The sequence below is a fragment of the Acomys minous genome (genome assembly GCF_964271855.1).
Source record: "Acomys minous genome assembly, chromosome: 11".
Classification (NCBI taxonomy): Eukaryota; Metazoa; Chordata; class Mammalia; order Rodentia; family Muridae; genus Acomys; species Acomys minous.
This window is the reverse complement of record NC_140492.1, coordinates 43655042-43943399: the sequence shown is the minus strand read 5'-3', so window position 1 is coordinate 43943399 and position 288358 is coordinate 43655042. Positions and strand designations below refer to the sequence as shown.

At 40.9% G+C, this 288358-nt stretch overlaps 2 protein-coding genes across 3 annotated transcripts; one reads left to right on the top strand and one right to left on the bottom strand.

The window, feature by feature from the left end:
• Positions 1-95862: 95862 nt before the first annotated feature.
• On the bottom strand, positions 95863-261837 carry HHLA2 (HHLA2 member of B7 family). 2 transcript variants are annotated; one of them, XM_084801988.1, is made up of 12 exons: positions 259932-261837; positions 241916-243552; positions 233105-233293; positions 216235-216355; positions 199535-199614; positions 113533-113625; positions 106638-106991; positions 103685-103951; positions 102572-102874; positions 98827-98949; positions 96924-97031; positions 95863-96314 (listed from the first exon to the last, which is right to left on the bottom strand). In XM_084801988.1, exons 5-12 carry the CDS (start codon positions 199542-199544, stop codon positions 96085-96087), a joined length of 1488 nt encoding a protein of 495 aa, XP_084658114.1. In that variant the 5' UTR covers positions 199545-199614; positions 216235-216355; positions 233105-233293; positions 241916-243552; positions 259932-261837; the 3' UTR covers positions 95863-96084. The 2 variants fall into 2 exon arrangements, with proteins under 2 accessions (XP_084658114.1, XP_084658115.1); XM_084801989.1 differs by lacking the exons at positions 199535-199614; positions 216235-216355; positions 233105-233293; positions 241916-243552; positions 259932-261837 and adding an exon at positions 175117-175189.
• On the top strand, positions 231593-287218 carry IFT57 (intraflagellar transport 57). The gene is made up of 11 exons (XM_084801990.1): positions 231593-231928; positions 234242-234404; positions 235534-235652; positions 238227-238317; positions 244039-244107; positions 257768-257890; positions 281411-281482; positions 282356-282487; positions 283928-283990; positions 285682-285748; positions 286834-287218. The coding sequence occupies exons 1-11, from the start codon at positions 231717-231719 to the stop codon at positions 287010-287012; spliced, it is 1290 nt and encodes a 429-aa protein (XP_084658116.1). The 5' UTR covers positions 231593-231716; the 3' UTR covers positions 287013-287218.
• Positions 287219-288358: the final 1140 nt, after the last annotated feature.

The window sequence follows — 288358 nt, the reverse complement described above, 5'->3', positions numbered from 1 at the left end:
AATTGATCAAGAAAATTGTCTATTTCTCTTAATTTTCCAATTTTGTGGCATATATTCCTTCAAAGTAGGATCTTATGATTCTTTGTATTTCTTCAGTGTCTGTTGTTATGTCTCCCTTTTCATTTCTGATTTTGTTGATTTGGATACTGTCTCTCTACCTTTTAATTAGTTTGGCTAAAAGTTCGTCTATCTTATTGATTTTCTCAAAAAACCAGCTCTTGGTTTTGTTGATTCTTTGGACTGTTTTCTTAGTTTCTACTTTATTAATTTCAGCCATGAGTTTGAATTTTTCCAGATGTCTACTTCTCTTGAGTGTTTCTGCTTCTTTTTCTAGGGCTTCCAGATGTGTTGTTAAGTTGCTTATGTGGGATGTTTCCAATTTCTTTTTAAAGGCACTTAGTGCTATGAATTTTTCCTCTTAGCACTGCTTTCAATGTATCCCACAAATTTGGGTATGTTGTTCCTTCATTTTCATTGAATTTCAGGAAGTCCTTGATTTTTTTCTTTATTTCTTCCATGACCCAGGTGCCAATAATTAGTAGCTGTTTAGTTTCCATGTATGTGTATGCTTTTTGTTATTTCTGTTGTTGTTGAAGTGCAATCTAAGCCCATGATGATCTGATAGGATACAAGGTATTATTTCAATCCTCTTGTATCTGTTGAGGCTTGCTTTGTGACCTACCATGTGATCAATTTTGGAGAAGGTTCCATGGGGTGGTAAGAAAAAGGTATAATTCTTTGTATTTGGGTAAAAGGTTCTGTAGATATCTGTTAGATCCATTTGATTCATGGCATTGGATCACAATGTTATTTCTTGGCTTAGTTTCTGTTAGAATGACCTATCCTTCAGTGAGAGTGGGGTGTTGAAGTCTCCCACTATTATTGTGTGAGGATCAATGTGTGGTTTAAGCTTCGTTAATAGATCTTTTACAAATGCGGGTGCCCTTGTATTGGAAGCATAGATATTCAGAATTGTGATGTCATCTTGGTTGACTTTACCTTTGATGTGTATGAAGTATCCTTCCTCATCTCTTCTGATAAATTTTGGTTGAAAGTCTATTTTGTTAGATGTTAAAACGCTTGCTTCTTGTGATCATTTGCTTGGAATATTTTTTCCAGCCTTTTACCCTGAGATAATGTCTATCTTTATGGGTGAAATGTATTTCTTGGATGCAGAAGAATGTTGGATCTTGTTTATACATCCACTCAGTTAGTCTGTGTCTTTTTATTGGAGAATTGAAACCATTGATGTTGAGAGATATTAATGACCAGTGACTGTTAAGAGTCTTAATTTTGATGTTGGTTCCAGCAGAGCTTTTGTGTGGTTGTGTTTTTGCCATGGTGTAGTTATCTATTTCCTGTGTAGTTTTGGTTGTAACTTGTCTCTTTGGGGTGGAGTTTTCCTTCTAGTACCTTCTGTAAAGCTGGATTTGTAGATAGGTACTGTTAGAATTTGTTTTAGTCATGGAATATTTTGTTTTCTCCGTCAACGGTTACTTATAGTTTTGCTGGGTAATGTAGTCTGGCCTGGCATCTGTGCTCTCTTAGGGTTTGCAGGATCTCTATCCTTTTATGGTCTCTGCTGAGAAGTTGGGTGTAATTCTGATAGGTTTGCCATGAAATGTTATTTGGCCTTTTTTCCTTGCAGCTTTTAATATTTTCTCTTTGTTCTGTATGTTTTGTGTTTTGATTATTATGTGACGGGCAGTTTTTCTTTTCTGGTCTATTCTATTTGGTGTTCTGTAGGCCTCTTGTATGTTTATAGACATCTCTTTCTACAGATTGGGGAAGTTTTCTTCTATGATTTTGTTGAGAATATTTTCTAGGCCTTGGAGTCTGGTATCTTCTCTTTCTTCAACGCCTATTATCCTCAGATTTCTTCTTTTCATGGTGTGCTTGATTTCTTGGATATTTTGTGTCAGGATTTTTCCAGATTTGGCATTTTCTTTAATGGTTGCTTCAAGATCTAGGATTATATCTTCTATATATATTCATTCCTCTATCTCTTGAATTCTGTTAGAAAGGCTCACCTCTGTGCTGCTCGACTTCCTCTCTGAGCTCTCATGGTCCCATTTTTCTTCTGTCTGTGTTTTTATCATTAAATCCATTTTCATCTTCAGATCTTGAATTATTTAATTTATTTCTTTTATCTGATTGTATATTCCTGAGTTTCTTCCATTGCCTCTTTATAGGCCTTCAGAGCTTGAACTGTTTTATTGATTTCCTTCATCTAGTTATTTGTATTTTCCTGAATTTTTTCCAGTGCTTCTCTATAGGCCTCTTTTATGTCTTCCACCATTTTGGCTGCATCTTCCTGCATTTGCTTATGAATTTTATTTGTTTCCTCCATTATCACCCTTATTACTAAGGATTTGAGGTCATTTTCTTGAATTTCCATTGTGGTTGAGTTCTCTGGGTTGTTTTCTTTGGGATCGCTGGGATCTGGAGATACCATATTGTTTTGGGTTTGTTGCATATGATTTTATGCTCTCCTTTAGGCATCTTGCCATCTCTGTTTTGGGCACGTAGCTTCTGGAGTTTGGTGGAGGGAGTCTGGGGATAGATTAATCTGTTTTCTCACAATTTCCGTAGGCTGTAAGCTCTGATGCTTCACTGGTCTGAATGGCAGGAGGCCAGCCCTGTAGTTCAGGACTCTCACAGCCAGTGATCCCCAGCTCCCCTGTACTGTGGGTCTTGTAATTGTCCTGGGTCTCTAAATGCGTTGGGTCAGGCCAAAGTGTCCACAGCCTTCTGGGTCCCCTTGTAGCTCTGGAACTCTCCAGGGACTGAATTAGGTTAGGTGGAGGGGGTCTAATGACCACTCTACTCCCTGTCTCCCCGAGATTTCCTTAGTCCCAGAGCTTTGATGCTCTGTTGGTCTGTGGTTCCCGGTAGCGTTTCGGGACCCAGACCACTCACAGTGTCCCGGTTAGTGACATGGGGCCCAAACTGCACACACACTGAGTCCAGTTCACGTCTCTAGACCTAAACGGGTCTCTGGGCATAATCCATGCACTTAGTCCAGTTAGCACTGAGTCCAACCAGGGTCTCTGGCCCAAACCGCACACTGAGCTCATCGAACTCAGCTAGAGTCTCAGAGCCCGGACCGCATGCCGAACTCAGCTAGAAGTTCTGGGCCCAAACTGCCCACCAAGCTCAGCTAGGGACTCTGGGCCCAAACTGCTCACCGAGCTCAGCCAGAGTCTCAGGGTCTGCACCACCCACCGATCTCAGCCAGGGACTCTGGACCCAAATTGTGTGCCAAATTCAACTAGGGACTCTGGGCCCAATCCGCGTGCCAAATCCAGGCAAAGTCTCAAGACTGGGACCACGCACCAAGCTCAGCTAGATTCTCTGCGCCCAAACCATTCGCCAAGCTCAGATAGGGACTCTGGGCCCAAACTGTGCACTGAGCTCAACTAGAGTCTCAGGGGCCAAACCACATTCCAAGTGCAGGTTGGGTCTCAGGACAGGAGCCACGCACCGAGTTCAGCTAGGGTCACGGGGCCCAAATCTTGCACAGAGTCCCCTCTCCCACAGCAGTTCCCACTGGTTACCATGCCAATCGCCTCTGCTGGAGGGTTCCCAGCTGCAAACCTCAGCCACCACTGCTGCCGCTCTGGTCCAAGAAAATCCACTCTCCTCCTGTGTGCAGGGGTACGCAGGTTTTCTGTATTTTGGTCCTTTTGAACTGTGGAGTACTCCCGCTGTAGTGGGGTGAGGAGATTGGTGTTCCTGGTTCAGAATTCCATGAAATTCCTGAATCATTTACTGGAGCTTCTAAACACGGTCCACGCTGCTCGCGGCCATCTTGGATCCCTAATACTTCATTCTTTTATCACTTATCCACACCATTCTTTGTCCATCAGTAGTAGACCGAGGCTTTGAATTTGATTTGCTGCCAATCTCTCTAGCTCACCCAATCTTGCTTTCCTTCTCAAGTATACCTTGTGCTGATTATCTCGTTCTTGAGCAAGTGCAGGGACAGATGTGCCAAGAGTATCTTTGAGTCAGAGCCTCATAAGGAGATATCTGGTGTCTTTGTTTGAGTAACAACCTCCAGGGCATAAGGGAGACCTTCAAGTAGGCTAGATAAAGATATCACCCTACAAGCAGGAGGGATAATATACCTTCCTGGGGAAGCTTAGAAGCAGAACTACTGGGAGAAGGCATAAATGATTCCTAAGAATTTTCCTGTCAATCCAATATTTCTGTGTATACAATATTAAAAGCCCCCCCAAGACATGTAACATGTGAAGATCAAGACCAAAAGTGAAGGACAACACGATGGAGATTACACCATATGGTTCAGCTTTGCTGGATCTTTATCAAGCACCTGTGCTGGCCGTACGACTTTCAGTGTTCCCATTAGATATGGCTATGCCAATAAATGAAGTAGTAGGGAGGAAGCATAGCGACATCTCTAATGTATTAATTAGATACATTATAGTTGTATATATGTAAATGTTGTAATTATATATTATACTATATAGACATATTATGAGTAGAAAAACCTTATAGCTACATACATGCTCATAAATAAATACATTTTAGCACTTAGAAGAAGTCTAGAAAGATTCACACCAAATGCACAAAAGAGGCTCTTCTTGGAAGAAAGTGAGAATTGGATAGAATAGCTAAGGATGAATGCCAATATACAGGTGAAATTATGGATTTTCATGATAATCAATAATTTAAAATATTTAAGCAAAATAGTTTTATTCTGTACAATTCTAATTTTTACCTTTCTTCTTTTGTAAGCAGGAAGAATTCAGAATACACCAATTAAATTCAAAGGAGGAGAATGGGTTATCCTGGTGGCTAAACAGTGAACAACAGTGCAAGAGCTTAGGGTGTTTACCTGGCACCTGTGTACACCTGCGTCAGGAACCATGGGTGGTGGTTGGTACTTCAATAACAAATTCTCTGCCAGGATGTCCTTAGCCTAAGCCAACTGTAGATAAAGTGGGAATATAACATTAATTACTAAGGTAAAGTACCCCGCAGATCTATGGCCCTAGGGAAAATTACTTTTTAAGCGTAAGTTTCCTTCTGAGGGTAATTAAAACTGCATGGCTTATTTGTTGAATGTGTCCGTGAAATAGGCATAGAGCAAAAAATTCTAGGCATGTATTTTTTACTCATTTATCTTCCTGACAACCTTTGAGCTAACATTATTGAATGCTGCAGTCCTCTGGTAAGCACAGAGCATGACCCTCTGTACACAATCAGTGTTAGCAATTTAATTTGGTGATTATCATTCCTTATGATTAGAAAGCAATTATCCTGAAAATCAGTAAGTTCCATAGCTACTTGTGTTTTCAAAATGTTATTTCATAACACACAACTATTTGTAATAAGCGTTAGGCCATCTGACTATTTCATACTATATTACCATGTGAGACAGTAATTAAAAGTGTATGAAGTAAATTTAAAACATGCCTGCACTCACAGTTTTTATATGCACCCAGATAGAAAATACTATGTTGGAGTAAATTAGTATCTCAGCAATATTATAATGGCTAGAAATAATTTAGAATTTCTATGTTTATCTTATAAAACAACTTGAGTCAAACAAGAAAATAAATCTCATTCTCTTATGAATATACTTTATTTTTAGACACAATATTAATCTTCAAATGATTATCCCATTTGGTAGGTATTATCTCTGAATCTTTGATTTTGTACAAAGCCAAAACATCAAAAATTCAATTTACATAAAATTCAAATTTTATCATAATGATTTCAAAAATTTCTTCAAAAACGGCATAGTGCATCCCATTCATTTGTACAATTAATATATGTGAATAATTCTTATTTTTAAACTTCCACAAAAAGTATTTCTAAAGAAATATTTTGGATATGGTTTGTTCAGTGGTCATATTGTTTGAAATAAATATTTTGGATCCTATGGTAACTAGTTGGAAGGAGATCACATTTACTTAGGGATGAGAGCCATACTTTACTTTTTGGTACTTTCTTTGTCACACCTTACATAACTGGTAGATTACTTACATGTATGGTGAAGAAATTAGTTTTCAACCAGCTGCAATGCCTGTGACCCACAACAACAACCAGTACAGCATGATACTCCTAAGAGTGTGCTTACCAGAGTACTGCAGCATTTAAGGATGTCAGCTCAAAGGTTGTCAGGTAGATAGACAAAAAAGTGACACACACGTGCCTGGGATTTTAGGTCAGTGGTATAATCATATAACCCTAGGGGTATAATACCAAGTGTAATAATCTTGGTGGTAACCAGCAACTCTCCCATTGGAATTAAGGCACACCCAACAGGAGGGAAATATGCCTGGTACTAGGTCATGACAACCTGGAGCTAGTGAGGTCATAGGTCTTCAAGAAGACTGCCATTTTACTGAACCAGCATGACTCCTAAGTACACTCTAAATACTTGCTTATACCCACAGACAAGTGACACACTCACCTCTCATCAAAGAAGCTTTCCTTTGCAGTAAAAAGACCATTAAAAAGCCGCAGAACAAGTGATTGTGGGGTGCCTATCCCCAATTAATACATACAAAACACAACTCCCACAGCTAAGGCCCAGGGAATGTCTTGGTGTTCTATTGCTGTGAACAGACACCATGAGCCCAGCAACTCTTATAAATGAAAGCATTTCACTGGGGCTGGCTTACAGTTTCAGAAGTTTAGTCCATTCTCTTCATGGCGGGAAGCATGGTGGCACTTAGGCAGACATGATGCTGGAGAAGGAGCTGAGAGTCCTACACCTCGATCCGCAGGCAGCAGAAGGAGAGAAACTGGGACTGGTGTGGGCCGTTGAAAGCCCCAAACCTACCTTCAGTGGCACACTTCCACCCAGACCACACCTACTCCTACAAACCACACCTTTTTGTACGTACCACTCCCTGGCCGAGCATTCAAACAGATGAGCCTGTGGGGCCATTTTCATTCATTCCACCATGGAAGATGGAGTACAGATTATAAAAGCCAGATAATCAGGAAAGAAGCCATGAGGTTGTGTTTCCTAGAAGTGACAGGGAAACTTCATCCTGCTGCCTGCCTTAAAAAGACCTGAAGAAGTGCAACACCAATAGACATGCTAATGTGAAAGGGAACTCTCACATGTATGGACAAAGAATGACAGGCAATTAAGGAATGCTGAGAGAAGGGGAAATGGTCCTCCCCTAGAATAAGCCTCCTAACTGGTTATCCAGTGCCAAATGGTCAACTGTGACCTCACATACATACAAATAGACATAGCCAGACTTATTTATGTATGTAGGCTGTGTGTGTGTGTGTGAGAGAGAGAGAGAGAGAGAGAGAGAGAGAGAGAGAGAGAGAGAGAGAGAGAGAGAGAGAAGGGGGGGGGATTGGAAGAGAGGGAAGGTGAAATGATACAATTATATTTTAATTAAACTTTTTAAAGAATGTCCAGTCTTGTGCCTTAGTTTGCGCTTTCTGTGCTTCCACTTATAATCCATCTAACTTATCTGTAAACTGAATAAATCACAGAACAGACCCAGGCCTGTTTATCGCCTGTTATTCCTGGGTTAACTAGAGATTTATTAAACTGAAATGTGCAGAAACAGGTCATATTTCAATTATATCTCATTATGTCTATTAAGTATATTTGTGTTTGTATTTAGTTTTATATGAAATTATAAGCAGCTTTTGAGATTTCCTTTCTTTTAACTTCGTGTTTATGAAGGTTTGGCTGAATGCGTATCTATGCATCACATACATGTAATGTCCACAGATGCCAGAGGAGGGCATCAGATCCCCTGGGACTGCCCCATGTATGGGTGACGGGAATTGAATCTGGGTCCTCTGGAAGAGGAGCCAGTGCTCTTAAACACTGACCATATCTCTTGTCCTGAACCAATATAGTATAGACAACAGCAAAAAGAGTAGGACGAGAAGGAGGAGACAGAGGCATAAAATTAGTTTTCCCTAAGCCCTGGTACTTTCATATAATGGAAAGTAAAGCATATTCAAAACTAGTTTCTTTTCTTCTTCTTTACATTCTAATCTATGCCTGACTACTTAAGGTGATTTTAGTGAGCCTCGGTGGCATTGTTTTCTGAAATAATGCTGCTACTGCAATGTTTTTTTTTTAACAAGTTAAAATAGTTTTTACTTAAAAATACTATGGCATTCCTTCTTATTTTTCATTGCGTTGTTTCCTGGCATATATTTTACATATGACAATATTGTTCAATACTCTTTACCTTTTTCTTCTTTTTCATGTAGTTCAAGGATTTGAACACGGAGCTTTATGGGTAGTAGATGAATACTATAGCAATGAACTACACAGTGAACATATGATTGTTAAGATGTAGGCAGAATGAGATTTCTGGTAATTATATATTGTTCATAGTATTTGTGACCTAATTACTTAAAAGGAAAAAATAAGCTAAATATTTTCTTTCACATTTTTGTTTTTTTTTTACAATTTTGTTAATTAATTTTTTACATATACATTTATATTATTGCACATATATACAATAAACTATCTACAGCAAGAAAAACCATGACACAAACAGAAATTCATAGTGTTTTATATTTTCCAGCTTTAAAGAAAACATCTTTCTTATTTTGGCTAGTCTAAAATTCTGAATATAAATCTATATCTATCATATCTCATCATTATCAACTTATAACATCTATCTAGACTTAAAACATCTTAACCCCTAAAAAACTAAGCTTAATTATAAAACTAAACTATTTCATCTTCAATTTCACCAGAGACTTGAGAAGGAATAAAATTGATTGCCTGAGTAGACCGGGAGTGCAGGTTAGCAGCATCCTGAATGAGAAGATGACAGAGACAGTTTACTGCCTGAACAGTCACCCAAGACTCTCTATAATGTTGGGGCATCATCTTCAGCCTTCTGGCTCAATATATCTGACAGACACATTTGTTAGGCAGGAACTACTGAGGATTTGCTTACCCTGTCTTGGCAGAGCTTGGCCATTGGCTCGGCCTGCTTCTCAGCTTGTCCTTTTCTAGGCAGAATTCTGTCTGTGGCTACTGCAATCTTTGGAGCTCTTCACCCCCACACTCAGAGGCAGGAGTTCTTCTCCATTTCCCCTAGTATTTCTGGCTCTCATTATCAGATGTGACTACTCACATTAATCATCTTATATTTCCTCCAGTTCTCATGTTACTACGTATCTCCTCCAATTCTAATGTTCTCCTCGGCTGAAATCTGCTGCAAAGTAGGGTACTGCGTTTCTCAGGACTGTATATAAATTAAATTGATGTTTGTCCCAGTTTTCTCTCTATTGCCATGATAAACATCATGACCAAAAGCAGCTTGGCAAAGAAGAAAGGGCTCTTGACACTTTTACATTATATTCCATCACTGAGGAAAGTCAGAGGAGGGACTTGAGACAGGAACTTTGGACCAGAATAGAAGCAGAGACATTGGAAGAACAAGCCTTACCAGCTTGCTCAGCTTGCTTCCTATACAGCGCAGGACCATCTGACCAGTGATGTCACTGCCCCCAGTGGACTGAGATCTTCCAATCATCAACCATCAATCACGAACACGCCCTGTAGGCCAATATGAAGCAAGAACATTCCTTCACTGAGATCCTCTTCCAAGATGATAAAAGCCCCTGTCAAGTTGACAGAAAACTAGCCAGAACAATATTGTTCTTCTTGAGCAGGTTTTTTAAATTTGATGTTAAAAAATCCTATTGATAAGGCCATTGCTGAGCTCAAGAGAGCTGATATTGTCAGATACATACATTCCAGTTAAGTAAAGAACTGTATATAAAATTCAATGTTTTGCTTTAAAAACTTATTTTCTTTCTTTTCATATGAAAGATAATTTTCCTCTTTCTCTTTTCTTTCTTTCTTTTTTTTTTTTTTTTTAAGATAAGGTCTCGGTATTTAGCCATATCCTGGGTGTCCTGGAACCCATTATGTCTAAACTAGTCTGGCCTCAAGGCATGGGCCACCATGCATGTCTGAAAGATTTCTCTTCCTCAGGGGAGGTCGCTTTCCTAAGCTTTCGCTTTCATGCTGTAGTGATATTGCTTATTATTAAATACCCAGAGATCTAAAAGACATCTAGATTCTAATTCTGATCTTTGTAGTGACTTGGGAAGAGTCACATATATTCAGTGTTCTATTTTCTTTCATTACAGATAGGGAAAGCGTCATGTTAGCATTCTCACTTGTGATTAAAAAGAAATAGAAGCTCTCGACTATCCTTGTTATGTGTAGTTAGTGAGAGCAAGAACTTATCTGTTACAACAGGATCTGAAAGAGCAACTGGAAGTTGAAATGACCAGCTGAGCCCTAGTAGAAAAGGACAGTGGTAACTCTCCTTGTCACCCAGTAGCTGCCAGATTGGCATGAGGGCCTAGAGGAGGCAGGGGAGACCAGTTTAGCTTAACTGAAAATAGCTAAGGAGAAAAAAGAAGTAAGTTGTTAGAACCTTTGTGGAGACAGGGGCATCCACGCTGCAGTTAGAGGTGATATGAAGAGCAGACACACGGACTTCCTGCCTGAGCTGGAGGGTCAGGTAGAAAGTGTCAAGCATGCACTGAACAACTTGAGAGTGGCCTGCCAGCTACAAGTGGGTGGCATCCTGGCTTGGTGAACAGATGGCCAGCGCTGAGCCCTCCTTTTCAATTTCTGAACATGGAAGCGCATGGACAAGGGGAGGGGGAAAATCAGAGTCCTGACTTGAGATATTTGGTAACAGAGGCTATAATTCTTGAGACTGTTCAGATCAGGCCTGACCTCAGTGGTCGGCATTAGGATCCTAAAGCGCCACTCCAGTATGACTTGAAAGCGGTCTCTGGTTTTAGAATTCCACTCGGTGTTATTCACAGAGCCTTCTGGCGCTGGCATGAGTGGGCTGAAAAGTGAAGCCAGTAGCTATGTCTTTATTGAAGAATGGCTTTGTGTTGTGATCACTCCCCAGGGGTGGCCCAGATACTTAGAAAGCCTGCCTGAGTGACTGATAGACACAAATGTCTTTCTGGGAAAAGGGGACGTTTTCTTCTTGTGTCCTCTGGCATCTCCTTAACCAACCAACATGAGAAGAAAATTTTATCCCATGCCCTGTAGCCTTCATCCATTCCCTCAGTGACCCTGTGCTTAACAAAGTCCCATGTCAGTGGCTCCTATCAGACCATGAATAGAAACTCACCTCTCACAGCAGAGAACATTTTGCTTTACATTAAGCAAAACAAATGGCTAGTAGCTGCAGCCTCGGCTCCTTATGGGCAGAATTTGGAGACATGTGGGAAAAATATGATGCAGCAATTGATATTTGTTAAAGTAATACCTTCACTTCTTGCTACCATTTCTCCCCATTTTTATTGTGTGGTTGTTAACAAGACACCTGATGTCAAGAAATTTATAAATTACGAATGTGCTGTCTAAACCTGGAGGCCCGGAAGGGCAAGATGAAGATGCCTGAAGGTTCAGTGTATGTAATGACTCCTTCTGCTGCCTCCTCATGTGGAAGATGGGAAAATGGATGGAGCATTCCCTCGGGCCTCTTTAAAATGTCACTAATCCTCTTCACGATTTGTTCACCTCTGCCTGCTAACACTGAGTAATATAGAGTGCATTTCAATTTGCGAATTTTGGGGGAAGTTCAGTCTGTATTTTTCATCTACCCTGCACCCCTTACTTTTCTTAAAATGAGTTAAGCATCCCTAGTCTAAAATTTTTTTTAGTCCAAAATAGTATAAAAGTTGAAAAAGAAATCAAGCCCTAATATGATGCTACATATGAAGAATTTTAGACCATAAAGTATTTCACATTGAAAATAACTCAAAATACAATTACTCAAGTTCTGCTAACAAGGTATATTTATATATGTAACATAAGTGAGTTTTGTGATTAGATTGGGGTTGCTATTTCATTGTGTATGTGCAAATATCACCAAATCCAACAACATCTGGAATCTGAAACATATTGAGCCCCCGGCAGTTTGAACAAGCTATGCTCAACATTTAGAAACCCCGGGAACACTTACGCCTTCTCTTTGTCCTCCATCTGTTTTGCATTTTGCATGTACTATGGACTGTGTCTTTCCTGAGGCACTGAAAACTGCCTTACCCCATGTTCTATAGGGTTCATTTGTCACTATCTCAGCCCACCCAAGACTCCAGAGGACCCCCCCTCTCCTTGGGTGTGAGTCTCAATCATTCTCAGAAACTCTTGTTTTGCATGAATATTAGTGAGTCATAAAAACCTTAATGCTGTTGGTAAGCTTATTGTAAATTTGTACTCATTAGGCATGGATTTCAATACTTTCCGACATTCTCCAGATCCCACTGCTGCTTATAGAAGTTCTTTATCTTCGCATTTCAATCCCTACTTTACTTTGTACAAAAATCCATCCTCTGATTCTAATCTTACCTTTCTGAATATTTCCTTTCAATAAATAAGACCCAATAAGATCAAAACCACTAAGTAGAACTTATCTCTTCAGCTTATGCATTTGGGTTTTCTCCCCCACTCACTCTTTACTTTTTATTCTGTTTCCATGAATAAAATATTACTCCGTATAACCATTATTCACCCATTTCAAGAAACAAAATCAAATATAAATATTTAAGACCCTCCCTCAGACACTGGAGACCATGTCTTGGGAGGAAACCAAAGCATTCACATCAGTCTTCTAGCTGTCTCTCTGACAAGAGGTGGTGGTGTGCTTAACGGATCACCTGAGGCCCTTGTCACTTACATTTGTAATTATGTCTCTTGGTTCTGGGGGTTGACAGGGTCACTGCATAGGTTTTCAGTCTGATGGTGATTGAGGCTAGGGTCAGTGCAAGGTTATTTCACTCAAACATGAAGTCTTGGGATAGGATAGACAGAAGAGCTGCACTAGGTTGGATATTTCTCTCTGCAACCTCTCCATGTGCCTAGTAGGTCCTTTCTCATAGCATGGCTACCATGAGGGAGCTAACTTCGGACACAATTACACACAGCACTAAGGGCAGGTGATGCAAGAGACCAAGATAAAAGCTGCAGATATTATAATTTACAGTGCTGCAGGATCATGCAGTGTGGTTTCTACCGCTTATAAGTCACAGGGTCAGGGGTCTACGCAAAGTTCTCTTCCCAGACAGTGGAGTCTATTGGCCAACTGTCTTAAAGGCTCTCTTCTCCAGCTAGGTACATACCTCATGGCCTGCTTACTCCTTTTTCCACTTTGGTCTGTCTTTAGTTGCCTTATTTTTCTTAAGTTTTCTGAAAGACTGATGATTTTGTCCATTCTACAAACTAGAATAGGTAAAACCATATTGGTTGCCTTCCTCTGAAGCTGGCATTTCTGGAAGCTTCCATCAGTTGCAACCATGTTCATCCCATTGCCCAAGCTCTAAGCTTCCTTGCTGCCAGTTGTTACTGTAGGAGGTCATCCCCCACCCCCACCCCCACCGCCATCCTGCTTTCCTACAACCATGTAGGCTTGTCCTCACCTTTTGCTTACAATATTTCATTGGTTTCTTAAATTCCCATCTATGCTTCTCACAGATTAATTCCTCCAATGCATACTTTATTGAATGATTTCTCGGATTGAGAATGAACTCCAAACTTCTGCATTCTTGGTTTGCAATGGCCTCTGTGTACTTTCAATCCTCCCTGGTAGTTTTAGATGTCAGTACATTGATTCATGGACCTTCATTTCAGCCAGCTTAAATGCCTGCCATCCATCTGATATGCATTTCCACCAATATTGCATTCTACGTGAAATAATGCTCTTTTCTACAATGCTCAATTCAACCTCTCCTATTAACTTTATGCATGTTCCTGAATTTCAGTGGCATGTTTAGAGCCCCCTGCTGCATTATGTAGCCTTTTAACTTTGCTTAAATAGAAAGCATCTCCCAGACAGAAGATGGATTTTATTAATGTTTACATAGCTTCTTATACTCTTTGAACCTAATTACTAGCATTAACTTCTACACATGCCTCCTAGTGTTTGTGGGTTCAATGACTCACCTAAGGTCACAGAATTAAATAGCAGAGAAGGGCCGATAGTCCAATTATGTTTATGTATGTCCATAACTACATTCTGTTGCTTCCTTAAATATTTTTGATAGAACAAATTGATTCTTCTCGTTCTCTAAGGCATATACGTTATGCTGAACTTTTGTTTGAATTGTTTATTTCATCTTTTTCCAATTATGATGCCAAGAATATTAATGCTCACTGGTACAGTGGAAACAAAAGCATTTTCAAAGGCATATTATACTGACAGAGAGACCAGGGTAATTTAAAAATGATAAGTAATCTCAAAATTATCTTGATTATTTTGAATTCCCGTCGGCCCTGCATTTCTGGGACACAACATTTTTATAAATCATTTTAAAAAGCAGCATTAAGATGAACTTATATCAATCCATTAATGAACTCTTCTCTGGCATCAAAATAGGCTGGATGGCTTTTTTTTTTCTCCTGCCTAAATTTCAAATTATTTTGAATGTACAACCCTCTTCTGTTTGCAGAAGTGTCTTTACTCTCTCCTGAATATCCTACTTAAGAAAATGCACTATCTGTTGAAAACATTATGTGAGTAGTTGGCATTATCTGTGAATACCCACCATGAGAAGTCATGTGTGGAGCAAGTGCCTCCTTTGCCTACCCACGTATGCTAACCATTCACAGGAATGCAAAGCCCAGAGGACCTGTCTAGATAACATAGAACTCTTGGCCTCTTCAGATTGCCATTTCCTCACACCACTGACTTAGTAGTGTTATAGAGGCTTGTGCCTTTTTACTCTCTGCAAACATCCAAGGCTATAGCCTAGCCCCTTTTCAAACCTGGATATACTCCTCCTGGCTTTGTTACTGGAACATTTATTGTTGGAAGCATCATCAAGTTGGTTTAATAAGTCAACTAGAACACCAAGTTATCAAGTTAATTAATCCTTTGCATCTACTACCTCATATTAAATCATTTGTGACATAATATTTGGCTCTTCTTTTCATCTGTACAGTCTGTTTCTATTCAGATCCAATTCAGGCAGTTAGCTGTGTCCATCTGCGTAGGGTATTTAGTTCCTCTGATGCTCAGTTTTCTCACTCATAAAGCAGAGTCAATCTTGAGGGCTATTGTGAGGGGGAAGTGAGGGTGCTCACTGCTACTTTCAGATGTGAGAGAAAATATATTCAACACTCAAAATGGAATTAGAAACTACAAACTACCCAGAAAGGTTGCATTTATCACTACTATGCCATTTTTCTAGATGCTGGTAGAGCGTGTGGGCAATTGAGCATACCTAGCCACTCACATAAATACTCTAACCTCTATGAAGCTGATGGATGGGAAGCAGGGCACTGACTTTCTTCCAGGTCTGAGTTCACAACCCACAAAGCCCATGTGCTGTGTGGAGCACCTGTGAGCTTCCTTGTCAGCTTCCAAATGAGCACATACCTGATATTGGATATTCTGGCCACGTTAAGAAAAGAACTCTGGAGGCTCGAGTTTATGACATAAGTTTGAGTATGATCTCAGTAAATAGCAGTGGGCATTATGGCCAATCTCCTGTTAAACCTGTAATAATTTGAATGTCTTGGGCATTTATTAAGTTTCTGTACTGTGTCAAGCATTGCACTGGTGATAGAAGAAGATACAAATTAGTAGCCTTTCATGAGGTGTCTGAATGACTGTCTAGTCTGTGTTTAAAGATAATAATCTTCAGAGTGGCATATGAATTAACTAGATATGATCAAGGCTTTTGCTGACTCAAATGTTTCCCCAATGGCATGGAGGGATGCCTCCAGCATAAGACACAGTTTTACAATCATAAGGACTGAATTTAATTCCCCAGCATCCATGTAAAAACCCAGGCAGGCATGCTACAGTGGATGGCCTCACACTCATGCATACATGGGCAGCATTGATTGGACTCAGTGGAATGCAAAAAAAAAAAAAAAAAAAAAGGACATTAAGTATGGAGGGGTGCTGTGTCCAGAAAATAGAATAGGAGACAGAAGAGGGAAATAGGGTTGAATGTGGCAAATTACATTGTATACAAGTCTGAAATTCTCAAGAGACAAATAAAAACATTATTTTTAAAGAAGCTAATATGGGTACATGTGCCTGTAACTCCAGCACTCAAGGGTGTCAGTTCATTTTCTCAATAAGCATTTTAAAAATAGTGCTTATTATCTTCACACAAACTAAAAACAGGGCACAATAAACACATGTATTTCCATCTGAGAGAATAGAAACACTGTGATGATACTGAGTCTTTGTTTTGTCACTGGTCTGTGTCAATCATCTGTTGGCCCACATTGTTGGTGCACCATATACATTTGGTAAGTGTCTCACAGTTTATTCTTTACTGTCAACAATTAATAATATATTCTCCATTTTGTAATTTCTTATATTTTATTTTCAGTTTACCACTAGGTTCTTTCTGCCTTGACTGTTCAGTCATTTACAGTGGCTGTTTCCCATTCCTGAACTTTACTTTTTAAAATTAATTTATTCATATTATATCTAAATTGTTATCCTCTTACTTGTATCCTCCCATTCCTCCCTCCTTCCCTCTTTTACACAATTCCCCTCCCCTAGGTCTGTGACAGAAGGGGACCTCCTCCCACACCGTATGGTCACAGCCTATCAAGTCTCATCTTGGTAGTCTGCCTATTCTTTCTCTGAGTGCCACCAGGCCTCTCCACCAAGGGAAAGTAGTTAAATATGGGAAACATCAACTTTACTTTTTACTGTGGTTTACTTTGGCTTGCCTTCTGGCTCATCTATATAGAGCATGTATCTTGACATATGAAAATAATTAGAATTATATTTAGTAGTGTATTTTCAGAGGTAGAATTCCTACGTCAATGACAATATGCAATAAATTCTTGGCTATCAACACAAAGTTTTAAACACAAAATAATCATTGAGCTGTCTAACATTTTTTTTCCAGTGGACACTGGTTCTATATGTTAAGTCTAGGGTCAGGCGAGAGTCTGGATGAGTTATCAACATTAAGAACTTGGGAGATGAAACTATTTTAGCACTAGCAAAGGCACTAGCAGGCTTCCCATACTGTTAAGTTGGCTTGAGATGCCAAATCTTATTAGAAATTCACCAATTTGGTGTTCTATGCAATTGAGAGTATGGCCAGTATGTAGATGCCACAGTCCAGATGTTAACAGCCAGGGAATAAGTGTACATCTGTCCTGAACTAAATCTGTATGGAATGTTTTAACAGGCACCGTGGCTTCTCCTAGTTATTGACATTAATTTTCTACTCACTTTTTTGATGAGGAAATTGGTGGGTGAGTAAATGAAATGAAGTGGGTGTGAGCTGATAATTATGCTTAGTGTACAGCACCATTTTCTTCACCCCTTTCATGCTAAAATTGGGGGGTGGTGAACTTAAAATGAAATTTTCTTTTATTGAAAATAGATTTTTTTTTCTACAATATAGTCTTATTATGGTTTACCTCGCCCCCCCCCCACACACACACACTCCTAATTCCTTCCTATATTTCCTCCTGTCTGGATTCATACATTTTCAGTCTTGAGTTAGAAAATAAACAGGCCTCAAGGATAATAAAATAAGAGAAAACAACAAAACATAGTAATAGGAGGGAAGAAACTCATAAGAAAAGGATACAAAGAAAAAACACAAGAAACACATATAGGCACAAAGATGCACATGTTTTCCCACACAGGAATATCATGAAAACAAAGAAACTGGAAGCCATGGTAAATACACAAAGGAACTGTAAAGGTTGAAAAATTATCCAACTCAAAATTGAGACAAAGAAGCTTGAAAAATGTCGTTGAGTTCATTTTTATGTTGACCATCTTCTTTTGGGCCTGCTCTGTTAGGACGGAGGATAGGAACAGGAAAATCCAAGTGAGGGGATAACAATCAGGATGTAATCTGAATAAATTATTTAAAAAATTTAAATGAAAAAAAAAAAAGAATGTTCTGTCTCCCCAGTGAGACTCCCCTGGGGAAAACTAATTTCTCATTTACAAGAGGCCATCGGTTGACAGCTTCTGTGTGGGTGAGGGATGGGAGCATAGCCTACTTCTCCTTTCAACTCTAGGCCCTCATCTTGTGCAGACCCCTACAGGCCATGTGTACGCTGTCACAGTCAGTGAGTGTGCACCACTTGTGCTGTGTTTAGATGGCCTGGTTTCCCAGACTCTTACACTCTTTCCACCTCCTCTCCCATAGTTTCCTGAGCTCTGAGGGGAGCGATTTGATGGAGACTTCTGGTCGTCTTCTTCTTCTTCTTCTTCTTCTTCTTCTTCTTCTTCTTCTTCTTCTTCTTCTTCTTCTTCTTCTTCTTTTTCTTCTTCTTCTTCTTTTTCTTCTTCTTCTTCTTCTTCTTCTTCTTCTTCTTCTTCTTCTTCTTTTTCTTCTTCTTCTTCTTCTCCTCCTCCTCCTCCTCCTTCTCCTCCTCCTCCTCCTTCTTTATTTTAAAGAGAATTATTTTCATCAATTAATTTATTTACTTTATATCTCAATTGGAAACTTCCCTTCCTTCCTCTCCTCCCAGTCCTTCCCTCTCTTATCCCTCCCCTCCTCCTATGCCCCTTCCTTTTTTTTTTTTTCTCAGAGAAGGGGAGACCTCACATAGATATTAACCAGCCTTGGCATATCAAGTAGGACTGGGTGCATCATCTTCTATTGTGGCTAGACAGGCTGTCCAGTTAGGGGAACAAGATCCATACACAGGAAACAGAATCAGAGACAGCCCCTGCTCCCGCTGTTAGAATTCCCAAATGAAGACCAAGCTGTAGCAGGCCTAGGTCAGTCCCACGCATGTTCTCTGGTAGATGGTGCAGTCTCTGTGAGCTCCTACGGACCCAGGTTAGCTGATTTTGTAGGTTTTCTTGTGGCATTCTTGATATCTCTGGCTCTTTCAATCCTTCTTTCCCCTCTTCCAGAAGAGTCCCCAAGCTCTACCCAGTGTTCTGCTGTGGGACTCTGGGCCTGCTTTCATCAGCTGTAGGGTGAAGTCACTTAGATGAGAGTTACACCAGCCTTCTGTTTGCAAGTACAGCCAAATACTACTAATAGTGTCAACGGTAGACTCTCTCTCATGGCATGTGACTCAAGTTGGGCTTGATTGCCTGGGTTGAAGGTTTTGTGGGTGGGTGGATGTTCTCTCTGTATCTGTTTCAATCAGCTGCTGAGTGAAGCCTCTCAGAGGAGTTATGCTAGGCTCCTGTCTACAAGCATAGCAGAGTATCAGGACTAGTGTCAGGGATTGGCTCTCTCCCATGGGATGAGTCTCAAGTATGGTCAGTCTTTGGGTGGTCATTCTCTCAGTCTTTGATCCATTTTTGTCCCTGCACATCTTGTAGGCAGGACAAATTTTGGGTCAAAGGTATTGTGGATCGGTTGGTGTCCTTATTCCTCCACTGGAAGTTCTGCCTGGCTACAGGAGGTGGCCACTTCAGAATCCATTTCCCCTACTGCTAGGAGTCTAGCTATGGTGACCCCCATAGACTTCCTGGGGCCTCCCCTATCCTAGGTCTAAGTAAGTCCCAGAGATGCCCCCCACTTCTGATTTCCATTCTCTCAACTAGTCCTCTCTCCCTTGCTCTTCCTCACTCCTACTCCCCTCCGTATCTCCTCTCCTACCCAGTTGGAGGAGTGATTGAGAGAGCTGGAAGGATCAAGGACTCCACAAGAAGAACTACAGAGTCAACTGACCTGAGCCCAAGGGGACTCACAGAGACTGAACCACCAACCAAAAAACATGCATGGACTGGTCCTAGGCCCCCTGCACATAAGTAGCAGATGCTCAGCTTGGTCTTCATGTGAGTCCTCAAGCAACTAGAGTGGGGGACCTCTCTGACTCTGAGGCTTGTATTTGGATCCCATTCTCCCTAACTGGGCTGCCTTGTCTGGCTTCAGTGGGAAAGGATGTGCATAGTCCTGCATTGAATTCATGTGCCAGGGCAGGTTGTTACCCATGGAGGACTTCCCCTTCTCTGAAGAGAAAGAAAGGGGAGAATGGGGGGGGGGGAGATCTGTGTGAGGGGAGAAACTCGAAGGAGAGGAGGAAGAGCTGCAATCAGGAATTCAAGTGAATAAATCAATTAATTAATGGAGAAAATGGGGTACAGAGCTAAACAAAGAATTCTCAGCAGAGAGTTCTAATGGCTGAGAAACACCTAAAGAAATGCCCAACAACATCCTTCATCATCAAGGAAATGCAAACCAAAACAACTCTGAAACTCTATCTTACACCTGTCAGAATGGCTAAGATCAAAAACTCAAGTGACAGCACATGCTGGTGAGGATGTGGAGAAAGGGGAACACTCCTGCATTGCTGGTGGGAGTGCAAACTTGTACAACCACTTTGGAAATACATCTGTCAGTTTCTCAGAAAATTGGCACTAGTTCTACCTTAAGACCCAGCTATACCATTCTTGGGTGTATACCAAAAAGATGCTCCATCCTACCTCAAGGACATTTGCTCATAAAGCTGTTCATAACATCTTTATTTGTAATAGCTAGAGACATCAATCTCATTTAGGGACAAGTGTTCCAAAACCTCTCACTCTGCATATTTTCTGGCTGTGGATCTTTGCAAGAGGAAGCTTCTCTGATGATAGCTGAGCAAGTGACTGATATAAGACAATAAGTACATTAAGATGAAATTTTAATGACCAACTTTTCTCAGTTTGGTTTTTTTTTTTTTGTTTTTTGTTTTGTTTTTTTTTTGTGTGTGTGTGTGCCACAAGAATGTGACCAGTGAATAGCTGCCATATTCTAGTAGAGGCTTGGGGCTGATAGCAGTTATGAGAGGTTAGCAATATGAGAAGAAGGTTCTAGTGCCTTTACTAGTGCCAAAATAGCTTCCTCTTCCAAATTTCCAAGTTTTTAATGTTAAAAACTCACTGCCACTCTAGCTTGACCCTATAGTTAGCATATAAAAACAAGTGTCCGTTGGCAGAATAATGCTAGACAACCCAGTGATGGTTCTTGTAATTACCCAAGCCTCCCCTCCCCTCGCTGAGTCCAGCACTACATTTCCCTCTGCTGCTTCAACCCGTGTTTCTTCCTCATGCCCTCTCCTGTGTTGCATGTAAGGTTTCGGTGGCAACCCATACTATACACATTCAAGCAAGCTACCAGCAGCTACTGTTTCTGTGATAACCTAATGTTCTGTGTGGCTTAAATATGATGTTTCACCCAGAGATCCTTAAATTTTAGCCCTCCAAATTTTACACAATGCTTAAAACCCATCAGGAGTCTGTGAGGTTAAGATACATCATAATATAGCTGCATCTTGTTTTGCTGAGTTCTCCTTCCATGTGTAAGCACAGGACAAAATAAGAGCTAACACACACCACTGGGTGGTCATTATGCAGCAAGCCGCTAGCACTATATTGTCCCAGTAATCACTGAATCCACTTGTGTATTCAGCATTAATTCACTTATGTGTCCTTCATGAAGCAATAAAAGTTCAATCTATTTCATCTAAACCCTGTGCATTTTTCTTCTTAATGTTCTGAGTGTCGGGAAAAGTATGCACACAAACTTCTGTTTCCTAGTAACATAAGATGAGTGATTAAGTCTGAGCTATGTGAGTGGCTTTATTCAGGAAGTATCACTATAAATTAAAAGAGGGATTGACAGACAAACTACATTTATGCAGATCTATGCTTGGCGGGTATTTCCTCCAAAATGAACAAAGTAATCCTGTCACTTCAAAATGAAACTGACAGCATTTGTTGCCAATTATAAAACCAGAATTTGGGTAAGAATTAGATTTTAGAAAACATGCATATACCTCCATGAACTTGACAACTTCTGTTCCTAATAGGATTGTTTCAGTGAGATCAGTGCTAATAACATGTATGACTTTTAAATAGTGTGCATGGTACTGTGATCTATAATAAGACTCAGTGGTCCCCTCTTATCTAGAAGGGACACACTCCAGACTCCTTAGTGGATGTTGGAAGGCTTTCAGTGAACCAAGTCCTACATGTGCTATGTTTTTTTCCCCACTTAATGACTGAAGAGCAGATATAATGAGGAGCACCATATCTATGTTGGACAAAGGGATGATTCATGTCCTGCATGGGACAGAAGAGATTGCCTCACAGTATTCAAAATGGCAAAACGTTTAAAATTCATGAGTTGTTTATTTATAGATTTTCTAGTTTGTGTTTTCTAGCCATAATTGACCTTGGGGAACAGAAATCACCGAAAAGGAAATCAAGGACAGGAGAGGACAGGAATACTTGCTGTGTGATGTGATGTGATGTGTGAGCACGTGTGTGTGTGTTGTATATGTGTTTGTGTGTGTTGCATATATGTTGTGTGCCTTGTGTGCATTTTAAGTATTTTTGTGTTGCATTGTATACATTGCATTTGTGCTGTGTGTGTTGTGTATATTGTATGTTGTATATGAGTGTTGTATGTTGTGTGTAAGTTGTATGTTTTATATTGCTGTGTGTGTATGTGTGCACACATGTGGATGAGTGTACATGTATTTGATCTTTAATTCTTGGTAGCCAGCTGTTAAATCTCTTAACACGTCTGCAGTGGTAACACTGCTTTTTCTCTCCTAATGGGTGGATAGTTGGCCCTGGATGGCTTCAGGAGAGAAGTTGGTCACTAGAATACTCAAGAGCATGCTTAGAAGATGGGGACTTGTAGCCCTACCACCGACCTCCTGGGGATTAGGGGAACAGAAAGTTGAGTCATTCACTAGTAGCCAATTAAATCCTTCATGCTGACATAATGAGGTTTCTATAACCCCAAAAGGACTCTGTCCAGAGGTTTCCTGGGTGCTGAGCATGTTCCTGATAGGTGTGGTTCCTGCAGATGTCATGGCCATCTGTCCCTTGCCCTATGCATGTCTTCCACCTGGCCATTCATCTGCATACTCAGGAGATCCTCTATATTAAACAAATACTTGTAAGTAATTAGTTCCCCAAGCTGCTGGAGAAAATGGGTAAAACCTGAAGATGAGGCTGTGAAAGCCTGTCTTACTGTCCATCGGTCAGGTGCACAGGTGGCCTCACACAAACAAGCATCACACGAAGTGGGAGCAGTCTTGCAGTCTGGCGCCACCAACTGATGTAATCTGATACCATATTCAAATATGCAGTATCAGAACTGATGTACATTGTAAGTTCTTGCCTGGTGTGGCCTAGGGAATGGCTTTGTGTCTAAGGATATCCTGCACACATCTGGTGTCAGAAGTATTGTGCAAATGAAGTAGACAGAGCAACCGTGTTTTTCTTCCTTCTTTTATACTGCATAATGAAATGTGTCAACATTTAGAAAATATCCATAATCCTGTAAATTCATATTTTTCAAATCATCCCTTTCATGATGTTACAAAATTATATATAGTAAATGATCTTGTCTTAGCAGGAGGTATTGTTGAACAGTAAGGCACTTACCTAGCATACAGAAGGCCTTGGGATTGATCTCCAGTAGCTAACACACACACACACACACACACACACATGCACCACCAGGTTAATATAGGCCAGTAAGTTTAGTAGGACAGAGTTAAAGTTTTCATGGCATGGTTTGATTATTTGAATTTATGTCACAGTTATTTAAAAATATAATGAAAATATACTTTGGTTTTCTATTTATATGCCTATGAGGGGCTGAACCTTTTATAGACATCATGCAAAACAATATGTTGTTAATAGACTGAAGTCAAAGCAGATATGAGGCTCTAGTGGTGTTTAATTTCTTGAGTTCTTTATATATTGTGGATATTAGCCCACTGTCAGATATAGGGCTGCTGAAGATCTTTTCCCAGTCTGTAGGCTATCATTTGTCTTATTGACTGTGTCCTTTGCCTTACAGAAGCTTTTTAGTTTCATGAAGTTCCATTTATTAATTGTTGATCTGGGGTGTTTGTGTTCTGTTCAGAAAGTTGTCTCCTGTGCCAATGAATTCAGGGTTCTTCCCCACCTTTTTTTCTAACAGATTTAGTGTATCTAGTTTTATGTTGAGGTCTTTAATCCACTTGGACTTGTGTCTTGTGCAGGGTGATAATTATGGATCAATCTGCATTCTTATCCATGCAGATATCCAGTTAGACTAGCACCATTTATTGAAGAGGTTTTCTTTTTCCACTGTATAGTTTGGTTTCTTTGTCAAAAATCCAGTGTCCATAGATGTGTGAGTTTATTTCTATGTCTTCAGTGCTATTATATTAATCAACCTGTCTGTTTTTATGCCACTACCATGCACTTTTTATTACTATTGCTCTGTAGTACAGTTTGAAATCAGGATTGTTTTAGCTACCCTGTGGATATTTTTCCATGTTAAGTTGAGAACTGCTCTTTCAAGTTCTGTAAGGAAATGTGTTGGGATTTTGATGGGAATTGCATTGACTCAGTAGATTGCTTTGGGTAAGATGGCCAATTTTACTATGTTAATTCTACCAATCCATGAGTATGAGATATCTTTCCATCTTCTGATATCTTCTTCAGTTTCTTTCTTCAGAGACTTGAAGTTCTTGTCAAACAGTTCTTTCACTTGCTTGGTTAGAGTTACCTCAAGATATTTTATGTTATTTGTGGCAATTTGTGAAGTGTGTTGTTTCCTTGATTTATTTCTCAGCCCATTTATATAAAGGAGGGCTACTGATTTTTTAGTTAATTTTGTATCCAGCCACTTTGCTGAAGGTGTTTATCGGCTATAGGAGTTCTCTGGTAGTTTGGAGTTACTTATATATACTATCATATCATCTGCAAATAGAGATACTTTGACTTCTTCCTTTCTAGTTTGTATCTCCCTTGATCTCCTTTCATTGTCTAATTGCTCCAGCTAAAACTTCAAGTACTATATTGAATACACACAGAGAGAGTGAGTAGTCTGGGCTTGTCCCTAATTTTATTGGAATTGCTTTAAGTTTCTTTCCATTTAATTTGATGTTGGCAATTGGCTTGCTGAATATCGCATTCATTGTGTTCCAATATGTGCCTTGTGTCCCAGATCTCTCCAAGATTTTTATCATGAAGGGGTGTTGGATTTTCGTCAAAGGCCTTTTTCACATCCAACGAGATTATCATGGTTTTTTTCCTTTCAGATGATTTACATGATGGAGACCCTAGAAGACTTTTACTAGTCCAGAGATTTTTTTTCCAAAAGGTGAAAATAAGGAACCAAAAAAAAAAAAAAAAGTAAATTTGGGTGAACTTTAAAAACATAACTGTTTTCTTAGCTTATATTGCAACTTAAGCATATTTCTACTTAAAATGAACTAATAAATAGTTTGTTACATATATGGAAAAATGATTGCTTTAAAATTCTTTTTTTTTTGTTTCTTAATTTTAACAAATCATGGCTGTTTACAAGATGCAGTTGCTCAGTTACATTAACTTCAGAGTTTACACACAGACACTCCTGAAATGAATAACACCTTGTATACCCACTACAATACAAACCCCATTTAAAAAGGTGAAAAACTCCTATAAAATATTAACTCACTCTTAAACTCTTTTCATTAAAATACAAACCCAGAAGCTACTTAAAATTTAAAGGTTATCTTAGGCTTTCAGTGTCATTTACAAGCCAAATAACTTTTCATTTTGACTGCACAACATAATAAATGAAAAAAGGCCAATGTATAGATTTTATTTTTTTAAGTAAGTATTTTATTATTTGGTATACTATGCAATGGAAATTCTTAAAACAAGCCATTACCATTGTTAAATTAATCTTTTGGGAGTTCCAATTCTGCCACTAAATTTATCTTAAATATTTTATTTTGGTGGTTTTTTACAGCATGTTTAGTTTTCCCATAAATAACTTAATAATTTTTACTTTAAAATGCTAAGCCATACATTTTAAGCTAAAAAGCAACAGCAGCATTTTTACACTCACTGATTTCAATGTAATCCAGTATAGACGCATAGTTTCAATTAATTTGCTGACATGAAGTTTTTTTTTTTAAATAGCAACATTCAGAGCAAAGGAGACACATTTCTGTGGTCCAGATTTAAAAGGCAATTAATTGCCTTGAACATGGAGCCTGGAGCGAATCAAGAAATGGACTTCTCTACTCACTGTGTTTCATCTGGGTGCTTATATAATCATATTTTATTTATTAACTACATAAGGAAACGATTGACCCAACTATTTGTTCCATTGAAAAGACATTCAGATGAAAATACATCTTAATTTTAATATTGACTTACTTTTGTAGATGTTTGTATATCCCAGTTAAAAATAGCATCAAACAATGCATTAAAACTACTGGAAAATCATTCAAATATTCTACTGAGAAGCATGGCGACTACTTTTCATAGCTCAGCTCATCTGAGAAGACACCCTGACTGGAGCACATCATTCATTGTCAGCAAGCAGTTGCTCCAGCGTCCGAGGAGCACAGATGCTGCCTCCTAAGTTTCCCTCAGCTCCTTCCTTTTCTGTAGTTTAGTAATAGTATCTCACACATTGTCAGTCAAGAATGCACAGTAAACAGAGCTGATGGCAGAGAACTGTGCTGATAACAATACCTACATATCCATGGCTCAGAAAACACTCTGTCTTCTACTTTGTTTTAACTCAGACTGTCAAGGAATAAGACTAAAGGTTCCTGTTGCCCACCAGTTCTCAAACCTTCTTCATGGGGCAAGGGTGTATGATGGAATAAAAAGGGAAAGAGGAGCTATAGATGTGGCTCAGTGCTTAAGAGACCTGGTTACTGATCCAGAGGACCAAGGTTCAAGCCCCAGCACCCACACAGAAGCCAACAAGTATCTGTATCTCCAGTTCCAAGGGATCTGATTCTGTCTACTGGCCTCTGTGGGCATTGCACATAAGTGGTGCACAGATTACATGCCAGCAAATGCCTGTACACATAAAAGTAAAGTTAAATTATTTTTAAAAGATGGAATGTAATCATAAGTTTCTGGAAGGAGTAAGAACAGGAGCCTACAGCAAAGCGGCTGAAGTGACCCTTGGCATCTCATGACTTCCAGACTGAATAGGGAGCTAGCCTGCTAGCCTGTGTGTTTCTGGATTTAAAATAAGCAAATTTCTTTTAATCTCATCAATAACCCTACAAATCTAGAAAATTATTTCCCTATTTTATCTCTATTGTCCAAGATAATCACATGATTAAAAAAAAAAAAAAGCACCCAAACACCCTTAAGAAAAACAAAAACCCATTCTCCACAGTTGAGTGGAGGGTGGGGTCTGACTTTCACACGAACTCTGTGAATTTGTAGCCAACCTGATCTACATAGTGAGTCCTAGGATAGCAAGAGCTATATCAAGAGAACATGTCTCAACAAAACAAAACAAAACAAAACAAAACAAAACAAAACAAAACACCAAAAATGTTACTCATTGTCTATGTGATTATTTTGAACACCCAAGATGAATAAGTGCGGCTGAGGCTGAGGCAGCTGTTTTCTTCCTTTCCTTCTTCAGCATCTCGTTCCCTGCTCTCTCTCTCCCAGGGCCTCCTTCCTCTTTCTTTCTTCCCCTCCTTTAGCACAGGCTTTGTTATCATCATTCTAAATTGTCACTCAGTGTGAAGCAGGTGCGTGGCCTGGGTCCCACATCCTGTCCACTGGTCTAGGCACTGCTTGCTCTGAATGATCTTGGGACCAAATGTCCCAAGGGCCCGTTTCTCGCTAGGGGTGGCTAAAGCACTTTAGGGTAAGGCTCCTTGCCTGGGTGCTGGGCCAGGTTCCCAGCCTCACCAGGGGTTAGCACTGAGCTAGCGAGCATCCTGCCCCGCGCTCCCCTCCCCCCGGAATAAATAGAGTCTCAGATGGTCATGCTGGAGGAATGGCAACCAAGAGAGTGAGCACCTGAGTGCACAGTCCATCCTTTATTGATAAACCCTAGGCAGTGGGGAGGGGTTTGAGAGGGAATGTGTTTGATTTGCTAAGGTTAAGGGTGCCAGGATACCTAATCTACATATGGTGGTACCGTGCCTGCCTCGTTTACATGCAGTAACACAGAGGAGTGAGGGGAGAGCTCCTATCACAAGAAGGAGAAGATAGTACTAAATTATCCTGTGTGTGAGGGGATAACTTCTAGTTACAATTAAAGTATTTTTGCTGAAGGCTAGAATCTCCTCAGCATAGGGTTGGGTACTTCCAGGAATTCCTGCACTGGTTGAACAAGTTCCTTATCAGGAAAGGGTTGGGCCTGTAATCTTCCTTGAGAGCTATGGGACACTCCTTACAAAATCTGGGGTTACCAGATGAGATGGAATGGGCGCCCCGCTGAGAAAAAGGAGGCTACCTTCTTAGAGGAGCACAAAACAGCTATCGGGAGAAATCAGTGAGATTTCAACCTTACCGGGCAGAGTCCCACACTAAGTATCTTCTTTCATCTTGAAAGGTCCATTTCCTTTTCTACTCCTCCTAGGTCTGAGGCTGTTTTTATTTCCAGCTCAGCCTCCTCTGAGTCCTGCTTCCCCATCTTTCTGAGGGGCCTGGTTCTTCTCCATCCTTCTATCATCCTCACCATTTTCCTGTTTAGAGCCGGCTGTTCCATTGTCTTCATCTAATCGGTTTCAGCGAGTGACGCATTACAACTTCCTGCTATCTTGTTATCTGAACTGAACTCAAGACTTCAAACTTTTGCAGCTTGTGGGGCTGGAGAAATGCCCCAGCTGAGAAGAGCGTCTACTGCCCTTGCGGAGGACTCAAGTTGGACGACTTATAATTAATTAATTGCCTGTAACTCTTGTTCCGGGGCACTGCACACACACATCAAACCCATGTTCAGTTACACACGTATACGCAAAGCGAAAAATAAAAATAAAGCCTCATTTGAATTTTAAGACTGATAGATTTTTCTTTTCTTTTTTAAAAATATATTAATTTATTCATATTACATCTCAATGGTTATCCCATCCCTTGTATCCTCCCATTCCTCCCTCCCTCCCATTTTCCGCTTACCCTCCTCCCCTATGACTGTGACTGAGGGGGACCTCCTCCCCCTGTATATGCTCACTGATAGATTTTTCTACACTAATAAGACCTTCACTTTTTTTTTTCCACTCAGTATGATAGGTAAGGTTTAGACATGTCCCTGCCACTGTTTCTAAGCTTTCAGAAATTGTCCCTAAAATCCAACCAAAGTTTCTTATGTGTGGGAAGCTGGGCCAGAGAATTTCGTTCCACGTGAGGCACACACAGAAACCCTGCTTGTTTAAAGGTGTCATCCTCACATTTTCAATTTCTCTATTGACCTGTGGGAACATCTTAGTACCATAGCAGGTTGTAAAGAGAGGCAGCCTCATCAGATTAACACTCTCCATTTGATAACTCATTCTGAATATGTCTTATGCAGAATGTGTGCTCTTACAGAATGAATAGTCACTTTATATTCTATGTACAAAGAAGCCATCTGGAATTAGCTCTTGAAAACTTGTTGGCATACTTGTGGGTGGTTTTTGTGGTTGCTTTCTTTTCTTTCCCATTTTAATAGTAGTTTAATAATTTTTCATTGTCCAGAGAAAATGAAATATACACAATATGACAGTGATTTGACAATCTGTCCTATTTGAATTAACCTACTTTTGTGCATACATCTGTGTGCTCCGTGTGTGTTTGTGTGATTTGTGAAAGTGAAAGTGCAGGTGTCTGTGTGTATGTGTGTACATGCATATAGGCTGACATTGGACGTCTTTCCCAAGCGTTCCCCCACTCCATCTTTTTTGATACAGGGTCTCTAACTGAACCTTGAGCTCAATGATTTGGCTAGGATGGCTAGCTACCCAGTGAGCTCCATAATCTATCTGCCAGTCTCTCGATTCACAGCATTGGGATTGCAGGCATACAGTGCCATTCTCACCTTTTATGAGATGCTGGGGATCTGAAATCAGGTCCTCATGTTGGAATAGCAAACACATTACTGATTGAGCCATCTTTCTTGTCCTAAATGTGTTTTTAATTGATCTACAAAAATATACAGATTTACGGGGTATCTGTGGTATTTTTAATACATATTTCATCATGCAATGTTCATATCAAGTTAAACATTATCTATTTATTTAACAAATTTATTTCTTTATGGAGAAAATATTTTGAAATCCTTTCTTCATGTCTTATGGAATGCACAGTTCATTAGCTGTAATCAATAGCTATCCTACTGTGCAATAGCACACTAGAGCTTCTTGTCGCTAAATATAACTCAGACACACTAATTAAACTGTCCTACGCCTCTCCTACTTCACAGCCTCTGAGTACATCATCCTGCTCTTGAACTCTATAAAACAAACTCTTTACATTTTATGTAAGAATAAGATTGCATTTGTCTTACTGTGCCTAGTTTATTTCACTCGATCATCAGCTCAACTCAGATTTCTACAAATGAGAGGATTATAGTTTTCCATGGCCACGTGGTAAATGAGTAGCTTGTTCCTGCTATTCACTAGTGGTATTGTTGAACACTTAGTTCTCCCCATCCATCGGTGGCTGTAAATAGTGCTACAATAAATATATGAATGCAGATGTCTCTGAAGTATACTGGTTTCATTCTCTTTGTCTATAGCACATGACAGTTCTGTTGTTGTTTTCTGTTTTTGTATCCTACATGTTTGGTTGTATCCTACATCTCTGGGCTATCCAGCCTCCGGGTCCTGGCCCTTCAGGCAGTGTCAGACATGGGCTCCCTCTCTTGGCATGAGTCTCAAGTTAGGCCACTCATTGGTTGGCCACTCCAGGTTCTGTGCCATCCAGCATATCTTGCAGGCAGGACAGATTGTAGGTCAAAGGTTTTGTGGCAGGCTTGGTGTCCCAATCCCTCCACTAGAAGTCTTGCCTGGTTACAAAAGATTTCTGGTTCAGGTTCCATTTTGTCCATTACTAGGAGTCTTTGCTAGAGTCATTCTTGTCGATTCCTGGGAGTGTTTATTGCACTCTTTTTCTTCCTTGTCCCCCAAAATGCACCTATTTTGAGTCATCTCTCCCAATGCTCTCTTCCCCTCATCCGTACCTGATCCCTCATGTTCCTAGCCCTGCCTGTTCCCGTTCCTCCTGCAGAATCTATTCTTTTCCCCCTTTCCAAGGAAATCCATGTGCCCGCCCACCCCTCCTGAGCCCTCATTGTTATTTAGCCTCTTTGAGTCTGTGGATTGTAGCATGATTATTCTTTACTTTAGAGGTAATATCCACTTACAAGTGAGTACAAATCATGTTTGTCTTTCTGGGTCTGGATTACCTCATTTACAGTAAATTTTTTTTCTAGTTTCATCCATTTGCCTGAAAATTTCATAATGTAATAATAATTTTTAAAAAGCTTAGTAATACTCTATTGTGTAAACGTACCACTTTTTTTTTAATCCATTCTTTGGTTGTGGGACATTTAGGTTGCTTCCAGTTTCTGGCTAATAAGAATAAAGCTGTTATGAACATAGTTGAACAAGTATCCTTGTGGTAGGATGGAGGGGCCTTTGCTGCTAACTTTCTGAGGGACCACTGTACTGTTTTTCCATAGTGGTTGAACTGATTTAGATATCCACCAAGAGTGTAAACGGGCTTCCAGTCTATACAAGTTAATTGTCATCTATTGTCTGTAGAGGGTTTGATGTTGCTCTTCTTGTCCTTTTGTTAGACTTTCTCAGTAAATTTGGTGATATAAAATTGCATTTCCTTGTTTAGTGATGCACATTTTCATAAACCATTCACGTCTATATATTCTCATGTGAGAAACATCCATGTTAGTTAGGTCCCCATTTGTAGTTGAGATATTTGATTATTTTGCTATTGAATTTTAAATTTTGTTAAGGACACACAATTTTACATCTTTGTTGTCATTCTGAAGTTTAAACCTTCACACTATTTACTGCTTCATCTACAGTTGAGATCCTTTTTAATTTCATAAAACTCTTTTTGTCTGTTTGTTTGTTTGTTTTTCTTGTACTTTTGGAGTATTGTCCAAAATATCCTTTTCATTCCAATATCCTAAAATATTCTCCCTTGTTTTCCTATAGTCATTTCAGAGCATCAGGTGCACATTTAATTCTTTAATCTACATTGAGTTAAATGTAATTGATGAGGGACAGGGATTTAGTTTCAATATTCTTCAAGTAGTACTCTAATTTTTCCAACACAATTTATTCAAAGAAAAATTTTCTCCAGTTATGTAATAACAGTGGGAGGCTTTCACACCAGACTCTCAACAGATATGTTATCCAAATAAAAAAAATAGTGAAAAACTTCAGAGTTAACTGTACCATAACCAACGGATTTACTGGACATCTGTAGAACATTCCATTCAATAGTTGTAGTATGAATATTATTCACAGAAGCTTAAGTAACTTTCTCAAAGGTAGGTCACATTTTAGATCATAAAGCAAGTCTTAATAAATGCAAAAATAATAATTTCGTACATAACAACAAATCATGGAATGAAACTAGAGATCAACAGTATATGAAACTACACAAACATACTAAGATATGAAGACTGAAGAATATAATTTTGAATAACCAGTTAGTTATTAAAGAAATTGAGAAGAACAATTAAGTTAAACAGAAATGGAGATAAAGACAGACCTTATTAGTATCTATGGGATACAAATAAAGTAAGTCTGAGGTTAAAGGTTATACATAGAATTCTTCATATTAAAAAATAGGGCTGCTGAAATGGCTGAACAGGTAAGGATGCTGCCTGACAATGCAGGTCTACTCGTTGAGTTTGATCCCTGGAACCCTTGTAAAAGTAGAAGGAGAACACTTTCTCCACAAAGTCAGACCCTCACCTCCACTTGTGTACTGTGAAACAAATATCCTTCCCTGTGATAATAAATTATATTTAAAATTTTTTTAAATCAGAGAGGTCACAAATAATGCTAATGCTGCACCTCAAGGTTTCGAAAAAGCAGTGACTAGCCAAACCCAAAATTACGAGAGGGATCTAAGTAATAAAACTCAAAGCTCAAATTAAAGAAATGGAAACCGAAAGAACAGTATCAAAGATGAAACCACAAGTTGGTTCTTTGAAAAGATACACAAGATTGACAAAACTAACAAAACAAAGGATCCCTCCAAATTAATGCTTTTAGAAATCAAAGGTGGGCATTACAAATGATATCACTGAAAGACAAATGATCCTTAAGGAATACTCTGAAAGATCACATACTCCAATCAGTTGGAAAACCAGGAAGGCATGGAAAAATGTCTAGAGACCCATGAGCAGAACCAAGAAGATATAAACAGATTCATGAGAAGTAATGAGAAGCAATAAAAGTCCCAGCAAATAAAATCTCAAGACCAGATGAACGCTCTCCTGAACGCCACTATGAATTGAAAAGGCGCACCAACGTCCCTCCAAGTACCACACAGAACTGAAAGCAAAGTAATGCTTCCAAGCTCATTTTATGAAGCTTCTTTTTTCCTGATTAAAAAAAAAAATGAACAAGGACATAACAACGACAAAAGAAAACTATATACCAATTTCCCCAGTGGGTGTAGAGACAAAAGGACTCCAGAGATCCTTGAAAACTGAATTAAACATCACTTTGAAAACCTCATACTAGTACAAGGTTCATTTCATACCAAGAATGCATGAATGTTTTAGCATTTGAAAACAAGTAAACATACTATAACATGTATTTAGAATTGAGAGCAAAAATTAAAGAGTTAGTTCAATAGCTGCCACAAAGGCTTTGAAAATATTCAATCTTCCTTTAAGATAAAAAGCCCTAAAGAAACTAGTAATTGAAGAACCTTACCTCAATAAAGGCTATACACGACAAACCAAATAAAACCAAAAACATTTAGTGTAAACTCAGGAACAAGACACTGGTGTGAGCACTTAATACCCTACTCAGATGGAGCTTGACATCGTAGCCACAGAAACACTTCAAAACAGAGTAGAGTGGATTTCAGTTGGAAAGGAGGAAGTCAAAACATTAGGCAGATGATACAAACATTATTTTTTTAAGTCTACAGACTATTAGAGTATGAAAGAAAAACAACAGGGCAAGCAAGTATGAATCTTGGCATCTGCCAGCACAAGGGAGATTGCCAGCAAGGTAAGAGATAGCCAAACCGCTGAGGCTAGGGTCCAAGAAAACAGGAATGGTCAACAAGGTAAGTCAGCAAGCAGCAGTAGAGAGGGGAGGGTGTCTTCAGAGAAATGTTCAGAAAACCCACAGAATCAAGGAAAACACGCTTGGGATTTTGACTGCTCCCCACAAAGATAGGTAAAAGGAAAATTACTCTTTTTGCATTAGTCAGAAAAGCAGTAGACTTAGAGTGCAGTAAAGTGCCAGCTCTGTGAGCAACTGTCACAATTCTGTTTTCAAAAGACCCTAAAGACTCCCCCAGAAGATTCTTAGATCTCTTAAATTCTTGATTCAAAATGAAAAATACAAAAATCAACACAGCAACTGTAGCTTTTCTATACCACAATGAATTTGATGAAAAAAAGGAATTCAGAACCACGTTCTCCTCCAGAATTTTTTCAAAAGGAATTATGTAGGTATAAGCTTAACCAAGGATGTTAGAGATTTCTATAACAAATGTGGCGAAATATGGAAGAAACTGTAGAGAACTAGAAACAGGAAAAAAAATCTCACTGTTCATGTATTGACATAGTTAATATTATGTAAATAACTTGATTTATGAAAATGAACCGAATTTTAGTGAAACCCCCACTTTCTAAAGAAATCAAAAACAGTTGTTAAGAATTATATGGAAATATAAAAGGCCACAGTAGCTAAAGCAATTCAGAACAGTGGTGCTGGAGTCATCCTGATACATGAACTTAAACTGTATCATAGAGGCATAAACCAAAACCAGAGTGGTACCAGAAGTAAACAGGCAAACAAACAAATGTGATGAAATAGAACATTCAAAAATAACCCCACAGAGCTACATCGGTCTGATTCTTGGCACAGGTGCCAAAAATACATATTGAGGGAAAGGTAGCCTTTAAGACAAGTAGTTCTGAGAAAACTAGATATTCTTATATGGAGGATGAAGTAGATTCTTCTTCCTCACTCTGGACAAAAACAAAAAACAAAAAAACAAACAAACAAACAAAAACAAAGCCACTAATATGAAACAAAAACCTTAATGTAAGACGTGAATCTTAAATTCTATTCAAGGAAAATGTGGAGGAAAGTTCATCACCTAGAAAAAAAGCATAGAGTTTCTGAACAGGCAAATATTCAGAAAGTACAATGTGAATTGATAAAATTGCACTAAATTTAAAAAATCTAAACAACAAATTAACAAAGAGAATGAAACAGTAGCTTACAGACCAGGAGAAAAATTTGCCAGCTAGTCATCTGCTAAGGGAGTAACATACAGAATATATAAAGAACTAAAAATATATGTTTCAAAAGTCCCAGTTAATACATGAACAGAGAAACTGAACATACACTTCTCAAAAGAAGACGCACAATGACAAATAAATGCAAATCAAAACTATGTTAAGATTTCATCTCAATCCCAGGATGACTATGATCAAGAACACAAAGCACAGCTAATGTGGCAAAGATGCAGAAAGGAAAGAATGTATACAAAGTCAGTATGCTGGCTCATTTAAAAAATTAAATGCACAACATCTTAAAGTCTACCTATACAGTTTCCTGACACTGTGCCACAAAGAATCAAAGTTGTTCTCTCTCTCTCTCTCTCTCTCTCTCTCTCTCTCTCTCTCTCTCTCTCTCTCTTTCTCTCTCTCTCTCTCTCTCTCTCTGTGTGTGTGTGTGTGTGTGTGTGTGTGTGTGTGTGTGTGTGTGTGTTCTCAACCGTGGAATAAAGCAAAATAATGTAATGTTAGAAAAAATGGGCAGAACTAGAGATCATAATGTTAAATGAAATAAGCCATCTCTCAAAAATAACCATCACTTCTCCTTGTGTACAGAATCCCCAGGAGAAGGCTATGTAAACCAAGGAGAAACTTCTAGAGACATAGAAGCAGAAGAGGTGCATGGAAGAGAAGGCAGCAAAAGGTTATGATCGAAGTACATAACAGCTACACATGGAAATGTCATCATAATGAAACCATTTGTTTTACATAACATATGGTAAAAATAAAAACTTGTGTTATTACTCTATTTCCCCATACTATAATTATTTGATGCCATGTTTTTCATCTTTCTATATCATTGCTGTTTAAAGTTCTGATGTCATTATTTTGAGTCATTTGTCTAGTTTTCACTCTAAAGGTCTAAGTGGTTAATCACGGTTTTGAAACACAGGAGTATTCCGTGTTTGTGTAGTTTTATGCCTTCTGCTGTGTTCTTCCTCATTAACACTAATCTTCAAATTGAAGAGTCCCAATTAGCTATTTTAGAAAAGATCTGATGGGGATATATTTTTCTACCTTTTCTTTGTCTAAAAATGGCTTTATGTATCCTTTATTTCTAACGGATAGCTTTGGTGAATATGGTATTCCTGCTTGACAGGTAATTTTTTTTCTTCAGCAATTGGAAAATGTCCTATTACTCTTCTGCCTTGTAAAGCTTCTGGGAAGCCTGCTGTCAGGCAAATTGGGATACCTTTTGTATGCTTTTCTCTTGATGTCTTGAGAATCTTACAGCTTTGAGAGCTTGGTTATGAAATGTCTTAAAGTGGGCTTGTTTGTTCAATCTCAGCAGTGACATCTGAACCTTACTTGAGTATTTATATCCTTGTATTGCTTGGGGAAGTTTACTGCTTCTTTAGATTAGCTTTCTATCCCTTTCATGTTTTCAACTCCTTCTGCAACTCCAACAGCTCAGATGTCCACTCTTCTACCACTGGCCCAAAGTGTGTACAAGCTTTAATTCCCCCATTTCATTTTGTTTCCTTGGGCTCTTCCAACTGTGTGTTTTCAAGTAGACTGCCTCTGAGCTCAGTGGTCCTTTATTATGTTTGATACATTTTCACTATTAATGTCTTGTAACACTTTTTAGTTTTGCTGAAAGTATTTTTCAGTTCAAAGATTTCTGATTGTCTAATTACTTCCTTCTATCTGTTGAATTTGTCTGTCAGAAGAGTAAATCATTCTTGATGCTCTCTTGAAGCTTTTTGAGATTCCTTACAGCAGCAGTTTAAATTCTCCGCCCAACAGTTCACCCATAATGTCTGCTGTCTGGTCATTTTCTGGTAGGTTATTTTGCTTATTAGCTGACACCACGCTTGCCTGAAAGTTCTATCTTATAATAGAAACTTTAATTGTACTTTGTTCTGCAGTCATAGCTACAAAATAAATGTATTAAAAGTTATACTGATAATATATAAGCATATATGTATATTCTACATGGATAAACATCACTATGACTTAATTATCTTTCCAAATATTAAAACTTACATAAATATTTACACAATTTAATCTTCCTAAATATATACATATCTGAAAGGAATATAAATAGAGACACCAAATGATAGAGAAAATAGTGCCCCAACTAGAATGCTACCAAGTAAAACTTCCAGTACCAGGAACTGCTTACATCTTGTAGCGTTATTAGCCAAAGCAGTCTCATGGAACTCCTAAACATCATGAGCTATTGCCAAGGCTACTGATTTTTCTCCACAGACTGACAATAAGGCCCTATTGCTGTGGACAACACTTACATATGTTGTTGAACACAGAGAAGTAGGGCTGATGTCTGACTGGAAGCTTCATCTATACTGGCTAGCAGTCATCATACTGGAAGGTACTTTACATGCTACCAGAAGAGAAAATCACCCATGTCACCCTGTAACCTAAAAAAGTAGACTACCTGCAAAATATACTGGTGCAATAGTGCCATAAATGTTATAGGAGTAACCAATCAGGTTTTTTTTAAGTTGTACTGAAGGCCACTCAATGAAATAGAACCCACATCTAACATTACTAAAATTTCCAAGAACCTGATTAGAGAGTTGTGGGTCTATGTAAAAACTAATACTATTATTCTTCTAAAGGAACATAGCAATACAATGACTCCTAATGACATATTGTTACACCCATAGATCAATACTGACCTCATTCAAACCTCATCAGTGAAGCTTCCCGCAGTTTATGAAATTAACATAGAGATTCACAACTAGACAGTGTGCCGAGTAAGAGGCTTTGGAGCACTCAGTCCTAATTGGATGTTGCACGATATTTGATCACACTGTGAACCCTGAGATTGTGTACTAGAAAAACTTGTTTCTAGTTGTGGTGTGGCTCAGCCTTAGCACATACTTTTTTCCAAGACCTTTCTGTAAACAGGAGTATATAAATTCAACCATATGTCAAGAGGCAGAGCAGGAAACCACTTGACAGGACGTGAACATATGAAAAAATTAGCGAAAGGAAGTCCAGAGAAATGGATACAGAGGCGCACAGGATGTAGAAAAGGAGAGCATTCAGTTTGAAGGTTTTTTGTTTTGTTTTTGTTTTTGTTTTTTTGACATTATGTAATATTCTTAAATTTCTTTTTTATATATACATTTATATTATTACACATATATAAAATAAACTACATACAGCAAGAAGAACCACAGAGCAATCAGGAATTTCATTCATGTTACATCCATAGTGCTTCGGCTGTTTGTATTTGGCAACCTTGAAGAAAACATTTTCCTATCTTGGTGAGTCTAAAATTCTGAATGTAATTCAATTTCTATCATATATCATCTCTATCAACTTAAAACATCTATCTAGACCTAAAAACATCTTAAGCACTAAACAATTTAGCCCAATTGTGAGACTAAACTATTTGGTCTCCAATCCCATCAGAGACTTGAGAAGGAGTAAAATTAATTATCTGAGTAAACAGGAGTTCTGGTTAGCAGCTTCCAAATTAAAAAAAAAATGACAGAAATATTTTACTGCCTGGAGAGTCACCCATAACTCTCTAAAACGTTGGAGCATCATCTTCAACCTTCTGGTCCAGCAAATCTGACTGACCTGTGAGGCAGGAACCATTGAGGACTTGCATACCCTGTCTTGGCAGAGTTTGGCTGTTGACTCTGCCTGCATTTAAGCTTGCCAAATTTTAGGCAGAAAGTTTGAAGAGTTTTTAAGAGCATGGAGAAGGAGATAGGACTTTTTCCTTCTGGGACATGAACTCAGTAGGAAGGTCAGCTGCGTGCTTTGTCTATCTCTCTGAGTTAGTGGGCTTTCACCCCAGCATTTGCCTCCTGAACCTTTATTGGTAAAATTGAATGTTTAGATTTTGTTTAAAAACAACAATGAGGGGGATTTCCTCCCCCTGTATATGCTCATAGGGTATCAAGTCTCTTCTTGGTAACCTGCTGTCCTTTCTCTGAGTGCCACCAGGTCTCCCCCTCCAGGGAAAATGGTCAAATATGAGGCACCAGAGTACATGAGAAAGTCATATCCCACTCTCCACTCTACTGTGGAGAATGTTCTGACCATTGGCTAGATCTGGGTAGGGGTTTAAAGTTTACAGCCTGTATTGTCCTTGGATGGTGCCTTAGTTTGAGCGGGACCCCTGGGGCCCTCAGGAACTGTCATAGGGGAGGGGAATAAGAGGAAAATGGGAGGGAGGGAAGAATGGGAGGATACAAGGGATGGGATAACCATTGAGATGTAACAAGAACAAATTAATAAAATAATATATATCTTGGAAAAAATAAAAACATAAAACATAAAAAAAACAACAATGAGATGTCTTCATAAACCTCTCTCTTCCATGGTCAGGGATCAGTGAAGAAAGGGATGTAGAAGGATTGAAAGAGGCAGAGGTGATGGTGACTACAAGGAAGCGGTATCTTCCAAACACAACAGGACTTATGCACACATGAACTTACAGAAACTGTGGCAGCGCACTCGGGGCCCACACAGGTTCAAGCCAAATAGAATCCCAGCACTGAGAGGAGAAAGTGGACACAGGTTTCCCTCCAAATTCTTGAGGCATGTTTCTGTGTGGTGTCCTGTGTCTATTAAAAGATTAAGAGTTTGTTCCTGGCTTCACAATCTGCTTTTGTTTGTGCCTGACTTTGCAGAAACTAAGCAAAAATTTTGAGCCTGCGCCTACTTGCATTGCTTCAGCACCTAGAGGCACTAAACGCCAGGTTCTTTGTGACTCTGCTGCTGAAGACACTCAGCACCAGAAGGTGATCAAAGCCCTAGTTTATCCAAATCTACAGTCGCTGTGGTCTTCATCCCGAGCAGCAGTGTTGTGGCTTGGATGAAACCCCTCCCCATCTCTGGCTCAGGATTTGACCTCATGGTCTGAGGCAGTTGCCACTGTTTTGGGAGGTTTCGGAGGTGCAGCTGTGCTCAAGGAAGTATGTCACTGGAGTGAGCTTTCAGAATAAAAGCCCTCCTCTTCTCTGTTTACTCTGTTTTGTTTCAGATTTGAGCCTTCAGCTTTCTGCTTCTGGTTTTGTGCCTGCTGCTTGCTGCCACGCTTCCCTGCCATGGCTGAGTCTTGTCCCTCTGCAATCATAAGCATAAATACATTTTCTTGTGTAACGTGCCTTGGTCATGATATTTCACCACAGCAACAAAAGCAGCCAATACTTGGGAGAAACACTTAAAAATGATTTCTCGTCCTCAAAAAATCTCTCCATAGGGCTGGAACCGACACAAATGCCTCATTGTCAATAATGTACAGAATTAAGGTTCCCACTGATGGGGAAATGCATTCTGTTGAAGTGAGCTATGGCCTAAAAGTCATTTCACCAGCCATCAGCGATGGTTGGTAGAAATCCAGTAAATTATTGTTAATTGTCTCTGCCTGACACAAGGACAATTTCAGAGGCTCGATCCACAGCCACTGCCCAGGACCTGGGGAGGAGTATTAGGATTTGTGAAGGATCAGGTTTTACCAAATCAATATTGTGGATGATGGGCTATATTTCCTGGTGATGAAAAAAACCTAGGCCCCAGGTCAGCTTTAAAACTATAAAAATAAAGATGCCAAGGCCTTTTAAATTTTCAAAACCAAGGCCTCAGCTGGGCAGGCTCTAAACTGTCTCACCTAAATTAGCCTATCCACTTTGCCTCACCCAGCCACATGGCCAGCTAGCCTCCCAGTGACCACGAATATGTCTGTCTTCCTCTGGGTCGACCGGTAAAAAAAAATTTTCTCTCTTCCTTTCCCAGAGTTCCTTTCTCCCTACCAGGAAGTGCCGCCTTCCCCTGCCTGTCCTCCTTAGCTGATTGGCGAATCAGCTCTTTATTGACAGCATCTATAGCCACACAAGACATTCCTCCACATAATACTGATTCTAGATGGAAACACAGTGCTTTCTACCCTGTCTTGTCTGCCTTCAAGCCCAGGAATGGAGTCTTGCTTTGGTTCTGCTACTCAGGCTGAAAAGATATTGGTGAAGTCCACCAACTACCAAGACATCACTAACGCGCATTATAGCAGATTTTCACAGCCTCATAAAACAATCTTCAGAGGGCACAAGTAGCTGAGAATTAGGTAGCGTAGTAAATCATAAAGAGAGAGCAGTAAGGTTCAGATCTAGAAATTCTGTCTGTGGATACTGGCCTGGAGGTTACTATGATGCTCAAGGTTAGGGGAACAAGTGTTATAAATAGTCCCGTGTCTGTGATACCTAACATTAGATTGATTCATACCAGAGACTCATGGTTTCAGGAAGCTGCATAATCTCGGAGAAAAACCTACTCCTAACACATGTAAGGTGAGTATGGGCACGGCCCAAATTTTAATTAGTTTTTGGCGTTTTGTTGAATTTCAGGGAACCTTCAGAGGCTTCCTGAAGTCAACTTTGAACTTTTGATTTCTGCCTGATGTTGATTCTGACCAGCACTAAGCTGTGACAAAGTCCTGTGTTAGCTTTCATGCCTCATTCCCCTACAGGAGTCTTGTTCCTTCTTTTGTTGACCAGGCCTGAGGTTAAGTATGGTACCTACAGTCCTTTGACCACCTAGTTAATACAGTTCCAGTTAGTCTGTATGTGGGGACAGGGATGGAGCAAGAGCTGTAGGGCTCTGCTTGGCAGTAGGCATCATGGTGACTGTATTTAAAGACTTACTTAATGCTCCTTTCCTCAAGTCACAGGCTTCTCTTTCCAAGATGCTCAGACTTGGAGGAAGGATAACTTTTTCAATGTATCCTTTCTTCTTATTACACTAAAACTTGGCCCTGTGGCCTCTTCCATGGCTTCCTTACTTCTTAGGAAGGAGTTTGATGCGTGAAATGGCCCAAATGTATGTGTATGTGTGTGTGTGTGTGTGTGTGTGTGTGTGTGTGTGTGTGTGTGTGTGTGTGTAGATGAACACTAGTGGGTCTTTCTTGGCTTCTGTCCTGCCCTTCTGGACTCATTTTACACTTCTCAGTCTTAATTGCTCATGTACTTCCTATTAATAGAGAATACATATAAACATGATATCTTGCGGGTTTCTTCAGCAATTGCTAACTCTCTTCTACAAAAAGACCAAAGAAGCAGTGATGTACTTTTTCAACTCAAACACACTTCTTTATAGTGCTTTAGAGCTCACTTGTGGTGAAGAAAGTGGGATCAAGCATTCTGGGCCTGTAACGTTGTGCTTATTATGTTATAGCATGACTGCCTTTGCTCAGACTTTAGTACAGTTTCTAATAACCACAGTGCATCCATCCTATAAGGAGTGAAATAAGTAATGAGGGAAGATGTGTGGTAAAAATTTTCCCTCAAGATCTTATTTTCTGTCAATTAACGATCACCCAGAAAACACACACCGTGTGTGTGTGTGTGTGTGTGTGTGTGTGTGTGTGTGTGTACACATATATATCCTAAACATAAAACTTAAATATCCAGCTGGGCATGGTGGCACACACCTTTAATTTTAGCACTTGGGAGGCAGAGGCAGATGGATTGCTGTGAGTTCGAGACCATCCTGGTCTACAAAGTGAGTCCAGGACAGCCAAGGCTACAGAGAGAGACCCTGTCTCAGAAAAAAAACCTTAAATATCTAAGAAAACATATATATGCACATAAAATGCAAACACATAACACACAATCACACATATAAAACACAAAAAGGAAAAAGAGGCTATGAATTTGAAAGATGGCAAGGAGAGGTACATGAGAATGTTTGAAGGGAGAAAAGGAAAAAAAATGATACAAATATAATATAAGAATATTTTAAAATAAAACCCAAAGAGCCAATGACTTTGCTTCAGGAAATAAGGAATATTCCCATACGTAATTTTCAAGGCCACCCCACGTATCTCAGTTTCAAAAATGTAAAAATACAACTTAATTTCAAAGAACTGTCTTTGGGAAGTAAGCTGTGGGGTGGCCTGCCTACTTCATGCTGATTCTGGCGTGACTACTCCATGATCGTCCCCGTTTCCGTGTTCAGTGGGCGAGGGACTCAGAAGCTGTGCAGCTGGGTTCAGGTGGGCCACTGTGCTGCTCACTTCACATGCCCTGGGTTTTCATGCAGGAAGGATGCAAGGGTTCTGGAGATTTTAGAGAATGGCCTGAGACGCCAGGCAGTAGTATATGGTTGACGTCCCTTCAAGTAACCCTTGCTAGAGTAATGGGCCAGCTGTTAATGCTTCTGTGCAGACTCCATAAAGACAGAAATGTCAGCACCGGGTAATATCTGCTCAGGGAAACTACAAGCCCCATGATAAGCCAACCAAAAAAGCTTGCTGTGTGGGCTGCAAGTAGAAAATCTGCTGGCCTGGAGCTGCACATGCTCGTGGCATCCCACCTCCAACCATGGTAGTCTGGAAGGGGGACAAACACTCTAGAATAAATGTGAATTTACAGTGGTACATTGGAAGCTCATAGCCTGTCTTTTGCTCTTAGAATGGTTCATTATATGACTTTCCCTGAGTCTCAGGGAAGACATTTTCCTTGTACTTTAGAAAAATACTCGAACAGTGGAGACTTTGGGAACCCCTGGGAGCAATCTGAATACCGTTTGCCCTGTAAAATGGGCATGCATCTTTGATGATGTGAAGCACAATGCTAAGTTTCGGATCTTGAATGCCCCTCCAAGGCCTATTTATTAAAGACTTGGTCCCCAGCTTGGTGCTACTGAGTGGTAAGGGAAGTTTCAAGAAGTGAGGCCAAGCGAGACATCTTTAGATCAGGTGCCATCAAAGAGGGTTATGGGGCCTCGGCCACTTCCTCTTTATCTCTTTCAGCTCTTGGGCATGAAGTAATCAGTTTTGCCCACTCTGTGCTCCCGTCATGGTGTGTTCCCTCACCCAAAGCAACAGAGTCACTCAATCATGAGCTAAAGCATCTAAAACAGAGTCAAAGGAAACCTGTAGCCTTCTAAGTTGTTTGTTTCAGATGTTAAGAGAACAGAAAGCCAACTGACAGACCTCTTCTTTCATGAATTAGTGCCCCAAAATTATACTTATTTTTAAAATAAATGGGTAAGAATTGGCAGAGCCATATATAAGAAAAGAATATTGCATAGAAGAGAGTGTGTGTTCTTTAATAAACTTTATTTGAATCTATCGAGTTCATGCATACACACACACACACAGACACACACACACACACACACACACACAGAGAGAGAGAGAGAGAGAGAGAGAGAGAGAGTCAGTCATATTTGAATAAGTAATTTTTCCTCCTCTGAAAAATGAGTAATAGAATACTTTTATTATTAAGCTATGAACTAGTTAATATAAATTAGTACCTGAAGCAGGGAAGGTTCCAAGTAGCTGATATTGCTTTGAAACATACCTGCTGAAACCCAACTCTTCTGGTAGGCTCCCTTGTGAGAGTTCTGGGCAGGATTTCCTACATATTGAAAAAAAAAAACTTGACTAGGTAGATGGAAGTCATTTGGTTGTTTCTAATGGCAATAAGTCATGTAGGAGTCACTGAGAAAGAGCATAATTTATGTCTTTCATGGAATGTTTCTGTGGACAAGTTTCTAAACAGAACAAAATAAAAGGATGCTCTGGGGAAAACAAAAAACGCCTTTCAGGGAAATGGGTAACCACAGTCGGCAAACTAGAGAACAGGGAAGGCAGCTGGGAATGGGTGCCCTTTCCCAGGGTGACGCAAGTAGCATTTCGCACTAATATTCTGACTGTGGGTGTTCATTTTGCATTTTCAGTTCCTGATCGGTCAACCTCAGTCTCTTCTAAAAACAAGAAAAGGTACTCTAGGCTCCGTGCGGCAAATCCTGCTAGCCTTCTGTGCACCGGGAAGAACCTTGGAGCGAGGGCTCTTCCTCGGTGACTCACACCACTGGTACCGCTTCTCAAATTCAGGACAGACCAATGATGCATCTGGTGTGCACTGTTACCTGTACAGAAGGCCAGCAGGGCACTGTGGGACCTGCTCGCTGAGAAATTCAGTTCAATAGAAGGTTAGAATCAAGAGGAGAAAGCTGAGTTAGCTCAATATTGTTTTAAGCTGTCAATACATTGTAGAAATTAGTCATTTCTCCTACGAGTAGTAATATTATTATGTGACACCAGTGAAAGTAATTTTTAACATGAAAGCATATTGCCTAATATTAGAGAGGAAGTCTTTGATCCCTGGTACTTAATGCTAATTCTTATTTGATATTCAGTTATCCTGCTGCCAAGACTCCAAAGTCCCAGTCTTACCAGAAGGCATGTACTCTGATGGTGAAGGAACTTGAGCCCTTGTTTATAAATATCATACTATGTTCTTTTTTACTTCATTAATTTTTTTATATTATGTATAAAATTTTCACTTTTGACTGGTTCATTCCTCAGCCGTTGTACTAAATGTTTGTATCATGGTATGCTAGCCATTCAAGGTGGCTAGAATTATAATTTTAGACTGAGAAGGCAAGTAGCTGTCCAAGGTCACACATCTTGTGTCAGTTATACTGTGAAAGATTTTGCAGTTGCTGAAATGGCTTGATTCCTATTTTAGAAGAGTCCTTTGGCTGCCTTCCCACTGGCTTTCCGTTGGCCTACAAACCCCTCTTAATCTGGCTTCAGGCTCCTCCTGCCACCTCGTCTCACCATCTGCTTCCCCCCTTTACTTCTCTCCAGTCGCTATGGCTTCCCATCTGCATCCCAGGCCTTTATCAGTTGAGCCTCTGGATTTTATAACTACTGTTTCCAATGCTTGCAGACTCTTCTTCAAAGTCCTTAAGGGATGGTTGGAGGAACACAAACACTGTACATTCTGGTTTATTTTTTCAACAATTAGAATTTTATGTATTGAAATGTTTAGACTTATTTTGTATGTGCTCTTGGTCTTTTCCCTTTTTGACTCTTTAGGGTAGGTACTTTGTCTCATCTGTTTTTATAATGTGATAGCCTAGACCAGTTATTTGATAGATACTTACTGTAGAAGAGAAAAAGCCACAATTTGAACCCATGTGTCTTTAGACTCACCTTGTATTGCTCCTCATTTACTGTCCAAGAAAGCCTGACTGCGAGTTCTATTAACTTGTCCTCCCTGACTTACAGCTGTCTACAGTGATGTCATTTTCAACCTGTAAAAAGGGCACAACATACATGAACTAGCCATACTGTGGTTCTTTCTGTTATGCAAGATTATGGGCCTAATGATTAGCTCTGCTATCAAAGCTAGTGCTATAATACAGGCCTTTCTAATCTGTGTGCATATTAATTCATATTAAATAAAACTAAAGATCTAACTTTGACCACACATCACATGGATCCAGCCTGAGTATGTAATACCCACGTGTAGCTAGTAGTTGCTATCTTGGACAACATATGCAGATATAGAACATTTTCATCATTACCTAAAATTCTATTGGGCCACCCAGTTTTTTGTTTGTTTTGTTTTTGTTTTTGTTTGTTTGTTTGTTTGGAGATGGGTTCCTCTGTATAGTGTTGGTTGTCCTGAAATCTCTTTGTAGACCAGGCTGTCCTTCCAACTCACAGAGATCTGCCTGCCCCTGCCTCCGTGAGTGCTGGGATTATAGGCGTATGCTGGGCTTCCTGGCTGGGAAACCCAGTTTTAAAGTGACAAGAACTGAAAATTTTAGAGATTTCCATGTGAAAGAAAACACTTCATTTCCTGTATTATCAGATTGAATAGCCCAGGCTTCAACAAGACCCAAGGAACACACAATGCTAAATGAAACTGATCCTGCAGAATGATAGCAAATTCTCTGCGTGCTCCTTTTCTGCTCACCACTATTTCCACAACCAGTCTATCACTGAAGTCCACAGAGACAGGCTGGCATTTCCCTAAATAGACATTTCTTTCCTGTTTTAATGGCAAATTAGAAACTCTCTATTCTTTATCCTCTTGACCTTAGTATCCTCTACGCTGTTACCTTATTAGGATCAGGTTTAGCATGAATTCTGGCAGACTAGTGTGATTGTAGAAAGATGCCACTTCCAAGTGTTTTATTTTATTTTATTGTCAGGGCTGGGGCGATGTCTCAGGTGGGTAAAGTGATGATGTGCAAGCATGAAGACATGAGTTATTCTCAGCACTCATTGGAAAGTTAGTGATTCCATTGGTGGGAGGGGCAGAGACTGCTGAAACCTGGGAGTTTGGGGTCAGCCAGTCTAACCAAAAGGCCAAGCTCCAGGTTTAAGAGACCTTATCTCAAAAAATATATATTATATAAGATGAAGAACAGTAAAAAAAAATACAACCAGTGTCAATATCTGGCCTTCAGGCAAGCATGCATGGATACACATACTATCACACACATGCACAACACATACTATATACACAATAAACAAAAAAATCAATAATTATCCATTGGTAATAATAATGGGTTCCTTTAAAAAACTGTATGTTCCTAAAGGCTGCCCTGGTCTCTGACCTGCAGAGAAGCAGTTATGAACTTGACCTTCTACAAGAGCAGTGTAAGGAAGAATTAGAGGATAAGGCCAGGTTGCACTATCCAAAGTCGAGGAGGAAATGGCACAGTGGAGAATGAAGCATGAACCTGATGCCGAGCGAGTACGGCAAAGCTCTCCTTAGCCCGGAACCCATCTGCGGTAGAAAGAGGAATGACTGTTCTCTTCTAGCTTTGCATTTAACAAATCACTGCCGAGTGTATGAACAAGCCCAAGATAAAAGCTTAAGCATTCACCCTCACAAGGAACCACGTACTCTAGAGGGTCTAAAAATGATAACACAAAGTAAGACTTGAGTGAGGGAAACAGAACAGAGGCTCTGTTTAGGTACGTATACAAAAGCTTTCATAGAAAACGTGACTTTCCACTTTGCTTCAAAAACAGGGCTGTCAATTCAACTCCTAGGTGTTATTTGGAACGAGCCCATGTATATGCGTGTTAATCAAAGTCACCCTGTCTCTGGTGTAGGGTTATACCAAGTGCTTCTGAAGATGGACGGTGATAGCTGAACATGCTAGCACCTACCATTTAGGCTTACTGGACAAACCTTGCAAAGAAACCATCTCCGGGCCATCCTTAAGATTTTCTAGCCAATGCCACATAAAAATTTTAAAAAATGTTTTTTCAGGAAGTAGAAAAGTTGGGGCTTGGCTGAATGAACATTTGGTACCATGGTATAGTACTGAGACACTGTACTTAAAAGTGGGGAGAATGCATACTTGAGAGAAGGTATCAAACTGACCCCAGCTTGTCATCATTAAAGGTGTCCTCAAAAGCAGGCACCCCTGCTTTGGCACATCTTGCAAAGACACAAGCAGATCAATACATTTCTCTTTGGCTTTAGCCAGGAACAATGTGATTTCAGTTCCTTACCTGAACTGTGAGTGGGGTTGCTGTGCACTTGCAGAACAGATGCTACGCTGTATCCCAAAAGGGAACCAAGTTATCCATCTCCATCCACAATGGCTCACGGAGGACTCAGGAATGACAGTTACTAAAAATACATGCAGTAGGTGTTTACAAAATCCTGGATCCCATAAAAGTGGAGCATTGACCTGAAATGACTCCTTATATCCAAATCTGTCACTCACTTCTAAGTAAAATTTCTTTTTCGTTCTAATGATTGAAGACTGCAAGTGAACATGCCTATGTCTCATTTACTAAATGTTTTCTTATGGTTGTATAGAGAAGAGTGGGGCCTGTTTGTATGACCTTGTGTGTTTGTTGCAATTAGTTATACAGTACTTTGAAAACTGAGAAAAATAATAGGCAAATATGGTGATATCTGAAGACTCTGTTTGCTGTAAGATCATTTGAACATCATATAAATGAACCGTTGTATGCAACCTGCTTTTCATTCTCTCAGGCAGCAAACAGTGCCAAATGAAAATGTAGGGTCCTGCTTTTTAACCGTAAAGTTGAAAATCTATCTGCTTTTATTTCCAGGCTGTGATGTTCATAGCAAGTAGCCTCAGCAGAACCAAGCTCACGCGAGGCCCAGTTACTGCTTCTGGGTTCTACGTTCTCCAAGAAAAGACATGGGCTCTGAAATTTATCACACCCTCTTACATATGCAACTGTATGGCCAGACAGCTAAAAAGTAGAATAAGTAGCTGATAATAAGTGTCCAACAACATTGTCAGAACAGAGGTGGCTTGCTATTTGGAAGCTTCTTGTTCTGCCTAGTGAACCCCGAAGTCTAGGCAAACTAGCATGAAAGCAAAGCTGATATTGATCAGTTATTTTTAAAAGGAGTCACAATGCATGTTATTATTTTACATGACTCCTGTCTTGGGATGAGTAGCGTGTCAGAATCTCCTCTTAGGAAGGAAAAAGCAAGAAAGTGAAGGAGCATGGTCTGAAAGCCAGTGTACTGTGTGTGTGTGTGTGTGTAGAGGTGAGAACCTCCATGAATATGTGCATCACAGACTGGGTTCCTCAGGACGCCATCAACAAAGCACTTAATTTATCTCGTTCTGTTGATTTGCATGAGGGTTAATTGCGGTTGTCCACCTGACTACAATACGAGTTGTCTCAAAATGGGCAAAGCACACCTCCAGGTGTATCTTCAGATATGTTTGACATGTGAGGCAGCAGACAGAATAGAGAAGACCTGTCTGACATGTGCATGGCAGTGCCCAATGAGCTGGGGTCCTGGGTAGACCACGAAGTTGGAGTGAGGGGAAGCTTGCACATGCATGATGTTATTTGTGTCCACCTTTGGGTTCTATTGCTCTATCTCTGCACATCAGAGTGCAACCTTTGCATGCAAACTTGGCGCTGGATACTCTCCAGAGCTTTCTAGGCCTTCTGTACCCAAACTGGAACTGCATCATTGGTCCCTCTTGTTCCAAGGCTTCCAAGTTTTTGATATGAGCTGCTGCTGGTTTCTCTGGCCCTTTGTCTTGCAAGATGGCTATTATGGACCTATCCAGCCTCTGATCGAGTAAGCCAACCTAATAAATCCCCTCTTGTAATTACGTATACATTCTAGTGGCTTTGTTCCTCTAGAGAAGCCTGCCTGATACTGATTAGCTTTGTGGCGCCTGATGACTCCTAGGGACCGTTCTCCATTTAATAACATTAAAGCAGGGAAAGCTGTGGTCTAGTCTGTTCTCTCATCTAAGAAGCATGATGACAGAAGAAGAATGGGAGAGCCGGCAGCCTGCAGGAGACGTAAGCACGAAACCACATTTCATCAGTTAGAACTCCTAAGAGTGCTGTATTGCTGGAGTAGCAGGGAAGAGTCTCTGATAAAGCACTGCATGGGAGAAGATGCTGCAGGGAACGCGGGGGGGGGGCGGGGGGGGGGAGGCTAAGGACTATTACAAGCCTGGAATCTTCTAAGTAGGCATTGCATGGGTGGATTCGAGATGAATGTCAACCTAGGGAGTAGAGCTGATGGGAGGGTGACGGAGAGAATTGTGCATTGTTAGAGGCTACAGTACAAGAGGGAAAAGAATGAGCAGGAAAAACGCAAGAGTTCCCTGGAAGCTGCATAGCCACAGATTCCTTCATGACTAAACATGCCTAAGGATTTTTAAGTAACGTACTGCCAGTAAGATTATTATGGCAATGTTATTTCTTCTGTTCCTGTCAAAACAACTTTGCAATTTCATCTTACCCTAATCAGAATGGTAAAGATCAACAAAACAACAGACAATAAATTCTGGAAAGGATGTGGGGAGAGGGAAATCCTCATTGGCTGTTGGTAGAATTGCAAACTCGTTCACTCCCTCTGGAAATCAGAGTGGAGAGTGCTCAGGAAGCTAAAAACCATCTACCATATGACCCAGTTTTACCATTCCCTGGTATATTCCCAAAGGATTTTACCTCCTACTCCACAGATAATTGCTTAGCCATGACCATTGCTTCTCTATTCACAAAGGCTAGAAAATGAAAATAATCTAATTATTTTTCAATGGACAATGAAAATGTAGTGCATATAGACTCTCCAGCATGAAAAAAAATTCATAAAATTTGTAAGAATTAGTGAAAAGAACTAGAAAAATCATACTGAGTGAGATAATACATACCCAGAGGGACAAACAGATATTTCATGTTCTCTTCATCTTCACTTCCTAGTTCCAAATCTTCAGATGTGAATATGTAATTTGGAGTAATTGTAGAAAAAAAATGGGCCTAGGTGGTGGCAGGGGAGGGATGAATAGCAGGTAAAAAGGTGTTGAAAGGGAGAAATGGGGAAAAATAGGTGTGGGACTTTAATTAGGAAGGGGAAGGGAGATGCATACGGAAGAAGGAGGGAGGAGAGCAAAATAACAATAAGGATGCTTGAAAAACTCATAAGGAATTATATTATCTACTTACTTAAAATATATATACAACACAGATAAATCTGTGTATATGTGTATAGCTAAAATGAAATTTTCCCATCAGGGCTGGCAATTCTCTTCCCAAGAGCTGTAGGCCATCTAACAAAAAACTCCAACACCAGTCATGAGAAGCAGCCGTTGTTGTGAGGGTTGTCCAAGACACTCCCAAAACACTACCGGTTCTTGCTTTTGTCATTATCAGGTTTCATACTATAAGAAGGCATCATACAAACTTCGAAAGGAGTGAAGAAATCGGTAGTCCTACCCAGCCAGGAAGCTACAACAATGACTAGCATAGAATATTATCCCTAAGGGTGCAGCAGTGGCATGCATAACTTGGTGGTAACCAATAGCTCTCTAATTGGACTTAAGATCCCAGGAGGGAGAGCATGCCTGGTGCTCTTAGCCTAGCCAACTACCTAGGGATAGTAAAGTTATAGATTTTGGAGAATACAGCACATATTTCCTGAATGAGAATAATATCTAAATACACTCTAAGTATTTGTCCTTATACTCACAGATATATATAATTCTCACCCCTCACCAAAGAAACATCTCTTTGCAGCAGTTGGAAATGATTAGAGAAAACCACAACCAATAGAAATTAAGAGAACAAGTGACTTTTGTGGTGCCTAGCTCCAACTGATACATCTACTATGCAACTCCTGTGCCTAAGCCTCAAATATCAGAGCAAAAGAGAAGGTAGAAAGATTGCAATAGGCAGAGGAACAGGAAGTTTGCTGTGAGATTGTGCTTCCTTACATTTTCAGAGAAGCTTCACCCGTGAAGTTTCATCAACATAGTTGCCTAGACAAGACCCGAACAAGGGCACCACTAGACATTCTAACGTGGGAGGGGAAAATATGACCTAGCATCAACCCTGGGCAAAGAACTACAGGAAATTAAGGAATGGTGAGAGAGGTAGAAATAGTCTTCCTATGGGAAGAATCTTCCAATGGGTTATCCAAAACAAGTGGTCATCCTTGAAGTCATATACATACAAGTAACATGTGAACTGAATAGGCTATATTTAGGAACACACATATGTATACATACAGGTGTGTGTGTGTGTGTGTGTGTGTGTGTGTGCCTGTGTGTGTCTTAGTTACTGTTCTATTGCTGTGGGAGACACCATGACCAAGGAAACTCCAGGAAAACTGTAATAATCAAAGTGCAGAGTGGTGAAACCCAGGCCCAATGAATATATCACAAAAACATTCCCACAACTAGGGCTCAGGGAACATTGCAGAAGAAGGGGAAAAATTGTAAAGACCAGATAATCAGGGAGTTTGTTGTGAGACTGTGCCTCCTAGTATGTTTTCAGGGCTGATCATTTGGCATTGGAAAGCCAATTGATATGCTCTTCCCAGAGGAAAACCACCTTTCCTGCTCCCAGCTTTTCTCAGTTGCAGGCAGTTCTTTATGTGGGATTGAGTCCTCATGGACTTTTGCCATCCATTTTGGCATCCCTATTTGTGTCATCCTTGTTCTACTCGTGTTTAGGCAGTCGTGTTGGTGAGACTTCATAGGTATAGCTTCTGATATTACTAGGAGGCACAATCTCACAACAAACTCCCTGATTATCTGGTCTTTACAATTTTTCCCCTTCTTCTGCAATGTTCCCTGAGCTTTAGTTGTGGGAATGTTTTTGTGATATATTAATTGGGGCTGGGTTTCACCACTCTGCAGTTTGATTGATTACAGTTTTCCTGGAGTGGTCACCATCTGTTGTAAATAGAAGGTTCCTTGAGGAGGGTGACGACTGCCCTACTCTGTGGGTATAAGGACAGATGCTTCTGTATGGTTATAAATTCTTCTCTACTAACCATGACATTACTAGCAATGGTAATTACCTAGGTTTCCAGTACAAGGCATGGCTTTCTTCCTGTTGAGCAGGACTTAAGTCTAATTAGAAAGCTGTGGGTTACCACCAAAGTATGCCTGCCACTACTCCACCTTTAGCATTACTGCATCACGCTGGTCACTGATGTGGTTCATGGGTATAATAGGTGGGTAGGACCGTTGGTTGCCTACCTCCTTTGGAAACTTGCATGGTGTCTCTGGTGCCATGAATGCTAGACCTCAAGGAGGGAGTATCCAGGTCAGTTCCAGATCAAGGATCTCCAGGCTGTGTTTCTGAAGAGCATGGTGTCTTCATTGATAAGAACTTAACTTCCACATCTTGGGGATAAATAAGGACAATAGACCATGTCTTTGGGGAGTCTCTTGGACATCCCTGGTCAAAAACTCAAAAGAGGTCTTCCTGTGTCTGATATTGGGGTTTTGTTGAGTGGCCTTTGGTTTAAGAGAGCACCATCAGCCCAGGTGAGAAAAGTTCGTCAAAACTCTATATGTATATTTATACACAGAACTGTGTTTACTATAGGTTTTTTTTTAGGTAGATAGTTAATAGTGTAATTCCTCATGGTTTTTTTTTTCAGACATCCTTATTGTTATTTTATCAACATTCTGACTTCTGTATTTATCCTCACCCCCAAGAGTCTCCCTGTCCCATTTCCCCTACCAGATGACTGGTATCTGGCTATTTCTCTCTCTATTTATTTTTCTCCTAGCAATGGTCCCATTTTATTATCCTAGTATCAGCAGTTACTACCGGCTGTGTATATACCTCTGAAGACTTGGAACTGGGAGCCTCCAATGATAAGTAACATGTGACATTTGTCCTTCTGGGTCTGGGTTACCTCACTTGGTGTGATCTATTCTGGTCCCATCCATTTACAGTCATGAAGACCCACCACATACTTTAAAAAAGCTATATATGGCTGTAGAGATAACTCAGAGAGTAGAGTGCTGGCAGTGCAAGCACGAAGGCATGATTTCAACCCCCAGAATGCAGCCAAAAAGCTGGGTGTGTTGGAGGGTGTGTGCTATCCCAGTGCTGGGGAGCAGAGACTAATGGAGCCACAGGGCTCACTGACCAGCCAGCTGAAGCTACTTGGCAAGCTTGTCTCAAGAGATCAGGTGGATGGTACATGCAGAATGATACCCAAGGTTGACCTTTGGCCTCCACAGACAGGCATGTACACATACGCAAGAAAACCCTCACAAATACCTACCTCCCCCATAAACACACACCCCCAAAATAAAAAGGCTATGTAGCTTTTATAGCAAGGGCCATGGCTCCTTCTTTTCCTGGACCTTATTCATTTTAGGTCTCATTATCCACAATTCTAAGTACTTCTGCGTTACAACACCGTGCATATACATTTACACATTTGTAAAAATAGTTCAGAAGAGTAGATCCCTAGAAATGAAATCTCTGGGTTAAAGGAATGAATTTTAAATTTTGAGTACACTGCCAAGCAGCAATCCAAAAAAGCAGAATGCTTGCTGCAGAGCTAATATGATGTGCATGATAAGGCTGATGTGTACTGGAAACAAGTCCCTTACTGTTGGAGTCTCCTCTGTTGACCTGTGCAGCCCATAATTAGCTCTGACTGGGCTATGAGATGTGTTAGAACAGTGACTCCCCAGCCCCCTCCAAAAAACTCAGCTATGCAACCACTTGGTAACAGAGCCATGCCCACTACAGACTTCCTGACTCAGTGGCTGGAGCCTATAAATTTGCATTTTTTACAGGCTTGCAGGTGAGGCCAGTGCTCAGGCTTGGGGTAGGACTGGAGGTCTGAGCTTACTTCATTCTGTTTAAGCTTTGCTGGTGATTGTAAGGCATATTCAGAGTAGAGACAAAGCTCCCCTGAGCTTTCCCTACGCAGAGAAGGGTTATAATTAGCACAAGAATTTTCACTTGGTGTCTTTAGTTTTGTAAGGTTTTTAACATTCTTGCCCTAACTCATTATAGCCTACAACCCCAGACACAGAGAAACAACGTAGTGGAAGTAAACATGTTTTTGTTTTGACTCCAAGTGTAGGATGTGAAACAGACGTGTGTGAGGGTGTGCTGTGTTTGTCTGTTGGAAACAGACTTTTGAGAGAACACATGGCGATTGTCCACTACAAGAGGAATTGCTTCTTGTGGAGTCATGGTCTTTGCCCAAAACATCCTAGTATGGACTCGTGGCGCACACACACACACACACACACACACACACACACACACACACACACACACGCCCAAAACAAGAGCTTTGGCTTTTTTCAGTCTTGGCATAGTTTCCTACAGTTTGGCTGTGCATCACTCCACTTTGAGATGCTTGTAGAGAGAACTGCCCCAGAGAATGCTTCAAGGTTCCAGATGCCTCTGCCTTCCAGCTGCTGCAACTGCAGTCACCTTTGCTGAATTTCTGCCTTGCTGAAATCCTGACGGTAATAGCTCCGAGGAACTAAGTCTAAACAGGGCTACTTCTCCTGTTCCCATTTACCTCTTTTCTCTCCTATCTACAGGAGGTGGGTTGGAAGGGAAGTAGAAGCATTAAAGAACCTCAAATGAAGTTTGTTTTGAAAATGTTCAAAACCTACAGAACAAGTGTGTTCCTGACTCTCATTCTGCGGGCCCCAGAATCCCCGCTACTATTGGCTCCGCACCATACCATTTAGAGACTAGAGCCTCTCTTCGCGGAGAATCTGAACCAAGCACATAGTACATTATGTGGCAAAGGTTTGTCACTTCCGTACTGCCTCAGTCTGCCTGTGTTAATGAGAGGCTAACAAGAATTACCATGTGCTTGGGTGAAGACCACTGTGCGAACAGACCTCCCTCTGTTTATCTGGCCGGTCGAGGGTCGGGCTTTGCCTGCTGGCTGATGATGCCCCGGCTTATGCTTGAAATTTCTATCCCAGGGTTGAGTGGTGGCTGGCACAATGACCGCCACTGCTCCTGACAGAGAAGCTCGTCCATTGAAGTGCAGGGATTCCCAGTCTTGGGGGTCTGGGTGTGAGAGGAACTCTGTGCAGAATCTGGCATGGCCCTGGCAAGTAGAACTGTGTCAAGTTACGTAGACGTGTAAGGCGATAGACTCTCAATGACACTGGGCGACGCTCACCGCCCTCACTGATTATTGAGACAGATCCTGGCAGCTGACAAGAGAATGTGTTATAGAAGGGAAATTCTTCTCATTTGACATAGCATTCCCCATGGGTAATGGTGGCCTTGGCATAAAGTTACCATGGATGAAATGGGGTTTCGGTAGCCATTTGTAGTGAATGTTGTACCAGTGTCATGGATCTGAGACTGAACCTCCTCAATAACATAGATGATCTTTTTTTTTTTGTCATTACTTGGCATCATCTTTTTTTTTCTTAATTTATTCTTGTTACATCTCAATGGTTATCCCATCCCTTGTATCCTCCCATTCCTCCCTCCCTCCCATTTTCCCCTTATTCCCCTCCCCTATGATTGTTCCTGAGGGGGATTACGTCCCCCTGTATATGCTCATAGGGTATCGAGTCTCTTCTTGGTAACCTGCAGTCCTTCTTCTGAGTGCCACCAGTTCTCCCCCTCCAGAGGACATGGTCAAATGTGAGGCACCAGAGTACGTGAGAAAGTCATACCCCACTCTCCACTCAAGTGTGGAGAATGTTCTGCCCATTAGCTAGATCTGGGTAGGGGGTTAAAGTTTACCGCCTTTATTGTCCTTGGCTGGTGCCTTAGGGACAGAGGGGAGGACATCCTATTGGGACTCTAGATGAGAGAAGCATGAGAGAATAGCAAAGTAGAAGGATCCAGAGGGTCCTAGAAACCTACAAGTAGAACATTATGATAGGCAGATTTGGGCCCAGGGGTCCCGCTCAAACATAGATGATCTTTCCTCTCTCCTCAGATCCGGCTTCTAGTCTCATAAACCAGATAAGAGGCAGCACCAAGAATTTAACAGAAATGGTCAGAAAGTGGTTCAACAGGAGATGGAAGCCTACATGACACTGGAAGAAACAGAGGTAGACCACCAGGGGGAGGAAGAAGTTGTCACCGAGCATGATTTACCTTTCAGAATTAACCACAGGCAGCACAGTGTCGCTCCTACTCACATGGCTGCTACATTCTAGGCACCACACCAAATGTTTGATGTGTGGTTTTATGTAATCAACACCATTTTACAGAGGACAAACCTGAGTCTTAGAGAGCAAGTTAATCACTAGTGAAATCACATCTGTAGACTGCAGTGAAAATTCAACCATGATTATCTTGTTCCCTAGTTTATTTCCAGTTCCTAGTCTTTCAGGACTCAGCATAGTGGGCCTAGTCCAGACACATGAGTATCAGCAAGAAGGTAGACCCTTTCCCAGGCTGTTGAATCAGGATACACATTTTAGCAAGGACCTTGGGGGTTCAGCAATGTTAACATGGAGATGCACTGGTGGAACACTGCTGTTCTATAGAAGGAGCTCAGTGCATGTTTGTCAAAAATAAAAGGGGGTGTGGGTGGTAAGATGGTTTTAAATGCTCAAAGACTCAAAAGCATTGGCTGCTCCTCCAGAGGACCCAAGATAAATCCCCAGACCCATGTGACAGCTCATAACTGTCTATAACTCCAGTCCCAGGGGTCTGACACTCTCTTCTGACTTCCTTGGACCCTAGGCGTGCAAGTAGTGAACACACAAACGTGCTGACAAAACAACTGTATACATAAAATAATACTTTATTTAAATCAAAAGACGAAATATTCTCATAGTTATGTTCTCTTTAAACAATCAGTTAGAAACAATTTCCCCTTGGCCCAAAGAACACCGTGGGTAGGTTTTCAAGTGAGAGTCCAAGGTTCCCAAACGAGGCTCCAAGTGGCATCCTCAGACAATGTTTCTGAAAGCTTGGAGTATCTGGTAGAATTTTCAGTGTTGTGATACAATGTTCACAAACAGCATCCGGCTTTGTCCCTGGTGTAGGCTTCATAATTGAGAGGATCCTAAGATGACCTCATTCCAAAGAAGATGCTGAACTGACAAGGAGGTTAGCAAACCCTCTGTTACTTCTTTGCTCCCAGCTGAACTCCATCTTCTTGATTCACCCCTTGAGTAAGCACCTGGACTCATTGAAATTCAGCTCATCTGTACACCCACCATCAGGAGAGAAAACTAAGGGCTCAGCTGCCATTTCCAGGCAAAGACCTTTTGGAAGACATGGCAATGGAAAAGACCAACAGACTGCCCTGTGTAAGCACCGACATTAGACTCATCCACCACTGCAGTTCTGTCAAAGCCAGTGAGGCACATGTGTTCACTCTGCACTGTGTTTGGTTTTCCAGTGGCCAGCTCAACCCCAGCCAGTGTCCGAGCATACCTGTTCCTCCAGGTCTCCCACATTTGTACTAAGAATATCTTGGGGTGGTAGAATGAGTTCAGGTGTCCCTGCAAGGCTGGCTCTTGATTACTTAATGAACTCTGTTTCGTTTACTTCTTATCTTTGGCTCTCTGGCCTTGTTTTCTGGGGGCCCACTGAAACAGCTGTGTTAACTATAAGACTTTATGGTACAAAGTTACATATAAGGTCAAAATAATGAGAAATGTAGTTTTCCACCTCCAACTTTAGCCTTGTGTAGAATATCAGCCTTCTAGTGTGTTAAATCAACCATTACTCACCTCAAAACTAAATGACAACGATATAATTGGCACCACTAGATGGCAGCATATTCTATGAGCCTCATCAACTTGGACCTGTATTTGGGTTTTTGTTTTATTTTTAGTTCTTTGAGAATCTCATACAACATATCTTGATCTTATTAACCCCTCTTTCACTTCCTTCCAGAATCCACCCTCCTCCTGTATCCACCTAATTATCTGCATTTCCTTTGTTTTCCTTCTATTTTTCTTGTTCCTCCCTCCTCCCTCCTTCCTTCCCCGCCCCCCTGCATCCCCCCACCCCCGCACACACTCACACCAAGTCTAATTTGCGTTGCCCACATACGCATACACTTGGGTGTGTGGCCATTCACTGGAAACATGGTCAACCGACCAGTGGTTGCATCCTTAAAGAAAAGGGACTGTCCCTCTCCCACAGCTTTCTATTGCCAATAGCTCCTTCTCTAGAGACAGGACCCACAGTCTTGCCCCTCTTAATGCTGGGATCTGAGGGACTTGTATTTGTAATAGTTTCAGGTTCTTTTCTGAGTGAATATTTACAGAAAAAGTTACTAGATTTTTTTTAATAGTATACACTCATGTTATCCAGGTGAATTTCTCTAAATGCTCACTTTCTCAGTGTATCCTAGAAGGTTAAAGGTGGCACTTTCCTTGAAGAAACTGCCATTACCTCTGGGGCAGTTCCTCCCTAAACATTTGCTGAGGGTTCATATTTGAAGTCAGCACAGAGAACAATGGAGCCCTTGCTGACACGCCCACCTCATTGTTTTCTTATTGGAGGATTGCTACTCCATTCTGCTTTTAACTTCTAATGATAAGCACTCCTTGGCTACAGAAGATTGGCTTGTCATCAGAACTCTCCAGAGCTAACTGGCCAATAGACGCAACACACTTAGACCTCTTGTCATCAATATCTGCCAATGTTTTATTTTTTTACATATATCATTCTTTTATATTCATTCTGTCTTTGAAACAAGGATTAAAATTTACATTTTAAACCTTGAAGCACCAGCTGGGCATGGTGGCACACGCTGTAATCCCAGCACTTGTGAGACAGAGGCAAGCGATCTCTGTGAGTTCAAAGCCAGACTCAGCATATTGTAGCAGAGTCCTGATGACAGTAAAATCTGTCAAATGCACCCTGAACTGCCTTCTTCTTCGTTTGTGTCCTTTGGACACTCATATGTTGCTTGCTTTCTCACTGTATTCAGCTTCTCCTCCACCTTTCTGTGATGTCTACAGTTAAATATCAGACACCAGGTAGGAATTGCATCCTTCCTTGTTCTACATTTAACACTCTTACTGGTGTATGCTAGAAAAATTCAAATGTAATAAATGCAAGTATTTAAATATAGTCATGACCAACCTGAAAGTTTTCTATTTTTAAAAGATTGCTTTAGAATTCCAGTTCTGAAGCTATAGCTGAAAGGCCCGAGAATGTTGGTGCTGCAAGAAAAAAAATTATGGCAAATATAAGCAGCCACCTGTTCTTCCTGCTCTAATCTTTAGGGATCTCATGTGTACCCAGAGCTCTCCAAGCATCTCTGAAGAGAACGGACTGCATCAGTGGTGAATATTTTGAGATATAAAAACCTAAAAGTTTTATTCAAAGGGAGGCTTCCTTGAATGCTTTTAACATATTCATTTCAGAGAGCTCTGGAGTGAAATAAAAGCAAGATTCTCCACTGCAGGCTTGAACTCTCAGAAGATGAGGCAGAACTTGAAAAGAAGAGGAAGAAACAGAAAGCTATAGGTGCATGCCAGCATATTGATGAGCAACAGCTGCATATTTCAGAATCATTTCAGGGACAGACTGTATCATATGTGGCTACCTTTAGGACAAGGTCTGAAATGTAGCCAAAAACCAAAGCAAAACAAACCCAAGACCAATGAAACAAACAAAAAAAACAGTCTGACTATGTGCTAGAATCTAGTGCATTAGTGTGGCACCACTCACACCCAGCAGCCAATGCAAATCACTACTGGTTTGGTCTTTTTATGTTCTACTGTCGTATGAGACTCAAGGAAACATACAAAAATGCACATGCACATATGCACACACACAGAGATGGAAGAGGGGAAACAAATCTGAGTATCCTTGATTCACTTTGTTTCTTAGGTAGTCAAGAAACTCCAGATGCCGAACCATGGAGGAAACAACTAAAAATTGGATGATGTGCCTCAAATTTAATGTCAGATGAGAAGGAAATGTTTGCATGTCCCTGGCTGCTGGCTGGAGACACCAGAGGCAAGAATATGGCTGCTTGTTGTATCCCTATTGAAATAGATGACTGTTAACAGTCAGATAACTAAGTGACGTGGGCTCCCAATTGCTGGGTCTTTTCTTAACTCTGTCACAACTAATTGGTGACTTCAGACATTCTATTGCTTAGCTTCTCAGGCAAGGGAGAGATAAAACAAAACACATTTTAAGGAAACCTCACAAACTACAGAAGGTAGTTAGGGAGAGCAGGAAGTCAACATTTGCAAGGGCATTTCACAGGTACATATCAAAGATACAATTAGAAACAAAGGGAATCAACAATGATTATATTATGTGTCTGATTAGTTCTCCTAGGTCAAAGCTACGTGTTAAAAAGGAAACCGTTGGAGCCTGAAGTTTAACTTGGTTTCACTATATTGGTTAAGCAACTTAAAGACAGTAGCCACCAAAACAAAGGAAGACCGTTAATGTGTAGACAGGCTTCTTTCTCAAAGCTTGTTTTCAGCCTCAATTCCCATGAGGTCAATATTTAATAAGGATGTCAAGCTAAATTTGGCTGCTTGTGTGTTTGAGTTATCCTAGCTCTTGCTTTCTGGCATTTTCATAGAGCTGACTGTGGCGAGGAAATCTGGTCTACTTGAAAGGCTGTGATTCGGGCTCTCAAAGAATGTTCTGATGCCCTGCAAAAGTACTGAGCCTTGAAGTCTGTCCTACTTCCTTCCACAGAGAACAAAAACTGAAAGTCTGCTTTTTCAAGGGGGGGAAAAAAAAGCTTGATTTCAGGTAACGTCAAACCTTGGCTATAAATAAACCCAGCGAGGAAAACGAACCCTCAGAGCGTCTGTGTCGTGTCAGGTACATCTGAATGTCGGAGAACAGCTCCCCAATTATAATCATCAGTGCACAGGAAGTCAGGGATGCAAACAGCTAAGGTTAAGAGGAGAACGCTGAAGGGAACATGAGCTGTGATGGGCTGGAAAAGGAAGGGGCGGCTGAGGCTCTGGCACGAGCTCAGCACAAGCTTTAGCTGGTGACTCGCAGTGGCTATGCTCGGTACATCCGGAAAGGACAGATGAGCATCTCACAAAACATTGCACACACCACCGCAGACCCTCTCTGCTCTGTGTGAGTGCAGATTGAAACAAATGCCTTGCTCTAACCTGGTAGTTTAGTCTGAATCTGGGGCTTGGTGGAAGTGGAGCAGAATTCCAGGGAAAATGTATATGGGCATGAAAGTCCAAGCAATCAAGAATAATAAGGTAAATTATGGACCGCAAAGGAAATGTCACCTGGAGGCAGGATGAGGTTCAAGGTCATATGTTCCTGGAAACCACTGGTTTCTTCATAGAGACTCAGGCAGTGTGGTAATACAGAATCCAGGAAATTGAATGGACACAGAAAGCAGCAGAAGTGTGAGGTTCAGGAAAGGACCAGACCTTGGGAGCGCAGAAAACTGTGAATGATTCCTGCGTGACCCAGACTGGAAGGCCATTGGTGGGCGAAAGTCTGAACAGATGTTACACAGAGTCTTCTGGACATGAGAGGGCCTCAGCACTCAGGAGCTCACAGGAGCCCTGGTTGCCTGCTGGAGAGCAACCAGCAGTGCTGGGCGTGGAACTCACAGGCCCCTCCCCCTCCAGCTGAGGAGCTGTTCTCACAGGCAGCTGGAGGAAGGACAGTTTGTTTTCTTCAGGGATGTCATCCTTGGTAGGCTGCCCACGCTCTAGTGGCTGGCATTACAGCCAGGCACATATGGGGCATCACTGATTGGTCTCAGTGTGTTTAAAATGAGGATAGAGATGAAATGGAGAGGGCATGGTGGCCACTATGAGAAGAGTATGGAGAAGGGGAAGCGAGGATGGATATGATCAAAATACACTGTGTGTATGTGTGAAATTCTTAAAGAATCAATGAAAATATAATTTAAAAATGTGAATAGGTTGTGTGTGGTGTGTGTGTGTGTTTGTACAATATCTACTTACAAATATTTGAGCTCTTTGTGTAGGCAGGATATTGTGCGTATTATTCTGGTCAGGACTTCTAAACTTCTGTAGACGATTCAGTTGTCATTGGGGTAGCTAAAGAGGAAGGAGGGATTGTTCAACCACTGATGGGCTGAGGGGAGGAGCCCCAGGGTCTGAACTTGACCTCCATCTCACATACAGGAAAGGAGAGCAGGTCGAGGCCCATCAGTGTCCACAGTTGTCGTGGAAGTACAGTAGCACCAGTGCAAAAAGGGGTCTGAGACAGAGTGACAGGGTGTGGGGGTCACTTTTGTCTTCGCTGTGTCCAATTAGCAGTGAGATAAAACTTAAGGTGGAGGGCACAATATTTATTTTGACTTCTGGTCTCAGAGACATTAGTGTCATTGTGATGTCCAGGCCATTGATGGAGCAGAATAATTCACCTGGTGTCAGCCAGGAAATAGGGTAAAAGGAACAAAAGAAGCCACTGCAAAACAGACCTTCCATGGACATGTTCCCAGTGACCTAATTCCTCCATTGAACCCACCTTCTACCAACCCCCAATAATCATTCTATGAATCCACCAAGGAATTAACTCAGAAGGGCAGAACCCTCACAGTCTATCCAGGTGTGAAATACCATCATAGTCACACTTGGCGCTGTGCTTCACTAACGCCGTAGACATCTCTCGATCTAATCAATGTCTAGAGTGAAGAGTAATGCTCACATAGGGCCACACCGAACCCTGAGACACCACCCGCTATTGTTTCCCCATGCTTTTCATTGCTCCCATGAGAGGATCAGAAGTGTAGAGAGTGAACACTGTGGATCAAGCTGGTGGCATGGCGTATCTGGTCCACACTCTATTCCTCCAAGATACTCCCAAGAAGATGATTTGGAAAAGGAGTGAACCACAGTTCCTTGCTATATGATCCACTTGTTTGTTTTCATTTGCGTGACTCCAGAAGGGCTAGGCAGACTGTATTCTATAAAGGACGAGACAGTAAATACTTTGGGAGAGATGAGGCCCACAGTCTCTGTAGATAGCACTCAGTTCTTTGGCAGTAGTTTGAAAGCAACCATCGACTAGAAAGGCTTAGCTGAACGTGGTGAGCTTTCACCGCGGCAAATGGTGCACTTGCCCTGGCGTACAGATTCAAGCATCTAGTGATGTTCAGTCATCTTTCCCTTCTTAGTACTACACTCCTCCCAACTAACTTACATTAAATGTTGCCATATACTCTCAAGTTATTGACTTAATATCCTTTGTCTGGCTGATTGAATCTCTTTTCAGTTTTAAATAACACATTTTTCTGTGTTTTGGGGAATTAATGTCTCAAACTTTAATATGATTCTTAGGAGCAAAAACACCTTGTTAATCATTTAAGGTTCACTCATATGCATTCAGTGAAGGATGATCTGGCGTTTCTTCATGTAGATGTGCAATATTAAAAGAAAAGATGACCCATTAAGCTATCAATTTAAAATCATTAGCCTTCCAAAAAATGTAAGATATGATGCTGGTTTTATTGCTCTTTTGTTTGATTTCTTTTTCTCACATTTGAGAAACAAAAAAGGAACTTTTTACTTTGCTGCTCTAAAATATGCATGAGGAAGTTTGGATTTTAAAGTCTTTTCATTTTAATTCTGCATGCAGGATGTTGTTTGTTTAGCAGGCATTCCTGAGGTTGTATCATTTCCAGTTTTCTTAAATGACATTTTTTCTTGTTGTGGGTACTCATGAAGTTTCACAGACAATGAAAGCTACCATTTGAAACATTCAGTTTGTTGTAGCAGAATGTATTATGGTATGGAGAATTTTGACAGCAGGTTAAGGATTATTTGGTCTTCCCACATTCAGGGAGCTGGCTGGGGAAAAATGGGAGATGGAAAAATGCCTTCAGGCCAGTATTGTTGAATCTGAGCATCACTCCATGAATTTGTGGGAACCACTGTTTAAGAATACACAGACTAAGTGCTTACACAACAGAAATTCATGTCCACACAGGTCTAGAGTGTATAAAATCTGAGAAGAAAGGGTTGACAAGTTCGATTTCTCCTGAGACCTGTGTCCCCCACCCCCCGCCCCCTTACAGGCAGATAGTTGCATTTTCACTAAGTCCTCATGTGATCTTGCCTCATTCTTCACACACATGTGCTATCTTTTCTTCTTCCTTGAGTATGTCAGTCAGGTTGGATAAAGGCCATAGCCTCATTTGATCTCTAATGCCTAGTAAAGGTCCTATTTCCAAATATAGTCATGTGTCCCAAGTCTGAGGGTTAGAGCTTCTACAAACAAATTGGTGGATATAGAAATTATCTCATCACTGTCTCAGTTAACTTAATATCCTTGTAGACATGCAGGATCCCAGCCCTGGAGCTTAACAAAAGCCAGTGCTTAAGGACCAGTATTAAAGAACATCCTCAACTTGTGGGGCCTGGGGAAGTGGGGTTGGTTGAGGAGTGACACTAACCCCAAGCTACGGAGTGAAGAAGAATTATTTCTCATCCATTTCAATAACAGCTTCTGAGAATTAATCCCCATGAGGAGAAACACCATGGTGATAAGTCAAGCCCACCTCTGACTCAACTGCAAACCCTGACCATACTCATCTGCACACCATGCAGATCACCCTAAAGGCCAGGGTATGGGCACCTGGACAACCCAATGAACAACCTGATTCCGACCTAAGTATACTCTTACAGGTAATTCTGGAAGGCCCTATGAGGAAGAAGAACAGAAGAGAAGGATAAGAAACATCCTACTTTCTTCTATCCTATCTGCCCAGTACTTTCATAAGGAAAGCTCAAGGGGGCTATGACCGCAAACCGTTCTGATAAGCAACTTACCAAGCAGTCTTAAAGCCAAAGCAGTGTGTCTTTATGTTCGCTCAAGTTGGAGTCCAGAGTGAATCAGAATTAACAATGAGCCACAATTCAAATTCCTTCTAGAAGCCAGATCTCTTCCATTTTGTCATGACACACATAGAAAAGAGAGATTTCACGCTCATACAAGTACAAACTTGTATGATCAAAGCTGTGAAAGGTACACTTCACTAAGATCGAGTCCATCAGACAGAATTTAGTCACGTGGTTGTAAATTATCTGCAACAGTGTTGAGAAAGGAAGGTTGTCATGGATTCCTTTAGAGGTTTTGTTTTGTTTTGTTTTCTATTTTAAACACAAAGCTACTGTCAGTTTTTCTGTCAGTCTCTAAATACATTTTCAGCAGTGTTGTATTCTAAGAAATCAATATTAAAATAACAACAGGTAGTGATGAGTTTTCGGAAACTAGTAAAGGGAAATGTGCATGTTAGTGTAGAAGGTTTTCTATCTCTTTACTATCATTGTAGCAGAATTGCTAAATTGAGGTCTAGCATTTATCTCAACTGCTTTCTCCTAACTTGTTCTGATATATCCCACCACTGAAAGTAGTATAAGCTTAATCTTCCTTCCTCATAAATGCAGATTCTGCCCTATTCAGATTTGTCAGAGATTTTAGATAAGGTTAGAGCTGTCCCATAGGAGCCTAGAAAAGACTCAGGTGCTTTCTTGACTGAGGGTGGGTCTAGAAATATTGATCACTATGCTTTGATTGACATAGATTCACCAGTCTGACCCCTCACCCTCTTTGTTTTAAAATAAAAACCCTTCAAATCAATGCTATCATTTCAAAGTATCCTTATACATGGATTTATCTCAGGTATTTGTTATAGTGGTATAAAGCCACAACAGAAAGGTGCTTGGTTGGGCGTGGTGTTGCAGGCTTATAATCCTAGCTACTCAAGAGTCGTGTGTGGATTGATCTTAAGAACAAGCTCTACCTGGTCCATTTAAAGTTGATAGCATGTCTCAGACTAAAAACAAAACAACACAAAAGGGAAGAGAGCTGTATCTCAGAAGTAGAATACTAACCTAGCATGTATGACACTTGAATCTCAATTCCCTATACTGCCAAAAAAAAATTAGTATCATGTGGCTGAGAAGTCTTTGGAATTGATTTGCAAGAGGGATTTGGAAAATTTCAGAAGAGCAGGCTGGAGAAAGTATAGAATTTATAAGGGATGTTTAGCAGTTTATGTGACAAGGGCCCAGAAAACTAGAATATGACTAGGCATGTAAAGAGTTAATATTCCATTGCTAAGATCACAGATAGAAGTAAGAACTGTACTATGAATTAGACTAGGAGCCATCTTCTTTACATGGTGACAGAGAACTTGAGTTCATTTTGTCCATGCCTTGAGACTCTGTGGGAATCAAAGTTCACTGGGAATGGATTGCTTGTTCTGCTGGAGTCTTGAAGACAGTGTATAGTGCTGGCCCTGCTACAGTGCTGGTTACTTAGTGATCTTCATTAGCCTTGCAGTGAAACTTAGAAACAGTAATGGAACAGAATGATTCCTAAAACTTGCATTGGAGCAGAAAATAAACAGGTGTACAATTCCACTGGAGGATGCTATGGAGGTCAACAACACTAACACTGTTATAAGAAAACCAGTTTGTACCAGGTTGAGGGCATTCAGAAGCCAACAAGGATTTACCTAGCACAGACAGAGTGAAGGGTATAGAACTGTTATCTAATTTTGGTGAAATTCTTCTGAGAGGAGAGCCTTGGAGAATGTTGCTCAGAGTCTCCCTCTCTCCCTCTCTCTCTCTTTCTCTCTCTCTCTCTCTCTCTCTCTCTCTCTCTCCATATATGTTTCCTCACTCTCCCTCACTCCCTCCTTTTCTCTGCCCTTTCTCTTTTTCTCCCAGTTTCCTGGCCACCATGGAGTGAGCAGCTCCTCATGTGCTACCACTGTGATGCACTGGACAACTACAGCTCCTTAGCTGGTCAACGGTCAACGGACCATTGACCTAAATCTCAGAAACTATGAGCCACATTAAACTCTTTTTCTTATTAATTTATTGATCTCGGGTATCTGTTGCAGTATACAGAGCTAACACAGCTCATTTTGTTAATTGTCTAGTGGTTTTCCTGCATTTTAATTTCCCCACTTCTTAAAGTGCTGGGAACACAGCAGGCATCTCTTTTTAAGCAGGATGTGTTTGTGTGTGTAAGAGGGAGATGTTTCCCTGAATGTTATTTTAAAATTAGGAAGAAACAGCCATGAGCTATTGACTCATTTCAGTGTAGTCTGGATCCTGAAGCTAAAGAGGATAGAAGGGATCTCAAGATGAAACGCCACTGAGACCTGCCAGTTGGCTGATGTCACAGCCAACCATATCCTTGAGCCAGCTTCAGAATCAAATGAAGGTATTCTCAAGTGAAGTTATTATGGGATGGGAATGCTTCTGAGGATAGTAACCAACCGTGTAATAGATTGAACTGAGCAGTAAAGGTGAGGACAGAAAATCCCATCCTTCAATAGCTCAGGCAACAGGACTACATTCAGGTTGGTAGAGCTCTGCATAGAGTGTGTATGCACAGGCACACCCCCTAGGTTGAACTGTGTGGGATCCATTCATGCTCAAGGCCCAGGCTTTCTCTTGTAAGACTTTCAACCACAGCTTGATGACAGTGCACACCTGACTGATAATCTGAAGCAGCAGGTGGCTCTGGCTGAGGTTCTTGCAAGAGTAGACAGAGTATGGCCGTAGCTTGTCAGAACAATAAAGAGCTCATGGAAGCCACAGAAAAAAATGATGTTTTGCATACTCAGGTGAGGCGATAAGCCCTTGTCATTAGCTGGGTCAGTTGGTTGAAGACAGCAGTTCCTGCTTTTGGATTTGCCACAGGTTGTACAAGATGGCCATGTCAAGTCTTGGATTTTAGCATGAGAAACATGAGGAAATCTGTGCATCAGAGGGATTTCTTCCCAAGTGTGATAGACACCCAGAGCTGCTGTAGCAGCATCACCAACAGATGGCTTTAAACAAGAAGCTTATTCTCTCATAGTCCTAGATACGAGACATCCAAAATCAAGGGGTCTTCAGGGCCTTGTTCCCTCTAAAACCTGTAGAAGTCTCCTTAATTGCCCCTCCAGATCCACATGGCTTTCTGGTTGTCTTTAGTATTCCTTGGCTTGTCAATGCATCGTTCCAATCTCTTGTCTTCACATCACATTCTCAGTGTGTATTCAAATCATCTTCCCTTTTTGAGTATCTGCCTCTGACCAGAATTGTCTTTTTTATAGACACTATTTATATTAAATAGGACATACACTGATAAATTATTAGTTTAGCTACATTGCCTCATTCAAGACCATGTTTCCAAATAATGTCTCATTCTGCGAAACTGAAACTTAGGTCTTCGGTTTTTTGTTTTTTGGCTTTTTTTTCGGCGGGGGGCGGGGGAGATAAAATTTGATCCACAACATTAAACCTTCTGTCAGAAAAATGAATTGTCAATCATCCATATCCAGGGAAGAGCGCAGTGACTCACTCCTGGTTCACCTACACTTCCTAAGGCACCTGCTTCCCCAATGCTTCCTGATTTAAAATATTATCCTCCATCAAAGCTTGGAGATATACAACAATTCTGAGTGGCTCCTGATAAATAGGATAAGTCTCAGCATTCTAGATTCTAAGATATGGCTATGTAAGTGACATAGAATGAAACTCTTTTATCTGTCACCATGCTCCTGAAATTGGTAGGAGCTATAGTAGTTAGGACAAATATAATGCATTAAGGGCACCTTCCATAGGCTGGGTAAGCAAGACTTGCATGGAGACAAAATGTCCTCACTTTTCTCAAACAGGGAAGACTTAGGCAAGCAAGTGTAGCACTCAACTCTGGATGTGCTAGAGGGCGCACACACCCCTCACAGTCTAGAGTTAGGTAAATGTACATTATTCTCTGTTTGAGTCATGAAAGTAGTTAGCTAGGCTGAGAGAAGACTCAGCGATGAAACATGGGTTGGGCACTTGGGATTTGAAGGGAAATTCACATACTACAGTACAGGATGGGTAAGGAGGCCCAGCATAAATAAAAACTGAAAGTTCTGGTGAAGCTTGCATTTCATTTGAAGATAAAGGAATTCACAGAAGAATTGTGTCTATCTGAGAGTGATGTCACTAGATCTATCTTTCAGAGCATTTACTCTGGTGACTTTTGTGAAGGCCATAGTAAGGCAACAGGACACACACACTGTCACTCTCTGAGGACAGTGGAATAGCCATGGGGTCATTTTGATGGTTGCAATGACTAGGACATGCCAAGAACATCTAGTAGACCAGTTCCAGAAGTCCTTGATGAACAAACAGTCCTACATCATGAGGCCTATCCCTTTCTAGAAAAACAGTGGTCCCACAGGTAGAAGTGATGGTTAAAATAACAAATGTTCCAGAAAAGCACCGACTACAAGATGATGCTGAAATTAGCTTGTGCCTACAGTTTGACTTCTGTGTCCAAGCACCTTATGAAATTCTTTAGGAACCATAGAGTACGAAGTATATAGGCTCCATACATGATGCATAAACCCATCGGGATGCATAACCCATTTGAATATTTTTTTTCCTCCTTCAAGAAAGTTAATCTAAATATAATGAGTTGGTATGGGCTAGGGTTGTGGTTCAGTGGTAGTGTGTGGAAGGCCCTGAGTTTCATCTCCAGTAACACTCACACACCAAACAAACAAAACACTAAAAACTAAACTAACATAAATATAATGAGGTGGATTCTTACAAAGTGGAATCTTGCACTTTTTATTAACGGGTTAATCATCCACTGTTTGTACTACACAGTGGTAATTAGTGACAACTCACTTCCCATGCATGATGTAATTGCTGATGCAAAACCCTCTGGGCCAGAGGCAGGAAGGAGATGAGGACACCGACTAGAGGGAAGCCAAGCACCACAAAGAGGAGAGGCTATCAAAATGGTGATAAACTTTGGAGGCCTGGCAGCTGGGCAGATTTTCCCATGTGTTTAAGAGTCACTAACTCAGCAGTGCAAATTTGAGGCTCTCACCACAGCACCCCCCCACCCCCACCCCCACCCCCACCCCCGTCCCCTGCCTGAGATGCTCTGTAGAAGGACCAGGGACTCAGTCGTTCTTCCGGTGCCACTCCTGATCTCAAGGCACACTTTAGTCAGCAGCAGCCAAGTGACCACGTTTCACTCAAAGACCTCTTGCTTAGAGTCTCGACCTGACCAAACAGTTCTGGCCAATGACAGGTGTGTCCTTTTCAAACCTAAGCTGTGACAATACAGATGACCCTGTGTACAATACACTCTACCCTGCTTCCTCCTTAAAAAAAGAAAAAAGAAAAGAAAAGAAAAAAGAGCTCATTAAGCTTGTGGAGATGTTGAACATCACCTCCCTAGGAGAGTTTTAATGAGTACTATACAAACAAATCAGCATTTATTTTTGTGCCCTCCTTTAAAAAGAAAGCTTCCATGGCATTATGTGCAGTAAGCACCTATAAAACACTCCAGAAAAATGCACCTACTCCCCACCAGACACACTGCAGGACAAGGCCTGCCTCTCCGTAGGATGGAGGAAGGTGTTCATAATGGTGATGGGGAGAGGCTGGGATACCTTCTTTATCTGTGCAGCACTTAATCTGCCCTGAGAAAGGCTCCAAGTAGAGGAAAGCGAAAGGATGAAATGAAAGGGGAAACAAGGAGTGGGGAGCCCGTGCTTTTTACACATGCACTTTGTGCTGAGGTTTCACACACTCACAAAAGCCACACTTCAAACATAGGGCAGCAATGGGGGTTTTGACCTTCAGTGTGACGATCAGGAAGGAATTGGGGCAGCATGGCTGCAGAACACAAAGGCCCCCCCTTTAATGAGATTCTAAGGACTGGGGCTCAGCTTTGTGTTGTCTCCCCCCTCCTCCTCCACACTGCAGAGTAAGACAGGAAAGCAGGTGGCCAAAGAGGGGGCAATCGGTTTTCTTCTGGCAGCATCATTCTGGAATCCCCCAGGTGCCTGCAGGGGACTCTGACTTCTGCTCTAGGATGCTTGTTTCTATTACACGGAAAAAGCAGAAACAGAAACAAAACAAAACAAAATGTCCTCATTGAGTTAAAAACCAAATCTATGTTTTCACTGAAGGTCATGCGGGACTTATTTTTCCTTTGTGACTCAGGATGGCATCTCCTTTGTCTTGAATGTATAAGCAGGCACAGTCTCTTCCACTGACTCATGTTTGGGCAGCTAAGCAACCTGGGGCTAGAGATCTTGCTTAACTGCATATGGCTGACTGTGATCAATTGCTCCCACCCAGAGCTGCTTGCCTGTGCATCGCTGGCCTCACATTGCCTAACCGGAATGCTGTGCTTCCTTAGAACACAGGCCTCCTCTACCAGGAGAAGAAACTGGAAGCTGATGTTACTCAGAAACAGAAGGAAGCTGGAGAGATGCCACAGGCGCGTCACAAGGCAGAAGAAAAGGCCAAGAGGGCAGCTGCTGAGGTGGGCCCATTGACCGCTCCGTCCTACCGTCCATAGTTCACTGGATCAGTGCGAGCCTTCAGCATGGCCCATCTGCAGCTAGGAAAGAATCTATTGATTGCCCATACAGTCGGGAGAAGGTTAGATGACCTGTTTCCAGCCAAGGGGGGTGGGGGGGGGAAGCCACTAGCTCTTCCAATCTACCCTGACAAGGAGAAGGAATGATTGAGTTGCTAAACACAAAATAATATGAAGGCAAAAGTCTGGCTCTTGTTTATGATAAGTTTAGCTATTTCTACTTATGAATCAATATACCTAATATCTGGAAACAGTTATGTATTTTGTGCCAAATGGCTGCTTTCCCTGGGGTCTTTTGTGGTTTTATCATGACAATTTAGACTCCATGCTTCGCTCACATGCTACACACTCTAAGCTATTGCTTGAATACCAAAAGCAGGCTGGTGAACATGACTTTGGGGGCTGGTGACCCTCAGTGAAGTTTAGAATGTAAAGCTTTTTGATGGTGGTCATCTTAGTTGCTTTTGCTATTGCTTTGGTAAGATGCCCTCACAGAAGCAATTCAGGGGAGAAAAGGTTTCCACGTGGGACTCAAAGTTTAGGGTTACAGTCCAGTAAAGCAGAGAAATCAAGGTGGCATTAGCTTGGAGCAGCTGGACACGTTGCAACCAGAAGAAAGAGCAGAAGACAATGAATTAATAAGTGCAGAGCAGTTTTCAGCTGGCTCTCTCTGTTTTTATACAGTCCTTGATCCCCTGCCTAGGGAAGTGGTGCCACCCATAGTGGGCAGATCTTGCCCCATCAATTAATGTAATTAAGATAATGGCTTTTTGGCATTCTCAAAGGCCAAGTAATTCTAGGTCTCATCAAATTGAGGATTAACACTAACATTCACTGTGGGCCCTTTTCCTAAGTGATGCTATACTCAGGCTCAGTGTACCCCTGTGGGAAAATACCATCCTTCAGCCACCCTCTCTAGACAGATGCTGGAATTCTTTTGAAGAACATAGCAAGTAGATGGTATCATTGAGAAAAAAGTCCATTGGTGAAGGAGAAGGTTTTGGTATAGAGGACCAAGAAGTGCAGGTCATGGAGCTTGCTGAATAAGTCCATGGCTTGGTTTTAGACACTGCTCAACACTCCCCATGAAGTGCTTTTATTTATGTAGTTCATCCCAAGTGCATACAAATGCAGTAGCTCAGACCCTGCTGCGGGAGGGGAAGCCGTGCATCTTGTTTAAAAAAAAAAGTGTGGGACTGTGGAGAGAGGACCTTCACTTAGATCTTATATTAGTCATTTTGAAATTCAAAGGAAGTGGAGAGCTTTAATCTGTGTTTGCTCAAGTTATTTGGCACATGGAGGATAAAATAAAGTCTTTGCTCCAAATCCCAGCTACCAGGTCACTGTCAACTATAAACTTCTCCTGGCATGGAGGAGAATGTGTGCCACAACCAATTTTCATCAAGGCACATACTTGTCTCTGATGGAAATGAGGTGTGGGAAAAGGTAAAGATGTTTACTGACCAAGGGAAAGATAATCTGCATAACACAAAAATTCACAAAGGGACAGGGGAGTAGAAAGAGGTTTCATCTTTCCTCCATTTGGTAGATGTCTTAAGAAACACACATGAAGGTTATGCTTGACCTTGCTGTGTGTTGGATGAGTTTCTTGATGATGTTGACAAGTGCATCAGCAGTTTCTTCTCTGCCCAGTTATCCAACAAGATTGCTCAGAGTCTCTTGCTGCAGAGCAGAGCCCTAAGCTGCCTCTGTAATTCACTCTTGCCCCGATACTCTGCATGCTAGCCTCATGCTCAGCTGCGGAAGAGCACTTGATCAAATAGATCGAGAAGCTTGGGTTAGCAGGAAGGCAATCTGACATTAAATGCACTAAGAGATTCATGACACAGTTTCTTGTTTGGGTCCTGGATTGAACCCCAGACACAGTACATATCAGACACATCCTCTATTACTGAGTTGTATCCACAGCAAGGTAGAGTTCTCAGTGATTGCCATGAAACAGTGTGCTCTTGCTCACATATCCAGAGCTAAGGGCAGACTTCACAGTTAACCTTGATTCTGTAGAGTGCTAGGGCTGAGAACATCTGTTATTTCTAAATTCCTAGGCCCTATACATGTTTCCAGAAGTGATTCAGAATTACAGAAGTGAGATGGGAAAATAACTTGTGGAGGAAGTGCTTTGCACCCACCATTTCCAGTACCATCACCTGACATCCAGTTTTTAAATTCAATTATAAATGAACGATGTTCCAGTACTTTAATTCAATTAAAGCTGTTGTCTTGGTTAGTTATCTTTCTTGAAACACCGGTGTTGTATTACAGTGTTTATATGGTACTTCATCTTTGATCTCTTTGCCTGCTGCTCAGCTCCCATCTCTCCCATGGCTGGTGCTGTCTCTCTAGCTTCATTGTTCACAAACTCAGGGGCAGCAGAGGTGGGAAGAAATGCTAGAGACAGAGAAAACAACATGGTACTCAGTCAGACCAAACACTGAAGCTCCACAGCCCAGTGTGAAAGTCAGCTGGCTCCTGGGATAGCTCGGTCACGTTCCTTCTTTTTAAATCTAAAGAACCAAATACGAAATGAGACCGCAAGTCCATTTGGAAAGAATGAGAAAGAGCATGGCACAGACAATCAAAGACTTGCCAGAATGGCTGGACAGGGCAGAACAGACTGCCATTGTAAGAAACAAAGGGCAGATGCAGAAACTGGAATTCGGGTTAGCAGCTTGCTTAGATTCGACAGCTCCAATTCAAGGCATTAGTGTCAGGTCGGGCAGACAGTCCTCTTCCACTCCCATCACTTGTCTTAAGCACCTTCAGAATTTTTCAGTCTGACCCTCAATACATGTGTTCATTCTTGCTTGACACTGGGGCAGCAGATAGGACTTGGGGAAGAGCGCCTTCCTCTGGCCACTAAGGGAAAGTGCAGCTCTTTCCTTTCTCACCCCAGCTCCTCCCAGGGAGGACAGCCAACTATCTGACGGAAAACCTCCCATTCTTTCTTCTGTCCCACTGCTCCTACCATGGTCTTCGTAGAAAATGCCTATTTCCCAGGAACCAACCAAGGATGGGAGGAACAAACACACGGCCTATAAAGACTCCACGCTGCACACTAGGGGCTAACAGAAATGACGTTGAATTTGTCTTCAGGGAGCTTACGCATAGGAAGACTTGCCGTGATGATATTTTCTTCTAACATAGTACTTGTGCTGATTATTTGGGAATCTCATACAGTGTACCCCGATCACAGTCACTTGAATGAGAGTCAGTTACTCTACACAGTGTATGATACACATAACACAGCGTAGTGGAGGAGAATGTGGCCTGGTGAGTCACAGTACAGGCACTAGCTCAGGTCCCCATTCCTCTTAGTAAGCTAATACTGCTGCATCACGGCGGCCTTATCCTTCTGACCTCATCTAACCTGTTATGTCCTAAAGGGCACTCTGTAAATATTATTAGCATATGATTTGGGCGATTACATTCCTAACGTTTGGGAGTGTTTGTTCAGACCACCACTGCTCATTAGAAACATATTACAGGTCAGAAGATACACCCTGAATGATGCAGTTTTGTAAGCCCCGTTCTCTCTGAGGCGCATGACTGCTTTTCACAATGAAACAAACACCTGTAACAGGCCCTTTAAAGCAGTACCCGGGGATCTCAATTAGTATGCCAACCAACAAACTGTGTGGTAATTTCATAGAAGGGAGACTCCAAAATGACTAGAAAATAGGGGGTTTTGGCTAATCCACGAGGAAGTGGCACACCGGCTGACCTACGTGCCTAGTCACACCTCCCACAGGAGAACTAAAGAGGGTAGTTTTGCTTGAGTAGTTGCAAGAGCAAGAATGAGGTCAGTTGGAAGAGGCCCATTCATGGCCAAGAGTGCCGGGCTTCGGTTCTAAAATGATGGCCAGAGAAGCTCACGGAGAGGTGACATTCGGGTCCAGGAGAATGAAGGAAGTGATACACGTGATACATGGATGTCTGGTAGGGTGCCTCCCACCAGAAGCAGCAGCCCAAGCCGTTCCCACCAAGGCTCCACCCCCTTTCTTGCCTATTTTTCTTTCTAGCAGTTGACATCATCCAACATATTATATTTCCCTTTGTTTGCTTTGCTTCCTCTCATGAGAAAACATGCTTATTCAGAGGGAGAGATTTGTGTCTGTTTTGTTAGTTGTTCTATCCTTAGCCCTGGAATGCAGTACACAGAAACCAAATTATCAAATTAATGGTACAGTCATTTCGCTTGCTATGAGACTACAGGAAGTTGCCAGTCTGTACCTTTCTTACCAAGCAGGGCTGTAGGACTGCATGTGACATGTGTGTAACAAAGACTCAGGGCCTGGTTCAAACTGACGGTGGGAGACGATGCTGGCGCTCGGGTTGTGTGCAATGGAATCTCAATGCTGTGGCATGCAGCTTGCTGTCTGCACTTAGAGACACCCATGCAGACCAGATGTGGATGTGGATGGGAATTTGCAATGTTGCAGCTTAAGAAGAGCAACTCACCTCCTCTGTTTGCATTAATCTTGCACGCTCCCTCGACTCTTAACAATCGTTTTATGAGCTCACACAGTTCAGCTGACTCTCGTTTGGTGAAGAAGTTCTCCCAGAGAGATTGCCCTGTTTAACCCCTATCAGGAAGAGAAAGACGTACCTCCCCTTGACTGTTTCATCCTTCAGTGCATGTTCTAGTCGGCAAACAGGTGGCAGTTTTGTTGCCAGTGTGTGGCCTGAGGCCATGGTTTGTTACAGGCGTGATACCTGTAAAGCAATCATGACTCTCCAACACAAAGCAGAGGTCCAGAGAGACGCTGGAAGGGTGGAGAAGGTTCTGAAAGAGCAGATCTATCAACTGCTGTGGGAAGCTGTTCTCTGTGGTGTGGCTGGACACTGCCTGCAGCAGGGAGCTCCATCCAGCCTGAAATGGTGACCTGGGGGACCCTGTAGTTCCTGCAAACCCTTTGCTCTCTCTGAGCAGCAGGTGCAGGCTCCATGTCCTCAGGCTCCCACGCCTTCTGTTTGGCTCCATCCCTTTCCAGAGCTTGCAGAGAACAATATGAGAGCCTGCAAGTTGCAATAAGAATTGGAAAGCTATTTATACCGTCCTTATTTTTTTTTCACACGTAGTGTTTTCAGCACTTTCAGAAAGATGCCTTCCTGTGAGAGGCTGAGTGAGAACAATGTGTAAATGAAGTGAGTAGGAGAGGCTCAGAGTGGCTATCTCACCAGCAGACTGCACAGGATGCTGACTAATTGGACTGGGGACATTTTGACTCTTGGTTTCTGGTTGAACACACACTCCAGGCCATTGAGGATTCTCTTCCTGGTGCCAGGTATAAATAGAAAAACTGAAACAGGCACCCTTATGCTATCTAGATGCAACCTGTATGCCAACTTTAGCCTTAAACAAGCAATTGGAAAAGGGTGAGCAGAAATAAGAGTTCAACGTACCCCTAAAGTAATAATATGGTCACTCACACACACTTTGCTGACATAACCTTCTCCCCCTCCTTTCTAATGGATTCCCTGATAAGATAGGGACTTTCTTGTCCATATGATGATACCTGGTGGCCTCCTTACACATAGTAGGTGTGCACATTACAATGTCAAGCACAGAGATCAAGTGTCACTGCCTGATGCTCTCACATTACAAGGATAGCTTATCAAGAAGAAGAGGGAACGTCATGTAGGCACACTGTGTTACATGTCCCCTGATAGCAGAGGGGCAGGATGTGCGGGTCCTGATGCTGGCTCTTGCGACTGAGTTGCTAGAGACATCACAACCTCCTTCCCGTGCAGCAGGAGGCTTGGTGTTGGTAAGAGAGTGGAGCACTTCAAAAGCATCGTCGTGGGCTAATTAAGATGAAATGAACTGCTTGCGTGGCTTTTACTACTGGATAAGTGGTTCTTTTTTCTAAGATGAGTCTGTCTGACACTTACTTAGAGCATATGGGGCCTATCAAAGGCGCTGAGGAGAGAGCCCATGATATGTGTAGCTAAGTAAGTAAACACCCAGAGAAAATGAAAGCTTGCTACTCTAGCTTCCTCCGGGTGAGGAAGCTGCCATGGTGATGGAGTGAACTGATGCTTGCTAATAGTGTCTGGGTTCTCCTTCTATTTTCTCATTGATTATTCTTATTGTTTTCTTCTTTAAACACATTCATTGTGGGGAAAAAACCAACAAAGCTGTCATTTGGGGGGAACATGGCCTTGTCCCAAAGAATGCATCCTTTTCCTATCGTATCCCGTTTCTGTTTCTCCATTACAGTTACCTTAGTGTTTATGATGTGCTATAATGGAGGTGCATTTCTTAATTACATCCAAGTGTCTGCTTCGATTAGAGGCATTCAGCTTGAAATGACTTTCTACCACCAAGTCAGAAAACATCTACTGAGTACCTACTTTGTGTAAGCTATTCAGTTAGACCCTAACATTTGATAGCTACTCTACATGAACACCCACTCTTCTCTCTCTCTCTCTCTCTCTCTCTCTCTCTCTCTCTCTCTCTCTCTCTCTGTGTGTGTGTGTGTGTGTGTGTGTGTTCATGTTTAGTTTAAATTTGTTTTTTAGACATGATTTTGCCATGTAGCCCAGACTGGCCTCAAACTCACTGTGATAGCCCAGGCTAACCTCAAATGTGTACTTCTCTCGTGTCTTCATTACTCTTCTAATACAGAGATGAAAATACTTGAACAGCAGGCATGGGCAACTCAGTCCATGGGGGCAGAAGCTTGCACAAGCATTTTGTTCACAAGGTAACAGAGAAGAATCGGAGAAAACATAGCTAGAAAAGACAGTAGGTAGAACCTTCAAGGTCCATCTCTAGTGACCACCAGCCAGGCACATTCCACTAAAAGGATCTAGAGCATTCGAAAGAATATCCAAGCTGGACCTGAGCATTTAAACTATGAGTTGGTGAGAACCATTCCACATTCGAACCATAACATCTGCCTCCCAACATACTTGCCAAAATGATGGTTACTGACCTGCGCCATTGCCATGCTTAGGTCAAATTTCTTGATATTAGCATCTGTTTTAAAACTGTTTAAGGACAATGCTAGATCAATTCAGTCTATCCCTTTCTAGCACGAGAATGCCCTTGAACTATATAGCAGGGTATTGGAAGGATATGCCTACTTGGGCAATGCAGAATCCATGCATAGTATCCCATATATATATATATATATATATATATATATATATATATATATATATATATACAACACACAGGCACACGCATGTGCACACACACACACACACACACACACACACACACGGAGGGGGCTGGGAAAGAGAAGGGGTGGGGAGATTTTTAAGATAATATTCATGAAAATTAAAGAAAAGTGCAAGCAGAATGGGAGTAGAGACAGCCTCAGGCTGCAGTGTGGGGCTGACCCAGATCGAAGAAGGTGTGAAAAGGAGGATTGAGCGGAAAGATTGAAAGATTGGAGAGATGCTCTGAGCAAGTCTCCAGCCCAAAGAGTGTGAGGAAAGAGTCCCATGTTGAACAGAACGGGCAGGAATTACACCAGGAATCTCGTGTGCCCAGTTACTGCAGAGAAACAGTCTGAGCGAGAACTGTGTTGCTCCGTCACCAATGCTGCAGCAGATCCCAAAGGCGGGAGCTGTCAGGTAACTGCACTTGTCATAGCTAAATGGCAAGTTATTTTTTAGAAGGAACACACAGGGCACAAATGTGGGTAAAACAGCTGTGCCATACCTCAGATTAAGATGTGACACTAGCATCAGTGGCTTTGCCTCCTCAAGTAAGAGGAGAATCATTGATATCAGCAGCCATGGTAAGCTATGATTAGAAATTAATTCTGTATTGATATTAGAACTTACTTGTAAACACAGAGAGTTATGAATTTTCAGATTTCATAAGCCAGAGATGAAGAGACATAGGCAATAAAAACAAAACAAAACAAAAGTTTTAAACATGGTTCCTCCTCAGCTCCCTAGGTTAACCCTTGTATCTACTCATGGTTCAATGACTTTAAAATTAATACTCAACTGTGCACCATCAGAGTAAAATGTAAGGTGGACTGGGTTTCTGGGTGGTGGAAGTAACTTGTATAAACCTAAAGAGGAGAGATATGTGGATGAATATGAGGCTGTGAGCCTGGTTGCAGTGGGAAGGTTTGTGGGGGGATGTGGTAGAAGGTTAGTCAGGGTTCAATGAGGAAGATACAAAGTGGGGTTCTTTAATGGTATCTTAAATGTCCATCAAGCAGAAAGGCTTGGTTACTAAGACAGTGCTACTGGGAGAGGCTCACACACACACACACACACACACACACACACACACACACACACACACAAACACACACACACACACACACACACACACACACATATATATTACATCCCAATTATTATCCCCTCACTGGTATCTTCCCATTCACCCCTCTCTCCCTCTTTTACCCTATCCTCCTCCCCTGTGACAGAAAGGGACCCCCTCCCCACCATGTGATCACAGCCTGTCAGGTCTCATCTGGATAGCCTGCTTCCCCTTTCTCTGAGTGCCACCAGGCCTCCCCACCAAGGGGAAGTGGTCCTTATTTGAGGCTGAGACTTTTAAGATGAAGAGCCTAATGCAAGGAAGTCTGGTTATGGTGAGGGTGTGATTGGAAGAAACACTGAGACCCAAGAGCTTCTGTTTCTGTTCCCCAGATGCCACTGGCAAGAGAGTTCCTCTGCTACTTTCTCTCTTAAAGGGGCTGCTGGGCCTTGAACCTCTAACCTTGCTTTCCTAGATGCAATAGGGGAAGCAGTTTTCACTTATTTGTCAACTTAGGGGCTTATTTGGAAACTGGATTACAGACCATCCTTGTCATTCTCTGGCCAATGATTTATATGCCTGGGTGTGGCAAATATTCCAGGTGCAATCTATCCCTACCCTGCCCTTGTGAAAAGCTGAGCTTTGAAGGTGACAAGTTAATCTGACAGGGGAAATTTCAGCCAGTGGCGGGAGTGCTGTTGGCCACTTTAGCCAGGTTTACAGGAGACATGGGAGCAAAACATAGAGGAAATATCTTAAAAACACAATTTGACCCAAAAATGAGTGGGTTCAAAGGGGCTGACATGGGTATAGTTACTAATGAGTTCAGTGGTGTTAAAAGGAAGCCCAGCACTTTGCACCAGGATGGCTAGAAGGATTCCCCAAGAGCACCAGAAAAGCTGACAAGCTCTTGCTCATCATGGGCTCAAAGACGTAGCCATATAAACTTGCTTCTAGACTCTCCTTTGAGAAGTAAGTCTTTGGACCTCAGCCTGAACACAGGTGATGATGGAATTGTTTCCCCGAATCATTTTACCCTTGAGTACAGACATCACTCAGCAGAGACTATAGTGGAGCGGACCCTGGTAAAGCTCACACTGATGGCAGATCTTGAGGCCATGCACCCAATGCTGCTTTTGCAATATGCTGAATGTCAAAGTCACGAGGTCATGCACGCTTCCACTTAGGTTTCAAGATAATTTCAGAAAGACAGCAGTGGATAGTGGAGTCAGAGTGCCTGATAAAAGCTGCCAATAGGATGATACATGCAGCAGTGAGAACTGAAGCCTTGATGAACAACACCTCAGGAAGACAGAGATGACAAGAAGATGGAACCTCTGTAGTCTGCATCTGCGATGTCCCTTAAAAGCAATGGGATGCAAGATTTGGTACTCAACCCATAGCAATATTGAAAGATGCTTGAAACTTGGTGACATGGAGCCTAACAAAGAGATGTTTCATCTTTGGCGGTGTGTGCCTAATGAAGATATTCAGGCTACGGTCCCTCCTCCTCCTCTTCTTCCTCCTCTCCTCTTCCTCCTCCTCCTCCCCTCCTCCTCCTCCTCTCCTCTTCTCTCCTCCTCCTCTGCTGCTTCGAACTCTCTCCTTCCATAAGGATGTCCTTCATGACTTCATAAAATTGTGAATCAACATCATCCTTTCACCCTTTAGGACTGCCTCATGTATTTTGATCCAGTAACACACGTCAACCAGAAGATGGAGCCAGTAACAAAATGAGAACAACAGGCGGGTAGATGGGAAATCAGGTTCTCACGCTTCAGTGGTTTGAGATATTTTCTTCCATTGGGAAATTAAGGAGCTTTCAGTTGGAATGACTTAAATGACAAAGGCACATAAAAGGAGGAAGGGGCCATGAATGGCCCTGTCTACCTGCTTGCCTTTCCTCTTCTTTCTCAAAAGAACATGAGCTCCACAGAGCACAGTTGGGAAAACCAGCCCACCAGATCCCCTCACTCCAGCTCTAGTCTCGACTATAGTTAAGACAGTGAGAAGAGGTGCACCAAGGTCCACAGAACTTAGAGAGCTGCCCTCAGTCTCTGCTGATAGTCATACCAGAATTCCAGGAAATTTGCGTTTTCTATAGCTCATTACCTGAAATTGGTTAGAAAGTTCAAATGGTTTGGTTTTTTGCTTTGCACATTGTAGCTTTTGTAATGACTTACTAATGGATTTTTCTCCTGCTGAGAAAATTTGGGCTAGGGTAGCTTGGTTGGGATAAAAGAACAGAAGACCCAATTAAACCTTTAGGCTTTTGATTTCTAGCTGGTAGTTTGCTGTTATGGACCAAGAGAAATGGCCTTGTTATTATTCAAACCTAAGGTTAATAATTTCTCAAAATATGGAGCAAATAGAGTTAAGTTTTTTAAATCACAACTTTGAGATGATGTTTAAGATGCTTCCGGTCCTATTTCTTCACACGAAGGTAGGCCCAGTATAGAACACAACATCCTTCCAACGACCTTCATGTGCTTATCTCTGCACTCCAGGCAGGGACAGGCGAGGAGCATCTGAGCAGAAGTCAGACTCTGATGGACGAAGTTCAGCTGAAAACACAAAGTCACAACAGCAACTGGAGGTGGCAGAAACTTCCAGAGGCAGTTGCAATGTCACAGAGTTCCCAGCTGTTGCTGTTGGCTGATACCCTGAGCTAAGGGAGCAGCTTGGCAGAAGGGACCAGGTTGGCATCATGTCTGCCTGTTCTCTGGTTTTGCTCAAATCAGGACTATGGTGATGGGGTGCGGGTAGCTTTCCATACAGGAAGCCAGAGCACTCTCCCTTGACCTTAGGATTGCAACCAAACATGCCCTCTGCAAGACATTAGCTGAGCAAAAGGAAGGTTGGCACATTTTGGATATATTTGTCACACTGGGGCATGCTTGCAATCGACTCTTAGATAAGTATGCAGTTCAAATTATTTTTTTTTCTGGATTAGCCTGGACACATCTATTGATTAAAAACACAGGCATTGAAATATAAATGCCCATCTTGGGTTGCTAGGCCAAAGCTTCAAGACTATAACTGATAATTACCATGTACATGTACATGTGCGTCTATGTCTGCTAATATTATTGAATAAGAGTTTTTGAATAGATAAAATGATTTGGGCTAAAACATCCCTGAGACTAATGAATACCTATTGATTTATGTCACTTTGTAAGTTCAGTCCCTTCTGCCCGGAAGGAGAATGAGCTGTTGAACTGACGAAAAAGCAGGCAGCTGTGGCTGTGACACAACATGGTAAATTTGTGAACACTAGACTGTGATGTACAGTTGATGGAAACTACCAGCCATGGTCTGAGGTTCCTGGGAGTAACAGCTGTCAGTGGACCTTGTGTGTCTGATACACATGTTGGGAGCCTAGCCAAACCTGATTTTCCATTCAGTACTCAAAAGTCTTGATTATTCCTTTCATACATCCAACTATTTCACGTCAGAGCTAACAACAACAAAAATCTATATAAAGATTATGTGGTAGACTTTTTTTTTAGTATTTTTCTATATTTATAAAACACCCAAGTCAATCAATATGCTCCCAACTATTAGATGCAACAACATGGGCTGAATGAAGTCAAGGAAAGGGCAGAGACAGCAGAGTCTCAAGTCGATAAACTCAAAGCCAAAGCTAAGGAATTTGAAAAAATGAGATAGATATTCATGGGTTCTAACTTGTAAAATGTGTCTTGGCCTAGGGCAGGAAACATCCCATGGACCTGTGTAATATGTTTTGTCTTCTCTTTCTTTTTAAAACAAATAACAAGAGATGAACCCAGCTAAAATCTTCCCATATTTATAAAAGTCATCTTTACTCAGGTAATATTGAAGTGTTAATTTGAGAAGAAAGCATACTTTTTTATTTTTTATATTTTTGCAAATTCCTGAATCTAGATTAACTGTTGGTAGTTCATGGGTGTAGACTCAGTTCATGTGTGTAGGCTCCGGCTCAGGAGTCTCTGCACCAAAAGTGATTTGAAAAGCACAGGTGAATCTGCTAGGAATCCAAATGAACACTTTCCACGGTACCCCAGAGCATAGCTTTGCCCTGGACCGATGCAGACCTAGAAGGAAAGGTGCTTAGCATGGAGGCAATGACACAAAGCCAGGAGGAAGAGTCCGGGGTTATAGGTCTCTGCTTTTTTTATCCCAAGTACTCCCCCAAGTACAGAGAATGGATCTTCCTACAGCTCTGTGGTTCACTACCTGGCTATTGCAATGCTGTAGTAGGAGCTAATGCCCTCATTTTCTGGTCAAAGTAAGGGAATGACACAGAACTCTGAACTGAATGCTGGGTGGGGCTGGGGGCTTCCTCACTGGGAGTTCCCCCCTGGAACATAGTTTCTAAATGAGATTTGGCTTTAGGAAGAGTCAGGTAGAAGAGATTAGAAAAATGAAGTATTAGCTACCATCCAAAAAAATGGCTCCAAGACAGTTAGGACAGTCCTCAGTGCAGATGACACCCTCCTTTAATTTTCAAAAGTTAGTGCATGCCTAGCTTTCTTATTTATGATAAATGAATTACTGGTAGTCCTTCAAAGTAAACTGAGAAGATTGCCAATAACAAATATCAAATGGATTTCTTGAAGGAGACTAAAAGTTGGATATGTGGAAGACACTGAGATCTAAGTCTGAGAAGCCTGTGTCATTGGCAGACCAGAGAGTTCTCACTGCTGCCTGAACAGCTGTCTCAATGTTAAGCCCCAGTTGGAGAGCTGTAGGGGAGTGATTTGAATGCTGGCCTCATTTGGAGATTCAGGGTCTCCTGTGTGGAACATGTCTAGCAAGGCCATATAAAGAGTTGCTTAGGGAGGGAGGGGCCTCTCATGTGCTCCAACCGTCCTCAGCTTCAGGAGGTCACCGGGCCTCCAGAATACACCCATGCGTTTCACCTTGTCATGGTTGTGTCCATGAATGAGCAAAACAAGTGAAGTGGAAATTGCTTCCAGCGGGAGATGAACAGGAAAACCTTGCTGGGCAGTGTGATGACTAAGTGCTCCCCATTCGCAGAAGAAAAGCCTAAAAGCCTTCAACTGTCATAAATACAGGGAAAGGGTTTCCTGGTGCAATTGTGTGTGAGGAGCACGCTGGTGATGGGGTTGCAGAATTTCCCATGGGGGAGGGGAGGCAGAAATGGAGGAGCATGTCCCTGGGGTGAGTCACCAGGATCTCGTCAAAGCAGATAATCTCATCAATTTCTTGCCTCCCTTGGAAGCTCACGGAGAACACTGAAGACTTCTGGAAAGGGCTCACACCGCTCTGGCTCCACCACTCAGAGTCACTGAAATTTCATAGAACACACTGACATGAATTCTGTTTTCCAGGTTCCAGAAGACTAAGCAGTCTCTTTCTATAAAGATTGATCAGAGAAATAAAAGGAGGGGGGCTGATCTACGAATCAAAACTTAAATTGCATTTGAAAGAAACACTTGAAAAAAAACGACATGTTTATTTAGCACGGAAGGCACTTTAAGCAAGGTGATTAAAGAAATGTAAAGATTAAATGGGATGCCATTGCTTTTAGAGTGGCTGGAGAATTTTGATCTTCAAATGAAAGTAACACTGAAGATTAAACAGACACGGGAGCCTCTTGGACGTGGATTCTGAAAGAGTACTTTTTCTTTTAATCCCTGTTGCCTCTTAATATATAAGATTCATAGAAGACTTCTGCAGGCTAATTGTGTTCCATGGGGGCAAGGGTGGGCCAGAAGGGTGGGCAAGTGGTTACTGAAAGGTAGCTGACTTTGCTTAACTGGTGCCTCATTCATTGCTCTATTTTTAGCTCTGGTGGCCACTAAGCACTCTGATGCTGACTGCCCCAGTTAGGTATGTCAAATGTGCAATTAAGACCTTCCTAAATGACACACACAGAGGCTCCTGTGGACTAAGGCTGTGGCTCAGCTGCTAAGGTAAACTGTTTCACCTAAGACAGCGGCAGGGCTACATGTAGGCTTTGTTTCGCTACAACGCAGCTAAGCAGGAGGGCTGTGTCCTAGGCTTCCTCCCTGCGGGGTTCTACGTTGGAACCACTCTCCAGAAAACTTCACAGCTGATTAGGTTGGCAAATGTGAAGGAGCAGATGTTCATTTCTTGCTCGTAAGGTCAGTAAATGGCACTGTGATCACTCATACAGCATAACCAGAGGCCAAAAACTTGAGCTGGCAAAGATCAGTGACTACTGTTAAGATGGATGGTTCCACCACAACTTGCCAACAGTTGCCTTTATCTTCACAGAGTCCTGGCCGGGCAGGCCTGCAGCTCGAAAGCACCCAGAGCAGCATCTCCCGTGGAACACTCCCAAGCCTTGTTCTGGAGGTCACAAATAATGGACATGGGGCCTGGTTTGCTCTTTATAGGCTGCCCTCATTTTCACTGCATGGCCAGGTTCAAATCCTGGCCATCGCATAGCTGACCTATGGTCAAGTTAGACCTGGCACCCACAACTGTGTAAGGCTGAATCTCAACTACAGATCCTATTTTTCTATCATTCTCCGGGGTTCTGCCTCTATACCTAATCCCACTCATTTTGGTGGCTCTGAGATTAATTCAGGGGCTTAGCATTGTCAAAGCAAAAAAACAACAATAAAATGAAAGGCCAATCTTGTGTAACAACTTCTGTATATGGGCTCGTGTCTCTTTATTTGTCTTTCTCATTGCTATATGAGGACCCTGGTGGTTATCAGACTTCTCTCCTCATACTATATTCTCTTTTTAAAAGTAAAATAAACAAAACAATACCAAAAAATCCATAACCAACCAAACAAACAAAATTCTTCTTAGACTCCCACAGGAGTATTATTCCTCCTATGTCATTAACTAGACTTGCTCATATTCCTGTGCTGAGCCAGTTTTGAGGTAACAGGCCAACAATAGTCAGGGGTGGCTCACACAGCTCAAAGCTGATCCTGTTGATTAAGCCTAGGATGCCAAATTAGAGCTTTGAACTATGGGGCGGGGCAGGGAGTCTAAGAAGCCAAGAACTGAAGCAGAGACCACAAAGGCACCCTGCTTACTGGTTTGCTTCTCCTGGCCCTCAGCTTCCATCCTTGTACAGCCAGGCCCACCTGCTTAGGGATAGCAATGCCCAAAGTGGGCTGGACCTCCTGTATAAAAGAATCATCAGAAAGCCATCTCCACAAACATGTCCACTGGCCAGTCTGATGGAGACAGTTTCTCAAGCTAAGGTTTCCTCTTCCCAGATGTGTCAACTGGACAAGCAAGATAAGCTGTTACAATGGATGTGAGTGGCTTTGTCGTCCAGATGTTCTGGAAGGTGTGGGGACTCCTGAGAGAGAGAGATTTTATTCAGGAAAATAACACTTTGAGCTCTTTCACTCTGGGTCAGGCAAGCCTCTATTGATTTGGTGGGTCAGAGTGGCCTCTTGGAAGCAGAGGCCTCTTTTCCATCTGAGAAAGCGTCATGACACGTCAAAAGATGTTAGTTAATATCCTCGACAGGGAAACATTTGAGTAAAGCTGATTGTTAATCTTTTTCTTCCCCCAGAAAGTATCTGTTCTTTTTACTATGTTAAAGAAAAGTAGTGGTTTCATTCTTTCTCAAGAGCAAATTACACAGAGCAGACAGGCTTCTACCATTTATTTATTTGTTTATTTATTTGTTTGTTTATTTATTAACAAAAGCCACAAGCTGGTAGGACAGTTACTGTCCAAATTCAAAGGCAACATGAGTCAGGAGTCCCTTAAGTTTTTGTTTTTGTTTTTGTTTGTTTGGGCAGTAGAATTTTATTTCCCAGAGTCCACCAGGCATTTTCAATCAGTTTATAGCCTTGTGTGGCCTATTTTCTCCTATTCCTATGTGCTTATTTTTTATTTGGGGACAGTTGTCAAAGCCATTTTTATCATTTCCTCTACAGGCCATGCTATATAGCTGCTATAGTTTGTAAATCCTAATTATCTGCATGTTAGAGAGTAGAAGGAAACGTCGGCTACGGGTGTAGGAAATGTCCCCTAACTTTGAGGTGAGGACCCCCAGTGTTATGTCTTGTTCTTGGGGCATATGAAACTGGCAACGATGACTTTTTCAGCCTTGGGGCATTTCCCACAGCATTTTTATAAGTTCATTTAATCAAGGGCCCGAGCTTATCAAGTAAAGCTTTGAGTGAGGTCCTGTTAACATTTTTACCGTGGCATCAAAAGTTACTCAAGGCACCTGCATGGTTATTAGCACTCCCTGGAGTCAGGCTTTCAAATTACAACCTAGGACAGCCTTATCCCTAGGTGTATCCCTGACTGTGTCGGAAGGTCTGTCCTCCCTGCAGAGGGGACAACAGCCTCTTTTGCAGAGTGGGGAATGCCACACTTTCTCAGAACTCTGTTGGGTACAGCTCTTTGCCATCACCCGTATCATGGTTTCCCATAGCTATGGCAACCATTACCCTTTAGAGACTTCCGCCTGCGGTTTCTCTGAAGGAGCAGGTGCTTTATTAGCATGGTGAATACATTATTTCCCACGGTTTAGGCTATCAATCTGGCCTGTTCTTTTGCCGCTGATTACTTCCCTGGGGCATTTTGGATGGTCTCTCTTATATCTCTGTGGTTATTAATTGGAGTGTCTGGGATGTCACTGCATCCTTTTGCAATTCCCTCCTAATGTCTGGGGCAGTCTGACTCACGAAGTGACTAGCCAGCAAAAGTCTGACACGTGAAACCTTAAATCAGCATAAGTTACAGTAAACCTGACGGTGTGCATACAGAATCTTTGAGTTTTACAGTTTTATGAACCCTTTTGTGATGTACTTGGACCTCCTGTACTGTGGATAAGTGTTCCAATTATTTTTTCTATTTCCTTTTTGGACCAATCCTTTACTTAAGTCAAAACTACTTTATAAAATCCATTCCCATCTAAAGTCATTGTCTTTTAACTTTAATGTTCTTTACTAAGACTATTCTTTGCCTGTAATTCTCTACATCTTTTTTCTTGATGTTTCCTCTCTACCTTATTTGTGTTTAGAAAAACATGCCTTTTCTCAATTAAAAAAAAGTCTACACTCTGTGAAAACACAGAAGGCTACATCTGAAATACAAATAACACACACTAGTACTCTAGAGATATTTCTATTCTGCCTTCAATAAAAGGCAAGATAAAAGTCTGGTGTCTGTTTTACATTTTGTGTTTGTCCCCTTCCTTAATGGTCTCTAGTTACCCCTGCACATTAGCTCAGTGAACTATAGGAGTAACACATCAGTTTCAATATATTGTTAAAGAACCAAATCTCAGTTATATCTAAACTTAGTAGGATTAAATCCATATGATATCATTTTTAAGCTTAAATTACACTGAGAAGGCAGCAATTGCTTTATCTTAAATGACTTTTTTCTCTTTTTCTTTTTTTCTTTTCTTTACTTTTTTTTTTGGTTTTTTTGTTTTTGTTTTTGTTTTTTTTTGGGGGGGGTTTCAAAAGAGACAGGGTTTCCCTGTGTAGCCTTGGCTGTCCTGGACTCACTTTCTAGACCAGGCTGGCCTCGAACTCATAGCAGTCCACCCACCTGCCTTTGTCTCTTGAGTGCTGGGATTAAAGGTGTGTGCCACAACACCAAATGACCATTTTTTTAAAAATACAAAATTGGTTAGGATAAGGTCTTTGGGAAAAAATCTGTTGCCCCTCCAAAAAAAAAAAAAAAAGAAAAAAAGGCAGTAGCAAGCAAGTGGGGGAGGACATGGAGACAGGCAATTGTGCCTGTTTCTTGATGCCATCGTGGCAAATTTATAAAAGCATCCTAGAGCCTGCATTATGGCTCAGTAGGTAAGGGTGCTTGCTGCCATGCCCGAAGACTTGAGTCAAATCCCTGAGAGCCACATGGCAGATGGAGAAAATCAACTCCAGAAAGATGTTTTCTGACCTCCATCCATGCACATAGCACACGCATACCTGCCCCACAGAGCAAACAAATGTCATGAAAATCACCCTTAAAACATTTACCTTTACACACACATCTGTACATCTCAAGTTAGGCAGGCCAAGAATAGTAATTGTATCATAAAGTTAGCTGAAATATGAGAAGAAAGACTTAACCACCAGAGAGTTTTCTGCTCAGTTTCAGGAATTTTGGAGGCAGATTGGGTTTTGGCCCAGGCTAAAATCATACCTAAAAAAAATCATGGGAAAGAAATTATGAATGTGGATGATGAAATTGCATTAAATCAGCATGTTCAATGAGTAAAATAAAATGGAAAATCCACCTCTCTACATCCTTGAGGCCCCAGTGAAAGCAAAAGGGATCATGAGATGGAGCTTGTTAAGTAGATTTAGGTTAATAGCTTTTCCTGTTTAGGAGATGAAAGGCAGAGGGGAGGGCAGCTGGGGTAACCTTAATAATGTAAAGAGCTCAATTAACCTGTTTACAACGCCCCCCCCTTCCCTAAGTTATCGCTCTGATCTGACCACAGTCAACAGATCTCTTAGGGTAATTTTCATCCCTGTGGGGAGTCTGTGAAATGATCTACACACCTGCTGGGGTGCTGTAATACCAAGAAATGGGTTCCTGACTAGGGTGTGTCTGTGCTGTGGGAAGGTGGTCGGTATATATAGGATCTGAGCAAATAACTCATTTGCATGTCCTCTAGCCTTCACCCAGATCACCTTTCCCATGGAGGTAAAACAACCAGTCAGGACCAAGTATAGCTCTTCCCATTTTGAGTGAGGATTGTGTAATGGAGCTGTGTCTCTAAAGGCTGACTGATCAAAGCTAAGAACCAGACGACCAGGGAGTCTGCGGTGAGACTGTGTCTCCTAGTAATGTCAGAAGGACACCCATGAAGTCTCACCGACATGACTGCCGACTCATGAGCTGAACAAGGATGTCATCAATAGACATGACAAAGTGGGCTGGGAAAGACCAAGAGGCACCAAGCCTATACCAAGAACTACAGGCCACTAAGGAATGCTGAAAGTGAGAGGAATAATCTTTTCCTGGGAAGAGCACACTGATTGGTTGGTTATTCAGTACCAACTGGTCAGCCGGACAACATGCATACACCTAACAATATACAGACTGAGCAGGTAATATTTAAGAACATATATGGATATACATACATATGTAACAACAATCAGTGAAAAAGAGGTCATTCATTTGAAAGAGAGTACGGATAGGGGTATGGAAGGATTTGGAGAGAAAAAAAAGAAAGGAGGAAATTATATAATTATTGTGTAATTTCAAAATTAGAAGGAAAAACATCTCCAGTACTTGTGGAGAGTTTGAAAACGTCAGAGTTTCAAGCCTGGCGCTGTCTCTCCACAGACCTCACTCTGCAGTAACTTCCACAACACTCGATGCAAGCCCTTGCTATAGGGATCTCTCAGCTTCTTTCTTTCCACTTGGGTAGAACAAAGTATCTCTCCTACGAGGCTCTAAAAAGGCTCATGTGGTTAGGTCCATCAGAGAAGAAGCTTGTCCCCACAAATGGGTCACATCCTTTCCATATTGCCATCCATGTTGGAATTGGGCAGTCTCTTTCCCGAGCCTCGTGTTTCCGGAAGTGGTTTCCTACCCGGGAGACTAAATCCATGCTCTCAGTGCTTGAGCTCTGTATAGTAAGCTAGCAGGAACACAACCCGAAAGTTGGTAGAGTGAGGTGACATAGAGAAGCAGCGGGGATACACGGAGCAAGGCCTCCAGAAAAGGTTGAGAATCCGCAGAGGTGTGGGAGGCTCCAGCAGCTTATGGAAGCCCACGGAGGTATCAGGATTCGGTGGTACCCATCGGGGCTCGATATCCCGAGACCTGGGGCTGCTTTCTCCCATTCACTGCCTGGAGACAGCAGGTCAGAGTCCCAAATGCCTGGGTTTCCTGGCATCATGCCATCTGGAGAGCTGTTCCTGGACTCCTCAGTGTCTGACTATTCATCAGCATCCGGACAACCCCCTCCTCACCCCACCAACTGGGGGGGGGGCATGAAAGAAGGAAACAATGGAAGAAAAAGATGGCTAAGGGGGAAAGAGATGAGGAAAATATTCGAGGCTCCTTTGTCCTTATCAGGGAGCTGTTCCCGGAGTGGGACGGCGTGTTGTTCTGTAGGGTACCTTGCTGAAGACCAATGTCTAACCTTGGCTGGGCACAAGATGATCCTGTCCAAGCAATTTTTCATGCAGCTGACACACCAACAGCCCTTGACAGCCCTGTCCCCCTGCTCACAGTTTGAAGCAGCTCCTATCACTCACCCCAAAATGAGTTGGAAGTTTAAGAAATTAGCAACACAAACCTCACCTCCTGGCTAGCTCACCAACTGGCACTACCAGTTAGTGTCAGGCTTGGAGGACTCCACCACAGGGGTTTAGGGTCCTTACATCCCTAAAGGATTGAGTGGGAAACACAGTTGTAGCTAAAGCAGATAGTTTATTGAGAATATGCTTCCGAGGGGAGAGTCTTGGGGGACAACACGGAGGAAGTTCAGCAGCTTCCTGGGCTCTGAATTTTATTTTCTAAGATGGTTTTGTTTTGTTTTATGTGTCTGAATGTTCTGCCTGCAAGTATGCGTGTGTGTCCCTTGCATGCCTCGTGCCAATGGCAGTCAGAAGAGAGTGCCAAATCCTCTGGGACTGCAGTTGTAGATGGTTTTGACCTACCACCTGAGTGCTGGGAATCAAACCTGGGTCTTCTGCAAGAGCTCTTAAACACTGAACTACATTGGTTAGTTTAGCAAGAGTTCTTTTGTTCCTTTGTACAGCGTAAGCTTTTCTATGCATGCTGGATCTGTCATGTTCAACTCACAACCTCACATGTCATATGTCTAATTAGCATATTTAGCTTTCCGCCCAGGGATGTGTTTATACTGATCCATAAGTTATGGAGTGCCACTGAATCAGACTGACAGTGAGTTTTAGTTGGCATTGACTGGGGTGGTTCCTGACTCCTCCTTTGTGGACCTGTGTTTTTCATATGCCAGTCTTACTTACCTATTCTCCTGCCTCCCTGGGTAGCAGAGTTATTATAATTGATTTAATTACAACGATATTTCAGTGGACTTTCTCTTTACATTGGAATAGTTACTACATTACTTAGTCATGAATACCTGGCTCAGCAATATTCAAAAGTTACCAAAACCATGTACAAAGTAAGGAAATATGAAACTAAAGGCCAGTTGATAGAGAAGATTAGATAGGTGACAGTCCTACCATACTTGAGAGTTTGTTTTCCCCAATGCTCTGGCCCCCAATCTTGATGGCCTACGTCATGAAAGAGGCCAGTTATGTTGACAAACTCTTAGGTGCTATCATCAGTCTATCGTCTCTTAAGACGATGATTAAAATTAAGACAGCAGATCATCAAATCAACCAGGCTCTTCGTTCCCTCCCTGCAGCTTTACATGGAACTCTTAACCTGTTAGAGGTCTGATGAACAATACAGCAATGGAGCCAGGAGTCTTCCTCATATACATAGCTCACTGTCAGCAGCTGTGCCGGCCTGGTGGTGCCAGTTCTAATTTACACCACACAGATCAGTTCTAGAGATGATATGACTTCTATCCCTAAAATAGTCTTGTGGATGTTGACATCCTTACTCTCCAGGATGCTGGGTGTCACCATGCTAATTCCAATAAGTTATGCTCAAACAACCATCATCTAAAATGAGGGCCTGGTTGTCTTGCTTCCAGACCATGCATGGCCTTCACAGTTCCACTAATGGTGTTCCTACTCCCCTTTGCATGCATCAGATCTTGAAACAGCCTCTAATCACACAGTTCTAGTGAGTTCTTGGAGGAAACTTGCAGTAACCTCCCTGGATGGCCACAACAGTAATGCACATTAAAAGGACAATTATTTTTACATGGGGTTGGAATCCTTTGCACACAGGTTCCTGTCATTTTATTAAAGGTAGCAGATCAGGGATTGATGCTTACATCTTAAAGACTCAATGTAGTTATGGAGGCCTTTGATTGATGTTGCTGTATAGTGAGTAATTTGTAAAGCAAAGACATTTAGTTATTGCAGTTCTGCAAGCTAGGAAGTCTGGTATCAAGGTCTTATCATCTGGAGGAGCCTTTGGGTACAACATGCCATGGCCAAAGTCTGAAGGTCAAGAGAGATCAAGAGAAAGAGAGTGTACTTTAGAACAAACCAGTCTTGCACAGAACTAACCTACTTCCACAATGCCTGTAAAGTCCCCACCACAGTCATTTCTACTTGGAGGCTTATCCTCCACCACTCCTACACAACGTTACTTATACATGAGTTTTAGGGACACATTCAAACCTATGCATGGGTAATGAATGACTGTCTCCACTAGAGTGGAATTGCCAAGTCTGACAAGCCACTGCCTGCAATGGCAGTGAGGAAAAGTGAGATGTGTTCAATCAAGCAAATCTTCAGGTGAATACAATAATTCAGGCAAAGGATTCCTTTTGTAAGTCAAAAATAGGATTTCCAATGCAGGCTGACTCTTGTGAAGGAGACTAGAAGTAAGAAAATGAATCAGTGTCTGTTGTTCAAGTCAGAATAACCACTTTTATCCTAAACACTTAATCACATTAGTGGATATTTTAGAGAAAGTAGGGACGACATGGTTCAAGGCATCACTTATATCCATGATCATAGATCCATGAGGCAGTTATACAATGAATAATGACAGGACCTGGGTCATGTCCGTCCATTTTCATCTGCCTTATAGAAGTTCCTGAGTTTTAAAAAGTTTTAAAAAACAAGCTAAACCAAGCTCTGCCCCTTCCTTATATTCTGATTAGTGGAACATACAAAACCATCAAATGTGATGCAGCAAAATGAAGCAAATTATACATTGTGTGTGTGTGTGTGTGTGTGTGTGTGTGTGTGAAGGATTAATCTCCCAGGGACCTAGAAATACTAGGAAAGTATGGGTGGCCAAAAGTCTGAATCTGGGTAAAAACCATTACCTACTGGCCTCCGATTTAATATGAGACTCTCCCTTTCCACTTTATCTTGACCCCATCTTTATCTGAAAGATAAGTCCGAAGAGCAGGCTCTGGTGAGCATCCAGGTGTCCAGTGCCACTGGACAGCTTTGCAAATAACAGCAGGAGACAAGAAGAACAATCATTTATTTAAATAAAAAGGTCTTATTCACTAGGAAGAACCTAACTGTATTTTTTTACACTAGATCACCCTGCAACTCCTCTAGCCTCTCCCCAACTTCAAGTCTTATATGCTGATATGTAAGTTAATAATAATACAAAAAAAAGAATCAGGTCCTTTGTTGTTATTAGTAGAGCTGGTTTTGTATTGTTCTTTGACATGGCATCTTGCTATCCAACTCAGGCCGGCCTCAAGCTCCTGAGCCTCCTGCGTCTACATCCTGAGTGATGAGATTATAGACTTCATTTCCACATCTGTCTCCCTCTTTGTTCCTTCCTTCCTTTCTTCCTGCTTTCCTTCCTTTCTTCCTGCTTTCCTTCCTTCCTTCCTTCTGCACTCCTTTGGATTGAGAATGGTTCGATATAGAAAACAATGCTTTACGCCGTCATCAGTGGAGTCGTCATGATTGCTAACACGCTGATCAGTAGAGACAAGGCACATTTCTAAAAGAGAGAACAAAATGAGATTCTCTTTGGAAGAATTTGAACTCTCCCTCTTTCACATCTCCATGTAATTGTGAGAGTCACGTTTGTTACTTCCCCTTTCACATCTTATTCCAACAAATAACACTCAAAATGCATTCGCTGTAGAAACATGACATCCAAATTAGCAATACATTTCTATGATTGATTCAAGTGCTCCAAAGGGGAAAATAAATACAAGTCAACCAATCAGCAACTCTTGGCTCATTACAGCTGTTGGCCAGGTTTCCACCTACCACTAACAATGGAAATGCCCTGGCCAAGGAAGAGCTGACACTGGCAGTTAGGGCAAAAGAATAGACGCCATTTTCAGAGAAGCCTTTCTCAGCCTTGCTGAAAACTCTAGACCATTTAAACGTGACCTAGAGTATGGGCATTCTAAGTAATAAAAAACAGAATAAAAAAAAATCAAAGCTTATGCATCATAGCATATTAAGCAACAACCAGGAACCTGGAGACAGGTTAGATTTTTATTGGATTTCGTATAACAGCTCCAAATATGTTTCCATCACATCTAACTGCAAAAGTATAGAATGTTTCTTTTTATAATCAAGAGGAATACACTCTGACCTGAATTGGGATCGATGACATCATCAGAACCATGATTCGCACCATCATTTGACAGGGAAGTCTGGATGGATTGGTCTTTACCATCACAGTGTTCGTTTCTTCTGGTCCCTAGTTTGGTTGGAGATCAGAGAGAGGAAAGAGTTAAGCAGGTGTCTGCTCCCCAGCTCCTTCCCTGCAGAATCTTCTTACTTTGCCTGTGTCTTTTCACTGAAAGTCACTCGTCCATAAGGGAGTGATTTGTTGTGACTCCTCCATTTCAGGAGTGGGGAACTCTTCCCTGTCCTTGCCACCTCAAGTTTAAGTCTGGTTCTGATTCAGGTGTGGGTAGCTGGGGCTTGGGGATGGATGCCTTCTCTTCTATGCTAACTCTGTACGGTTCTGAGTGTTCTACATGTCCTTTTGGACTGGATGTGGGCAGACTCCCGGTGTGGAAGCTGTCAACGTTAAGCAACATGTGACAACCCATCTCCCATAATTTGAATTTAATCCAACCACAGGATCATTATCTTAGGCCAGAGAATGAATCAGGAAACAAGTTAGACTACCTGAGACACACCAGCTTTGACTATTTCTAGTCAATTAAGAGACAGATGTGACAAGCAAGGAGGCCAGCCTGCCTATTAGACCAAATGATCACAAGGTCAAAATTGGGGAAATGATTCCTCATTGTCATCCAGAAAAACCTCATCTCAAGAATGGTTTTCCGGCAACCAAAGTCTCTTACTTGCAAGAATCACATGCACAGGACACGAGATTTATCTGAATCCCCAGGAAACCCAGGGCTTTCTCAGGAGCAGGAAGAAATGATGAACAGCTTGTGGAAGTACTATATTAGTGTTCTGTTGACACTAGTGGGCAGGGAGACGGTGTGCAGTCACACAGACTTGCTGCCTGATTCTGCTCCCCACTTGAACACTTCCCCTAGATCCACATTTCCGGGGATGTGGAAATCCCTAGTTTGTACAGATTTCTTCTGGATCAAATTCTGACCATTAATGTACATACATTTCAATGCAAAAGTAGAAGGTCAGGTGGTCACAGCATCTTTTTGTTTGTTCGGTTTGTTGGTTTTGCTTTTTTTGAGACAGGGTTTCTCCATGTAGCCTTGGCTGGCCTGGATTCACTTTGTAAACCAGGCTGGCCTCGAACTCACAGTGAACCGCCTGCCTCTGCCTCCCGCGTGCTGGGATTAAAGGCGTGTACCATCACACCTGGCAATCACAGCATCTTAAGGCATAACTTTAAACGACTGTTTACTCATGCATGTCTGTTTTATAGACATTAAGAAAAAATGTTTTTGATGTGTCAAGGATTTCCAAAAACTGACTCAAAAAATTGAAACAGTTTTTGAAAACACCAAACATAGAACAAAGTCTGAGTAACAGACTGCGGAGCCCAGGGGCAGGAAGGGAAGGCGTGCATGAGGTGGGAGGATGGGGAGATGTATTCTCTAACCGGCTCAAAGACAACCGTCCACAGCTTTGTTCTATTTCCTTCTAGCTATTTTTTAGTACAGGATGATTGGATCACCCTGTTTATTATGTTAAATAAGGTTTTAGAATTATTTTTTTGTAAAAGAGCACCAATGACTTTTTGTTAATTGAACCATCTTACCTATTTACTATTAAAATAGTAAACACCTGGGAAGATTAACAGGGAATTACAGTAAATGTGCTTGTATGTACCTGAATGTGCCTCTGATCATCTGCTTAAAACACATTTTGGGAAGTAGAGTATTAAGTGAAAAATGCAAAAATGTTAATGGATTTTGATAAATTGTAAAGATACTATCAGAAAAACAAGACATTTACATTTGCAGCAGCAGTACAAATGTGTGCCTCCCCGCATTGTTTATACTAAGGCCATGGAACACCCACAAACACAGCCAAATCCTCCATATTACCTTCAGAGTCATCGGAGTCTCTTCTCAGTTTACAGTTAAGTATTATTATCACTGCCAATACCAGTATGGCTGGCCCCACAACTGCACAAACTATTGTCAAGGAAGCTCTTCTCTGGCTTGGTGCTAAATCAAACAGAGTAACAAAGTCTGTGACCTGAAGAAAACTTTCCAAGTGAGACAAATGAGGGCAGGTTAGTACAGTATGTTTACTTTTTTTAAAGGCTAGTTGTTGTTGCAAAGGAGACAGAATTAAAGTGCAGACCATTTCACGCAATGAAAAAGCCTTGAAAAACTTTTTTAAAATTATTAGCATAAATAAACCATTAGTATGAATATGCCTAGTCTCAGTGTCTCTGTTGCAAGAAACCTGTGGTCACTATATGCCAACAAATTTGAGTCTAGGTGAAGGTGTAAATTAGCAGAAAAATAAGAGTGTAAAACTCAAAGAGCAAGAACATCGCTACTGTGCATGTTAACTTTCTATTATTTTCTATTACATCAGGAAGCTAACATAGTTGAACAAAGGTATGACTAAGAATGGAAAGATGTGTTATCCAATAGTTCTCCTTAGAAGACCTTCAGGCAAGAATATTTTCCACACTGGCCTGGAGAAGACAGGTGATAGGGTGTTCCTGGTAATGAGATGCACGTTTTCTCTCCTGAAAATAACCCTGCACAAGATAACAATGTCAAATCGTATCTATGACCCTTAGGCCCTGCCCATGTAAAGAGATAACCACGAGGTCATGTATTAACCCAACAAGGCAATTTAGAAAAGATTGCTTAGGACCATTCAGTTCAATGATGCTTTCACTGAGCAGATCTACTCCTTAGGAATCCCAAGTGCTACCGTTTGGGGTATGTTGTGGCATCTTCCAGCAAGGCAGCAAATGAGAAGTTGTAATTAAGGATAGAAAGTCAAGTGTGATGGTTTGAATGGGAATGGCCCCCATGGCCTCATATATTCGAATGCTTAGTCCCAGTTGGTGGAAACTGGGGAGGATTAGGAGGTATGGCCTCGTTGGAGGAGGTGTGTCACTGAGGATTGGGCTTTGAGATTTGAAAACCTCATGCCATTCCTAATTAATTCCCTCCCTCCCTCCCTCCTTCCCTCCCACCCTCCCTCCCTCCCTCCCCCCCTCTTCCTCTTGCTTATGTATGAGGATGTAAGGTCTAAGCTACTGTTCAGTGTCATGCCTACTTGTCTGCTGCCATGCTGTCTACCATGATGGTTACATCTGAAACTGTAAGCCTACCAATAAACTGTTTTCCATATGTTTCCTTGGTAGTGGTATCTTAATACAGCATTAGAAATGTAAATAAGACAGAAGATGGTACCAGCATGTGGGATTTTGCTGTGACAGGCCTGACCATGCTGTATTTTGAAGAAATAGATAGGATTTTGGGTTATGAACTAAGAAAGTGGTCCAATACTGTAAGCAGGACTTAGTGGGCATCATAGTAGCAGCTTGGAGGATAAGATGCCACCCAGAATCCTGCAACTTCTGAGAAGAAAAAGCCTGTTCCTAAAGAGCAACAACAAATGAACACTTATTCCACTGTCAATCAAGAAGGGGGGCATCTCATCCCAAGCAGCCCGCAGAATTTGGCTGCATTAGTGACATGGATCTATATGGCTTTAGAGTCAGGGAGGAAACAGGAGGAAGATGTTGTGAAATTTTCCTCTGCAGTTAAGGAAACCTGCTGAAACCAGTCATGTAGGTGGGGACTCCGTGCATGGTGACCCCGGAAGGCCATTGAATGAAGCTTGGAAGGTGAAGCCTGGATTATGTTAGAGACCCCAAGATGCTAGAAATGCTGGAGCCATGAGATTTCTACCAAGGATTGCTATGAACAGGGAGGGGAGCTATCTCAAAAGACTGACATGTGTTGCAGTCAGAAAAGCTGAAAGGGCAGAGCCAGCTAAACTCTTTGACATCATACGTAAAACATTTGGAGTTTGCCCTATTGGGTTTCATTCCTGAATTTACAGCAGGTTATAGTTGCCTTGCCTCTAAGAAGAGGCTGGACTTTTAAACAATCTTGAGACTGAAAGACTATAAGGACTTTGGAAGTTGGACTGAACGCACTTTGCACTGTAATGTAGCCACAGCCTATGGAGGCTGCAGAGTGGAATGTGGTGGTTTGAAGGAAAATGGCCTCCATAGGCTCCTGTATTTGACTGTTTGGTCCCCAGTTGGTGGAGCTATTTGGAAAGGATTAGGAGGTGTAGCTTTGATGGAGGAAGTGTGTCTCTGGGTGTGTTCTCCCCCTGCCCCCCCTCTCTGACCCACCCCACCCTTCCTTGTGGAGGATCAGATGTAAGCTTTCAGCTTCTTCTCCAGCAGCATGCCACAATGGCCTTGTGATCTAACCCTCTGCAACTCTGAGCCCAAATTAAATGCTTTCATTCATGAGTTGTTTTATTCATGGTGTTTTGTCATGGCAGTAGAAAAGGAACTAAGAAACCAAGTCTCAGTAAAACATTCATGTCTAGTACCATGCCTGTTCATCCTGGTCTCTTCCCTGCTGGGATGCTCCTGCCTCTAGCCTCCTCTTGGGGAATGTGGAGATTAGTGGACAGAATCTCTCCAGGATGCCCTGAACAGGGTTTGTTTGAGACTGAGAAGTTCTGAAAACCTCTTTTCCAGATCTGGAATTGCTCTGATGCTTCACTTTGCGTGAACTGAAATCTACATCTCTGCTTATGGAGATGGGGCATATGTCGTCTCTAGACAGATACTTCCTGATTGTTTTTTCTATACTCCAAAATGAATCCAATATGAGGCAACAGTTTTAAAAATAGAATTTGGGCTCCATTGCACTTTACATAAAACTAACACTCCTATTGGGGAGAAAAATAGGAGCTTTAAATGCATCCTCATTTTCCCATTCTATATCATCAAAAGGAGTTTAACTCTCAGCTTAGAAGCCTTCTTTGAAGTTCACATAACACAGAAAACCAAAAATTCCCAAGATGTGTAATGATTTCTACAATCTCAAATACCCAGGATGGAGGAGAGCTGTTAGGGATTCCTCTATAAGGTGATGTAATCAGGGTGAGGAGGTCAACTACCTCACCCAGAAAGCCAACATCATGGAGCTGACTCTGGTCAGTGGACTGGAAGCATTCCTTGTAAACAAAGATTTTGCCAACTGACAGTAGTGAAAACAGAGCAGAACTGGGCACGTTAAGCATGTGCTTCAAGTATTATGTGGGAATTGTTTCCACCAACATCCATGTTTCCCAGCATCCATCAGTGCCAGGTCTATCTTCCCTGTACATACAACCTTAGCTCCAAAACCAAGGCCATAGGATGTATACTTCACACAGCGGTGGGCAGGAGTTGAAGGGGTTTAACTTAGAGCCACCAAAATGTGTGCACATTTCCCTTCATTTAAAAACACAGAAAGAGGCCGGGCGGTGGTGGTGGACACCTTTAATCCCAGCACTCACTCAGGGAGCAGAAGCAGGTGGATCGTTGTGAGTTTGAGGCCAGCCTGGTCTACAAAGTGAGTCCAGGACAACCAAGGCTACACAGAGAAACCCTGTCTCAAAAAACAAACAAACACAAAAACACAGAACAATGAAAAAGAAATCTTCTGGGAATAACTGTTTGATCAAAAGATGCCATGTCACCTACCAGCATGGGCAAAAGCACCTCTATCATGACATTTTGAAAATCCTTAACAACCCTTTGTTGCAACACCTACAACCCACTAGCCAGTCCTATTTGCAACTTACCTACATGCAGCCTGTGGACAGTGAGTAAAGTATACTCAGTTGAAGACACATTACACAAATATTCCCCACTGTCTGAAACACGAAGATCACTGAAAGTCCTGCGGAAGGCGTTGTGATCTGTCACTGTTTTATTCCATGAATGGTGGTCGCTGGGTCCTGTGAAGACCTCAGATGACAGGACAGAATATGCCCCATTTTCTACTTTGGACCAAGTGACATGGAAGTCTTGATTTGGCGGGAGAAAATTGTTGCTGTCTCTACACCAGAGTGAAATGGATTCCCTTTGATTCACCGAGCGATTATCTAACAACAGAAACAAAAAGCAAACTAAGACCAAACTGTCGGATGAACTTTTTAAGTTACCCTTATGGTTAGGAAGGAACGCCAGTGATAATCAACTTATGCTTGTGGGAATAACCTTCCAGTATTTGTATGGTAGAGTCTCATACAAGAAAAGCTGTCCTGATTCTACTGTAAAGTTTCCCTTTGAGGTTGTACTAGGCTTTCAAGCTGTTCTGGGATGGCGTGTTCCAGGGGGAAAGCTCCTGAATCTCAACTCTTCCAACATGAACAATCACTCTGGAACATGGCACCTTGCTGCTAGGTCTGGCTACCTGAGGTCATTTTCCATGGTCCACATGGCAGAAGGCTAGAACCAACCCCCACAAATTATTGTCTGACTTCCCCATGCACAACAGAGCATTTTTGCTCCCCCAAGAAAGTATAAGAAAATATTTTTAAAGATCAGTGTTTGAAACCCAGCAATAATAATAAAGTGAATACATCTTTTAACTGGAGAGATTCAGAAGTTGTGGGCTTCTAAGAGACACATGCTCCTGTGCAGGTGGGAAATCCTATTTGGAGGAGGAACCATAGAGAGATTAAAAAAAAACATTCATGAACAGATTTCCAGAGTTTTCACTCAGTGTATAAACACTTAGTAAGGTAGGTGCTTCTATTTTATGAATAGGAACTGATGCTCAGAACCATTGCTGCCAAATTATCCCTGCTGCAGATGGCTTTTATTTCTTGTTTGTTTCTTTGTAGATCTATCCCAAGTACCTCCCTGTCTCTGACATAGCACCTGTGCACAGAAAACCCAATGGAACCCACCTGCCAATGTCCACTTTCCTTTCCATGTTTGATTGAGAAGTGAATTTTCAATAGCGCACTCAAAGGATGAGTATGATCCTGTAATATTCAGTGTACTTTTAATATAAAATGGACCCGTAGCCTCAGTTTCTTCTGAACTGCTTCCAGAGACATTTGCATTGTCCTTTTTCCAAGTGATTTGTGAATAAGGATAAATACTCAAAATACTACATTCCAGAAAGCTCCCTGTCTTCTTCTTCTCGTACTTCATTACAGGTGTGTGGAAAGCTGCACAAGGGAAATGGGGAGGGGGGGGCAGATAAAGAACCTTGGCCATTAAATCCTTTACCAACACCTATGTAATAAAAGGTAAATGTCATGAGCAAGATCTCTCAGTTACTTAAAGAAAAACTAAATCTGAACAAAAAACTAGAGGCTTCGGATTGGGTGCTGTTACCCAGGAAAAATAGAAAGACCATGCATGGGCACACAACAAATAACAATCTCTATTCTTTAGAAACTTATCTGAAAAATGTAATGGCCTCACTGAGCAAGAAAATAGGGTCAAAATCTACAGAGTTCATGTAGCGCTCTCTAAACTTCTTAGCTACTGACAGCCTATTTGAATTTTGTTCTTTAACATACAAGTCTGAGTCAAGATATAAAAACAGTTAAATCAGTCAGTGGAAGAAGTAATTGTGTGTGTGTGTATGTGTGTGTGTGTATGTGTGTGTGTGTATATGTGTATGTGTATGTGTGTGTATGTGTGTGTGTATGTGTGTGTATGTGTATGTGTGTGTGTATGTGTGTATGTGTGTGTATGTGTGTGTATGTGTGTGTGTGTATGTGTGTGTATGTGTATGTGTGTGTGTGTATGTGTGTATGTGTGTGTATGTGTGTATGTGTGTGTATGTGTGTGTGTGTATGTGTATGTGTGTGTGTATGTGTGTATGTGTGTGTATGTGTGTGTGCATGTGTATGTGTGTGTGTATGTGTGTATGTGTGTGTATGTGTGTATGTGTGTGTATGTGTATATGTGTGTGTGTATGTATGTGTGTGTATGTGTATGTGTGTGTATGTGTGTGTGTGTATGTGTATGTGTGTGTGTCTGTGTGTATGTGTATGTGTGTGTGTATGTGTGTATGTGTGTGTGTAGGTGTGTAGGTGTGTGTGTATGTATGTGTATGTGTGTGTGTATGTGTGTGTGTGTGTGTATGTGTGTGTGTGTGTGTGTGTGTGTGTGTTAGAAGATATCCTCCCAAAGCATGCAATACTGTGCAACATTCTGCTATACAGGATACCCTGGCTATGCTACTACACACTTGCGTACACTCATACCCAATTGACAGTATGCCTCAAAGATAATGTAATATCTGTTCCAGCCCACTATACTATAGCAAATATTGCAATAGAATAAGTCACATGGTGTTTTTTATTTTCTAATGCATATAAAAGCAGTTCTACATTATGTATAGTCACTTACATATGTAACAGCTTGAAATTGCTTTGTTTCATTTGAAGCATGTTCTTTTTATGGAATACAGAATGGCCTCAAGCCATAGGTCCCACATTTTCAGCCTCCCTTGTACTAGAATTACAACTTTATATCACCGCACTATGATCTGTAATAGCATTATGTCTTAAAAACCTATGCTCAGCCATAAGTGGGCCATCTATGCTATAACCCTCCTCTCAAGGCTCAGTCACCATTGTGAAAGAAGAGTCAGAAAGATGGTAAAAGACTGTTGGGGAGGGCTGTAGCAAATAGTGTCTTCTGGATATGACAGAAAAGATTGCACTATAAAGTTGCCTGCACAAGGCCTGCAGAAGATGAAGCCAATCAACATCCCACAATAGGGAGATGGCACATAAGCCTCCGTGCCTAGCTGAGCAGCTACTGACAGTTGACACTGTTGTGGAAAGGATAGTTTTCTTTAGGTATATGACTCCCTAGTAGGTTGTCTATGCTCTAGTAGATAGTCCCATAACCATACATATGTGGGCAGCACTAACTAGATTCAATGGGTTAATTTAAAAAAATGAACATGAAGTTGGGAAGGTAACATAGATCCAAGAGAAGTTGGAAACAGGGAATGGGAAATGGATTTGATCAAAATACATTGTACACTCATATAAATGAAAATAGTATATGTATTTAAAATAGATAAGTATGACTGTACTAATAGTAAATTCATAATAACAGTAAAATTGACAGTGAAATAAAGAATACAGTCTAACATACCATGTTAGATTGGATTGGCACACTCATTAACATACCATATTGACAAGAATTTTTGGTAGTATAATGAATTCTGAACTGGCAATGGAATTATTTCTATTAATTCTTATGCTGTAATTGGATATCAGTTTAATTAAACATAAACTTGACCACTGGCAACCATGAGTACATTACATTAGTCACACAGTATGGGTAGAGTTACATTACAGTTACTACAAAGATGATAAAATCATATAATATCAACAGTAAACACACTTGTATTACAAAAAAGGCATATTTAAATTTAATTCAATATTTCTATTCACCATGTTGGAAGAAAATTTTAAGACTGATGATATTCAGTGCTGATAGAGCTACAAGGGAAATGAAAGTTCTTATGCTGCTAATGTCATTGGAATATTAAATTCTTACTTCTGGTACTTTTATTTCAGATAATTTCTCATCATTTTATGTAACTATAAAAACATCCATCACAACAGAGTCTGTGATGGAAAACATTGGAAGTCTTGAACACCCACCAACATGGGAAATGGTCTTATCAATCATTACATGCTCCTATAATAAGATAATATGCACTGGGCACTGTCTATGGTACTATGTAATAAAATAATGAGTTAGATCTGTATGAAATGACTTGAAAAGAAGAACTTAGCATATTAAGTTCAGAAAAAAACTGTTTCAGAATTATATCAAATTATATCATTACGCCTTACTAAAATTTACATATACACTCACCTCCCACTTTTAGCACCACTTTGTTTGTGACACTTTCACTTGTTGTTCCCACATAGCAGATATAAATTCCTTCATCCAAAAGGGTCAGTCTTCTGATGGTTAGAGAGGCATTCCCATTGTGAATTTCATTATGAAAGAGGGATGTCCTGTTTGCATATCTTAGATCCTGTGCCTCCAGTTGGTCCTTGCCATAGTAGTAATGGTGAACATTGTAATTTCCATTTTTCCAGTGAATAACAACTTCAGACCCATGCTTAAATGAGCAAGGGAGAATTACTTCTTCATCATATCTTCCAAGAATGAGTTGCTCATTATTACTAATGGGTTGACTGAAGAAGGCTGGGAAGAGTAAGTCTAACATTGGAAACAGAGACAAATGAAGAGGGTTAGTGACGGGTGCTTGCCAGGGCTTATGTCAAGACTGCCTGAGTGAACCTCCACTCAGAATAGCCTGAACATCACATCGTCAAGAAGCCTGGCTTGCTAATGATTGCAAATAAGCCCTGACACTGTGATGGAGTATCTTCCCCTTCAGGTGATTGGCTAATTGAATCAAAGTAGCGGAGAGATTGGCAACTGTCCCCAAGGCTTAAGCATATTCGTTTGTAACCCACATGGCCATGTCTCTCTCTAAATCACTGCTCTAGTACAGGAAAGAGTGGGTATGAAAGACTTCATCTTTGACAGATATTGGAATATTAATAGTTTGTGAAGATAGACAAAAGCCCCTAAAACTTAGAGGAAATTAGCTTTGCTGAGTCGATAGTATATGGAGCATTTAGAAGACAATTCTGGGTTCAGCAGTCTCTTAGTAGCATAGAAGATAGTTTCAGCCCAAAAGGATCAAAAACAGAAAAGAAGTCATATACTGACTTTGGCTTTAGAACATGTATTAGTTATCATTGGGAGAACACCTGATTTAAAAAAAAAAAAACCTAAGGGGGAAATATTTATTTGAGCTCATCATTTCAGGGGGTTCAGTCCGTCCTGGATGACTCTGTTGTCTCTGAGTCTTGAGTGAGGCAGAATTTTATAATGGTGGGAACATCTGGCAGAGGGGACAGAGAAAAGGAGAGGAGACAAAAGCAAGGTACAGCTCGCAAGGATATCTACAATGACAGTCTACTTCCACCAGCTAAGTCCCTTGTTCAGTGTAGTCCAGAGAATGATCAGCAATAGCCATACTTTCAGTTTCAACTAAGTGACTTTATTAATCATGTAGCAAGCAAAAGTAAAAGAACAAACAGCAAGCAACAGGTAGATAGAAGCCACAGAGAGGTGTTTATAGTATCACACAGAAATAACTAGAGTTGCTTGGGTAAGAGAGTAAACAAAGGCATAGAAGAATTTTAATTCACAAACGGTTGCTCTGGCAAAAGGTCTCATTTGAAGACCTAGGTCTGTGTGACCTGGCTGGAATGCAGACATGCCTTTAATCCCAGGGAATAGAGGCAAGCAGATATCTGAGTTCAAGGCCAGCCTGGTATAGAGAAAGTTCCAAGTAGAGAAAAGCTTAGGTGCAGGTACATGTCTTTAATTCCAGAACTCAGGAGACAGGGGCCTGTAGATCTCTGAGTGCTAGTTAGTTCTGTTTAGGCAGTTCAGTCCAGTCAGTGAGTTGAGAGTCAGTTCTTACTGGGAAAATTGTACACAGTCAGGTTGGAGAACAAGCTAGTCACAGGTGAAGACAGAACAAGCCAGAGAATGAGAAGGAGCCAGAAGATTAGAACAGATTGCTAGAGTTAGTCTGAGGCCAAGCAGAGCAATTTAGTCAGAAGCTGAGAGAAGGCAGTTTGAATCAGTCAGCTTGGAGAGGAGTTTGAGCCAGACAGCTGAGTTGAACCAGACAGCAAGAGTTCAGAAAGAACTAGAAAGGACTAGTTATTCAGTAGTAAATCTCAGAGGCTGAAAACATTCTACAGAAGCTAGAGGCTTCCAGGACTAGGTCTGAAGATGGAGGCACTAAGCCTTTCAGATGACAATTATATCCGAAGATAATTTAACACAAAGGTAACACTATCACATCACTCTGGAGTTACCAACTGAGGGACTTTCCATTGATAAATTTCTAGCTTCCTGTTTCCACTGCAGGCATTTTTATATCATGGGATTAAACAATGTAATGTCTGTAAGGAATGGATTACCTTCTATCTGTTCTTCAGAACACAATGTTCTTTTATGTGTTTAGCTGCTGGCTCTTCCTCCACCTCCATAACCCCTATTATGAAATTCTAAGTGGCCAGCCTGACTCAGGACAGGATTACAGTGATGCATGCTAAAACCATGCTTGAGTCTTTTATGAAGAGGGTCTCCACACTCCTTATATACAACCTACTTTCAAAAAAAAGTTTAAGTAGGATACTGTTAAGTCTTAGGAAGTACATATATCTAGAAATCAGCTCACACTGGGCTATAAAAACGATCTCTGGGGTTAAATAAAAACCAGCATTCCTCAGGAATTTGAGAAAGCATTTCCCATCTGCCAAAAGGAGTCATTTCTTTACCTTCTGGCAGAAGAGACATATGGCTTTCTATTGACATGTACCTGTGGCTGCATATCAAAGCCCATGCTGGCCTCTAGGCTGCCTCAATCCCTAATCACTGTCAGGGACCAAACGGCCCGTGGCCGACCCCCACCCATTCAGCATCTGCAGCAAACATCCTGTTTGGCCACTCACTAGGCATGCAAGGCATCCGGCTTAGCCCTGAGAAGAGAGCGATCCGATCCTGAGATAACCACAGAGACATCCTGCTTTGCCCCACCTAGGAAAACCCCTCCTCCTGCAGATGTTCCCGGGGCTCAACCCCAGAAGATTTTGTACTTTTCCATTACTCTCCTCGCTTACCCCCGCCCTCCCTAAAGCAGGTTTTAAAAAGCCTGCCCTTACCCTCAATAAATGGCTCTTGACAAGCTACTGTTTCCTTGAGCCCTGCGTCTCTCTCGCCCATTACTTTATCCACAGGTTGCGACCCCCCTCAGCCCCCCAATAACTGACCAGCCGGACTGGTTAAATCACAACTACTTGTTATACATTTCAAAATCTATGCTAGCCTCCTGGACCTCCCAAGATACCCCACCAACTCCCCCACCCTCCTTATAATCAAGACACTCTTTCTATTCTTGCTGTTTCTATTCTTACTGTCTTGTTATCTCTCTGTCTCAGCTATTCTCTCCTGCTTTTCTCCCTTCTCTCCTAGATAGTTCTGGCCATGCTCAGTCTACTCTCTTCCTCTGTGATCTGGACTCCTTTGTATTGTAATAAAAAAAACTTTCTCCTAAACCATACTGCATCAGTCATTTTGTTTCTGTACCTTGTCACATACATACACAACAATTTTCCAGTATAGTATGTGTTACAGTCCCAACCTCCAAAATTTCCAGAACCTCTCAGAACAACCCCAGTGGTTGGAAGCCAAATATTTAACATATGAGCCTGTGAAGGACAATTTATGTTGAAATCCTAACAAGACCATATTCACAATACCCTATCAGTCAGACCAGTGAAATTTGAGAAATAGTATTCTGAACATAAATGTAACTTTTGAATCATCTTGATTTATTGGATTGTACTGCTGTTTTATTGTGAATGTGAGAAGTTTTCAAGAATCAAAATAATTAAACACAAGTAAGGGGTTTGCAATAAAAACATACTTAACCACATTATAGCACTGAAAACAGTATCCTCTTCTTTGACTAATGATAATGTAAGTAGGTTCTGTTTTCTTCTGTGAACTCCATGATTGCAAAGTCAAAAAAGAACTTTCTGTTATGCACAGTGGAATAAATTCTTTTGGATTTTTGCCAATACTGCTTAAGATTGAACAACTGGGTACCGCCATGGCACTGTTATGCCTCCTCCCCAGCACTTCTCTGAGGATGTTTCTCTCCTGCCATGTTTAGCTATCACTCTTTCTCAGAGAGACCTAGAGTTTCCATAGCAAATGGGAGAGATGTAGCATTATGAAAACAAAAACAAAAACAAACCCTGAGGATTAGTAGGGGGAAAAAAGAAGTGACTGTTGATCTGATAACTGCTCTGCCCTACCTCTTTACTGCTTCACAACAGTAATTGACAAATGGGAGGCACCACAAGGAACCAAGGACACAATCAGTTGAGTAAAGAGAGCATACAGAATAGGAAAAAAATCTTTACAGAGGGCTGGTGTCTAGAATATACAAATAACCCAAGAACAAAGCAAAACTAAACATCAAGGAAATAAACTCTGAAATTTTAAAATGGGCATGGAACTAAACATAGAGTTTGTAAAAGATGAAATATAAATTTCTTCTAAAATGAGAAACATTCTGAAACTGTTCAGCATCTTTCATCATCATAAAAATGCAAATTAAAATTGCTTTGAGGTTTTCTTTAGACAGAAAAATGCTGGCATGGATATGGAGAAAGGAGAATATTTATTCATCACTGCTAGGAATGCGAACTGATATAGCCATTTTGAAAATCAGTGAGGAGGTTCCTTGAAAGTCTAGGAATAGAACTACAGTGTGTTCCAGCTCTATCACTTTTGCACAGATGCTCAAAGGCCACTGTATCTTACTACAAAGATACTCGGTCTTCAATATTCATTGCTTCTCTAGTCACAAGAGCCAGAAAATGCAAATAGCCTAGATGCCCAACCCCACATGAACAGGTAATAAAAAATATGATATATTTACATAGTTGAATATTATTCAGCTAAATAAACACAGCACTAAAATGACTCCTAGCCACACTTTGCTCTAACCATGTACCCCTCCATCACTCAATCCTCATCTTCAAGTCAGGTGGGGACAGGAGGAGTTGATGGAGTGAATATGACGGAAGTACATTGTGTGGAATTCTCAAGAAGCTAATAAAACAATGAAGAGTAGTCTTCTTCAAGAATCTGTTTTGGCCAAGCATGGTAGTGCATGCCTGTAAGCCCAGAACTCATTGAGGCAAAGGCAGGCCTCTGTCAGTTCAAAGTCAGCCTGGTCTACATATTGAGTTCAGGACAGCCTCAACTATACAAGAAACTGACTCCAAAAACAAAAACAAAACCAAGCAAAAGAAAAAGGAGTATGTTTGGTTATCACCTTTTAAATGGCTGCTTTGTAAGCATCTATTTTTAAGTAATTTCTATACATTCAATGAGCTCTGTACCTGTGACTTTCGCCTGTATAGCTGTGTATCTACATCTTAAATATTTACAAAAGGTAAAGGCTTGTATGTTTCACATGTGCAAAGTGACCTGTAAAAGCTGTTTTCACGATATTCAGATGCAATGCCTGGCATCTGGACAATCTTCCTATTTAAAACAAAACAAAACAGAACAAAACAAAACACCCTGTGTTTCCATTTGTCCTGACTAAATAATTGTTTTTGCCAGGACTGACACACATATGAATGCACAGAGACTGTAACAGCATCCACAAGACCTACATGGGTAGACAGCGTCTGAGTGCTGAGAAGGGGAAGTGAACACAGGCTCCTACCCCTAAACAAGAAGCCATCTCCAAATGACAACTGCTTGCAAAACTAATGAAAATTAGTTTTCTTCAATGGATATGAAAACTACATTTAAGGGCAGGCCCCATGGCCAGCAGCAGATGGCTAACACAAAGAGAATTCAGTGGTATTTTTGCAGATTTTCTTTCTTTCTTTCTTTCTTTCTTTCTTAAACTTTTTTTAACCTTACTATCTTTCACTAGTACATAATATTTTCTGATTTTGTGTTTTCAATAGCTTGTGTGTGTGTTACTCATACTTTTTATTTTTACCTTTATTATTATTTTAATTATTATTTCTAGTTTGTTTTCTAACGAGCCAGAGAAAGAAGGCGTGGAGTTGGATGGTCAGGAACATGGGGAAGATCTGAGAGGAGATGAGGAAAAGGAGCCATGATCAACATATATTGTATAAAAATTATTTTCAATAGAAATAATGTGTTTTGCTATAATATAATTTATTCTATATGTGATATATCATATATATGATATATACCAAAAATATATTTGTATATTGGAGCCATTCTATAAATTTGTAAGAGGTCTAAAATTTTGATTTTTTTGCTGCTGAACTGAATTACCCTATTGAAGGATCTGACTTTTATTTCTATAACACAGCTGACTCAGTCCGTGAGGGACTTTTTTGTAGTTGTGCTATGATGCAGAATTATTGCTTGCTCTTTTATCTGTGAGTGACAAGCCTTCTAAGAGTTGATGCTTATGAAAACAGTTTACCTAGATGGAATTCTCTGAAATAAGAATGCTAATGATGACAAAAAAAGAATGTCTATTATAGAACCGTGGGAATCTTTCAAGCTTAGATACAAAACTTCTTCTCTGAAGCCTTACCAGTCAGTCAAACTCCCCTTTCTAGCAACTTTAGTAGCGTATAAGATATTAGAAAGAGCTTCAAATAGAGCACACGGAAGAAAATGTGATATTTTTTAACCTTCATGTAGACTTCCGGCCCGCTGCTTCTGCTAAGAAACACACTGCGCAGTCAGGAAAGTCCCCCGTGCTGCAGAGATCAAGCCTGGGTACCCACAGCTGAAATCAGAGCTGTTTGGATCTTTTCAAATTCAGAATATTTGAAAATACGCAATGAGATGACTGAAAGATAGGACCCAAAAACTCAGCATCACTCACTTACGTTCCATGTACATGTTACACACATAACCTAACGGTAGTTGTTATTTTTTTTTTTTTTGATCTGTGTTTTCACTGTGACCTGTCCTACAAGTCCAGCTGTGGAACACCCCAAACTCTGGTGTCATGCCAGTGCTCAAAATGTTTTAGATTTTGGAGCATTTTTGCATGAGGAATTCACAGTCTGTGGCCAATTTACTTTTTGTGTTGCTGTTAATCTCAAATCTTACAAATAACTAGCACCTGTATTACAAAAGCAGTTACCGTGAGATCCACAAGGGAACAGTGTGAGAATGGAGAAGCAGTAGAGCAGCGCCTGTGCCTTCATGTCCTGTGGACGTTGCGTTGGCTGTGCTTCTAGAAGAGAAGCAGAAAGTGCATGTTATGAACTGTAATGGCCAAAGACGACTGAAAAGAACTACAGTCTGACTCCAGGAGATTACATTATAATACAGTCACACAGAAACTTGCCATAGCTATTATACAGAATATTACATAAGTTGAGTGGCATAGACGTTCTTCCTGCAGCATTGGAGAAAACCCAATTATAATGCAACTTTAAATACCATGCTCCTGTTTTTGTTTGTTTGTTTTCTTGTGTGTGTGTGTGTGTGTGTGTGTGTGTGTGTGTGTGTGTGTGTAAGAACACACAGGACACTAGCAGGATCCATTACCAAATCTACACTACAATATTAACCCTAAAGGGTGGACTCCACATTGAGAGCTGGTGCGCAGTGTGTTAGTCACTGATAAATGGCTGCCTAGTGAATAGGGATTTGGCAGTGATCCCACAGTGGCTCTCTAGACAATAGCTGTTATTTATAAAGCTTCTTATAGTGTGAACACATTGCTTTTATAGTAAAATATACTAAAGCCAAATTCAACTCAATGTTAAACGCCAACGACAACTATGGCATTGTTTATAATCACACATAAGACTAGCCAAGCATGGCACCCACCTCACTGCAACCCCCAGTGCTGCTGTTAAAATGGAGCAGGATTGGGGGGAGGTGGGGGCGGGGGTGTGTTGGGGAGAACACATAGTGTCTCTGGTTTGAATGAAGAATATTGCCCATAGTCTGGTTCCACTCCCACCATCCACCCCACTCCCCACTCCAGTACCACATGTGCCTTTGTTTTTGTGGTTAAAGATGTGATCTCTTAGCTTTTTGTTCCTGCCACCATTCCTGTCGCTTGCTGCCATGGCTCCCCCTCAGGATGAGCACTAGTCCCTCTGGAATTGTAAGCCCAAATACAGCCTTTCTTCGCCAAGTTGCTTCTGAGCTTGGTGTGTCATCCCAGCCTCAGGCAAGTCACTAATACAGATGATCATTTACTTGTCAACACTCAACACAGACTCATATAAAATAGAATTGATTTTCTTGAATGATGGGATTACAGCTAATTTTTCCTCCCTGATAAACAGTCTTTAAGAATAGCATATAATTTGTCTTAAAATCACTAGAAGATTTCTGAAGGATCATTTGGCAGTTCTATAATGGAGAGCGTGCTCTAAGTGTGTCATAAAATAAAAAAATTTTAGAGTGATTAGAATTATTCTAAAAATTTAAATTAGCCTTCTCCACCAAAACAAAATCCAGGAGCACAATAATTTGTAGTTACAATTTCACACTTTAAATGCTAGAAGGAAATAATTGATTTTGAAACTTTTGTAAAGAGTTTTTTTTTTCAACTTGACTCATTTCCTGATTTTTCTATTAAAATGTGCTCATTTTCTATTAAATTTGTTTATTTTTATTAAAAATAGATCTACATAATAATTAGAAGAGCAAAAAAAAAAAGGACAAAAAACATATGTTAAAGTATAAACACCATCAGCACTTGCAACAGGACTAAGCTGATACCTATTGACTTCCAGGCCTTCAAAAAAAAAGAACTAAAGCACCTGGTAAAATGAAAACTTACAAAATTGTATTAGCTATTAAAACAGGGCATATTTCTTATTTCTTCTTGCAGATATACTTACATGTGTGAGGTACTAATAAATGCCATATCACTGTCTATAAATGGAAATATGAGTAACTAGTAAACTCAATATTTAAAAGATTGACTTATTTTTATTTTAGCTGTAGGAGTGTTTTCACCTGTATGTGTGCGTGGGTACATGAGTGTATATGCTTCTACCTATCTCTAGTTTCATTAATTTTTAAAAGACTTCCCTAGAGTAACTATCTCCATTTTTCCCTTTGCAAGCTCCCCTAAATCTACTCTGTGTTTCTATTTGTAGGCCATACCAAATTGGCCTTTGTCACTGTCATCAATAACTTCTACATGATATCATTTGTCATCTTACTCAGGCCCAGAGTACTGTCAGCCCGATTGCCTGCAAGTTCCCCCTGAAAGACTCTGCTCTGGCTTCCAGGTACTGTGCGCCCCTGTTTTTCTTTCTTTTAGATCCCTTGGTCTTTTGATGGTTCTTCTCTGCTTGTCCGGACTCTATGGAAATAGTGAATGTCCCCAGGCTTTCTACTTTCTCTACCTACCCCCTCTATATGTGAGTTCCTTTACTCTATGGCACCGAATATCATCTGAACCAAGGATTTTGTCTCTACTGAGCCCAGCTCATTTAGCCTGTGTTATTCTGCAGGCACCACAAAGTCAGCACGAGCGGTTGATGTGTGCCGTTCCCTCCTTTTCATTGTTTTGCACTCTACTCTCTGCAAAACGGCACAATGAGGATTACCACGTGTTCCCCCAAGTATTCATTTCAATAGCTAACACCAGCTTCTTCCAACTGTGTAAGCCAGAAACTCAGCTTGTTCCTCCCAGTTCCTCAAGCCCCATATCAAGTCCACTGACTTGTCTGTTGTCTACTTCTCTCCCACTCCGCTGTCATCATGCTGCGCCAAAGCACTACTGTCTCTCGTGTGGCAATCTAAAAATACACATCTGGATGGTTATCCTTGCCTCCTTATAGCTCACTGTCAACATGACAGTCGAGAGTCATATTTTTTAAAATATATAAGTCATTCTGTGACATTGTCCTAATTAAAACCCACTGTGGCTTCCCACCACCAGGAGTAAGACTTAAACTCTTCACCCTGCACATTAAGCCTTCATGCTCTGGCTCCTTCTTCACCATCCCCCACAGTAGCCCATGATGTATATTCTCAAAGACTCATAAACACAATAGCTCCAGTCCAGGGGTCAGCATAAGCCTGAGCTGAAAATTGGGTCCTTCGGACAATTTAATTCATGTATTTTGAATAAAATGACTAATTACAGTAACCTACTTATCATCTAAGATAAAGTACCACGGATAAAGTACACACAAGCTTGATTTAACACTATAGAAATAGTTTCAGCGTTTCGCTAAGTGAGGCAGTTAATGAGTATTTGGCCCTATTTTTATGCCTAGGTTTTATTTTTAGACATTTATTTTGTTCCCCTCAAAGCAGCCGAAAGCTTCTACCTGGCATGAAACTGGTTGTCCAAGTTGCAATCAGCACACTTACAAAAGGGTTCAAATGTGAGAAGCAGCTTGTTCTGGTATACTCTGGCTGCATTCCAGATGTGAGAGAGAAAAGCAGAAACCAGCCTCTGGAAGTAACATAAGCAAAAGGAATCCAGATGCTAAAGGCAATCAGACTGCTGGGAGAGCCAAGGGCTACTTCTACAATTGTAACATAAGGGTGAGAGAACAGTTAGCCCTATGCTCATCCGAACAGCTACAGAGCAAAGTGACAGGAGCTGTCAGTACCAAATGACAGTGATGCTACACATCACTTGGGGGTCCAGCCACAGTCTTGAACCTGCACACTATCAACATGAGGCTTATACAGGTTTCCAGCCAGCTGAAGCCACAGCACAAGTCAATGGGCTCTGTTCTGAAAAGGAGCTGCACATCACACATCACCAGGCCACTTCTACCTTCTGAGTTCCTTTGAGGAGAAGTAAATTCCAGGATACTGCCTTCTCCTCTGCATTTTTAAAAATTTCATTGTCTCTCCACAGGGCCCATGGCACTGAGCCAATTTCTAAAAGAAATGGAAACAGAAGGAAAGCTCTTTGTAGCATCCTGGGGATTTCTCCTTAGCATCTACTTAGATTTAAATAGCATTGACTTTGTTTAGACAGAATAAGAACAAAAGAATAGGGCTAGAGTTGCCTTCTCTTTATGCAAATATATCCCCTGATGTTTTACAGCAAAACTCCAGCACACAGGGGATTCATAGATTAAACTGAAAGGCTGACTCTCTAGGGGGTACCATTATTGCTTTAGGATCTATTGGTTGGGATTTCTGTCTTGGTTTGGACACTATACTAAGAGTCTGTGCAGATAGTTTTGGGGGAGATGGAGAGGTGTGATTGGCGGGCAACAAGAATGGGAAGTTGATAGGAAATGATGCTTGCCTCGTTGCCAACCAGAAAAGTAAATAGCCACTGGCCCAGATGCAAGCTCTAAGGACAACAGCACCTAGAATCCATCACGGGAAGAGCCCACTACTCCAAAGTTTCCTATGGCCAAAGGAACTCCTGTTTTCTTTCTGGTAGTACAACTGACCTCTTGGGACAGCCAGTAAGGAAGCATGATACTGTAATTTACTGTATTGAATCTTTTTTAAAGTGCGCATTTATTGTTTTAATCTCTCTCTCTCTCTCTCTCTCTCTCTCTCTCTCTCTCTCTCTCTCTCTCTCTCACACACACACACACACACACACACGCACACACACACACACACGCACACACACACACACACATTTTCAGTTGTACTTAGAGTCCAGAAGTGTTGGATTCCCTTGGCGCTATATAGGTGGTTTGAGGTGTCTGACCTGTACGCAGCGACTCAAACTCGAGTCGTCTGGAAGAGCAGCAGCCTGCACTCTTTAACTCATGAGCCATCTCTCTAGCCCTAAGATTCTCTGGAATCTTAACTGTAAGGCACTTTGCATTATTATAGAAATGGGGGATCGCTGCCTCTGGGAGTCCCTGGGTGTCAGGCCAAGAGTGTAGTTGTTGCAGCTCCCACTCCGGAGGGTCCAGTGGGGGATCTCCTGAAACTGGTCTTTCTAGGTGAGTCAAGGTCTTCAAATAACATACAGAGACGTGGCAGTTGAACTGAGATCTGGGCTTTTTTTTTTTTTTTTTCTTGATCAACCTCCAACCAGTTAGCGTCTCAAAAGAGTTAATACCAAGTGTGCTTGGTAATTTGAGTACAATAAGAATACCTAGTTGTTTGTTTGTTTGTTTTTTTTTTAATCTGTGTTCTTTGTTTGTTTTGGGTTTTTTGTGATTCTGTCATCCTGACACAAACTTGAGTTACTTGGGAAAAGGAACTTCAACTGAGAAAATGTGCATCGCCAGTGGCTTGTTGTACATTTTATTGGCAGATGATTGATGTAGGTTCACTGTGGACTGTACAACCTGGGTGGGTTGTATAAGAAAGCAGGCAGAACAAGCTATGGGGGAGCATCTTCTTTGGCCTCTGCCTCAGTTCCTGCCTTGGCTTCTTTCAATTGACAGTCGATGAACTGTGAATAGATTTATAGAAGCCAAATAAACCCTCTCTTCCCCAATTTGCTTCCGGTCGTGATGTTTTATCGCAGTAATAGAAACCCTAACTAGGACAGGTACTCATTTAATTTCTGATCTTTTTCTAATTAGCAGGAAGTTAATGGCCTGCCCAAGTCCCTTAGAATTACTTTAATCAATTTAGCTCTCATATGTGAATTATCTAGCCGCTATTGCCTGGTCAGTAACCTCAAAGTTCTTCAGAAAACAGTAACTGGATGCCAGAATCAGTAAGCAGGGGAGGACTGAATGCAAAACACCTCTATATTTCCGAGCTTGCCTGGGAGAAAGTTGAGCCTTTGCCTGAAGGCTCATCCTTGCTTAGCTGTTTTCTCTGCCTTATTTTCCATCTGTTCTCACTTCCTTTGTGGGCACAAGTGGGAGCACTCTGGCTACTCGCTCATAGGTCCCCTCTCTGGTAAGGTTGGTACACTGGAAGCAAAGCCCAAGACAAAGCTGTTGGGTAAGATACTGTTTCCTGAGAGGATCCAGACATGGCTCGGTGCCTTCAAGGACCATTTTCCAGTTTCAATTGTACACATGCATGAAATGCTGCTTTGGAGGAAAAAAAAAAAAGGTCAATTATATAACCCTCCACAGTAGTGTTTTGTATAAGAAGGAATATAGTCAGACACAGTGGGCTTTTGTTTTTTGTGTCTTTAGTGAGAATGCTATAAAATCACAGGAAGAAAAATCGACAAAGGAAATCTCCACAGGTAACAAAGTAGACAGCAGGCACCTTGTCAAGCACATAAAAGCAGGAAACAATTGAAGAAGACTCCATTAGGAGAAGTGGTGAGCGTGTGCAAATGTGAAGTCCAGGACTTCTTAAAAAGAGTAACCTCTCCCTCTTTAAAGCGTGTCAATAATGCTGATGGCATGCTAAATGTGTGGGCAAAGCTACGGTCTTGTTTCTGTGCACTCCTGCTCTCTCGAGCTCCTTGAATAATTTAACAGAACCGCATGTAAAAGAATTTTAATTCCATAGAAAGACAAGAACAAACAGCCTTTCTGCAGCGAGGAAGCTGAATAGGATTCATGTTTAGGGAAGGCTAAGGAAAAGCAGGTTACAAAAAAGAAGAGAAACTTTTTAAACATCCGCTCTCAGACAAAAGATAAGACCGATAATGGCAAAAGACTGAAAACAAATTGTGGACATGGAGAAGCAGCTAAGTCTCTTGAAGGCAAGGGTTCCAGGCCATAGTCAAGGACCCAACACTGAAGACATGGGCTGCTACATGCACATAGACTTGGGTATGTAGACTTGGGTAGTACAAGGACGGAGACTCAGAACAAGGCCTGCCTTCCCCCTCCCCAGAAATCTAAACCCCAGGTGGATTCCTATACATTTACAAAAGTCTGAATTTAATGTATAACAAACAAACAAACACCCCAACTCCTAGGCCTAATAATGCAGACACAAGGATTTCAACTGAAGCAGGAAACCGTCCCAAATCCTACATGTAAAGTGTCACCCAGGAGGCTCAGCGTATGTTGAGGCTGGGGGATTGGGCCACGCTGACTTAGGATGCTTCCTGCGATTGTTTAGATCTACCACCTAATTCTGACATTAGAATTTCATCTTCTGCTGCTGAAAGGCTGCACATATAAACACGCCTCTGGAATGCCGAGTGATAGATTCAGTGCCCCTCACTTCCCAGCGTGGGTTCATTCGATTCACTTTAACCCCTGTGTCCTCTCTTTAATGGGAAGTAGAAAGCTTCTCTCTGTGTTTCCATATTGAGGTGTTGGGCTGAGTGAACATAGTCAAAGATTCGGAGTGCAGAGCAAGCTCAAACCAATCTTGAAAAGACTCGTTCCTAGCTGCGTATATGACTTAGACCTTCTATTCAGTGACGCTGTATGATAGACCACCTCCAGCAAGCACGTCTGCCTATGTACACACCTGGATTAGTGACTTCCTGTCCTTAGGATTTAGTGCTACTGCTAACCTGACTGCCTGGTACATAAGAAAAGAAAAACTACAGGCCTCGCTCAGTGAATCACTTCTGAAGTACAGTGGTTATCATGTTTGCTTTGTGCCGGTGAGATTTCTGTAGCACTCAGGGTCAAGTCTGCCAAATAACTTTTGTTTATAAAGCTTTGTGTCTGCAGCCCTGAATTGCGTACACCATCTATTCCTAAGTTAGAGTCAGAAAATGTTGGGATTCTAAGAGACAAGAACAGGTACCTCAAATTTATCCTGACCTCCTAAGAAACAGGACTAAGTTTTTGTCACACAGCAAATTTGACATCTTTTGGACCACTAAAAAGATACAAGCCGAACATCACCTATGGGTCATAAACTCTACTCGGATGAGCCAGACAGTTCTTAATCTCAAAAAGCTCAGCCTACTATCAGAAGACAGGTGGATTATGAAGCCAATAAATCACAGTGCAGAAACATGAGCAGCAGCAAGGGCTCTCTGGAGTTGCTATTAAACACTGGAGCCTGCTGGGGTAGGGTACTTAGACAAGGCTTTCAAAGCATCAATTTTGAAGAACAAGGAGAAAACAGCCCAGAAGGAAGAGCAGAGAAGGAGGGGGGAGGTTAGGTATTTCTAACAGAAAACAGAACAAAGCTGAAGCCATACGGAAACATACAGATCTTAAGTGATATGACCTAGCAGCCACATGGAAGGGAAAATGCTGGGATGGTGTAAAAGGGATATAGCACAATCATTCTTGGGACTCACACTAAGTACATAAGAGATACGGGTGACATCAGGCTTATATTTTAGAAAGGGGACAACAGGACCATCGTAATGCTGGACAGAAGGAGCCAGCCTGTGACTAACGATGCAACAGAAACCACTCAAAAGCAACGTCATAGTGTGAAAGCAGTAAACTATATAAACTATATAATGACAACGTGAAAGACACCACAGCCATCACTCTGCTTCTGGGCTAGCCAGAGCTCCTCTGCCCAGTCCTCTGTTGGATGTGGCCACTTCGAGCTAAGTGAAGAATTGAGATGTTCAGGAAAGGTACCTGAGCTGGTCATGACTGGTTCATGGTAGGACTTTGAGGCCTCCAAAGTTTGAGAAGGAGACTATAAGCTGGTGGCCACACTGAGGTGGACCTACCTGGCTCAGTGACGAGAGGCGCAAGCCAGCCAGACATTCTCAAGGTTCTTGAAAATGAAAGCCAACTGACTATCTATACTTAGATGACTGTTGACTGTAGGACCACGACCACCCTTTCCTACTTATAACTTTGAGTCTAAGTATATAGTCTAAGTCAATAAAGTCTAAGTATATAGACTAAGTCAAGAAAGTATAGTAGAAAATATGTACAACCTCTTGAATTGCTTTGTCCCCCAAATAAACTTCTGAAGTCAATTTGAAGACCAACAGCCACTATGTGAATAAAGAGCTAGGAAAGAGGTCTGTTAGGAGGGTGGCTACAGTAACATTGCTTTGTTCCCTATCGCTCGATCTTCTGAGCATTGATTTGATGCCTGAGGCTCCAGCACCCATCTGATTGGCATAAGAGGAGTGGAACAGGTAAGAGTCAGCGGGAGATGGATAGTGGCACAGAATGATGAGAGGACCCAGAGTCTCTTTAACTCCTGAGTCTGTCCTCCTACCTGTTCTGAACTCCCCACCTCTAGACTGTTAATTAAGCAATACATTTAAATTACTTTGAAATGAGCCTTCAGATGTCTCCGGGTATTTAGAAGTGACACTAAATTAAAACAATCAGTGAAGAAAAATAGCTGAAGCTTTTCTGGCACAAAGACTTGTATTTTTTCTGCCTAACAAAGTACAGGGTGGGGAAGCCATCTTTCCTTCGATCTCAGTAAAATGCCGAAACAAGTCACATTATCTTTTACCAGAGTAAAGAGGCATTCATGTGCTTGATAATAGTAAAAGTAACATTTAATTTGAAGCTACAAACATTAGATATGAGCCATTGGCATTTTATAGCTAGTTGAATGTACCTTATGTTGTGTATAGAAGGTTTCTAACAGAAAAAGCACATTTACCTTAAAATTCCCGTTTCCTTTTAGTATCAACATTAAAAAGGAAAATACTGATTTTCAACTGAAGCATTATTTTACAAACATGAGAGCTCTCTGCTCCACCAGAAAAGAGGTTGGCTGCCTATCTGACTCTCCAGGAAATCTTGTTATTTCATTCAAAGACCAAAAAAAAAAAAAAGGAGAAAAGGAAATCCTTGTATTCAAGGGGATTATATAAGTAGCCTATAAAGCAGTAAACAACAAAGTAAATATTTAGGAACTATTGAGTCTGACATTTTACAATATTACCATTTGTACTTCAATGCCATAAACTTAGTGTTGAATTATCTAATGGTTGAATCCGCTAAGACTTTAGGAGGGGCAATATAAAAGCTTTAATTTGGTGTATAGGTTTTCACTTTTAGAAAAATCTAAATCTCACTCATTTTGTCATACAGATATGTTCATTAATACAAATTAAGTTTACCAGTGTACCTGCCCAGCCAAACTCTGTCCGGTTCCATTCAATTCTAAAGTTAGAGGTGCTATGGAATTTTCTGGACTTAGTAAAGATGTTGCACATTTGGGTAAGGAGGTGTGAGAAAGGAAGATCAACCAACCAGTGGTGACTAACAGACAGGACGTGAAGTTTTATGAGTGAGGCCTCTTTACCTGTGCTTATCCACATATTGACAGTGAGATCCAGGCCTGGCATGATTTACTGCTGAAAAATGATTGTGTTTCCCTTGTGGTGGCTCCCAGTCTCATTATTTAAAGATCATCTGCCACCTGCTTCAAACAGTATAAAAATCCCCCATCTTTTCTCTCGAGCAAACCCAACTTCTGATAAATATGTTTTCTGTACCTTATCCACCAGATTCCATCTCTCCACAATACTGCCCTGTTTTTCAAAAAGGATTCTCACTTAGAGGCTCTTTCCTATGCCTATAAACACACAGTGTAAGACTTCTTGGCCCTATTGGTCCTTCTGTGTGTCATCCTTACTCACGACTGCCTTTATCTTCTGAGGTTCATTGTGAACGATACCTTGTTGGAGAAGCTAGCAGGGCCATGAGCCCATTTGCAGTGATACCAATGAATCCACACTGTTACAAGGGCCCAGAGAAACAAACTGACCAATGCATCTTACCCAACAACAATCACTACAGTCTGTTACCCTTCAGAGACCCTAAGTACCATGGCCTACAGCTAGAGATTCTGCCTAACCTTCTACAGCCCATCAAAGCAGCCTTGTGACTCTGTCCAGGGACAGCTCCAAGAATGAATGGAGTTTCCCTCTTTGGACATCTTGGCTCACCAAGGAGCCGAGTGTCCTATCCTAAGATATTCAGCCCACCTAGGCACTGTGAAAAATTCTCCTGTGAACATGGCATTGTGAATGTGACCACTAAAATACATAGGGTCATTAGGGGCTATTGTGAACAGTTTCCACATTGACAAATTTGAAATGAAATGAAATCACTTTCTAAGCACATATATCCACTAAAACTGTACTATGTAGATATTAAAAACTTGAGTGGGCCAATAACAAGTTATAAAATTGAATCAGTAATAAAGCGTATCCACAGAAAAAGAAACCAGGGACTAGACATTTTTTTACTGGAAAATTTTGCTAAACTACTAAAGAAGAATTAACACTAATTTTTAAACTTGTCTCAAAACATGTTAAAAAGGAAGGAGTTCTCCTAAACTCATCCAGTAAAGGCACCACTATCTTGATTACAAAACCAGATAAAATTAAGGATGCCACAAAATGTAGAAACTATCAAAAACAGTATTCCTGATAAACATAGATTTTAAAATTCTCAGCTAAAGACTAGGACACAAAAAGACCATATGTCACAATCAAGCAGGATTTATTACAGGGATGTGAGGGTGCTTCACTGTATGTAAATCAGTAAATACCACACATAACATCATTAAAAACAAAAGACAGAAATCATACAATCATTTTAATACATGCAAGATTAGTGTTCTATAACCTCTAGCATCCTGTCCTGATAAGCACACTCAATGAATTGTGTGTGAAAGAAATATAACTTGACTTTAAAAAAAGCTACACAGAAAATCCTTAGCCAATTGGTAAAGAAAATCTGACAGTATATCACCCATGATCTGGAACAAGTCATATTTGTCCACTGTCACCATTTTATCAATATAGTACTAGAAGTCTTAGCCAGAACAATCAGGCAAGAGAAATAAATAGATTGTACTCAGATAGGAAAGCATATCCCTGTTTAGAGATGTCATATAATTTATAGATAGGAAAGTCTAAGAAATCCACTAAAGAAATCTTACAGAAGTGGTAAATAAATCTAGTAAAATTGTAGGTCACAAGATAATTATACAAAAGTATATTGGTCATTTTCTATCACTATACAAAGTACTTGAGATAATCAACATATGAAAAAAAATCACTTTGGATCACAGTTTAGAAATTTCAATCTATTCTCACTTGGTCCCATCACTTTGGGCCTGTGGTGGCATAACACGGTGTGGTAAAAGCATGCACCTCCTGGCCAAGAAGGAAAAAAGAGGAGATAAAGTTGCTTAGTGATTGACAACACATTGTCAGTGGCCCAAAGACATCTCATTAGGCCCTATCTACTTAAGGCTTTATCACCTTCCTGTGACACCATTGGTTAGACTAACTTTAAAACTATAGTCAAGTGAGGCTAGAGAGATACTGGTTAAGCACTGGTGGCTCTTCCAGGGGACCACAGTCCAATTCCCATCACCCATACAGTGCCTCATAGCCATCTATAAATTCAGTTCTAGAGTATCTGATGCCTTCTTCTAGCCTCTGTGGGCACCATAGACATATATGTAGGCAAAACACCAATACACACAAAATTTAAATAAACTTTCAACTGGTCAAAAACCTAAATGTAATAACAATAATTACAAACAAGACCACTACTAGCCCACAACAATTACACTACTAGACCAAGGCATCACTGTAGACAATTATATTCTAGATAAGACTCTAAAAGGATGACAATACAATCAAAGCAGATAATTAGAATTATATCAAAATAAGAAGCTCCTTCATGCTGAAGAAAACAATAACACTGAGACAACTAGTGACATGGGAGAAAGTAACTAATCACACAACAAGGCATTAATATCAAGAGTGAATAATGAAATCAGCAGCATTTTGATGATAATATTCCAGGGTTTTTGATTGTCTATTGAAAATAAAATCATTTTTAAACAATATATTCTGATCATGATTTCATCTTCCTCATCTCCTCCCAGATCCTCCCTACCTCCCCACCTTCAACTTTCTGCCTTCTTTTTCTCTTTCTTAAGAAAACAGAGAGATAAGCAGAAAAGAAAAGAATAAAACAAACAAAAAACTAACAAAGAGCACAAAAACTGTGTACACACACACACACACACACACAACCAATAAAAACACAAAATCGGAAATTGTGACACACAAGTAAAAGACCAGTAAAGTAAAAATAAAATAAATTAAATTAAATTTAAAAGTAAAATACCTAAACAAAGCAATATCAGACAGAAAATATCTCCAATTGAGTTTGTTCTGTGTTGGTTATCTACTGCTGAGCATGGGGCTTGCCCTCAAGTGTGGTCTGTACACTCAGAGACTCCCTTGGAAAAACTAGGTTTTCTGTTATAAGAGGTTGTTAATTAGAGATAACTTTTCGGTTGAGAATGGGATCTTGTGTCTACTTCCGCATCTCAGTTCTGGGACTTCATCTATTTTAGACCTGTGAAGGCCTAGTGAATGTGGCACAGCCTCTGTGAGTTCATATGTGCATCAGTCCTGTTGTGTTTGGAAGACATTTTTTCCCTAGGTATCATCCACTCCCTCAGACTCTGAAATTTTTTCTGCCTTCTTTTCCTGAACACAGAGGGGAGGAATTTGATGGAGACATCTCATGTAGGACAGAATGTCCCAAGGTCTCTCACTCTCTGAAAATAGTCCAGTTTTGGCTTTTGTGTTAGTTCTCATCTAGTGCAGGATAAGACTCCTCTGACGACAGCTGAAGGAGGTACTGATATATGTGTATAGCAGAATGTTGTTAAGAATCATTTTATCAGCTGGGCAGTGGTGGCGCAAGCCATTAATCTTAGCAGTCAGGAGGCAGAGGTAGGCAGGTCACTGTGAGTTCGAGGCCAGCCTGGTCTACAAAGTGAGTCCAGGACAATTAAGGATACACAGAGAAACTCTGTCTCAGAAAACCAAAATCATCATAATAATAATGATGATGTTGTTGTTATTATTATTATTATTATCATCATCATCATCATCATCATCATCATCATCATCATCATCAGTATATTCTATAAGCAGAAAAATAGCATTTGATTTTTCTTCTAGGTCCCTTGTGTATCTAGGCTCACATTTGTGGCAATCTAAGCAGTGTTGGGAATTGGTTCTATCTCATGGGAATGGGCTTTAAATTCAATCAGATAGTGGTTGGTCACTCTCAAAATATTTGTCCCACTCAAAGTGTGTGTAACAGTGTTTGGATTTATTGTTCTTCTCTGATTGTGTACAGGGTAACTACCAGTACCATGAACACTAGGCAGCGGAGGTGAAGACACTAGGAAGCCAAATCTTGACTTGTACACATTCAGTGAGCCAGGTAAGTTTGGTCTTCAGCAATAGGGCCTTATCATTAGTTGGTGGAGAGTGACCATCAGCCTTACCAATTGTGTGAGTTGTTAGGGGTTTCAACTGGGTCCCTTTGGCCAAAAACTTAGTTAGATGAAAAACATTCCTGGCACTGGAAACTTCACTTGGTAGGAAGAGATATCTATTTGGGACTTTGTCTGCCTCATGACTTGGTGAATCCATTCAAATTTCCATCCTACATGTATATATTTTAAGAAGCTTCTACAGTAGGAGGTTTCTGTATGACCCTTCAAATGACCCTTGGAATGTAAGAAGTCCTTCCCCATAATTCTCTCTCTTAAGCTTTCTTCCCCCTTCCTTCTTGTGTAATCTTCTCATTGCAATGCCCCTGGCGTGTGTGTGTGTGTGTGTGTGTGTGTGTGTGTGTGTGTGTGTGTGTGTGTGTGTGTGTGTGTACTATTTTCCCTTCTTGGGAGATCCTTCCCTCCTGGATGGTCCCTTAATCTATACTTAACCTCTGTGGTTGTTCAGACAGTAGCATGCTTATCAAAAGCTTAAAAGTTAACATCCACATATAAGAGAATAAATACCATATTTGTCTTCTGGGGTCTAGGTTACCTCACTCAGGATAATTTTTTTCTACCTCTATCCATTTACCTGTGAATTTTATGATTTTTACCTTATTTTTCAACATCTGAATAATGTGTTTGCATGTTTCTTGGTCTTTTTCCCTTGTAGCTCTTGGCATACTTTCTTAGTTCTGTAAGCTTAGTGTTTCAGTTATTATACAACAAGGGAACTTTCTTTTCTGGTCCAGCCTATCTTGTGTTCTGTATGCCTCTTCTACCTTGATAGGCACCTAGTTCTTTAAGTTAGAAATTTTTTGTTGATTTTATTGAAAATATTTTCTGTGCTTCTGACCTGGGATTCTTCTCCTTTCTCTATTTCTATTATTCACAAATTTGGTCTTCTCATAGTGTCCCCCATTTGCTGGATATTAGGTGCCTGAATTTTTTTTTTTTTTGTTTTAGATTTAACATTTTCTTTAACAGAGATACCCAATTTTTTCTACCTTGTCTTCAACACCTGAGCTTCTCTTTTCCATCTCTTTCCAGTTCCTCCATTGGTAGCCACTGGGGATCCTGAGTAGAGAATGTTTATAGGTACTGGGGGATGACACAACAACGGCATGGGGTGAGGGAGGAAAGCAAGGTTTGGCAGCGTTCCCAGGGAGTGGGGGGAAGGAGGAAGGAGTCCTTGCAAGTGTTCTGCTACAGGCTGGGCCAGAGACAGGAAGGAGAGAGGAATTGCTGACCCACGTCCAGATCAGGTATGACCACTGAGGATCCCAAGGAAAGGTTAATAACCTAGTTTTAAAAGAAACGTGATATCTGAATAAATAGCTCTCAAGTGAAGATATTGAAATGTCTGACAAGCTTATGAGAAACTGCTTTCAATTATTAATAATCAAGGAAATATGATTTGAAACAACAATGAGATATAATCCCACTCTTGGGAGAATGGATATTATCAAAAATATAAAAATAACAAATACTAATAAAGATGACTAAAAATAGAAATTTTTTTTTGTGCTTTTGGTTCAATGTAAATTAGTGGCCTGATAGCTCAGAGTTCAAGACATCTACTACCAAGTCTGACAACCTGCGTTCCATCTCTGGGACCTACACGGTAGGAGGAAGGAACTGATCCCTGCAAGTTGTCCTCTGACCTTCAACACATGCCATGGCGTGCCCTCCCCCTCAACAAATGAGTTTAAATTTAATATAAATAATTTATCTGCTATATAAAATAATATGAAAGTTTTTAGAAACGGAAGTGGAACTACACTTGACCCAGATATTCCGCAGCTGGGTATATGGCCACATGAAATTAGATGTACATCGAAGAAATAGCCTGTACTCCAATATTTATGATACACTACTCAAAGTGGTTAAGACACAGAATTGAGGAAGATGCCCATCAATAGATGGATAGATTAAAATGTGACACAGTGTTGTCTCTAGACGTACTAAATGAAAGAAAGCATATACATTATAAATTGCAGTATATGGGAAATATTTGATATCATTACAGCTGTGGATCTATTCTTTGTCTCAAGTTTATGCTATAAATTATGAATGATGTTTATGTAGACAAACAGAGTGTGGATATATACATAAAAGTATACTGTTCACATACATACAAAGAATGGTATCTTGCCATTTGTGGCGGTATAGATGAAATGGAGGTAATGCTAAGTGAATTCATCCAGAAACAGAAGGACAAATAGCACATTATCACCCATGTATACAGTAGAAAAATGATTATTTTATAGAAGCAGAGAGAAGAGTTGTGGTTACAACTTCCTAGAGGCAGGAAGGATAGAAGAGGTGGGATGAGGCTGAGTAACAGGCAACCAAGACACAGTTGGATAGAAGGGATAAGATGCAGTGTTCTACAACACAGCAGAGTGAAAATCATCTACAATAATTAACTATGTGTTTTATAAAGTACCAAAAGAGAGAGTTTTAAATTTCTCCCACATAAAGAAGTGTTAAATGTTTAAGATATAAATCCCTGCTATCCCGATTTGATCACTGCACAAGGTATCCATCAATCAAACTACCATATTGTCCTCATACGCTTACACAACTGTGTCTCAATTACTTTTTACTTGATTTTAAAATATATAGAATATTTACTCACACATAAGTACTCTAGGTATCTAATCTCCTCTGTGCTGGTTTATCTTAAAAAATTTGGAACATTTTATTTTGATTTTTGAGACCGAGACCTCATTATGTATAAAAGGCTGGCCTCTGGCTCCTGAATGCTGGGACAAAAAGCATGTGTCGTCACGTGAAGCCTAAAGTTTTGGTTCTTCAGGGAAAGACTCAAATCATACAGATTGAAATCTGGCTTGTAGCTATTAGTCCAATGCATTTGAGATTCACCTATGTTTTCTAATGTGTGCCCACACTCTAATCCTTCCACAGCATGAATTTTCTATATTTTCTTCATCTCTCCTCCAAGATAGACACGTAGGGTGTCCACTTTTAATTACCAATAAAGCTAAAACAATGTCCTATGATGGAGACTTTTCCTCCTTTCAGTCCTAAAAAGCTCTTTGAGAATTTCTGGTTATATAACAGAAAATGCCAAAGGCAATCTTAAACCACGAAGGAGATATTAAGGCATTACTTCATGTCTTTATTTTCTGCTGGATTTTTTTTGTAGAGATATTGGAGGAAGCAATTGGCATATTACGTACATGAAGATAAGTGAGAGAATCAATATGAACAATGTTTGCTAGGAGATTAAACCTACTAGGATCATCTACAGGCTTTTTGTTCTTTATTCCATTTTGACATTTCAGGGTTCTAACCACACAGTAATATTTAACTATAAGTAATTTGTAAATATATTACATATAATATCAATATTTATTCCTAAGCATATTTATGTATAATAGCATAATTACCATTTTATAGGCAAAGACAAATATTATAAAATACTAAATAATTTGTTCAAGGTCAAACTTGGCAAATGTCAGTCAAGACTTTGAGTCACATCAGGCTCATGAATTTGGAGCGTCCTGTTATCCATTCTGCTATGAAATCTCACACTGAAAACATGATTCATTGCCCCAGAATTATTCCCCCGAGAACCAATCATCAGTAGATGGTTTCTTGCAAAGGCTTAATCTTTCGTGAGTCATAACCCTTTTCTGAGTCTCGGTGCTGGTTCTAAGAAGCTATTTTCTCTTAGCAAGTGGTGGATGGTGATTGTGAAATCCTATGTGGCTTTTCAGCCTTCACTTGTCCTAGGCCCCAGGAAAGAGCTTAGTTAGCGCAGCAGTTCTGAATAGCCTCTCTTACGTTTGCTCGGTATCCTTCTGATAAGTATATATTCTACTAATTATTCACTGCGGCCTCTTTTCCTCCCCCAAGTGCCTCAGTTTAGATGATGAATTGCATGATTATCTTGCTATCATATCATTGCCATCTTCTCAGAAATGTAGAGCCCCTGCTCAGGAAGTAAGGGGCATTTCTTCCTACCTAGCAATGTTGCCTTCAAGTCAGTCTTCCTTCCCCAACTTTCATTTCATTCTGAAAAGGATCATTAATCTCAGTTAATCACAATCTCCTGTCCTGCTGTTCCAACCAAGGATAGGCTAATAATTCAGGATGGACAATCACAGCAGCCATCACTATGGGCAGTGGGAGAGTGAAGCAGGAAAAGTCAAACCACTACTGAACTTTAAGTAAGATCTATTTCTGCAGCAGCAGTAATTCCTACCAAGTGAAGCTTCTACATGGAATGAGAAGGCGTGAACACCAAGGCTTAGGGTGATTGATGGAAAGCCTGTGGTTGCACGTAACAGAATGTGCAAAGTGCGACCCAGTAGACATGCTCTCCTGACTTGGTTCCATACTGTTTAATTCAGTTCTACCAACTATGCTGCTATCTTTGCATATATGCTAATAAAACCCTTCCTGTCTAATTTGATTTGAATTTAGTTTCTATAACTTGCAGATAAAAATATTCTGACACTTCGTACCACCCAAAGTTCACCCTTCAATGATTTGTGCAAAGATAGGAAAAAATGCAAATAATGCCCCATTTCCAACCTAGAAGAATGTCAAAAAGACATATATAGATAGATGGATACCTACAGGCTGGGTATCATTTGTCCAAAATGCTTCATGCTTAAAGTGTTTTCTATGTCAGTTTTCAAATTTTGGGATATTAACACACGTATATAGTGAGCTATCTTATAGATAGGTCAAGTATAAACATGAAACTATTTGTTTTATTTATATGTGTATATATATAATTATTTCCTGAATGCAATTTTTATATAACACTTTTAATAACTTTGTACATGAAACGAAGTTTCATGAAGCACATTTTTCTGCATATGGCATTATGCCAGTGTTTAATGACTTAAGTTTTAGAACACTTTATTTCCGATTTCAAAATTTTTAATTAGAGATGTTTAACTCTCCTCATTTTTTAACACACACAGAGAGAGAGAGAGAAAGAGAGAGAGAGAGAGAGAGAGAGAGAGAGAGAGAGAGAGAGAGAGAGAGAGAGAGGGAGGGAGAATTATTATTTAGTTGTGGGAAAGACACCAAGAAACAGTCATTTCTATCACAGGTAATGACATCGGCTAATTTTGAATTTTCAGAAAGTAAATCAGAAATGTTATCAAATGCTTTTAAAATTCAAAAACTCTTTTATCTGTCATGGTTTTATGAGAAAGCTTGTATATTTTAATGCTTAGTTACCAGGCAGTGGTGATATTTTAAAAAATATTAGGAGGATTTAGGGAGTCTTGATCATGGTGTCTCTTCACAGCAATAGAACAGCAACTAAGACAATATCATTTGAGGTGGGTTTAGTGACAAGCAAATAAGTTAGAAAAAAAGAAGAGAGTACATATGAGTGAGAAAGATGCGAAAGAGAGAGATACAAAGGGAGGCACATGAGAAAGAGAAGAGAGAGAGACAGAGACAGACACAGAGAGAGACGACAGAGACAGACACAGAGAGAGACAGAGACAGACACAGAGAGGGCATGGGTAGTGAGAAGCTGGAAGAGTAGGCGGACCTGTCTTAGCTTAGGAACTTATGGAATTGAAGAAGGATAAACAAAGAATCAAAACCAGGAGAGACCCAGACAAGTCCAGGAATGTCCGTCCATAATAGGACACTGGAGACTAGCTGAGCCCTGGTCCACTGGCTTCCAATAAGTGGTCTCTGTTTCACTTTTCAGGGACCAAATTTGGTTCTGCATTTCTGTCCTTAGGAAAGGAAACCATGGATAATCCATCAACTGATTAGAGGAAGAAGAGAGAAGACAACAGAGACAAATCTTCAGTGTTAATTCATCTCCATACATTACCTCTGACTGCCCAGTCCACACTTATTCCTCTGTCTGTCTGTCTATCTGCCTGTCTATCTCTATTTCTGTCTCTGTCTCTGTCTCTGTCTCTCTGTCTCTCTCACTCCCCGCCCCTCAGATTCCTCACCTGACACTAATAAAGACTCTGAGGAATCTGAAACTCCAGGTGACTACTGCTATCAAGAATCAAAATCCTGTTTTGCAGGCTGCTGTTCATGGAGGTCAGTGTTTCTCAAACTGCCTGTAGAAAAGGGGCAATAACATTTGTCTCTAATATGCCATGGGCAACATCATTGGGGAAATGTAATAAAAGTGAATTGTTAAAAATTAAATTAAGAAGAGCATCCTCTGTAAGTCTCAATTTATTACCACATGCAATAAGCACAGAATTTTGAGCACTAGTGTGACAGTAATATTGCAATACTCCATTTCCGTGCACTGGTGCCAACCTACAAACTATTATCCTGCTTTGACTTGTGTGGTTCCAGATGATACCCATTCCCACTCCAAAATCTGCCTTAAATTACAGTCCAAGTGACACAGGGAGCCACCACACTCCGTGTAGCATTTGGAAACAAATGATGGGACTTTACCCAAGTGATAATACAGCAAGCAAGGGAAACACTCTATTTTTCTGTCACTTATGCCAAAGCCAGGGCTGGTACTATCTCCCTCCTTGTCTTACTGACTCTGTACTAGCTTCTGCCACTACCTCAGCCATCTCCTCAGTAGAGTAACCCGAGCATGGCACTTGAGCTCTGTCAGTTCTTAATGGCTTTGCCTATAGGGTAAGGAGACTCCTATGAACTCCTATTAGCAAGTACACTAGAAGGAAAAAATCTACCATCTCTGCCCTCTGGTTCCATTTGTACCTCTCCTTATTAGGCAAGCACAGTCACCACAGATAGGACAGAATCCCACTTTCTGCCACTTTTCTCCAACCACAAAGAGCCCAAGTGACCCATTTTATCTTCCTGTTCAGAAGACTTATACTTACTCTATGATAAAAGAAGGCATTCCCCCCCACCCTGTGTACCATGGAGCAGCGACACTAAAGTAACAGTCACTCAATATTTTGCAAGAGTTGGAATTGTTGGGCACATCATTATCCCTTCACTCTGTGTCTTCTAGTTATGAGAAAAAGCATATTATTTTTGAGGCCAGAGTCAGAGTCTCACTAGGATTCTGCAATTTGCTGTTTTATCAGGTAAAAGATGTCCTGTGAGATTCCAGGACTTAATATTAGAGGCTATTTGACCCAGTTATAAAGCAAGCACTTTTATCAATAGAGAAGATGAAGCAATTAATTATTTTTAAATTTGCTTATCGACTTCATTTTTTCTGATCAAGAAAGTCCTTTCATAGCCAGTTTGGATGGAGTAAGAAGATGGTGTATGAAGCATTTAGAAAGTCTGTGGCTGACAGTTGTAGCATAAGGGTAGCCAGGAGAAAGAAGGAAAGTGGAATGCAGTTCCTTTTTTATTTTATTTTTTAATTAATTAATTAATTAACCTACTCATGTCACATACAGGTCCATCCTCTCCCTCCTCTCCTCTGAGTCCCACCCACTCTTCCCCCTCCCCCATCACTTATTTCCCAGAAAGAGGGAGCACCCTCCTCTACCTCTCAGCTCATCAAGTCACATCAGGATTGAGTTTTTCCTCTTTCCTATGGCCTGGTAAGGCAGTTCCATAATGGGGAAGTGAACAAAAAGAGGGCAGTAGAGTCCATGTCAGAGACAAGACCCACTCCCCTTACTAGGAGACTCACATGAAACCTGAGCCACCCATTGGCTACATCTATGTAGATGAGCTCGGTCCAGTTCATGAAAGGTCCTTGGTTGGTGCTTCAGACTCCACAGGCTCCTCTGAGTCCTGGTTAGTTGGCTCAGTTGGTCTTCTTGTGGAGCTCTTGTCACCTGTAGGCCCTTTTATCCTTCCCCCCACTTTTCCACTAGACTCCCTATGCTTTGCCCAATGTTTGCTTGTGAGTCTCAGCATCTGTTTCAAACCACTGCTGGGTGGAGCCTCTCAGAGGACAACTTTGATAGACTCCTATCTGCAAGCATAGCAGAATGTCCTTAATAGTTTCAAGGGCTGGCTCTCTTCCATGGGGTGGGTCTTGGGTTGGGCCAGACATTGGTTGGACATTCCCTCAATCTCTGCTCTATCTGTTCTGTCTTTATCCCTGCACATCTTGTAGGCAGGGCAAGTTTTGAATCAAAGAGTTTGTGGGTGGGTTGGTGTTCTCCTCCTTCCACTAGGAATCTTGTCTTGTTAAAGGATGTCCTCCTCAGTCTCTATGGCCCTGCTACTAGGAGTCCCAGCTAGAGTTTCCCTCATATCCTCCCAGAGGCTTATTCTGACTTAGGTTTCTAGCTTGTCACAGAGATGCCCCTACCCACAGTTTCTCTTTTCTCTGCAGGCCTTCTGTCCTCCTATCCGTTCCCCTTCCCTGCTCTCTCCAGGTCTGATCTCCACCCTAATTTCTCTCTGTTACAACAGAAATGTGGGCAGGTCTAGAAGGTAGGCAGATGGATCACTCATCTATGGATGTATCATTGTCTGAGTTGATGACAAGAAGGCTGTCTATGGAATGTTCATCAACTTTCTTTTCCCACTCCAGTGGCTGCATCATCCACATCCCACTTCATTGTTCATCAGAAAGGCCTCACTGATGGCAAAAGAGGCCATCAGACATGTGAGAGAGCATTATCACAGTCAGGTCAGCTCAGCCTCTTTTAACAAGCTTGTTCAATGGCCTCCGGGGCCATCTTATACTCTTGGATCCATTCTATGTGACCCATGCTTTCAGCTTTTTCTTCAGTCCTCCAGTCAGTGTTCTGCTTCCTTGAGTTGATAGGTCCCAAACTGAGCCTGTCTTCATGACTCTTTCATCAAGAAAAGTTACAATGAGAGATGTACAGTGAGATGTTTACTACCATGTCTACTTGGAAGTTTTCCTCCATCATCTATGGTCCATCAGAGGTAGCCCTGCCAAGGGCTTGGGTGGTAGTGAAAGCATGCTACTTAGTAATGACGACATTTGTTATCCTTTAAAGCCTTTCTCCTATGCCATATTTCATTTTATTCTATTACTTCTCTCTCTCTCTTTCTCTCTCTCTCTCTCTCTCTCTCTCTCTCTCTCTCTCTCTCTGTGTGTGTGTGTGTGTGTGTGTGTGTGTGTGTGAGAGAGAGAGAGAGAGAGAGAGAGAGAAAGAGAGAGAGACAGACAGACAGACAGAGAGACAGAGAGACAGAGAGACAGAGAGACAGAGACAGAGACAGAGACAGAGTGCTAACTGAGAATGGTGGGGCTTGGACTTTTGAAACCTCAAAGCCTACCTGGTGACACGCCCCCTCCAACAAGGCCATGCCTCCTAAGCCTTCTTAAATAGTTCACCATATGGGAACCAAGCATCCAAATATATGAGCTTATGAGAACCACTCTTATGTAAACCACCTTACTCCACTGTATGGCTCCTATAGGTTTATGACCACGACATAATGCAAAATGCATTCTTCCAACTCCAAAAGTTCCCACAGTCTTTTACAGTCCCAACACTGTTTCAAAATCCAACATCTCTTCCAAGATTCAAACGAACTTTTTAACTGTAACTCTATAAAAATAAAAATAAATAAATTACATACTTCCAATATACAATGGTTCAGAATATACATTGCCGTTCCAAAAGGGAAGAAAGAGAGCATAGTGAGAAAATACTGAACCAAAGCAAGAATGAAACCCAGTGGTACAAACTCCAAGTTCTGCATCTCTACGCCCTATGTCTTCCACTCCTTCCATTTTTGCTGACCACAGCATACTTCTCTCTCTTGGGATGTTCCACACCTTGTCTGCTGCTTCCCTTGGTGGGTATCTCATGTCTCTGGTGTCTCCAGCATTCTGGGGTGGGGCCAGGGGCGGGACAGGGGGGTGGGGCCAGGGGCGGGACAGGGGGGTGGGGCAATGCAACTCAGGCTTCACCTTCCCAGCTTCAGCTTCTCCAGGTCTCCATACAGGGATTCTCCTGCCACATGGTTGGCCTTGGTGGCCTTTTTTTTTTTTTAATTCCCCCTAATTCTACCTAAACAGTCCACTAACTGAGAACCAAACATCCAAATATATGAGCCTATGGGGGCCGCTCTCATTCAAACTACCACAAGGGGTGTCAGAGGAAAATAATTCTCTCCTTCTACCTTCTATGGGTTGGAATCAAGTTACTAATTTGTAAATCAAATAATTACTCTCCAAGCCATCTCATCAGCCCCATGCCACAATTTTTCAAAGCTTCTCACAAAGCCATAAGTAATGGGTGAGGAAGGACCACCAGCCTGGTAGTCTCAGTGGGCACGGAACCAATAAGCTCATTAGACTTATTTGTTCCTTGTGGTTTGATGGATTGCTGCCAGGAAAATTCATCTTTGTCCTTCCTTCCTTCGCTGTGGTTCTGGATTCCCCTCCACAGAACTTAACATTCAAGTATCTTCCTGATTCAGAATCTGAATTAGTTAAGTTTCTAAAAATAATAGCCTCTGCAAAAGGTAGCAGTCTTTCTCCAAAATTTGAGATTGTGTATTGCAATTCTGCTAATGGAATTTGCCAGAGGCATCTTTCAGCATTTGGATCTGCCTTAGTCACTGCATAAACTTGCTCTAATAAGGAGATAGCACATGGAATAACAATTTCAAGGAAAATCAACACCAGACTAAATAATTATATATTGGAAAGATTTTTTTTTTTTTGGCCATAGCTCTAATTAGGGCCCCAGGTTCCCTGAAGTGTCCTCACCTGTGAAATCTAATAGAATTATTTCTAGCTTGGAAGTGACTTCCACATGTGCCCAGTGTTGTAGCATAGCAATTTCTTCTGAGTATGATATGACCATTGGGTATGAAACCCAATAAATGCATTGGTTTATCACACAACACATAGGCAATCAATACCTTACTGATTTCTTTATGTATCCCTCAGAAGGCACACAAGAAATTGGCACCCTAATACGAACTTGACAAAAACCAAAGCTATGTCTAGGTGGCGCACCTTCATGACTCATGCTATGAGTCATAAGACACACAACTGGATTGATTTGTTTGAGGGTCAAGTATCCACAGAATACTAAGTCCTAGTATAACCATGCTCTATGTGATATGTGGTACCGCACCTCCTTGGTGAATGTGATCTGCCATGTGACAATGGCATGCCCTCAGATTTTCAGATGGACTAGGTAATGAACTGTATGTAGTCCTTGGAAGTAGCACATATGAAATAAGGTTATAAACAAGTTATTGTGGCATTTGTGTGGCCTTTGCTGTGAGTTATAAAACAGACAAATGATGCTGCTCTTTCTACCCAGAAGGAGCTGTGCTGAATAAGAAAAAGAAGCATCTGGGAAGAATCTTCCGTATTAGCCTCTGATTTATCAGGCCAAAACCAAAGGGTAGAGGAAGAATGAGATTCCGAATGAGGCTTGCTGTCACTCACAGCTAGGGGCAGGGAATAAGGGTAAGAGTACAATTTAAAAAAAAAAGTGCTGATTAAGCCCTTCCTAAGGTTCAAACACCTGTAGCCACTGAGGAAAATCAGATAACAGGAAAACACAGAGGGAATAAGATAAACATAATAATCATAAAAGAGGCAATGGTTCATGTCCAATGTCCAATGGAGAGCAAAAAGAAAATAGTTAAGTCACTGACGGTGGCATGTACCATAACCATAGCACTTTGATGAGGCAGGATTATTTTAAGTTCATGACCAACCTGGGCTACAGAAGGAAATCCTGTCAAAAAAAAAAAAAAAAAAAAAAAAAAAAAAAGAAAGAAAGAAAAGAAAAGAAAAGAAAAAACAAACAAAGAACACAACAACAAAACAACAACTTAATTCAGCAGGAACCTCAGGACTACATAAGTTTTTGGTGGCTTTATTGAGCTGCATGGTGGTACCTGATTTTTATGAGGTGGAATAAGGTTTGGTGCAACTCATTTAAATTGGATCTTTGAAGCACTAAAACATTCTAGAGGATCAGAGGAAAGAGTTAAGTAGACAAAGGGGCTTGTCTTGGTCACTTGAAAGGAAATGTCGCAAAATTCATGGTCTGCATGAGTTACTAGGAAAAATATTGACAGGGGCCAGATCCTGCAGTTGTGAGCCTCTGAGGGGCTTTAAAGCTTGATCAATAATTCACCAAAGAGGTGAATGACAAGAAATCCAGGTGGTCCCACTGGGTCCTCATGTCTTTGGCAGGGGGCAGGGCATATGGAGAATCTGGGCAGTTAGAGATCGGCCCCCAGGAAGAAAGACCTTGACCATCTGCACACATTTCCTTAACATCAGTTTCGGATTCTTCACAAAAGCCCATCTGCTTGATAAGTATAATTATTTAGGATGGCGCTCAAGCACTCAGAAGGAATCAGTTACCTTACACATGAGAAGAAAATCACTGACCCTTTTTTGGTTTCCTTGTTCTAGAACCATTCAGAAGCACAAGCACTTGCTGTTAGAGCAGTAGCTTCTCTTGGAACTCTTCTTAATTCCCAACCAGGTAAGGAGAGAATCTCTCTCTCTCTATCTTTTTAATGTTGATTGATCTCCCTCCCTCCCTCTCCCTCTCCCTCTCCCTCTCCCTCTCCCTCTCCCTCTCCCTCTCCCTCTCCCTCTCCCTCTCCCTCTCCCTCTCCCTGTCCCTCTCTTTCTCTCCTCCCCCCTCCCCCTGGCCTCCCTATAGATTTCATTCCTCACCTCCATGGGATAACATCCTGTGGTCACAGACCACAGCTACTACAAAGGAAGGAGCTGTCGTGGGGTGGGAGGACCCCAGCTACTTTTTAACTGAGTGGTCTGCTTGTCTACCTATGGAGACCTTGCAGGGTGACTAGTGGGCCCAGGATGAATTCCACTTTAATTTCCTCCCTTTGAGCTGTTAGCCAGGGTGAAGCCCTGAGGTTCACTACAGTACACTCACTATTGGAACTGACGTTAGATGCTAAGTTTCTTACTGGAGACTCTTTAACCTCTGAACACAGAAAAAAAACAAAAAACAAAAAACAAAAATAGGCTAGGACTGAGCTGAAGTCTTATTTCCCATGAGTTAAGCATTTGTAGGGTTATAAGGAAGAAGAATTTCCACCAATGGTCCAGCCCTGCTATGTATCCCACATGTGACTCTAACAGCATGTGACATAAGATGTGCCTAATAGACTAATAGTGGCATTACTATCATAGGTAAAACCAACTACTTTATGATCAGATTTAAGTCCTGTTCTTTAGAATAGAGAGCCCATGTTTTTGTTTTATACTACACTTGAGAGTAAAACCCGTGATTGTGAAAATCATAAGTCCCCCTGAGGATATTGATACTGTTTTGTTAGAGGAACACAATGTGTTTGTCATTGTCTTCTAAACGTTTGTATTCATACCCCTGCTATTGCTATAGACAATAGCAAAATCACTGCTATTGTCTATAATAATGGAAAGAAATCTCCCTTGGCAGTGAGTGATACTTACTTCAGAAACTTTAACTGCTGATAATAAGTGTCTTTCGTAGATTGTTGTGCTGTTGCTCTCAATTATACTGTTTCTATGGTATAGTGACCTATACATTTTATACACACACACACACACACACACACACACACACACACACACAATCCAAGGCATTGGGAACATAATTGAAAAGGGTACAGAATTAATCCAAGAGCCAGAAGAGACTAAAGTGCTGGGCTATCTCCACTGGGCATGACATGACTACATGAGGCTGTGTTGTTTTGATGAGAAAGTGATTAGGTAAAACCATGTTGTCCTGATTTTATTTTGTGTCTGCTTAGACTCTTCTCAGCCCTCCACCTACCTCCCATTAACAGCTACATCTGCATTAGCAACACATTTTGGATTTTTGTAACCCTGATCATGGTCCAGATGTACTAAACAAAATAGCTAATGGTTTTACAAACTAAATGTTTACTAAAATAACAGATAAGGTATAAATCTTAATTAATGGTCATGTTGTGTCTGAGTTAACTTCTGTTCTGTCAAAACAGATGTTACAAGGTTACTCTGATCCTTATTTAAGATTGATGTAACTGTGGTCTGTGTCGTCTTCTGACTTTAAAAACATTGTACTTCCCCACTAATAGTCTTTCTGAGGCCCAAAATGAAGGACTCTTGTATTTTTAATTGGCTTAATAAGTGTGGCGTTACCTAAAAATTTTATGTGTGAATCATGTCAGTGCTTTACAGAATACCTTGGCTTACATCATGGCAACAAAATAAGCAAAACAGTACAGTAATAATTAGACCTACAGTGATGATAATAAGGATGCTATTACCATTCCACAGTAGCAAGAGTGAGCATCACTAAATTCTTACTTGGGATTCTACCCACCATTCCCACCTGCCTTGGAAGGTGCTAGAGAACACAGGAGGTGGGAGTTTGATTAGGGACTGGGACTCTAGTGGAGCAGCTGCCATGAGTTATCACCCATGTGAGACCTTTCTGTGATATAGCTGTTTCTAAGTCACCCCATATTTCTGCCTGTAACCCCAATAAGTCCATTGGTTCACCAATCTGAACTTAAATGGAATCTTTCTTTTTATCCATCATCATTCCATTGGGAGCCAACAGCCATTTCTTTATGTCTTCCCAAGAAAAGGCATACAGCATCTATTTATTGTCATTGTGTGCTGATTTTAAGCTTCCCTAATGAGTTTCCCTGTATTAAATTGCCTATATTATACATAGTGGATGTGAATAATATTTTCCTGCATACATTGCCTGTGTATCAACCATCTCATTTTCATGAGTTCTCCATGGGGCTATAATTAATGTTTTTCTCTGATTACATGTCTATTCTTGCCAACTTTCTGAGTCCCCCAAATTAGTACCTTCCATTTTTTATATGTATAAAAATGCAGAATATTAGGAGAGCCATGGGGCAGCTATTTGTTTGCTTTTCAAACTAGTAGATGGGGAAAAAAAATCACATTTTAGGCTGTTTATAAAGCATAGAAGAACGAACATGTGGATATTTATTTATTTTTCATTTCTAGTTATCTTTTGGCCATAATACAATATTTATGACATTTGGAGAATAAAACTTTTTGTTTCATATCCAAAAGTAAAGATAAACAAACACAGACTTTAAAGACAGGCTCAAATTAATTCCCAAAAGGTCTTATATTTAGTTAGAGCCAGAAAATTCTGCTTCTTTGGGGTATTTCCTAAGCACTGAACACTAAACTGTCTTTGGATACATGGCCACAGCCATCTGGAGTCTGCACTCTCTTGTCGTTGGCAAGGCACCGATCTGCACAGCTCTAGAGTCCGTTTTGTTGTACCACATCCTCACCTGTAGTCCTGTCCTTCGAAGTACAGTAATGTGCATTTCAAAGGATCCTGAAGTCTGCTTTAGCAATCTGTCTCATAAGAAAGACTATTCCTCTGCTTCATGAATCAGAACAGAATTAGCTATAAGTAGAACACACATACATACACAGACACACACAGAGACATACACACATGTGAGTACTCATGCATGTGCATGCATGACTGACATAGCATGATGCATGCTAAATGTAAAAATAGATACAGCAGAAATTATCATGCAACACTGCTAAGAGTAGATTATTTTACCTACTTCCTGCTGTAGTTACTCAGTTTTGGAGAAGCCAGATACTACACTATGTGGACAACCCTTCGAAAGACACACACGACAAAGAAGAAAAGTGAGAGCTTCATAGCAATTCACATAAACAGCTCAGAAGCAGTTTCTTTTAACCACTTCAGACACCACGTCCTTGGCGACACCTTCACTAAAACACCACAAGAGACTCTGGAGCCATAAGCATCTATCTGTGCTCTTCACAGACTCTGCCCTTGAGGAAACATTTGTTATGTAGCAGCAGCAGATAACCAACTTCCATCACCCGTGACTAAGTACCCAGGAAAAAAAAGGGGGGAAGGTTTATTCTGCCTTATTATCAATCATAATGAATTCCGATCAAGTTCACTTATCCATGCTGCTTGGGACTGTAGCAGAAGTCATGTAAAGAAGAAGTGGTGTGGAATCAGAGAAAAGGAGGAATGGCCAGAGTTCTGAGAGTCACTTCCGGGTACACTCTTTATTGACCTCCCATGTAGTATGCATCATCTCCTAAGGAGTCCATCATCTCCGTAACAGCAATACCGGATGGGAAACCCATCTACCTCCCAGCTCTGGTTGAACATTTCAGGTAGATAACATAACGACAATTAGCAAGCTTCTGCCCAAGCATGACTGAGGAAGAATGGAAGACACTCTTGTTCCTTGGTAACACGGGGAATGTATACAGCAGAAGCCAAGGCATCGCCAGAAAAGCCAAGGTCAAAAGTACGTTGTGGGTAAGAAGGGCGAGGCTCGCTTTTGTTTCTACAACCAGTGAAGAGTAAATGAGTGCCAAGCCCGTTGTTCTTGGTACCAGGAGCCAGTACCTCTCCTCCACTTCTAAGTTCATAGCCTTCAAAATACGTTTAAACCTGCTAGAGCGTTTTGGCTCTCTCCCCAACTCAGCAAATATGAATTCATATCGATATGCAATATAGTCAAGCCAGAGACAGCAATTTGTTCATCTTCTCCATCTTGATAGTTGTGATTAAGCTGGCTTGCCTCTGCTTTCTGTCACTGTCAATAAAGGATTCTGACTGGTAAGTATTCTATGCAGAATCAGCCTCATGCCTCACTCCTTAATTTTCTACTTTATGGTCTCTTTCTTGCCAAGGTCAAATTGACTGATTCGGAATTACATGTTAGGCCACACTTGTGTTTCCTTGTGGAAAATGTATTTTGTTCATCTGTGCTTCTAAGAGAGTTCCTATGGCATTTTCTCCAAGGGAAGGCATAACATGCTGGAAAAAAAAATAGCATTTTGACTAAATGATCTGCATTTATTCCAGGGTAAATTTCCTCTACAGTGTACGGTGCTTTGCAACATAACTTAGCTAATCAAACACTTTCTGAGTACTTAGCCAACCATCCAAGCTGAAGCAGTCTGAACAGTCATTGTGGAAAGCAACACAGCAAACAAATATCACACATGAATCCAGCAGAAATTTCCACATTCCAAGGTGCAATTTGCCTATCCTTGTTGCTCTCAGTGCAAAAGAAGTTTTAGGAACATACTTAATCCCCAACTTTCCCTCTACCCAGTTTGGAACTAAGACAAATTGGGATCTTTTCCCATGATTCCCTTTCCCCAGATACCAGAAAATGATGTCTGTTAAGTACCCATTATGATTTGAGTCTAAAATATCTCCTATGGGCTTATGGCGCTATCTTATTTTGTTTTTAAATTTATTATTGAGTGTGTGTGTGTGTGCGTGTGTGTGTGTGTGTGTGTGTGTGTGTGTGTGTGTGTGTGTGTACATGTACACACGCCATAGCTCACAAGTGGAGGTCAGAAGACAACTTGCAGAAGCTGAAACTGTCAAGATTGGTAGCTGGTACTTTTCCCAGCTGAGCCATCTTGTCAGCAGTTATGGTGCTATTTTAAAGAATGCAGTGCTTTTAGTAAGTAAGGCCTGGATGGGGGGGGGGCTGTTCACTACGAATAGGCCGCTGAAGGTGATCATCGGCCCTGTTTCATTGCTTCATTGCTTCTTGATCCACTGAGTGCTAAACAAGCCACACCTGTATGCTTGCACCATCAGGGGACTGGACCACTCTGCCACGCCTTGCTAGCTATGAGGGACTGAAACCTTGAATAACCATGAGGCAAGGAAGCGTCTCCTCCTTTACTTCTTTCTCTCAGGCATCCTAGTCACAATGACATAAAAGTAACTCACTAATGTCCCAGTAGCTACAAAGGTGACATGTAGGGAATACATTTAAAAGTTTTCATTGTGAGACAAAGTAAAAAGAAAAGAAAAGAAAAAAGAGTCCACTCCTAGCTGCTCCTTGTGATGTAAGGCTAAAATTCACCATTCCGCTGAATAACTTGCAGCCCTAACACTAACTTGGCTGTGGTAGCAATGCGTTATGCCCACTCAACCTCCTTTTTGTTTTTTAGCATGCAAACTATAGGTTTCCTTAACGACATTTTTGTACTTTAGTTGATCAGCCATCTCTTCCTGTTCCTCCTCCCCACTTACACCTTCCATATTGCGAATGGTCTGCTACTCTCTTCATCATTCTTCCAAAAAATCTTCCCTTCCACCTCACCAATAGCCTGTTGCTAATCATGGTTACTAGTACAATCACAGTGGAAGTCAATATGGAAACTAACAGTAGAGCTGTCACATGACCTGGCTACACAGCTCGCAGGCTTATGTACAAGGGACCGGACATCACAGCATGGAGATGCACATGCCTCCGCGGTCACTGCTGTCTCTGTCTCTAATAAGACAGAATCAGCCTAGGCATTTCCATCAACAGACAAATGCATAATAAAAAATGCCATGCATATGTACAATAAAATTTTATTCATCCACTAAAAAAAAATTGAGACTATAAAATTTGCAGGAAAGCGTGTGAAACTGGAAAATCTTTTATTAAGTGAGGTAACCCAGACACAGGAAGATAAACACTGCATGCTCCCTCTAATGTAAGGATCCAAGCTTCTAATTTTTATGTATTTGTATTTGTGTGGAAAGGAGTGTGGATAGAAGTCACTATACAAGTTCAATCCTTTAGTAATTCTGGAGACCACTCACAAAACATGCCCCTGAAAGAAAAACACAAATAATTCTACTAATAGCATTGCCTGTTAGTTAAATACACCGAGAGAAGACAGGAATATAACAAAGTTCTGAATAATTGGCATAAACATTAGATGTTTTTCTGCCACAATGGTCAACATGATAAGATGGATGGGTTGGAAGCCCAAGTTTGCCCATGGCCAAAATACACAATACACAATCCCTCTCTTTCTTGGCTTCCCATCGGAAACACTGGGATAATTATAATAACCACCTTGGATTTACTGCTCTCAGGGTTGCCTTAATGATATTTAGAAAGCAATTAAGATGTAGCATGCATATGTATATATCAAATAGATATCTATATAAATCATTATGAACTCTGATTGCTTATCTCCCACCTTACTACAGGAGATACCTGGTGGACTTTGGAATAATTCAAAAGAGGTGTTGTCATCCCACCTTGGGTATCCCAGAGGATGGTGATCCAGCACAAGAGAACATAAGCCCTCTCTGAGGGATGCTATATCAGGTTGAAAGTTATTTCTATATTTTGCAAATACACAGTTGTGACATGCCATGAAAATAGAACGGCAAGTACTCAGAGACAAGAAAATAATCAATGGTCAGAAAAAAACTCTAAATGCTGAAGGTTTTTTAACACAAAATTTAAAATAATCATTCAATTTTTTCAAAGAAATAAAACTCGGGAATTTAACAGCACAAAACAATAATAACTTGAATGCTGGTTAGTCAGAAAGATCCTCCCTGAATAAAACAAAATGATGGACATATTAGGACGGACAAAAAACAAAGGATGTCCTCTCTCTCCCTCTCTCTCTCTCTCTCTCTCTCTCTCTCTCTCTCTCTCCTTAAATATTCCTTAAGTGATACCCCAGGAAAAGAAAAAAATGGAGCACATAAAGATTATTTGAATAAATAATGGATAAAAATTCTCTAAAACTTAAAGACATAAAGTTATAGATTCAAAAAGCATAGCAAACCTTAAACATAAAGAACCTAAGTTACTTCATGGCAAAATGTTACAAACAAAAGCAAAAAGGTATTCAAATAACCAGAAAGCACAAAGAAAGACATACTGTTTCTAGAAAAGTAAATATTAGAAAGATACTTAACTTTTAAACACAAATAATAAAGATAAAAAGATAAATAATAAATAATAAATATCTCCCAAGATCTAAAAGAAAGTAGTAACTCCCTACTTAATGAACTGGCAAGCCCGAAAGAAACATGTATGGGACCAGCAATAATGCCAATAAAGTTTAAAGTGCAAGCATGTAAAATATAAGTTGAATACTTTATTGACACTCATTTTAAATATACATGAAAGACAGGACTGGTAAGTAATGGCCTCAAAGTTTTAGAAGAGGCTAACAAAGACCTCATTTGCTTCCATTTCTCATGAGGACAGTGAATTACCAGCTGACATGTAGTCCTAGGAACCAAGGATGCAGCTGATAATCCTGCAGAAGATGTAAAGGATTGAACAGTTAAAGTCCACCTTAGAGGATCTGTAATCGCCATGGAAATAAATCTATGAGCAGGTCTGTAGGAGATTATCTAGATTTAGGTAAACCTCTTAAATGAGGGCAACATCATTCCATGGCCTGGGTACATGGAGAAAGCAAAGCTGGGGTACAAGCTTTCAGAACCTCTCCACGTCCCAACTAGGAATGCAATGTGACCATCTGTCTCAAGCTCTGGTTGCTATGGCTTCCCTAACAGGAACTGTGAGGCAAAATAAACCAACCTTTCTTTACGTTTCTTTCTTTCTTTCTTTTTGTTATTTTGTAGCAGCCAAAAGAAAAGTAATGACTACAATGAGTAAAGAAAGATGGAGTAGTAAGTTATTGGTGAGGTCCCAACAGAAGGAAGGGACTGGAGAGGGACACACAAAATAGAAAGGACAAAAAAGAACCCCTAATCAGATACAGAACAATCCATAGAGTATAATCCCAATTACCTAAAATTATAAAAGCAAGGGAATCTTAACCATAATGCATAAAACTATATATTTAAATAGTAACATTAAAGACAGACAAAGAAAGGATGTCTGCAGACAGTAAGAAGCAGCATCCGTTGAAGGAGGCAGAGAAACTCCTGAGTGGGAGGGACCCGAGGGAGCTTTGCCAGATCTTGAGAATATTCTACAGCTTGGGTAGCCTGAGAGGCTTTTATTTTGTGGTGATTTATTTAGCTACGGCCCATTTCATATATGTCTCTGTATTTTATTCTATTTCACAAAAACCAATAAAAGTATAAGGCAGATGTGATTGTCTGGCTATAGAATAATCTCCAGAAACTGAGTTAACTAAGAGAGCACAGGTCAGCAGGCAGAATATGCTCATCTTTGTGTTTTTAAAGCTCACATACTCATATGCATGATTGTATCATACAGGCATTTTTTAAAGACACATAATACATTTAATCTGGCTCGCTGACTCAAAGCAGAGACTAGAACTCTGTCATCTGTGGCTAAAGAACTAATTTGCATTTTTATACTTTTATTGTGAAAATTACTTTGGAATTGTATTTTAGCCATAAAAAACAACCCTATACTCATCTATAAATAAACCATAAAAACAAAATAAGATCGCCAATAGATGAATTGTTGTTTTCAAGCAAACAACTACATTTTCAATTCCTAATTTGGCATTTTTTAACAAAAATTTTAAAACCAGGTAAGTGAGTTTATTCCCTTTAACTGTAGCTTCTTTGTAGCCAGATGGTTGAAGGCTTTACATCTGCATTGCAATGGAGTTCTATTAGGAATAGGAAGCAAGTTTAGAGTGAACCAAATGGTTCAATTCAAGAGTTAGCCATAGATTATGATATTGTACATTAGACTCTTAGTAATGTGGATACTAGATTGCATCCGAATCCAATACTATATGGATGAGCTGCACTGTCAGAGCAGTTAGAACGGAGGACGGATGCACTTCAGGAACTCAGCAGTCAGGATGATAGCATCCACAAGTGTGAAGAACGAGGTTTCCGAGCCAACATCACAGATTTACACACATGTCTTTAATTGCTTCATCTCCTTAATTCAATAGCCACTTAGCAAAGACATAACAACAAACATAGAGGAAATCTGAAGAATCATTAAGTCTTATTTCAAAAACCTGTACTCCACAAAAGTGGAAAATCTAAATGAAACGGACAATTTTCTTGATAGATACCACTTAACAGTGTTAAATCAAGATCAGGTCAAGATCAGGTAAGCAATTTAACTAGACCTATAACCCCTAAGGGAATAGAAGCAGTCATTAAAAGTCTCCCAACCAAAAACAGTCCTGGGCTAGATGGTTTTAGCAAAGAATTCTACCAGACTTTTAAAGAAGAGCTAATGCCAATACTCCTCAAACTATTCCACAAAATGGAAACAGAAGGAACATTGCCAAAAATCACTCTATAAGGCCACAGTCACCTGATACCTAAACCACACAAAGACTCAACAAAGAAAGAGATTATCAGACCAATTTCCCTTATGAACATTGAGGTATGAAGTTGCCACCTCCTGTATCCAGATGGGACTTTTAGTGGAGGATAGAAGACATCAACCCACCCATAAAACCTACCGAAAATTTGTCTTGCCTACAAGAAGTATAAGGATAAAGATGGAGCAGAGATTGAGGAAATGGCAAACCAATGACTAGCCCAACTTGGGACCAACCCCATGGGAGACAGCTAAGCCCTGACACTATTAATGATACCCAGCTATGCTAGCAGACAGAAGCCTAACATAACTGTCCTCTGAGAGGCTTCATGCAACAGCTAATGGAAACAGACACAGAGACCCACAGCCAAACAACAGGGCAAGCTTGGAGAGTCTTGTGGAAGAGTGAGGGAAAGAATAGAGGGAGCTGGAAGGGTCAAGAACACTACAAGAAGACTACAGAGTAAACTAACCTGGGCCCATGAGGGCTCACAGAGACTGAAGCAAAAACCAAAGAGCAAGTAAGGGATGGATCTAGGCCCCCTACACATATATAGCAGATGTGCAACCTGGTCAACATGTTGGTCCCCTGATAATGGAAGTAGGGTCTGTCTCTAACTTCATTGCCTGTCTCTAGATCCCTTTCCTCTAGCTGCGATGCCTTGTCAGGCCTCAGTGGGAGAGGATACATTTAGTACTGTTGTGACTTGAGATGCCAGGGTAGATTGCTACCCCTTGGAGGCCTCCCCTTCTCTAAGAAAAAGAGGGTATGGGGAGAGGAGACATGAGGATGGAACTGGGAGGAGAGGAGAGAGGAGGCTGGAATCAGGATGTAAAGTGATTAAATTGATAATAAATAATAAAGAAAAAAAGATACAAAACAGTGAAACAAAAGAGACAAAGAAGTAACCTTTGGAAGTGCAGTAAAAATAGGTAAGAAGCAACTAATTTCGTAGGCCTAAGAAAATTAATATTTATATAGTACTAGATGAGAGAGAGAGAGACAGAGAGAGAGAGAGAGATTTTGGAAAGGAGAGAGAGAGAGAGAGAGAGAGAGAGAGAGAGAGAGAGAGAGAGAGAGAGAGAGATTTTGGAAAGGAGTAAATGAGGAAAATTGAGACTAAACAGCCTTCTTTAAAGACAGTTCCTTATGGCTATCCAATACAGGGAAGAGGAGAGGAGCCCTTCCCAATTAACAGGTGCTGTGAGAATGTGTCTCCTAGTAGTGTCAGAAGTTATACCTATTATGTCTTACCAATGTGACTGCCTAAACATGATCTGAGAAAGGTTAACAGCAATGAACAAGTGGAAGAGGGAACATCCAAGATGCCCCAACCCTATACCAAGACCTGCTGGCCACAGAGGAACACAGAGAGTGGAAGAGATAGTCTTTCCTAGGGAAAAGTGCACCAATGATTGTCCAATACCAACTGGCCATTCCTGAAAATATACATACAGGTAACACTATACAGACTGAGCAGGTTGTGTTTATGTATTTAGGTGTGTGTGTGTGTGTGTGTGTGTGTAACAACAATTAATGAAAAAAAGAATATGATTTTTTAAAATAAAAGCAATGCGGAGTAATATAGGAGGGTTTGAAGGGAAGAAAGAGAAGGGAGAAATGGTTTAAGCAAAGAAATGTAATAAAATACAATAAAAAGTAATTTGAAGAGAGAGAGAGAGAGAGAGAGAGAGAGAGAGAGAGAGAGAGAGAGAGAGTAGGCATGATGTCCTGCCTAATGATATCATCTAAACATGAAAAGTAATAAACACTGCATCATGATTATCATGACCTCCCTCAAAAGACCAGCATTAGCACCCAAGGTTGTCGTGGATTTGCTTGAAGTATGTGTGTGTGTGTGTGTGTGTGTGTGTGTGTATGTGTGTGTGTGTGTGTTGGGGGGCTTGAGGAAGATACGAATGGGAGGAATTTAATCTTTTTGTATTAGGAGATGCAACTGCAGAAGAGTTTATATCCACGTGGTCTGACCCTCTGCTGTGCCACGGGAAGGAGTGGAGAGGAAATCTCCCTTGTCTGCTGCCTGAAAGAGTGGAACAAACAGCTCTCAGCAGTCAGATTTTGAAAAATGGAGTCTAGCCAGGAATAGTAGTAAACGCCTTTAATCCCAGCAGTGTGACTACAGACATAGGAATGTGCCCTTCTATGAGTTTGAAGACACCTTGGTCCACATAGGGAGCTCCAGAATGCCAGAGCAACCAGGATTACATAGTGAGGCCCTGTCTAAAATTTTAAAAGGCACCAGATGCTATTACACCGCTTAAGAGGAATAATTCCACATCGCTCTCCAGGTTCTTTCCTCAACCGCACTTTGCTGAGCAATTGTTCCTATTCTGAGAGCCATCTGGAGGTTTGTTCCCTACAGAAGTTAAAAAACATGAATGTCCATGTTTATAAGGCAGGCGCACACTAGAGCTGCTCTAAGAGGGTAGAACAGTTACTGAAGCCACTCCCCTGCCTGAACACCTCCTGTAACAAACCTACATAATAAGCATGGTCCAAAGTGCGGGGCCCTCTTAGCCTTCCATGGGCATCTTAGATTTCCATTCTTAATATTAAGAAGACATTCAGTGACTTCCATGTGCTAGGAAGAGACGAATTAAAACATAGAAGATAAAAATGATCTTCTATCTCATAGAAGACAGAAGTCAAAACACAACAGTGTCTCCCATTAAACGGCAGTCCAAATTAAAAAAAAAATGTTGGTAAGGAATCAACAAATACAGTAACTGCCTGACACGAACCTGTCATTAACATTCCCAGAGAGATAAGAAAATGCTGCATCCATAAAAAAGGAGTGAAATGCCACAAGGATCAAGAGAGCATAGGTTTTGAGATTGGCAACAAGAGCAGAGGCGAATTCACTAGGAAAAGGACAAAGTACAGGAGGGCAGCTTGATGATACAGTAAAAAGATACAGAGGCACAAAGTAGGAGAAAAGGAAAGGCCTGATGACGGCTTTAGAAAAGCTGGGGGAGGGGCAGAAAGAAGAAACAGAGAACCGAGAGTCAAGAAAAATTACTACACAAAATTTTCAGAATGAACAAGGTAAGACTCTATTACTAAAATACAAAGGCAGAAAAACCTTACTGAACAGAAGCCATAGATGGAAAAACTCAGGGGCCTTCACTCTGATGTTTCAGAAAACAAGGGGGGGGGAACTCTATAGACTCCCCAGAAGAAAAAAAAATCACAGAGCATAATGGCTTTCAACTTCACAACAGCATGACTTCCAAGCAAAAAGAAAATGCTATGCCATAGGGAATTCTAATAGAGGGTGACTTCTAACCTTGAATTACCTCCAACTCACAGCATATGAGGGCAAAATGACATTTGCGGACTTATACCGTCTTTGAGATATAAACCATCTTCCCCTTGTTAAGAAGCTGTGGGGGATAAGCGCTCCATCAACAATGGCTATAAAAACAGGAGAGGAGTAGCATGGGAAAGAGAGGTCCCTACAGGCCAAGAGGAAATTAACTAACTCCAGAATAGCGAGACGACATCCTAAGTAAGGTCTGAGTGGAAGAGAGCACAGAACAGAGCAGGGCGAATCTAGACAGACTGTTCAGTGATAGGACTATTTTTCAAACACCTTGCGGGGAAGCTCTGGATGAAAAGGCCCACATAAGAAGCTGGTGATCTTGGCAATACAGGCGGTAAACCTTAAACCCCTACCCAGATCTAGCCAATGGACAGGACACTCTCCACAGTAGAGTGGAGAGTGGGATATTACTTTCTCACATACTATGGTGCCTCACCTTTGACCATGTCCCCTGGAGGGGGAGACCTGGTGGCACTTAGAGGAAGGACAGCAGCTACCAAGAAGAGACTTGATACCCTATGAGCATATACAGGGGGAGGAAATCCCCCTCAGGAACAGTCATAGGGGAGGGGAATAAGGGGAAAATGGGAGACAGGGAAGAATGGGAGGATACAAGGGATGGGATAACCATTGAGATGTAACAAGAATAAATTAATAAAGGAGAAAAAAAAGAAGCTGGTGATCTTTAAAACAGGTTTAAAAAATCTCCTGTTGTCTTTTCCAGGTCTCACTGCCAAAGCCCAACATTCAACTTCTCCCTGCAAAGTGTTCTGTTCTGACTTACTTCTGAGAATGAGAGCAAGGCCACTGGGAGCTTAGAGATAAGAAATGCAGGCAGTCCTACTGATCTGTGCTAAATACTTGGTTTGTAGTGTTTTTTTTTTCAAATTCATCATTGATAATTAGGCTCAAGTCTCCTAGAACTCAACTCAAGGTCTCTCCTAAGCACTCTGTGGCTCTTACAAACCCACAAGACACACATGTCTCACTTCCAGACATTACTAAGTTCATCTTGACATGGATGCTCTCACCTAAAAGTGGCAATCACATTCTCTTCACAAAACGGAAGTTTAAAGTTTGTCATTTTAAATATAAATATTACTTTTGATGTTATATGTAGAAATACACCTTATCATGCAACTACCAAGAATCCATGAAGAAACTCAGGGAGACATCCTAAATTCTAGACTAGAGTCTAGAAGATTCTATCAGCTTTCAGGAAGAAGATGGAACCCAGAGAGACTCATCAATCAGAGTGCCTACAAGCCTGTTGGAAGGACAGGTCTGATGAGAAGTGTTAAGAGGGGCAGACTCAGGAAGAGCCTAAACTCTAGAACATAACCTTTGTGAAGGATTCAAAGGTTGTCTATTGCTTTTAACATTTTACACATAACTTCACCTGTAGAAAATAGGGGGAAAGCACGAAGCCTGCACATACAGCATTGCCTAGAGTATAAACTGGAACCCTTTGTATGACTTGGCAACAAAATAATTCTACTTGTAGAAATTTTGACCAAAAAAATAGTGTATAAGATGCAAAGAGTTTGATAAATCAGATATTAACAGTTAAAAAATTAGGAAGCAGAATTTGTTATCTTTCATATTGGATGCTCGTGCCACTGACAATGTTACAATTAGAGATTTGTGACTTTAGTACAATTAGTGACTTTAGTAAAATTCACATTATGCTGCACAACTGAATGCTAAGGCGCAGAGCATGTGGTGAGCGTGTGCTCTACTCTCTGCCTGCTCCCTGAGGATTTCTGATCAATAGCTGAACAAGTGTCATGAGCATGCATTTCAAGACTGTACTGTAGACGCTGTTACTACAAGTGCTCTAATGACGATTAATTCTATCAATATTGAAGGACTTGTTAACTAGCATAAGAGATGCTCAAAATGCGTTTTCACCTGTGAATGAACAAACACATCTGTTCCTGCATGGAAATATAATAGAAGCTTGCGACTCTAGGAGGACTTGTTTTAGCATATTTCAGTTTTTGCCTCTAGGGATTTTTCTCTTCCAAAGAACACCTAGTACCTAAGAGATCAGAGAGCTGGTAGGCATAGAGTTTTCATGAATAGATTTTGTCATTTTTTTTTAATAGTCACTGGCTAGATGTGTGTACTACTTGGGGTTCTTCTGAGAAACAGACAGACGAAGGCAGCAGATACATTGGGGACATAGTCATTAGGAAAGGGGGCTGTTCTCGAAGAGGGAGGATGAACCTGTGACAAAAGACAGGATAGGAAGATCTCACATATCAGCGGACTTCCCAAGACGTTTCAGCGATCCCAAAGCAGAGGTCTTACTGCAGACTCCTAGGCACAGGAATGTCCTATGAAAAATCAAGTTGCGGGCCTGGCCACAATACATTATCTGAGGCAGCCTTCCCTCATACATGTTGGCAGGCACCCTACAGAGACTGTCTGTGGGTCCCTAGCTAACAGACGTCTGTCTGCCAGATCTCTCACCTAGGAAAGTGAGCTTCTCTTTGATTCTTTTCTCTGCCTCCTGAAATGGAATCCGAAAGCCCAGCTAGAGATGGGTGCCAGGACGGCACGCCACCCTCATCCTCAGAACCACGTGGGTGCTGATTCCTCTCCTCAGAGCCTCACTTTACTGCCGATCTCTAGTGCTGGAGCCTGAACTCTCCTCACACCCCGTGTCACGCTGCTCTCTGTTTATCTATCTTTCCATGGTGTTAATAACTCTTTTAATAAACGATGGGCCTCCACGAGGCCTCTCAGTGTCCTCTTGAAGGCCCTCATTGGAGGTTTTTGAGTGAGTATTGGGTGGTCATAAATGAGTTCCCACAGAGGGATTGTACTTAGAGCTAAAGGCACGTGCTAATATCCCTAACCATGCTCAGTGACAGGCTTAGGGCAGCCATGGCAAAGAGCTATGTGGCAGTGGATCCAGAGGCTTAAAAGCTGGCACTGCCAGGCACTGATGTTCTCTAGCAAAGAGCTGGGTATTACTACAGCTGCCATATTATCTGTGGCATAAGGCAGGCTGAGCCACTCCACTTAGAAGAGATTGTGAGCGTGTGTATGTGTGTGTGTGTGTGTATGTGTGTGTGTGTGTGTGTGTGTGTGTGTGTGTGTGTGTGAGGAAAAACACATGATAGTTATAGATAAGTATAAAATGTAATCTGGAGTTGGAGAGATGGCTCAGTGGTTAAGAGTTTTTGTTGCTCTTGCATAAGACCTGAGTTCAGTTACCGGCACCCACCTGTAACTCCAGATCCAGGGCACCCGACACTCTCTTTTGGCACCTGCAGACATGCCCTGGCATGTGCACATACCCGCATATGGGCACACATATATACACATAATTAAAACTTTAAAAAAATGACAATGAGCTGGTTATAAAATGACCACATTGAATTAACTCTATTCTGAGTAAACAGTTGAACAGGTCCGTTTTAAGGACTAAAACAGGTCACTTTTCAAAAATCAAATATGTTGATAGAGTCAGAGTAAAAATAAAAACATTGCTTTACTGGCTGATACTATCACTCTCTGAGACCTGCTTCTTTTCTACCTAGGCCTTTGGACTCTAACTCAGCTCCCATTTTATTAATAAAAAATCCTGAGCCATTGTAAGAAATAAAAGAGAATCTGGGGCATGAGAAGTCAAGAAGAAGTGGGAAAATGCAGAGAAAAAGCCCAGCATCTTAGTTTGGGTTTCTGTTGCTGTGACGAAGCACCATGATCAAAGCAACTTGAGGAGAAAAGGATTTATTTCAGCTTATACTTCCACATCTCTGTTCACAATCAAAGGAAGTCAGGGCAGGAACCTGGAGGTAGGAACCTGGAGGTAGGAACCTAGAGGCAGGAGCTGATGCTGAGAACATGGAGGGCTGCTGCTGACTGGCTTGCTCTTCATGGCTTGCTAAGTCGGCTTACTTACAGAACCCAGGACCACCAGCCTAGGAACGGTCCCACCCACAGTGGGCTGGGCCCTGCCCCATCAATCACTAATTAAAAAAAAAAAAATGCTTTCCGGCCAGATCTGACTGAGGCGTTTTCTTAGTTGAGGCTCGCTTCTCTCTGATCATTCTAGCATATGTCAAGTTGACAATAAAACTAGCCAGGACACCAAACAACAGGTATTCAGTGGCCAGAGGAAGTTAAAGCCCTTGTGAGTGATTCTGTGTGTCAGCCACAATGGCGGAAAGAACTGTTTGCAGAAGGGGAGATAAGGAAATATCTACAAGACGGGAACAGTGAAGCAAGAAGGCCAATTTTGACAAAGACAAGTAGGAGTCTAAATTCCAGAAGTCTTCCACAAAACTTCTCACACAACTTTAGATGACTGTTCAAGCTGATCTGAGGCCCATAGTAGGAGCAAAAGGCAGCAGAGCTCATATAGTACTTAAAACTTATGGAGCTACGACGTACATGTGGGCAGAAAATATGTGCCAACGGGAATAAAATGTTAGTGTTGTTTCTTTACATAATAGGATTATGGCTTGATTTTGTCTCTTTTCTAATTTTTCTTACCCACCCCCCCCTTTTTTTTCTTTTTGTACTTTCTGATTTTCTATAATAAAGCACAAACCAGCGTGGAGGAAGAGAAATGATTTAGGTAATTGCTTGTTTCTAGGAATTAGAGTGAACATTAGCTAAGTAAAGTGTTTGTTTTCAACACAGTTTCCAACATAATTGGTCAATTACAAAAGAATTTTCTGGAGCTGGTCAATCTACCCTCCAACCTTCGGACCTGCTTTGCAGTTAATTTCTCTTTGCAGACATTTTTAGGAGGCGCTTGCAAGACATAACAGAAGGTTCAGCTAGGGTGTTTTCTAGGCCATAGCTGAGACCTACCTTGAAAGGTCTTTTGACCAGGGTCATTTCTACTTTATAATGAAGGCTAAGGAAAAACATTGTACAGTAAAGGCTGCATTCAAGATTGGTTATGTTAAAACTTGAGAATCGCCATGATCATTTACTTTTATTATGTGTGTACATGTGTATAAGTGGGCACACACATCATACAGCAAGCCCGTGGAGGGGATAGGATAACTTTCCAGACTCAATTCTCTTCTTCCATTGTGGGTTTCCGGATTCTGGGAACCAAACTCAGGCCATCATGCTGGGAGAGCAATTAATGTTAATTACTAAATGATCTCTCTGGCCCAAAGTTTCTAACGTCATTAAGAAGCAATCTGGATAAAGGAACTGTGGTCCATTTACACAATGGACTACTACTCAGCTATTAAAAACAAGGACATCAAGAAATTTGCAGGCAAATGGATGGAACTAGAAAAGAGCATCCTGAGTGAGGTAACCAGGAGCAAGAAAGATACACATAGTATGTACTCACTTATAAGTGGATATCAGCCATGTATTACAGGATAACCAGACTACAATCCACAGAGCCCAAGAAGCTGAGAGGGCCCAGGGGATGACGCTTGAATCTCACTCAGAAGGGGAAATATAATAGACATCTGAAGTAGATAGAAGGAGGGAACTGGGTGGGAAAACGGGACGAGGGAAGAGTAACAGGGGTGAAGATCAGGTGTGGGGAGAGTCGGGGTGAGAGGTGAGAAGGCTGAGAGAGGAGGAAAACAAACAGAGGGATCTCTGGGACAAGCTGGAGACCTGCAACAGGATAGGATCCTGGTAGAATATGGGGGTGACTCTAGCTGGGACTCTAAGCAGCAGGGATATGGAGACTGAACTGGCCACCTTCGATAGCCAGGCAGCACTTCCAGTGGAGAGAAGGGGACGTGAACCTACTCAAAAAACCTTTGACCCAAAATTTACCCTGCCTACAAGATGTGCAAGGATAAAGTTGGAGCAGAGACCAATGACTGGCCCAACCTGAGACCCACACCATGACAGAGAACCAACCCCTGACACTCTTTATGACACTCTGCTATGCTTGCAGAGAGGAGCCTTTCAAAGTTGTCCTCTGAGAGGGTCTACCCAGCAGCATACTGAAACAGGCAAACATTAGGTGGAACTTGGGGAATCTTGTGGAAGAGCTGTGGGGAAGGATAAAGGAACCGGGGGGGGGGGGGGACAAGAACTCTACAAGAAGACCAATAGAATCAACTAACCTAAGGCCCATGGCGGCCTACAGAGACTGAACTTCCAGCCGAAGCACATGCATGGACTGGACCTAGGCCCCTACACATTTGTAGCTGATGGACAGCTTGGTTTTCATATGTGGGTCCCCAGAGACAGAGTGGGAGCTGTCTCTGACATGGGCACAGCTGCCTGCTTTTGAATCACTTTCCCTTCCCAGAGTTGCCTTGCCTGGCCTCAGGGGAAGAGGATGCACTTTGTGTTCCTGCAGCTTGAAGCGCTGGGTGGGTTAGTGGGAGGAGGGAGGTGGATCCCCTTCTTCTCTGAGAAGAGGAAGGAGAATGGGGAAAGAGGGGGGACGGGGGGGGGGGGGGAGAGCAGGGAGGGTGGCTATAATCAGGATGTAAACTGAATAAAAAATAAATTAATTAGAATAATGAGAGAATTGAGCAAAGGTACACTAGACAAGTAAATACCAGAGGAAGATGCCTGGTCCTGGGGAACTTGGAAGAGAGGATCTCCCATCTGCTTGGACATGGGCTTTAGGGAAAAAAGCAATCTCCCTGCATCCTAAGCTGTTTCTCTTACAGAATTCTATTGGTAATCCTCTGCAGTTCTGTAAAATAATGAAGTGCCAGCCCAATGTCTGGGACATCAAGATATTCCGTCCCCCACTGCATTCACTATCGCTCTTGCCAACTTAATCTCTAAAATCTATCCAGAAATAGCTAGCAAGTAAAATCCTACTAAAAGGCAACCAAGAACAGGCCTAAGAATTAAACAAATATCTCACTAAATGCATGTAGACTTCGGTGGTACTGTTGAGTTTGGTCCTTACATTAGATCACTGGATGTGTATGCCCTACAACCGGCCGATATCTTCCCATTGAAGAAGCAAAGGCTGCCATTCTTCTAGGTGGATCCCAGCATTATCTAGGCCCATCATGTGGTCACAGGAAACAGGACTACATTCAATTTCTACTCACCTCACAAGCCCGGTGACTGAGCATGTTGTTCAACCCGAATAATTGTTCAGGGGAACCGTGACCTGTGTGTCTTGATAACCCTGCCTTAGTCACAGGAGGCTATTCAGTCGCTAGACCATGCTTTGACCTTCAGTTTGCACTAACTTTATGGCTCTCCAGCCAGATTTATTGAAGGCTTAGTAGACAAAAGTTTCCTAGACACATTTTATTTAAAAAGATTCCGGGTAGGGTGGGGGGCGGGATTGACAAAAGGTTATTAAATTTTAGTTGAAAAGCAGTATAATTTAGTAAGCACAGTAAATCCAGAAGAAAAGATTTTTTCCCCTCCAGGAAATAAAAAGTATGTATACACTCACATTTTAACTTTAATAAACCTGAACAGAAGTATTGGGACATGTCTGACCTGACCCAGCTGACAGTACTAGCCTTCACTAGCCCCTCTCTGTCTCTCTCTGTCTCTGTCTCTGTCTCCGTCTCCATCTCTGTCTCTGTCTTTCTGTCTCTCTGTCTCTCTGTCTCTCTGTCTCTGTCTCTCTGTATCTCTCTCTCTATCTCTCTTTCTATCTCTATCTCTCTCTCTCTCCAGGCACACTGGCTCCGTGGATTGTTTCCAGTCCACCCGGTGGCTGCTTCTCCCATTTCTTAGGGAAGCATCATAAGAAATGTTGAGAACTGTTCCTATTTTCACAAATTACATGAAAACAAAGCACAGTTAGTTGTGTGTCAGGAGGTGCAGCACTTACTGTGTCTCTACTGTGAAGATCCTGAGAACGGCATTCCTCCATGCATTGTTTTTCTCCCAGGCACCTGGCACAGGAAAGAGCTGCTTACCATGTGTCTGGGTATCTGCTGAATGAATTTAACCAATGTTTCTTATGTTTTTGGTTGTGAGCCTAGCCTTTAGCGGCTGAGCCATCTCTCCAGCCCTTAACCAACATTTTTAATATAATGTTTGTTCTCTTCTTTTATTGAACCATAAAAATTCTACAGGTTATTTCTACCTTGTTCCTGCTTCCACACCCTTAGGAACATCACAGAAACGATGTGGACTTCCTTACTCTGTTTACTTGTGCATCTTTTCCCCTGCTTATTTTTTCCATTCTTTATTATAAGCAGTTCAAAGTTGTTTCAAATGCCTTTCCCCCAAAGCTGTGGTGTGTAAATAAATAAATAAAAGCCTAATAAATGTAATAGCTCACCTGTTCCGGAAATAAAATGCTGACATTTCAAATGTTCCTTATTGTAAAGGTTAGATGATTAAACGTATTCCTTTTCTGCTGCCTCAGATTATTCAAATAAACATCAACCTCATGCAAACCACACAAACCAGATCAGGCTTCTGAGCACAGGTAGCTTTGAGGAACAGATAGGTATTTGAAATCAGGAGAAAGGAAAACACAGGTATAGCATTCTAGTTTAAAAACAAACAACCTTAAGAAAGCCACCAAATCTATTTATGCATATTACCTGCCCTTTCAAAATACCAAGAAATCCAGCTGGCAGCTAAGTTATTTCTCATAAATGTTGTCAAAGTACAAGACTGTTGCTTCTTGAACCTATGCGGATCTGTGCTTAGCATTCTTAAACCATCAGACTGGCTCTCCCAAGTTATGTAAATAACACTTAAAACTGGACCAAATCTCAATTAAGCCTCAAATTCCACGTGTTTTCTAACAAAGAAGACTTAGCCCAAAACACAGAGACTGATAATCCCCGTGTGCCTTAATTCTTCCTCTAAGACATATCGCCTGCAGTATCTGATATTGCTCTGTTATCTAGAGAGAAGCTCAAAAGGGGAAGTTCCCACTATAAGATAACCCATCTGAATTTTGTCCAACAGCTCATCTATTTAAACATTCAAGAATTCTCCAAGCAGATACAAAACCTCTCAGAGTCCCAGACACCAACATCATCTCACACGCATGTTAAACCAAGTGTACCAGGAGCGGAAGGACCTGCCCAGGGCCACTCAGAGAGGACAGTCTAGGCTGAGCACCCTCCTCCAGACCTACAGCAGAGAGGGCCAACCAAGGATCTAGTGGCAAAGAAGAGGTTAACAGCTCAGGGAGAAATTAACATTGGTCCTTGGCACATGCTTAAGCATTCTGTGTAGCAGGGAATCATCTCTGTTTTCGTCTTTGAGCATTTTCCAGTTTCCAATGCCCTTGTCCCTGAAGGCACACAGCACACCGAATCAGTACACACACACACACCACTTTTATGAAACAGCCAGTACTCAATTCTGAGCTGGAGGCTCTTCTGAGGGCAGGGAACACACCCCTGGCACACATTTGATGAGCTACCTTGAATTTGTCTAATTCCAAAGGACAAGAGCCTCTGATAAAAGGCTTAATGTGAGCACAGAAGCACCATTTCCAATCCATCTGGGAAAATAAAAGCACTTGCTTTTCTAGAGAGGAAAAAAAGAGAGAGAAGAAGAAGCAGCTTTGGCACAGAGCCTGGCATCTTGCTTGGTAGATGCAGCAACTTTTGTATTCAGATGAGTTGAGGGAAAATCATGCCAACTTCGATCATCAGTCTCATTAGACAGTGAGGATAGCTGAGCACTGCTGCCAGGTCTGGAGCAGGAGTTCTAGGGTCATAACTGGTGCCGACTTTAAGCTTCAAAATTTACTAGATGACAGACAACACCATTAAGTGTAAGATGCTGCCCATATGCAGTGATAACGCAGACGTAGAGGCGTGACAGGTGCCCGTAGCTAGATTAACTCTTAGGACAAGCTTATAGAATTTTGGCTTACCTTACAATAAGCATATAATATCAGTTCGCATTCTATACCTTCTGCTGTCCTTTTGATGCCTCCTAGCTAACCTTCTGCTAGTTAGCAGGTACAGGAGAAAGGAGCTGCAGGTACAAGAGGCTACCTCAGGGCTGGCCAGAACAAGTCTTTCCTTTCTTGTCAACTACCTCACTCTACCTGGTATATATTGTAATAAGAATCTGAGAAATGTCATTTTATAAAGAAGAAAATAGAATCAACTACCATCGTCATCGTCACTGGCGCCGTCATGGTCATCATGGTCATCATCATCATCATCATCATCATCATCATCATCATCATCATCATCTCCTCCTCCTCCTCCTCCTCATCATCATCATCATCATTTAGGTCACAGCTTTCATGCCTATAATTTCAAACTTGAGCAGCCCCAGCTATTTAGCTCCTGATGAGGGACTTCCAGCAAGGACACAACAGGTCACGAAATAGCAGTGACACATGTGGCACTAGCAATGAAAGGACCTGCAGTAGCACATGCTGAGGAGATCACATGCTGTGCTTCTTGGAATGAGAAACACTGCCTCATGGGCTCACATATTTGGACACCTGTTACCCTATTAGTAGAATTGTTTGGGGAGGTTGTGGAATCTTTAGGAGATGGAACCTTGATGGGAAATAGGTCCCTGGGGGCAGGCGTCCAGAGCTTACTGTCTCTGTCCCACTTCCAGTCAGCTTTCTTTGCTTTGTGTTTGCTTGGAGCTGAAATGTAATCATTTAGGTTCTTACTCTGGCCACCTGGCACTGTGTCCCCTCCCCCCTGCTTCTGGAATCTGCCTCTAGAACTATAAGCCAAAATAACTCCCTTCTTCTAAAAGTAGCTTTTGGTCATGATGTTTTATCACAGCAGTAGAAAAACCAAAACAAAACAGATCCCCCCCAAACCCAAGGCATATAGCAAGAACAGAAGCAGGAGAAACCAGGCTTGTTCACTGATAACCTGCTCTACCAGGAATGAATCGGCTCCTGCCAAATGTAACCGACCGCAGGAGAGCAGATCTGACCTACACCTTCGAGGATGCCATGAGCCATTCATCCATAGCACATCACCTCTTAAGGTCCCATCATCTTTCAACAGCCCTCCACTGGGGAGAAATTGTGATGGACCAAACTTCTAGTACATGAATGTGTCAAATGACAAAACAGCAAGGCTCAGGTCATGGGATTGGAGACTATTTTTTTCTCAAGGGACAATATAGGACCATGAGTATAGTGTCACAGGAAGACAGATTCAGCTGATGGCTATTCCTGGCCTCCCCCACTTCCTCCTCCCCTTAATATCTTTCTATGTATTGAATAAAAGCATAATTGTTGGTATTCATTGGACTGCTGACTTGTTCATGATAAAACCCAGAGAAAGAGCCCAACCTGTGCCCACCGAGAGAAGTCCAGCAGAAGCAAGGTGTCCTCTGCGTTGAGGTATGTCTAGACTTAGGCTGGGAACAATGGCATTTGAAAGAGAAAAAATGAGGCCTCCTCCGTGAAACAACTATACATTCTCAGAAATAATTGAGTTGTGCAAGTTAAGAAGAATTTAGTTGGAGTTTGAAGAAAACCTATCATATCCACACAGAGAGCTATGAAGAGAAGTGACTCCCAAACACGCAGCCTCATTTCTGCACCAGTAAATTAGGATCAGCGTGTTCAAGGTCTCAGAGCCTAATTTCTATGTGCAGTCAGATTTGATTTACATCAGTTCAGATTTTTTAACCACTTTGTGGCTAGTCTTTGCCCTACACATGAGGACAGGCTATACTAAGGTGATTTGAACACATTTGATCCCACATGTATGTGCACTTGATGGCCAACTCTTGTGCATGACTCTAATCCACTGCCCACTCCTTCCTGCAGCCGCACTGTAGTCGCCAGTTTCTGGGGAAGACTCCAATCAACTGACTACATACTAATGAGCTTTGTGTGAGAGCATGCCTCGACCAGAGTATTCAAAAGTGGGAAGAGGGAGAATCATGGTAATCTTCTCATCACTCTCCCTAACGCATCACACACAACCCAGAATCGTGCAGAAGGTTATGGTCTGCAGAGATGCAGGGAAGCGATGAGAGAGTGCTTCCCATCCCTCCTCTAGGTAAATGGTCCTCACATACGCTACCTCAGCAAACGCCCCTGGGTCACGCCCACTCTTTGGTGATGAATTTACCAATGGCGCAGCCCTGTTTAGCTGCTTCTCTTATTCCTGCTTTTACTCCCACTAAATTGCACAGTCCTATTTGCATTTCCACAAGACTGCACATGCTAGTCTTTTTCCAAAAAGGGAGAACTATGATTCAATCTGAGAATGCACGGCTTCATATAATTATCTTAGAGTCTGGATTTCTAGCCTTGCATCAGACTTCATTCCTCATTGCCACCCAGGCATTTGCACTACTGGAAACTCCATACTCAACTGGTCAGAAGGCACAGCATCGTAATTCCACCACAAAACCTAGCCTGTCTACACTTCTTCATTTGGGCAAGTATATTATTTATCCCTTTTCTGTGAGAAAACACTTAGAGAATGAGTGAGAGGGGGGAACTGTTTACTCTGGCTCTTAGTCTCAGGACATTTTATCTCGTTGGTTCTCTATGTCTTAGAGAGTCATGGTGTTAAGGATGTTTGACAGGTGAGCCTGACCATGACAGACAGGAGATGGAGAAAAGAGGTAGGGGTGCTACATGAATATAAGCCATGGCAAGATTTCCATCCCAATGGCAGGCATACTTCCTCTGAGTAGTAGGCTTTGCCTTCTTTCTACCTTTCACAGCTTCCTATTCTGTCAATGAATGGTGAGTCCATCAATGGACCAAGCCATTCACTGTCAGAAGCCCCTTGAGAAATCATTTGGGACAGTCTCACAGAAAGCCCCAGAGGTACACTTCATTAATTCCTTTGGCACTTTTTGGTACCATCTACCAACATGAAGCATCTTAGTAAGGCTCTTTTTCTCTTCAACTCTAAAACCGAGAACTTTCCACCAACTGTTCGTTCCTCTGGATGTTTGCCTGCTGCTGCCTTCACTGTCACATTAACTGTTGGGAACGGAAGCTCCCAGCCTCCACTTATGCATCTCATCAGATCAACAGATTTTTCCCCCAACTATTACCTCTGTAAACACTCTGTAGGCTCAGGTTTTCTAGTAGCAGAGGCAGAGATGGAGATTAAGACAGCGGGATCACTGAGAAGAATGAACTTTCAAAAGCTGGTTATAAAGAAATGAGGAAGTAATTCAGAGACAGTTGAGAAGCCCTGCAGGCTAGGCTTGCCTGAAGCCGGCTCCCTGAATAGTAGTCCAGGAACCACCGAAGGCTGAATTGCACCACAGCCTTGCTTTTTCCTGAAGTAAGAGTATGTTTGCTTCTCTAAATATATCAGTTGTTGGCTAGAGGTCACCTCTGGTCAGATGGCATAGCGTCCCAGAGAATTCAGGGCAACAGCGGGTGCAGTATTAGCCATCAAGAGCAAATACACGCAGAGTCTGTGCACACCAGCCAGAACATAGCAGGGACTACTGCGCAGGTTGACACTTTTAAGAGATGACGTATCGAGTGGTCACAGGGTCAAAGCCTGGAGAGAGCAGCAGCCACGAGTTTGTTTTGTTTGTTTATATTTTTGTTTTTCATAAAGGAGTGAGTAAAATTGTCTGGTCATTATCAGTAATAAGACACTGTTACAGGCCTAGAAGGGAAATCGAAGAAGTTGGCAGAAGCAGCAAGGGCCTTCTTTGGGCTGTAAAAACATAGAGGTTCAGACAGAAGTCAGGCTCTTCCAGGACACATCAGCAAGTCAAAGTGAGGAGAAAGGTCTGGTTATGTCACTCTCCCTCTGGATTTCCAATTTTCTGCTTGTGCCTCTCATTAGCTGAACATATATAGATGGCATAGAGAAAGGGAACCTGGAAAAATGTGGCTCTTTTTGATTGACAGCAGAGGAGGGGAGGGCAGAAAGAACAAGGACCAATGGGTGGTATTAGCATTATTCTCAGACTATACAAGTGTGGCCACTGGGTGACATCCATTTTTTCACTGTTCTATAGAATTAAGCAGTTTGGGGGCATATATATATGTTTAGATTAAAATAGAAGTAATCACATTTTTGTCACGTCCCACTTAGTGCAATCAAATTATATGTACCATGTGTTGTTTCTCTGGCTGAGATCCTAGCTCCCAAACTGTGCAAAAGACCAATCTTGAAAACTACGCTCCTGCTGATGCCCATTCCCAGCCCCAAATTAGAACCAAGCAAAGGGATAAGAAAGTGTTTGAGATTTTGAAAGTGGTACCAAGGATGGAGGAGATGTGGGAAGGACATGATAGAGGTCACTGTTTCTGCTAACATCAGCCAGCAGTCTATAGGGTCAGTTCAGGAAACAGCAGCAATGAAAATTTGTCTCATTCTTTTCAACATTTCCCCCCAGACACTGAATAACATCATTGAGCATTGGCCGTGGGTCCCAGGTTTAGCTGACAGACTTACATGTTTCTTTAATTATTATTTTTCACACTAGAACAGTACATGAATTGCCCAAGAGACAGTTGAGACAAAGACCATCCCAAGAGGCATCTCTCCGTGATTAGAGGCTTATTAGGAAAAAAGGCGAGCCTTCCAGGTGTTGTGCTCTCCCACTTGGGAATTACACAGATGGAGGAGGGGGTGCAACCACCATGGATTTGCTGAGTGGAATAATTTCTCAAGGCTACAAATACCATACAAAGAAATTTTCCTGCGTCTACTTGGGAAAGTAAAGAAAATCCATTGAATTCTGGCAGCATTCTTGACTCTGTATTGCTTTAAGGCAGCTTGAAAAGTCTGTAAGTTATAGCCTTCTACCAAACCTCTAGTGCACTTTGATGACAAGTACAGACATGTGCAATAATAGTATTTTTTTTACTAGGTATGTTAGCACATGGTTAGTGTAACTTTATTTGTCTGGCACTGATGACTGAGTACGCCTCTTAAATGTTGCATTTGAAAAGTTTCAGTTCTCAAGGAATTTATACACTTGAGAAAATGACATAGAGTGAAATGTAATATCAGGTACTTACATCTTCCCTAAGCCCTTATTCTAAATGGCCCCTCAAGCTGTCATATCACTCTCGAGATGCACCACAAGGGCACCGAGTTCTGCATTTGCTGAGATGAGAAATCAAATCCACAATCATAACAAACAAGCAAATTCATCCTCACTGCCAATATGCATGTAAGATGTGGTTCATTTTCAGTGATTAACAACTTTTGAGGATCAGAATTCAGATCATTATACTGTAAAAATTTCCCTTGAAAATCCAAATGAATTACTCTGACTTGCCAAGAATTTTTTTTTAAAAAAAAATCAACAATTAAGCCAGCTGATTTTTCTAGTAAGAGAAGAACAATATATCATTAATGTCAACAGAATATGATTGATGAAAATAACACAAGTGTGTTAACAGAGTCTTTTGATGGATTTCACATTTTTAAGGTATTTTACCACCAAAGGCAAGTTATAAATGGTATAGCTGCTTTTTCTCAGTGTAAGGTTTCTTTTTCTTATGAATATCAAAACCAGGCCTTTTTCTAGAAAAATATGCTTCCTCCGGCTGAGCTGGATGCAGTTAGTATGAGAAGCCACCATTGGCAAGCTATGAAGAAGGACACATGAGGCAGTGCTAAGATTGTGAGAAGCACAAACAATGACCAAAAGGGCACAGGCTTCATCTTCACAGTCCCTAATGGCCAAGGCTGGAAAGACTAATCAACTAAATAAGTTATAATGTTGGATTATAATGACACAAACAAATGGCAGAATGAGTTGCCTTTCTTACTAAATGATTCCAGATAATACATCTGCATACAATTCCTTTTGGCAAGTGAAGCTTACCAACTCTCTTCTTGAATGTAGACTGGAGTTGGTCCCTCATAATGACTGGAGTATGAAAGGGAGGAAACCGTAATTTAAAGTGGGAAAGCTTAACAAACTACTTTGCACAAGCAGGCAGGTTAACATCCTGTCAATGTCATAATGCAATCATGCACTACATGATGATAAGAACCCATGACAATGCCATGATGCAGTCATGTACTACACTATACATGATGGTGAGAAGCAATGACAATGCCATGATGCAATCATGTACTACATTATACATGATGGTAAGAACCTATGACAATGCCATGATGCAGTCATGTACTACACTATACATGATGGTAAGAACCCATGACAATGCCATGATGCAATCATGTACTACAATATACATGATGGTAAGTGTACCGCATCTGTGGGTATTTTGCCACAAACATACAACTTCATTCTAACCATGAGAAAACTCTACAAAATCTCAGTTTACCTATAACTTACTTGACCATTGTACCCTCAAATGGTTGAGGTAAAAAAAAAAAAAGCAAAACTAAGACCTTGAAATTTAGGGAAATCTGAGAGACATATCTCGAAGGATACTGAGGTATTCTGATTGGGTCCTGGAACAACGAAAAAATATAATGGGGAAAACTGATGAAATTCTAATAAAATTGATAGCATAGACAATAGTATTGTTCCATTGTTAACTTCTTAAATTTCTAGGAATGAAACATGAATATTAGATGTGGGAAAGCCAGACGGAAAGTAAATAGAACTTTATTGTGTTCTTGTACATTTATTTATCCTCAAATTCAAAACTGTTTAAGAACGCAGAATAAAAACCTAAATAAATAAGTAAAACAAAATTAAAATACAGTATATGTAAACTGGCAAAATTCAATTCTTTACATGATATTGAGGCGTTGTCCAGATGGCCACATCGGGATAACCAGCACTCAGATGTGCCACCCTCTGGCCCCCAAGAACCAAACAAACAAGTGTGTAACTGCACCCTGGGCTGGATTCGGGAGACTAGGAACTCAGCAGTAGAAAACTGGACCCTTTTCTTCAGAAACACAACCTCAGTAAGGCAGATGAAAAGCAAGTCTAGAACTGTTAGAACACACAATATGCCGGGAGTGTGTTCCTCCCAGAAGCCCACTCCAGGACAGAATGAGATCTGCAACAGTCTCCTATGGGGAAAATTCCACTAGGGAAATTGCTAGGAGGACTCAGGGAGCTTAAACTGAAGTAGACACAACCATCCACCAGTGTTGTCCAAGAATTGGGGAGAAGATATAGAATAAAATGAACTTGTGCCTGGGAAACCACCCAGGAAGCCTTTGAGCCAAAGACACCCTTTAGAGAGGCCCTAAATAGCCCAGCAATGAATCTGTCAATAGCATTGCCACTGGGCCCAGAGGTGGAGTAAATCACTGGGCATCAGCTGACACACTCAGGACACAGGGATGGTGACAGTTCGAGAAGGCAACAAATAGGTCACAAGTCACTTATTCTTCACCCTGACACCTGACCCCCCATTTCATGGCTGTCCAAAGCAACCAAGTTGTGTTTTCCTAGGAAGGTCAAAGAAGGTTTAGTATTGGAAAGATTTATAAATGTGATTTACCACCTTGGAAGCAAATCTCATGAGCCACTTTCGATGGTTTTGTCTTTAACCGTTTTATTAACCAACTGTAACTGTGAGAGGCGTATTAGTCATTGTACTGAGTGCTAGTCCTCTGAACATGACTTCAGAGATAAGCTAGCTGGCCTCACACCTGGAGAGCTTAGCTCTTCCTCATATTTCTGGAGTGAAATGAAATACTTTAATGCAGGGCCTGGTACAGTGGCATCCTGGCCTGTCATCAAAAGGCCTAGATGATGAAGTCTGGATATACAGGATGGCTTACCTCTGAATGCTAAGTCTGTGTGTATATGTGCATATGGGTGTGTGTGTGTGTGTGTGTGTGTGTGTGTGTGTTTATGAACATATTACTTGATGTGAACTCAGGCATGCCTATGGAGGAGGTCAAAGGGGAATTTTGGGTGTGCCAGTCTTCACCTTCCAGATAGGGACTCCTCTTGTTTTTCTGCTTTGTATTGCAGGCTAGCTGGTCTGCAAGCCTCTGGCCATTCTCTCCTCTTTGCTTGCTGTCTTCCATTAGTCCACTGGAATCATTGATGGTAGAACTGTCTCTAGATTTCTTTTACATGGGTTCTGGGGATTCCAGAACGATATATCTCATGCTTGCACAGGAAGTAATTTTACTCATTGGACCACCTTTCCAGCAGCTGCATGGTAAATCTTGATGGAAAGGAAACAATAGATCTGGCAGGTGGATGCCTTCTCTGTCCGTCATCTCTCATGTTCATGGTCTATTCTGAGACACAGCTTTCTGGGCAGCTCTAGAAATGTCCATCATGCTGAGTGAATGTAACTGTCTGCCACAAAGATTTCCAAGTCTCCTCTCCATTGCTCATGAAGTAGTAGACAACATGGAAGCCCGTCTCTCATGGAGCCACCCATCCTGACCCATGCCTGTCTCCTTGCTGCTTCAGGGTGTCACCTTCTACATGAAAGACCAACATTTTAATCCTTGCCTCAGGTTTATTTTTATCTTTTTGATAGAGAGACAGAGACAGAGACACAGAGAGAGAGAGAGAGACAGGGACAGAGACACACAGAGAGAGAGAGAGACAAGGACAGAGAGGGAGACAGAGACAGAGACACAAATAGAGAGACAGAGACAGAGAGACAGAGAGACAGAGACAGAGACAGGGACAGAGAGAGACACAGAGAGAGAGAGAGAGAATGAACACAGTGTTGTAATTTAACAGCTTACAAATGAAAACCAATTATCTCAATATGTGTGGAAAAACTAATAGTTTACAAAAAAAAATAATTATGCTAACCTCATTTTAAATTTGTAGACCAGGGCTCTAGGAGAGGAATTTAGCTGACACCCAGACATGGTAGGCTTACAGTCTGTTGACAAGTCTTGAAAGTCCTTTCTAATACGTGATAGTAGGTTGACTTAGATCCTGCCATATGTTAGGCCATATCTGAAAATAAGAACTCTGTGGAAGGGAAGAAAGTTCGGTCTGAGGGAAGGCTGTGTCCTAAACCCCATGGAGAGTCAGAAAAGGACACACAGACACACAGCAAGAAGGCTTGTGAGACGATGGCACTAGAAATACACTGCCATAACCAAAACATACCAGTACACACCAGAAACAGAAGCTGCAAGCAAGAACTGTCCTCTGGAGCTTTCAGAAGGACTGTGTGGCCCACTGAGCCTGGATTGTAGACATGAGGACTTCAGAACTGTAAAACAGTTTCTCCATTATTCTAAGCTATCACATTTGTGGGGCCCTAGGAACCTAATACAGTACCTAAATCTGGAGAGTAGTAATTTTTTTCCTTTTCTACCTAAAGTATGGGGTAGCCTTAAACAAGAAGGACCATGGACCGTGGAGCTGACTCAACAGTTGAAGTATAGCTTACACAACTATCCCTCAAACTGAGAGAAATGAGACAAAGTCCCAACCCCCCAAGACACACAATAACCCAATGAAATGATCTAACCACATGACTGTAATTGTTAGCCCGCAACAAAAAGAAAAATCAGTCATTATCTAACAACAACAAAACAAAACAAAACAAACAAACAAACAAATAAACACCAACTGCTTAATGTCCATCAATGGAAAATAGTTCAAGCTAAAAAAAAAAATGGGGTTATCCCTCGGAGAGTCTCAGGGGGCACAGTGATAACAGCTATTGCTATTGTCATGAGTTATAAAGTATCAAATGCAGTGCCAAAACCAACTAAGCAGAACTCTATCACGTGTATACTATAGCATGCAAATTTGGCTATTCTGAGCAAAGATAACCATAGTCTGTTAAAAGGAGTAGACATTAGGGATAGCATGCCTGGAGAGTAGTGGGCAGAAAATACATACAGTCATACAAGGACGAAACACATGACTAACAAAATAGTAAGGCAAGAGAGCATTGAAGAGCCAAAGAACTAATTGTAATGGTAGCCAGTAGGAACACAGAACGTGGAAGGCACAGAAGGCGTCCCATTGGCAGCAATTCTTGTAGTAAGTTTGGGGCTAGCCTGATGAATTCAGAGGAGTAGGACCACAGACGTTAATCCTTAGCACACAAACGTGCACCTTGAAGTAAAAAGGCCATCAAATGGAGCAGTTGATGCAAGAATAAAACAGAAATATTCCTTGAAATGAAACAACGTCAAATTCTTTTACACCAAATAAGCCCGTCTTCCAGGAAAAGTCAATCCAGCCAGCATGCTCAGGACCAACACAAATACTAAGTAAGCATCTGAACATCAAATAAAAAGAGAAGAATGGTATTTCACTGGGAGAAAAAGAAAACATAACCTTTGTTTTTTTCCCCCAGAAGACACTGGGATTTGCTGCCTCTGTGACTGTCGCTGCATGTTGTTTTTATAGTGGGAGCAAGCACCGGAAAGAAAACCAGCACCCAAGGGAACTATTTATGAAGTGAATCCATCACGTGCTCTGCCTTTATTGACTCTAGTGTACAATATTTTAATGAGGTCTCTGAAAAACAAAACAAAATAAAACCAAAAAAAAAATTAGGACCATCTATTGTCTTGAAGGTATAGCCACTTTTGAAAATTCTGTGTGACAAGAAGAGGATGCTACTGTGACTTAAACTGAGGACAGGGAACAGAACTTGGGGAAGGATTGGAATGTAAAGACAAGATGGAAGGATAATTGGGAAGCCCTTCTCACTGGCCTTGACAGAATGAATGCCATTGGTTGTCAGAACCCAGGACTCCCCACCAGGAACCCAGACAAATCAAAGTAAAATCGGCAAGGGAAAAAGTTATGTCAGATGGTTCGTAAAGTGTCTATATCTGTCAGCATTCCATCAGCAAAACAGTGGGAGGGAAGATGAATCCAGGACTGAAATATTTACAAGTTTCTAGTTACTCTAGGATTGACACTTGCAGATCAGCTATGAAATAAATGATTAACCACACTCAAACAGGAAAAGAAAGTGAACCGAGGTGATATTCTCTTTCAATCTCAAGTTACCATAATGTTCAGGTTGCTATACCGTCATATTAATATTCATTTCCCAACTAGGAAAATCAGCTCAATGCACTTAGGAAGTGTATAATCTTGTGTGAGACGGTGAGTATAACAAACAGCCAGGCAGAAATCAGATCTCTGCTTGTTAGGTGTCTCGTTTCTTCAACTCGGTGTTGTTCTGAATAAGAATACTCGTAGAGTAAACTAGCTTTGCCTTTTATAAGAAGCAGACAACACAGAGACTACTAAATTCACTGTGGCGTAGGGGAAGGTGTACCCAGCAGTAAAATTCACTTACGTTAGGTCAAGATAAATGATAGGAGAATGGTTAGGGTAGGAAACTTAGAGAAAGGGCAGTAAAATGTGTGGCTTCATTGCAAGAAATGCAAGATGTACTTGCCTTGAGGCTGCTTGAGTTGATGGATGCAGAGACAGAACTCTTAGAGGAAAATATAGGCAAGAACTGATCAAACAGAGTAAAGTCGTTTTAAGGAGGAGCTTCTTTCAAAGCATCCAAAAGAAGCAAATAGGGATGTGAAAAACAAGGAGACTGGAAACCCTGGGGTCCAGGAAAAGATGCAGTGTGTCTCCGACTGTAAATGAGAAAATACAGAGCAGTATGTTTAGTTGAATACGAGATATCTTGGGGAGAAAAGAATGTAGAAGTATAATAACTCTACAATGAACCAAAATACATCCAAAAGTATGCTTAGAATTATCAAAAATGTGTCTACGTAGATGGCTTAGCAGTTAAGACTATAGACTGCACTTGCAGGGAACCCAAGTTTGTTTCCAAGCACCCCCGTCAGGTGGCTCACAGCAGCCTCCAGCTCCAGCTGTAGCGGATCCAAGCCCTTCTCAGACCTCAGACCTTTGAGGGCACCTGCATTCACGTGCGCGTGCACACACACACACACACACACACACCTTGAGAACACACAGTTTAAAAAAAAAAAAGAATAAATCTTAAAAGGAAATGGAGCCAGTGAGATGAGTCATCAGGTAAAGGAGTCTGATCCCCTGGCTAGATCCCTAGGAAAACTCACAGCCCTATGGACATAAACACAAAATATACCTACAGAATCAGAAGCTCTCAAATACTTTTTAAAACAAGCATTCTTTAGCCCTGTCTTCTGTATCTTGTCAGAAAACTAGGACTTCTCATTTTTGTTTTTGTTTTTCCATTTAAAATACATTAGCAGTAGTCACCATGCCAACTTTTTAGGATTTGCTTTTTGCATGTGAGATATGTATGTGTGTGTGTTTGAGTATGATACACACACACACACACACACACACACACACACACACACATATATATATATTCAGTTGATTTAAAAGCCAATCACAGCCGGGCGTGGTGGCGCACGCCTTTAATCCCAGCACTCGGGAGGCAGAGGCAGGCGGATCACTGTGAGTTCGAGGCCAGCCTGGTCTACAAAGCGAGTCCAGGACAGCCAAAGCTACATAGAGAAACCCTGTCTCAAAAAAAAAAAAACAAAAAAAACAAAAAAAAAGTGTCAAGTAAAAACAATATACATTTGATTTAATCATGCCCAACTCTAGTGTCCAGATATAAACAGTATAGAAGAAAACCTTACCTTGGCTACCAGTCCATACCTTCTAGTCAAAAGCTAGGCAATCTGTGGGGCCCTGCCATTGTGTCAAGGTTCAGTGGTGAATGCACCAAAAGCTTCCTTCTTGGACTCTGAGTCATTTTGATTCCAAAGTTCAGATTTCAACAGTAACATTACAGAAGAAAAAAAAAAAGCCTGCAATTTGGCAGCTCATAGTTCTATGTAAAAGCACCTTTCTCACCACAGTGATCTAAAAAGAACCCTCCTTGTGCATGTTCTTGGGCTTGAAGGGGAGGCTGCTTAGTTTCCCCTATCCTTTTAACTGTTAGTAAGTTTCCTTGCACTCTGAATAAAGTATTGCGTCATCCCCCCTCAGAAACAAAAGAACCACAGCCTTACCTCAAGTCATCTGTACCTGTGGTCTTTATCGCTGTCCTAGTTTCTAGAATATACCAGCTTAGCAAATACTCTCAAAGCAAAGCTTTCTCTATAAAACATTTTCTCTCAATTCCAAGTAGAGGACTGCCTTAGGGTTTTATTGCAATGAAGAAACACCACGGCCAAGGCAACTCTGATAAAAAGTAAACCTTCAGTTAGGGCTGACTTACAGTTTCAGACGGTCACTGCGTTATCATCATGGCGGGAAGTATGGCAGCCTTCAGGCAGACATGGTTGCTGGAGGAGTCAGGAGTTCTACATCTTGCTCCAAAGACAGCCAGAAGACTGGAATTCCACACTGGGCGGAGCTTGAGTGTAGGAGCTTGAGCCCATCCCCACAGTGACACACTCCCTCCAGCAAGGCCACGCCTTCTAATGGTGCCACTCCCTAAGGGCCAAGCATGCAAACACATGAGTCCATGGGGGGAGGGTCAAACCTATTTAACTGACCACAAGGTCTTAGCAGTGTGCTTTCTCTATGCCAGTGGTTCCCAACCTTTCTAATGCTGAGACCCTTTGATATTGTTCCTCATGCTTGTGGTGACCTCCGCTAGAAAATTATTCCATAAATGTAATTTTGCTACTATCATAAGTCATGATATAAATATCTAATATGAAGTATCTTTGATATGTAACATCAAAAGGGGTCATGACCCACAGGTTGAGAACCACTGCCCTACGCTGCCTGTGCTATAATATCAACGATGGTTATGATTCTCTCTGCCTCTGTCTCTGTCTCTCTGTCTTTGTGTGACTGTCTGTCTGTCTGTCTGTCTGTCTGTCTGTCTGTCTGTCTCTCTCTCTCTCTCTCTCTCTCTCTCTCTCTCTCTCTCTCTCTCTTTCTCTCTCTCAGTGTGTGTGTGTGTGTGTGTGTGTGTGTGTGTGTGTGCTCTCTAGTGTCACATGCATGCATCTCCACAGTATGTAAGAGTAGCCATGATCATTCATTCTATTTCCTGGGCACCTAACATTGTGTTATGGTGCTTACCACATACTACTATGTAGTGGATATTCAATATACTTGCTTGTTGACTGCATAGGGAGAAAGTCACACAAGCTACAAAGCAAACGACAACCAAAAAAAAAAAAGTATGAGGGCGAGCAGCAGGAGTTTTATATCCGCACCAATCCTTAGGGTGACATGCAGTTCTCTTTTTCACCTGACTTTGTCTTTGGGCATCACTCCTTACCCACTTTACGCACCTGTCACACAGGGGAGAAGACAGGTGCACTGGGGAAACTCCTCCCCTTGTCCTAGCCAGCTCTCCCTTGACCACTCTTTCCTGGAATCATCCATACTAAAGCTTCCATAGCCAACTGCATACTGGCTTAGAAGTCCCTGAGTCTCCACAGCCACCCACTCCAACTTTTATCATTCTTTAGTAAGATCTATTATGACACAAGATCAAACTGAGACTTCCTTGAAGGGGGCAGACAATGCTAGCTTCCACCTCTGAATCCTCGAGAACCATGTAGTCTCTGATACATCACAGCCGCTCTTGAGTTAGTCTAGGAAAATAACTAAGATGATAAAGTGTTAAAGTGTTGGCGGCGCAGGGGGAACATGCTTTCATGGAATCTCAAAATAGAAGACCTAGACGTTCTTTGAAGGTGTTTGAAGTTTTAGAATGAAATACTGTATGGATCCAGAGATATTTGGTATGCAGGGGTTGTTCCCACTGACGCTAAATACAAAACTAAGGTTTGAAAACATACCAATGACTTAGAGGTAAGCCAGGAGGGATGTCACAGGGGCCATATACATCCAGGCCAATGTTGAAGACTAGGTAAGCAGCTTTAGCGTTTGTACCTTTTCCTTGTGAGGTGTATGCTACAACCACCCTAGTAAAAGGTACCTGAAGAGAAGTTGGATGGACCACTAGGGAAGCCCAAAGGGAAGCCTGTAGGGCCATAGCTTGCAGAAGTTCAATTGTTGCTGAAGAGATGGCTCAGGGGTTAAGAGCACTGGGTGCTCTTCCAAAGGTCCTGGGTTCAATTCCCAGCAGCCACATGGTGGCTCACAACCATCTATAATGAGATCTGGTGCCCTCTTCTGGTGTGCAGGTGTACATGCAGGCAAAACACTGTATACATAATAAATAAATAAATAAATAAATAAATAAATAAATAAATCTTTAAAAAAAAGAAGTTCAGTTGCTAGTCACTGAAAGTCCATTATCATTTCACACATCAGCTTGAGTGAATAAGTAGCTCCTTAATTCCTTCAAGAGATGCCATATGGAATATTGCTAACTGTGATTATATTGATAATGCATACATGCCTATTTCTATACTCCAGAGGAGAATGTGGTAGTAGCATTGGTGTTTAACCTTCATTAAATATACAAAAAATTATGAAGAAATTAAAGCATAACTTGTGTGACTTGAGGAAGGAAGGGAGCTGCTGGTTGATGTCTCAGAGATCAAAAAAGGCTGAAATTAATAATGTAACTGGAGGCTTTCAATTGTCAAAACACTGCCGAAGAAAGCGAATTTGAAGTCTAAAGCTGAGAAGGGAGACATGACTGAAATGTAGATTTTCAAATGGGTTTGAGGTATACCAGACATTATATTCTTCTTTTATTAGCCACTCAAATATACATAGATATAGATATATAGATATTGATATTAGTTTTAACAAGAAACATTCTCCTAATATTCCAATTAATAAAAAAGCTGATGTGTTACCATTACAGATTTGTTTCCCAAACGCTAATAGTAATGCTGTTATCACTGATGTATGTCCTCTGTTTTGGCTCATTGCTGTTTGAAACTGCCACATCGATGCAGGGTTCCCACAACCTTTTCCGTGCTTTCTCTAATGTCTTCCTTGTCTTCTGCCTATGATATTCTTAGAAGCCTCCAAGTTTACAGTGGGTTGCTTCTCAAAGCTTTGCAATGCTCTTTTGGGGACCACTGTGGTGAACAAGCAGGGCAAGGGATCTTCCTTTTTGTTTATTTTAGAGAAAGAAATAGGACTGAGCCGGTATGATATTCATGAGTAACTGTTAGTATTTGTTCAGCGTTCTATCAGATACCTTCATGCCCCTGTCACATTCCCTTGATCCAAGTGTTTGTTCTGACCATCATTGAGTTAACTAGCTCCACATGAACACTTGACATCATATCTCAACAGCATAGCTTAACATCCTGCTTCTTGCCCCATGCATTCCTTGAGACTCCGGAGAAAAATAACATGGACATCTCCTGCTGCTACTGTTAGCCTGCAGGGGTCTCTAGTCAACAGTCATTAAGGGTAATCTTCATGATTCCCCCCCCCCCAACAGGTCCTTATTGGCCATAGAGAAGGGTAGCCAACTCAGCAACACACCTCTGGATTAGGTCTCCCTCAGTCCTGCCTCTTTTCAGGATCTCTCCCTGTTTCCCCTGGTTCATTTCCAAAAAGAATGCACTTGCATGAAACATGTATCCTGGGCATGTTTCTTGGGGGTACCCTCATTGGAAATAGGATACACAGATGGTGGGGGAGGAGGACCCCTTCTGTCACAGACCTAGGGGAGGGGAATAGGATGAAAGAGGGAGGGAGGGGGGAACGGGAAGATACAAGTGGGGAGATAAAAATCAGGACGTAATCTGAATAAATTACTTAAATTTGAAAAAAAAAAAAAAAGAAAGTAGGATACAAACATATTCTTTTGATTTCCCAGCCCATTTTACTTATTACCCCAACATTCACAAAATGTATTATACTCACTACACCCATTTCTGATCTTGTACAAGGCTATCAGAGTTCATATTTGAATACCAAGCATTTGATCTCTTGATGTCCTCAATGCTCTGCATATATTTGGTGTCTAACAATAGAAAGCTGTGGTTACCTTAAAGGCAAGGGTTAAGAACAAGAATACATATGTAAAGGCAGAGCCCGTTGTGAGTTGGAGTAGCTATCTTTACCCAGTGACATTTCAGTCTGTAAAACTTCCTGGCAGGCTCCTTTTCATCCCGAGTTTTCTAATAAGAAGTCAGGCTTTTATTCTTATGGCTTCTTATTTTAGATGTGCGGATGGCTTATTTTAAGCAGCCTCATCGAACAGAGAAAACATAAAAATATCCTTATAGATCTAAGGTTTATAATAGAAATAACATCAATATTTACCAGCTGTAATTATGTACGCACACGTGTGTTTATTGAGATTTGCCCTTCAAGGATTAATTGGTGGGACATGGACACTCGTGGTTGTTTGTTTCATGTACAAGAAGGATATTGAGAAAAATAAATGAAGCCTCTGAGGTGAAGCATTACACTGATATCACCATGCTGTATAGCATAGAAATGAGAAAAACTGCTATTCATGAGTTAGAAGGGATAAATTTAAACATAATAGCCCAAAAGGACTTCTTCTATTCGTTATGCTGGCTATCAGATTAGTTGGTCACATTACTTCTGAGATAAGAGCACCTAAGGGTCACTCTGTGCGTTTGACAGAGAAATATGAAGGCATGCAAACCCTGCTGTGCTTGCTCACAATGGAGTGTGAGGCAGGGTGTGAAGTTGTCAATGTGAGGAAAGAGACAGGGCTTCTGGGTCTCAAATATATCAACTAACGTGTTTGTCACTCTAACACACCAATTTGTTTATTCTATAATGTTCCTAAAAAGAAATATCTCCAATCTCTGTGGAGTAGCCAGCAAGCCCATTATTTTTCAAAGCAAGCAGAAGAGGTCTCCTATCAGTAACTATTCCATGAAGTGGCCTCTAGAACTGACCATGTTATTAAAAACTTGATAAGAATGTGTAATTGTCATTGAGAGTTTGCTGTTTGATTGTAGTTTCTTGTAGTTTGATTGCACTTTACCAGAGCATAGAAATGATAGCAAGTTATTTTACTTGAAAAAAAAGTAGGCAGAGGCAGGTGGATCGCTGTGAGTTGAGTTCGAGGCCAGCCTGGTCTACAAATAAAGTCCAGGGCAGCCAAGGCTACACAGAGAGACCTTGTCTCAAAAAAAATAAAATAAAATAAAATAAAAACCCAAAATAAAACAAAAAGTAGGATGTGAAACTAATAACTACTTTTAACTCTTTAGAGAAAGGCATATTTTGGAATTTTGTTTTTTTGTATGTTTGTTTGACAGCAGTAGGAACTACCCTAGGTCTTGGGCTTTACCTTCCCCCATCTCCAGCTCTTTTTTTTTTTTTTTTTACTTTGATACAGGGTTTCACTAGGTTTCCAAGGCTGATCTTGATTTACTCAGGAGCCCAGACTCAGGAACCTGTAATCCTCCTGCCTCAGCCTATGAATTAGTTGAAGTTATAGGCTTGCACCACTGAATCAACCTATACTTGCTTTTAAGAGAAATTATTTCTACCTCTTTTTTTCCCTATCTGCTTAGGGATCTGTAGCCACTAGGAACAACACAATAGATATGAGGTACAGAAGTTCATTAACAAACAGCTACCATATAGGAAACCATTGGTTATTGATGGCCTTGACCACAGGAAGGCAATAATACTAAAAAACAAACAAACAAACAAAAACAAAAAACCCAATAATTTTAGGAACACTAGCTAAAACCTAGAAGACGATATCAGATTATCAGATTTCATCTTTGAATTTGGACTCAGAACTCATTTCAGTGGTGGCAAGGGGATAAATAGTCTTCGACATTATTTATGATTGGCTACCTGGATTGTGCAAAGAAAAATGAACCCAAACATTGATTTGCAAGGTGTGATTTGTGTGAGAAGAAAGTCCTTCAAAAAAAAAAAAAACAGTGAGAAGAATGCAGAGGTCAGATGGAGGGCACCCAGAGGACAGATGCAGAGGTCATATGGAGGGCACCCAGAGGACAGATGCAGAGGTCAGATGGAGGGCACCCAGAGGACAGATGCAGAGGTCAGATGGAGGGCACCCAGGAGACAGCAGAGGTCAGATGGAGGATGGCAGAGGCCAGCGCTGGCTCTGTCAGTAAGCAGAGATGAAGATTCTGGGATGACTTTCTTCATCGTAGCTGTGCTAAACAACTCATGAGAGGGTTAATAAACTACAAAAACACCTTTTAAAATTGATCTCGGTCTGGAGAGCTAGCTCAGTGCATAAAGCATGTGCCACACAAGCACAGGGGCTTGAGTTGGCTCTCCAGAATCTATGTAGAAAAGCTGGTGTGGGAGCAGCAGCGCATATGCTTGTAATACCAAGGCTAGGGAGGCAGGAACATACAGATTCTTGGAGCTTCTTGGCCATATAGCTAGGCAAAAGTAGTGGGTTCTAGGACAGTGAAAGGCTCCGTTTCTGAAATTGGTACTTAGATAATAACATATAAGGTTAAACTCTGGCCTACTTACATTAACACACACACACACACACACACACACACACACACACACACACACACACACGTGCACAGTCCCGAATCCCCATGCAATTTACTAAGAAAACAAAGCGTTTTTCTTTCTGTAAATCTACTCCTCAACTGATTTCATACTCTATTGCAAGGTAAGTTCTCAGACTTATCATGGCATTCTGCAGTCTCCAACATCATTATCAAAATTTAATTGCTGTTTTCATGATCATTGTGGGGAAGGCAAAGTTGTGATAGCACTCTCATCAGTTTGACTAAAATTCTTCGTACTGAATTGATGCTCATCACCAGCAATAAATATTGAGGAAAGGTCCAGGCGTTCAGTAGGAGAATGGCAAGTGGCCTTGGCTGCTGGGCAGCTTCAAATGGCGCAGATAAACAATGGGTATCAACAGGATCCAGCAGGATCAACAGCAGGAAAAAAAAATCTCTCTAACTCAAATTTTAAGTCTGAGGTGTCAAGCAGTGGCAGACAGGGTGGACTTTATTGGATCTGCATTATGAAGTCTTCATTCTGGGGGAAATTACATACTTGCTCTGGAAGCAGAGCAATTATGGGAAATGTTAATGAATACTTTCACACAAAAGAAGTGTCAAAATAGCAAAGTGGGATTGGATTTTATGAAGAGGTTAATTTCTCAAGTCAGCAAAATATTCACAATGTCAGAATTACCTCCGAAACTTCCTTATGAGAATCTCTTCCTACAAAATGGCCAGAGTCAGGAGAATTTATATATTTTTTAATTACTATTTTATTTAAGATATGTGTGTGTGTGTGTGTGCACATGTGTGCGTGTGTTTACAATGCACTGTATGTTTTGTATGTAATTTTAGGAAACATATAATGATTGACCGAGGCTTTGTCAAACAACCTCGGTGTTATTCGTTCGCTGTCCTTCCTTCTCCTTTTGTATTGACCTATGCCCTCCTCCCCAACTGGAGACTCTCCTTGGTAGTCCACTTCACCTCCATATCACCTGTAGCTGCTATTCCCCTCCTCCAAATCCTCCTGACCTACGTATGGCCCCTTTATATTTGATCAGTTTTTGTGGTGACTCCATGTTGTATACTCACATCTGAGGATTTGGATCTGAAGAGAAAAGAGAGCATGTGACATTTATCTTTCTGGATCAGGGTTTCCCATTTAATATATTCTTTAGGTCCATCTGAAAACTTTACAATTGCATCTTTCCTCACAGCTGAATAGTATTCTGCTGTGTATTTATACCACCTTTTCATTATCCATTCATCTACTGAAGGGCCTTTAGGTTGTTTCTATTTCCTGGATTTGTGCATAAGGTAAAAATGAGCATCTCTGAGAAAGTGTCTGTGGAGAAGAATGTCAAATCTTTGGGACATATGCCTGGGAATGGTATAGTGGGTTAGTTGGTTCTAGTTAAGATATATGTGTATGTATGTTATATGTTATATATGTCATCCATGTATATGTATATAATCACACACACACACACACACACACACACACACACACACACACACACACGAGGTTAAGTCACTTGGGCTGACAATGTTCCCTACACTAACAATAGAGAAACAAAAACCTCAGTACCAGGCATGAGAAACGTCCTTTCAAATGATTGGTCAGGGTATATATTATAGATGTACATTACAGTTACATATTATAGATGTAGCTGTGGTTGCCCTTCAGGGGCTGAGAATTAGGCCCTACTGATGAAGACCCCACATACTTAGGACAGAGGACTTGAGTGATTGCAACTGGATCTGACCAGAAAGACTCCATCCTGTGGTCTAGCTTCCATTGTTCCAGAAAATTCTATGCAAGCTGACAAGGGAGAGAAGCAAAAATAGACTCAAAAATAATCTGTGTGTAATATATATATGTGTGTGTGTGTGTGTGTGTGTGTGTGTGTGTGTTTGTGTCTAATGTACATATATACTTTCATTCATACATACATATTTTGTAATGATAATAAAGAAAAGGAGGCCATCAACTTGAGAGCAGTAAGGATACAAGAGGGTTTAGAAGGAAGGTATCTGGCGGGGGGGGGGGGTGGACTGGAGGAAGGAAAAGGAGGGGGAAAGTGGTTTAATTCTAATTCAATTATGAAATAAGTAAGATAATATTTTCTGTCATTTTATTGCTTTGGTCACTGATCATTTTATTGCCAGGATCTGTATTTCTTTGTCTTATTACAGCTGTAAGTGTTCTTTATATAGTCTGCATATAAATCCTGCATTAAAAACATTTGTAAATGTTAAAAAAAAAATAAGTAAGGGGGAAAAAAAAGAAATTGCTATTTTCTCAAGCGAAGACTTGACATGGTGGGTTGCATTTAGGGGCTATGCAGTACCAAAATATCTGCTTTAAAAGCAATATGCCCCTGATTACTATGAAATAATGTCACTCAAAATTGTTCAGTGTGGTTTAAAAAAATTTCTTTTTCAGAACACAGTGTGGTGCCAATTGCCTCAAAGACTGTTAAAGGCTTTCCTTACAGATGAAAATGACAACAGATGTCACCCCTTACACCAAATTCTGGGTCTGTAAAAATGAATCATTACTCCACAGAAGGCAGCAAACAGGAACTGCTGACCTACAATAAGTTAAATCAGAAAGCCCTGTGGAATACCACAGTCAGACCCACCAGAACTAGGACTTTGGGTCAGCATCTGCATCAGTCTCCTGACTCTGAAAGTCATACTTCGAATCATTTACCCAGCATCAGACTTGAAGATCCTCTGACAAGGGACCAGGTCAAAAGTCTTAGGGCAGCTTTGAGCACATGTTTTCTCAGCAGACTTGCATTTGAACCCTATCATCACTGTGAATACTCATTTTGAAGCCTCTTACCCTGAACCTCTTTCTCACCTGGCAGTTATCCAGGTGGTGTGATGATCCGTCAAGTTGTAGATCGAGGTCCTAGCCCTCACACCTGGAGGCTGGCAGAAGGGTGTGGGAACTTCATCAGGAGGAGATGAGGTACTGGCTTCCTCCCAGCCTTCTGCCTGAAGCAAGGCCTGATGCCTCTCAGCATGGTGGCTCTTCCACAGCATCCCTAGTGACCATGCCTCGGTGTCCTCAGTGCCCTCAGTTCTTCCTCTTCCTGGTTGCCCAGGAAATATGAGTTCAGCTCATTTGCAATCACTGAACCCTTCACTGTGAATATATTTTGTCACCCAGAAGGTTGCCGGACTAAAATTCATCCTGTGACTTTCCAGACACCCATCCTGCTTGCTTCCACGCCGGACTTCTACCATTGGTTCTCTCATCCAGCATCCTGAAGCCTCAAGGGAAAAAAAACAAAAAACAAAAAACAAAAAACCTCCAGTTCCAGACATTTCAGAGGTGCCAGGTGTCATACACAGAAGCTGACATAGAATTCCATATCTACATCTTGAATCTGCTGAGGGGTGGTCCCCAGGTTGGCCGAAAGCTTGATGTCAGCCGGAATGTTGCCTGCCAACATAGAAGTTGCCAATGGGGTTTAAAAGTAAAGTTGTTGTGGGCCGGGTGTGGTGGCCCATGCCTTTAATCCCAGCACTTGGGAGGCAGAGACAGGCAGATCGCTGTGAGTTCAAGGACAGCCAAGGCTGCACAAAGAAACCCTGTAACAAACAAACAAACAAACAAACAAACAAAAAAGTAAATTTGTATCCACTCTGGAGCAGAATAGACTCTCACGCCTTTAATCCCAGCACTCAGGTGGCAGAGGCAGGCAAATTGCTGTGAGTTCAAGGCCAGCCAGATCAGCAAAGCAAGTCTAGGACAGCCAAAGCTACACAGTGAAACCCTGTCTCGAAAAAACAAAACAAGCAAACAAAAAAATGTCTACAGCTCCAGGGCTCCACAGATTCTTGAAACCACTCTGGGCAGGTCACTCTGTGCCTGACCCTCAGGTTAGAGGTGGTGCACACCTTGAATCCCAGCACTTGGGAGGCAGAGGTAGGCAGATCTCTGTGAGTTCGACACCAGCCTGGTCTACAAAGTGAGTCCAGGACAAACAAGGCTACAAAGAGAAACCCTGTCTCAAAAAACTAACAAACAAACAAAGTTGCTTGTGGTGGTGCATGGCTTTAACCCCAGCACTCAGAGAGGTAGAGGCAGGGAGATCTCTGTGAGTTCAAGGCCAGCGTGGTCCACAAAGTGAGTTCCAGGACAGCCAGGGCTACACAAGGAACCCCTGTCTCAGGGGGAAAAAGTCGGAGTTGCAGCTCAGCTCTGATAGTAACAGTCAGACTCTCACTGTAAAAATACGCTGGGGACATAAGAAAAGGAAGAAAGAAATCTCAGGCCTAGAGGAGAGCTTGGTGCCTGTCCCTGCAGCCTTGGGTCATCAGAGATAACTGCAGAGGGTACTCCCCCAGTGATTGTAAGACCACCGGAGAACTGACAGTGATGGATTGCCAAGTGATGAGCCACCGGAGAGTTGCAGGCAACATCAAAGTAGTACAGAGGATGCTGAGATCCTCTGAAAGCAAAGACAACCTCCTGTGTTGACACAGAGCCTGGACCTAACCAGTGGAAATACTGAGCAAACAAGCACATTGAAATCACCAAGATTTAGACACATAGATGAGCCACCGTGGCGTTGGAGGCAGTGATGCGCCCAAAAGGTGGACAGAAAGCTGTAGGAACAGATTCAAGCATCCTAACATACAGTCCCCCATGCCAACCAACCCCTATGGCTCTTGAGTACTCACCCACACTGCGCAGAGTTACTCATGCTGGAAACCCGTGTTTCCAGTGCTGTTAAGCGTTTCCATAATGTTTGCAATATTGCCTTGGGAGAAAGGGAAGCTTGCCTTCTCACCTCATTTTCCTCCTGGTCTCTGAACACTAGCAGCTGTACAGCTGCTTGTGAATCAGGCCTTTTCTCTCTTTTCAAAGCAAACTAAAATGTAACCATTTCAAAACGGTTGTCTTGAGAAAGTTGAAGATTCACATGGAGTGGTAGAAATCTTATAGGAGATGTCCCGTTCACTCTATCCTCAGTTTCCCAGGCAAGCAACATCTCCCCAAACTCTAAAAGTATCACGAACAGTGAATTCATTCCCTTTGCTATAACAAAGAACCACAGGATGACTGAGTTTAAACAGCAGGAACAAAATGTCTCACAATTCCAAGCGCTAGAAGTTCAAACACAAGACCTTTAGATTACTTCTGCTGAGACATTCCTCTCGAGCCTACAGGCAACTGTTTATGTAACATAGCCTCGTCCTTTGTACCTGTCAGTCTAAATCACTCTCCTTCCAATGAAACCTGTCACATTGGATTATGGCCCACCCTACCCCAATGGCTTTTTTTTTTTTTAAGTTTAAATGTCTATTTAAAGATACTCTCTCCACATATGGACACATTCTGAGATTCAGGGACTTGGGTGGGGGGCATGATTTATTCTAGAACAAATAGGTTACTGGTAATAATAGAGTCAAGACACAGGCTTTTGCACCACCATAGAGTTACTCGAGTTGGTCCTGGGTAATTTCACATCCTTCTTCCTCTCCATCCTCTTACACCTTGGCAATCATTCGTCTGTTCCTCATGATTATAATTTTATCACTGCTATGTCATCTTTTAAATACTATCCTGGTACATAGTGTTTTTGAGAAAGGCCTTTAAAAAATCTCAGTATAACTGTCAGGAGACTCATCCAGGCTGTGGTGTATACATCAGTGGCTCTTCTTACGGTGAGGTGGTGTTCTGTGACACTTCTCTTTAATCATTCACCCACTGAAGGACGTTGGATTAGCTGCAGTGTTTGGGAATGAGGCCTTCTGCCGTAAATATCTGGGTACAGGTTTCTGAGTGAAAATAATTATTTTTTATTTCTCTCTGGGAAAAATGCCCAGGTGTGCAATTACTTTGATATTTAGTGTTTTAAAGAACAGGCCAAACTGTTTTCCCAAAATTCTGTACTATTTACAATCTCACCAATAATATGCAAAATCCACCAACAATTAGAGCCGTCCAAGTTCTAAAAGTCCTCACCAAGATTTGATACTGTCGTTATTTTTTATTTTAGCCATTCTGTTAAGTGGGTAGTGGTATCTTGTTGTGGTTCTAATTTGCATTTCCCTAATGTCTAATAATGCTGAACATCTTTTCATGTGCATTTCCACCATCTGTATATGCTTTTGGGTGAAATGTCTGCGCATGTCTTTTGCCCACTTCCTAATTGGATTGTCTTAGGACTGCTGAGAATTGAAGATTCTTTATATATATTCCAGATTTCATCCTTTGGCAGATATGGAGTTTGCAAATATTTTTGTCTGCCTTTATAGTTTATGTTTATACTCCTTTAACAGAGAGTCTTGCAGAGCAAAGCCAGTTAATTTAAGAGACTGTGGCACTCGTTTTCACATTGTGTTTTAGCGGCCATTTTCTGACAGCGCTCCAGCAGGAGAACAGCAGGCAGGAGTCACTGTCCCTAGCATTGTCCCCGTCAGTGACTAAGGGCAATGCTCTAGAGAGCATAGGGCCCATGCTACTACCTGGGGCGAGGTATGAAAGCCCAGGCTCTCCAGTCAGCCTCCTGTGACAGCAGGATTTTTTCCAGAGTGTTAGACTGGCACAGAGACTCTGTCTTGCAGTATTTTCCCTTTTCTGATCACTATGATAAGATGAGATGGTGTTGGCTCCGCCCATTTTCCATCCAATGGCATGTCCGGGTTGCTGGCTCTGCAGCTGTAATTCAAGGACGTGTAGGTCTAAAGGAAGACCCCATGACTCTCTCCACCACTGCTCCCTAGTTCCCAAGGCTTCAAGACTTCTGACCTTTCCACCCTCCACAGCCTTGTGTGTGCTTTGTGTATGAAGCCCTAAGTGATTTGTTGCATTTAGTGGAAACATAAGAGCAAACACTTCAACTTGAGGCTCCTGGAAGTGGGTGGTGTTTTTTTCAGTGTCTTTACTTGGACTGGGTAGGTTTCTATACCACAACTGTGACTTTTCTATAAGTCCTGGGAAATACCAACCTCACAGGATCATCCACACAAGTAAGCAACCACCTACATAGCATGGTAACTAATGTGAGACACAGAAAAATCAAAATGCTTCTCTTTGAAATGAAACCATGCTGTCTGTCGTTCTGCTAAAGTGTGGGTTACAAAAGACTTCCAAATTTTCTAGTTCCAGGGACACTCAATAAGCCCTGGACCCTTCTTAAAACTATTTAAAGTATCCCCAGCTTTGCCCTGTAGAACTGGTACATATTATTGGAATCCTCACATATTGTTTCCTTAACAAAGGCCCCACAAGTCCTCCACTCAAACACAAGTTTCTCCTGTATTCCCGAGAGCTCGTTGCGCATAGTCTGACCAGTCCTCAGCAAGAGGCTCACTTTCTCAATATGAAAGAACAGACGCTCCTAATATCTAGAAACAAATTGCCTGGCCTTCTACATTTGCAAAATGCAAACTTTCTCTTTGGGATGAAATTTTCAGTTAACGTCAAAGGGGCTGCAGGCTGCAGCAAGCGCATCCCATCTTTATCAGCAGGGTTTGCTCTCTTTTATTTCCCGTTCTCCAGCTGTTCTCTGGGGTACATGGAAGTAAGCAGAACAGGAGTAAAGACAACTGTCAGCAGAGCTCAGCGCTATGTTGCACGGGAACTCTAGCCACTGTATGGGAAAACTCAAGACCCCATTTTGAGATCATAAACCAGACTCTATTTTTATTAAATTTAATTTTATTAATTTATTCTGATTACAATTCAATTGTTGTTATCCCATCACTTGTATCCTCCCATTCCTCCCTCCCTCCGGCTTTCACCCTATTCCCCTCTCCTAGGTCTAAGACCAAGGGGGACCTCCTCCCCCACTATATGGTCATAGGCTATCAAGTCTCATCTTGGTAGCCTGCTTATTCTGTCTTTGAGTGCCACCAGGCCTCCCCACCAAGGGGAGGTCATCAAATATGGAGCACCAGAGTTCATGCCAGACTCTCTTTATAATAAAACAGGAATACCTAGCTACTGTATGGTAGAGCTATAAAACTACAGCTTTCTAGGCTAATCTACTGAGTTAGTGCTACCATTTGGGGTGACTCTGGAGCTACTATGTATTGAAACGTTAATTGCTTATCCCTCCAAGATCCTTACTGTCCTAAGACAGTATCCTGTATCCAAAATGATTTTGTGTAAACCTTGCCTCCCCAGGCAGAAGAGAGGTAGGTGGTGCAAATATTCCCAGAAGGACCATGAGGAGAAGAGAGGAAGAAGGAAGAAAGGAGCACATGGCCAAGAGCAGCTTGCTCTGAGGTCTGGCCAGATGGAGCGGAAGCAGCCCAAATGGAACATGTGCATGTATTTATGGGGATTTTGGATGGGAAGCAGACAAGATAGCTTAGAGGGTTGATGTCTGCCTAGCCATAGTGCCTTAAGGCTTATTACAAATTGCACAAGTTTCTATGTCTTTTATGTATAAAATCATGGGTGAAGGAGTAACTGCAGCTATAATAATTCCCTGCATTTAATTAATATATACAAAAGAATTAATTCATTTCACATAAGCAAACAGAAGCTAACATTCTCCAAGCACATGCCCTCTACCCTATGCGCCTGCCACACAGCCAGCAGCAGACGAGCCAGGTGCCCTTCATTCTTCTTCTTGCCCTGTTCCTCTCAGGAGGCCTAGCTACCTGGAGCTGGGAGTCTATTTCTTTGGGTTCCAGGCAATGTGAAGATTCTCTCAGTCACATGGAAGCCATTTGCCTCTCTTCATTTTGGGAAGAATATTTGTTTTAATGAGGCCTCTATAATGGTAGAGTATACATGGTAAACTTTTCAAATTATTAAGTAAGCATTTGTTATTAATGCTTTTTCAAAATAGCTCAGAGTCTTGAAACTGGAGAATTGCAAGTCATATAATCATAATCTCACCTTAGCTGGCTGATTCAGTTTCTGGATTCTAGGAAGTCCAAGAAGAGCTCAGGTGATGGTCCTGCCACCCATTTGAGAAATGCTCAGCAACTGGGCAGGTGTTTGATTACCACACTGGTCATCAAGTTAGAATATCTAATTTTCTCATAAATAATTTTAAAAATACATGTACCCATTTTTTAATTTAAGATAAAAATTTACCATACTCTCCTTCCCTACCTTGAAAGTTGAAAGATAAGATTCTGTAAGACACTCCCCTACACACACACACACCATTTCCTAATTTGTAGAGTTCAGACATGAATGCTTTCTGTTTCTGTGTTTTGAAGAGGGAATTTTGATGCTCAGAAATGCAATCTTACTGACATTCCCTGATAATGGCTTATCTTGGCATTTGGTGAGTGCTTGCAGAAAGTTCCAGGTTCTTGAGTCTTGGTGTAAAGAATTTAATAGCAAATTAGACAGTGGTAAGCAAACTGGAGAACAGATTTAGAAAAGATACTCCTCCAAAAGAGCAGGCAGGCCCCAGGACAGAGAAAGTTTAACATATCAAGTTCAAATGTCCTTTGTGAGAGAGATTCGTTGTCTATGTCCCAAAAGTCTAAACTTGGCCTCGTTTGCATACAATGATGTATTTTTGTTCATGTTTTGTTACGTAGAACTCTATGCATTATATGTCTCATTAACAACTTAAAGCTCCACCCAAGGATATTCTTATTAGCATTTAAATTAGTATTAGTATTCTAATTAGGCGTGGGTTGCTCTCAGACTCTTAGAAGCGCCTCTGAGCCTGCACCTGTCCTACCTGTGCCAGGGGTGCCAGGCCGGGTTAGATGACTTCCAGCAGGGATGTTTCAGCTCTCTCTTTGTCAAGTTGCTTAATTCTTTTTCTTTACCATCCATTTTATTTAAACACTTGGTTTAAACACTTAACTTTAAACATTTCCTTGATTCAAGTTTTTTTTACAGGTGACATGATTACCTATTTTTTTATTAATTAATTAATTTATTTATTCACTTTACATTCCTGTCATAGCCCCCTCCCTCCTCTTTTCCTGGTTCCACTCTCCCTTCCCTTTCCCCCTCCCCCTCTCCCTCCCCTATTCCTCAGAAAATGAGATTTCCCCCGACCCACCCACCCCCATCTCATCAAGTCATATCAGAATTGAGTTTGTCCTCTTCCCCTGTGGCATGGCATGGCAGTCCCATCAAGGAGGGAAGTGATCAAAAGCAGGCAACAGAGTCCATGTCAGAGACAGCCTCTGCTTCCTGTACTAGAGGACCCACATGAAGCCTGAGTTGCCCATTGGCTACATCTATGTAGAGGACCTAGGTCCAGTCCATACGTAGTCCTTGGTTGGTGTTTCAGATTCTACAGGCCCCTCGGGCTCTGGGTAGTTGGCTTTGTTGGTCTTCTTGTGGATCTCTTGTCACCTCTAGGTCTTTTTATCCTTCCCCCCACTTTTCCACTATGCTTTGCCCAGTGTTTGGCTGCGAGTCTCAGCTTCTGTTTCAAAGTGCTGCTGAGTAAAGCCTATCAGAGGACAGCTCAGATGGGTTCCTGTCTGCAAGCATAGCAGAGTATTGTTTGTTTGTTTTTCCGAGACAGAGTCTCTCTGTGTAGCCTTGGCTGTCCTGGACTCACTTTGTAGACCAGGCTGGCCTCGAACTCACAGCGATCCGCCTGCCTCTGCCTCCCGAGTGCTGGGATTAAAGGCGTGCGCCACCACGCCCGGCTCAGAGTATTGTTAATAGTCTCAGGGGTTGGGTTTGTCTGGCCCATCCCAAGTTGATTTTTTATCTACTAATTCTGTAAGGCTATGAAAAAGGCCTTTGCACCTTACCCTGGACCTTATTCTGCTGCCACGCTGCCATCTGCTGATGAGTCTGATGCCCTGTGACATTATTTTTATAATTTTTTTTCCCTATTCCTCTCTAGAGATAAAGCTCACCGCAGGTTGGGAGCATATTCCCTTGGCTACCAGGCATGTAACAATTTTTCAGTCACATAGAAGATCCTTAATTCTCTTTACCTTTTATGAAAGGCCTCCTGCAGGACAAGGGTCATATTTATTTACCACTGTTACCCTAGCACCCTGGCTCATTGGCAGTAACTAAAGAGCATGTATCGAATGAAAGAAATATGAAAGGATTTTTAGAAAAGAAAAGACAAAAGTAAGTCACACAAGCATTTGTTGGGTGTGTTTAACTGACATATGAGTGCTAGAGTTGAAGTTAGGGTACCCCTCAGAGGCAGCAGTCACAGTCAAGGCAACTGAGTGTAGTAAGAGTGGTGGGGAGGGATACTTGGCAAAGAAAGATCTTCCCACGGGAATGTGTGGAAAATTTTTAGTCCTTCAGCACCTTTCACTGGAATTAGGTAATGTGAGCCTTATGATGCATGTTCCCACTTTGCAGTGGACCAAATCCTGCCTTAACAGCCTTCGTGAAGCCTAACATTAATACTCTAGGTAGCAACGGGCAGAATCATAAAAGAAACATGCAGGCTCTAGCAGAATGTATGACTACACCAGAAAGATATAAAAACAAAACAAAACAAAACAACAACAACAGCAAAAGCAAACAGCAAGTTGACTTAGAAAAAAAGAAAAAAGAAAACAACAACAACAAAAGAAACTACTCTTACGCCTTTTGACAACATTGTTGTTGTTGTTTCTTGGTTTTCTCTGTTGGTTTGTTCACGTTTCCATTTTTCACTTACAGAGGGCGTTTCCAATTTGAGGTAAAATGGAGTTTTAATTAATTCTATTAAAGTACTCGTTTCTCAAGATATGCAACCTTAAAACAGTTGGGGAAATGTGGCACTATAATAGTTACCACTATTTATGTTTCTACTAATATGGTAGATTAAATACTCTAAACAGTTTGTTTTAATTAAATATTAGAAAATAAAAATGTTTCATGAGCTATTAACATCCTGATACAAAATTAGAGAATATCAAAGTTTTCCTAATCATTTGAAATAAAGTATGCAAGATAGTATGCTTATATTTCATAGAGTTAACAATCTCTGCTGACCTCTGGAAATTTTCCCCCACCCCCTGCCCCCAGAAATTCTTGTGTTTCTTTTGAACGCACTAATATGAGTAAAAAAACTAAGCCCCCATGGTCAGTACAGTTGGAGAATCCAACAGGAAAGCCTTTTCTAAAATATTGATACCTTTAGGATGTAAAGGGTAAGAGTGTCAAGAGAAAAAAAGATACAATCAAGAAAACATACATTCTCCGACTTAGTTGTAGGGAACAAGTATGTGAGTGTGCTTCTGAGCAGGCCATGCCTGGGACACCTCTTCTGATAGGAATATCCAGGGTTTCCTCTGGTACAGACGTTGACAGCATCGACAGGAATATCAACAGCAGCTTCTTCCTCCCAGATGATTGTAGCTGAGACTGCTCCCCTACACAGACCTCTCCTACCAAGATCAGTTCACTTGCCTCCTCCTTTGACTGCATACAAGAAGCCAGAACATTTCTCTGAGGGCCTGTGCAGCTCTATCAGAGTGCACAGCTCACCTGATCCCAGATAAACTCCATGTGTACCTGTTGCTTCTTCATTCCCTGTTGCCTCAGTTCAATCTCAAAGCTGCACGGGTCACTCACTTAGCTGTAGATACAGCAAAAAGGAAATCAATTCTTCCCTGAGAGCACATAATTATAAACTAACCCCATGGTTAGCTGAAGAAATTCAGGTCATGCGTGTTGTCGAAGAGAAGTCCAAGTACACACTTAATTTGAAATTATCCCAAATAAGTTATACCTCTTGATAATGATAAAAACCTCAGTTCTCTCAGAAGAACTGACAGCATGCTTAAGCTCTAAAAATTCTACAAGCAAATGTCCAGTGAAATTGAACGCACATCAAGATGCAAGTAAGAAAGAAAAATAATGAAAGTGCACTGTGAGCCAAGACCAGGTATCAGAATTATCATTCAGAATAAAAAGTAAAGGAGACTCTGCAGAGCAGGCTGGTAATCTATCGTATAGATACAAGTAGAAGCAGCACACTTAACCTGCAGTCATAAGCAAAGTGCCTAAAGTAAGAAGCCAGCGTGTCAAATTCGGAGTAAGAACTTGAAAAGGATGATTAATTTTGTTTTTGTTCTGTGTATTCTCGAAGTACGTTTTGAAGGGAGTTCCGACATGTACCCAGAAAGTTTGATGCACACATATAGAAGAGAAGATGTGGATAACAGAATGGAAATCCTGCATGTGTTCGATTCAGGTCCCAAAAGAGCTTAAGAGCCCGAGGAAAAGAGAGACTCGGGCCGATGGGAGGAAGAAGATAACGCTAGCTGAAACGTGGCACAGGAGATCGAAGACCGTGGTGTGACACAGTCAAAGGGAGAAAAGACAGTAACTTATATCTAGAGACATTCCAATGAAAGAGGGAATGAATAATAGGACAAATCTGGGGTATCTTTAGGAACAACAGAGCCTTTCTCTGCTCTTGAGTGTTCTTTATTTAACTCAGGATTGGAGTGCTGGACCTGATGCTTATGGCTCCACAAAACCGCTGCGTCAGTGGCCCCCAGGTTGGTCAAGGTGTCTTACCACAGCAATAAAATGGTGACTATGGCAGGAGAGGATCTACTGGTTAATCCAGTTGGCCCAGCCATTGAGGTATCCAGGTGCTTTCTCTCAGTTTGAGTCACTTACTCAGACATGGCCTCCAGGAAAAGAGGAAGCGCTAACAAGGAACCAGGAAATAAAACTCTCCTCTCACGTTCGCATTCCTGGTCTCCAGAAAGGATATTCTCAGAACTGGTACTTTGCAGTCCCTGGGCCTGACCAGTTTTTAATCTCCTTTTTTCATCATTAGGAAGAACTTTGCTGGGGGCTGGAGAAATGGCTCAGTGGTTAAGAGCACTGGCTGCTCTCCCAGAGCACCTGGGTTCAATTCCCAGCATTCACATGGCTGCTCACAACTGGCTGTAACTCCAGTTCCACCCAGGAGGTCCAACTCCCTCACAGAGACATGAAAGTTAAAAAATAACAATAAAAAGAAGAACTTTGCTGTATGAAGTCAAATAAATATCACTTAATTGGCTGGGAAGCAGTTCTAGATAAAGAGGCCACAATGGTAAAAGCAAAGCCCAGAGCTAGATTGGCAGTGTAAACATTCAACTGACTGTTGTTCACATCTCTCTTTAAGAAAAAACAAATGGGGGCTGGATAGATGGATCAGAGGTTAAGAGCACTGTCTGTTCTTACAGAGGTCCTGAGTTCAATTCCCAGCAACCACATGGTGCTCACAGCCATCTATAATGTGATCTGATGCCCTCTTCTGGCCTGCAGGTGTACATGCAGGCAGAGCAGGAAGGAGGTCTGTTTCTGTCTAGGGGAGGAGACTGAGACAGAAGAGGGAGGTATGGTGGGTATGAGAAGATACAAGTGAGGGGATAACAATCAGGATGTAACCTAAATAAATTATAATAAATTAATATATTTTTTGGAAAGAAGAAGAACTGAGTGTAGTCTATTAACAAGGTTTACTAGGTGCCTTTGTGATCTGTTAGTGGTTTCTGAGTGAGGACAGCCCTCCCTGGGCAATCCCAAACCAATAACTTAAAGCAAGAGGATACAAAATGGAGTATATGGGGCTCCCGTTCCCTCGTAAATATCACAGGTATCAGCAACAATACAACAGAAGCCATTTCTATCTCTGTCCTATGACTTTGTCCTTGAATACACGAGCTAACACCCAGCTTCTCCAGGGTAATCCTAGGGAGCAGGCAATAAGTGCTTTGGGAACATGCTTTCAGTTGAGTTACCCATCCTAAGTACTACATGAGACAATGCTACTTTCAGGCCCTAGACAGAGGTTAAATTGTTAATAATATTGAGGCAAAGACAATAAGCATATCCTGATGTAGAGATACTTTTGCTTCAGTGGGACAAAATCAAAAATAGCTACACAGACAAGAAAAGTAGAATTGATTGGTTACAGCAAAGTGGTTATCAATGATCTAACTGCTGGGGGGTGGGGTTAAATAGGACCACAGAGCAGTTAAAAAGTCAATAACCAACATGAAACCATAAGGTCCTCTTTGGGGAAAAGGGACAGGAATGGATGACCTTGAGGGCTATGGATCTGGGGACATTCTGATCCAAGGCCTATTAAGATAGTTCAACCTTTCCTCTTTTTTTTTTAAACTTTTTTTTAAAAAGATTTTATTTATTTATTTATTTATTTATTTATTTATTATTTATACAGTACTCTGCCCCCATGTGTGCCTGCAGGCCAGAAGAGAATACTAGATCTCATTACAGATGGTTGTGAAGCACCATGTGGTTGCTGGGAATCGAACTCAGGACCTTTGGAAGAACAGACAGTGTTCTTAACCTCTGAGCCATCTCTCCAGCCCCCTCAACCCTCCCTCTTGAACAACATCTTTGACCTTGTGCAAGAAGATGCTGCTGCCTTTTGCTAAGTGAAGCGTGTTCTGAAGGATACAAAGGCTTTGTCTCCTAGAGAATTATGTGTTTATGTCACCAGACACCCCAAGGTTTAGGATTTAGGCTGACAATGTGGGAGATCACAGCACCAGCCAGCTGAGTAGTACTGACAGGCTTGTTAAGGAACAGTGCAGAGAAGATCCTCAGAGGACTCTGTGAATTCCCCGGGTTGCACTAACAAGGACAGGGCGAGTCTCCTTGCAGTAGGCCATCCTTTATTCAGAAACTTTGCTCTCCTTATTTACTCCCAATCCTCTGGGAAAGAGCAAGATTCTTAGTGACTCTGGGAACCATTATGGACCTCACGATGACATTCTCCAGGAAATGGTCGGCTCAGCTAATGTCATCAAGCAATTAATTGCATTAACTTCAACTCTCCCCAAATCTGAACAAGACGGACAAACACAATTTTCAGGAGTCTAATTGCCATACTCTCCATGGCATAAATATGAACAAATGGGATAATTGGAGAGACAGGGCACCAAGGCAGAATGGTTGGCATAGCTACTCTAGATGCCAATGCGTCCTATAGAAAGGGATTACACTAAAGCAGGAACTCCCTCTGAAAAGTTGGCACAAGCCTTTCTCATGACCCTTAAATGAGCCCAGTAACATAGTCTTGCTGGTCTTAAGAGATAAGACATATGTCTTCTTTAAGTGAAAATATGATAGTTCTAAAAAAGTCCAAACTGAACCAGACCCTGGTCTGCCTTTGAGCTAAAGGCCAACACCACCCATGGTGAGGCTGGTGTACACACTGCTCTCGTGGCTGCTATATTCTACTTTTGGGATTCTGGTCTTTCTTGGCCCCAGGAGTTGCATGAGATCCAACCTATTCTAAACCACATTGCCAGCCTGCCTCAAACTTTACACAACTTTGCTGGGAACTGTGCATTCGGGAGAGTGAAAAAAGTACCAGGTGAAGGTCACAAGAAGACTTTCAGCAAAAGAGAGATAAAGACCAGGGGCATCTAAAGCAGAATGGCAAAACCTAACAAGCTTTTCCTCAACATCATTATGTGCCACTTATTAAAAAGGGACTATAACACAAAACAAACCCAGCAAGACATTACAAGAGCCAAGTAAGTTTTTACAGCTATTAGCTTAAGACTTGAGGGTGTCTTTGTCCTTGGTATCTGTACCTAGAATCACTAACAGCAGGGGCTGGAGAGATGGCTCAGCAGCTAAGAGCACTGGCTACTTACTCTCCCAGAAGAGCGAGGTTTGCTTTCCAGCACTCACATGGCAGCTCACAACCATCTCTAACTCCCGTTCCTGGGGATCCTCTTTTGGCCTCCCCATGTACTGCATGCATGTAGCACAGAGACACACACACAGGCAAAACACCCATACACATAGAATAAAAGCAGATTAAACAGCAACCAACAGGGAATGTAAAAGGCATTCTTAAATTCATTTTTATGATTAAACATACCAGAACATGTTTCCAATCATCATAATAGATTTTCCTGTCTTCTTTTCTTGTAGCCTAGATAGTGTAAACTTTTTTTTCCCAAACAAATAAACTTTGCTAGTATGCTTCTGTGGGTTTGGTATCATCAGCATTGGCTTACAACACAGACATTCTTCAGAGTCTACACAAGCTACTGTGTTAGTCGGCTTTGTCACTGTGACTAAGTACCAGGCAAGACAACAGAATTTGGTCCTGACTCGGCCTGGTGGTTTTAGAGGCTACTGGCACTTGCTCTGCTTACTTTGAGGTTTGTGATAAACATCATGGCAAGAAGTGTGAGATGGAGCATAACTGCTTACCCGTGGCAGTAAAACACACACACACACACACACACACACACACACACACACACACACACACACACACACACACACAGAAACTTCTCCTTTAAAACAGCCCACCCTCCCAGCAACCTCACAGTCTGGCAATCAAGTCTTTCACATTATGAGACTCCAAAGGACATTCCAGACTTTAACAACTACTCAAATATTTTAAAATTACATCTTATCTCTTTTGCACTTGGTGATTAAAAAAAAAAGCTGGGAACTCTAAAGCAGCTTTGTCTCTTCTTATATGTTCAGATATATATGTGGAGAAGTGTATTAAATGAGATGTATTAAGTGAACAGCATGCAAACTTGACAGCTGGAGGTGACACTGGCAGAGATGTGTGCTTGGTGCCTCTAATTCCACTGGCTGATGTCCAAGCATCTTTGTATGCCAGGTGCAGATTTGAAAGCCAAGTTGCAAATAACATAATGGGAATCCTTTATCTATAACCAGTTTCATCTTTGAGCTAGATCCCCATGACTGCCCGGATACAGAAAAAAGTCATCCAATTCAATAATTATTTCCAGCCAACTTCAAAATCACCTAATTGCATTCCTGTTTAAGGATCCGGTTTGAAGAGCTTCTCTTCACTCTTTGAGTTTCTCAGAGATGATGTCACTCAGCTGTGGGGAAAAGGGGAAAAACATGTTTTCTGGTTGTCTCTGCATAGCCAGTGGGGACTAATGATAGGTATCTTAATGGGCATTCTATCATATGGAGTGAGTTTTGGCCACTACTGTCTGTTTCCTGCCTTGTAGTCTCCAGCTTTCTACTGTCCTATGGAGACCTGGCTGGATTAAACTATAGCTTGGATTTTGACTATATCTTGAAGGCCAATGTGTTAGTGATCAATCTGTAAAGTGGTTCTCCTATGAGGTGAGACCCAGTCAAAGGTCCTTAGAGACTCTGAGACCCCCAACCTGTCTCGTTCTTTTTTTTTGCTCCCTGGCCATGAGGTGAGCAGTTTTTCTCTGTCACATGCTCTTGACGTGGGTTGTACAACAGGCTGGAAACAATGGGGCAACTAAATCACAGCTAAGACTTTCCAAAAACGTTTCCTAAAATAAACTTTTTTCTTTCTGAATCGATTGTCTAGAGTATTATATCACAGCAAAAAAAAATCCCTAATATATCACAGATAGATTTTTCATGGCCAAAGATGATCTATAACCTGATTTTGTATGTTTAAAGAGCTGAAAATTAGAAGACGAAGAAGATAATGACAACAAAAATGAAGAAGAAGAAAAAGAAGAATATGAAGAAGAAGAAGAAGAAGAAGAACAAGAACAAGAACAAGAACAAGAAGAGAGAAAAGAAAGATGAGAGATGAGAGAGAGAGAGAGAGAGAGAGAGAGAGAGAGAGAGAGAGAGAGAGAGAGATTGAGAGAGAGCACATGTCTCCACTATCTGAAGAATTTTACATTTTGTCCCAGGAGGACACTTCCCTTTCACCCTGCCACTCCTCTTCACATTCAGTTCTGTGGACCTGGTGCTGTGATACCTGACAATTAGTGTTAGCCACCTGGATCATCAGAGAACTTGAGTCTTCTTGATGGCATGCTCATTACTATGTAGTTAGGGATGAATTAGGCCCTCTCTGTCTAACCCAGACTTCTTTACCATCTCCATCTGCCTTCTGGGCCCAAGAGAGCTGCGTTAGATCTGACTGCTTAATAAACTCTAGTCACGACACTGGCTCCAGTGGCCACCTGCTTTAAGGAAGAATTTACTGCCTATCATAATCCCTAGAGTGAAAGCACATCATCAATTTCCCTTATTCCTCACAGCCTGTACTCTAGCCCATTAATGTCAAGAGTTACTCATGAAATTTTCAAAAACAAAAATTTGTAAACGTCGACCTGTTGCAGTCTCATTGTAACTTCTTGAAAACCTCTGATTATGCAATTATACTTGGATAAAAGCTAGATATGATCAAGTTACCCATCCTTTAAACAAGTATGAAAGAATCTTCTGGAAAGAGGGCAAGTCGTATGAAGGATCTTCTCAGTTTGCTACAATTGTCTTCTATTGTATATCGGCTTTAAAAGCTATTGCTTTCAATCTTGATAGTCATTTAATAATAGTTTAATATGCTCCCTTTAGGCCATTGACCTAGAAATGCATGATTTTAAGAGCAAACCAATGAATAAACTCTTTCTAACTTAGACTGAGAGAAAAATACTATATTGCCCATTACCTATAGTGTTTATTACTTATCTGCTGCATTCGGCATCCATCCTGGGGAAAGAATGGCTGGATCATGCTCTAAATACATATTCAAAAATAGAGGTGAGATAACCAAAATTTCAAATTGTTTGTCAGTGGCCCAGTAGCTAGCTGACAAGACAATAAATCTTGGAGTATGGAAAAGTGATAATCCACATTGTAGAGTAGTGAAACTTTCCCTAAAATTGTCACTTATGACATAATGGATGTTATTAGATGATGAAGACGTTTGATAAGATGACATCTGCGGGGGAAGAGGTTGAAAAATAAAAATGTCACTTACCATTGGCTATATTTGCTAATGCACAAGAAATCAATAACACATTCATTGATTTGTCAAAGTGATAAGGAGAAGAGAGAACTCAAGGAATCTGGGAGTTGTAAGGTCAAGGAGTCACTGTTTATCTCTGACTGGTAAACAGTAAGGACAGAGGAGGAGGCTTCTTAGAATTTAGTGCCACAGCAGAACCAAATCAAGGAGTAAAAGAGGTAGAATGGTCAATTATTTCAGAACAGGGATCATTGTCAGGGAAAAGAAAGAATGCCCTAGAAACCCAAAATTCAAGCTGAGCACTTAGCTGAAGGCATCCCAATTTAAAAACTAATTGTGTACTTGTCTATTGGAATGGGATGGTGCTTGGATTCAAACAGATGGGAGCTCAGTTCCTGTAGTAGTGATGATCCAGAGAACCACAAGACTAGTTCAAGAACTGGTAGCTATTTGAAACTGAAAGTGACACTTGGTCCCTAAAACACAGCTTGAGAAAGCTTTCAACTGTATAAGGGAATATACTCTCCTCAGGTGTGGCCTAGGATGACAAGGAATAGAGAAGAAACTTCGCAGTGGTGGAGCAGAGGGCAGCGGAGCTGCTACCTCAGCGTTCAAGACCGCCTGCATTCCTTGTCGATAATAGTATTACAAAATGCACTGCCCTGTGTTCCACTCTTTTCCACCTGAGCAGCTTTGTACTGAAGTTGCTTCTTCCCCCTTGATGCTTCAAGGTATTCTGGGCATGTGAGCAGTTGCTAATTAGCCATGTTTGCTTATAACTCTGCAGACAATGATTATCATTCAGGGATGCAGGAACGTTGAGTTTGATCAACTGATTAGATTTGTCTTCTCGATGCTATATCTCAAGAAATGGCAACTGTTCCTCACTGTCCTGTATTAGCTTGCGCCATGAGGGTTAATGATAGTAGTGCTTTGTGTGTGTGACCACTTTCAAAAGAAATGGTAGGAGTTTGCTTCCTGGTCCTTTTAGAACTTGGCTAAAGCCTCATGACAGCTCTTGGCCAGAGAGTTGTGGGCAAAACCTATCATTTCCAGGCCAAGCATTTAATTTTTATAGTGGCCCCTTCAAAACCCTCTTTCCTTTGTCTCTACCAGTGCTTACATTAATAGCTTATCCATCAGTCCCTGAGTGGCCATGACAGGCAGAAACCCTGTGTTGATCCATAGTTGACATGCTCATTTCTCACTCAAGTGTGCAGCCAGTACGAAGCCATAAAAGTCTGAGGGATGTTTGCTACTGCTACATAGTCTAATCAATCTTGACTGATAAAAAGGGCAGATGAGGAGCATGGCGAAGAGAGGACTGAGCTCACTGAATTTACAAAATTATTGTCTTCTGATACATGGCTGGATAACAAAGACCTTTAATTTATTTTCTCTATGATACTTGCAGTAGGAGATATTGATAAGAGATTAGTATCTAAAATGTATAATAAAGAGACAGAAACTCTGCGGGGAAAATAAAACTGTACCAAGTATGTACTGACAGGCAATTTATGGGAAAAAACCCAAAGGCTAGCAAGAATAAAAAAATGATCCCCGAGCTCATTAATAATCAGAGAAATGTAAATTAGGAAAAGATATAACTTTACACCTATTAGCCTGGAAATGGAAAGCAAAATTAATTATTAAAGGTAGGTAAGAATGTGGCAAATGGGAATTCTTAACAATGGCCAATGGGAAAGATGACTGGCTCAGTATTCCCAGGGGACAATTTGTCAAAATAATAATCAAATTAAGAATTAAAGCTGTGTTTTGGTATAAAAGCTATGAAGCAGAGTGAACTAAACCATTTCTGTAAGTGAACCAATCTGTGCAGAGAAGTACATATTTTATAAAGATACATACAAAAAATTAAAATCAAATCAATGTCAGTAGAAGACAATAGTAGTACAGAAAAGAGGATCCGCGGAAATAATAAAAGCCTTACAACAATGAGCCACAGGCTGATGGACACTGCCATCTACCCTTCACAGCTCCCTGAAAAAAAGTAATGTGGTTTCTTTTCTCACCCTAATATCATAATTGTCATATAGCCAACTGAAAGAAATGCTAATAAATCCAAGATCCCTTAAGCATGTAAGTAAATAAACGTCAATGGCCACAGTGGAATAAGCCAATCTTTAAACCCTAGTCTACTGATTCATATTTAACAATTGCATCTGAGTGGAGGACTATGGGTTTTGTTTGAAGGATTTGCTGATTTCCGTGGTATAGATATTCATGTCCTGGCTGATTTTTAAATCATCAATCATTGAACTAACAGATGGCAGAGGTCTTAAAATTTCACGGTGGACCTTCATGAGCTTCTAGGAGTGTGTTCCCGCATGCTGCCTTTGAGGCTCCAGAGTCAGAGCACAAGATTGGCTGATTTAAACACAGATCGTGCAAGGGTGGCACATAAAACCAACACTTAGACATTTTCTGTATACAAGCTCTCAGAAAGCACTTTATTTCACTTGCATTGAATCTTTAATCTGAGCTAAGGGGACCTTCTTCCATCTTTCAAATTGAAACATTTAATTGTTGCACGTGTGTAAATCTCTTCAGTAAATGGAGGCCAAGCGACAGCTCCAGTTGAATCACAAATCCTGAGCCTCGGGTAGTATACTTGTCCCTAGAAGCAAGGAGCAAGACTAAACAGTTGAATGCTGCTACAGGTTGGACAGGAGGCCTTAAGCAAGGTGAGGAGACAGAATGCCTATACCTAGCACCTCACAATGCCTTGCATTTTTATGAAAACAAACAAACAAAAACATATCAGCAGTCCTCCCTACTGACCTATTCAACGCCACAGGCAGTCCCACCAGCTCTCCTCCAATGTCTAGTTTTTCTCCTTGTTGATTTGTGGCAGATTTTGTTTTCCAACAGTTTCTTCTAGTAAGTGGTTATTACGTAAGTAAACACTTCTGAGACCTTTTTACGAAGATTAGACATAGAATCAACAAGATAGCTTTTGGCATATAGTGCATGCTTACATAGCAGTTTCTTTTTTCTTGGTTTTCTCATCATAAGTAAGGTGATAATAACAGCAACAACAGCAAAGCCTCCGCCCCCCAAAAAAAGACCAATACAAGAGCTAGATTAATTTTTTACTTAGCTGCTATGTTCTTTGCTAATAATTGGCATACTCCTCAAGGACCTTTATCATACCACCCTTTATATTTTTTTATGATCTATCCTGCTGCCACCAGAAAGTTATCAGAGAATTGACACATACAGTGACTACAGACTCAACAGTAAAACTGCACAATACTCTACAGGAAAGAGCAGGAACATGGGTTTGAATAGTGGGATTATCAGCAAGTCAGACTTTGTGAATAACAGTGTGATCATCAGCAAATCGGGTTTTGTAAATTAAGGAACATGTTGGTAACCTAGGAGCATTGCCTATTTTGTGATGACCGGTGGTAAAGGCATGGAAAGTCAGGCATTTAGTCAGCAGGGAACTAAGCACTCCAAATATTCTAAGACATACAAGGAAGTCCCACTCATGAAATATTTCCATTAATGTTTTGGATTCTTTTTGTGTGTGTCCCAGGGTGTTAAATCCACTACTAAAATAAATCAATACTTTATTAAATAAAATACTGAAAATTTACATAAACTCAGACAAAAAGTCAATGTAAGTTAAGGGATTATTGCACAGAGAGAGGATTAAGGTGGATAAAGACAATATTTTTAAACTATTGGATAATTGACTTACTTTCTGGTTTCTGCCTACTCAATGTAGCATAGCACTTACAACTACGTATTAGTAAAAAGTGCAGATGTGCAATTACTGCACAAACTGCAGGCAGATTGCAAATGTGTCATGGATTTGGGACTCCTTTTAAGTGACTAGATGCCAAATATTATCAAATTAGAGGCACATATGGAAAGCTTACTTCATTTCACTACAAAAAAGTGTATTAAAATTTTATATCCTTAGCCATCTTACATTGCTTTTCTAGTACAAGAATAAAACTTTATGCTGTGAAAATAACAATAAAACTTTTTTTGGAGTTGCTTATTTTTCAGCAATGACTTCAACACTATATCTAATCATTTAGCACACAATTTTTTCTAAAGTGTCTTATTTTAATTCACTCTGTAGCCCTGATGGCTCACTGAAGAACGTGATCTTCTCTGAGTTGGTAGATAAGACTAAATGTATGCCCCAACAGGGCTAGAACTTGATTCAAAGGAAGGAAACGAGGCAGTTTGTCACTATCATAGCATGGAACCATATGCTACAGAATATAAGGAACTTTGACATCATATGCAGACTGATCTCATTTGTAAGAACCTTACATTCTCATTGTTCCCACATCAGCAACATTTAGTCTTACATCAGCTGGGGTAATGGCCTACCTTAGCACACAACAAAGTACTCTTTTCCTCATGCACAAAATGAACCCAAATATTCTAGTATTCCCTTATCCTGATTGTGAAGGCTGAAAGTTGTGTCTCTCTCAAAAATTCATGTCAAAACCTTAATTCTCAATGTGATGCACTGATCTGTGCCTTTGGGAAATAATTTATGATGAGAAGGTATAATCCTCATTAACAACTTCAATGGCCTCATAAGAGAGGTCATGTGAACACACAACAAGAAATTTTAATGTTTAATTTAAAAGGAATCTCTCAGTCTCAATCATAGTGACTATCATTCGGATATGGAAACTCAAGCTTTTGGGAATATGGGAAGTGAGCATTTCTTTGAGCCACACAGTGGTGACAGTAGGTTGAGGTACCATAGCTTCAACACCCTTGTCTTGCATGGAGTGGTGTTGGCTAGCCTCATCTTCTTACTTAAGATGAATATCTGTCCACGCTATTGTCTTTAATGTAAGTAGAACTGAATATGCTTACATTGGCAAGTTAAATTAATTATAATATTAAATTTTTCCTTAATGAAATAAAACACCATATTGCTATTTAAACTCAGATACATTATCAATGAACTTCATTTTGACATTACAAATATTTTTCATAAGGGAACACTGAGAACATGGGTTTGCATGGGTCTGACGTAAGAGTAGTCCTCATTCTGTAAGGCCAAAGTCTATAAGTAGCTGAAGAGAACTTTTTATTTTCCATTCTTCTTCTGAACTGCCAAAAAAAACCAAACCAAAACAAAATAACAAAAACATGGCTGTCTTTCAGTTGACTTTTAACAATTAAAATATAAGAGCTACACATCAATTATAATGGCAAAAAATTAACAATAGTAACTACTGCTGAAGATGTAGAAGAAAACAAACACTTGTTTGTTGGTGATGGGAATGCAGAAAAGTGCAGTCATTATGACATCTTCTTACAGAGCTAAATATAGTTTGTCCATGTAACTGAGCAATCATGCTTGCCGGTGCTTACCCAAATGATTTTGATATTTACGTTTACACACAGTGTACATGTTGGTGTCTATTGCAGCTTTATTCTCAGTTGCAAAAATGCTGAAGGAAGCCAAGCAATCCCTCAGTAGGCTGCTAGGTAAACCACCTGATCTGTGTGGACAGTTGACTGCTAATGAGAGATTAAAAGAAGAATTAAACTATCACACCACAGGAAGACATGAATGTATCTTATATGCACAGTAAACTGTAGAAGAAGCCAGCCTAAAAATCTACATAATGATGATGCAAGTTATAAGACACAAATGAAAGAGATCATAAGGCGAAGGCAGAAGGTTAAATGGGTGAAATATGGAACAGTTTTTTTTTTTCTAGACACCAATTCTGTGAATTGTGATTATAGGTACATATCATGACATTTGCAATATTCACAGATATTTATAGCACAAAAATGTATATACTAATAAAAACATTTACAATATCTAGTAGTCTCTGTATTTAATACAGACTGTGTAGAGGGCCTAAAATGTATATAGAACAACCTCATTGAAGAAAGTGTGTAGTAACTCAGGAAATGAGAGACTTCCTGATGCTAATGCTAAATAAATAAATGCCAGGATCCATTCTTGTTGATAAAGTCCTTTCTTACAACAGGAACCAGGTTCCATCATTGAGAATATGCAAGCAAACAAAGATAGAAGGCTAGAACCATTTGTGTAGTAATAGACCAGTACCAGAGTTGGAGATATCATTAGGTTAATATAGCTATATATGCTTGCATATGAAAGTATTAGTAGACACATGTGTGCAAAGGTTAGTGCATGGGTAGGTATAACACAGATCTCTTTGTTGCATTGACCGCAAGAACCTAGGAACAAAGTTATCTAGGAACCACGTCTCTGTTTCAAAACCACTTTAACAAATAACCAGAGTTCTTGTGAGAAATGACTGATTTTAGCATTGGGGCTGGAAATATCCAAGGTGTGATGACTTAGAAACAGTTACACTCTGCAAGAAAGTATTTCAGTCAATGATAGGTTGCATATTATGATATGCCATATTATTATAGTAGAGCTGCAATATCTCTTTTGGCCAACGATACCATCACATTGTATTACTCATGCTTTCAGTGAGGTTAGTGCAGAAAAGCCTAGTGTGCTGTGAGTTGTGTAAAAACAGAGCTCATGCAGTTGCATCTACTACAGAGTATCTGGTAATGATAGTAATAAACAACTATGCTATCAGGTTTTTGGTTTTTTATTTTGTTTTGGTTTGTTGTTGTTGTTGTTGTTGTTGTTGTTGTTGTTTTTGTATTTACTCTCTTATACTTTTAATCTTCAGGGTCTACTGCTCCTGTCTATAGAAAATGCTCACATAAGAACAGTCTCAGGCAAATCTGTTGGGAGACATTCCAGAAGGAGCTTTTTATCATAGGAGACGCTATTGGCATTTCCTTGTTATTGCTACAAAAGATTTTCCACCAGGACAAGACATGGAGGTAGCAAAAATGACATCAACGATCAATGGTCCTGACCTGGTGAAAGCCTAAGATAACACGTTTGATGTTAGCTTTAAAAAGTGTTCTGAAAAATAGCAATTAAATTTTGAACTAGAAACAAAAATTTTTTGTGAATAAGAAAATAACAAAGAATAATTTTTGCATACCTGTGAAATGATTTGTGTTTTAAACCACTATTATGAGTCAGAAAGCTGAAATATAAATATTTATAAAGCGAAAATATATAGTAAGGCAAAGCTAGTTTATTACTGAGGGAACATTTGTTTACATGTTGGTATAGCTTGAGTGTACAGTGCTTCTAAAGTCTACACAGATGTGCACAGTAATGCCCTAGGCTTTCATGTGCACCCATCACTCACCCACTGACTCATTCATAATGGTTTCCAGTTGTGGAAACTCCATTCTTCATAACTGCTCTGTACATATGTACTAGTTTTTAAAATCTCTCTACTATATACTTTCTCTGCTTTTTCTTTACCCAGATTAAAAAAATATATTTACCATCACCTGCAGTGCTCAGTGCAGTAGGAGGTTGTACAGACTTGTATCATAAGAGGGAAAGCTAACCTGGGCCATTCAGGTGTATCCCAGAAGCTGTACTGTGTAGGCTAATGTAATACATTTTCTGATATTTTCACAATGATGAAGTCTCCTAACAACACTTATTTCAAAATGTAATCCCATCATAACGAGGCATAATTTTATAAAATGTAAAATTGTAATGCCTTTAGTTAAGCAATCTAATTAAAATTCTTTGGTGTTACAGATAAACATTTTTTAGACTGGACACTGAAATTATGATACAGGAAAGGAAAATACTACGAATTCGGCTTTGTTAGAATGGAAAACCTTTGGTCAGTGAACATATACATTGAGAGACAGGAAAAAGCGTTTCTCTGTAGGTGCCTTATCTGGTGAAGGACTTGTGTCTGGAATATTACATTTCAACAATAAAAGCAATGAACACAATAGTGCAGTGGGCAAAACACACGAGGAGACATTTCATAGAGGAGGATATAAGACAATTTTGCATGAAAAGATGCTCAACATTATTGGTCATGTGAGCTCTCACTATGCACCAACCAGGATGACTACTGCAAAAACCAATGGAGTGGGGCTGGAGAGATGGCTCAGCCGTTATGAAAACTGACCGTTCTTCCAGAGGAACAAGGTTCAATTCCTAGCAACCACATGGCATCTCACAACATCTGTAACTCCAGTTCCAGGGCATCTGACATCCTCACAAGACAAGCATGCAGGCAAAACACCAATCAACACAAAATAAAAATAAATAGAAACCAGTGGCAACACCAATAGGGCAAGGGTGGAGCTCAGCTGAGTCACTTGTACCCTGCTGTCAGAGGTGTCTAAAAATGTTTTTTGCTGGTTTCTTTAAAAACAGAACATGGCAGCTATCACACAACTCAACAGTTACGCCTAAAATATTATCTCGGATGGCAGTATAGCGGCTTCATTAATCATAGCCCCAACCTGGAAACAACATAGGTAATCCTTTAGCGGGGGTGGTTAAACTGTAGTGCTTCCAAGCCACAGAATAATACAACTCAGCAATAAAAAGGAACCAACAACCGCTACACACAAACAGTATATACATGAGTGTCCAGGGAATATGCTTCGGTTTTAAGACCTAATCCCCAAAGGTTACACGCTGGGTGATTTTATTCAGGCAGCATCCCTCATTGATGACATCGTACGACTAAAACAACTCAGTGGTGGCCAGGGATTAAGAGGAAAAGGATACAGCTAGAAAAGGTCAAGCTGAAGTACTCCTGTGGGGACGGAGACAGTCTGTATCTTGACCGTATCAGTGTCAGCATCTTAGTGATGATCTTGTACCAGCTTGATATCGTGTTACCTGTGGGTGAAGAGATATTGAAGCCTTAGTATTTCTTACAAGTGCATGTGGATCTATACTAATCTCAAAATAATACAAAGTAAAAAAAAATCAATTTTGAAATAACTCGTTGAATGGCTAGAAAATGGAGACTCTTGTACGTATTACAATAATGTTGTTGGAGGCTGCTTCATGATTCGGAGTTTGGCTCACGGTGGGAAGATTCTGAACTTGTCACTGGGGGCGCTGGAGCACAGACAACCTATGACATACCAACCGTGCGGCCCTGGACAGTGTGAACCTAGTGTGTGTACTTAAGAACACTAAATATCTTGCAAGGTTAGCGTGAGAGCCTGCCTAAATTGGAATCCTAAAGAGCTGGGCACTTTAATTCCTGAGCGCTGTGCCTGACGTGCAACCAGACTCAAATGCCACCCGGAAGGGAGCCACAAGAATTGCTTACCAAGTAGCTGTCTGCTCTGTCCTTTTCATTAGTTTTGATAGTTGAGACAAACAGGTTTTAGAATAAAGTATATAAATAAAAGAGATATCTAACCAAGCAGACAGCCAAAGACAGAGATAAATGTATCTCTGCTAAAAATGAGCAAATACATTTTTTTAATACTTAAAGTACCATGTGGCTATAAGGTATTTAGAAAATAAAAGAGAGAGCACAAATACTACAATTGTCTAATAGTAGAACTACTGTTCACATGACAATTCACTTTGATATTATATTTTTAGGAAACTGGCACTGTGCTCTTTACATGATCTTGAACCCTCCTCTGTGATTGCTTGAGTGTTTTTCTTCGTCATTAAGTATCCCAAAGCATCTTTTCCAGTGTTGTCTAAGTAAGCACCATATACTCGGTGGAATATTTACTATGTACTATTGGACATGCTAGTTGGTTCCAATTATTTTTTTCTATTGTACAAACTAATGGAAAAATTCTATTTACATAAAGCTTTGCATTGACTTTGATGTAGCCATGTTTTATGCAAAGGAGTGTTGCAGGGAAGAGATGGACACTAAGTTCTTGACTTGCTTGATGAATCCTTCTGAAAAGAGTGAAAAGGGATTTTTTTTTTTAAAAAAGAGAAGCTTCTTTTTTTTTAAAAAAAAAAGCGTATTTTCTCCTTGAATTAGATTCACATTGGCTACAAATTAGTGCTTTTGGGAGAGAATAGAAACTCTGGGAAAAAGAAAAAAAATCTATTACAGGCAAGGAAAGAATGTCAAGAGCACTGTAAAAATGTGCCAGGTATTAAGGTTTATTTCAAAACGGTTAGAGCATTGCAATGCCAGTTCGTCTACTATGGTGACAGACAGTTTGGGACTGCTGGGAGACACAACTACACCTCGAGAGCTAAGGAAGAGAGCATAGAGCGGACTAAACAAACACTGCAAGCAGTTTCAGGGAACTAGCTATATCTAAAACCAATAAAGGGCTGCCTCGGGAAGTTAAAATTAGACTTGCAGAAAATAGCAATAAAGACAAGACAGATCCCATTGCTCGAAGAATAAGACGTTAAAAAAAAAAAGCCATCTAGTGTAAGAAGGCAGAGCCATTTAGTTCTGTTTTGAGTTCTTCTTCTTCATAAGGAAAAATTGTTTTACTGTAAGGTGGGAAGGACTGATGGAGCAAATGGTCGCTACGGGAGGAGAATTTACATTTCAGGGCATCACAAGATTGGGTAGCTAACGCGGCAAGCAGTATTCCTGAATGGGATAGCAGCTCTGATTTCTTATCCATAGCAGCAAAATGCTAGATAGAGGCAGTAACTTTGCTGGGAGCGATATAACTCCTAGCTACATGTCTAACTCCACTGTAGAAACTTTCAACATACATCTATATAGACTCCGTCTAAACAAGGTAAGTCATGACACCCTTAAGGGTTGATGGGAGGCGGCATCTTGCATAGCAATTAGCCAATAGCTGGTGGGTGACCCAAGATCACTTAGCCTGCCTGCTTCCGAAGGTGGATAAAGATGACAAAGAGGGACGCCAAAGGCTAGTTTAAGTACCTGAATGGCTTCTTTGTTAATTATAGTTCTACAGTTAAAAATCTGAGATGTGCTCCACACGCTCATGTTTTGAACGCTGGCTTCCGTGTTGGTAGCGCTGTTGTGGGCAATGCAGGACCCTGGAAAGGTAGGGCTTCCCTGGTGGAAGTAGATTACTAGAAGCAGGACTCTGAATTGAGGGCGGCTACTGCAGACTCTGATTCCAGACACTGTTCCCTGAATTATCAAAACGTGATGGGCTGCCACGGGCTCCGAGCACTGCCAGAGCTGTCTCACCTGTGTCCTTTCCCTGCCTTGATGAAATCTCACTAAAGCTGCGGCCAAAACTAAATCATCTCTCCCTGCACCGTGTGTCAGGTAGTTTTTGTTCACAGTCACATGATAGTGACTGAGATGTACACCAACACTGTTCCAGATACTATTGTTGACTAGAAGGTATCGGTAAATTCACGTACTTCTAATTATACGTGCATGGAATGACTGTTCTATCTTGAGTCAAATAAATAAAGGATTTCCCAAATTCTCAATCTTCTCTTTTTTTCTCATCAAAGTCACTTCCCCTCTCTTCATAGCTTAGAACCCGTTTCTAACCTAGATGTTTCTTTCTATTCAACAGGATCTTCCTGGGCTCATTTGGCTATTCACACTATTATTTTAAGGTGTTGACTCGGTAGCGTTTTACGCTAAAGCCTGCCTGAAGTGAGATGGAACATGCAAGCCTGACTACGAAAAGACAACAAACATGACACAGATATCATGTGACCCAGCAGTTCTCAAGAAAGAGAGGCCCAAGCTTAATCATCAGACTCTGTCCCATCCAAGGCAAACCTACTAGTTTATTAAGCCAAAAATAAAAGGCACAGATCGCTATGAAATTTTTTTCTAATTTCAATGCATCTTTCTCTTTAAAATTCTGCGCACTTCTTCAATTACTAAACAATGCCAATTGTCGCCAGAAAAATCAAAATTATAAGTAACTCATATCTACTGCTTTCCCACTAAGATGAAGATTTTTATCTTTACTGATAAGTTAAAGCTAAGTTTCCAATAAGGATTTCATTTGTGATATAGCCCCGTCCTGAGTTTTAGCAAGTCCCCGAGCCAATTTATTTTAAATGGTGGATTTTCTTATCTTCCCAACTAATTTTGCTTTCGAAAAACTGGCTTCACTCTGATACCTCTGAGTTCTCCAAACAATATTGCAAATTAGCCAGCTCTTCAAGTATAAATGACATGAAGATTAAACAAATTGAGGGCTGATGTGGTGCGCAGTCATAAGGTGCATTTTGGTTTGTTCTCATTCGTCTCCCTTTGTTTCTTCTGCTGTGTTGCACTTAGCTCCCATGCAGACAGGAATTAAATACTTTAATCTGTCTCATTATCTAATGCCCATTTATATTTTGGTAAGATTTCTAAAGGAATATATGACTAATACAAGGCTAACTACAATTAGTGTCCTTCAAGACACAGCACTATTGTTCCGTCCCTTTCTCATTCAGTGTTAATGCATTGCTCTAGAGTACACCAAGGAAGCTATCTTGAGCTACCTGTTGAAGGCCATTTAATTGCCTTTGGATAAGAACTAAACTCCCCAATTCCCAATTCGAAAAGGCCATTTCAGAAGGCAAATTTGGGTTTTATTAATTTGGAATTATATGTCAAGCTAGAGTTGAAATGTTAATCAACCACCTCAAAGGGGAGAAAAAGAATCCTGCAGCATCTTCCAGTGATTCATTTTGGAGTAATTCTTGCTTTTTCATCAACCTGTATTTAATACAGACGAGAGGAAAAAAGGAAAGTTAACTCTTACGGCACTCACTGAGTCATATCAACTTTTAATTTTATGGTCCTAAATTGTATACAATCATATGTAAATCAGTAGGCAGACCAGATGGTAGAATGCCTCTTAAACACCTCGGCAACAGACGAAGCAGAACATGCAAGAGAGAAACAAAAGTAAATGGAAGTATCAGCTGAAGAGTGTTAGCTATCATAAGTGTAAATCTAGGATGCAAACGGCAGAGAATTGTGAAGCAACAGAGGCCCTTTTCATCTGAAGAAATGTGTGCACACATACAAGCTGGCACTAAACAAGCAGGAGTCAGGGCGCCAACGCCTAGGACTGAAGGCTGAAAGTGCTCCACCAACGCAGCTAGAATATATCATTGTAAGGACTCACTGACTGGGGGGGGGTAATTTCTTAAGACTTGAGATTTAATACCCAAGCAAGGACCTTAGGATGGCTAACCTTACAGCTGGTGTAGCTCCTAGGAGCCTGGCCAGCACTCATCCGCATACAAATACCTAGGATTCCCTAGAAAAAAGTAGATGAAGAGGCCAAGCAAAGCTGTTATGTAGAGCAAATATATGATGGAAGGCTAGAAGACCTATCACATTGTGTTTCTCAAAAGGTCCCTGAGAGCACAGTCTTTAGAAAGACTGTCAAGAATCTTATAGGTCAGGGAGACTAAAATCTGTGATGCTCCCTCAACAGGCCAGAGACTATCAACCCAGAAGCAGCCACATAAAACTAGTGGGCATCCATGAAGATGACAAGGTTTTCAAGTAATACAGGCTCAATGTATTATCAGCATTTAGCCTGTGCGTTCCAGGTGGTTGCAATTATCACAATGACTGGCAGAGCTTTGACCCACAGGGAGCCGTAGAAATGGTTAACTCGGCATAGCTGTCTACAAAACAGACCGGCAGAAAACAAGCACGCTGCTTAAAACTACAGCCAGAAGACAAGAATGGATGGGAGGGTGCTGAGAGTGATTGCCTAACAGAGCCATCATCACCTGTTCAGTCCTCAGTCCAGGACACAGTTTTACACCTGTAACCCACTGACTACACAAAGAGATGGGACATAGAAGAAAAGACTGAGCAACCGTGGTGGTCCTGTCCCTACAAGCATGCATTCCCAGTTAGACAGTTAACAGGAGGAGTGATCCCGTCACCATGTTCTGAGACTAGGGAGAGCTCTCACAGTGGGTACAGCTGAATGGAAACCTCAGAAACAGTTCCCAAAAGCCAAACTAAAACCAATGCGTGGTCTCATGCAGGGATGTGGCAGAAATAAGTTAGTAGAAAGTGCATCTGCACTAAATAGTTGGAAGGTGCAAGTGGTGGTTCCTATGGGGTTCATGGCATCATTTAATGTGCTACTCCAGTCTCTTCGCGCAAAGCAAATTGGAAAGTCACCACAGACTATCAACCGAGAAGTATCGCGGATTGTAGCTGTTGTGCTTTGGGATGGTATAGTTGATAGAATGAATTAATGTGGCGTTGGATACACAGCAGGCAGCTGAGTGTCTAGGGAATGCGTCCTGACCAATCTCAAACAGAAAAAAAGAAAAATAAAAACAAACAAACCAGAGTTCATGTTCACATAGATGGACAACAAGATTCATTTAAGGCGTTTCCTCTGAGTGTTTTAAGTAGCCAGGCAGAGCACATACAGACAGAGCACAAAGGATTCTAAATCCCCCCAGGACGTCTTAGAGAACATCAAGTTGATCTATGATGTCCATCACATAAAGCTGATGGAATGGGAGCAAGAGGTCGCTGTTAGGCTGGAGGTGGTGCTGAGATGCATGCACAGCGGAGGGAGAGAGATCGCACAATGAAAATGTATAGCAGTCAAGACAGCATTGTGTTAGGATCCAGTGATGAGAAACATACTGGGACAATCCCCACCCAAGCAAAAGATCATTTTATTTCATTTTTGCATGAGTGTGTGTGGGGGGGGGGGGCATGTGTGTTAATGTGTTTGCCTCCACTGATCTCCATTTTGTTTACTGAGGCAAGGTCTCCTCCCTCCCTCCCCCTCCCCCTTTTCCTCTCCCTCTCCCTCTCCCTCTCCTCTCTCTCTCCCAACTTGAAGCTGACACGTTCTGCTGTTCTAGCTATCCAGCTTTCCCCAAGGGTGCCCTCTCTCTGCCTCTCATTGAGGGGACTACAGAAAACCTACGGAGCCCCCCCCCCATTACCTTGCTTTGATGTGTGTACAAGGGATTGGAACTCCACTTCCCCTGTTAGTAAGACAAGCACTTTTCCAGCTCTCCATCTCCCCAGCTTGTGTAAAAGACAAACTTCTGTATCTGGTATCTACTACAGGAAGAAAGAAATAAGACATTTGGAAAATCCCTTTTGCTTCTGGAGACAGCACATTCCAAACTTAGGTAAGTTAATTTGGTGGGCACACACGAGGTAAGTGAGGCTTCCAGCTCTAAATGAGGTCATTAGACTGCCTGGCACCGTACAGACTACTCTCTCCAACCTTCCTCCTTTTTATTCTTCTCTTGGCATTTGTCTTCTACCAGGGTCCGACTGCTGTCCTAGTCTTTGCCAATTTCCTTCCCATTTTCTATCTCAGGCACACAGCCTAATAAAATTCTTATGTGTCTAATCCCATTTTTGGCCTCTGCTTCTTAGAGGATCCAAGCTAGTGTAAATACTTTAGAGAAAAGTTACCTCAGAAATAAGGAATTCACTGCTCAATTTAAAAAAAAAAAAAGAGGCTGTAGGGAAAACAAAAGAGGGGAGCAGGAGTCAGAGAATGAAGAAAGGATGTTTATATAGATAAAGAAAGATGATGACAGAATATGTGTAGCAACTCTATCATGAAATCTTCTCCTGTCTCAAGTGGGGAAAAAAACTACACCCTTTGGTTTGAGCAAGTTAACCAGAGGCCCTGTCAGCATGATTTTAGTCATGTTGACTAATAGCCAGACAACACTGTAAGAGAAAACAAATCTGGTCATCCACCGTTAAACTATTACCAAGAATGTGGTTCATTAAAACAGGAAAAACTGTTAAAGAAAATAAATATTTCATCCAGAGTGGAGGGTTAGCGAAGGAAGTAGGTGAGTAGCTACTGGAGTTCCACGTTGTGCCCTTATGTTATGGAGACATAATTAACTTAATTTCATTTTAGCAAAGAGAGGGTCAAATCTATTTGATATCAGTGTAGTCTGAAACTGTTGGTCCCAATGTCTCCTCTACAAGGTAACTTTAAGAAAGAGTCAGGACGTTGCTCTCCTGTTAGGAAGAAACTCCCTGGCAGAACTCAGCAATCTTAAGTCTTGATTTCAGTCAGCAGTAACTGAGCTGTCAGCCAGTTCAGCTTGTCAGTTACTCTCTCCTACATTGCTCCTTCATCCTGCTCATTACTTATTGATGCTGTAACCTCAGCTCATTTGAGGTAATTAAGCAATTCCCTTAATAGAGAAGATATACCGGGAGACTGGTGGACCTGATGCCATAGGGAGGCCCAGCAGCTGAATTGGAATTCAAATTTTTGTATGTCTTCTTATGATTCCTAGCCTTAGCTTGCATGAGCTTTGGGCCTCACAAAGCCTGAGTTTGTCCCAGGAGGCTTAATAGCAAGCTAGAAATTTGGCTGCTGTCCTGAATAGAGGGACCATGAAATGATAGGAGCAAGTCCATATTTGCATTTGCGGGAAGGTTACTTTGGGGACAATGTAGACAAAAGACTGAAAGAGGATCAGATCTAAAGGGAAAAGTATAAGAAAGTCATCATTGTATTTCAAGTAAGAATAAAGACCTTTTTGCCTTTTATTTGACAAAGGGAGCTGGTGTTTTCTTTGAACAAGTCAGCTCCTCTGAGGGATTTTTAATATGACTCAGGAAAGCGTTCCTCCCTCTACTTTATTTAGGAACTGTTATTCTTCCTCAAGGAACAGATACCAGAGTAAAAGTTCTGACAATCAGCCTTTGCCTTCCAAAAGTGAAGTGTGAGGTTTCCATGCTCAGTACTGCCTTAAAGGAAATAGCAAGCAGCTGTCTTAAAATGGACTGTCATTCTAAAAATAGAAAGTAGGGAAGTATTCAGTGACTTCAAATGAGAGATAGACAGTATAAGCTATGTCTCTGGGTGGTAAATTCAATTTCTTTAAACATATATTTACAGCCTGTGTTTAATATTCATAAAATGGGCTTCATCTGGGTGAATAAACGTTAAATATCAAAAACCAAAAAACCAAAAAACAGAGAACTGAAGAAGTGTACTATCAGATATTTAATTTTATTTTAAAGTCACAAAACAACCTCCCACTCCCACCCCCATTAAAAACAATACAATACAAAACAAAACAAACAACAATAACAGAAAAACACTTTTACCAGCATCAGCCAAGAAGAAATTTACTGAAGTCAACTAGAAAATTTTGACTTCTGAAAAAGGACAAAAGAAATGTAAATGTTCTACATTCATTTCAAAAAAAAAAAAAGAAGTGAGCTAGTAGATGCTTGGCTATTTTTTCCCTACTGTGGGATGAAGGAAAAAGCCTTCTACCACTGTTCCACAGGTGGCAAAGTTCTCCTGTCTTCCTAGAGGCTTAGACAGCCACGTGATCTTCATACAACTAACTGTACAGTCTTCTTGCAAAAGTACCTCTGCCTGGGATGCCATGGAGAAAGGAAATCAAGCAGAAGTTATGAGTATGCCTCTGAAGTATTACAATTTTTTTAACTGTGTGCCTGGCATATAGAGAGTGCCAAAGAAACACTGAGTGAAAATGACAAGTTGTTTATGAAGTTGCAAGAAGACATGTTAGTTTATGCTCCTGATCTGAGACTATTATGGAGAAAGTTCTTGGGAACATACTTAAGCGCACCTCAATTTGAATTCTCGGTGACTAGATCAGAGATTCCTGTGGCTTGTAAGTTACAGAAATACCTGACTGAACAGGGTAGAGCTTTTACTGAAGTTTACAGATGCACAGAAATAAAAGTCAACAAATGGCCCTGCACCCCATGTCATCAGCTGGAAGGCGTCAGCACCCCCTTTCTTCCCATGCCCAACTCTGCACTGGGCACACAGGGTTAAGCCAGGAACTTAGCTCTAAAGTTTGACTTCTACGGATTTCCTCTCATTGTCCTCACCCTTTGAAAATAAGAAGGAAGACTCAGACTCTTAATGGAGATCATATCCTAAGACATAGGAGTAGAAAAGAAGAACGGCAGAGAGACCAGTGGGGAGCTGAAACAAAATATGACAGGAGATCCCCTTCTCCCTTAAATTTGGCTTGCCTCTCCACATACTTCTACAATTGCAATTTCTAATTATATAGGTCTCCACAATAAAGCATGACTATTGGGGCTATCATGAGTCTTATCGTGGTCCATAACCAATGCCTAACATGTTGTCTGTATTCAAAATGTTTGTTGTGAAAGACAACAACATTAGAAAAGCATTCTGTCAATGTCAAAAAGCCACTGAGTGACACTGTATGCAAGAGTTTGGGCTTTCATGCCCACATCAAAAATGAGAGAACATTTTTCAATTCATGAAGTGATCTATTTAAGTATAGAGTAAAGCAAAATCCACTAAAGATCGAGGAACAAAAATAAAGCATTTGAATTCAACGTTTTATTAGAATGTAGTGGTTTGAGTGACAGACTCCAGAACCCAGGACAAGATGCCAATAATGATTTGTAAAACAGGCAATCAGAAAGGCTGGCATACTGAGTACCACGATGCAGAGTTGGACCACGAAGGTGTGCAATTCCACCCTAGGTAACGTCTAGCAGACATTTTTATTAGGCTCCAGGGAGCCTCATTAGGAGAGGTTTCTACTATGGCATTTATTATTTATTGTCCAGTTTAAATTAATTTTTTCCCAAAGACAAACCGCTGTCCCAGGCTGTAAAGTAATTGGCTCTTTTAAACCTGGCTCTTGAAAAATAAATGGGGTTCTATTTAACCTTCAAGACTCCGACAAATCAGATCAATCCTTCTTGTTAGTACCCAATATACATCAAATCAAAGTGTTGCTATCATATATGATGGAATAGAGGCCTCATCAGAAAATTAGGCCGAATAGTTGAATATTTGTAAGTTACTTGACGTGCTGTTTCTCCTATCTGATGGTTTACATCTTATCTTTTTCTTTATATGTCTAAGAATATCTACTTTGGTGGGTATTTCCTTCCTTCCTCCCTCCCTTCTTCCCTCCCTCCCTTCCTTTCCTTCCTTCCTGATTTGAGATAGACGTCACTGTACGGCTCTGGGTGGCTGGTCTGGATCACAACATGTTGATCAGGCTGTCTTCGAATTCTCAGGAGATCCTCTTGCCTACTTTGAATAATAGGAATATTTTTGTAAACTACTGGATCTGGAGAGATGGCTCAGCAGTTAAGAATATGTACTGCTCCTGCCTTGGACCCAAGTTCAGTTTCCAGCACTTATGGGATCAGATGCCTTCTTTTGGACACTGTAGTCATCTGTACTCACGTGTGCAAATCCCCACATGCAGACATCCCTATATAAACATAACAAAACACTAATATTAATCTTAATGATGATGGCTGTCTTGAAAGTTGATGCTACCTCCTTTCAGCAGGCCCGCATTGCCATTCCCCAGCTGTTAAGAGCATTGCATGATATGTTCATAAGTGCAACTTTCTCACCAATGAGTCACTGCACTCATAGGCGCTTGGGGAAGCTCAAAGCATCTAATGGGACAAAGCCATTAAAAACTAGCATACTAAATTCAGACCCTACTCTCCACTCAACTGTGAAGAACATCCTGTCCATCCGCTAGATCTGGGTAGGGGTTCAAAGCTTACTGCACATATTGTCCTTGGCTCGTACCATAGTTTGAGCAGGACCCCTGCGCCCAGATCTGCTCATCATAATGTTCTTCTTGTAGGTTTTTAGGACCCTCTGGATCCTTCTATTTCCCCATTCTCCCATGTTTCTCTCACCTAGAGTCCCAATAGGATGTCCTCCCCTCTGTCCCACTTTCCTGGTAAGTGAAAATTTTCATGGGACATGCCCCTTGGGCTAGTGTCCAGACATAAGTGAGTATATACCATTTGACTCTTTCTGCTTCTGGGTTAACTCACTCATTATGATCATTTCTAGTTATACATCCCCTGGATGGGGAGGCCTGGTGGCACTCAGAGGAAGGATAGCAGGTTACCAAGAAGAGACTTGATACCCTGTAAGCATATACAGGGGGAGAAGGTCCCCTTCAGACACAATCATAGGCTAGGGGAGTAAGGGGAAAATGGGAGGGAGGGAGGAATGGGAGGATACAAGGGATGGGATAACAATTGAGATGTAATATAAATAAATTAATAAAATACATTTTAAAAAAAACTAGCATACTTCTCCCACATGGGGAAGATTAAAAGTGCGTTTTCCTGGAACATATGATGAATTGTTTCTGATGTCCTCCAAAGGGGACAGATGATGCTAATGGACAGCTAATGCTAACGCTAATTCTAATGCTAATGCTAACTGATAATCGTGGTAAAGTTTGCTTCTCTGAAAGAGTCATTTCAACTTTTTCTAGAATTTCATTGCTGGCAAAATTAAAGGAGTGGGTCTTAAAAAGGAAGCCTACAAGTATTTCTGTGTTTAAAATGTCTATGGGTATTTAGTTAAGTAGAGGGTAACATTTATCTTTGACTATCAATTATTAATGAAGGTATGGATGTAAAGTAAATGTTGTATAAAATATAACATCCATAAAATACTATTTTATTTCACCCATTTAAAGAAAGTTCTTTTCCTAAGATTTGTTGACTGTCACCCTTCTCACAGTTCTAGCTGTCACTTATCCCAGTTTAAGAATATGCTTGTCCTAGCTAGGAAAATTATCTTTGGAAGCAATTTTTACCTTCCTATATTCTCCTCTACACCTTGTTGCCAAGCACTAAAATACACATTGCAAAGTCATCCACCTTCTTCAGTGTGCAGATGAGTGGGTCTCTGATTCTTGTCCCTTTTCTTGAGTTCTTCAATTTTTTGTCTAATTGTTTCGTCCAATCCCAATATTTTTGCTTTAACTTCTTATATTTTCTTCTTCTTTTTTTCTCCTTTAATTAATTTATTTATTCACTTTACATCCTGATCACAACCCCCCCCACTAGTCCCTCCCTACATACACCCTACCCTCTTTTCCCCCTGTCCTTCTCAGAGGAAGGGGAGGTCCCCAATAGGTACCAACCTGGCCTGGCACATTAAGTCTCTGCAGGACTAGGAACATCCTCTCCCACTGAGGCCAGACAAGATAGCCTACTTAGGGGAATGGCATCCGAAGGCAGGCAACAGAGTCAGAGAAGGCCCCCCACTGCAATTGTTGGGGTACCCACATGAAGACCAAGCTGCACACTTGCTAAATATGTGCAGATGTGACCAAACCTGTGAGCCCCCATGGGCCCACGTCAGTTGACTCTGTAGGTTTTCTTGTGGAGTCCTTGACCCCTCTGGCTCCCTCAATTGTTTCCCCAACTCTTCTATGTGACTCTGTGAGCTCTATCTAATGTTGAGCTATTCATCTCTGCCTCTGTTTCCATCAGCTGCTGGGTGAAGCCTCTCAGGGGAGTTATCCTAGGCTCCTGTCTATGAGCACAGCAGAGTAACGTTAGTGTCCGAGATTGATTTTCTCCCATGGGATAGGTCTCTGGTAGGGCCAGTCTTTGGTTGGCCATGCCCTCAATCGTTGCTCCATCTTCGTCCCTGTACATCTTGTAGGCAGGACAAATTTGGGGTTGAAGGTTTTGTGGGTAGGATTGTGCCCTTATTCCTCCACTGGAAGTCCTACCTGGCTACAGGAGGTGGACACTTCAGGCTCCATATCCCCCGCTGCTAGGAGTCTCAGCTAGAGTGACCCCCATAGGCTTCCTAGGTTCTCCCCTATCCCAGGTGTCTGGTAAGACGCAGAGATGAGTGCAATCTCTGATTTCCATTCTCTCCCCTGGTCCTCTCCCCTCACTTTCTCTACTCCTAAACCCCTCCCCTGCTCCCCTCCTCATCCTCCCTCCTACGCAGGTCACCCTGCACAAAACTCAAGTCCAAGTGAATCAAAGATGTCAACATAAAACCAGATACATTAAATCTAAGAGAAGAGAAAGTGGAGAACAGCCTTGAACATATTGCCTCAGGAGACAACATCCTGAACAGAGCACCAACAGCTCAGCCACTAAGATCAACAATTAATAACTGGGAGGGACCACATGAAAACAAGAGGCTTCTGTAAGGCAAAGGACACTGTCAATAGGACAAAACAGCAGTCAACAGAATGGGAAAAGATCTTCACCAACCCTACATTTGACAGAGGGCTAATATCCAAAATATATAAAGAAGTTAGACACCACAAAAAACCCAAATTACCTAATTTTAAAAATGGGATATGGAGCTAAACAGAGAATTCTCCCTCAGAGGAATCTCTAATGTCTGAGAAACACTTAAATGTTCAATGTCCTTAGTCATCAGGGAAATGCGAATCAAAATGACTCTGAGATTCCATATTACGCCCATCAGAATGGCTAAGACCAAAAACTCAAGTAACAGCACATATTGGAGAGGATGTGGAGAAAAGGGAACACTCCTTCATTGCTGGTGGGAGTGCAAACTTGTACAACCACTTTGGAAATCAATCTGGCACTTTCTCAGAAATTTGGGAATAGTTCTTCCTCAAGACCCAGATATACACTCCTGGTTATATACCTGAAAGATGTTCCACCATACAACAAGGACAACCATCTTCATAACAGCTTTATTCATAATAGTCAGAATCTGGAAACAATCTAGATGTCCCTTAACTGAAGAATGGATAAAGAAACTGTGGTATACAGACAGAATTCTGCTGAAAAATGAGCAAGCTTAGATGCAGGCAGAGTCGACGGCTGAACTCTGCCAAGACAGGGTAAGCAAATCTTCAATAGTTCCTGCCTCACAAATATGTCTGTCAGATACATTGGGCTTGAAGGCTGAAGATGATGCTCCAATGTTATAGAGAGTGTTGGGTGACTGTTCAGGTAGCAAACTGTCTCTGTCATTTTTTTCATTTTGGAAAGCTGCTAACCTGCACTTCCAGTTCACTCAGGAATTTAAGTTTTATTTTTTCTCAAAATTCTGATGGGGTTGAAGAAAAGATAGTTTAGTCTTACAATTAAGTTTAGTTGGTTAGGGATTAAGATGTTTTTTAGATCAAAATAGATGTTTTAAGTTAATAGATATGAGATATGATAGATATGGAATTTCATTCAGAAATTTATACACAATAAGATAGGAAAGATGTTTACTTCAAGTTTGCCAAATACAAACAGCCAAATCACTATGGATGTAACATTTATATAATACTTGATTTTCTCATGGTTCTTCCTGCTGTATGTAATTTATTTTATTCATGTGTAATAATATAAATATATATTTTAGAAAAAAGACATAATAAAAAATTTTTAAAGAACCTGGTACATTTACACAATGGAATACTACTCAGCTATTAAAAACAAGGACATTAAGAAATTTGCAGGCAAAGGATTGGAACTAGAAAAAAAAAATCATCCTGAGTGAGGTAACCCAGACCCAGAAAGACAAACATGGTATGTACTTACTTATAAGTGGATATTAGCCATAAAGTACAGGATAACCATGGCACAATCTACAGATACAGACCTGTACAATCTACAGATACAAGGAGGGCCTGTAACAAGGAGGGCCCAAAGGAACAGGCTATACAATCATTTCTTAGCCCAAGAAAATTGAGCATCAGTGCTCTGGGGCCCGGGTCTCTCCTACATTCATCCCAGGACTCTGGGCACACGGGATGGGACACTCTATGGTCAAAGTTTAAGATAATGATTTATTTTCAAGATTGAGCATAATTTGGTTATTGAAAGTTGTGACACTAAGTACCATTGTAAGACCTGGGGGGCTAGGTCCTACTTCCCTGAGACCACTGAGACATGAGAGTCCAGTCCGATGCAATCACCAAGGGATGCTTTATTGATCCATTGCAATGGGGTCTACCAAGCTCTACTGAGCTGGAGACACCGAATAAGCAAAGCTTGGGTCTTTTATACTCTTACAGAAGCAGAACTTAGTACAAACATGATTGGTTAGTTGACCTTTAAAGCGATTGGTTACTAGTTATTTCATCCGTGAGGGGGCAAGAGCTCAGCTCAGGACAGCATGTGCTGTCAGGTGTTCAGGACAGGTATGAGGGTGTGGATTTTCTCGGAAAGTATAGAACAACCCTGAGGCCATCTCTGAAGGTACCGAGTGGCCAGGGTTGAAAAACAACTTTTCTGTCTTTTCACGATAATGATAGAAATCAAATGCATAGTAGAAATGGCTATGCTTTTTAAAAAGTTACCTGTGCATATTTAATATCTAAATAGCTAATGTATGGGATTTGGGTCTATTAGAAAAGCAAACTGACTTGTAATTTAAGTTTACTGTATGTGCTATCTTAATTCATTCTGTGTTGCTGTAATAAAGTACAGATTAGGTAATTAAAATAATTCCTTCAGTTCAACAGGCTGGAAAGCCCAAGACTGCAGGGGTGGGGGTGAGAGTGGGGGGGCACATCTGGAGGAGTCATTCAGGTGAATCAGCCTACAGTGGAAAAGGGAAGATCACATACAGTATAGTTGAAGAGACAGGCAGAGTAAACCCTCTTCCATAACAGATATTAACGAACTCATGAGAGTGGAGGGCAGCCCCCACGTCATCTAAAAGCCTCCCTTGTGGCTCTACCACCCAATAGCGCTACGCTAAGGATCAAGTCTGAAACATCATTAGGGGGGTACATATTCAAACCATAGCTGTAACTGGGTAACTTATTTAAAATTTTTTTTTAAAATTTTACCTCCATGTTTGTGTGTTAGAAAACTTAGTAGAATTTATCCTTCTCCTTTCCTTGTCATTCAGACTAAGAGGCATCAGTATCTGGATCAGTTTGACAAACACCATTAATATAAGTTCAGCACATTTGTGAACACTTTAAAATCTGTATATAAGTTGTAATTACCTCTTGTGCTTGACGGTCACAAATCTGCATTTGTAAACTGAATACAATCTGAGTAAAAAACCAGAACAAGGCTGTTCAAATTTGAGAGCTCTATCTAAAACATTACTAAATCAAATCTCCTTCATGGTAAAGGCATCCCAGACATATTTTCTATGCATGAAGTTCATCCCCAAGCCCTGGGAACTCACAATGATGTATGATGTTCAGATATTTATAAAAACAATGCTTGCGGCAAAACAAATTCATGCATAATAAAAAAAATGCCCCGTCTTTGAGAAGGCGAGTTTTCTATTTCTAATAGTCAGTTCACATAGGGCATTCATTTAACCTTTGGTGACCAGCCCTTTAAAAGCCATTTGCAATGTCAAATCTGCATTTTGAACAGTGGCTCTCATCCAGACCCTGACTTCTATCCCTACCCCTACTAAACAAACACACGATCCAGGGCCATTTGACAACGTTTAAAGATGTTTTTGGTCATCAAAACAAGTGTGGGTGTTACTGCAGTCTAATGGGTAGTAGCCTGGTATATTTTTTTAAAAATCTGCAGAACAGAAAAAATTCCCAGACACATACATATAAAACAAGAAACTGTCAGTCTAAAGTGTTAATGGTACCAAGTCCAGGTGTGATATATATTACACCTAAAGGTTCCTAACATGGGTTTGTAATGCTCACTTTATGTGCTTTAGAGCCTAAGTCATGGGTAGCTTTCTTCTATATCGATCACAAACATCATTCTTCTCTGGTTATTACCTAGTATTATTTTTATACCTGTGTAACAAGATTATTATGTTTGTCTTTTATACACACACACACACACACATATGTACATACATATTTTTATTTTGCAAAATCCTTCGCCTAAGTTAACAACTCTCTGTTTTCCTCTCAACTTATCACACATACTTTACAATGGTGTCTTCAATACAAGTGGGATTTAAAGGATGAGAATCAGAAATGTAATTGTTTCCATGTGGCTGGCCCATAGCTTCTTACCGTTTTGTGACTTGTTCATCTTTCCTCACATCTTCAGTGCAGTGCATTTCCATGGAAAGCCTTGTCTATTTCCAGGCGATTTCCTAATGATTCGTGTAATAAAAAGTTCCACTTTTATTGGGAAACTTGCTATATTGTATTGTAATTCCTTTCTTGTATTTCTCTAAAGTATACTTTCATGTATAAAACACCAGAGCAGTATTCTTTGGCAATGACACTGATTTTCCCATTTGTGAAAACTGTAATATGTATTTAGGTTTCAGTAAGGTTTAACCATTTTTCTCAATAGTATTTATTTACAGACATGTGCATTTTTGGAATTGACTCTTTTATTTGTTTCTTTGCCTCCAGTAAATTTTTTTTTCAATGATAGGTGGAAAACTCTGAGCTCTCTTAAAAGCTTCAGTCTAGACTTTTTGGATTCCTTTGCCTACACCACCTGGGCATCCAGCTATAGTACACGATGCACTAGCTATTGTTTTTATCCTGCTTAGGGGAATCATTCTAACATTCGCATTTGAATGTGACCTTTTTTCTTTCTAGAATTTTCACAGCACTTACCAGATTGAAGGAATTTAAAGCTTTCTGCTCAGATACTGATGTGGCATATTGATTGGTTTGAGTGGGTGGCATTTACAAACCATCAGACACAGGTACCCTCCCTGATCTTAGTTACTACTTAAAAGCAGATTTAAGTGAGTTCCTTTTGAAACAGAGTCCTTCCCTATACTAAGAGAAGAATGATGCTTTTTATTACTGGACATTAGAAGTTGCTGCTGAAATGAGTGTGTATAGGCAAACCTATTAAAACAAACTTTATCTTCCATTAGTTAAACACACATTCCCTTATCATTTTCCTACAATTTATCACCGTTAGAAGCTTGAATTGGTTTTCCTTTGTTTTGCCACTTCGCTACTATGTATCATTCACATTTGTATTAATAAAAAATCAAGGAGTATGTATTCTTTTGATCTTAAGTGCTTCTTTCTAAGCAGGATTCCATGTGCACAGGATTCTAGCAAATAAAATTTATGTCTTTTCTTCTGTTAAGCTCCCAGTGTGGAATTTAGTTCTCCAGCATAGGCCTAGTCAGAGAACCCAAGAGGAAAAAAAAATTGTTTTCATCCTTATAGTTTCAGTTTCAAAGAAATCTTATTTAATTAGTGATTTTCTGATTTATTTATTTGTTTGTTTGTTTATGGCCTTCCCCATGGGTGGTGCTGAGCCCTTTCTAACAACAACAACAACAACAACAACAACAACAAAAGATATTTTAGTCAGTCTCTGTTGTTATAACAGAGGAGCTGAGATTAAGAAATTTATGAAGATATGAGATCCATCCCAGTCTGGGATGTCCAGGAGGATGGTACAAGTGTTTAACCAGCTGTTTGTGACAGTCTCATGTTTTGCCAACTCATGGCAGAAGGCAGAAGGCAGAGCACATGCAAAGAGAGAAAACGGATCGAATTCCCACTATAGTCAACCTAAGCCCCTGATAAGACCATCACTTCAGTCGGTAGAGCTCTTTCTTCATGGCCCAAAACCCTCCCACTAGCCTGACTTAACAAAGAAGTAGTTTGTTTGTTAAGCCTGCCCAAGCCTGGTTGACTTATTCCCTGTATTGGAAGGCTCATCAAGAAAGCCTCATTCAGTCTTTGAACTTCTGCCTTTTACTATCAGCTTTGCTAAGCACCTTTCCAGGAAATCCATTTAGCTTAAACCAGCTTTGGCTGGGATTCCGTTTAGTTTCCCGAGATTAGCTTGCATACAGACATAGAAAGGCTTTTAAACACCTTGCAAACTACTTCCAGTCGTTTCATGGATGTTGGGTAAGAAGTAAAACCAACTGAAGCCTGACCACAAATAGTGGTCAAAAGGACCGCAAGGGTAAGTCTTTGCAGGAAGTACGCAGGCGGCCAGGCCACATTCCGATCTCCTTAAGCTCTCTCTGACTGCTTAGGCAAAGAGTCAGGCTTGCAAGGAAAGAGGAAAAACTATTAAAAATACAGTGTGGAGTAAGCAATGGTGGCACATGCCTTTAAGATCAGCACTTAGGAGGCAGAGGCAGGTGGATCACTGTGAGTTCAATGCTGGCCTTGGTCTACAGAGTGAATCTGGGACAGCCAAGGCTACACAGAGAGACCCTGTCTAGAAACACCTCCCCCTCCCCCCAAAAAAATCTACAGCACGCAGCCTCCAGTGGCTGAGATAACTAGAAGAGGATAGGAGTGTATATTCTCATTAAGGGAACTACCCCCATCAAGGGAAAGGCTGCTGGTTGTTGGCAGCTCTTACAGATAAACAAGGAAATGTGAAAACATCTGAGCCTTTCAAATATGGATGATATTTCTGTGTTCTTTCCTATTTTTCCCCATGGAAAACCATAATGTGTTGAAGAATTGGATTCTCTCTCTTTTTATTTTCTATGTGCCAGAATTATTGGGGATAGTTTATACATTAGTTTGTTCTTTCTTCTCCCTCTCTTTTTCTCCCTCTCCCTCTCTCTCTCTTTCCCTCTCTCCCTCTCTCTCCCCCCTCTCCTTCTCTCTCTCTCCCTTTTTCCTTTCTTCACATTTACAATGGAAAACTGATTCTTTACCTGCTTACAAACTCAGGACAGTCAAGGAAGAATGGCTGGATTCTATACCAAGTATTATTTTTCCCCAAGTCAAAATATATACATTATTGAAAGTCAGCCAGAAAGCAGTGTTTGACTATTTTCCTACTGTGCTGCCTAACCTTCCAAGAGTGTCAGAACATCTTATGTAGGCAGCATGCTCTCAGCGAACATCAGAGAGACATTCAAGAATCACTGAAAAATCATGGACTGCTTGTTGGTTAATGAAATACCCCCAAAACAAATACCTGAATATCTGTGGCTCTTATTTTATTCCTAAAAATGCTTCACTTCTACCTTGTGATGCTCTCGACTTCCACATGTGGTCATTGGAGGTGGATGTGTCTGGGGTAGTCACTGTTGTAGGAAAGCTGAGAAAATCAAATACTAATTTGTTAGGAGGCTCTAGGGTCTAACTCAACTTTCCCATTCAACTTTGCTAATCGCCAGTGGCTCATGACTTGTAAGCAATGTTATCTAAAAAGCAATTCTTGGGCTATGGATATGGTTCAGTGGGTAGACACTGCACTATAGGAATGTAGACCTAAGTTTGGATCCCCAGAACCTATATAAAAGATAGGCGCCATAGTGTGGGTGTATTAGTCCTATAGCAACATGAGAGGCGGGGATGGGAGAATCCCCTAGAGGCTTCCAGGCCAGTAACAAGCAACAAGAGGCCCTGTCTTAAACAAAGTGGTAGCTGAGAGCTGATACTAAAGGTTGTCATCTGATCCCAACATGTGCATAATCCCACTCACAAATGAATATGCACACACACTCATTGCACACTTATTCATTAGACACACACACACACACACACACACACACACACACGGGGATGTTTAGAAGAAATGCCATTATCCAGTTATCTGTGGACTTCTCCCCTTTAGTAGTTTGATGTGTGTCTTTCATCTCATGAATAGAATATGATTCTTCTACATTATTTAGCATGTGGTACAGGATGTTAACGTTGCCTTGACTGTCACCAGATAAAACTAAGAATTGTTTCACCTCTCGCTTCTGAGTTACCTAAGAAGCAGCTGAGCATCTACTCCTTGCTCCACTTCTTTGGCGGTTATGAAAATTGTCCAGTGCAGTATTTTTCTTAAGAATTATAGGGATATGTCACATCTGTGGTCAGTTAAGTCTCCTTCTTTGTACTTTTTGGGGTCAATACCTGCAGACACAGTAGCAGAAATGCCCTTGTCTACACTAAGCGCCGCAATGCAGAACGTCCTTTCCAGAGAGTATATTTTGTTGGATTTCACTAGTCCTCAAGAACTTACATCTACATGGGCTTGGAACAGATTGACAAAATGCGAGGGTGGTAAAAATCCTTCCCCAAACCTGCTTTGTTTTTAATCCCTTCAACCATCAGGTGCCCATTCCTAGCTGCCCTCATCCAATTAACCACTTTCCTAACATTGGAGTAAAATAGAATCATTGTAAGACTTCAAGTCTTATTTAGAATACTCTAGTAAGTCTAGTATTACCTAATAACCGGTTAAGAAACAGACAAAAGCAGTCTTGTGGGCGGCATTTCTAAGGTAACATGAAACTAAGGACAGCGAGTTTCACCACAACTAAGAAAACTTCCCACTTTGAGAAAATAAGCGTAGCCTCCAACACTGTGTTTCGCTTCGTTTCAGTCCTTTGAACTGCTACCCAGGTAACCAGACGTTCATTCAGCAGCCCTGAGCAAGCCATCAGATCCTGTTTGACTCTTGGCAGCACTGAGTGTGCAGAGCCAAACAGCCGCCTACCCTGCGCCTTTAAGGTTCTAGAGAACCAGTCACCAGAAGCAGGGAAAGAGACGCCACGCCCACGGGGCGGAGCTATCTACAAGGCCAGGGGCGGGCATAGCAGCGTGACGTCATGTAGGACGCTAGCCTTGGTTGGCTACAATTTTAGAGAGGCTGGGCGCGAAGGAGGCGGGGTTTGGTTGCCGTGGTGACGGGCTGCCCTGGTAACGGTGGCGGCTTTGCCGGCTGCGCCGTGCAGGCGGCGAAGGCCGCAGAGATCCCTGCCCGAGCCCCACGCCGGGCACTGTGTGTCTGAGCTGCGATGGCTGCGGCGGCAGCGGTGATCACGCCATCCGGCTTGGAGGATGGGGTGTCTCGGGCTCGCGGGGAAGGCGCAGGGGAGGCGGTGGTGGAGCGCGGGCCCGGCGCGGCCTACCACATGTTCGTGGTGATGGAAGACTTGGTGGAGAAGCTGAAGCTGCTCCGCTATGAGGAAGAGCTCCTCCGAAAGAGCAATCTGAAGCCTCCATCCAGGTGCGTGCCTTGTCCCGGGCTCTCGATGCTGGTTGGGTCCAGGGGACGCTCCTCCTCCGTGAGGCGAAAATCCCTCTTCCTCTGTCTTCCTTGCCCAGGAAGGGAACTTCTGCACCGAGGGAGGTGGAGTTTTCAGACTTTCTCATTTTGTGGAGAAAGTAAACAAGTTTTGTAATGGCAGGGAGAGCTGGGGGAAGACAGCCTGCCCATTCTTTAAAACATACACTCACAGACTGCCAAACACAAATCTTGTTTTAAAGGTAATAAAATACCCATAGCAGAAAGGGTAAAGAAACCACTTAGATTTCTTTCTAGTTTTTGTTTTCCTTCCCAGACTTTGTAAACTAACAACTGAGTACTTAGGCCCTTGCTGAGGAGCACCATTTTTTGTAATAAGTAAACTTGTGGGCTAATTGCTGTGGTTCAAAAGACTTAATGCACGTGCAGAAGCAATATTCTTAGAAACTGAAAAGTGGAGAAGGTAAATGAAGTGATATGTTGGAATGGCTCTCACTATAGGACCTAAAGTTATGTACTTGCTGTAGCAGAGAAAGTTCGGACAATCCTGAAGGCAGTGCCCTTAGCTGCCTAGAGTGACAGCACCCTCTCATGTAATCCTGGTAGCTTAGAGATACGTGTTTGGTTGCTTTTCCTCTTCTTTAATGCTTGTATTTGTTTTATTCTGTAAGAGGCGATTAAAATGAATTATCTAGAGTACACTCCTTTGCTGTCTACAGATAGGCTCAAATAGTTTCTCTTGACCGTTTTGAGCTCTTGCCCTCTTCCAGACACAGGTGTTGAAAGATTCTTAGGCTTTCATACAAACTGGCCATGTCTGAGCCATGTCTGCAGCATAGCAGAGTTATGTCCGTACAGAGTTAGTCTGTAAAAGCAGAAAAGTCAGAGAAGAAAGTTCATCTTGATCCTGATCCATGCTACAAGTTTTAGGATTGGGATTATTATATAAAATGAGTTGATCATAGTAAAATAGAGGGCCTACATTCTCAGGGTTGATAAAAATATGGTGATATTTTCAAGTGTATTTGTCAAACAAAGGGAGAGTGGTCTTGTTACTGTTAATACTTTGCTGTACTGAAACTCAAAGGTTGAGCAAGATGCTTTGGATCATGGATTTGTGAGGACATATTCTAGCTAATAGTTCAAAGTGTTACTTACCATCAGACCAACAAGTCAGCACCACAATGTAAGAAGAAATTCTCCAGGCTCTTGTCCAGGTCTGCCTTTTCACAAGTTCTAGAGACAAACTATCTGTTTCATCAACCCTTCTTGGTGATTCTGACGTACCTATTACTTGAGAACCACCATCACAGGGCCACAATATCTGTTAGTGTCCATTCTTCTGACCTTGAGTGTCAGTTGATAAGGAAAAAAAAAACATCATTGGTGGGTCTTTGTAAGCCTGTACCTGAAAAAAGATCACGACCCTTTAAATTTTCCTAGCTTTCTGTTTTCTTCTAGAGCATGTGTACTTTCTGGATGGAAAAAGTTTAGGAAATAGCATAGACCACTGATTCTTACGTCATTGGTTACAATTGCTATATAAACATTCTATCAGTGTAATATGAATAGCTACATAAAGGAAGAAAAGGCAATCTCTAATTCACTTTCTTGAATGATGCTTCTCATCCCCTGTAACCCTCCTATGGCACTGTATAAATCATATCCCCATGGGAGCAGATTTAGTACAATAAGGGAATTAGCAGACTCCAGCAGTTGTGATGCAGGGGCGGGGAGGTGGCAGAGGTTCTTAGTTCTTTCTGCAACCCTGGACCATGTAGGTTGGGACCTGTGTTGTGTTCTGGTCCCATTAGTTATGCTTCTCCACGAATGAGGGATGCTCCTGCTTTCCCCATGTAGCAGTACTTTAGGGGTTGATTTGAAAACGAAGCTAAGATGGGAACAACTGTTTGACATAGATGATGGGTTACAACAGTAAAAACATGATCAATTACTGGTCTGTCAAATCCCAAGATTCTCATAATCCACACTTGCCGTGTGTAGGGGAACTCACTAATGATGTGCTACTCCAGTGGGTCTCACCGAAGCTCCGTGGACTCATTCTCCAAAGTATACTCCCTTCCATTCCCTGTTGAAAGGCTTCTGATCACATAGTTTGTGTGCTGTAGTGATTGCCCCAGCGATACTGGTTCAAAACTTTGTGAGTGCTGTGACTCACTAGCTAGTACAAGAGTATTGATGAAAGCTTCTTTGAGAGCCAAATTTAGCAACGTTGGACTTGTCTGTGCGATTTGCTTTATCTGACTCCTCTCATCTTCCCTTGCTCTGAGACAGACACTACTTTGCTCTGCCCACCAACCCTGGTGAGCAGTTCTACATGTTTTGCACTCTGGCTGCGTGGCTGATCAACAAAACAGGGCGTCCCTTTGAGCAGCCTCAAGAATACGACGATCCCAATGCAACTATATCTAACATACTCTCTGAGCTTCGCTCGTTTGTAAGTGACGTACTTTCTTTTCCATGTTCCTAAACTATGGGTTTCAGTATTAACAATTCAGTGACAGATGCTAGCCCTTTATATGACCTTTTTGGAATAGTAGACAGACAGACAGACAAATAATAGTTGGCTGATACTGGTGGTTTTTAAATTTAGTTTAAACCATTCCTTGAATGGTTATGAATTCCACTTCTTAAAATGTTACTGTAGACTCTCTTTAGCCCCAAGTAATAACACTTAATTTTGGCAACTCTCAATAGTGAACTCTTAGGCAGTCGGCTCGTCCTTCCCTTCAAGAGTTAGAAAGCCAAACTCTGTGCTTTGAAAGGATCTTGGGTTTGTTTGGGTTTCTCATCTGTACTCTCATTTCTGACTTTTCCTGGAGAAGGGCATTAAGACATTTTGGATATAGGTTTCTAATTTTTAATAAATGAACCACTATACTCTTGTTTTAAAAGTATATTTTACCATGCCAGTAGTTTTTATGGTTTTTTCACTAATGATTTATTTTCTTGCTATGATATAACTCCTTTTATTATTTATTTATTTATTTTTACAGAAAGTTAGGTGTTTATGTCCTTTATGTCAGCTACAGTATATTTTTTAAGCAGAGACAATAAATTAAGATATTAAAAAATGATAAAGGAAAGATTTGCTGGTTTCTAGCCTGAACACAGTCACAAGAGCTCACCCCTTAATTTGCCTCTAGATTTTCCTGAGGCGTGATGGGTAAGACAGCACAGCAGTGTTCAGCTGGCATGTACTATTCTCCACAGTCAGCATTCTAATAGACGTGAAAATCCTAATTGTTGACAAAGCTGGGCATGAGGAGGTCATGGGCGTGAGGAGGATCACAGGGTGGTGGGGTGGACCTGGGAGGACTGGGCAGCCCATGTGATCGGGGTGTAACTGCCTTTTAATTTGGTCTTTAAACAGAAACATATTTTCCTTTGGGTAAATATATAAATGGATTGAAAAGACCTAAGAAATGAGTGCCTAACAAGCAAAACAATTATCTATATATGAAATCACTTGAAAAGTGTAAAAATTATACACGTGGTCAATAGTTCTTTGCTGAGACTGTCTTGACATCTGGATATAACCACAAATATTGTCTGTGTCTTTTCAGGGGAGGACTGCAGACTTTCCTCCTTCAAAGTTAAAGTCCGGTCATGGGGAACACGTATGCTATGTTCTTGATTGCTTAGCCGAGGAAGCATTAAAGTATATTGGTTTCACTTGGAAAAGGTAACTATTACCTCACAGGCAATACTGCTATTATGTACCTAACATTGGTGCTTTGTTTTCTGAAGTGCAGAGCTGTTTAATTAAACTGACAAGAGCCGACTGTTCTAACCTCACAATGGTACTGAAGTCTAAGTCTAGACAAAATGAGAATGCTCTCCAAATCTATTCTGAAGTAATGTCATCCTTCCCAAGGCTGCTTCCTGCTTATAATTATTGAAGGTTTAGCTTAACTGGATACAACCTGGCCAATTTGGAAAAACCTTCTAAAATTCTTTGTGCCTGTATATATTTATCCTCACAACTGTTGTGTGTGCATGTAGAGGTAACCAAAAGCCTCATATTTAAGTGGAAAAAAGAAATGAATATAGTACTGGGTGTGGGATTTCCTTTTCCCTTTGCTTAGTGCAGGAATAATGCTGAGGAAACCACTTGATGTCCTCTTGGACAGCATTCATAGCTTTTATTTTACCTGAAACACATTGTTTATTTTTTATGGTATTAAAATAATTTACAGGTATAGCTTTGTTGCTACAAGTCTTGTCAATCGTTTATCATATGTATTTTATGGTAATTAGCATAGTACCTTGTCACATGAGAATAAAACATAACTTACCATTGGTTTTCAGATTTGAGTGAACTTCTATAGCTAGAAGGGAGGTATATATTATTCTGTGTTAATATATTAATACATATGCAATTACATTTATGTTAAATTTACTTCTGTTTAGTATTTCTAAAACTTCTGAAAATGTGTGTGTATGTATGTATGTATGAACGTATGCAAGGGATATTATGCAGACTGAGCAAACCAAATTTATGTATTTAGGAATAGTTAACCACATATATATGTAACAACAATGAAAGATAAGAAGGAGTAGGTATTACATGGGAGGGTTTGGAGGGAAGAAAGTGAGGAGGAAATGATATAATCTCCAAAGAAATTATTAACACTTCCTTAATTTAGGCTGTCATTGGACTGAAGCATATTAAACAACTGGCATCCCTGACTTTGGAGCAAGCACATGGCGTTTCCTTTGCTTCAGTCCAAACATCCATTCAGCGCATTGTAAAGGATGACTGCAGTCCTTAGCCTTTGTCTGTCCTGTGGCTTATAACTTGGATCATTTGTAGGAACTGTATGTACATGGAAGAAGAAAGGAGAACTTTGGAAAAGTAATAACCATTGGAAACTCTATCACCTGTGTAATATATAAATTCTACAGAACTTTCTTATTTATAAATGATTGTTTCTATTCCTCACTGTCAAACTATTCTTAGAAGAATATTGTTTTTGAGATAATTATCTAACTAGTGAAAAATTGGAAAATGTATCATATAAACTTGACTTGGTTCATAATATTTTTCTTCCTTCTTATTACATGTTAATCTTTATATTTTGTTAACATGCTTGAAATGCAGATTTTTAGTACTAGTTGCTAAAGTAAGTTCAGATACATGAGTGTTTTTTAATGTAGAAATCAGTAGATCCTCAGGGAGAAATGGTTGTCCAGTACATAGTGTTGGAACCACTAATTGGACTTTAGAATAAGAATCAAGTTTGTTACTGATATAAAAACAGACTGCAGATCTCAGCAATGTGAATTGAAAAATAAAGCTATAGATACACTAAGAGATAAAAGAGATGTAGGGAGGTGTGACTTGATGTATGTTTTAAATGTTTCATGTTAAATCTAAGGTCTGGAGAGGAAAAAAAGTTGCCAAATATAACTGTCTTGACTATGCATGAAACAGATTAGGCAAAGATTAATTTCTCTAATTTATATGAGTGTGTGTTCTACCAAAAAACTCCCAATAATTAGCAAAATATATAAAGTTGTTCATTGACTCTCATGCTAAAGAAATTCAGTTAAAAATACAATGATATTTTTACTTGTTTTATTGGCACAGATTATTTTACACATATTGGTGAACATATTGAAACAGAGATGCCATTCCTCACTATTCTTGGGAGTATAAATTAGGATAGTATTTTGGAAGCCAATTTTGGCAGTTCAGCAAAAACAATAACATGTACAAAGTTGTTGATGTAGCCATTCCACATGGACAAATTGATTTTAAAAGATCTGTTTAGTAATACATACACAAAATGATCTTCGCAGTATCATCTAGCAAACAATCGAAGCAACCCCAATGTTTCTGTTTTATGCTAACAGTTCAACTGTAGAACTGCCGTTCAGTGAAATATAATGCATATTGCATTGCCCGCTATATATTATATAGTCTATTATGTGTGTGTAAATGAACATGCTAGATAACAGTATATACAATATCAACCTATTTTTGTAAATGTCCTTTTTACATTTTGTGGTAAATGTCTTTGCTTTTTTTAACATTGAAATTTTTAGGAAGAAACAAAGCATTGACTGGAGATTAACAAAGGGAACACAATCTCACATGAAAGCGTCTTTACCATGACTCATGAGACAATCACACGTGAAAGCGTCTTTACTATTACTCATGAGACAATCACACGTGAAAGCGTCTTTACTATTACTCATGAGACTTTTTGTCCACTAAGGATTTTTAAGCATTCAATAAATCTTGTTATTTCAGACCATCGTACCCAGTGGAAGAATTAGAAGAAGAGACTGTTCCAGAAGATGATGCAGAACTGACATTGAGTAAGGTGGATGAAGACTTTGTGGTAAGTGTGTAGCTGAGCTGCCCTTCAGCCTTGCCTGTGCTTTCCTTTCCCTCGACCAGCTCCCCCACTTCATTTTTCTGGAATGTGTGTTTTATTTCTAAGTGCAGTGCCATTGTCAGTCCTTTAGGCCTTTGCTTAAGTTAGTGTTCATGGCCTTTAGTAAATTTAGAAGAGGTTTAGAACCTTTGGGAAAGCAAAACATAAGTTCTTCTCCCATCATATATATATCACTAGTTACATGAATAATGTTTTATTAACAACCATGCATGATCTTGAAAAACCGTAGCTAACAAATAATTTAAAACAGAAAAATAACACTTAGCGACGTACACATTTGATTCCAGGTTTTAGAAGTCAGAGATTAGAGTCTCAAATTCAAGGCCAGTGTTTCAAGACTTGGGCTACATAGCAAGATGGTATTGTAACAAAACATAAAATTTTCAGGATGCCCTAAGATATAATTAGTGCATTCTGCTTGCTATGAATACTATTTGTTTTTAAGGAATTCCTTTATTTTTCTAAATTAGAATGAATACCACCTTGCTGGAATTTTGTTAAGATGCTTTTAAGTGGCCAACATTACATAGCTTGTTTGGCTCCATCTACATACTTTGCATGTTTAAATTTCTCTCTGTGGAATGAAGCCAAATGACCAGTTTTCTATAGCAGATCAGCCTAGAAAGTCAGTAGAAGCCACAGAGCTTTTCTCAGGTGATTCCTTCTCAGAGTACTTTAGAGTGTGTCCACATGATCTGAACTGCATGCATGCACATGGTGGGGGAAGAACTTTTGTTGTGTTTTACCGTCACAAACATTTCACGTTTTTTAATCAGTAGATAATCCATTCCATATTTTAGCTTAAATAAGCTAGTATAAGCTATAAAGTTGCTAGTTGCTGAATTATCTTAATATTACAAGTTAATAAACAACCATTAAATAAATTTGGACTTATCTAAACAGAATATTATATAGATGATATGACTTATTTATAGACATTAGTGATATGAGAATGACAAATTTGTGCTTTATTTTATAAAATTAGTATCATCATGACTATGTAAAAGATGTAAAAACACCAGTATATTAATGTTTGTTATAAATGGGTAGAATAATTATGTATAATTCTGTTTAATATTTCTTTGTATTTTCAAGAATTTTAATGTATATTTTATTAAAAGTATAAAGGTTACTTTTAATCATATTAAAATACGTGACTCTACTTTTTTAGCCCCCAATGCTGACTCTCACTGGCCAGACTGACCTAGAACATTCTGTAGCCCAGGATGGCCTCTGGTTCTCAACCTAGACCACTATAAAGCTAGTCAGCTTAAAACAAATATTTTTAACATGATAAGATTTGAAAGGCAGGCAGAACATCTAGTCATCAGTTCTCATGCAGCTATTCTGTTGGGTAGCAGGCAGGAGATAGCTCTGTTATGGCATATTCCAAAGCACGGATGCAGGCAAGAGCTGTGCATAACCCAGGAACTTTGAGAAAACCAGAGCTTCTGGAAGTGGGTAGGGTGTAGCTTCAGATAAAACCAAAAAGGAATTTGGACATTTAAAGAGGTTTAGACTTTATTGTTCAGTAGACGTTTCATTCGGGATCAAAAATAAAGTTTTCATATATTCTAATTTCTCCATTTACTTGCATATTTCCATTGTCTTTTTAATAATACCTGGTCCTGGTCTACCAACATTTAACTTCAGTGTTGTCACTCAAAAGTACTAGTAAGTCAAAGGAAAGGAAAAACCTCTGTCATCAGGAGGGTAAGTTAAGACAGAAGCTGTTCCACTTGCCCACTTTCACGGCCCCGGCCCACCTTGCATTGTTTGGAGCAAAATGTCAGGATTTTGCTATTTGACTATAGAATCTCTCAGGGTATTATGTAACTTTTCAAAATCTTAGCTAATTTTTTCCTATGAATCTTTTATAGTTCAAAGTTGCATTATTGTGTTCATGAAATTAGGAAAATAAACTAGACAGCAACCACTTTATACCCTTCTTCCAGCCCAGGGGGTGAAGGCCAAACTGCAGGTCCTCCTCAGAGCAGCTGCCTGCAGAGCTCTTTGCTGGTGCTTTGTCGAGCTTCTTGCTGTGTTCCTTTCCTTTCTTCCTCCTCCTCCTATTACTCTGAGACCGCCCCCCCCCTTCCTTCTGCTGCCACCCTTGCTAAGGAAAGCTGGTCAGCACCAACAAAACCTAGTAAGATACCCACTGATGCTGTTTTGGAGGTATTTGGGTGGGTCAAGGATGGTGAAAATAATTTGACAAACCTGTGTTCTTATAGAAATGAGGGGCCTTCAGCTAGAAAGTGCCAAATCAAAGTACGTCACACTGGTAATTAGTTTTTAAAATTGATATTGATGCAGAGTGTTCTCACTTTATATGAGCATATCTTTAGTAACAAGCAGGAAGGGAATTAAAGTACAAATTAAGCAAGGAAATGGGAGGAAATTTTGCTTTCTGAGTTATTGAGATAAATCATTGGGAATCCTAACTTATTTTAAAGCATTTCTTCTGAGCCCATTTATGTTTAAATTCCCTTTGAGTGTTCTCTGCATAATATTTACCAAGTTCTTTTTCTCTTTGTTAGTCTAGATTCTCTAAGAAGGAGGACCAATATGGTGCATGAGTGTGCGCACGCGCGTACACACACACACACACACACACACACACACACACACACACACACACGCCTTTACAGAGTTTTGTTGTTTTGTTTTCTTCCCTGAAGTGCTGGAAATTGGATTGAAACCAAAGCCTCACACATACCATGTGCATATTCTCCCCTGAGCTGAGCTGCAGTGCCTTTCTGACCTAGGCTGTAAGGTTCTTAACTCAGGGTTAAGCTGACCTGGAACACATGTGGCCTAGGGAGGCCTTCAACTTTGGACATCTCCACCTCAGCCTCCCAATTAACCAGAATCCCAGGTCTGCACTACAGGCTCAGCTCACAGAAAGTTTGTATATGGAACTGAGTTGCTTAGCTCTGGGCTTCTGCTCTTGACAAGCTAGACCCCAAGAGAGATATGGAACTATGGTATAGTTCCAGCGTGAATGTGAAGACCTCAGGCAGAGCAATGCCTCAGGCATGAATTTTCCACCCCAGGCATGAAAAGGACTGGTTTAAAGAAAGGCACAGACAGTAAAATCTGTTAGTGTGCTCATCCTGTTGAGACTTTTCAAATGGGATGGAGCATACCCACCTTGGAAAACACAGTCTGTTCTACTCAACTCATTGATCCGAACATTTATTTCACCTAGAGCTATCCACAAAGACACATTATAACTAATATTTAATAAATTATCTCAGCATCCCATGCCCAATCAAATTGACACATAGAATTAGCTACCTTTCTTCATCCTTTGTTAGCTTGGTATCATTTAAATTGCATTTAATCTCTAAATAAAGGCAGTAGCAGGATCACAATTCTGCTTAACTGTATGGAGCAGTCAAAGTACATTATATTTTATGAAAAGTAATTTAAAAAGTAAAGAAAATTGTATTTGCAAACCAATATGGAAGAAATATGCATGGCAAAATAATCCTTATTTTTATAAGTAGTTACATAGCTAAAAATTATTATATATTACCTTTATTCACTACCTGTTCTGTATTCCTTTTGCCTTGAGCACCTCAGTTAATAGTGGGTGAGCCAACCTTCATTCCTAAAGGGTCTGGGACATCAGAAGTGTTGTCTGGATTAGGTCATTGTAGTTTTCCATTGACCATAATCACGGAGTATGGCAGTACTAAAAGAAACATTGGAGGATCGCCTGTTTTCTAGACATCCTCTGTCATTCTTCCACTGTAATGGTAGTGTAAGTTCCCCTGGGTCAGGATCCATCATTCCAGCCAGCATAGTGACTCTTCTCTGGCCTGTTGGTTCAGAAGTGTGAGGAGCCCAGAGAACCCAAATAGTGTTCTTAGCGCACAGCTCGGTAGAGCAATCATTATGTCTTCTAGAGGAAGTGTTCTTCTGTTTGGAAGGAAGACCTGTAGCCTACCAGAATAAGAAAGGAACCAGAAGCAAAGATTTTGCTAATGACTAATTAGAAGTAATGGTACCACTTATATTTGCACCCCACAATTCCTGAACCTGTGAGTTCTGGCTTGAGAGAAACATGACCATATAGTGGATATTGGCTCGTGTTAGTGTCTACTATTAAAGCTCTGTCCTGTTAGTGTTCAATAGAATACAGGCATCCTCTGCATCATAGTGCAAACAGTACTGATGAGGTCATGGCAATGGTGTTATAACCTTGTTCCTTCTAACAGCACTGAGTTGTTGGCGTTTTAATGAATTATTCAGACTGGGAAGTAGTACAGAGAATACACCTAAGCCACTTTTCAGAAGTATAAATATTTACTTGACTTAATATATAATTAACAACTCAATTCTGTGCCCCACTTTATTCCCCACTTTAAGAAAAACAAATATCACCCAAGGGTGTAGAGTGTGTCTGTACTGTCTTGTGTGTTGCTGAATTGTTTCCAGGTCTCCAAGGCTTAGGGCAGAGTTCTCAAGTCTTCACCTTAGTGGAATAGATCTGGGACAGGACCTTAGAATTTTCATTCAAAAAATTCCCAGGTGGTACTAATGTCACACAACCACATTTTGAGACCACTGGCTCACATTTCTCAAGTCTGAAGGTAAGGGTTATCTTTGAAATCTCCCACTGCAGCTTTGAACAGTCCCACTTATGGAAATGCTTGCTAGCTGACTCTCACGTTTTGATTGTTTTGTTTGTGGTTTTGTTTACAAGATCACATGACTTAAGACTAAGTTTTGTTGGCATTATTATGATGTCCAGTGTCCAAAAGATTGAGATATTCTGGTTAAATTACTTTTATGCACTATGTTACTTGTAACCACAATGACATTTGAAGAGAAGAAGCAGCCTGTGGTGTTTTATATGCTAATAGACCCTCCTGCTTACTTTCTGTATATAAAGCAGATTGAATCTCAAAGGGTCGTGCTCTACCCACACCCCCACAACCAACAGCTCTCAGATGAGGGCCAGCTTGGAACCTCTCAGCATTGTCCTTTTAAATGAATGCGAGGGTTTGTACACCAAACATTACTTAATTCATTACCTTAACAAGCTTAGCACCCAGTGTGCTTCTCACACAGTGGGGAAAGTGCATCTTTAGTGCTGGAGACGTGGCTCAGTGGGTAATAACCTTGCTGCTCTTCCCAGCATCCGTCCTTCTCCTCTTCCTGTGAGCCCTGGAGCACATGTAGTATACACAGACACAGAGGTAGATAGCAAACAAATGAATAAGCATTTATTTTCAAGAGGAACAAATGAAAGTGCTTGTGTCTTTCAGCTTTCTCTTTTTTCTTTCATTTCAGTCTTTTTGCTCAGAATTATATAAAATTCTACTATTTCATATGTGTCACTTGAGCCTATTTTTCTATTTTTATGTTTATCAATGAACTGTAGCAATTACTCCTGCTCTTCCCTCTTTTTTCCCTCCTTTTTTTCAGTGTCTGCAGAAACAGGTTCTTTTAAATGGCACCATCAAAACTTCAAAGAACATATGAGCTGTTAATAATTGTGTGCCCTACTTTATGCATATTTATTAGGCTTTTAAATATGCTTTACTGAGTCAGTCATATTAAGCTTAGCATAGCTTAGGATATTATGTATTTAGAAATCTATATTTACATGATAGTTTTTTTATAAATTTAAAATATTCTTATTTTTCAAAGGAAGAGGAGACGGATAATGAAGAAAACTTTATTGATCTCAACGTTTTAAAGGCCCAGACCTATCGCTTGGTAAGTGTCATTGCCTAAACAAGGAATCAGCAAGCAGTCGGCCTTCGTGTTCTGCTAGAAATCTAATGAGCAGAGGCCATTTCCCAGACATTATTTTGTGTGCTCCTTGAAAAATAGTTATGAAAATTGTTTTCCTATATATAAAATGTTACAATTATAACAAACATTAAAATCCAGTAGGATGAGTGATGCTGCCTCTTGCCTGTGGAAGCCAACACACTGCCTCTAGGGCAAACGGAAAATGTTATTTGCTGGATGGCATTTTTAATTATGGAAAGCTATAAATTGTTCTGTTTCAAGTTATTTCCCATTGAACTAGACCAGGAGTGGATGATTTTTGTTTGTAGGAAAATACTTAAATTGTATTTCTATGAAGTAAAAATAAATTCTATGGCATTGTCAGGCACTGCTTTAAGACGGTTTTTCCCTCTGTTTTGATTATGAAATAAATCTTATCTATGAGAGCATACTTACTGCCAATGAGTTATTTCAAATGTACTTGTGGCATTTTTTGCATTTCTATATGTATATTATATTTCAATAAAGTATATACCTATGCACCTCAAAAAAGTATACATGCAATATATTCTTATTGTCCGCTATTTTCATGTCTGAATCCTCAAAGCAAGCTTGGATTTAGTTTTTATTTCATATGAAAACTTCTTGGGCTCCCCAAGATGATTTCTTTATAGTTATCACCAGTGTGTGCATGTGTGTGTGCATGTATATGTATGTGTGTGTGTCCCAACTTAAAATAGAATGCAATATTGTTCCAAGTATATTGCATAACCTTAGTACTTTACTAGGATTCTAACATTGGGCAAATTTCTAAGCTTCTTGGAAAATGTTAAACTGTTCACAAGATTTCTGATTAAAAAGTTAGATGGAAAGCATTATAAGAATAGCATCTATCACAGAGAAAGTGTTTTCTATATGCTGGCTAAAATCATTCTCAGTCTTTCCTATGTTCCCCTCACATCTCTGATTTGTGAGTTTCCTCATGACAGGGATAATTGCTCTTCTTTATATTTCTCATGATATAAAGCACAAAGTATTGAATAAATACTTTTTAAATAAATGAATATACTATAAACTTGCTTTTAATTTTTTAAGTTAAAATATAATTGTGTTATTTACCTCTATTTATTTTTCTTCCTTCAACTCCTCCCATGTCTCCCCTCTCTAGCTGCCTTTGAAATCCTTGTCCTCTTTTTATTTTAATTGCTATTGTTTTACACACACACACACACACACACACACACACACACACACACACATACACACATGTATAAACACAACCTTCTGAGTTTATTAAGTGTCGCTTGTATGTAAACTATTTCAGGGATGGCCGCTTAATACTGAATAACCAATAGGGGGCCTCCTCCCTCCCTGGGGTGAGACCCTTGCTGCTTTTAATGTCCCTTAGTTTCCTGTAGCTCTTTGTCGAGGGGTGAAGGCCTGTGAGATTTCCTCTCTCCCCTTTAGCATGTCTATTGGTGTTGTCCTTGTTTGGGTCTTATTTAGGTGGCCATATAATTGAATATTGTTGTGCCATGAATGAAGCTTCTCTGTCCTTTCTAGAAAACATCTCACAACAGACTTCCTAGTCCTCTGGCTCTTACGATCTCCATGTTTCTTCTCTGCAGCATTCCTTCAGCCACAGGTGCAGGAATTCTGTTGTAGATGTATCCACAGGGGCTGACACGCTGATCGGCTGTTCTCTGCACTTTGATTGGTTGTGGTTTTCTGTAATGGTCTTTGTCTGTTGTAAAGAGAAACTTCTTTGGTGAGGGTTGGGAGCTACACTTAGCTGTGGGATAAGGAAGTACTTGGAGTTTACTTAGAACTTATGCTGGCCTAGAAAGTTGGCAGTAGTAGGTTCTCCTCTAAGATTAATGACCTCACTAACCCCAGGGAGTTGGCTAGGTTTCCAGTATCAGGCATGATTTCTTCCCTGTTGTGTGGGTCTTGAATCCAAGTTGAAAGCTACTGATTACTGCCGAGACCTGCGTGCCACTGTGGCATGTTTAGGCATCGCTTGCCATGTTGGTCACTGTTGTGGTTCACAGGCTTCCCGTCTGGTAGGACTATTGGTTTCTTCCCTCCCTTGGCAGTATAATAAACACTCTTATACTCCCTCCTCCCTTTGTCTCCTTATGCTTTGACTTTTCTCCCCCTCCCTAATTAAGTCCCCCAATTTCTCCCATTTCTCTCTAAATGAAAGTATTTTTATCTATTGATTAAAATTCTATAAAATAATGTTGTATCCAAATAAGCTCCAGTTATTTATTTATGCCTTATATTTTTCAGATCATTTTTAGTATTCAGATTATTTTAAGATACTTTTTACTCTTTTGAGGTATTTATATAGTTGTTGTCTTATTTTTCTAAATATAAACATTGACATTTATAACTTCAAGGTACTTAAAAAAATTTAAGTAAAGAAATTATACTACCTTAGTTTAAAATATGTCCTCATAGTCCAGGTCTTTTCCTCTTCCACCTCATAATAGGTTTGGCAAAGTTTAAATATGGTGTGATTCTTACCTGGGCCTGGAGCAAGTGCACTGTGGTATGTGCTCATTTGATGTGTGTGCTAGAGATGATATGGACACTCGCTTCTAAAAATAAGGAGAACACAGTAGAGATGAATTCACAGTTATTCTTAGAAACTCATTTATGTTGTTGATGTCAATTGATAGAGTAAATAGTCTGTGAAGATGGAATTCCCTTTGAACAAATAGTTTGGATCTTGAGAAGAACAAAAGTAACCTAATTTGCGTCTGCCACTAATTTAATTTGTCACTTAAATCAGGGCATATGAAGAAAGGGTTTTCCTCCTATATGGGGTCTTATAAATTATTTAAATGTTATCTCAATTTGGCAAAGATTATATAATATATATCCTTTGGAATTAAAACTCTGTGACATTTTCATGGGAGGAAGAAGTCTGAACACCAGGTGTTTGTGGATGGTCAACCATGAAGTACTAATGAGACAGAAAAAACCCTTTCATATTTTGAGAAACCTGGCAGGCTTATCATATTGCCCACTAAAGCCATCTGCCTGGGACAGCTGTGACGGACTCCAGCTTCTAATGGCTCAGGCTGTTCTTTCCCCAAGATAGAACTGCTGTGCAGGTTAGTAATATAGATTTAATATCTTATATTTAATGTAGCAGGTGGGCTCCCAACACAATAGAAATACCCTTTCAGTGAGGTTGCTGGTCTACATGACATCCAGGAAACCAATGCACTAAACATGTATGTGACTGCAAGCCCAGGAAGGCGTGGGTGACAGCAAGCCATCTTTATTTGTGGCTTTAAAACAGTGGATGCTTCCAATGTCATTCTGTATCTTCTCACCCTGTCTTTTTTAAAGAGAGCCAGTATTCTATTATAGTGATTACTGACCTGTTTATTGTCTGTCTCAACTGCAGAATGCACATTCCTCTCCAGCAGGAGCTCATTACTGTGCTTTTCAAACTCTGCCTGGTGTGTGGAAGCTATTCAATAATCAATAATACTGAATGAACATGTGTTGGGTATATAATATATATGAAATTTTGTAGGCAAGGTATAATTTAGTCTTCATAGAGAAAAAATCTTTTCAATAGTTGTTGTTGCTTCTGCGTACCATATATGAAAGAGAGAGAGAGAGAGAGAGAGAGAGAGAGAGAGAGAGAGAGAGAGAGAGGGAGAGAGAGGGTTCCTTTCATTAAGTGAAGTGAAGCCTAGACCCTGAAAGTATGCTAAGCAGCACAATTCCAAGAATTGGGAAAATGTCAGTGTTTTTCTGAGCCTTGATAAGATGAAGCAAGAAGAAAGGCCAATGAGAGTGACATGTCATGGACCATGTTCTCAAGAAGCAGTCAGTGAAGACAGTTTAGAGGCAAGATGCTCAGTCAGTTAGAATGATGGTGTTGAAGGCGCAAAAAGAAGAACAGGGCCGAGGAAAGAGTCTAGTTGTGATGCAGGGCAGAGAGCCTGGGGAGGGGTGCTGGAGTCCCAGGAGGCATGCTGCCTAGAAGGTGGGACAACCTGAGGAGCAGACAGCAGGAAGCCATCTGCTGCTCACATTCCCTGCAGCTTGAGACCCATCTTCTTTAGTACCACAATATTTTGAAACCTGCACCCACTATCTGGAAGAATACATATGGAATTACTATCCTCCCATGGGCATAGCTTGTAAAGGACTGCCTAAGCAAATCACTGCACAGCAGGCATCTCTCCCAAGCCCTAGAGAGAGTGAAGGCTCCTCCTGTGGGTGGCTAATGCTGACAGTTAGGAAGTTGATTTGTTTGGGAGGAGGTGTGCTACTAGAGCATGTGTTTATTTTCAGATTGAAGACAATGTCTTAAAAGTCATTCTTAGTGTCTGAGTTTCCCGTATAACTTCCTGTCCCAGATTATGAACTTGTAAGCTTACTTTTCAGGAAACAGCCACAATTAATGAGGGGTAGATGATTTTCCAAAATTTCATCTTTGGTTAGTTATCTGAATTTGGAGATAACCTTTCATAGAAGGAGAACCTTATGAATTGGTATCTGGCTTTGAGGTTGGACCACAAATTTCCACATTCTCTAATGTCATAGTGAGACTGAGATTTAGCTAAACCCACCTGATGGACGACGCCAGTGCCCTGTTGGAGTTCTACGGGCAGGAGCTGTTGAAAGTGAAGGACCTGCAGTCCATGTTCAGATGAGAGACAATAGGAGTGGGAAGGGCAGTTTCTGGTGGCAAGGTGTCCGTGAGGTTTGCCGGTCATTGTGTTCCCATGTCACACTTGTCCTTGGGGAAAGCTGCGAATACATTCCTGGTGGCTTTGCAGGCATTCCTATTGTGAGCCCTACAGAGTCGCAGCTACAGTGTTCTGTCTGCATAATGCAGATGTGGCACTCTCACGCCCCAGCCCTAGTGAAAAAGAGATGAGCGAGAGCAATGCGTGTTCTGCTCAATTCTATTTTTAAATGCCCATCACTTCATTTCAAAACATTTTTTTCAAACATGCCATAGATACTATTCTTCCTTGAGCTGCTAAATTTGGGGTTTTAGAAACCCAATCCTGAGTTATGCAGCATAAAACCAAGTCTCTCAAAAGCCTTAAACACAATTGGTTTTTAATTACTTAGCAAAAAAAAAAAAAAAAAAAAAAAAAGGACAGGAAAAGAAAGAAGAAGGAAAAAAAAAACTTCATTGTACCAAGAATAAGAGACTTTTTAGCCTAAAAAGCAAAAGCGGAAAGAAAGGAAGTAAAACTAAGGCCTTAAATGGGAACCGCACTTTAGTTTTAGACTGTCATCCAGACAGGTCTGCTGTGTTGTAATCAACACAGGGTTAGAGATGGATTTGCCTGCTGAATGCTATAAGTCATTTGAATTTTCTTTATTTTACTTTACCTTATACCTTCCTTCTCAATAAGATGTGCTTTCTGAGTAGCATCGGGGGATCTCTGTTGTAAAACATGAGTAGTACTGGGGGGTGCGGAGGGACCCTGCTTCACAACATAGCTCGTCTCGTAGCCTACCATCAATCCTGTTGCCAGCACGAAGGAGCCATTCCTCTCCTTTTCTAAACCACTGATTTGAGTGGTAGGGCTGGCTGTGTTGTGAGAAAAGTCTGCGGTTGGTATTTTGCCAGAGGAAGTATTAAAATGCCTCACATCTGACTGCGATGGGACTTTATGTAAATGCTTTCATTTCTCTGGCAGCTAACCTGTACCACCCCATCAGTTTTGCATCCACGGGAGAACAGGGAATGTGGGCTAGAGAAGAAAGGCCAGCTTCCCTCTCTCAGAGAAGGCTCAAGCGGCAGGTCTTGCTGGGTGGAAAAGACAGTTCGCTTGATCTTTAGTTAGCTTTTGGATCCACACTTGAATAGACATCCTTATTTCCATCTCGGTCCTCGCAGACTTAGCAAGAATAGGGAACAAGGACTTTTCAAGGTCTTCGCTTAGCTGCAAGTCCACGCCTTAAAGGTAGATGCAACGACCGAAATAGCCTTTGATGAAAATTCCTGACTGTGTATGTTCTAGTCACAAGACCCTAGCAAGTTAATTAACCTCTCCTTGACGCTGCTTTCTTATCTATAATGTGGGGACACAATTCCTCCCAGGCTTCTTTTGAGATTAATATAACTTAACTTGTGGACAGTCTGCACCTGGCGTGGTGCTGGCACAGCTCAGGCGCTTGCTGTGTTTCTTGTTTTGTAAAAATGTTCACCTTTCCTAGAGTTCCTAAAGGCTGGAATCATTTACCCCATTTGTGTGCGCAGTAGGAAGACTGACAAGGCGCTTGTTAGTTACTCCCTTGATGCAACAGCTCTTTCTATTGCTGTTGTGTTTAATAAGAAGCATACAAAGGGGACAAATTATCAGTAAGCTGGCATTTCAGTGTAACCTACGAAACCTGGTGATGCCATAGCTTTACTCTCATAACCTGTCACATGGATTTTGGCGGTCACCAGACTGCCTTTTCTGTCATATGGTTTCTTTTTCAGAAACAACACATGAAAATTTACTGAAAAAAAAATACTGTGTTTGTTTTTCAGGTATCATTTGCAAACTGTCCTTATATAAATGGACAAGTTATGTTTCCTGAGTCAACACTAGGAGTAAATATTGATTGCATAATTGAGTATAGTAAATGGGTGCCCGTAAGATGGGTGTGTTTTTAGACCTCTGCTCGCTGCTCTTTATGGAGTATCCAGGGGCCGGAGAGCCCTCTTCGTGACTCACTGCTAGAAAACATTGGCGATTTGGCTATCTGACTGATTCATTCTCACCTGAGACTACATCTATGTAGTCACCATGACACGCGGATGCTGCCTTTGAAGTGTGTCTCATTTTCATCCTTTCAGCAGTATTTCAAGGCCCTGTTCTCTATCACCTGTCTGAACCTTAAAACAGATTTAATGGTCTTCTGTACTTATCTTCAGTCCTACCCCTGCCCTTTTCCAAAATATTGTCACCCTGCTCCTGCATTTGAATACCAATGCCTGACTTTTATAAGATTATTCTGCTTCCAATAACCTTTGAGGCTTTTTAAAATTCTGCCTACAAGTTCATGTATATAGACTGTGAAACAATAAAGTTTTGATCAAGCTTCAATTTGCAATTTAGCAACTGTTCATGTATCTAACCTTGTGTGCGCATGTGTGGTGTGGTGTGGTGTGTGTGTGTGTGTGTGTGTGTGTGTATGTGTGTGTGCTTGTGTGTGTGTGTGTGTGTGTGTGTGTGTGTGTGTGTAGATGCATGTGTGTGTGGAGGGGGAGTGGATGTCTTTGCCCATGTCTGTGGAGGATAACAGGCTGTCATTCTTCACATGTTAACCTCCTTGTTTTCTGAGATAATGTCTGCTATTGTTTACTCACACGTAAGCCAGGTGGGCTGGGCAGTGAGACTATCCATCTCTGCCTCCTCAGTGCTGAGATCAAAGCACATGCCACCATGGCTGGCCTTTGTTACCAGGCTTCTGGCGTGGGGGAGCAGTGTTAAACTTGTGGCCTGCATTTCACAGGCTGAACCACCATCCCCTGCCCTTCCATGCCACCCTTCTGGTTTAGTCTTTTATTTAAAGTCCTCATCTCTATGCGACTCTCCCTCCTCAGTGACACCCCGTCCCACCCTGTGACCCACAAACCTACGACACATCTTTATGAAGCAGAACTAGAATGCTTCGGCAGGAAGGGTTTTGTTGTATTCACTGTTCCCTGGGCTAGCACAGCGTGTGGCAGTAGTGGGCACCAAATAAACATTTATCTGCTAAGTGGATGAAGTCATCATACCTCACTTGTAGTTCTGTCCCTTCCCTGGCCCAAAGGACAGAGCTCACATTTTGTGACCTAGATTTTCAGGCACTGTTCTCCTCTCTAAGCCCTGATCTCTCTTCTCATTGTGGTTTTTACAAGCCGTGTTCATTCCTATTTCAGTATCTGGCTTATGCTATTTTCATCACTGTAAACACCTGACTTTCTCCTCTGCTGCTCTACATCTTCATAAGGAGGAATTTAAATCTCACTATTGCCATAAAACACACTTCTTCTCTTCTCATTTTAAGCACTAAAATATGCCCCACCTGTATTTCATCTTACTTTAAAAGTTAGTTAACTAGGTATACCCTGCTCCCACACAGGCGCCTTCACACACACACACACACACACACACACACAGAGAGAGAGAGAGAGAGAGAGAGAGAGAGAGAGAGAGAGAGGAGATTGAATTAAAAGAAATTGTGTGTGTGTGTGTGTGTGTGTGTGTGTGTGTGTATGTGTGTGTGTGTGTGTGTGTGTATTGGGGGAGGGGCAGTGTGAGAACAAAGTGGCCAAACATATTGAAGCCTGACCAAAATTTTATTGTTGCCACAATCTATGTGCATGTATGTCTAGGCAGAAAAAAGCTTCAATTTTTATTGTTTAAGAAATGAATATAGTATATTTCCTGTAAATTAAAGCACAAAATAGTACAGTGGGAGGAAATGTGAAAATATCTCTAATTAACAGCATCTAGATATAAACATTACACCCTCTATTCTTTCATTGCCCTTAGTGTATGTAAGATCCTGTCATTTTGGCATCTGGATGAAGGGTACATAGAACTATTGTGTTTTATATGTAAATTGGGGCGCCTATGGCTGGCTTAGTAACAGAAAAATAGACTAGTTTAGGATCCATGAGATAAGTCAAATATGTGGCAATATTCATATATGAAACAATGTCAATCAGTGACAAAAGTTGAATATTTTGGTTAAAAGTGACATAATGGGATATGAATATGGAGAAAAAAGTAGATTCTTCCCTCGTTTATTATGCTCTGTAAACATCACATGATGATGAGAGAAAAGAACAAAAGTAACAAATAGAAACATGAATGACAGGTGTTAACCTCATGGGTATAGTTACACATGGTAATATCCGATATGGAAAATGTCAAAGCATGAAATAAAATATTAAGAAATGTAAATGCATAAATTGGTAGCTTTATATTAAGGAGCAGTGGGGAAGGGTCAACAGAAAGTTAAAACTCAAGTGATAAGAGGTGGCATTTGAGGTCTGCTATTTTATCATGTACAATGTACTTTTATGACTCTCAAGATAGCTCTGTTCCCTTGATAGAATCTTGGGACTATTTAATTTCTTTTTTATTTTGGACAAAGACTCATATAGAGCAGGCTGGCCTCGAGCTTGCTCTGTAGCACAGGCTGTCCTCAGACTTATAATTCTGTTTTATCTGCCAGCCTGAGTGTTGGGATTACAGACTTGTGTACCACACTGGGGGAGGACTATTTAATCTTGGCAGTTAACTCTACTTGAAGTTTATCTTGCAAAGTGTATGAATTGAACTCTTAAGTTGCATTTAAGTTTATCCATAGGCTGTTACATGTTTATATGTATGTGTTTATATTGCATACATTTACACTTCGAGAACATACACATATGGGTGTGTTATATATATTCTCTCTTTACATGTTTAACCATCTTGTCTTGTTAATATTACCTGGGACAGAGAGACTACTTACTGTCACAAGGCTCAGCAAAGACTATTAACACTGTTTGATCTCTGAACTGACTTTGATCTTGCCCCTCACTATTGGAGCCCATGGTTACTTTACGGGATGGTTTTGACTATTATCTTTGATTCTACTTTTCATAGTGAGGATCATTTCTCACCTCATCAGTCCTCCTTTTACCTGAGACCAAATTTCACTCCCATTAGCTGACCTCAAATGTTTCCTGAGTAGCTGTAAACTCCTTACAGGCAGGAATTAAAATCTTTCATCTTTCCAAACCATGCGTTGTACCTGGGTTCTTGCCTTGAATATTCTTATGAATTTAAGAAATTATTGGTTAAGCTAATTAATTGTAAGGAAAACTACTAGATAGCCAGTGCCTTTAGAGCTTGTAATTGCCTCTTTCATAGCAGTAACTGGAAAACCAGTCTCCTGGGAGCCAAGCTTGATCTAAGTTAATATTGCTTCAGAGAAGGACACAACATTGTGATCATATCACAACAGCAATTTTGTCTTTTACTAGTAGCCACACATAAAATACCATTTGTTAAATGAAAAGCAATGGTGTCTAACCCAGCACGGTACAGAGTTTTTACGTGATTTGCTTTGATAGTTAGTGTGCGCAGCTACCAGATGTGAGGAGATGCTGAGTGAGGAGTGAGGAGTAAGCATGCAGATGTGGAAGTGGAAGCTGAGGAGTTCGTGGCCCTCTCCCAAGCCTGGTGCTCTGGTGGCATTCTCTCCTCAGCCACTGGGCTGTTCCTGTGATGAATTCCGTATAGGCTGAATGAGTAAAACTGGTGGCGCTCCTGTATTACACTATCTTAGGACATTTCAGGCAGGAACTAGCAGATGAGTGCAGAAGAGAGCTAAATATGACAACTTTTTTTTAAGGGCCCATGTTAAAGTGCATGTGTAGTTGAGTATTCTAAAGCAATGTTTGGTCTTTATCCTACAAATTCAGATTCTGGCTCTTAGTCATACAAGGCCACTCCTCGGGGGTGGGGGGCGGGGGAGAACTGAGGATATTATTCACAGTTGGAAATCCTTGTTCTGGCCCAAAGAGAGTGCAGCTGAGGAGATGTCATTCTTGGTGATTCTAGAATTCACCTTTTTGGAAAGTGGCCAAGGAGAAGAGGCAGGAATGAGTGTACAGCACAGGCTTCAGGTTAATCTACCATACGTGGCTTCAGTTATTCTAATGATGGCTCCATAATACAGGCATTTTTGTGTCAGTGAAAACATGTACATTCTATTGAGAACCAGACCGACATGCTACGGAGAAGACAGGTCCTTTCTTTTCCATTTGACTTTGTGGAATGGTGATGTGGGGCCTTTAACCCTGGCAGGAGCAGCGTGTGTATCCCACAGAGTTCCACATGGTTAAGGCTTGTATTCTTATGGTCCTCAGTGCAAACAGCCTCACTTCCACCACTCCTGCTACTTTAACCTATTTGGTGCAAGCGAACTAGTCCGAGTTCAGGTCTGTGTGATCCAGGCCAGGTAGCCAGCTGTGCGAGTGAGTGTGCACATGATGCTCTTCCAAGGGCATGCGTATTCGGAGTGCCAGTGCAAATTCAAATGATAGTCCTTGCCAGCCTTTCACTGTGAAAGGCACTCTCCATCCTCGCCGTGACTCGTGCTCTCGTTGACTTCACGTGTGTCTGCTTTGTGAGCATTGCAACCCTGACTCCTATACTTCCCAGCCATGGAGCTCAGAGCTCCTGCGCTGCCCCACGATCCATCATCCAGCATTCTCATAAGTGCTCAAAACAAAGGGTCCAATATTTACGTGGGCACTATGATGCCTGAGATTCAATCTTGAGCTGTTTTCACTTAGATGCTGTATTTTGTTTTGATGAATACTTATAGTTTTTTTGTAAAGTGCTTTGAGGCCTTCTAAATGAAATGGAACTGAATAAATGCAGAATGTACATAATAAAGTATACACACACACATTAGTTATCCATCCTAAGATAATGGGGATAGAAGTATAAAAGCAATATCCACTCTCTTTAAGGCTCTGGGTCTATCTGCACTTGCTAATAGGTAGGAGACGTGTAGCTCTGTCAGCCACGCCACAGGCTCATAGGTGAGCTCAGTAACAGAAACCTTGACTCCCACAAATGTGCAGAGCCCTACAAGGCAATCCGCTTAGAGTTAGATGCTTAAGGAATGTCTTTCACTGCATAAAATTCACATTGAGAGTGTAATTTCACTATGATGTTTACATAGTTTTTAAAGTTTTATGTTTACATAGTGTTTACTGTTGAATTTTATATTACAGAGCACTTTAAACATAACAAAATTGGAATTGGATAATGCCCTATGCAGCATTGCCTGTTTTAAGTTATTAATACTTTCTCAGGCATGTTTTAGCTAAGCTTACTTTTTTTTTTCCAAAATATTTTAAGGTAAATTTCAGACATTATTCAGCTCATCTGTAAAAACCTAGCATATGAAGTGCCTTTTTAATATTATCACCATATCAAGTCATACTTCTAGAAATAATAGTTTCCTAATATCCAGCAATTTCTGATGCCTTCACTGTCTCAACCCTGTCACTTAATGGGGATGGGGCCATGACTCAATCAGTAAAGTACTTTCCATGCAAACATAAAGATCTGGGTTGAGAAGTATATACTTCTCTGGGTTATAGGACTCTGGGTTGAGAGTCCCTGCACCCACACAAAAAGGCCAGGGGCTGCAGTTCACATCTGTAACACCAGCTCGGAGGAGCAGAGTTACACAGATCCCTGGGCCTCGCCCATCAGCCAGCCTATCCCAGTGGGTGAGCTCCAGGTCAGTCTGAGACTGAATGGTGGCGGAAGACAAACAGTGCACATGCACACATGTGCACACGAACACATACATAACCTATAATACATACATATAACAACCACCAACACATTTCACAAGGGGATGGGAAGATGGCTCACAGGGTAAGGTTCTTGTTATTCAAGAATTAGACCTAAGTTGGATCTCAGCATCCATGTAAAACTCAGGTATGGTGCTAAACCAGTATAAGCCTTGTGTTGGAGAGTGGAAGCATAGTTTCTGGAAGCTCCCTGGCCAGCTAGCCTAGCCAGAACAGTGAGCTCTAGGTTCAATGCAAAATAAGTCTCAAAATCAAAAAAATAAGTAGAAAACGATAAAGTTAAGATACGCCATGCCAACCCCTGGCCTCCACATCTGTATGTATAAGCAGCAGGTTCACATACATACACAGATGCACACACACACACACACACAATACACACATGCACACACATGTGATGATCACTTGGTACAGTAAACATTTTAAATTAAAATGAAAATTATTTTACAGATTTTCAATTCAAATTGATATAAGGTTCATGTATTTAGCTGTTTATGCTTCTTGTATCTCTTATTATGCATAAATATTTATATTTTTCTTTAGAATCACTTATAATTGATCAAGGGAGTTTAAAGAGAAAAATTGCTTCCAAAGTTAATGCTTTGGGCTTTATTTTTAAATCATTAATCTGTACATTCCCTATGTTTTTAGATTCATGCTATTAAATGCTGAGGAAAGCAGAGCTAGGGGAGCTTTTCCTTCTGTGATTCAACAGCCATGAACTGAATTTGTTACTCAAGGACAGAAGCCAACGGCCTCTCTCTCCCCTTTGTAGATCAAGCATGTCTCTGCTGTGTCCCATTTTAACATGCCCTATACTTTGACCTAGCAAAAACATCATTCTAATTATGAATATATAGTTTGCCAATAAACATTTTCTGTCTCAAATTGTGTCTCTGTTTTTCCTTTCATGTTTTGCATTTATGTTTCTGTATTATAAATTCAATTATGAGTATTTGTATTTCTTTGCTGATGCCAGTTAAAATTCCTAAATGGTGTGTCTATTTGGTAAAATCATTGAGTTCAATCTGATATTTCCAAAGCATTGGCTTTTGTAAAATGGTCAGACCATATATTTATCTCATTTTTAATGCTTATTTTTGTTATTCTACAAAATTTTCTTGCAAGCTAGGTAGAAGGACAGACAAGAATTTCTAATGCACTATAATTTTAACATTACTATGTTCAGTTTGAATTGTGAAGTGCTGCCTAAATGCTTCAAGATTTTTCCAGTTCTTTTTATAAACTCCAAATCTTGTGATATCTTTCCTTTCTTAGGACACAAACGAGTCTGCCAAACAGGAAGATATTTTGGAATCTACGACAGATGCTGCAGAATGGAGTCTAGAAGTCGAGCGTGTACTACCGCAACTCAAAGTCACGATTAGGACTGACAATAAGGTACCCAAGGCAGAGCATGTCTGCCCAAGGAGCTACCTTATACAGTGCTTTAAGGTTGAGAATACCCAAGATTTTAAGACGAGGAGAAGAGTGGTAGGGTTCAGGGTCCAGAATGCTGGCCTGTGATTTCTCTGCCTCAGCAGCCCCAATGTGGAAACTATAGTTATGTGCCCCAGCCTGATCTGTGCTTTATCTTAACAAAAGTTTAGCAAATTATTGAATGAATACTGTAATACAGTCTAAGGAGGGAAAAAAATCTGTTAAAGTACTTGGAACATATGCAGTTTCACTTGGAGTGAGGGATTTTTCTCAATAACTTTAATGTTATTGAAAATCATATTCGCTTGGGGTGAACTGGAATTTTGTGATGATACCAGTTGATTAGAGCTAAAGGGCATTTTAGGACTCGCTGCTTAGCACAATTAAGTACAACCTAGGTGTTGTCTTACATCATCTGTTCTGGGCTACACATGATTGGAAGGTAAAGCCAGGGCCAAGGGCTTCTACCTGCATTCCCGGGACTCAGGTGGGTGAGGTATAGGCCAGGGAATTAGGAGCTCTGGGTCAGCATTAAGAAAACAAGAAATGTATAATAAAACAGAGGTTGGATCATTGAGCAATGTACTGCTTTTTTTGCCAATAGCATTATAAGTGATTACTGTAGGGTAAGCAAAAATACATAGGCGATCTGATGATTCAATTCTCACTACATTATTAATAATCTCTGCATAGTGGGCTAAGGAGACATCCAGGTAATGGGACTGAAGGAGGATTTTCATCCTGGGGAGCTAAACGTAAACTCTGAATTAGGGAACAAAGCTCTGCAGAGGATCCTTACTGGAAACCATGGTTTTATGTCTCCCCTCAAAGTAAGAACTCCACAGAGACTGCTGTTTTCCGAGATTCTTGAAAGAATGTCCATCCTTTAGATCTGCCCCACAGCCCCTAAGAAGTAGCCGAGACTCCTGTGGTATCTGAGAGCAGAGTGAGGCTAGAAAGTGACTGGACAGTTAGCGAAGCGAGCATATCGCAGTCACTGGAAGGCTCCTGCAGCCGAGTTCACTCAGCTTACCCGTTCCTTACGGAGACCAGCAGCCGTCCTGGAGGTGAATGCATTGTTTGCATATCCTGTGTAAAAGATCTATTAGTAAGAATTTCTTCACTGACTAGATCGCTGCTAAAAATCAAAATTTTCAAAAAGAAATAATGTGCTTCATTTCTTGCAAAAGAAAATACTGTTTCCAGTTCTTTGATTTTTGTCAGAACCAATTCTTTTTATGAAATTAAAAATCACTAGTGTTGTGATTCTAGATACAATAACATGTTAATATAATTGTGTAGTTGGGAACAGTTTAGTCCTAAAAGAAAGCAAGTTTTACTTGTTAACTTTTATGCTAAACAAAGTCTGAGAGGCCAACAGCTAACGTAGAACCTAATTGTATGTGTGTGTGTGTGTGTGTGTGTGTGTGTGTGTGTGTGTGTGTGTGTGTGTGTGTTTTAGCTATTTCTATACCACAAAAAGAATGTAAGCATAGCCGCTAACACATGGTTTTGCAGAACTACATAAGTGCAGGTCAGATTCTCAAGTAAACCAACTCAGAATCCTGTATTTGTGGAGAATCAGTGTCCTTCTGTTTTGGGAAATAAATAATTAACTAATTTAAAATTGGACATTGACTCCCACCACATGCCACCAGCTTAGTCTCCTGCGGATCGGCTGAGACGAATTATTTGTACAGTCCAGAATGTAAGCAACATCCCAAAGAGCAGAGGTTTTGATTTCACTGTATTTTTCAGGATATGTGGATATTATTTTGAATTTGGTTCTTACAGTTAAAATATACTGGTCAAAACCTACTTGATTGCTTTGTCATAATTTGGTCTTTATGGCCAGTGTTTCACAGCAAAGGAAAAGCAAAGCATTAGGATCAATAATTATTTAGCTTAAGAAAAATAAAATTACACTGTGATTTAAAAACATTAAGAATAGAAAATGAATATTCACTTCTCAAAAAAGAATTTTAAAAAGTAGCCTAGTTACCTGTGAGTTTTCTTTTCAGATCTCTTGTCCTTGAGAGCTGCTGCAGCTTCAAAGCCCGTCCTCCTTTATCTTGACTCTTGGCCCTATTCAGTCACAACCTTTATTTGGTCATCACAGCAACCTTTCACTCAGCACAGGCTACTTGGGGGCATTTAGAGACCCTTCTTACTTCATTAAAGGAGATAAAAGAAATTAAATATTTGGAGACTTAATGTGTTTTACTGATGGTCATGTATTAATATTTGAATACCTTAGAGATTCTGGGAAGCACATAATAAAGGATCTTATTATTTAAACTCATTATAAATTTATTTTAAATGACCTTACATCAGTAGTAAATAAGTTTCATATTTGTCTGCCATGGGATAGGATGTTTTTTAATTTTTCCTCTCAATCTAAGTTTTTTACTTCTATGGTTTCTTGTAGAGAGCTAAAAAAAAGATGATCTTTTAGTTTGGGTTACATTTAATTTGGGTTACATTACATTTGTGTCCACATTAATTATCTACTAGTTTTTCCTTTGGAATCCTGCCTATAATGGTGCAATCAGGTTCTTTTTGCTAAAATAGCTTTTTCCTGTTATATGGCACTACTTGCTACAGTTCCTTTTTCCAAAGAATAGAAAACAATTTTAATATTAGCATAAACAAAATAGAATTAGGAAAAAGCCTGTGCCAAAAATACAAATAATGTGCTGCTTGGCTGAAGACAAAAATCCTTGTTACATACTAATCTGAATAAAGTTAAAAAGCTCAGGACAATAATCAATTGAGGAAACAACCTATAGGACTGGAAAAATTTCTGCCCACTCTACATCTAACAGAATTATTACCTAGCATCCAGAGTGGACTGAAAAACCTGCCAGAGAAAACACCCAATCAACAAATGGGCGAATGAGACAGTTCTTCAGAGGTGAAGTACAAACAGCCAACAAGCATGAAAAAAACTCAACATTCTCAGCTGTTGGAGAGATGCAAATTAAAGCTACATTAAGATCCTGTCTCATCCCAGTGAGAATGGCTATCATTAGAAAACAGTAAGAAAAGCTTGCGAGATTAGAGCCTGCTAAGCACCCTTATTCACTGCACATAGAAATATATATGGATGCAACATGGTAGAAGGAAGCTTGAAGATTCCTCAAAAAAAAACTATGGTGAGTAGTACCATACGATCCAGCTATACAGCTCCTGGGCATGTCCCTGAAGGATGCTAGGTCAACATATGACAGAGACACTTGTACAGCCACGTGTATTGGAGGGCTTTTCACTTATATACAGGTTATGGAAGTAGCCTACATGTGCCTCAACAAATGAATGAGTCAAGAAAATATGGTATATATGCATAATAGAGTTTTATTCAGTCATAAAGTATGTCATTGGCAGGAAAATGAATGCTAGAAATCATCATATTATGGAAAGCAGAAAATAACTCAGACAAATATTGCATGGTATGACATATATACATAAAATCATACTGTGCTGACTAGTTTTACGTCAACTTGACACAAGGTAGAATTGCCTGAGAGGAGAGAACCTCAATTGACAAATTGCTTCCATACTATCAGGCTGTAGGCAGGCCTATAGGGCATTTTCTTAATTAGTGATTGATGTGAGAGCACCCACCTATTATGAATGGAGCCACCCCTAGCTGATGATTCTAGGTTTTATAGGAAAGCAGCATAGGAGGCCAGTAAGCAGCATAGGAGGCCAGTAAGCAGCATAGGAGGCCAGTAAGCAGCACTACTCTTTGGCCTCTGCATCAGCTCCTGCCTCCAGTTTTCTGCCCTGTTTGAGTTCATATCCTGACTTCCTTTGATGATGAACAGTGATGTGGAAGCATAAGCCAAATAAACTCTTCCCTCCACAAGTTACTTTGGACATGGTGTTTTATCACAGCAATAGAAAATATAACTAAAACACACACACACACACACACACACACACACACACGAATATATATATATATATATATATATATATATGGAAGTTGCAGAGAGTTTGAGGGAAGGAAGGAAATAGCAAAGGAGGGAGGAGCAAGGCAGATGAGGCTATGAAGGAAGAGTTGAGATGCTGCGCTCTGATGAAAATGTCTTTATGAAGCCCATCATTGTGTGTAATGAATATACAACAGTAGCTTAAATTCAATTTTGTTTTTAATTATGAAAGTAATATGCAAGTACTGTTTCAAAGAGGAAGGGGCCAGGACTACGCTATGAATTAGATCCAAAGCTTACTCATTTTTCTAGTTGATTTTTGTCCACCTTACAAAGCCTAGACATGTGTTGGAAGAGGGAATCTTAATTGGGAAAATGATTTCATAAGATTGGCCTGGCAAGGCTGTAGGGCATTTTTCTTTATTGCTGATTTATGGGGAGGCCCCGCTCATTAGGAGCAGTATGGCACCTAGACTGTTTCTTATATAAGTTGGTCTTGATACCTTAACAGAGCAATAAAAAAGTAACTAAGACAGAAGTTGCCACCAGAGAGTGGGCTATTGCTGTGACGAGCCTGACCATGCTATTTTCTAAGAGAGATGTGGAAGACTTTGAGACTTTGACTAGTAAGCAGGCAAAGGCTGGTGCAGAGCTTAATGGCTATCCCAGTAGGAGCGTGGAAGACAGTAGTGCGAGAACAGTGTGGCTCTGGAGGCCAGATCAGGAGTTATCAGAGAGAGGGAGTAACATTAGAAACTGGGATAGCGACCATTCGGGTTATAGTTTGCCAAGGAATGTGGCTGGTTTTGCCCTTAAGAATCTGCCTGAAGCTAATGGAAAATTTTAGGCCAATTTTGCTAGCAGAGGAAATTTTAAGGCAGCCTTATATTGACTCTGTCATGTGGTTATTAGTAATTACTCTTTTTGTTTGTTTGTTTGTTTGTTTTTTAAGACAGGGTTTCTCTGTGTATCCTTTACTGTCCTGGTCTCGATTTGTAGACCAGGCTGGCCTTGAACTCAGTCATCTGCCTGCCTCTGTCTCCCTAAGACTACTAATTGTTCTTATGCAGATCTACAATGAAAAAGAGCAAGTCAGGCAAAAAGAAATACAAAATGTACATTTTGAGAAGAACAATAGCACCAGGCAATTTAATATTGGAGCCATGGCTTGTGCTGAAAGACATAAAGAGAAACGGAATAAAGGGAGTCACACCCTTAGGGTGAGCCCCTGCCCACTAATCCTGCAACTTGTAAAATGCAAAGGTCTAAAGAGTCATCTGTTCCTAATAGAGCAACAACAAATCAAGGCTTATGCAAATATAATTCAAAGAGAGGAAGTGTTCCATCCCCAGCAGGCAGCAGAACCTGGAAGACCTGATCACATGGTTCTAGCTTTACAGTCATGAAGGATACAGGAGTTTTAGAATCAATCATCCACCAAGTTTAAGGAAAGCTGCAGAGGCCAGGCTTGTGGCAAGGGAGGCCCAAAGAGGCCATTGTGTAAATCTATTAAGGCGAAGCCTGCACCGTGTTGAAGACCCCAAGATGTTGGAGATACCAGAGCCATGGGGTATCTACCAAAGAGAGATGCAAACCAGAAGTGGGGACAGACAGACAGACAGACAGAAGAGAGAGAAATGTGTTGCAGTCAACAAAGCTGGAATGGTAGAGCCACTTAAACCCTTTGACCTTGGAAATAAAGCTACAGGACTTTGAGTTTGCCTTGCTGGACTTAAGTCTTGCTTTGGTCCAGTATGTCTTCACTATGCCCCAATTCTTCCCTTTGGAATGGTAATGTATTTTCTGTGCTAATGCATGTTAGAAGTGTGTAATTTGCTGTTTGATTTTACAGGGTTTCAGTTAAGAAATTATCTTGAATCTCTGAAGGGGCTCTGAACTTTGGACTTTAAAACTGTATTGAGATGTGAAAGTCTAAAAGTCTGGGGACTTAACGTTAAATTAAATTCATTTTGCATGATGATGTGACCACGAGCCTATGGGTGCCAAAGAGTGGAATGTGCTAGTTTGGATGAGCATGGTTCCCATATTCTCATATATTACAATGCTTGGCCCCTAGTTAATGGAATTATTTGGGAAGAATTAGGAAGTGTGGCCTTGTTGGAGGAGATGCATCACTGGGGATGGCCTTTGAGGTTTCAAAATCCCGCACCACTCCCAGTTAGCTCTCTCTCTCTCTATTATAGTTGTGGATCAGATGTAAGCTACCAGCTACTGCTCTAGCAATGGTCAAGGACACCCTTTGAAACTGTGAGCCCCAAATTAAATGCTTTCTTTTGTAAGTTGCCTTGGTCATGGTGTTTTGACACAGCAATAAAAAAGATTAAAAAGTAATTAAGACAGAATACTTAATATCTAATAAATATTATTATTATTATATTCTTTTACTTTGGGTGCCAAATCAGTATTCAGGAAGGCTTATAGCATGTATTCAGTAATACTCCCATCATTTAAAGAATATGTATTAGCATCCACATTATATTCTTGCATGGTCTGTAACCAAGTTCATGGCATTATCATTTGCTAAATCTTTTCAGTTTCCTCCTAGTAACTGTACACATAATAAAGCATCATTGTAATAAATGGAACTTACTGTTTACTGTATGCCAGGAACTGATCTAGCACTGCATGTGCACTATCTCACTGTTTCATTATATAACCCTTTCCCCCCACTCAGACATTCCAGTACCTTCTACCTCAAATGAGAAACTATAAACAGATAAGTAGTTTAGTTGCTTGTGTAAGTGATGAAAATAGTAGAGACAATGAAACATATGATTAAGAGCAGAAGTTCTGAGCCCAGGTCACTTGACTACCGTTTATAAGTGGTGAGTGACTCAACCACCTTAGTTGCCTCATCTGGAAAAATGGCATTTATTATAATGCCTCCTTTAAGGAGTTGCTAAAAGAATAAATGAATGAACATATCCACAGCACATAGGATGGGATCAGAAGAACCACTACATGCTGACCATCATTTCTGTACATTTTTATTCATATAACTGATACTGTACTGCTTTTTAAAATATAATATTGCAGCCAGGCATGGTGGTACATGCCTGAAATCCTACCACTCAGGAAGCAGAGACAGGAGGATATATGTGAGTTGGAGTCCAGCCTTGTCTACAAAGAGAACTCCAGGACATCCAGGGCGACAGAGAGAAACCTTCTTTCAAACACACACACACACACACACACACACACACACACACACACACACACATACATGTATGTGCATGCACGCACATGCAAGTATTGTATGCATATGTGTATATATATATGTGTGTGTATACATATATATCATTGCATTATATGTATTCCCACACATTGTCTAAAAATAGGAATAAATGGTAACATAATTAAGTACTTAATTAATTAATGACAGTTGACAGTCCTTGCACTTTACCATCAATACTCAACTGATTTCCAGGTAGACGAGCTAGTTTGTCCAAGCTCAGCAGGTTGGAATCAACCCTGGAGGCTCAGGATCTGGTGGAGAAAGGGCAGGGCAGTGTTCTACAGGAGCTAGGGCAGTTAGACTGCCAGGATGCTGGGACCAGAAGGCTGAATACAGACCACTAACAAGGAACAAGTTGTCCCAGTGAGTCATTTCAAGGGAAGAGTAACCCCAGAGAGAGGAGGCAGATGCAGATTAAGTGGAAAGCAGTATGTGCAGTCAGAACTGTCTCCAGCTCAGAACTATACTTTGTCTGAAAGCTTTCTTTGAAGGTAATTCATGATAATTATTGGAGGATAACCTTTTCTCCATGATTCAGGCTTTTTAAATTCCAAAATAAAAACTTTTTTTTTCATTTAATTGATTCAGTTGGCAAGGTGCTGAGAAATTCCAAAGAATTCTGCATGCCCAGTGTTGCTGATGTGGATGATGCTTGTTTAGATTTTTACCTTCTGTGTCTTTGATTAACTTTGAATCTCTAAAATGGTCCTTTTCCTTGAGTTTTCTTAAAGTAAACCTTTGACTTTGTTGGAATAAAACACTATTACATAGGACCATGAGCTTGTGGGGGGGGGGGCTCAATATAGCAAAGGGCCCAATCACCATCTCCTACTGCATTTGATACAGCTCAAAGAATCTGTCAAAAAATATTTCATTAGCAGAACAAATGGAAGCTTCAGCTATGTTTAGATAGGACTGGGAATCTGCCGAGGGGAAAACCAGAACAAGACCATCTTCTGTGTTGGTGTCTTAGAAATTGTTCCCTGTTGCTGTGATAAAATACCCTGAAGAAAGCCACTTAAAGAAGAAAGGACTTCTTTTGGCCCACAGTGCCACAGTACAGTCCATTGTGGGAAGGTATCAAAGCAGGAGGAATTTGAGTTGCTGGCCACGTTGCACTGACAGCCAAGAAGCAGAGAACCATGAATGCATGGAGGTGGCTGCTCAGCTCCCTTTCTTCTCTTACACAGTTGAGGAGCCCAGGCAGGGAGTGGGCACAACTCACGGTGAGCTTGTTGTCAGTTGACATACTCAAGATAATCCCCCCACGGGTTTACTCAGATGACGTCTTCCAGGAGAGGCCAGAGCCTGTGGACAGTACAAATGGTGCAAACCCTAACTGGGAGGATATTGGCTTTGTCTAAAGGGTGGTCCTAACTTTGAAGTGACTGACCAAGTTTATGTAGGGATAATTCCTACAGAGCCTGTGCTTGTCTTCTTGGACCAGATGCTGCACATGGTGGATTAGAATACTGGTTTTGTGTGTATGTTGGTATTGTCGTTGTTCATTTGTATATTCTTTGACCCGAGGGAAACGACTTCTTAAAACCGTCCGTCCTATTACTCTCTATTAGAGGAATTCCTTTTCATTTCAAGGGTATTTTGTTTGTCTTACAAGAGGAACTAAGTAAATACTACTAATATCTATTCTTATTCCTCAAAAATAAGGAAAAAGAGGAAGTGTGAAATCAGTTTTTAACTGAATTTTAGCCTAGGCCCTTTTCTTCAGTTATGCAGTGCTTATTTCTAAGAGATTGTACATAACGATGATTTAATATTAGGTATTTAATGGAATGAACAAATGTTCTAATATGCTTCAATGCCCTATGGATATAGTAATTAAAATTTTGATTAATGTCTTAAATAGATTTTTTCCAAATTATAATTAAATGTTTCCTGCTTTGTTTTTCTAAGAGATAGTTGGGTAGGTAGGTACCTCTCTCCTTTTGCCAAAATGCTTCTAGTAATTATGTAAATCTTCAGATTCATTACAAGGAGTTTAGATAAAGTGATTATTTTTAAAGGCTTTGGAAATATTACAACATATATTTCTAATTATTTCAAACCTTTGAGTCACTAAACTGATTCTACACCCCTTTCTGTTCTGCAGCATCTCAAATTGCCATTGTAAAAGGAACCTGAAACTTTAAAGTTCAACTCCAAGCAATTGAATTTTGTTTTAAAGTAAATAAAGCACTCAGGTGTTGCCTTGGGTGACTTACAGCAGGAGACCTTTTGGGAAGAGTCATTGTGCTTGGGATAAAATCACTGCAATAGTTTTGAGCCTTTGGGCTCCTTGGTCACCATGAGAGCTAAAACCTAAGAGGGAGAAGAGAGCCCTTCATTAATCAGCAGGTAGAATTCCATTTAAATGAACCCAGAGGGAGCACAGAATTACTATATTAGATCTCTGTCTCCTCAAATTGCAAGCCAAGTTCTGCAGAAACTTACAGGGGTAGGCTCCCTCTTTTTATTATTGCAGACACATCTGTACCTGCGAGCACTGGAGAGCACCTCCCTCATTCCACGGCAATGGAGAGTTGAGTGTCTTTCACCCAATGCCTATCACTGCATTTAGATACAGCATGAAAAGGTGTTAGCAAAAGTTAGCCTTTCTAAATATTTATATATTGTTATAGTTTGGTAATAAGAGCATAACTTAAAACTTACACTCTGGTTTTGGGGTAGGAAATATTAATAAGATCCTCACACTCACATACCAAGAGATATAATAAATTCTGTGAGCTGGAGTACACGGATGAACTTCATGTCCATGATCATTATTAAAATAGGATTCTGCCTGCTATTTGCATAAAGGAGAAACTACATTTATAATTCTTCGAGATTTTCTGGTAGACATTCTATTAAAAATATTCATGTAATTTAAAGAAAAATAAGACACCCAATTTAAAAAGTCAGCTCTTACAATTATAGCAACAAATGTAAATACAGGTGGCAATAAGTTGATCTCCATGAGGCCCCATGCAGTAGTAATAGCTCCAATTACTGTCACAAATGTTTGTAATTGTATCTATCGCTGCCAGACAATAAATGCTTTTTAATATAACAGGGCCATAAATGTACATGCTGCTGTTGTTTAAACAAAATACAATTTTCAAAAAATTTATCCTTGAAACACCTGCTATAATCAAAAAGAGGTGAATGCTATCAAAATAAACTGCCTAAATTAACTAGACACACATACATTTTTAGAACAGCCTGCATGATTACTCAACTGCCACATCATCTCAGAATGAGGGAAAATACTCGCTGATGGACTTTTATAGCTAGCATTCTTCAAAGGAGATTGCACAAAGCAGCTATTCTTTGGGACCGTTGTATTATTTCAAACAAGATGTTATTTTGTGGACTGGAAGTTGTATTTGCAAGGTCAGCTGTTTGCTTTGGTTTTGTATTCTCTTTGTTGCATGTGGATCATGAATAGATAGCAGATGGAGGGAAAGGTTATTGTGCTTAAAGTTATACTGAACAATACAACACAGCAAAGGGGTGGAGACTAAGTCAGTCTCCCTCATCAGCAACCAGATCTTCAGTTACTTCCATCATCATCTTGTTCAACACTCGGGGTATTGTTTGAACGTGGCTGATGATGCCTTCCTTTTTGTTTACCCTGAGTGTGATGGATGTTTAACTGGCTCAAGTAAAGGGCCCATATATCACAAATTAAAGTCGAAGAAAGAAGATTTGGCTCTGTGATTACCATTAGCTGTAACTAAAGAGCATTAACTGGTGGCTGATTACAAGGAAAGAACCAGTGAACACTGTGTGCTTTGTTAATACTGCGAAGGCAGGAAACCACTGCCTCACTGCCTGCAGACCTCAGAGAGACACCTGTGATTGAGAGTGCTGAATTAATATATATTGATTATAATTAAAATGTCTAGACTGCCTAAATATTTCATTATTGTAAAGTATGATTTAATGTTTCCCTTGAATTGCTCAATATAAAATATGAATTGGAGCAGAAACCATTTGTTACATGGACCTTCCTACAAAACGTAGGTTTTATTGGCTTGACTCATTTTTTCCAATCCAGTGTTAGAATCTTTCTCATTATTACTGTGTTTTATTTGAAATTTCTTATTATTTGAACAAAATTTTATTCCCATGGTTTTTGTTCCATTATTTTTGCCTGTCTCTTTATAACAGAGAAATACTTTATGTTTCTTGGCCCTTTAAAATGGAAAAGATGGGCATATTTTTGTTTGTTTGCTAGAAGGATTTTGACTGTCAGTCTGAGATCTAAGTTTTGATCAGCAGATTCTTAAACTTAGGTGGAACTCTTGTTGCAACCTTGACACAAAACCAAGAGTCACATAGGAAGAGAGAGTCACAATGGATTGTCCACATCAGAAAGGTCTGTGGCCTTGTCCATGGAGAATTGCCCTGACTGTTGATTGATGTGGGAGGGCCCCAGCCACTATGGGCAGTGGGACTTTGGGGAAGGTGGTCCTGGGTTGTGCAAGAAGAGAGAATGATCTGGTAAGCATCCTTCCTCCACGGTTTCTGCTTCAGTTTCTGCATGGGTTCCTGCCCTGACTCTTGTCTGTGACGAACTGTGACTTAGAAGTGTAGGATGAAGTGAATTCTCTCCTTCCCTAGGTTGCCCTTGGTTATGATGTTTGTCACAGCAGGCAAACAAGCTGGAACAAGTGTCAAGCATACTTATCAGCTCTCCGCAGTGGCTCCTCAATGTCACAGGAAATAAATACTCACTTCTAACTTGACCTCTGAGTATTTGCCTTGTGAGATCTCTTCTCTAGTCTTTCTGAAGCCTATAAGCCCTCGCCAAGGTCTGTGTAGTCATATAAAAGGAGTGTAGTGTGGCATAGCCGTACCAGGCCTTAGCTAACATGTGGAAGCTCCAGGAGCCCATGGTGGTCAGTAAAGACAACCTCTGTGTACAGTGACAAGTGGGATTGGTCAACTAGTTCCTACCTTTAGACACTCGATCTCCAGCTCGAATTCAGTTATAGGCCGGTATGTGGGTAGCTTGCTTGCGCTGATAGCCATGCTTTGCCACTGTGTGCATGGCTGGATGTGTCTCTACAATGAGAAGAACAGCTAGAAGAGAGGAACTTCCCAAAGAAAGCGGTCTTTCCTAATGGTGATTATTCCCACAGTCTCTGAAGCAAATCACCTACAACATACGCTCCACGTATGCACAATAGTTGCCTCTTTGCCCACAGAGTATGTGTTCGAAGGCTCCTGGTGGACACTTGTGCCTTGCTACAAGTCTGAAAGCAGTAAAAACAGCCAGCCATGGATTAAAACCAGGAGGCAAGAGAAAGCCTTTTTTCTTCCTTACCTTGGTTTTCTTAAGTCATTTGTCAAACTGATGAGAAGCTGACTGGTGCAGAGGCTTAGTCCACTTACCGTAATATCCCCTATTCCACCGAAGTTACTACAGATGCCAAATCCCCATTCTTGTTAATGCTACAAAGCATCCAGGTGTGATGATATGCACTTTCTTTATGCATTGCTCCAACTTCTATATCCCCACGCCATGTGCCCCTTTCAACTTCTTATTCTCTTTATTGATTAAGAACTCACAGAGCCCAAGTAATACTGGGTTATATTCACATGGTTTGGGAGACACTCTGAATCATGATCAACCTACCATGGACCACACTCCTAAAGAAAACTCACTCTCCTCCTAGAAACTATCAACTCACTACCTACTCTGCTAGGGGTAGAGGCTTCCTTGCCCTCCCTCACCTGTCAGGATGTTGACTGACTTGATTTTCTGCAGATATTGTTTAGACAGCCACTGCTGCTGTATGTGTCTACATTACATGGAGCATTCGTGCCACAATGTGTATTCGGAGGTGAAAGGTCAACATTATGGAATTGTTTTTCTCCATCCACCTTAATATGAGTTCCAGAAATTATCCTTAGGTTACCAGGCTGGCTTGCACAGCAAGACCCTTTATCCACAGAGCTGTTAGGCTGGTTTGATAGATTTCATTTGATCATGGTGAGAGGTGTGTGTGTGTGTGTGTGTGTGTGTGTGTGTGTGTGTGTGTGTGTGTGTATACATAGATACATACTTGTAAACATACTTAAATACAATCTGTTTTGAAACAAAGAAATCTGAACCTGGAGCTCAGTATGTTAGCTAACCTGACTGGATCTGCCTGTCTCCACTCATGCGCCCCAAACCCCAACACTGGAGTTACAGTTAGGGCCTATACGCTCAGTCTTGGTTGAGGATCTGAACTTAGCCTATTATATCTCATATTTTATTGAGATTTGTTTATATTTGCTAAATTTCTTGTTCAGATTAAAGCTCTTTTCCATTTTTTATTGAACTTTCGAAATTTCTTAAACTTCATTAAACTCCCTTTAAAGTCATTATTTGGAATTGTTTTTTCAGACAACACATCTGGTCCTATTCCATTGCAGGCATGGTTTAACCTTCTTTTTCATATTGTACATATGTGACTTGGGCATCAGGTTTGTTGTCAAATCATAAGAGGGCGGTTGTAGCAAAAGGCTTTCTCTTGGCAACGTGTCCTATGGTATCGGTTGTGTATGGCACATTGACTTGAGTCTCAGGTGGGTCTTGTAATATAGTCACTGAATATATTCTTCAGGTGTAATGCCTGAAATTAAGTGGCCTCAGCTGCAGGAGTATGAGCTACTACCTGTTCAGCTGAGATGTAGCTGTTTTGGATGTCAGGTCACCAGTGGTCTCAGAGTGACAGCCATCAGTGAAGCTGGGTCTCCATCACTCTCTGAAGGGCGGCACAGACAGGGTCTGGTAGACATGATATAGCAGGTTTAATAGTGAAGATGGGTTACCTATAATATTAATGTATGCACATTACTGTATGCATTAACACTCCATGGAGGATCAGGCCATTCTGGTCCTTGGCAGATACAGTCAGTGTTCCTGACATCAGAAACAGGATGCTTATTAGTGTTTGTTGGCCCCATGATCTGGACCACACTAGTGGCCTAAAAGAGGGAGGGCACCTGCTGTTTATCAAGGGCAACAGAAGTACTCTTGCAAAGGCTGTGGTTGGCTTGGTGGAGTTACACTTGCTTCCCAGTATCTCATTGAGTCTAGCTCTGCAGCTGCTTTCTAGTGCCAAGGGTGCCGACTTCTCAGGATGGTTCTGTGAATAATGGCCTTGAGAAGACACAACATAAGCTAACTCTTTGTCCTGGCGACTGAAGGAGCTTGTGTCACTCATCACTGCCTAAACTGTACTCAGACCTCTGAGGGATGGTTGCAAGGTGCTCAAGTAACAAATGTTTCAAGAATCCACAGTATCAATAGGAAATTATATTGCCCTCCTGTTAACCCAGTTGCTGCCATACGAAGTCCCTCTTGATTTGGGTTTAAATTAGACTAAGGAAACAGGATGGCTGGTATGTACTTTGCTGCTTCCTTTCTAAAGCCGTATCTGCCACATCCCTACTAGACTTCAATAACCTTCCTCAAACCTTCTCAGAGAAGAACAGGTTTTTTTTTTTTTTTTTGGTTTTTTTGTTTGTTTTGTTTTGTTTTGTTTAATTTTTGATCCTTTTGTGTTGAGGAAAGTATGTCAAGCTCCCTCACTGGCTAACTTGCTCACATCACCCTTTTAAGTATTATTTTTTTTAGTATGAAACCAACATTTCATTTTGAAATAAATTCAAATGCAAATTCAGATTGAACATAAGTTATTATCTTTTTTATCTGTTTCATCACCACATTTAATTTGCTAATATTTTGTTTAGTACATGTATAACATTTATAAGAGGTATAAAAGGGATTTATCCATGATTTGTTGTTTGATTGGTTGGTTTTGGCTTTAGAGCTTTGTTAAGCTTTAATCTAATGCTGCATGGGCCTCATGAAACCAACTACCCCCCTTCCTCCTTCCCTTCTTTCCCCTCCTTTTCTCCCTTCTTTCTACTCTGCAATAGACTTTGTACAAGCTTGTTCTTTCCTATTTAATTAAATGTTTGGGGAAATTCACTGATCAAGCCATCTGGATCTGGATATTTCCTAATGAGAATGTGTTTAATTGTATTTGCTGATCCCGTGAACACTTTAAATCCATTTTTATGACAGTTAATATATAGATTAACTCTTGTAAATTTTCAAATATTAAAACCCATGTTAACTCTGTCTTAGAATAACAAAAGCATGATAGCTAGCTTATAAAGAGAAAGGCGTGTTTGGACAAAAGCCCAGGAGCTTTCCGTTGCCCTGTTGCTGCTGGGCGGCAGCAGATCATGTTGTACTTTTGTTCCAGAAGTGTGGTAAACAGCTTGCCTCATGGCAGGAGCATGGGAGAGAGAACAGGCTGGGACCCTACTGCCCTTTGCAAGAGGCTGCACACAGTGGCCCAAAGATCTCTCACGAGGCCCCACTTACAAGTTTCTACCCTTCCTAATGCTTCCTAGAAATCAAGCCCCACAGCTTGAGACTTTAGACTCTAAGGTTTAGAAGCTGTGAAAAATCCAGATTGTTACCACAAATAAGATTAAAGTCATCCTTACCCATGGTCTTCTTGTCCTCGCTCATTGTGAATCTTATGTTTTGAGAGTCCTGTGTAGGTTTGTGCTCAACAATGCATTTACCCATATGACTGGAGGCTTCTATTTAAAAGTAGCTAAATTAAAAGTAGCTATTTAAAAGTATCTGCATCTTCAAACAAAATGTATGTACTGACATTCCAATAGTTCTTAGCATAATGCTTACATGTATATTAAATGTTATGCCTGTTAACATTGTAGATGGCTTCATTAGATTTAAAGACAGCACTGGATCCATGTGACTGTTGAGATCATATTCTACAATTAAAGCAAAGAAGCAGTAAGGCTTCTGACTAGCCAAAATGTATATATGTGTGTGTGTGTGTGTGTGCATGTAGTATGTATGTATGTGTTGGGGGATGGTCTAATGTATTTTGATGCTAATTACTGCTTGCTGGCTCTGTGATCCACCTTTTGATTAACAAAAGGCCATCCCACCTGGGCAGGGCAGAGAAGATAGAGGTGTGGCTAAGGGAGAGAGAGCAATTATGGGAAGAAAAAGACCCACCATGAGGAGGAAGGAGAGAGACCTGAAGGGAAGAGAGGAAGGCTGCCGTGGATTAGATGGAGGAGAAGCACATGGCTGGCATGGATGGAGAATCCAGCCCAGATGAAGAACATGAGCAAGTATTTGGGGTTATAAATGGGAGGTAGCTTAATAGAAGTTATTGGAAACAGATGGCATAGGATTGGGGCCGGTATCACATACCTACCCCACTATGGGAAATAGTTTAGAGGATTAATATCTGCCCTGCCCCAGGTTAACTAAGGCTATTTTAAAATATAACAAGTGTCAGTGTCTTAATTGATTGCTAGCCGGTAATACTACTACTAATACAGATAATTTTAAAACAATAAGTAGCGCCCAATGTATGTCTGTATCTTAGGGTTTTATTGCTATGAAGACACACCGTGACCACAGCAACTCTTAGAAAGGAAAATATTTCATTGAGGCTGCCTTCTAGTTCAGTCGTTTTAGTCCATTATCATCATGGCAGGAAGCATGGCCGGATGCAGGCAGACATGGTACTAGAGAGGTAGCTGAGAGCTCTACATCTGAATCCTCAGGCAGCAGGAAGTGACAGTGACACAACGGCCAGGCTTGAGCTTCTGAGATCTGAAAGCCCATCCCCTAAAAACATACCTTCTTTAATAATGCCATACCTACTCCAACAAGGCCACACTTCCTAATAGTGCCACTCTCTAGGGGGCTATGTGGACCATGTCTATGTGTGTGTATATGTGTGTATACATGTATTATGTATGTGTGTATGTGTATTATGCATGTATGTATATGCATGTGTATATACGTATTATGTACATGTGTATATGAGTATGTATTATATATGTATGTGTAGATGCATGTGTATACATGTATTATGTACGTATGTATGGGTATATGTGCATTATATATGTATGTGTATGCATACATGTGTATACATGTCTGTGTACACAAACATAGCTACTGAAGCTCATTTTTTGGTAGGGGCGTCCCTAATCTGTCTTTGCAAGTTGTACTTTTGTTTTAGAAATAGTCCTAGCAGGGTTATCAAGTGCGTTCATCTGGAGCAGGTTAGAAGCAACACGATTCCCCACAGTCTATACTTCAGCAAAACAACAGGAAATTATTTCATTCAGTGTGCATGTTTAAATAGGGGGTTGTCAGGATCTCTGGGGTGTTGTTGTTGCTGCTGTTGTTGTTGTTGTTTTTTTGCCTGAAATTAAGGGACAGCTTAAGAAAACGAAAGCAACTGCTTGAGGTGAAGGGAATCTGTCTGTGACAGAAAAGGACATTTGGTTTTGTTTTCAATTAAGATAAACTGTGAAAATCAAACAATCTCAGTTTGTGTCCCAGCCTGTGAGCTCAAGTACAGGATTTCTTTTCTTATCCACTACAGTAACCACGAAAACTTCCAGAGAAATTCTGAATTGAAACTAAGCCGTGATGGGGAAAATGAGATTAACTATCTCAAACAGAGGCCAGAAGAGCCCTAGTACACACTGTTGTGTTTATCAAAATGCATCTGCAAAGCAGCACTGCATGGAGATTGCACTGCTAATTATCCGGGGGAACTGGGGCAGACAGTGAGGACAGAGAGAAGAGGCAGATAGCGAAACAGAGGCCCCATTGTTGTTCTTGCGAGGTACTGATTCCAGACACAGCAGCGCCTCAGGCCCTGTCCCTGCTGTGAGGCGAGAGGCAAAAGCTTCCTGTGGACCCTGTGAACCTGTGCGTTCTTCTGTGTGCCACCATGGATTTTTCATAGGCCTGGAAGAACACATCCCAGCACACAGAAGGCTCCTGCTTTGCCTTTTGTGTAGCCAGACTTCTTTCTTTAGCACTGTGTCTTTCCATGAGCAAGGATGCCCAATTTAAATCTAAGATGGAAGGGTGAGTCTGACGTTTTACAAGTTATATGTTAATGAAGCTAATTTATGGATAAACAGCCAACCCTAACTCACAGTTTAATCTTTGCCTCCCTTCCCTGATAGTTTCAGAGAAAAGCTTTTAGTCATTGACACGAAATGCCCCCACCAAAAAAATAAAAGGAAACTTAGCTGAATCTACATATGCAAAAGAGACCAATCAAGTGGTGTTCTGCTCAAGTTCAGCCCAGAGACCCTCGGAGCCACCACAGTCACCTAACAGCTGCGCGGCCAGATCACATCCATTTGATGGTATGCTGCACTGTGAATCACTGGCCATAGATGATGCTTCACAGCCTTAATTTAGTGTCAAAGAATTTAGAGTGAGGAGAGAGATTATGCTTACAATACATTTGTTATTTACCCCTCACAAATGGTAAAGTTATATGAGATTTTGGATGAGAAGATTTTGAAAAATGTCCAGCCTGAGGGCCTGGGAATAAGAGCGAATGGTCCGGTCCCCAGCATGCTCGAGGCCCAGGGCTCAGTCATGAGCACCGCAAATAGAAAGTGAGCCTAAAGAAGTGATGTGCTGGGTCACTGCTGTTCCCCCATCCCATCGAGAGACAGTTCATAAAGCTAAGTGAGGCACTGATCATCAACAGACAAGTGCTTAACACAAGAACATGCCTGAGTACTTAGGATGGGGGCCGGGGGCTTCAGGAGCTCACGGTGCTCACTGAATGCAGAGCAGAAAGAGCTCTTAGTTTAACCTTAGAGTCTCTTGGCAGTCTGTTTTGTCACATAGAAAGTCATATGACATGAAAATCCATCGGTTTGGAAGTACATTTTCTAGACAGAACCCTGGAAAGTTCCTGTAACCTATCTAACTCCTAGTTTTTCCCACTATAAAAAGTGTATATGTTGCCAGGTGGTGGCAACACATGCCTTTTAATCCCAGCACTCAGGAGACAGATGCAGGCAGATATCTGAGATTGTGGCCAGTCTGGTCTTACAGAACCAGTTCCAGAACAGCCAGGGCTACCCAGAGAAACCATGTCTCCAAAAACAAACCCCCCCAAAAAAAAGAAAAGAAAAAGAAAAAAGAGAAAGAAAAAGGTATGTAATTATCTCTTCTCAAACAAACAAACAAACAAACAACAACAACAAAAAAAAAACCCCTCCAAACCACCATGGCTCACACTAACAGTAGCAGGTCGTCCTCAGTTGAGATATCTTTGCTAATGTGTGGTCAATCAGCTGCAGCTTAACTCCAGTGAGGCTGCACACCTCTCAGTCACAAGCTCAGGCTGAAAACTTCTGAGTAAGGCAGCCTCCTTACTTTGTCAGAAGATGGAACCAGCCCTCTCTTAGATGAACACCTCACCCAACTCCTATACAATCCTCCATTCTACTGAAAAGAACCACACAGCCTAGACCAGCATCAGTGGACCAGTTCATTCCTCCAGTATCAGCCAGCAAATGCTATAAAGCTCTATAGCGGTGCTTCTCAACCTGTGGTCTCGGCCTTTCAGGGGTGTCAAATGACCCTTTCACAGAGGTTACATATTAGATATCCTGTATATCACATATTTACATTATAATTCATAACAGTAGCAACAAAATAGTTTTATGGGTGGGGATTACCACAACATGAGGAACTATGTTAAAGTGTCTCAGCATTAGGAAGTTTGGGAACCACTGCTCTATAGAGATGGAAAAAATGGATTTGAAGGGATCACATTATCTACTTATCTCTCCAAACCTTTACATTTTAAATATGCAAAGTTATATTAAAGTGGCTGTAACTTAATGCATTCTCCACTGGTGTTCAAATTGCCGGCACTGTTGAATAGCTCCTTTTAATGTTACTTATTTCTAGCATGCAGGTAGGCTTCACATCCTTATACAGCATTAAAGCCCATCAGTTCTCCAGTCTTACCACGCAAACCTTAGTACAGCTTTCCACCATCTCAGCTGTCGGCTCTCAGATGTGTGCCTTCCCCCTTTTATATTCCTGTCTTCAAAGTGTCACAGTTATAGTTACACTTTTTTCCCACTATATCTATCTTAAAACCTCTTCAGGAACTTCTTGGACAACTATGAGATTCTTTCCCCTGCCTTTTTCTACTGATAATTAGTGTGATAAAATTCTCTAGGAAGCTTAGAACACCTTAAAGAATAAAAATGAAACTTAAATTATTCTATATTTAAATCCATGTATTAATGTAAAGCACACAAGCACACCCATAATATATATATACTTTAACATATATAATAGTAACTTTTATTAGTTTAAATGCCTAGTTTTAAGACTGTATTTTCTATTATCTCTATGCTATTAAGCATATATTTTTGCTGATCTTTAAAGGGACATAAACTTAGCATTTAATGTACATGTAACACAAGATACAGAGTTTCAAAAATAAAACCAGCCCACCTTCTGGCTTGGGTTTTGAGCACCCTAAAGGTCTCAGATATGTGCCCTGCTGTGTAGTGTCCTTCCCCCACCCATGGGAGCTACCATCCTCAAGTGTGTGGACTGTTTGTAGCAGCTTCCTCCTCCTCTGGGTATTTTAACCTGCGTGTGTCTCTGAACAGTGTGTTGCTGAGTTCTTCTTGGTTTTGAGCCTTATAAAAATAACTTGACACTGTGTGCATTATTTTTAATAGTAGAATGAATGATACAAAATTAACAATACTATTTTCTGGTGTTTTACTTTAACAGAAAAAATTTGCATAAATCTGTGTGTATGTTTCCAGTTTAGGATGGGAATGTTTTCTGAAGTTAAAGTTGCTGAATTAAAAGATAAAAATATTTTTAAAAATTTGTTTGCTTTTTCAAAAAAAATCAATGTTCATCAGGAAATATGTCCGTGGAGATTTTTAATAAGATACATATTTGGATTTTTCTGGCAGATAATTCTAAATCATAACTAGTTTTGTACTTTGTCTATTTAAAAAAACTAGAGAACATCCAAAACCAAATTCCTTGATATTTTTGGCTTCCCTGAAGTCTGTCCCGTCCTTGTTACCTGTTGCATTACTCATTAGTTCGCTCCTTTGTCGGCCCAGAGCCCTCAATGGTTATCTTTCTACTTCCCCGCCCCAGAGCCCCCTGCACGCACCCTTCACCTGGCGAGAAGGCCCTGCCTGTCACGGCTCTGCAGTGTCCTTAGGGTGCTTCTCTTCTCTTCCGTCCTGGTCCATGTGAGCTGGGACACTGCGTTGCCTCCTCACTGCTCTCCCAGCATCCTCAGAACCCTGACTTCCTGCTGGGTCCGTTAACCTGTCACTGTTTCAAAACACAGACAACCTTAAACTTCAAACCAGAAATGTTAAATTGCATACCACTGTCCACACGGTCACACAGTGGAAGCCATTCTTCTCAGTTGTTAGAAACAGAGGCCTGGTGTGATTTAATCTACCTCCTTGGTTTTGTTTCTCCCTGATCAATCCTTTCTACCTCCCTACTCCAGAATTTTGTGTTTTAAACTTGAGACCCGCACTGACATGTTCCTTATGTCTTTCTTGTGTGCATTACCCCTCCCACCTGACATTGCTTCCCTCTCCTCTTACGTATCCTAGTGCTTTAAGGTTCCACAGACATTCTAGTGCCTCTGCAGAGTTTTATATCAAATGACTTTTTAAATACCAATTTAAGTTACCATAATTAACATGGATGAGTCAAGTGTTGTGTCTCACAAAAAATTTTGAACGCCGATGCTTGTAGAAATATATTTGTATATATAGTTCCGGGTAGAAAAAGGAAACCACAAACTATCTTCAATATTTTAATTAGAGTAAATTAGGACCATGTGTGTGATAGACAAGAGTTTGTGTGTGTTTCTGCATACATTTATCTGGAGAATAACAAAGCCATAAATTGATAGATAGATAGAGAGAGAGAGAGAGAGAGAGAGAGAGAGAGAGAGAGAGAGAGAGAGAGAGAGAGAGAGAGAACATGTAAATACTTCTAAAAGCTCTTTTGGAGCCTAGGTATATGAATAATTTTGGGAGGTATTAGATCTTAGTTTCTGATGAAATATGATGCTCACTGGCCCACTCTCCTCCATGGAGGTGCTGCCCATGCTGCCTGGGTTCCTGTCTCACTTGTGCACCTACCTTTCCAGCGTAGGCTGCTGAGTGGGAAGGCCTTGTCCTTTGCTAGGTCTGCACAGTCAAGAGTCTTTCAGCTAGAAAATGGAAATGTTGACATACTTAACTGTTAAATTGGTGAGGAGCTAATCTCTAAAGTCCTTTCCAACCTTTATATCTTGACATATTTTTCTCATGATGCAGAAAGATCCAGAAAAGGGTAGTGCTTTCCCTTGTTCTGTGTTTTGCCATTCTCACTAGTGTGGGGTGGCCAGTTGTCCTCTCCTCACCGCTGAACTGGCAGTATGTGTCAGGCAGGAACTTAGACCGCTGTGACCTCAGCTATGCCCCTTTTGTGACCAGGCCTCTGGTTGCTTTGCTGTGGGACGTTAGGTGTGAGGTTAGGTGTTTCTTGAGGTTCTTTGCAGCTGAGACATATTGTAGCTTGATATCTCGTATGTCTGGAGCACCCAGGACACTTTTCCACCCTGTTACCATGGGCGTGTTTCAAAGTAAGAAAGTCAGTAGGGTGAACTGCTCACATTTTTTTGTCTTCAGGAAATTGCGTAGATACAGCAAGCAAGCCTGTCGATTTATGCAGACTGTGAGAGTGAGAACGGCCTAGTCCCACCACTTCAGTTCACCTCTCATGAGTGCACTGCTGAAGTCATATAAGGTGCTTACTTAAAATGCTATAAGCTGAAATAACCTGAAGGTGTCCTTAGGGGATTATGTAGTTGACATCGATTTAGAGTACTCCACCAGCAGTGGGCTCTAGTAATCAGTGCAAACTTCCTTCATTAAGGACAAGGCTCAAAATTCTTGCTGAAGACATCTGGATGAAAGCCCACTTTCATTTCCAAGGGACAAACTAATCTTTGATACATGATACTTGAGTAAAGCGAGTTGCTCCTGGCAAACATAATTGTTACTGCTTAAGCAAGTATTTCTTTGCTAATAATTAGATTTTTTTCATTTTGATGGGTAGTCATAAATATTAACCACCAGCAGTGCAGGAATAATTTGTATTCAAATTATCAGACATCACTCTGTGAACACATAAAATAATTTACATTTACTTAGGACCTTTTATCCTAAAGTGCCCTATACATATTTCTTCACACTCTGATTACAAGTTATATATAGGACTCTGCCACCTAAAATAGGACAGCTACCAAGCAATAACGATAAAGGACACAACCTCACAACAGACAAGTGGAAGGAGAGAACGTGGGATTTTCACTCTTTTTCTCTATGTGCTTATACCAATAGGACTGGAGGGTCCACGTTGACCAAATGCACCAGCACAAGAGTGGGATTGAATCTGCTCTGAAGGAGACCAAGGTATGTGAGTTACTACAGACCAAAAAAAAAAAAAAAAGCAAAACAAACAAACAAACAAAAACCAGATTTATGCATCTGGACTTATTGTGGCAATGCATGAAAGTAAAAGAGATATAATCCTTATCTTTCAGGAAATGATTGGATGCACCACATCACATCCTACAGCCCCAGTGCTTACAGCAAGTAAAGCAGGCTGCTTAAATAAAATCTGCTTATAGTCAGACATGGCAGTACATTCCTACAAGCCATTTGTACTTGGATTTTAAATATATACATGACTATCACACACACACACACACACACACACATCACACATCACACACACATATATATAAGACGTTTTAGGGACACATCACTCTTTCTCCTGATTACCAAGGTTGCATGAACCCAAGGCTAACAATGACTAGGACTTGAAGCTTTCCCAGCCTTGTTGCAATGGCAGAGGTGGCATCTTCAGACAATGCTGCAAAGAAGCAATTTGAGTGCAAAGCTGTGCGTCCCAGACCAGACCAGCTCCAGGAAGTCATATTATTCCTTAGCTGCTTTGATTTTTCAGTTTATATACAACTTATTACAATGAGGGACACTGCCAGGTTCTTCCTTTCTGAAGACAGGACCCATGTGCAACCCAGATGTAGCTCCCTTGCTTCAGCCTCCAGGGCCCTGGGACTGCAGGACTGAACGAACCATCACATCTGGTTCTGGCTAAAGCACTTCTCCTCATAAACTTTACTGTTGAAGTTTCAAACTGTCTTCTTTTGTACACATGACTGATCATTCATGGAGTGGTTAGAAGAAAATTTACCTCATTTTTTTTTTTACCAGTTTTGAAAAACTATTCTTTTATCTTCTAAAATCTCATGGTATTTCTAGGGGTTTTTGGACAAGCTCCATAATGAAATTGGCAGGACTCTGGAAAAGATTGGCAGCCGAGAAAAGTACATCAACAATCAACTTGAGCACTTGGTTCAGGAATACCGTGGGGCTCAAGCCCAGCTAAGTGAGGTAATTAAAGAATGCTTTCCGGGGACCTACTCCAGTTCATGACCCTAATCCCTAAACTGATATAACACATTTTTGTTTATGAATTGTAAAATGAGGAGGGGGAGGGGCTTGAGGTGGATCTGCTCTGAATGTACTGTATCCATGTGTGAAAGGATCAAAGAACACACAATGTTTAAAAGATTTCTTCAACAGAAGTGTATGCTTTCTCTGCCCACTTGAAGTCAAGGGAGGGGGAGAGAACTCTCCATTTTGTACACCATAGAAATGATTGTCCCTAGGAGTCCTCCAACACGCTTGTTCATTTTCATTAGATAAATACAGGTTTGTTGCTGGCAGTCATGACTTAGAACAGGATGCTGCCTGACACTCTTTACCATAGAAGTAGGACAAAGAATAGGTTGCATTTATGTGGCAGTGGGAAAACCAGTTCTTGCCACTCAACTTACAGCTGTGTTCTAAGGAGCATGAAATCAAGCTGGACTCAGGCAAGCAATTTAGTTATTAAATGAAACCAATTTTTCATTTCTTAACAGTTTAGAATTTTGATCAAAAAATAAAATTCCTGGCTCCTGAAAACAGCCATGGGAATCCCATAGCTTTCCTTGGGAATGTATAAGGAAAACCCTTATGTCCTGGCTTTACAGTAGAATACATGCAAATAAGGGGTTTAGTGGGGAGGGACTGGGAGTGGGCCATGGGCACAAATGACCGGGCCGCATTGTATACATGTGGGAAATTGTCTGTGAACCACAATTTTAATGAATACTTGTAGAAATAAAATAAAAATAAGTTTGAGATAAGTTGTATTTTCAGAAGTTCTCAAAGACCAAGTTAAAAATAGTTTTCACTTTTTATTATATTATCTTTGAATTCATTATTCCCTTATATATACATTAATTCATGAGCATTTTTACTTTTAAAATGCCCTCTGGTTAAAGACACTGTGTATCTAACATTAATATTGAATAATTGACTGCTAGATTAGTTTCGGAGAACATATTCTAGTTGGCTGCACTGTCATCCACTTTATTAATCCTTATTAATTGCTGAGCTTCATACTCTACTCTGATTGATTTTTTTTTCTTCTTAGAACTAATTTTCTCTTGCATAGCACACAAAATAGATTGACTGAGTGTCATCCTCCCAGCGTGTTTGGAGAGGGCAGAGGACAGTTTTTATTGTCAACTGTGCCCATGCGAGTTACACAGCTGCTCTGGGAAGGCTGCAGTAGTTCATCATGTATAGTGCTTCACTTAAATGCACGGTGCCTATTAATAAGGACATGAAATAGCTACAGTTAAATGTCACTTTCATAAATGTATTCACAAATAAGGGGGTGTCATAAAATGCTGGGCAGAAACTGCACATACACAGAGGTCATAATTAAGAATTCTGCTCCTGTTTGGCATTTGTTGTTAAACGTGGTGTTTTCCTCCTCAGGCAAGGGAGCGCTACCAGCAGGGAAATGGCGGAGTAACGGAAAGGACCAGACTCCTGTCAGAGGTATGGACCAGCCCTCTGCTGCTCACCTGTCAGCTGGGCCCCAGCCGGCAGAGCCAGCCACTGGCTGGCTGCTGCTGATTTCAAGGAGCGCCTCTCCCAACTTCCTGTCTTCGCCTTCAGAAGTTCAATAACGAGAGAACCAATTATCCATCTCTTGTTTCCTTAAGATGGCTGAAGTTGCTGGATTTAATTAATCATTAAACTTGCTCTTATCATCGGCACATCCATAACCTTCCTAATCGCTATTTAACATGGTCATTAATAATAGACGAGTGGGTGGAGCGCCACCTGAGGAGTCTGTAGCCAGTGGTAATGTGACTCTTCAAGATACACAGCTACTGTCAGTGATTGCTGCGAACACTGTGTGTGATCTAGAGTGTAGCTCTAGGGACACTAGAGAAAACTCACAGCCTCCTCACTCGGGAACTTCTGAAATAGTGGAGTGTCACGGTATTTGTTTCCATGATCTTACAGGAGAAGAAAGAACTGATGTCCTCATTGTTCCTAGGAGATGATGAGGTTCAAAAACAAAGACTTACAATGTCAGAAGCTGGCATGCGGCTAAGATATAAGACTATCTATAGTTACAAAGCAGCACAATTTTCATAAGCTTTACTGGTCGGCCAGGAAGGAGTTAAGTTTCTCTTATAAAGAGTATTTCAGAAGTGTTTATTTTAAATATAACATTAGAAATATTTAGACTCTAGTCCTGTAGTGTTTCTGGGCAAATGAAACATTCCTGGGCAGGAAAGCGCTCACTAATGTCTGGTAAATGAATACTTGAAGGGCGTCTGGGGACCACTTAGTCCTCACGAGTCTGGAGTTGTCCCCAGTTGTGATGTTTCAGGTGCCTGAAAGAAATTAATTTGCTTTGCCTGGATGAGCACTTTATTCCCTGGGAAGGTTTTACTCACCAGCACAACACAAGGAAAGCCCTACTAAGTTACAGTAATCACAGCGGAGCCCTAGGCTGTGTAAAAACAGCTTGTCAGGTGTAGAGGTTATATTTCCTGTATAATTTCAGAGATTAGATTTCCCATATAATTTCAGAGATTAGATTTCCCATATAATTTCAGAGATTATACTGCTGCTCTAGAATTCCACCACCAGTGGCTGCAGCAGTATAATCTCGACATCGAGTGCACAGTTTCATCTGGAGTCTTTTTACCGGCACTTCTGCCTCTTAGAGTTCAACACTCCTGGCCTGGAGAAAGCAATAGAGCCCTTTTGTATCTCACCATAGGATGCAGGCGTTTCCGTACTGGCCTGGCCGGGAAACGGTGGTCTCCTACTCACTGCACTAGTGAGAGGGATCCCTAGGAAGGCAGCCCTGGCTTCTGGTAACGTTGTGTTGACTAATAACTAATTGTTGGAGAGCAGCATGGTAAATGCTAGTGATAATTGCACAGTGCGAGGGCTTCGTACTACAAACAACTTGATTCTCATTCCATAATATCCCAGCGTGAGAAAGCTAATGTGAAAGTAATTTGCTGGTGTTTTATAAGCAGTTCTCAAACAACGAAACGCTTGGTGTGTCTGCATACATTGTTTTTTTATTTGAATTGTGTTGAGAATATTCTTAATGTTTTATTTCCTTATATCTAAACTGATTTTTCTCAATATGGCATTCAAAAAAAATTCAAGGTTCATTAAAACTCAGCACCCACAGAAGGTTTTTTTTTCAATAAAAGGTTACAGAAGAATTAGAGAAGGTGAAACAAGAAATGGAAGAGAAGGGCAGCAGCATGACGGACGGCAGTGAGTACACGGTCACTGAGGGGCTGAGCTTGGGAGCCACTCTCCAGAAGCTTTGCAAAGGAATGCCAATGGAGCCTGTGTGGGTCGGCAGTGTGGCTCAGTGGGTAGAGGTGCTTGCCACTTAAACTTGACAACCTCAGTTTTGTCTCCGATCTCACAATGGAAGGAGAGAAGCAACTCTTGAAATCTGTCTGCCGACCCCTACACATGCACACAGGCACATGAGCACACACATAAATAATATATAAATAAGTAATCTGTTTTTGTTTGTTTTAAGAGAAATACATGGTACAAAAATGGTGTCTAGTCATCAGAATACTGTGTTATAAATCAATCAAGAAAATTTATTTTCTCTAATTTTGATTCATATTAATTTAATTGATTTGTACTAATTTGCTGTGCCTGGAAATATATTTAAGAATGTACTTTTCCTCTGACAGTGTTTAAACATGCATTTCCCTGTTTTCATCATTTTATATACAAAAAGACCTTAAGAATATCCCAAATGACACCAGGACAATGATGTGATGACCCTTGAGGTTTTTCTCCCCTCCTTTCAGGAAGCCCCGACTGAGCTGGTTCAAACAAAGAATTAATCTCTCAGTAATTACCTTCCATTACTAACCGTTTAGTTTGACCCAGGCCAGTGGTCATCACCTCAGACTTTTTATGTCAGAAAGATTGTCTAGAGTTCAGATGCTCTGTGTGCAGCCTGGGACTCTGGAGTGGGGCATGGGGGTTTTCTTGCAATGTTTTCAAGGGGCTCATTATTTGTATCTCAAATGTACCTTGCTTCCCTCTCTAGCTATTCTATCCCCTGTGCCTGTGGACAAAACTATGTTGAGCACATCCTTTAATATCCACTTAGCACTTCTTTTCCTAGAAAAGTTAGAAAATTCAGCCTCAGTGCTCAAACACTGAGCCAATTCCCAACCTGCGACTCTCAGTGTCTACAATACCATCGCAAAGCGGTGTGAGTGTCAGCGAGCATTGCTTAAGACAAAGTGAGGAAAATGGCAGGCAATTCTTTAGCAAACTGATACTCCAAATGAACGTTTTTATTCCACACTGTTTCTCTTCTCCAGCTCCTTTGGTGAAGATTAAGCAGAGCTTAACCAAACTGAAGCAAGAAACGGTTCAGATGGACATTCGAATCGGTGTTGTGGAGCACACTCTACTGCAGTCCAAGCTCAAAGAGAAGTGCAACATGACTAGAGACATGCATGCGGCTGTTACCCCAGAGTCAGCAATAGACTTCTATTAAATGTGTGGGCTTGCATGCTTCCAAGTCTCTGTTTTTATAATAAATGAGTCTTTTAATGTTGCATGGATTTCCAAACACAATTTATACTTCTTCAGGCATGTTCAATGAGTATGTTTGCACATATATTGTATCATGGTGATCATGATGGCTAAAGCCTTTACAATGAATATAGTATTTAATAAAGTACTTAAAATTTTTCATGTTCATTGTTGTCATTACAATGTCATACTTCTGCCTGGTGGCTCATTATCTTAGGATTCCTTGTATAAATGACCTAAATATCATGTGTATGCTGTCACACCCTGAACTACTGACACAGGACTAGCACCTCTGATGCTGCCCGGAGCTGGTCCTTGAGAATAGGGGGCAGTTCTCCCTAGGAAGACAGCTGCCTTTGCCTCAGCTCTGCAACTACTTGATAATTACCCCTTTCGTAACTGTGAAAACTATTAGTTCACTGTCCATGTCGACATGTGAAGTACAGTAGCTTAATTAATAGTTTAGTTGTATGACTCAACTGCTTGTATGAGGAAAAGGTTGTGTGTCCCTGTGTCTACATGCCACCCTTTAGTGTGGAGTCAGCATGCTAAGCAACTTTCTGTAGAAGCTACCATGAGAAGTCCCAGGATAAGCCTCTTCTACTGACACCCTTTTCTTAAGCACCCTACTCGGCTATTTTCTAGACTAGAATTTCTAAATTGGCCAAATGCTCATCATTGGAGAGCAGCTTATAGGCAGAGAGTATAGCCAGTTCACAGAGTGCTTGTCTAACAGGCAGGAAGCCCAGGATTGGATCCTCAGCGCTCTATAAGCAAGTTGGTGATGCACACATGTGATATAGCACTCAAGAGGTAGCAGCAGAAGAGGTAGATGGCTCAGTGGGTAAAGGCTGTTGCTCCCGAGCCCGCTAACCAGAGCTTTATTCCAAGGTCCTGAAGGTCCTCCAACCTCCACATTAGCTTCATGGTCCATGTGTGTGCACACCTAGACATACCTGTACACACATAGACACACACAGATAGATAGATAATACAAAATTAATTTTTTTTAAAGTTCAAGGTCACCTTGGACTATATAGTGAGTTTGAGGCCAGCCAGAAATGAATGAGATCCTATATCAAAAAAGCAAAAAAGAACAGCCTTAAGCTTGGGAAGAAAAAAAAATGTTGAGAGGATCACAAAGCAAGAAATACCCGTCATTATTTTTAGGAAGTAAAAAGTGCTTGGTAGTAAATTCTGATTTAAGAATGTTTTATGTCTACGAACAACATAATAAAAATCATTTTTGCTCCTAATACTCTTCTCCCCTAAATTGTTCTTTTTCTTAACACTTGCTTTTTAGACATC

Coding starts and splice junctions, on each gene's coding strand:
- IFT57 (XM_084801990.1), top strand. CDS start 231,717: ATGGCTGCGGCGGCAGCGGTGATCACGCCATCCGGCTTGGAGGATGGG. Junction 234,405..235,533: donor TCTCTGAGCTTCGCTCGTTT/GTAAGTGACGTA, acceptor GTGTCTTTTCAG/GGGAGGACTGCAGACTTTCC. Junction 281,483..282,355: donor CTGCTCTGAAGGAGACCAAG/GTATGTGAGTTA, acceptor TGGTATTTCTAG/GGGTTTTTGGACAAGCTCCA.
- HHLA2 (XM_084801988.1), bottom strand. Junction 103,952..106,637: donor AGTGGTGCTAAAAGTGGGAG/GTGAGTGTATAT, acceptor TCCCTTGTGCAG/CTTTCCACACACCTGTAATG. Junction 98,950..102,571: donor TGTCCACAGGCTGCATGTAG/GTAAGTTGCAAA, acceptor TGTTTGATTTAG/CACCAAGCCAGAGAAGAGCT.